The sequence below is a fragment of the Melozone crissalis genome, unplaced genomic scaffold (genome assembly GCF_028551555.1).
Source record: "Melozone crissalis strain CALT ecotype California unplaced genomic scaffold, PUWL_Pcris_2 ptg000013l_1, whole genome shotgun sequence".
NCBI classification, from domain to species: Eukaryota; Metazoa; Chordata; class Aves; order Passeriformes; family Passerellidae; genus Melozone; species Melozone crissalis.
In genome coordinates, this window is record NW_026535791.1 from 40,752,534 (window position 1) to 41,040,891 (window position 288,358).

Here is a 288,358-nt window from a genome sequence, read left to right on the forward strand (position 1 = left end):
AATCCAGAAAACAGACTGTCACAGTCCAAGATGCCTTGTAGCTGAATTAAAAAAATAAAAGTTTCATTTAAAAAAAAATCCATTTCCCACAGCATGTTTCAGTTTCTGTTTAATATAGAAAACACTGGTGAATGAAATATTATTATTTGTAGTATTGCTCTTGAGTGTCCACTTGATGAATCAGGATATACCACAACCAGAACATCAGATGTATGTAGACTTCAGGCACAGGATTACTTAAAATTTGTCTGTTTCTAGAAGTAGGTGCCAGCTTGCTCATTTCTAGGAATCAGCTAAGCCTCCTTGCCAAGAAGAAAGCTTATAGTACCTGTAGCCTTTTGCTCCCTCACAGCTTTCTGGGAGCAGCCTTTCCTAGCTCCAGCCTGAGGCAAGAAGCAGTCATGAGCAGTGGTGTTCTGGGAGACTCACACCCTCATGTTTTTTCTTCACCACGTTTAAAGTGTAAGCATGGCCATATGTGTCATTTCTGAGTTTCCCAGAGCAGAACAAATTTACAGTGACGTGTAAGGAAGGCCTTCAGAACAAAGCCTTATTTCTGCACTTATCCACAGGTACAAACCACAAGATTAAACAGGGATGTAGGAATACCCATGTGGATCACCCCAGTGGTCCCTGGAACCATTATTCTGACTTCAGCAATGGGAGCATGATACATTCTGTGGGGCAAGCATGTGAATGTCACATAAAAGGGGGGTTTCCTTGAACCATTTTTATTTGTTTGGTCTGTGAGTGCCCCAGGAAATCTGAGACCCTTGTGCCTGCCCAGAGTGCCAGTGTCCTATTACAGGGACTCCACTGATCAGTGTGCTGTATTGGAGGGCAGTTTGGCTGACTTGCTCAGGAACTTGTGCTGAGCAATCAGCACAATCTATCAGAGCTGAATACTTTGTAAAAATTTAGGAATAGGAACCTCCTCCTGGATCTCCCCACTTTTATGAAGTATGACTGCTAGCACCCTTGAAGGATACACAGTAAATAGTTTATGGAATAACACACTATCAATAAGCAGTCTGATAATAGAAAATTGTGGAAATTATGTTTAGAAGATTGCAGTTAATAGCAAAAGCCAAATTTAAAGCAATAGACAAGCTGTAATCACCAATGAAAGCTATTTTGAGATAATGGTTCAGCACACAGAGTAAGTTTCTTCTCATCCAATAGGCATTTCTGTGGAGGAGAAGACAGGTTCAGCCTTGTCAGCTGATCTCAAAAGTTATGATGGATTCTTCCATAACTTCTTCCCATTCTTAACTTTCACACTATTTCTTTAAATTTTGGGTGGGCCTTAAGTGACTCCAGTCATACATACTTTTGTAAAATTCTCTCGCTTTGCTCTTAAATCCCAGAATCACAGAATATTCTGAGTTGGAAGTGACCCGGACAGATCATCAAGGCCAGCTCTTACACACACAGGGCTCAAACCCACAGCCTTGGTGTTATTAGCACTCTGCTCTATGGTCAGGAAAATATTCAGCACGTGCCTAGTCAGGGGTGGTTGTACCTTGGAGGCAGGCACACCTGGGACGTGTGTGTTAATGTTACAATTAGGTTATAATGAAGCCAGTTCACCCAAGGGAGGGATTTTGCCACAGTGGCTGGTTCAGCAGCAGTACATCTGCTCCCATCTCCCCTGGCTGGCAGGTGCTGTGCACTTCATTGGCTGCACATTACCATCGAGTTCCCCTCCCTGCAAGGATTTCAACAGAGCCTGGCTGAGATGTCTCCACTATGCTCTACCCTCCATTTCATCCCTCTCAACATGTGCCTAAGGTTGAATATGTGGAGAGTCACTGTGGAATAGGTTTCATGCATGCCAAACCACATTCCATCCAGGAAGCAGCAATTGCATTTCACCCTATAACTTCAGGACTGTTGTAACTTTCATCAGAATTCAAATACAGCTTCCCAGTTTTCCCTGATTTCAGCCCAGTCATCTTCCTACAGTGAGTTTACCATTTCCCACACTCTATTCCCTCTGTACATCCTCAGAATCCAGTAATTTCATTCATAAGTTGAAATTTACAATAGTGTGACCTCCTTACCTTTTCCACCAAGTCATGCAGGGATTTTATTTGAGTTCTTTCCTTTTTGAATTGAAGCAGTTTACATGGCTTATAATACAATATTTGTAACAATATCAATACAATAATAACACTACTGTATGAGTCCTGGCATACTGATATGGTACTTAAAGCATCACAATTGTCTGGATATATTTCCCTTTACCTGACCTCCAGCCATTCATTGCAACCTTGAATAAAGAGCATCTGATTCAGTGCTCTCATTCTACCCCAGTAGAAACTGCCTGTCTGCTGATGGCCTTTTCTATTTCCTTAGACACCTGTCAGCACCTACAGCCCTCTTTCTAATCTAGCATCCATTGGTTTGTAATTAGACTTTGAAGAGTAAAATGATTTTAGTCTGACAGGTATCAGGAAGCCATATTCCTCAACAAACTGCATTCTTATTGCATTTTCAAGTATTCATGTTGGTTTGCTTTTCTTGCTGGCCTTGTTACATCTGTTGGGTTTAACTCTCTGTGCTGAAGCAAAATAACACCTTGTCAGTAATGGGGTTAAGCTATTAAAAATATTACACAAAATTGTCTTGGTTTTATAGGCTGCAGGTTGAATGATGTTCTACATCATGTCCCTCAGGTCTTGGATAGTAAAGGATCTTGCTTACTGTGAGGATCTCAGATTTCACTGCAGAAAGGGCAAATATGTACCCCTCCCTATTGCAAAGAAAACCTTGAAAATATTATTGCAGGAACAATAAAAAAATCTGTAATAAATGTAATATAAAAGGTAGGTTCATGATTTTTATGATTATACATGACTTTGGTGAGGGAAGAGGGAAAGGACAATCATTTATTATTTCTGAATGTTTGCAGGAGTAATACTGACGGTGGAAATTTCATCTTTGGGAATGCTTTGACACCAAAGACTTTAGAGCAGTAACAATAGCATTCTCTCCTGAGTTTGTGTAAATAAGAGTAGTCCTACTGTCTCATTTATTCTCTCTGCAGATTCAGACCTTGATCTTGAAAGCTACCCCTGGAAAGTGCTGCAGTGATATGCAGTAGTGGTGTGCACAGGTAAGAAGCCCTGACTGTGCAAGATGACAGATCTTGAAGCTAAGAAAACTGATTGCAAAAATTCAGAGACATTTAGTTTATCTATATTAAATTTGCCTTTACAGAAACTGCAGTAAGTTCAAATCCTGTGCTACTAAAAAAGGAGATTTCGTAATAAAAAATTCCTGTTCACTAATTGTCCTTTACTACAAAAGTCAAAAGATGCACCTCTTCCCACACTCCCTGGCGACATGCAGACACCAGCATGAAAGTAAAAAGGATTTTAGTGGAAAATCTCAAAGGTTGATACCTTCCTTTGGATTCCATTAGGTGGAGCTCTCTGACAAGAAGAAATGAATGAAAAAACAACCCAGCAGAGGCACCCTTAGGAATTATTAGTACTGTACTATGCGGGTATTTTTCCCTGCTGAGAGCTCTCTTTTCTTGATAGAATTAATTTTTATCCAACTAGAACTCTTATTACATGCTTTCAAAACTGCTATTATTCAGCAACCTGCCTCTACAACTAGGTTTTAATTAGCTCAAGACATTACTGAGATCAAGTTGCAAACTTTGATCTGTAGCTGCAGGTCTCAACGTAAATAAACAGACCAACAAAGAAATAGCTATGGAACAGGGAAGAAGAGCAGATACAGAACTGAAGAGCAATTTATAAAAATCAGAACATTCTAGCAAGTTATTGACCATTAATGATAGAAATTCAGTGACATTAATGGTGCAGGATTCAGCTGAAAATGTTGCCATGCAAATGCAAGGGCATAAATCAAACAAAAATGGCAAAGTGTTTGCTACATGATTTTCTGCCACTTTCCCATTCTAGTTTCTACTTTTGTTTTAATCTCATACTTAACATATACATTTTTGAAACGTTTTGGACAAGCTCTCCCAATTCCTACACAAGAGGAAGGATGAAAATAATCCTGTTTAAAGCACTGTATGAGCAAAGGACAGAATGCTCAATGCATATTTTCAAGACTTTTGGCTCTTATACTACTTGCTTGTTAGGTGCGGTAAGTTAGAAATGTCAAATCAAAGCTTTGCCAAATAAATTCCTGCTTTTGACAAAATTGGAAAAAAGTAAACAATTTTATAAAGAATATTATCTGAATTAATAGAAATTAATTTGGACAGAGATTGTCCAGAGATATACGGAAGGAAAGAGTCCAAACTGTTTTCTATTAGATTCTACACCTTAGTTAAGAGAAATGATTAACTTAATTTAATCAATTTAACTGTAATCAAATCTTGCTAGTTTTATCTTTTATGAAGGCAAACAGGACACATTTGTAACCAACAATTTCAGTAAAGCTTAGCCTATCTCTTAAATTTATCCTTGATACAAAAATACGATCCTTTAATGACTTCTGAGGTATGATGCTGGAAGGTGCTTGGTATTTTGTGTTTGAATATCATGTCTGGTTCCAGATTTTGCAGTAAAATATTTTGAGGACACTTGAACAGTCTACAAGTCTATTCCATTTTCAGACTTTTTAAAACCTGCACTCTATTGTACCAAAGCCACCTTTTAACACATTGTGCTAAAATAAAAATATACAATGCCCGTGAGACATGAGAACTTGCTACTTCGTTTCTGTATTGAAATCAGTTGGCCTCAATATTTGGCAGGCTTTACTTTTACACATTACTCTAGATTTTTTCACTAATGTAAAAAGAAATCTTTTAATATTACAGTCTGCTCAATGTAGGAAGGGTTTCTTTCCCCAACACTGAAGCTTTCTCCCTCACTTCCATATTCTGCTCTGCACTTCCATATTCCTCTCCTCAGAGGAATGTTTTTCGACAAGGAGTATCTTTTAAGCTGTTAATTTTTCCCATGGGCACCTGCCACCGACATTAGAAAAGGGTCACAGGTCAGATCTGACCTTTCCTTCTTGGCACAGACGACATGGGGCAGGATTGTTCTGGTCATACTGGGCAAAGAACACTGCTTCTGGTCCCTTGTAGCTTCCACAACTTGTTTCAAATGCAGGAGGCACAAAAAGCCAAAGCATCAGGAGCACATCTAATTTTGCCCTTGCCTGCCTTCAGGATGGCTTTAATGACTACAGCATGGGTAGGCAGTTTTCAAGCTCTTGTCTCTGAATCTGTTCCCCTGTCTGATGACAATACATATCTGTGCTTTGATATGCTCCATTTTTGGTCATATATGGTTATTCATAGTCTCTACCATAAATTATCCTGAGACCCTTACCTGTAATGGAGGGAATTATTACTATCCCTATTTTATGTCTTCAGGCTACTTGATTTCTTTAGCATTTTCTGTGGAGCCCAGGTCAGAGTAGGAAACTGAACCCAATTCTGATGCATTCCAGCTCTGCTCATTGAAGTACACTGCAAGATAAGGTGATATTGCACCAACAGGTGAGTGTAGGTCTGATTTAAAGTGTGGGAATGCAGGTTATGGCAGTCTTACCCCACTTGCCTAGATTCCAGAGAGAACTGAGCAAGAGAATGGCCAAGATGGTGCAGAACTGAACTATTTTGGTGCCCCACAGTGAGCCTCTGATAAAGTCCTGTAGGCAGAGAGCTCAGCTGGTAAGATTCATCTGGTTAGGAATGGCAGAACCAACATGCCCATTTTACCAGTGTAAAAAAAAATGCTCTTTCCAAACCTGAAATTTTTCTACCAAGTGCCTGTTCTTAGGAGATGAATATTTTTCCTTGGAAATTTTTCCAGCAGAAAATTCTCAACAATCCACTATATGTCCTCTTAATTCCCCTCCTGCTTTCCAGTGTCCATGTCCTTGAAGGGGAGAGAATGTTTGCTTTTCCATAATTCAGTATTTCCCTAAAGTACAGCACAGTTAAAAGACAGACAGGCAAACTTAACTGCCAGGATTTCCATAAAGCTCAATTAAAAGTGCCAAGCTATTGTGACTAGCTTTGTCAAAATCTGGGTGATGAGCTCTGCTGTGCAGCAAATCGTGCTTCTTTCACAAAACACTGGTGGGGAATAGCAGGTTGTTACTTCTCAGGAGGCTGCAGGCACACGAACCTTTGGATGGATCTCCTCAGCTTGCATCTGACCCATGCACCCGGAGCTGAGCTGCCCCTTTGAAAAGGAGGGTCTGAGAAGACAGCCAGTGCACGTGCTCTGGGCTCAGAATGGAGACAGTGTGATCCTGATAGGAAAATAACATTTACACAGCCAAAATCCTCATCTGTTACTGATCATGCTGCACTGTTATCTTTCTTTTCTTCACCCGATAATCAGGCATGATGCTTTGAAGTGAGCATAAATCCACTTTTCTTGACTTCTTTACCTATCTTTTTGGAAAAGTGTTCAGTGCTTGTACTGTGTATCTCAATATGGTTTCTTTTTGAATATCTGTTTCAGAAAACACACCCCTACTGCAGCACAGTGCAGCCTATAGCATTGAAGGGAAAAATAATAAAATCCTTAAAGACAAATCTGGCATTCTGAGTGCTATACTTGGGTCAAACTTGAATCTGAAAGGCTTCTTTGGACCACCTAAAAATATTTTCTCCCAGTATCACAATAGGTTATTGGAATGTTAGAAATTTCTGCTAGTGTGAATAAGTTGAATTAGCTGAACTCATTATACTTCTTAAACCAAGTTTTTATTTGCTCTGAATAAATTCAGTCTCCTATTTAGTAGCAGTCTCCTCCTCCTAAACTTCATTAAAGCCTCATCCTGTCAGTGGTTGGGCATCTGCTAGTAAACACAGGTGCTTTGAGAGGCTCCTGAGATCTGTGATAAACAAAGCTTCCCAGCCGAGTTACATGTTTCACTCAGGACTGATCTGTTCAAAACCTGGTAATCCTGCACATTTGTTTAAACAAGTGGTTTTGTCATGACCAGCCCTGACCTACTTTTCCCAATGCCTTATTTGCTGCACACACGTTTTGCCTTTCCACTGGCTATACTCCAAACACAGGCTGCCTTTTGCTATCCCTTAGAAAAACTGCTCAAAGCAAAGTGGGCTCTGATGAGCGGACACCAACCCCACTCTGCTACACAGAGAAGAAAGTACAACATATTGCCAGCACCCATCAAGCCAGAGGTATTAACCTGCTCCTCAAGCAAGTTTGGGATTCATTTCTCTTAGCTAGCCAGTTTGACTTATGGCACACAAACAGAGGAGCAAGTTGAACATAAACATGTGACTCCTGCAAAAAGAAAAATCTCTAGAAGAAAATACAAATGCCTTTAAAGGATAACAGCCTTTAACAGTGACCACATCTAACCTCTCTTTACTACTATCAAGAGACAGATAGAAGACAAAACCAGTTCACTGCCTGCAGAATACATTGTTCCTCATCTTTCAAACAGACCCAGGATGGAGCCTTTTGTTAGTTATATCGATCTCTTTCACACTGCACATGGGCTATCATTTTTTTTCAGGACATCTTTCTGCTCTTTAAATGACAACTTGATTGTTGGAGCCAACCTCCATCACAGCAAAACTGTGTATCTAGTGGTGGAATGGAGCCGTTAGTCTCAAAGTACAGTTCTGTGGTCACTGGCTAGAGAAAATGATTGAAAGTTGAAAGAATTCTGTTTTGATGTCCAATATCCAAATCTTTAACTCATTAGGGATTCTCTAAAGGGGCATGCAAAAACAAATGAAAGCTTCTCCACCAGCTCTTCTTCCACTGAACTCAATATGATGTCAGGCAACTCCTAGGTGTTTTCTAAAGAGTTCACCTTGGGCTTGGTTTTCAGTAGATATTTTCCATTCCAAATGTATGATATTAAATGACAGATTTTATTTAAGAGCAAATAAATCTATAACCTAAGGTATTTGTAAAATATTTGTGTAGGAGTGTGTAGGATGAGCTAAGGGGAAGGGAAGGGAAGGGAAGGGAAGGGAAGGGAAGGGAAGGGAAGGGAAGGGAAGGGAAGGGAAGGGAAGGGTCTAATTAATTTGTATACTTCTCTCTCCCTGCGTTAACTTAAAAAAAGACTAGATTAGCATATTTAAAGAGTCAAACAAAAACATTACAGACTTCTCCACCATTGTACCAGGTAGAAAGGAGAGGGCATTAAAATTTCATCGAATTTCTCTTTTGAAATCTGATGGAAACACAACTGAGCCATATTAGCTATCTGTTAGGATGAACATGTACCTAACACAAGCTCTCTTATGCTCTCTAATCCAAAAGACATGTATCAAAAGTGTTCACAGACAATTGGGTCAGAGATAACTCCTTTGAACCTCCTTTTTCTTAACTTGCCTGCTGAGTTTATTCCAGGTTTTCAAATTCCTGTTGATAAAATTGAAGAACAAAAGTGCATCTGGGGTTTATGCAAGTAGCAATTTTAGGAGTACCTTCATTCTCTAAACAGCTTGACTCTTCTCGTCAGGGAAGTGTATCTGTCAAATCACATGTTCCTCTCCCTAAGAGCCAGTAACAGTTGGCTGATATCTGAAAAAGGATGATATTCAAGAACCTGCAGTATTTCTCAGTTACATCCACAACAATACAGCAATCACATCCCCTTTCTACTCATCCTGGACAGAAGAATTAAGTAAATCACCCAAACCTGGTTAGCAAAGCAATGCCACAAACAGGGGTATGACTGAGCTTTCCCAAGTCTCCCAACCCCACTGTAAAACCAAGGGACATATAACTTACTCTCGAGGTATCTTAGTCACTCTAGCAGACAATGATATCAGGAATAAATCCAGCTGGTATCAAACACAGCCTCAGCTAGGTACAGGATGAAATTCAGCCTCAGGAATACAGTGAATATGGTCCCTATGGCCAGGCAATACCAGTTCCTGCATCATCACACAAACCATCTTCCCTCTTTTTCTTGGATGAGGTATCAGGTTTGGATCAGGAGCAGCACAAGGACAGGCCCAGCAGTGTGTGAGGCAATAGCACAAAGACTACCTCAAATGTAACTGCCTGTGCCATAAGCCAGATGAGTAGAGAGAGGCTGAGAGGGCCTCTAAGTAAACCCAAAGGCAAACAGATCTGTCCATCCTCTGCTGTTATCTCCCCTGAAAACACAGGAAGGCTTATATCTGTAGCTTCAGGAGAGTCTGGGAAAGTAGACATACCTGATTTTCTGCTCCAATTTGAAGCTTTGATTTGATAAAGATTCAATTCTTACAGCCTTGAGTAATTTTAGTTACTTTTTCTTGCCTTTCTTTTCCCAAACACTCTAACCTGTAAGTGGAACTCCAGTACCCCAGGAGGGTATTACTGATGTGATGCAGCCTGACAATATATAACTCCTGTCTCCCTCCTGCATTTCTACTTTCAAGTATTCTATAAAGAACAGTTTTTTCCAAGCTGCATTGTGCCTAAAACTCAGTTAATCTGTTCTTTGCTCTGACCAATAGGAGCTTTTTCTTCTCCCCTTAAATGACTATTATGTTATAACTCTCCTTGCTGTGAATTTCTCCAAAATGTAAACTCTTACACCCCCTTTCATTGAACTTCATCTTCTGAATATTGCATATGGATTATGAACTCCTATGGTTTTTCTCATTACTTTGGTTCATCCAAATAGCTTCCCAAAGGGAGGTCCATTAATTAGCGTATCTGGTAACTCAGATCTTGTTTTCTGGCTCACTCTTTTGAGAGGGAGATATGTTCTGTTTGTTTGATTGCTCTTCATGCTGCGTGTTCATGTCTACCCAGGCTTTTATGTTGTGTCCATCATCAGGAAATGTGAGATGGCTGATAATTCTCTTCTGATTTACAGAACAAATACTGTCTCAGCAACAGTGCATTTTGGCCCAAAAAGCAGTACCTGAAGCCTGACATGTAATCCGTGGATTTGTCCAATCTAATTACTGCCACTTCCATCAGTGTTTTTGTGATATAGACATGCATCCACTCAGAAAAATCACTAAAGCTACAGAGGTAGCTGCCAGGCAGTCATTCCATCACTTTTGACTTGCAAATTATTTGAAAGATGCTATAGAGTTGGAGGGCTCTGATAAGCACCATCAGTCCCTTAAAAATGTGTTTTCCATTGTTTCTGCTCACATTCAAGTATTATTTTAGTAGATTAGACTCAATTTTTCACTAATTAACTGTACTTTCTTGTAATTAGGTAAAATACTGGTTTTGTTGAAGTCAGTGAGTAATAAAACTTTCTACAGCAAAAAACTACTGACTATATCAATTTTTAAGATAATAGACTGAGAGTTGGGGTAAATTAACATGCATTGAGCGCTGTGCAGCAATCCCAGACAAACTGCTGCACTCGAGCTTGTTTGTTCACAATTGCCTTTAGTGTTTCTAACATGTGTGACCCTCTTCAATGCAGACACATTCCAGGAACTGTTGGCCATGTGCACTCACTGGGCATCTTAGGCATGTTTCTGACACTCATTCTCCAAGGAATTGTCCTGTAAATCTGAAAATCATTCTAATAAACCAGAAAATGTCTTCTTGTATTTTTCTTGGATTTAAAACTCCCACTAAGCATTAGAAACTGGGCATGCAATGAGAGAATTTATTTAGAAATGATCAGTCTGTGTTTGACTATCTGCACCAGAATTGCCTCTAGCTAACACCAGTGTAAATCACAAGCCTTTCACCGACACCCCTGAAATTATATGCAAAAGCAACTGCCCTATAAAAATAAAGGTATTAGGCTGGTTAGATGTTTTCATTGATAAAGGAATTCAAAAATGTGATTTATTTCAATCTCAACTCATCAGTGTCCTGCCCAATTTGCTGCTGTCCTTACTGAAAGAGGGAAACGCATTAGTTTTGCATTGCTGCCAATTTTGGGGTTATGGTGAGAGAATATAAACAGTTAAACTTCTCTGAGCAGCAATCTCTGTCTGTACAAGCCTTATTCACCAGCACACACCACTGGCTGTTTTCTTGTCAAACACAGCAGCCAAGTCCCAGGGATCCAATGGCTTCGGATCTCCTCCCAAGCCAGGGACACACCATGAATCCTCAGGATTTGCTCCCATTAGTGGAATCCAGGATGACATAGACTGTCCAAGCCTGGGGAATTTAAAACTGACCCTGTCTTTCCAATAGATTTGAGCAGGTCTGAATAAACATCCTGGCAGAAGGACTGGAAAGCCAACTGGAGCAAGGATAACTTCATTTTGGCTAAGATTGCTGGTGAAATTAACGAGAAACAGCCTGGGCTCCTTGTGCCATCTATGTCGCACAAGCATCCCTCACATTAGCATGGGATTTAATTTGGGCATTTAAAGCTGCCTGCATTATCTTGTGACTCTGGGTCTTTTTACCCGTCTTTCCTGCATGCTCCTCCTTGCAAATGTATATTTGAAGCAGCACATTTTCAAAGGGAATCAAGAAAAAGAAAACTAAAAGCTACATGTATTAGTATTCCTGTTTAATTTAATATCAGCTTACTAGGTGGAAATTAAAATGATTTTTCTGTCACTGTTATCTCCCTTCACTTGGCAAAGATCGATTTCCTTCTTCCCTGCTGCTTACTAATAAGACATCTGAAAACTAAGATGGTTTTTATGTTTACTTCCTTGTTTAAATCAGCTTTCTTAACTAAGGACAGCTTTGGCAATATATCTGTTGCTTAACTTGTGATTTTTGTGTTGGCTCAGGCTCCACCAGTGACAGAACATCAAACTCAGAGAGACTATATATTTTTAATTACTCAGGAATGCCCTCATGCATAAGTATATGCAAATTAAACACACGGATTTCAAAACCGGTTCAGAACAGATTGCACGTTACACAATCACATTTTGGTCTCAGAAATGATGGTGCATTATTTTGCTTCTCCTGCTGATGAGTATGGAGGTTATCAGCCATGCCTTGCCATTCCCACTGCTATGCCTGGCCCTGCCAGGTTTGGTACCACTTTATTGAGAGCAGCCAAGCCAAGGAAGGCTGGTGGCAATGCACAAACCATTGAGTGTGAGCTGAACAACTATTCTGTGTGGATATGTCACCTTCCTACAAAGGAAATACTAATGTCCAGCAAGTGGATTAGAAAACATTTGTCTCAAAGTATGGGACATGAGCACCCAGCCATCTGCCTCCAGAACCTAGCACTCCTTTGAATTAGAAATTATAAACTAATGAGCAGAGTTGCTGTTTGGAGTCCAAGCTGCATTGTATGAACTTGGTACTTGCACCCCGGCGGCAAGACAGGTCTAAACAAGATGCAATCATTTCAAAGGACAAAAAAGGTTCAGTGAAAATGTTGCAGGGCAAGGTGGTCATACCAAAGGAAAAAGGTGGAAAAATGGCCATCTGCATACTGCAGATGGGGAACTAAAGCACTAGAGACAGGGGTGGTGTGGTGCTAACCATCCCTTCTGCGCAAAAAAGCTGAGCTTTTTTGAAAAGCTGTGTAATGTGTCCTGCAACACATTCTCTTGAGATATTACCTCATACCCTTTAGACATTTCACTGCATTAGAGGCCTTCTTATTTAAGGGCCTAATATTTGTCTTTCCTAATATTTCCTAATATTTTTCTTTCTACTCCATCTTAAACTCCCATGCTTGGCATTAATAACAAGAGTATTTTCCCTCTAGAGTATTTTGCCTTGAATACTTATATAGCAGTATCTTACCTTCTTCCCCTCAAATTTGATTATTCTTCATTTATCCACTTTTTGTATATTGAAGTTTAAGTCTTTCTTTCTCCCTGTTGATAAAGTTGCTCTTGTCCTTCCTGGGGGGTTGATGGCTCAGGGTTTCTTTCAGCCCTTTCTTACACGGTTCAATGATGTTCTTCTGCATTTCTGTATTTTTGATACAATTGCAGTCAGAACTGAAATCCAGCAAGAATCTTCTGTGAAGATGCACCTGGTCAGTCCCCACTGGAGATCAAGGGTGGCAACTCCTTGCACTGTACCAGAAGCAGCTCGCAGCACAGGAGCAGCCTGTGTCCCGCCCAGGGTGCCCTCACCTGCTTGGGTGACCTGAGGGAGGGGTGCCTGCATCTCTGGTTGCCTCACAGCGCAGGGCTGGTTTGGGGTGCCTGGCCCCTCGCCTGGGAGCCTGGTCCTGATCAGCTGTGCCGGGCAGGCAGGCAGGTGTCTGGACGCACTTCAGGTGCTGAGTGCCAAGGTTGGTGTGCACGTGATGTGCCGCTACATGGGCACTTCTGGCGCTGCAGAATTCGGGGGTGAGTTGAAAGCTAAACCAGACCTGCTGCTGGGGGTGAATTTGCAAGCGATGCTCTTTCGTACAATTTCCATCTTCCTGTCCTATTTTCGTGCTATCTGTCCTGGTGCACCTTTGGTGCATATGCCAAAGGCCACACAACCGCAGAGGGAAGCTTGGCAGGCTGTGACCCATGCCGACCTGCATGAATTAAAAAAAACCCTTTATTTTTTTCGGAGGTGGGCAGGAGTGACCTTTTTGCTTAGAAAACGGAGACAAGCCGCAGCCTTCCTCCCCGCCGCCGGCCCCCGCTCCAGGTCGGTCTCTGATGGGGAATATGGGGGATGAAGATGCTAAGTGCAGGCGGAGGGGATGGACAGGGAAAGGGAATCCCGTTCCCTTGCACCTCGCTACAGTTGGAACCACAGCACAGACCCGGGGCTCCCCCGCGACGCGGCGGCCGCGGGAGGCGGGGGGACCGCAGGAGGCGGCGGAGGAGGAGAAGGAGGAGGAGGAGGAGGAGGGGGCGAGCGACGGGGAGGGGAGGGAACACCTCGGCTGGGCGGAACACGCCGGCCGGCGCGGTCCCAGGCTGCCGCGGCCGGGCTGCCCGCGCTGCCCGCGGCTCCCTCTGCCCCCGCACGCTCCCTCTGGGGCCGGGGGCGGCGGCGCCCGCCGCGTCCCGCCCGCAACTTTCCCTCCCCCGTGGATGGCTCTCGTCGGAGACCTGCAGGGCAACCGGGCGCTTGACACCTGTCCCCCATGGGCCGCCCCCGCGCCTAAGTTTGCCGGCGCCCGGCCGCGCTCCGCCGCCGCCGCAGGGCGGGCTTGAAGGGGGCCGCGGTGCCCATGGCCGGGCGCCCCGCCGCGCCGAGCTGTCCGTGCGCGCCGCCCCGTCCCGCCCGCCCGGGAGCCGCCGCGCCCGCCCGAGCGCCGCAGCGGGGGCGCTGAGCGAGGCAGCCCCCGGCACTCCGCCACCGGCTCGGCGCCAGCCGCCGCTGCCCGCCGGGTCGCTGGCGGCGGCGGCGGCGGGGGTGGCGGCGGGGCCGCGGGATCCGTCCGCGCTCGCTGCCCCCGTGTAGTTCTCGAGTCGTCTGTCCTCGGCGGCGGTCCGCGGGTGACATGCAGTCCCTCATCTCTCCGGTGACCAAGGCTATCCTGGTGGCTTTGTTCATCTTCGCCATCCTGCTGATCCTCTACGTGATTCTGTGGTACATCTGCCGCGATGTGGATTGCGACCATGGGATCTGAGCGGCGCCGCGGGGCCAGGGCTTAGGAGCCGGGATTCACCCCGCGGGGCCGGGAGCGGCAGCGGGAGCCCCTCCGGGCGGCAGCCGCCGCCACAGCGGCCGAGCAGGGGAAGAGAAGGGGAAGGAAAGAAAAGAAGAAAAAAAGAAAAAAAAAAAAAAAGAAAGCGAGCGAGGGACCGAGCCGAAAGAGCCCGGAGGACAACTGCGATCAAGAAACCAACCTGAGCTTGACCTTCAGAGACCAGGGTGACCCGGTGAGTCTCCGCTCTCCGCGGCGCGGGGGATGCGCGGGTGCGGCGGGGCTGCCTCCCTCTCTCCCTCCCGCTCCGTTCCCCTCCCCTCACACACACACACACACACACAAACACACTCGCACACGCACGCACATGGATGTGGCACAGGCGCCCCGTACACACGCCGCTTACACACACACCCGTGGATGTGCGTGCCTGAGCGCCCGCTGCACGCAGGCATGCGTGTCCCTTGGGGACAAGCAGGACCCGTCCTGCTGGCCGGGATAAATTGTGCCTGCCCCCGTGTCCGTGTCCCCCCGCTTTAAATTTTTCGAGGTGCCAACGCGCCAAAGGCAGCGCGCCCACGGGAGCGGCGGGGTGCGGGTGCCGGAGCGCGGCCGCCGCGCTGCCTTTGCGGCCCCACATTGGTATGCAGGCGGTGGCTGCGCCGCCAGGCAGACCTAAAAGGTGAGCCCAGGGGATGGGGAAAGTCAATGCTTCATCAGTCCAGGGGCAAATCGGGAAGTTACAGAAAATGAAGGGAAGATGTCAGGTACCCGGCTAGTGCCAGCAGGCAGACTTCGGGGAGGCGATGTGAAGCAGGATGAGTTTCTCCTTTCTAGAAAGGAGATGGAAAGAAGTGGGGGAGATGATGGAAAAATGTGCATGGGAAGTTCTGGATGGGAGCGCTCCGTGTCTGGTCTCACTGACACTGCATTTCCTACGTGCTACTCTCTGTAAAAGGGTTAACACTCAAAAGGGTTTACCACAAGCTGGGCAATTTCAGAAAATGTTGATCAAAAGTACACAACTGGTGAACATGTACATGCTGACTTGTTGGGACACAAGAGGGGATGTATCCTGCCCAGCCTTTTTCCCACCTGAGAGAATTTGTTGTTGGAGATTTCTGCTCTTACTGTTTGGTTGTATTGAATACCCTGTGCTGAAGCAGAGGCAGCAACACATTGTGTTTGAAGTGGAAAAGACCTGCTGAAAGAAAAATGGTCCCAAACACTTGGGCTGTAACTGTTTCTGTCCTTGACAGACAAGCTGTCAGGGATAGGAGCAAACTCCAGCTGCGTGCGTTATCCCTGGCGTGCGTTATCCCTGGTGGGATGTGTTCGGGTGCCGCAGGGTGTGGGTGCGTATACACCGTGGGGAGGAGGAGAAACATCAAATTCACATTTCAGGCAGGGGAACAGGGACTCAGCCAACTGTGAAGTGTAATCGTGTGATTCGGGGTGATTTGACATTGAGTATTGGTGACTGAAAGCTCACCTTTGCAACGGAGGTCTGTACGTGGAGGAAACGGTCGGAAGGCGATTCTCTTGCCATTTTGGTTTGTGCTTCTGTTCAGACTGTATTTTGAAGGGCTTTCGACCTGACTAGTTGATCAAACATGACATTACCGTTAACACACGCTACTAATGTGATTATAACAGCAGTGACATCAATGTTTCCTTGCCCTGCAACTACAGTAGCAATGCATTTGTTTACTTCCCCCATGCACGCTCTGAAATGTCTGTTACTCAACAGCTCCGAGCAGCAAGGGAACAGGGAGGAGGAGGAGGGGGAAACTTACAGACATTTAAAAATGGCTATAGCTCTGTTTCCCTTATCCATGTAATGATGTGGAAATAAAACAACCTCCAAGTCCTCTTCATCTTTTTTTTTTTCTTCCTCCAGTCAGTACACATTTTTTTACCAAGGTGGCAAAATTCTCTTCACACTTTGACATGTCAGGTTGTGTCACATGTTCCCTTCCGAATTAACAGCAGTGCACACCTTCTGCCCCTCTCCTAGCTGGCAGGAGCTAGCGGGTGAGACAGTTATAGAGGCTTTGCCATTTAGTGTTAATTATTTCACAGTAAACCAACCTGTTATTTATAGAACTGGATGAAGTGTGGCAAAATTAATGTGGTTTTCAGAAATCTTTAAATATTAAGAGATACGTGTGAAGGTGATTAAATATTTGAAGTGTTGATATGACCAAACATATTTTGTACTACCTATCATAACTGACATTAATCAACTTAATAATTGTAGAAACCATGAAACAGTCCCTTCAGTTATTGTCTGATCATTAGCGTTCCCAGCTGGCTCATTATCCTTTTAAGCATATTGTTTTTAGGAGACAAGATGTAGAATTTTTTTTAATGCCTGATTTTATCCTAAATAAGGTGAATATATATGTATTTATATATAAATATGCATATAAGGTTTGCATACAATCAAATGGGTATTTTTCAGCCTGACAGAACTGAAAAATAAGCAGAGGAATGAGTAGCAGTATTGAATTTGATTTGTACTTGTAGTCACAGATGTGTTTGCTTTAGTTCAATATTCTATGTGTTCATTATTGTGTACTAGCAAATGTAAAACCCTAAAGATCTGAAACACACCTTTTCCTATTGCTGCAATGCCTCATAGAAGGGAATGATATCCTGGCCTTGCTCAGCTGTGTGTGGAATTTTGCAGTTGGTTTTGACAGAGTAGGAAATATATTGTCAGATTAGCATGTGAATTTGTAACAGCATGATGTTACCCAAGTTGAGAGAGATATTAAAACAGTAAAAAGGGTAGAATTGATTATCGTGGAATACGTAGAGACCTTATTTTTGTAATTGTTTACTTGTTTGCTCAGAAGTTTGGTGATGATTTTATTTCTCTTTTGGGTTTGTGCTCGTGCCTCAACTCAACAATTTTCACCATCTTGCTCTCTTTTAATGTATGAGAGCGTTTCAAAGGTGAACTCTGAAATATCCCCTGTGACTGAGATGCAGTGCATCAGGTAGATATAGATCACCTGTAAGTGTTTTTTGCAGTAAGATAGGTTGTAACATAATGAGTAGCACTTTTGTTTAAAGCAAAGATAACTTGTTATTGTGTTTCTACTTAAGCCAAGAGAAATTTTTTACCCTATTGCAAAAATTAATAATTTCGTGGTCTGAAAGTATGTTTTTGGTCCATTTAATAGGCTGCTCAAAAACTGTGTTAAATGATATTTCAAATCTTTGCCTTTTTTTGTGTGGAAAAAGACTGTGAAGTTACCACTGCTTCATCAGCAGAAGTGTAATGAATTTTATGGATTAATTCCTACTGCAGGGTAGCATGCTTGTCATGGTCCTAGCAGTCTTGTCACATCAGACTTAAACATGCAGTATGTTTCTGGATAAGTCATTCTTTACTCAATTCCTAGTCAGGCAAATTCCCTGCAGATTTATTAAATATTTCCTGTACGTGGCATGTAAGAAGAGTAACCGGGCAATAAAACTCACAGATTTTCTCATTTTCCATTTTCTTCCCTATAAGATGGGTTAATAAGAATCAGTGTCTTCATGGTGTGCCCTCTGTGCATCTTACACCATTTCCCTAAAACAGGCTTAAAATGAGCATTGAAGATGATTCCAGCACAGGAGGGTCTCTGCAGAGATGAAAGGTTAGCCGAGGTCCAGGGATGGACAGTGCTGCATCCTCGAGATGTCCTTGTGTCAAATGAGTGCTCAGCTGGACTTTTTCCCCTCCAGGTGAGTGTAAAGCAGGGAGCCTCCAGCTGCTGTAAGGCAGAACACATAGCTCTGCCCTATGCAGCTCCAGCCCCATTTGTTGGAGGGCCCAGTCTAGGACAGATTTTCTACTGTCTGTTCTATGCAAGGCAATGATTTGGTAGTTGTTCCTCGCAGTCTTAAAATCTGTGAGCTGTAGGTTATTGGTAATGTGACAAGAACTTGGCCCAATTTGTTTTTAAACAGCTCAGAGGTGGGATGGTTGGGATTAATTGTACAGCTGATGCCACCATTCTAACACTTGAAACTGGCAGGGCCCTTTAAATGACAAATTTGGGGGCAGTGTTAGGGAATACAGTGTCACTGTAACAAGTGTATTAAACCTGCAGCGTGAGCAGGCCATATCTTGCTTCTTGCTTGGCTAGAATAACAGTCTTGCATTGGTGGTGTTCATACAAACTCTGTGTGTAAGGAGTTATTGAAAAGGTGGTCTAAGGGAGTCGTGGAAAGCAGGCATGTTTGCTCCTCACCTAAAGATCCATCTCTGCTCTGGGTACACGAGCCTGGCTGCTCCCTCCGTGCTGCACGGCACGTCAGGGCTGCAGCTGGGCATTCAAACACACAGGAAAGTTCCACTGCTGTTTCTCAATGGATGACTTTTCCCCCAGTTTTTCTTTGATGCATGAGTGTTTTCTCCTTTCCTTCTAAGCATTAATCCTCAGAGCTGTGACTTTGTGCGTAATGCGGTTTGTAGACAAACTGCACGGATTGATTTTCCTGAAGTGGGCTGACCAAATGATGAGTGTATTGGAAAGCAGCACACACTTGCTTATTTGCTGTTCTACATTAAGCTAGTTTTTTTTTGTTGTTGAAATATCCTAATATCTATTAAAATAACTTAAAAAAATTACTGATTACTTTTAATATGCATTGCTGGTATGGTATATGTAGTTGCATAGCAGCATCTGCTCTTCTTAGAGGCATTCTGATAACTTTTAAAATTTTACCCAAGTGAGAAAATGTAAGTTTTAGCTTGGAGAGGGTCATAAAACTCTCTGCTGTTGGGAATTGCATTCTTATTTTGAATGTTTTGATATATTACTTTGGAATGCTAAAGATATTTACTGGTGTTTTTACAAGTCATTAAATGATATGTAAAGGATACCAATAAAATGACATTCAGACATTAAATATTTCATTGTAGAGCGTAGTTTGAATGTGGATTACAGTTGAGAAAAAATGTGGAAAAAATTGCTTGTGGCTGATGAAGAAAGACAAAGGTTTGGGAAAAGAAAGAAGTGTTATATCAAGGCAATAGAAGAGAGACTCCAGTGTGTTTAAATTTTAAGAAGTGGTGCTAATGGAAAGGAAAATGAGAAGCTTAGAGCACAAAAATTGCCACTTTCCTGTACAGAAACTGTATGTACATATAAATATACATGCATACATAAGCCTGTATATATGTATATACATTTGCACAATATGTGTGATGAAATTATAAATTTGCAACTCTAGAGCAAGCTGAGATGCTTTACATGAATGTTTTTTTTTTTCCTTTTTCCTTGAAACTTGACTCTATTAATGCCCAGTTGGAATTTACTTCAAAACGAGATAGTGTTTTAGGTGCTTTCTTGAGGACTCAATGATCAGAGATGAATGATGCTGAATATTGGGGTTATAAATTAATCATTTTATAAAGAAATTGCTACTGCTCCATTCACTTTGGAAAAAAATTTCTGGCTATGAGGGCTGGAAGAACTACATTAATAACAAATAGATTTTATGTCTTGTGTTTTCCATTGACCTCAAAGAGACAAAGTCGCTACTTAACAGGGAAAAATCCTATTAGGTAATTAACCTGTTATGACCAAGAAATATATGTGAGAAAAGAACATCTCAGAGAAAAGATAGCAGAACTTTAATATTTTGGCTCAAACAAGTAATAGCCAATATCTTCTTGCAAAAGTACAAATGTACAACTCCTTGATGTAATTAAACTTCTGTATTTATGTTTTGAGTGCAAACGATGAAAGAATCCTCCTGAAGTTATGAGTGTTAAAACTTATTCACAGAGAAACCTGATGGAGGATTATGATGCTTTTTGGGTATTATGATATTTTATGTAACACCTGAGTAAGAAAATGTTTCGGTTTGCATGAAATACAGCAATGTATTACCAGGGCTCGGGGAAAAAAAGCGTTTTTTGTATGAATAGCCTCTTCTGTATTTATTGCGTATTGAGGTAAAGCTGAACTCATGGAGAAAATTTTATTTGCTATTCAGTATCCATTTCAGTGTTGAGTTGTGGCTGCTGTGAACCCTATTAAATGGATACCCAGCAAAGTCATCGTGCTACCTACATCAAAAATTAAACAAGGTCTTCATTAAGTTGTGCTCTTCATGGACACTATATGTGACATAGTTAGGTAACCTGCAGTGCAGGTTTCTTATATAGCTCTTATGATTAATGCACTCCTGAACATACTATCATCACCTCCCTTGTGAGATATGTGTATATAAATGGGCTTAAAAATGAGTTTGCCACTAATCTCCATTCTAATGACTTGTTTTTATTTTCTACTGAAACACCATTCTGGCTTAAGAGGTACGATAACTGAGTGGGAGTTTAATGAAGCCTTGGTATCAGTGAAGATAAAAGGGAGACACTGAGCACACAGAAGGACATCAGTATGTGTTTCTAGCGACTGATACAGCATAATTCAGCTTGGCTGCAGTGACCATGAAACAGTGAAGTTTAAGATCCTTAGGTCAGTGAGGAGGGAAGTTTAAGATCCTTAGGTCAGAAAGTCTGCCTGTTAGGAGAGCTGGCCTTGGCCTCCTCAGGGGTCTGCTGGGCAGAGTACTGTGGGATGAAGCCCTAGGGGGAAGAGGGGCCCAATACATCCTCAAGGATTGCCTCTTCCAAGGCCAAGAATAATGTATCCCAAAAAAGAAGGCTGGCAAAAATGCCACGTGGCCTATGTGGATGAACAAGGAGCCTCTGGACAAAGTCAGACACAAAAAGGAAGCCTACAGAGAATGGAAGCAAGGTTAGACAGCTTGAGAGGAATACAGTGAGATTGCCCAAGCAGCTGGGGATAGCGTTAGGTGAGGTAAAGCCCTGAAAGAATTAAATCTGGATGGGGACATCAAGGGAAACAAAAACCTCTTCTATAGGTACATACCTACATACCTGGGTTATAAAAGGAAGACTAAGGAAAATGTGGCTCCTCTCCAGAAGAGAGGTCCCAGTAATATTAATCATCCTTACATTTTACATCTACAGTTCCTATCCTATACAATACTCTTGGATATGGTGAGATGTGGAGCTGAAGTGGAACCTGGCAGTGCACCACTAGAGCAGGATGATCACTGTGCTCATATGTGGAGGGTGAAGCCTTCACAGATCACAGTGGCCTGAAGGTTGAAGACAAAAATTGCAATATACTTATAGCCTGTTTAATTCTTACACCTCTGCGGGGACTCCAGCACATTTCTAGGAGCTAGAAATTAATTCAGTTACATCGCTCTGACTATAGTATAATCATGCTGGTCATACCCTTGTGTAGTGTAATTTTTTCTGTAATCTGGTCCAGTTTTTATCTTTATGTTTATCTTCAGCTGTACAAAGCCTGTCACATTAGCTGTCATGGCTATACAGGTAGTTGGTACTGTAGGATTTTCAGATACTGCCTGGCTAAAATGTGAGCTGTGGCTTTGACGAAAAAAGCAATCTCATGGGGATGGCATGCTTCAACACCAAACCTGTCATCTCATACCTAGGCTACCCACAGCTTATATTTAGGTGGAAAGCAGATTGCTAACTAGAGAAAAAGGCACTTAATGCAAAAGGCCATTGAACCTTTTCTTCCCAGGCAGAAAAAGCCTTTTCCTCAGCGCTCGGAGCTGTGCTGTGGTACCTGCCTGCCTGTCTGGATGGTGGGCAGACTCAGGGAAGCTGCACAAGGTGAGAGTGGGACCCCTTTATTCTGACATTTCATCATACACCTAAGTGTATGGTGAAATTTACTCCAAATTTACAAGATGGAGCTATCAAGAGTAATTATTTTCCGTGCAAATCCAAGATAAATGAGAGCTGCAGTGCATCTGTTGTCAGGGGTTTAAACAGTGATTCTCCTGTTAGTATACAGGCTCACTACCATTGCCCACCTTATTAAACACACGAAAAGCCACATTTCTATACCTCAGTTGTTATTTTTTTGCTTGGAGATGTATCAAAAAATGATGAAAACATTTTGAGCCTAGGAAAAAAGCTTACATATTTGAATGCATAAACTGCTATTTTTGAGAATTCTGAAGTGACGTTAATTTTTTCCCTCATGTGGGCTTACAAGCCTGGAGAGATTTTAAATTGAAAGTGGAAGAGAAAACTTGCTTTTTACTTGAGTTCATGAAAGCTCTCTTAGTTCTAAAACGAAATTATGTATGAAGCAGTAAGGTTCTGTATCATATATTAAATTCACACCACAATTCCCTTTTTAAAATTTTATACAGTATTCAGGTGAATAGATAGAATATGTAATCTACTTATTCCAGACTTCTGTGAACCTGCTGCTGACTTTAGGAATGAAGTGTTTTGACTGTTCCTGTCCCAGGAACAAGACATTGACACCAAATTCCTTTAGTTTGAGTCTGCATGTTGGAAGTGCTGTGAATTCCAAGGATAAACATGTAATGGTATTATGAAATAGTATTGTCTTTATTATGAGCCAAGGGCTTCTTCTCTTACTTTTGACCACACAAACAAGGTCAGCTGGAAGGAGGGTAGAGTACAACAGAAGCGGGGACTGGCTTGGAAGACACTGCAGCCACTATTGTGAGTCATTCTCTTTTAATCACCAAGGCAAAATCCTATGGGCATGTGGGATGATACATAAAGGAAAGCAGAATTTTGCTTGCTGTGGAGGAGCTGTTCATTTGTTACAAACATTCAGCTGACTTCAGTGGAGTGGTGCCAATTGCTGTTAGCACAGGCGTTAGTTCTGAGGATACATATAGGCATTAATAAACAATTGGAGTCCTTCTCCAGGCTGCAGAAAGTAGCAACCAAGTAAAGCATGCAGCTAGGATGACATCCAGCCACCTTTGTCACTCTTCAGCCTGTGTAGCCAGGTACCTTTTTTTGAGCTGATTTGGCAATGATTGATATAATACACAGAACTTGAAACTAGTAACATCTATTAATGTGTAATGTGTGTTCTATACAAAATGCTGCTAAATTAAAAGGCAAACTGTTATCTCATGAAATGTAAATGTTCATGATGGTTGGTTGGAAAATATAGCTGTGTAATGTGTGCCTTTGGTTCAGCAGAGTTCATGAAGGAAAGTGAAAGAATCAGCACTCCTGAGAGCCTCTGTATGAACCAAAATGGAGTCACTCTTGGAGAAGCTTATGGACATTCTACTACTAATTTATAAATGTCAGCTGGGCAATCTAGACTTCTTATAGACACTGTGGTCATCTGGATGACTACAGATATGAAATGGCTCTTGTGATAACTGCAAAAAAAACTTAAAGCCTCCTGAAATTCAGCAAGGAGGGGTTTCACTGAAAGGCAGCATCCTGGATGGGATGTACCAGTGATAGCTGTGCCATGTGCGGTGGGAAAACTTGCTAGTAACTGGAAGAAAAGATTAATTTAGTTGAAAAATATTAGGATGGATGGATGGATGGATGGATGGATGGAAGGAAGGAAGGAAGGAAGGAAGGAAGGAAGGAAGGAAGGAAGGAAGGAAGTCAGACAGACAAATCCTCTGGGGAGCAGCATTTCCCAGGTGCATTTCACATGTGGAGAGGCACTTTGAAGACAGAAGAGTCGACCCTGACAGAGGCTTTTCAGCATCTGGCGAGGAGTGGGACTGCAGAGCTGTGACATCAGGCCATGCTGTATTGTGGCAGTCACTCTGGTGCAGTCTGGAAAACAAGCTCAGATGCACAATACAACGTTTAGAGTGATTTGCCTTATCAAGCAACATGATGTTGTGACCCAGCATGGGCATATTACTGGATATTCAATTAAATAACATTTTGGTCTGTGTAGTAAAATGCATTTCTTCATTTCCCATTTGTAAGATAGTTGTTTGAATTAAGCTTGTGAATAACCTTTCTTTTATAGTCCTGTGATTTCTGCACTAGAGCTGTAACTTCATTTCTTTTTGGCCTACATTTGTATGAGTAGAGCAGTTGCATAGACTGTGAAATACATTTATTTTTCTCTTACCATTTCAGTTAGTAGGTAGTTGCAGAGCTCTTTTGTTGTAAGAGTGTAATGTTGCTTTTATAACTGGCTGGATGGTTCTACTGCTTGATTTCAGTTCCAACACAATCTCCTCATGCTTTTTTATCCTAACATGCAGCCCTATAGCCACCTATCAGACTCATCCTCCTCCCATCAGAGGTGTCCTGCTAGAAACCTGTGCTGGATTTCCTTGCTCCTGTGTAGGCAGCAGGTTTTGTGCCCTGATAGGGGACAGACTGAAAAATGCAAAATTATCATCACCTCTGAGTGTCACAAGAGAGGAGAATAAGCACTTTCAAAGCAGAAAGTGACTACATTTTTCATTCCCTTGCTGTAATAGTAGCAGATGGTACTTGTGGACCAGAATAATTTGTCCTTTGAATAATGTTCCTTGCCAAGGAAAGCTTAATTTTGTTTTTTCCTATGCGTAAAAAGTCGATTTTTTAAAAATTTAAACCTACACGTAAATCGTTGTACTTACCTGCATTTTGCTGGTTTCTTTTTTACCAATTATAATGGTTCTAGTTTTCAAAGCATTCTGTGTAATATCTGTTACATTAAAGGTTTGCACCAAGAGGATTTATTATCACGAATTAAAAGAGATGTTATACAAACACACATATGTGCACACATTTATTACCAGTGATGCTTGAATTGCAAGTGGTCACTTCATTTGCCTATTACCACCAAATTAATTTTGATTTCCTTGTTTTGCTTAACTTTAGGTCACAGTTTATTACAGTTTTTTACATAGTTTATAAGCTGGGTCGCTGCCCCAGAAATGAGGGGTGAAACCACTTGGTTTGGCTTGCAAAAGCAGCTCCTGGAACTCCTGACAGTGTGAGGTTTCTCTGGCCATTTCATTACACTTATACCAACAGGAGAGAGAATGGAAATAAACCCCTTTGCAAATTAAAGGCCCTTCTGAATTAACTTTCTGGGTGGCCTTTACCCCTGGTCAAGATGGTGTCTCCTTTTCTACTCAGCACCTTGGGTAAAGGATTCTCTCTTTCAAGGGAATCCTCAGCTTTCATGTGTGGAATGTCCTTATTTTGGTGCTGTTGCACCACAGAAACTCTTGTGGTGTTATAACCAACACTGAGATTTGGAAAGTCACTTGATTTTCACCTGACTTGAACTGGCCCACCTCTTCTTAGTTTTTTCTATGTGTGTATATCTGTCTGTCTGTCTGTCTGTCTATCTATCTCTCTATCTATCTATCTATCAATCATCTTTATATAAATTTTATCATTTGATATTAAATGCAAATGATAAAATCCTAATCTATAGTTTTTATATTAAAAAGCAATCTAAAGACATATGTGTACAGAAACCTATATCAGGACATCAGGAGTAATTAAGGAGAGGAGAAAGCAAGAGTTAGTTTTAAATTTCTTCTTAGGTACACCTCTGAAATAGAATATTGCTTTGTTACTTAGTTAAGGACAAATTGAATAAATAAAAATAAAGACTCAACAATATTTCTTCCTTTAAGAAAGGTTTTCTGTCTCAGGGAGTTAACCAAAGCATGAAAGTATTTCTGTAAACATCTCACAAAAAATATTTTTCTTTTGCGCAGTTAGCACTATTGCAAGTTTTTTCTGTTTATATTTGAGGGTGGTTTATGCCTTTTTAACTGTGCAAGACCTACTGGAAAAGGCCTAGTCAGTCGTAGAGAAAATTATTGATTTTTCTGTACGTTTAAGTGCACTGGTGTGGAAAGGATGGTCTCACGCTTCTGAAATATTTTTCAAATGTAAACAGCAGTCGACTTTGACCAGCCTGCATTTGAGTTTGCTCAAGACCCAGCACCCTGGAGGCAGAAGACTGTAGCAGTAGCAATAATACAATATCCCTGTAAAAATAGAACAAAAACTGTAATAACAGAAATAATATCCGGCCTCTATACTGTAAATACAAAAACTACGTACTCCATGATGTCCAAACACTTTACAGAAAAGTTGGGTGTTGATCCCCCTGCTGAAGGAGAGGAAACTGAGGCTGAGGAGGCTGGGGGCACTTCCTTGAATTCGCTGCTTGGACCAGTAGCAAATCCCAGTCCAGTGAGCTGCCCTTGACACTGCTCTGAAACAAGATAATGATGTTGGTGATTACTGTGTTTTGATCTGAGAATGTAGTGGTAATGGATTGCATATCATACACTATAATTTTATGTAATTTTCCAAACATTTATAAATAATTCAAACTTCAGGTTGGATGTGGCACATCAAAGTTTATCTTGCCATATCCCCTTTTTGCATCAAAGGAACATTGAAGACAGTGCTGACATGTTATAATAAAAAGTGAGATTTTGTAATGAATGACATTTGAGTACCAGAGTTTGGCTTATAATGGTAAAGTAAGAGCTTTGCTAATAAATCTGGTTAGAGCACTGCCATCCCAAGGAGTATATTGACACTGTAAACCTTTGTCATTTTAAAAGAAGACTAAAGGCTGTTTTTGACAAGATGAAAGAGGGTTGTTTGGTAGAGAGGGCAGGGTTCTTTACTGTGACCATTCCCCTTAAATAATATGTCATTATTTTTAACAACATATAATATATGTCAACTTACACTGAAGTGGGAACTGCCACTTTCAACAAAAGGAAGCATCATCCTAGACTCCAACAGAAAAACCAAAGCAACCCCAAACTGCAGATTTGGTTATATTACAGTGTAAAACTAGAAATGTTTGAAGATACCTTTGACCTTCAAGCTATTTTGTTAAATATGGGAACAGCAAATGATGTTGCTAAATGTTTAAAGTTGCATGAACAATCACATTTTGAAGTGAATTGCTAAATGTTTAAAGTTGCATGAACGAACACATTTTGAAATGAATGTGGTGCAGACAAAATCTAGAAACACTTAGGAAAGATTCAGAAGGTAGAACTGCCTAATAAATTAAGAAAGAACCCAGCATAAGCAATGACTGTCCATGGTACATTGGCTGAAACAAACATGGTGTCTTGTTAGGGACGGAGAAATAGAAACCAAACCCATTTCATGAGATGACTTGGCTGTTTTAAACTTGGAGAGATGTGTTACAGGCATTCTTCCCTGGAAAGCATGTGAAAGAGATAATGCAAAAGAAACCAACCTGGAGAATCCTGTTAGTGGGTGAAAATAAAATACCTCCTGTGACTGGAGATTTGGAAGTAATGAAATTTCAGTCAATCGATTACAAGGCTCCCAAGGAGAGAAATGCCATTTTCAGTGGAAGCAAAAGAGATGTTCTGTTTAAACTGTCCGTATGTTATTAATACAACATGATTGCTTTTCTAGGTATTGTAATAATTTTTGCAGCAAAGAAATGTAGAGAAAAGACCTGCAGGGATCATTAGTTTAATCTGTTGAAATGTGCAGTGCTCCACTGCCCTCTTTTGCCATGCACCTGGAAGAGCAGCAGCAGCTGCAGTAACAGGTGCCACCACAGCAATGGGTGCCTTTTCCTTCCAGGGCATGTGCCTTTGGAAAGGGCTCACAGACCAGGGACAGCACTCAAGTGATCCTTTGGGAATCTTCTCTTTCATGTTACAAAAGGAAAAATACTTTTGAATTCATTTACATGCATAAGGACCAAATATTCATTCTTCAGTCCTCTAGATTTTCCAATTAAGTCTTAATCTATAGTTAGAGTTTGATCTCAAGCAAATTTGTTCAGAAGGTACTGCTATGCAAAACATCTAACAGGGATGCTGAAGAAATGGAGTTAAAAACTGCCATCAGGTCTTGCCCTCCACATGCATTCTGCTGAGAACCAAATCAATCTGCTTAATATCTCTTTTGTAAAAATATTTTGGAAAGGAGGAAACCACAATAATCATTTACTACCGCTCTGTCTTGCTTAGCACGTTTTAAAAATTCTCTGCTAGTCCTTCAAAATATCCCTGTTAGTTCAGAGGGTGCACTTGAATAATTATGTTTATAGTTGTCTTTCTGTTTTTCACAGTTGACAGTACCCTCTAGCAGCTTGAAAATTATTGTGGTTTTCCTACCATTTTCACACTGAAATCTGTGTAGAAAAGGAATAGCCTTTGGCTATTGGTGCATTACTGTCATGCCAAGACATATATTTTTTTTGATTTTGCACAAGCATCACTGACAATGAAAATACAGATCTTGGACCAGTTTTTATCTGTCAGGCTTCCTGCAAAGTTTGTAAAGAATAATCATGAACAAATTAATCCATCCTAAACTAGAGCTATCTCCTGGCTAAACTTGTTTGTCTGCATTTTTACAGCAAGCATTTTAATTTTTGTGTTTTGTGGGGAAATCATCCTCTTATGCATTCATTATTTGTACAAAAATATAGGTGGAAACATACAGAAGCATATGACATGGAAAATATTCATGCTTGTACGTTGCGTGTACATTCTCTAACATCAGTTTTTTGGAGATTATTAGACGCTGAATTGCAAAATCTGGCTTATAGCATCTAACCAAGGTTTGCTTTTAATGTGAAGAGTTAATAAATACTCTGAGGATTTTAAACTTTTATTTCTATACTTTCCTATGACAACTCATTTGTTGCTGTTGAAAATAACCACTCAAATAATTTAACTGATATTTCCACCAGTGAAACAGTGATGCAGTAGGGTGTCCACTGCAGTATTGAAGTCTGGGAGCAGAGGAGATGCATGGAAGAAATGGAGAAGACTGTTGGGAGGCAAAAGAACATTGCACAGAGAGAGCTGCTTCAAGGAGGCAGCAAATCTAGTGCTGCCTTAAGAGCATGCAGGAGTGCTAGGATACAGTGGGTATTTTTGCCCCTGATGAAGGAGGAATGATGAGGAGGACTCCATCTTATCAGAAGGTTAATTCATTACTTTGTTATACTATATTATTCTATACTATATTACATTATATTACATTACATCTAAACTGAATCTGCTAAACACTCAACTGCGCTCCACTGCACAGCCTTTCATGATTGTCAGCTGACAGTCCCAGCACACACACACGCTTGGCCCTGATAGGCCAAGGAAACAAAACAACATCACTTTGGGTAAACAATTTCTGTATTGTATTCTACTTTTGCACAAACACAGGCACAGCAAATGAGACAAGAATTGTTTTGATCATTCTCTGATTTTCAGAGAATGTGAATCCCAGAAATATTCTTGGGAAGATTGCCTTGCTTTTCTCTGTGATGAGAAATGGGGTGACAATAGGACATATGGAAATGGACACTCCTGAGCCCCTTTCTCTTCCTGATCAGATCTACATTTGGCCCCAGTGAATTTTGAGATTATATGGCTTTAGCAACATGCCTACCTTCTTCCTCTAAGGACACTGAAGTAGGAGCTCTGGCTGCAGCCCAGCTGAGTCCTGGACATGAGCAGGCAGGGCTTGTAACTCAGCTGCCTGACAGATCTGAAAGTTATCTTGCACTGGCAGCTCTGTGATACCAAACGTGTTGAGATAATAAACCTCACCAAATTCACAACAATCTATGATATGCTTTCTCTGGCCTTGCTTTGCCTTGCTTTGCCTTCCATTTCTTGGGTTGGCTTAGCTTGGCTTGGCTGAGTTTGGCTTCCTTTCTCTTGCCTTCCCCATCTCTGTTCATCTACAGGTGTCAATTCCTTACTGACACAGCCTTCTCAGGGTCTTTGAAATGTTTGAGTTCAGTTGCAAAGGTTCTTGCTTTGCTTATTTTAGGAAAAACCCTTATTTTAAACCAAAAGCCCAGAAAGCTGAATTGCACTTTCAGGGTACTCATCTGACCCACTGTCAAGCAATATTTTTTCTAAGTCTTAATTTTATTTTATTTTATTTACCGAAGATAAAATGTGTCAAGAACCAACACCATGACACAGCAACAGCATTGCAAACTTGTAATAGAAGGACTTAACTACCAGGGCATGGGATTAATGGAAAGCATTTACATTAGTGTTTTGATTTGGATCAAGATCATGTGTTTAAAATGAGACTGCTGGTTACTGCCATTTTGCAGACCTTGGATCACATCACACACAGATCTCCCAGTGAGTGTGAGAGTTCTTCTCTTTGAGCAGCACGGAGTGCAGTCTAGAAGCTCTCCTGATGTGCTCCAGCTGTTGTTTAGCAGTGATACTGGTCACACACAGCTGCCAGAAAAATATGGATGTCTTTTGGGAGCTGCAGATCTTTCCAGAAGCTCCAACTTTAAGTGCTTCAGCCTCTATCTACCTCTGAGCTTACTCCACAACGTTGGTTAGGATTGAATCCACAAAAGTGATTTTTCCCATGTTTTGTAGGATTTTCACCTGTATGAAGCAATCATTGGTGGAGTCCAGAAGCTGCATCTGTAAACTCAATCTCATGACATTTGGGCAGCTTGTGTACCAGCAACTGAAGCTCTCCATCGTGGGTATTTTGAATTTGATGACTCTTCTTTATCTAGCAACATCCAGATAATATTTTTTAGCAACAACTTGATAATATTTTTTAGTTCTAGAAGTGCATAGCAATAGCTGTAAAATCTAGTTTAATTATGGCTAGTATAAGGAAAATACTAAACTGTTCAAATGTTGTGGTTTTATAATTTGAGAATTTGTGTCATTTTAGATATAGATAATTCTACAGTTCTGTTCTTTATGAGTCCATAGCTCTGATCTATTAAGCAGTTATATACTTGGCCCTCTGGGTTGCTGTTATTCTGCCAGGTGATTATTTTTATATTTTAAATGCACAGAATTTTGTGGGTGCAACTGTGAAAAGATGCAAAAGACAGTAGGTGTTTACATCCTGTTGAACTTCAAAGGAAGCTGATTCCAAGAAATGTCAGGATTTTTTATGCATTCCAATAAAATGGACAGTCAAAGGATAGCAATATACACCAAATTATTGAGAATTTAAATGGGATGTTTACAGAGGCTGTCAAAAGGAAGTGGGATAATCATGTATCAACAGAACTGCATACAAATTCTATAAATTATTAAAAATACATGTAAAAAGACCTACACGTGATCCTTAGGTCAGAATAATGGTCTGATCCTCTGTAAAGAATTTTGGATATTTGTAACCAGTTGAGAAACAGCTGAAGAAAAACACCTGTGTAGCTAGCTAAAGAGACAATAAATCTGTAAATGACAATAAATGTGTAGGGGACAAAGGATGCAATTCTTTAATATATTGAAGCTAGGAATCCCATCATTGCCATTCAGTAAATTGCCTGTTTAGTTATGGTTAATTACTGATACAAATGGTAGAAAAAGATATCTTTGAATTTCTGAAGTATGAGCAAATGAGGAGCAGCACACATGAATTTAAAAGTACAAAATCAAAGCAGATAATGCCACATCTCTCTGGGGAGAAAAAAAAATTGCTAGAAATTGTAAAATGTCTAGAGGGCAATAAAACATTCTAGATTGTGTCTCTCAAAGCACTGTGTTGAAAAAGAGAAGACTGATTTTGGTACAGTAAACACTTGTACTAACATTGACAAGCAGCTTACTGGAGCACTGCGTTAAAGGTGCAGGTGGCAGGAGTTGGGACCATTTGCAGTGAGATGGGTGAAAAAAAAATTGCAAGGCATAGTTTATTTCACATCTCATGAGTGGTCTGCCTTCACTACAGGTTCCTTTGGCCAGAAGCATCCTTGGTGTTATGTTTCCCTGATAGTAGACTTCCCTCGAGTTGCAGGGTGATAATAATAATTGATTAAAAAATCAAGGATGTGTTCTGCAAATTTCACTTTCCCCATTTGCAAGACAAATTTTGCTGTGCAGGATTTAGTTCAGTTTCATTTCCTGTAATGTACAGGGGTCTATTCCACTGAACCTATTATGTGGGTTTCATAAATGATTATTTTTAGGATGGCCATTCTTCCTTGGATTTTCTATCTTGAGTGGCAGCAAGAGAAGTCTCCATCATCTAATTTAATTACCTTGGATCACCATCTCTGCAAAGGTCTGTCATTCTCCATCAGCTGAACACCATGAATTAAAACTTTTTTTTTTTTTTTAATCTCCCTTCTCCCTAGAGGAACACCAATGAATGCCAACTTTTCTTCTTAGATCCATAAAGATCCACTGCCTTAGTGAGGTCTTAATATCTACCCTTTGATGAGAGAATTTGATCCTAAGATGTGTCCAATTACAGAAGTATCCAAATAAAGATTCACTTCATAAAGGAACTTTTCTGGGAGTTACTGGTGAGCCTTTGTGAATTTTTATCCAATCACTACTTCATTACTTCTGAAGCCCAGTGGTTTTGCTGAATGTGTGACATTCATTAGAAAGCAATGTGCTAATCAGAGCACTCCTGTTTTATGTTAGATGTTCCTTTTTTATTACAGTGCTACCTGACATTTTGCTTGACATTTTAGAAGCTGGATAGAAATTTTTCACTTTCAGTCTTTATCATGCTGAATGCATGTGAGTGTTCCATCTCTTCCATCAAAAAAAAAAAAAATAATCAGGCAGCATATTGCTGTCCCTGTGATGAGGGAGATCCTGGGGCTCTGAAGAGGTTTACTGGAGTCACTGGATCTCTCTGAAAACTCTGGCTCCATCTTTTCAATTTTCTTAGGATCATCTTTGAGTTTTTGAAGGTTGTGATAATCCAAATGTAGCTTCAGAGAAGTATGAGAAACCTCAGTATGTATGGATCCCATCAAAGATCCAATAAACAAGAAATCCAAACAAATAAAAAATGAGACAGCAATACAAACATATAATTAAAATGACTTAAATGACTAACCTCTGTGTTGGTGAAAACACATGGATAATTTAACAGAAAAATTGTGGTAAATACTATGACAGTGATGACAACTGTCACGTTTGTGTTTGATTAGATTCTGTTCTTAGAATCATCAACTTTGACTTTATAATTTCATCTGATCCTATTAGCCTCCCCATACTTTTAGGAAAAGTGTGTGTCTAATGATTAGGATTGGAGAAAAAAGTAGCATTTTACCATCCTGAAAGGTTCCCAGACTCAGTAACAGATTAGAAAAACAATTCCTGAAATGCTAATTTTACAGAATGCTCTTTTAGTCTGAAGGTACTGTTTTGAGCCAGACATCTGCTAAAATGCACCTAGAGAAGTCAGGTTCACCCAGGCCTCTCATTGAGATGGTGCTTTGGGATGGACCCTCCTGCCCAGCTGGGGCTGCTGATGGGAGCAGGATCTGGGGAGAGCCTCCAGAGGGAGATGCTGCCCAGCTAACCTGCCACCAGGGCATGAGGAGAGCCTGCTCCATGGCTCTGCCTGGCTCCCCTGGGCTCCTGGGGCTTGGGTGCAAGCCAAGCCCTGCTTCAACTCACAGCCCTGAGCACTTGGCTCTGGAAGTCCTGGTTTACCAGCACAGGTCGCTGGAGAATTTAATCTCCCATGCTTGTTCTTGCTACTCTGAGTGCTGCTTGCAAGGAAGTTGACAATTTAATGAGATACTTGGCATTAAAAAGGTCTCTGTGCTGGATCCAAGTGCTTAGTTCTGTGAAAGTCCATGTTTAGTTGGCACTTTGAAGTTGGCAAGTATCTGGATCAAACTGTAAGGGCCATGCTAGGGTTCCCAGGGATAGGGCACCCCTGGAGCACCTGAGCAGAGCAGGAGCAGGAGATGCCCCAGCACCAGTGGAGGCCCACTGAGGAGCACCTTACACTTTTGGGGGTTGTGTGCTTTGGAACTTTTGCAATTTGTCCTATACCTGTTCCTTTTCAGCGCTTGCTCAGGCACAGGCTGAGGGCTGAACTTTGTCTGGAAGTCGGCAATGTCACTGTACTGCTCAGCAATTTGGCAACACACTGAAAACCCCACCATTAGCTTTGCAGTGGGAGCATGTCCCTGCTCTCTTCATGGGCTCAGATAAGCTTGTTAAGTGATGGAGACTGACATTTGCTCCTGGAGAGAGAGGCCTTTATTTGGAAAAGTTATCAGATATTAGAATGATTCATCTGCTACTTGAGGCTAACTGTTTAGCTTCCTTCAAGTCAAATTAAACAGTTGCTGTTGGCATGAAAAACAGGGAAGGCAGGCAGAGTAAGAGAAAGGACAACTTATAATTAAAATCAGGCTTGATCTTATTCCACACTTCATTATACCACTGAAGAAAATGGCTGGTTTTACTTCCAAATATTTAGACACTGCAAGCAATATTCATCCATAGCAACGCAGCTTTAGACTAAGCAAGAGCTAGTATTACAGTAGGAAGATTAGCTAAGTACTTTTAAATGCTCTTAAATGGCAACATAATCTTTGAAAAATATATAGTGTGGGCCTTAAAAAAATTGACATTGGCATAGTTATGAAGTGACAGCTGACCTGCAAGTGTGGTGTTGCTTAGCAATACTTCACCATCAGGCAAATTGGGAAAGTGGGCTAGAATGATTTACACCAGGGAAGAGATAAGTGCTAATTTTCTCTAGAAGATTCAGGTTACTGTGGTTATTAGGAAGGATATTAGATCATAAACACCTCTCCACTTCTTCTTCCTTTTTTTTTTTTTTAAAGGTGTTGAAAAGTACTTCTCCTATGAAGACAGGATGAGAATGTTGGGGTTGTTCAGCCTGGGGAAGAGAAGCTCTGGGGAAACCTTATAGCACCTTCCAGTACCTAAAGAAGGCCTACAAAAGAGCTGGGAAGGGACTTTCTACAAGGGCTTGTAGTGATAGGACAAGGAGGGATGGCTTTAGACTGAAAGAGGGCAGGTTTAGATTAGATATCCAGAATAAATTCTTTGCTATAAGGATAGCAAGGCACTGAAACAGGTTGCCTAGTGAAGTTGTGAATGTCTCATCCCTAGAAGTGTCCAAGGCCACATTGGATGGTGGCCCTGAACAACCTGGTACAGTGGAAGGTCTTCCTGGCCACTTCCACCCCCCAGGAGGGTTGGAACTAGATGATCTTTAAGGTCCTTCCAACTCAAACCATTCTAAGATTCTGTGATTCTATGATTTTGAGAAAGATCATCAGTTAAAAAACAGTCTGTGAGAATGCAAGTGCATTTGCTTCCAGAACAGTAATTTCAGAAATGGTTGATACAAACAATACATTTGGAGGGAAAGAATAATTAATAACACAAATAAAATTTTATTTTAATGCTTCTGTAAACATTTTCTTAGCCATTTAGATTTCTGGATCAGTTGCCAGAGTCCTGACCCTGCCAGAGTCCCTGCAGGTGGGATGCTGAACCTGCCTGAACTTCAGCTGCTGCCAGAGGCTGTGCCAGCCCAGCTGAGCTCACTGCAGGACCAGAGATGAGTTAGCTGGTGGTCTGGGTTGAGACACATCAGGCAGAAAAATAAGGTATTTTGAATTTGGAAACTTGGTGGCAAAGTTTGAGAGTTTAATAAAGATAAGAAGCTTTTTCTGTCTCGTCATGTTTTCATGTGCAATCCACTTTCTATGCATCCACAGCAGTAGGTAAGGAAAGGGAAAGCATTTTGCTTCACATTGGTTGCCTACTCTAGACAGATGTCTTACTTGGTGTGAGAGTAAAGTGAATGCTTTGTCTGTCAGACTTTCTTGTTATACCCTAGGACACACAGGATGCAGTGATGCCTTCTAGGGTACTGTGTGGCTGAACAGGACAGCTTTGCACAATATGTGACAGAGGTGTTGTGCTTTCTCCTTTTTTACCTAGAAATCTTTCCTGTGTCTTAAAAACCACAAGAAAGATAGCAGAGGTTCCATCTACACCCACCCGCCCCCCTCTTAAATCTGCTGGTTTTACTGCTCGTTGCAGAGAGCAGTTTAATTGCACTTCCAGACCATAGGAGCTATTGGTGTGCCCAATCTGTTTGTGTAAAACACATAGATTCTCTTTATACCCTCCCACTATGATCTGCACAAAGCTTAAACCTAGACTGAGCTCTCACTTCCAAAGTTTTCTGTATGAAATTAGTGTTGCACTCTAATTGAGCTTGTAGCACCCCAGAAATACACCAACCCAGCTGAGAGGTGCAGCCTGTTTGCACCATGTCACAGGTGAGCTGCTCAGTACAAAGATCTCAAAAACTGAAGCATAGTATAGGTTAGAGTAGATGGTATATTCTGAACTGTAATATGTATTTTGTGATGGATTTCCATGAAAAGTATTACCACATTATTATGTGGTAGATGCCCATAGAAAATAAACACAATAGCTTTTCATTTGCTGGCTCCTTTAGTACGTGGTCAAAGACAGAAAAGGATTTCATACTGCTATTGCTTAAGCTGGAACTCTGACATTTCTATAGCAGATGAAAAATTATTTTCTAGGCACATTTCTGAGTTCATCTAAACTGAGAGAGGTAGCTGTTATCTTTCTGTAATATCAGAATGTTTGTTTGAGAAATAGTCATTCCTCTCCTTAAAGTATGTGAGAGCAGGATGCAGAGGGTCAAATACAGACTCTTTTGTGCAATAAATAACTCCCAAGTCATAACTCATCTCTTTATATAAGCATCCAGAAAGTTTTCAGCACATTTTTGTCTTGACCTTTTAGCACAAACAAAAGTACTTCTGCTTGCTAGGCAACTGATTTTTGCCCATCACTTGAGAGGTTCAAATGAAATAGCAGTGATTTTTTACCACTGTTTCAGAGGACTGCAAAAAGAAGAGGTATTTAGTCGAATGGATAGCTTCAGGGAATTATTAACTGCTACTATAAAAATAACAGAAAATATTTCAGAACCCCCAACCATGACAAATGTTTTTTTTGCCAGTGTACCATTTTAATGATAATTTCAAGAGGAGACAATCAGAACTGCAATCCAGAGAGCAAGCAGTTTCAGGCAAGAAGCAGTGGGAGAGTTTCACAGTTCCTTTCAGATAAGAAATGTAACCAACATGCACATGTGGAAAATAGATTAAAATGCACCATTAGAACTCCTCTCCTAAGTAAGGTAGTGAAGAAAATCCTCCCCAAAGTGGGAGTGTATCCACTTGCTGTGGATGCGTATTTTCCTACTGTCATCACTGCAGCTTCCTGTGACGGTGACAATACAAACCAGAACCAGACACTATTAATGATTTTAGTAACACTGAATGATGGGACTGTGCATGTTTTATAAATATTTACATTTTGTCTTTATTAATACAGATTTTGCTAAGCTGACAAAGGACTGATTTCCGTAGGAAACGCAGGCTTCTGTTAGTCCCCCAAGTAATAGAGAGAAAATTAACCTCCTTACACATAAGTAATAATAAAATACTTTAATCCAAAGTTAATACAAACTCTAGTCATATTCCCATCTTCATACAGACTTTGCTTTTGCAGGGTACTGTGCAACTTCACTTTCTTGGATGAACTGTGCAAAGCAACATCAGTGTATCTGCCTAACAAATGCTCCCTGAAGAACGCGAAGATCCCGAAGGTGTTTGCAAGGGCGCCCCGTTAGCTTGCACACACCATCCGTGCCCTCAGTGCCCAATTCATGGCCATAACCTCCTGCTCCCCTGCTCTCAGCTCGAGCCCTGGGCAGGCTGGGTGAGGCTGCAGAAGCGCTGTCTGCCTCTGGGGGTCTGTGCCACAGTGTCCCTTCGTCAAGACATCGGCCACCACTCACGAGCGGTAACTGCCTGGCCTTCTCCAGCCTGGAAGAGGCACCTGTGGAGCAAGACTGAACTTGAACTGAAGGGAGAAGATGGACAACAAAGTGTAAGGTTCCTGAGTTTGCCAAAAATATTTTACTTGCCAAACGACACAGCTTTCATGGGCTGAGAGACCTTTAGCAGAGAGGAACTGTGCAGCAGGAAATCTGGGCTCATTTTGCTGTGCATATCAGGCTGTGGCCAGAACCAAAGTAGCTGTGCTAACATGTGAAAAGTCATCTGATGAAAGGCCACTACCAAACAGGCCCAACTCGGAGGAGGAATAGCCTTAATACATTTTTTTTTTTTGGTTTTGGTTCCAGAAGATGTCTGTGTCTCATGACTGTAATAATACTCAATCATCATGCTATAATGAAGGGCTTTTCATGTAATCATCTGTAGAACTGATTACTTTGGTCTATACCCTTATCATGCTGAGCTTCCTGGCAAAATTCCCACTGACATCTGTAAGAGAAAGATTGGAACTTTCCTCAGCAGTTTACGGCTTTTGTTTGACAATACCATGCTTTTCAGACACTTCACAGTGGAGATTAAGCATTTAGACTCTTAATTCCTGAAATATTAAAAAGCCTCTGTAGAGATAACACACTTATTCTCAGAAGTCTAAATTTGTTCTGGTCATTATTGCTTCTAAGAGTACAGCACCAAAGCAAGGCATGAACAGGTATGGAAAAGCTTCTATCCAAGATGCTGAAAATGGTAGACTCTCAAGGTGTCATGTCAAAAATAGGAAGGAAGATAGGAGATTTTATATTGTGGATGATATAGAAATATTTGCTTGCTTTTTCTTGCCATAAAAAACCCCAGTTAGTCAATCCAAACCACTGAAAGTTCAAAAGATAATGCACTCACAGATTTACTCTTTATTTTTAAAAAAAACACTACATCCTTTTCAGCCAAGTTTTGCCATTAACTCTGAAGGGACTAGGATGCCCAGGAGATTAGTAGGATCTGAAAAAGGATTGGACATTTATAGGGATAGCCAGAACACACATGATATGAACTCTATAAGCTCGTTTGTAGAGGTTAAGAGCTTGTTTTTCAAAATATTGAATGTATGTAATTCATTTTGGCTTGAGTGGGAGTTCAGGGCATGCAGCAGTGCCAGAGAAGAGACCTTAATTTCCTGTCACAAGGGCCAAGTGTCTATATTTGGATATTCTTGCTTTTCATAATTTGCACCGCAGCAGCAATTAAGGGATAACATTACAGGCAACGATCCCATTGTACTAGAAATAACAGTTGTTCATTACTCCTGAGGCCTTCAGCTCTAAAGCCAAGGCAATTATCAGAGAGTTTATTGAAAAGAAAAGTGAGGAGCAAATCCCTGCAGTGCCCGTTTTTAGGCCCCACGTGCAGGTGCCTGGGTTGGAGGCTGCTCTCTGCAAACCCTTTGCTTGTCCCACACCCAGGCAGGCCACTTGAAGCGGTGGCAGAGGTGTCCCAGAGCTGCACAAGGAGGCACTGCAGCATTCCCTCTGGGCACCATGCAGGTCAGGCTGGGGAGCCCAGCCCGGGCAGGGACAGAATGAGCTGGGCTGTGGAACTGCAGCTCTTGCTGTGGGGTGAGACACACATCATCACCAAGCATTGTTTTCCCCTACTTCCAGCAAAGCTTTTGGTGCAGGTGCCTGTTGGAGGTAGAGCAGCAGGTTATTGTGGGCTGCAGCCTGGGTTTTCAATGGACTAGGCATTTGGGAGTGAGGTCAGGAGAGCTGGTCCCCTCCCAGTGCAGCAGACACATCTACTGTGAGGGTGTCACAGGAGACATCCTGCCTGATCACCCAGTTTCCAGACATGGAGAAGCAGACTAAGGGGCTGCAGAGACAGGTCAGGAGTGCAGGAGCATTTCTCCACCTTCTAACAAGCATCACCTTCATGGGTAGGTGACACAGGTGCCCCTGTGCTGTGGTTTGCCATAAGACCTATATGTTTCCATAGCACCTTTACCACGTTTCTTAAGGATCATGCTTCACAAATACTGTCAAATGGTCCAATCTCAGCTAAGAAGTTGCAGGAATATTCTAAATTTGGTGAATGGTATGTGGAAATTTTTGGCTATGTCTGCACTAGCTCAGCAGAAGCAGACTGGAGGAAAAGGGATCTGGTGCTCCAGGGGTTTTTACTTTGGACCAAGTCCATGGCATGGCCTGAACACCTGCACACCCAGGAGTGTCTCATGAAGAGCCCCTCCTTCTGTAGCCCAGATGCCTCCAGGGTGCAAGCCAGGCAGGCTGCTGGGAGAGGCAGGAGCTGCCTCAAGAAGAGTGTGCCTTGATCTGAACTAACAGACTCCTGCAGGTGTACCTGCCCTCCCACAGGCATCCACTTTGTGGTCAGAAATAGACATAAAAGTTGAGGTTATGCACAGCACTTTAGCTGGCCAATCTCTTCTGTGAAAGGATGCACTGAGCTGTTTTTCCAGAAGCATGACATTCTGAAGCCCAGTCTGAAACCCAGGGCTATGCTGCTTCTAATCCTAGCTCTCCTCTGAAATGCACATCTCTCTTTGTCCATCATTTTATCTGCTTATTTTCCTTGCCTGGGTTTTCTGAGGATTCAATTTTGCACATTAGTCCTAAGATGTGCAGGCTTCCATGTAGGCATTGAAAGAAAAATAAGCTGAAAAAAAAATTCACATATACTAGTAAAATTGCTTTATCATTATCATATTTATTGTTTTATTATCATATAAAGAAAAAAAAAGAAAAGGAAGGAAAGAAACAAGAAGGAAAGACAGACTTCATGATCAGGATATTGTCAAAGAGAAGTGGAGCTGGAAGGTGTCCAAACTTAGCTAGTATGCAGACATTTCCACAGTGCTTAGAATCTCCTCCACAACATCCTTGTTCAGCATCAAAATACTCTGTTTTGTGAGTTAAAAGACTTAAATTTTCCTATTCCTTTCATGTTGATTTTGTACTTGTATTGGAATAATGAATTAAATGCTATGTTTCCACTAAATGCTGCAGATATTACATAGGGCAGTATCTATATGGATATTTGTATTCCATATAGGTACTGTTTTGACAGTATCTGTATGGAATACCTAAAACCCATAATTTTTAAGAATTTTTCTCTGAGAAAAATTTGATTTGGTTTTAGGATTTTTTTTTCTGATTCAGCATGTTGAAATGTTGAAATATTAATGTTTCCCCAAGCGTGGAAATTCTTACTGGTTGTAATTATAATTATCCTAAATACTTTTGTTTCTTAAGCCAAATAGGGCAATAGCAGCTAGAATATGCTGGCCTACATGTTGTAATCTATTGAAATTCACATCTTATGCTTTTTATTTGAGCAATTTTCCTTAATTTTTATTGTCTTACTGTGTATGCAACCTATGCAAGACATATTTATTCTAAAATAGCTGTTAGTTATTTAAATATTTTGCTCTATTGTTTCTAACACCAGACATTTCAGCAATGGCATCTTAGCAAAGCATAAAATGTCTTTGACTTTTTATGACAACATTTGTTTGATCTGTTTCCTTCTTGCTTAGGTTATGAAATTAGAGAAGAATAGCTATTGATAACCAAAGAAAAATATGTATGGAAAGTTTAAGATTTTTCCAGTAAACCACTCAAGTATGAGCTCAGTTTGTTTTTCTTTTATACTTCTTTTCTTAGGTATTGTCTCTTTTTTTATGACTATGTCTAGAGATACTCATATCCCCAGGTGAGACCTGGGAGGATTTAAGGGGAAGAACACACCATCTGGAACACTTTTCACTTTCTGCATTTACAACATGATTTAGCTGTACCCATCAGCTCTGCAGCTTGGCTGGGGCTGTGCAAGTTGACTGGTGTTTTTCTAACTGCTGTCCCGTAGGATTTATGGTTCTGCAGTCCAAATCCACCTTCCAGATCCCTGCGATCTCACTGACAATTCATGATGTTGTATGAGGTTAGTTGAGGATCTCATTTACAGTTACGTGGAGTCATGTGATGCCTTTATTTCCTTTTTTTTTTTTTTTTTTTTTAACCTAGGGTCACTTTCTGGAGCAAATTCATGGCTTAATTATAGGGGCCTTATGGTCAGTAAATAAAATTGAGACTCAAAGGCAGTGTTGCAGTGACTAGTAATGAATCAGAAGAGTCACCGTTTGGATAATAGATTTTCTACAGCATTTACATTTCAGTTATCACTGGGTTTTTTCCACTCTTGGGAAACCAACCCAAAAGCAGACTGGCCACTTTTAAGGCTGAAAAAGCCCCCATGGATTTAGAAGATGAAGGATTGGTTCTTGGCTTGCTCAAAGAGACTGCTGGAGGCCTACTACAAGGCCTTTTGTTAGGATGATGGAAGGGAACATTTTGTGTTGGAAGGTCATTCTGGCTGCTGCTTTATTTTCTGTTTGTCATCTGTTTTTACAGACCTGAAAAAGGGCTGGGTATTTCCAGCCAGCCCTCCCTCCCTATCCTCCTTTCTACAGTATTCTTGAATATTCTGTGCAGCTCTGCCCTTTCATTTTGCAGCTGGGTGTCATGTCCAAAGAGAATCAAAGCCTACTGAGATGCAATCCATGGACTTGCTGGGCTTTGATTCTTGCCCTTCATGCATTATCAGAGAAAATTCTCAGCCTAAGGAATTTATATAACTGTTGAAAAGATACTAAGGGCTGAAAATTGGCTTTTCCTGGCCATAGAAATATAGAATCACATTGAACCATTCCAAGGATCACAATTAGCACTAGTCCTGGAGATAGTTGGCAATATGGACCATAAGACCATGCAGCCTCTTTCTCCTTCCTTGAGCCGGACTGTATCCACTGGGATTTTGTCATTCTGTGCCAGAGAAAGTGACAGGTGAAGTTGAAACTTTATTTTAAACCTTTAACTTCCCATGTCACTTGACTATACCCTTGAAGGAAAGTGATTTATGATACTGGCTTTGCCTTCCTTGCTCTACTAGGAGATGAAGTGATGCCTGACAGGGATATCCATCTTCATTGCTGATATTTTGATTGGAATTGGTGGGTGCTAAAGATGCAAGAGACAGTGACTGTGCCTTTCAAAATATTAGGAGGTGAAGAAATATGCTTGAGGAGCTGGCAGATTATCAGAGGGGGAAAAAATCCAAAAAAAAAGAAATCTCAGTTAGAAAACCAGTGGTTTTTTTGCTAACTCTATTAATTAGTCCATAGGAGTTTTGTCATGTAATTGTTACTGATCTTAACAGATATATTTCTTTCTGGACACACAACAGGTCTTATTTCTCAGTTTGAATATTTTCAATTGGTTTATTCCATAACTAAATAAAAAAAGGACACTGAAAAATAGGGAAAGCCTAAGATTTTGCAAATCCACTAAGCATCACAAAATACAGGATGATTTCTTCTGCTTCCAAGGCTGCTGGAGCTGGGTGGCAATTGGGAGTGCTTGGTATTCTGGTAGTGACCCTCCTCCCTCAAGAGCCAGATCCTCAGAAGAGTCACAGCATTGAGACACGAGAGCGTGGGCTTGGGTTTCTCTGCAGAAAGGTCAGAGGCAGCAGCCTCCAGCTGCAAGTGCAGGTACAAGGCAACAAAGAAAAATAAACAGAAGCTTTGCAGAGAATGGACTGAAGCAAGGAAACAATATAACAAATAAATGTAAAACATTTTTTTCTCATTTCCAAACTCTGTCTAGGAGGACTGGTAAATAAAACTAGTCAATCTGTGGAGTGATTCCTGGACAAGAAAATGAGTTAATGTGCAGCAGAGTGTAGAGCTGGTGGGCACCATCTCTACCTGCTTGTTTGTTTTCCCCTGACACAAATATTTCCTATCATCACCAATGATAATTTCTGGAGACACTGGACAGAGGTGATAAAATCACTCCACATTTCAAATACATGTGGTTTTTAGTCACCAATAATTTATGTTAGTTTTTTACTGGTGGCTACGAGTTATCAAGAAATGTATCATCTGGGTAGTGAAACCTGCTCCCCTCTCCTAAATGCAGAACAAACCTGAGAGAGGACAAACCTGAGTAGTGGGCCACTGATGCATAGTAAATGCAATTGAAGATAATATGATTTCTATTTGCAGGCACAATGCTAATACTGAAAGAAGAGCAAAGTTTCCCTTTGTGCAGGGGGCCTGAATGCACCAAATATCACCTCCTGACCACTCAATATTATGTACTTCTTGTCCTTCTCTAAAGATGTGAATTAATTTCAGTCAAAGGACACAAACCAACCACATAAAACCACATTCAGTTGTTTTTATTTTATACTGGAATCATTGCAGTTTGTATAAATGTAAACTGGTTAGTCTGGGAGCAGAAAACACCCAACCAACAACCAAGCTTAAGTATGTGTACTAAGTGGGCCCACCATCCAGTGCAATGATCAGAAAATGGCTTGAAGTTATTAAGGAAAATCATTGAAGCTATCAGTCTAGTGCATAGTGAAAAGCTCAAAGATAATAGATTGCAGTAGATTGGTCTGAGTAAGCAAGAAAATAGCAGGGAACACATCAGATTCTTGATATATGGAAAATCACTTTTTTTTTTTCTGGGAAAAAACCTGAAGCATCCATACGTGCACTCAACAGGTGTGTTTATTTTCACATATGATATAGTTAGCAGCTTGTGTATCAATGTGTACATCAAGTGTTTGCTTTTAGAAAATTATATTGATTGGGTCTTTTTGTCTTTTTAGAAAAACCATTGCAATACATACTGTGAGCATAGGGAATGACACAGCAAAAACAAGAGAGACGCAATCAGCATGGTTTCCCCCCCCCAGCAGGAATAAATCATTATAACCATAAATCACACAAGTTATTACAGGGCTCAAACAGCCCTGAAAATTCCAAGTAGCAGAAGCAGATAATTAAAGAGGAAAAGTTGAGACCAAGCCTTCAATTTAAACTGTTTCAAGAACTCATTGCAAATCCCTTTCTTTTCTTTCTTTTCTCACTCTCTCTTTAAGTGGAAAACAAATGTAATTGGAAAAACAAAGTGCACCAAAAATATTACTTACAAATTGTCCTTAGCAGCATAATGGCCTAATTGGTGAAGGGGTGATGCAGTCCCAGGGTTTGGAGAATGGCACAGATGGAGAGCAGTTGTGTGTGCTGATGAGAGGGCAGATGCTCTCAAAGGCATTTTGCAGCATTAGATATCCTGGCTCATCTCCATCGGCGGCACCGATCTCATCACTCCCAGCATGTGAAGAGATTTCACCCTCTAATGCCAGGGCTGCATGGCTGTAATGAGATGCACCAGTGCTGGAGACACCATGAGAGCCCAGAAGCAGAATTTTAGGAAAACATCCAGAGCAGTTGTCATCTGTATTTTCATATGACCTTGCAGTTCAAAATAGGGTAGACAGCAGCCTGGCATGACTAGCTGATTCTGTGCAGGCCTTAACAAGAACATCCCTTGTTGGTGGTTCACTTATTACTCATCTCTTAGTCTCTGCCTAGTTTACACTTGCAGTTTTGCTCTATAAATATATGAAATACTCTTTATATCAACACCTCTTTCTGTGTTGAAGTCTCAGTTACAGTATACACTCCATTGTACAGTTTGAACAGGGGATGTCTAAATAAAAGTTGACAGATTGTGTTGAATTGTGAATTCCCTCTGAAGAGACATAGAAGACCTTTTACAGTAAACAGGAAATGAGTAAGACAAAAAAGCAGTTTATGAAATAAATTGTTTAAAGATAGACTGAGAATTTTTCTTTCCTGCCTCGTACAAAAGTAAAGGGCTATGCAATGAAATCAGAAGGTGGTAAATTATAAAATATTGTATAAAAATATTTTGTGACATGATATATATAATCATATAAATAAAATGCAGCAGACCTAGAAGAGACAATAAAATTAAAAAATATTTTTAAGTATCACCTAGATATCAAATACATATAAAGAGACAATGGCAATAGGATGAAAAAAAGGATATAAAATCTTCAGAATCCTAGCATAACAAGCATTATTAAATAGAAGAATAATAGGTAGAGAAGGAAAGTAGAGATTACCACGTAGGAGGTTGTTTGCTGAGAAGATTTTAAACTTCCTCTGCGATACCTGATCCTGGCTGCTGTAACAGATATATACAAATCTGTGCTGATTTTCCATCTCATCCAGTGTGGCTCTTCAGTGCCTGATCCTGTCCCTGAACTACAGATCATGCATTCTTCCATATGCATTTCTGAAGCTGATTAAAATTTTTTTTCATAATATCATGATTTAAACTAATTTTTTTTATTAGCAGCAGGATCAGTTAATAATTAAATAGAGAAAAAAAATCAACCTGCAGGTAGAAAAGAGGCCATTTCTTTGAGTCTGATTATGGGCAAATTTGTGCACTTTTCTGTAAACAAACTGTATTTTGATGAAGCAGTAAAGTTCTCTTTCATTTCATACTCTCCCTATTTATTCAACAACAAGAAAGACAGAACCAGATCCTTGATTGCTATTAATGACATATTGTAAGCATTGGTTGCAAGACAATGCAAAACAAGGGCATAATTGATATCATGACAAACAAAAACCAAGGGAAGCCAGATATGAAATCTTGGCTTCTCCTTGAGAAAAAAATCAAAAACAAACTAATAAACCAACTAAAACACAGTGAATTGGCTGTTAATAGTCTCATAATTAAGAAGCAAAACCCCAATAAAAGGCAGTCTGGCCAGAAGTGAAATGGGTGCAAGACCCAACATGCAAGTTGCAGGAAACCCCCTTGGTTTTGCAATTAGAAACCCAGCTAGTGAAACTATGAGCATAAAGCCACTCATCCTGTTCATAACGTATGGTTCTTGTTGCTTATTCTGCTTTCATCTGAAACAGTAGTAAAGGCTTCTGGAGTTACACTTTTGATGGGTAAAAACTTGTTTGCTAGGGCTTGCAACTCCACTATATGGTTACCAGGAGAATTTGAACTCCATCACTAGTGTTTTTGTAGCTAGTCAGTGTTATAACCAATATAACTCCTTTATTCAAAGTAGCAACAACGCTGTAATGTGATTTATATACAAAAATCCCTACTCTTTTGAGTAAGGAAGTTACAGCATAAACCAATACCTTTAAACACTTCTCTATTCACTCCTGGGTGCAGAAAATGCCATTTGCCTTCCACAGGCTTAATACAATTTGAAAATGTTATTTTACTCTCTGTACACATAAATGTGCACATACATTTACAATGTATATATATATATATATACTTTTTTTTATTACTAAAGTAGTCTAAACTCACTTTAGTAATCTAGACTTTAGATAAATCCGCTTTGAAGTGAAGTCAGGGGGTAGGAAAACATCTTCTAGCTGGGATTATGGAATAAAATGTTCTGTATTGCTAAAGCAGCTTATCCTATACTTATCAATTAACAGTTAGAGTGACAGTTCTGACTGGGTGATGGTATTTTTGCAAGTTTCTAGAAAACAAATAGGCTAGTTTTAAGAAGTAGGTTTAAAGATTGCAAGTCATCTCTTTAATTGTTGGTTGGTTTGGACTAAGGCCTTTTACTTGATGAAAAAATACTTGTTATAATGCAGTTTTAAAAGCTTCTTATGCATGTAAAATACCTATGTCATTTTATAATATAATGCTGGTACTTAAACACATGCTCTTAGACATACAAACACACACAAAAAATCCCCAAACTCAGACACTAAGAATTTAACATATATACAAGCAGCAGTAGCTGAGTCCTTTAGGTTAGGCTTATTGTTATTAAATACTGAATGTAAATGGCTGATATTACTGAAACAGCAGCAGCAGATTAGAAAGTAATATGAAGCCAAGACTAATCCAGAATCTAAAATGCATCATTTCTAACCACTGCACCTCATGAGAATCTGAATTTCATCTATCAGGCTCCAGCAATTTCATCTCTCAGAGAAGCCAGAGGAACCCACTTTGTTACATATTTGAGAATATCTAGCAAGAGATTTTTAAAAATGGCCAACGTTTCATTCTGTACTGTCTCAGCAGACTGGGATGTGATGATGATGTTGAATTAAACTGCCATCTTAATAGACTTTCAAATTAAATTATCATAAGTAATGGATTACATATAATCAAAATAGTTTATGACCTCTAAAAAATATGAAGACTAATATCATATATAAAATTGGAATCAGACATAGAATCATAGAATATTTCAAGTTATAAGGGCCTGAAAGTATTATTGATTGTAAGTCCCTGCTCCTTGCAGGACTGCCCAAAAATAAACCATGTGACTAAGAGCATTGTGCAGATGCTCCCTGAACTCTGGCAGGCGTGGTGCCATGACTGCTTCCCTGGGGAGCATGTTCCAGTGATCAATCAAAACTGAAAGTGTGTTCTTAACAGCTGTCAGGATGAGCCTTTGGCTTTTTCCATCCTTTAAATTATTTTTATATGCAGAGTGAAATTTCTTTGATAATTTCTAGGGCATACATTCTAGGGGGTCAAACTACAATTCTGGAACATTTGGCACTTCCTCAGAGACAAATATTGGAGAAAGCGCAAGGTGTAAACCCTACTGAATCTTCTCTGCAGTTGTTCTTAAGGCAATTTGGCATTGATCACACTTTGTTTTGCTTTTACGCTGAGAAAAATGAGATGAAGAATGAAAAATAAAGCTCAGTGTTTACTGAGACTTGGATCATCCCAAGGACAAGGAATGAGAAATGTCTCCTCAGCCATCAGATGTCTCCTCTTACCTTGTCTATGCCATATGCGAATTCGTCCTCAAAAATAGCAGGAGTTACTTACTCTTTTGTTTAACTTTTCCCTTCAAATTTAAAGTGTTGAGTCTGGTAATTTCTTGGCCATGTGATTTTTTCACACAGTTCCTTTGTGTTTGGTGAATTAATGTAATGCTATAGAATAGCTGAAGTCCAAATCAGCAGTGCACAAGCCAAACATAAACAAGTTATATAACACTGCAATCATTCATTTATTAAAGTGGAAAATCCAAAGCATACGTAATCTTTTTGGACAACTGACAGGCAGGTGTGATCAAGAGAACAGAGAATCCAGTGATTGTAGGCAGATAGAGAGACAGGTTTGTCTGGGTGATTAGAAAGTAAAGTGAGATGGAATTGGGAAAAATGGGAGAGAGCATTGGCTGTCCCAGGACAAGGGACAGTGCAGAGATTGCTGAAAGGGCTAGAGGAACAAGCTGCAGCAGTAATAAGTGTCTAGGGAGATTAGGGAGACAGGACCTATTGACAAAGAGTAGTGCAAAGAATCTGTTCCAGAGGGAAGGGATAAAAAGAAGGGTAAAATGAGTTTAAAGAACTGCCAGACCATTTCCCACTCTCAATAATCCCCCAGTGTATTTGATATAGAAGGGAGAAAGATAACATTGGGCCCTGCACATGTCCCAGCTCAGGACACCATTGCATCCCCCCTGTTTGTGATTTCACCTCTCAGCACATCTCTGCCTGGGGTCAGGGAGGGGCAGCTGCCCCTCGCCCCAGCACTGCCACAAGATAGGAGATTTTACTGCACCAGGCTTTTCAGCTCCACTTGCTTTCAAACATCCTCACCCTACAGACAGAAGGTTGCCCATCTTCATCCTTCCCACTGCATGACATGATCTAGGTTAGCAGTGAGCTGGAACATTTTTTAGCAAAGTTAAACCAAAGTGAACCAACCTCTAGGCTTTCTCACAGTTCCTATCTTCTGTCACCTGCATGTCTTCCTTTGCATCATGTTTGGCCTGATCTTCCCTCCAGCTTGTTTTACACATCTCTTTACCCATCACTGCATTTGCTGTCTCATATGCCACAGTCTTAGAGACAGGCAGCTGGAAACACCCAGTCAGTCTTTAGAAACATCAACAGAAATAAGAGATGCTCTTCCCATCCTTGGGTGAGCACTGAGGTCAGAACTGCCCTCAAGGAGCCAAGAGTAAAAGCAGTGTGGGTCCTAAAGACAACATGTAAGAATCCAATCTAACAAGTCAATTGTCAATTGTTGAAGTCAATTGTTGAAAGAGGAATACATGTGGAAAAGTATCTTCATACTGATGTGAGACACACACAGACAGAGTGGGGTCACTTCAAGCTGTATGAAAAGCTCACAACAGGAAAGAAAAAACACCTGCTTTTCTGGCAGCAGCAGTTATTCAAAGTAGTAACAACGCTGTAATGTGAACAACTAAAACATCAGTCACAGTCCCAAACTCACTTGCATGTGCATGGGGCACAATTGTTGCCATTTTGGCCAATTCTGTCCAGCTCTGAAGATCTTGACATTCAAACTCCTTCTCTCAGCTTCCCTGACCTGGTCACCCATCTACCATCAGTGTGGGGACACCCTGCTTGTGGCATGGAGCCACCTGCTTGTCTATAGCTGATATGCCCAAAACCAAGACTCATATCCTCAAGGATTGAATCCCACTGCTTCCTGAAGCTGACTGGCCAGCTGCAACAGCAGTGAGTGCAATATTCAGGAAGTGTCCACAAACAGCACAGATGAGACCAGGGCACTCTGCTTTCAAACCTTCAATACCAACAGTAGCAGTTGGTTAGTAGCAACAAACACTCCCGTTTGGGTAAGGGGATGGGCAGGATTACATGCACCTGAAAGCTGGTCTACTGCGTTCTCCCCACAAACCTTGCCTTGAGCAATATTATGTGGCACTCAAGTATTCTTGCAAGCAGATGCAACAAAAATACAGGTGCAGATCAACTCACGATGCCCAGTTTTTGAGGGGTGATTCTGCTTTATTATTTCCTTCTTAATAGAATAGTGCTAGCCACACTGATGAAAGATGTGGTTGTCTTACAGTATTGCTAAGGAAGAGATCAAAGACAGGTGGCGGACCTGGGTGTCATGGAAAACTCTTGCTCTGCACCATAATAATCTTTCTATCCATTTACTGAACCCTAACAAAATACCCTTAGCTATGGGCTGGGCAGTGTTGCATAGGGAACACCACAGGTGCTTGCAGACATCCCTATACAAACACTGAAATAATCACATGGCAGTTGTTGACACTAGGTATCTTTTAACACAAATGAACTAACTGTCAACAAAGCCATTTCTACAGTGGGCATAAATAATCTTTTTTTTATTTAATAGCATTATTTTCTTGGTGTTGGAATATTGCCAGTACACTCTGCTTGTTTAAATGTCTGAAATTCCTCTGTTCCTCTCCTGTCCTGACTAACAGAAACAACAAGCCATTATAATGCAATAGTTTTTCCCTTACCCCATCTGAGGCATTAAGGAATGTATTAGCCAAAGTTGGATGTTCAATGGAACCTTGACACCCTGTTCTTCTTTTGCTGTGATTTTCTGATGAAAATCAATTCCTTTGTTTCACTCGCTGTGGGGTTTTGTTTCTATTCTTCTGTTTCACCTATATGCTGGTTCTTATCCTCTGAGTGCTTATCATCCCTTGTGCACAGAATTTTGTCAAAGTGCTTTTGAAACTTCATGTATGTTAATCAATCAGTTAATCTACTTACAGACATTTTCCAATAAATCCAGGAATTACATAAGAACTGATTTCCACTGCTGAAATAATGCTGGTTACATCTAGAATTTCCATATAACTTGTTGTTCTTTCAGCCAAGTCAAGTTATGCTGTACAGTGTGAAGCCTATTAATACCCTTGCTCAATTCTAAATATATGTAGTATTTTAAAGTGTTTTATGATAGAAGTTTTTAACAAAAGCTTGTGTATTTTTGTTAGCACCTCACCTGCCTTATATCTCCATGCAAGTTTTGTGGGTAGATATGTTTGGAAATTTAAAAAAAAAAATTGTATTTTTGTAATTGCTTTTTTTCTGCATACCTTCTTCTAACTCTTTGGTCTCTGAGTCTTGACTGAGAGGCAGGGGGGATGCTCAGAACTTACCTGATATGGAGAAGGCATATGAGGGAAAGGGAATGTCAACCAGACCAAACTACTCATGCTTCAGGCTTTTCAGACCAGATAGATCCTGAAAGTGTGACATACACTGAATACTTAGATGTACAAATACAAAAGTTGTTGCAGACATGATTGATTAAAAAAAACCAAAACAACTCAGCAGGAACAATAAGCACACTATACTTCTTGCATAATAGCTGAGTGGTTTGAGCATTTTGTGGATGAGGAGAAACTGTCCCTATTCCAAGACTCCACTGCATTTATTAGTCTCTATTTCATCCTGTTCTTCTCTAGTCTAAAAAGTGTAGATTCTTCAGGGAATGTGGATTTGAGCACTGTTGCCTCTTTCCCGTTTACTTAGATGCTAGGCTAAAAAACCCTCAGATTTCTTTTCTTTACTGTGTTCCTGGGTGTCACCTCCTAATAGCCACACTGCCAAAGGTAATTCTTTTCCCAATGAGACCATTTTCTTGAAAAGTGAAATACCTGAAAAAGGCTGATAGGGACCAAAAGCCATCCCCATTCATGGGGAAGTGCTGTAGCATGGTTCTGTTACACAGAAGGTTGACCTTACAGTTGATCTTAGAACAACCTACTGTCTATCTTCCCCAGTGTAGATACTGTGTATCTTCCCCATACTTACTGAAGAACAGTAAGTATGTCCCTTCAGATTGCCCACAGCAGAGGAGCCTGCTCTCAGTCCTCAGGACTGTGTAGCTTGCAGACACCTCTCCCTTTGGCAAAGTTTCTTTCTAAGTCTACATAGGCTGCCTAAAAGCTTACTGCTCTGTACAGGCCTGCTATGCTTTAGTGTCCAATATTATGCAAGATGATGTCTAGTTTGAGGGAATCTAAAATTACTCTAAAATTACATAGAGGAAGGAAAAAAAAGGCATATGCCAAAAAAAAACCCCAAAACAAAACAAAAAAGGCAGCCTGTCAAAATTGTCTGCAGGTAAATAAACCCCTACCATGAATTCCAGATGTAATCCCAAGTGACTGTTTCCCAGCATTGCCTATTACTGTGAGCAACTCCCTACTGAACCTGAAAGCTCCTCAGGCATTTAACTATATTCACCCACACATGTTAAGGAGATCCTGTTCTGGGGAGATAGGCACTTATCTCTTGCCTCAAGTCCCAATACAATCCAGCTTAGGAAGACAGGCATTTAAATCCCTTTTAGAAGCCTGAAAAATTAGCAGCAGTCAGAATTATGTCTGGCTTTTTCGGACATGGGCCATCAGCTCCCACATGGGTGCAAAAGGATGAGAGCATGACTTGAGCTAAGCACAGGAATGCAAGTGTGCATTTTACCATTAGAGAGGGACTAATGTGTCACTGACATCTTACAAGGCTACCCCAATTGCTACACCACTCTTGGGCAAAAAGCATCAACCTCTGTTACTGTGTGTGGATACGAGGAGTTGTTGGCTCCAGTTCTCATCTCAAGACAAGAAAAAACAAGGGCAGGAAACTTACATGTGGAAAAGATGTGTCATACAACAGACAAGAAAAGCAAAGCATGACTTGTAGCTCTCCACCCTGTGCCAGAGAGCATCTGGGCTGCTAGGCCAACCTTGGGTTTGCTTGTGTCCTCTGTGATGTGGCCCTGTGCCTCACGTGTTCCAGGCTGCACAGGCGCTCAGCTGCAACACCCACCATCCCCCCTACCCCATGGCTGCTGGTTCTGCCATTCTGCTGGGAAGTTGGAACTCAGGGCTTAATTGGAGTCCAAAAACATCACCCACTTCCTTTCCTACAAGTTTTTGCATCTTTACGCAAAATGTGGGTGGAAGCACTGTGATCTCATTAATGTCAGTCCTGCAGTGGGGATAGAGGCTGGATCCTGTGTTGGAGTGTTAGGAGTGTTTCAGATGAGTTTCCAAGAGGACATCAGTGCTCTACCTGCAGGCTGGCTTTGCCCACTGGCACTGGGAGCTCAGTTCCAGCCCGTGGAAAGAAGGAGGCACTCTAAGTGCCTCAAAGAAAGCTGTCATTTTCTGCAGGTCCTCAGAAGTGCCTCTCTTTGTGTCCTCTGCCCATACAGCAGAGCTGAGGAATTAGATTGCTCCTCTTGTCCCTTCCAGGGCTAAGACACCTAAAATTTCATTGAGGTAATAATGTCTCAGTGAGGTATCTAAAGTAGATGAATGAGATTACAGCCTGAATATTTGGGGCTTTGGAGTAAATGACTGCAAGAAAAACCAAAGTGTCAATAATAGGATGCAAGCTGTTGAAAACCAAAGAAAAGAAAGTATTGATTAAAATAAGGATGTATTAGAGGACTCTTTGAAAAGAATCAAAGACTACAGCCTTTTGTAATTATTTTCATTCTTCCTCCATGCCCCATTAGCCTTTAGAAAAAAAATAATTTAATATATTGTTGGAAAAAAAATTTCTTATCTTTTCTGTGACACTGTACTCATGAACCATGGAGGGCTGAAAATCATTTGTAACACGCTGAGAAAAAGTAGTGGGTCCAATAAGACTCTAATGTTAACCCATCAGTTTTCCCTCAGTTAGTCTAATTCCTTGGATAGTATTGCCTGAAAAAAGACAGAGGAGTATTTATTGCAGTAGCTTGAATATGCATCAATTGATTTTATTATACTAGAAAACCTGAGAAAGTATGGTTTATTTATATATAGATTGTGCAAATACACTGTAGGCAAGTTTCACAGTTTAATGTAGAAAGGGCTTTCATTAATGGTTTAGTTCTGAGAAAAGGATGTAAAGCAACATAAAAGAGTCGGGATTTGATTTTCACTGAGATAACTTGAAAGAATAATTCACCTTTAGTAAATGTGTTTCTTCTTTCATGTTGTTTTATGTGTTGCTCTTTCTAGTACTCCATGCATGGCTGCAAAAAATATACATTAAGAATGAATCTCTCATTGATGTGACTTAATGATGTCTATAATTTTTGTTTGCCTAATTCTCTGTGTTAATAAAAAAAATCACCAGAGATCCATAAAATTAAATGGTTGGTTTTGTCCTGGAGCAACTACACACTATGCTTTTACTTTAGGTGTATTTCTGACAGAAGACATGAAGTCAGTTCTGCTGAGCAATGTAATCTTGATACTGAAAAAGTATCTTGTTAATTGTATTGTTTTTTAGAAAGTATGGAGTGGAGGTTTTTTCAAAGGCTAGGAGACTACATTTCAAATACACTTTCAGAACTTTGGCTTCCCATCCTTCTCAGAGACAAAAAGTTACCTAAAGATTTGAAACTGAATATATGGGCCAACGTCTGCTATTGTGCAATGACTGATTTTGGTTTGTATCGATACTGAGGCTCATCTGCATTTTTGAAAACCCGCCGGTTCTGTAAGTGAAAGCCACGGCATCAGGACTAGGCGCTCTATTTCCTGTAGCCGAAACCAGCCACCTACCGCAAGAGCTGGCAGATAGGACCCGCTTCTCTGTCCCGAGTACTCAGACTAAGGCTAAAACTGAAAACGCGATATAGCATGCGATACACCAGTTATCATTTTAAAGAACGTATTCGTCAGACAGGTGTAAAATTCCGGCTCCTGAGGTAGGAAAGCTCCGTACACCGAGCTGCATTTGGAGGAATCGGTACCTGCAACTGAGACCTCGAGAGGAGTGAGCCTGAGGGATGCCCGAGGTAAGAGGGGCCGTGCCCAGACCCGGCGACGCCGTGAGAGTCCGCAGCAGCTCCTCATTTGTGCCAGAGTGAAGGGAAATTGTGAGACAACCCGATGAGCGCTTTCAGCCACGGCATCCTGAAGCAACGCTGTGTGCTCACTCCGCCTAGGCACTGACAGGCTTGTAGCTGTCACCGATGTGGCAGCAAGAGTCCCTGCGCCCCAGCCCCGGCGGCCTCACCGGGCGGGCTGTCACGCCGCTACCGCCTCTCCCCTGCCTGCAGCTGCCGCCCCTCTCCGTCTCCCCCTGCCCAGCCGCTCGGGCGTCCCGGCGGGGGCTGAGCCGCCGCCTTGTCGCCGCTGCCGCCGCCGAGGCCGGTCCGCCCGCCGCCGCCCCTTCCCTTCCCTTCCCCCGCCACCGCACATGCCCAGAAGGGCGGGAGCCGCGGCGAGCCCGGGCGCTGCTGTGACAGCGGCGGCGCTTTCCCTTCCGTGGGTGGGTGGGGGCCGCGCCGCGCCCCCCGGCCCGGCCCGGCCCGGCGGAAACACTGCGCCGGCCGCCTGCTCGCCCAGTGCCTTCCCCGCCGCGCCCCGAGCCCGCTGCCGCCGCGGGGCGGGAGGCGGCCATGTCGCTATTGTCTGCGCTGGTGCCCTTGCTCCGGGTGTACTGCATCGGCCTCCGCGTCATCCTGCACCAGCTGCGCCGCCGCTTCCAGCCGCGGTGCGCCCCGGCCTCAGGTGAGCACCGCAGCCGGCGCCGCGGGGCGGGGCGGCTCCGGGCTGGGGGGCGGCAGCCCCCGCCGCGGAGAGGGGAAAGTTTGCCGCGCCTCCCCCCACCCACCACGGGCAGGCGGCAGTTCGGGGCCCTGGGGCCGAGACTGCGCGGCCCAGCCGGGAGCGGCCGGACAGGGAAGGGAAGGAGAGAACAAGGCAGGGCAGCCACGACCTTGGCTATAGCGAGGGGCGCTCGGGCCGTGCCGCATCCCCCGAAGCGGGGCAGGGGCTGAGGCACCGCGGCGGCCCCGGCACGGGCGCCGCCGCCGGACTCCTCCCCTGCTCCCCTTCGCCGGCCGAGCGGGACCCGCCGAGTTGCCCGAGGGCAGCGGCCCCGGGGGGCTGCGACTGGCGGGGCGCCCTCCCCGCCCCCGCCGCACCCCGCCCTCGCTGCCGGCGCCAGGCCGCGGCCCCACCGCCCCGTCCGGCCCCCGGGCCGCGGCCGCCCCGGACGCGGGGCGGGGCGGGGGGCCGGGCCCGGGACGGGCGCCTGGCTGCAAGCCGGCCTGACTTGTGGTCTCGGGAGGCGGTGTGGGGGTTCCGTGGTCCGGGGGTCCCCACTTCTCTTCTTCCTCTCTTTGGCTCTCTGACAGTGTCTCCCGAGACCTCGGCTCAGAGCCGCGCGGGCGCTCCCTCCCTCAGCCCAGGTAGGTGCTTGGAAGGCGGGTAGCGGCGGGCAGCTCCCCCGGCCCCGGCGCTCCTGCTGCCCGCTGTGCCCCCACCCCACCGGGGCCTCCGGGACCGCCGCTTTCGGCTTCCCTGTCCCGGCTGCTCCAGGAGGGGAACGTACCCGTGCTCCAAAAGCTTAGTATTTGATACCGGCTGACACTCGCTGACAGCCTTTAAGCTGGCAAGTGAGTGACACTTGCAGGTTTTTTTCTAAGGGACTTCTGATTAGTCGTTAGTTTAAGAAGTTAGGTTTTTGCACTTTTCTGATTTGGATCAACAGTGTGTTAAATGCTGACTTAGCGGAAACTTTGAGTTTATCAGGAAAAAACAATGATCTACTTGCATTACTCTTGAAGGCTAAAACATTTCTGAGTTTATAAACTTAGAGCAAACTATGAGTTCAGGCAGATGTGTAGCTTATCGTCATAGCTGACCATACAGCTGCGTTGAAGTCCTTTAACTTTCTCTCTTTAACAGCAAGTGAGCCTTTGTGGCCCTGTCCATAGTTTTAACCAGAGGAATAGTAAAAAAGTAATATTGAGAGGGCCTAGTGTTTCAGTAAGGAATTCAGGCAGATGAGGATATTGGTATAGACAATATCTGAAGTACTGGGAAGGGGATGGAACAAGTACGCTGCACAATAGGAGCTTATTTGTTCATCTTATCACACCTTGCATCCTTGGGTAGTGTTTTGTGTGCTTTTTATTCATTCCTGATTCTTCTGCTGGGGTTCCCTTCCTCATTCTCAGAAGGCAGCAATGAAATCCTCAAACAAACGAGAGGACCCCGGTGACAAAAAGGGCAGATGTGCATATGATTTGAAGTCATCTGAGCATTTTTCTAGCATTAGCGTTTCTTGGCAGAGGAAATTTGGGTATTTTGCCTAGGGTGTGTAACACTTTCCAAATCTTTTTTTGAACCACAGAGAAACAGCATGATGAAAATGTGACCCAGTGTTTTGTTGCACGCTGCTCTTTGCTGCTAGTGGAAAAAAAAAGCATTGAATTTGGAAATGCCAGAGGAAGGCAATGAAGATCCAACCCAGGAAATGCCACTTACCTAAGTGGGACCAAGGCAGATTTGACAGATGTGAAAAGTTTTCTTTGAGCCTTAACTTGTGATCTTTTTTTTCCAAGGACAAGTGGTTTCCTCCTCAGCTTGTTGTTTGCACGCAGTTCCCTCTTGGCAGTTACCTGCTGCCTTGCTTTCACTCGCTGTGTCCAACCATTGCTTGAAGAGCTGCTTCACCTTAACATCTGCAGCCTTTTTACAGAGATGAACCATGTTTCCATAATAACTTCAAAATAGTGATGTCAGTGTAACAAAAAGAAAAGTGTTGTTAGAACAAGCTTGGGTCAGTAAACTACAGTTCCTGTAAGAAAACCCTGAGTGCCTTTTTCAGGCCGTAATCTAGAAAGGTGTGTATGTTTAAAATTTTCTGTATCTTTTCTAAGGGGTGTCCGTAACTCTCACAAGTACAGGCATTTTATTGTCAGGGTGCTTTCCTCGGGAGAGCTTGGAGTTGCAAAGGGGAGCTGGGAAGGACAGGACTGGGAGGCAGAGATAGCCATTCCTCTGATCCTCTCTTCCTTGGCCCCAGTTTCCATATCAGAGTTCCCGCTCTCTGTGCAACAGCACTGCAGATCTCGCTTGGAAGATTTAAAAGAAAGAGATGTCTGCTGGCTTGTCCTTTAGCTCTGTGGATGAGTGAAAGGTTCTGGTCTCAATGCAGCCCTTCTGCCTCTGAATTTTCCAAGAAAAGCTTGCTTTCTTATTCTTGTTGTGAAGAAGGTCTCAAGATTTTAATCCAAGTAAACAAAATTAGTTTCACTTTTATTTTTCCTTACCCTAACTCAAGAGTTGTGTGCTCTTGGCACATGTGCTTTTAAAACTGACCCATGTGTTCTTTCACATCCTACTGGTGTTCATCTGATTTTTATAGATGGAATTCAAGACATTTTTTTGGGGAAAGACTTTCAGCTCTGAAATCTAGGTTCACTGCAAAAACCTGGTAATTGTTTTGAGTTGCAAACTGAAAAAATAATAACATTCTCTATTCAAGTGAATGTCCCCCACCTCAACACAGAGTAGGAAAGGTAACCTGAAAGTCTGATCTTGAAGCTCAGGGAAGGAAAATAGAGACCTGAGACTACAAACGGCATAGTTTGTAGTCAGCGATTGCTTCGCTAACTAAAATCAGCATAGAGGAAAGTGCAGAAATAAAGGGGAACTTAAGTTAAACTTAAAAATACTTCTCCAAGTACTAATTGCATAAACAGTATAACTGCTAATACCTAGTTTTAGTGTTCAGTGGTTTAAACTATTAGTAGTTTTCTTCGAAATTACTGTTTGGACTTCTTTACAGTGCTTAATCTTAGTTAATTGGAGGGAGGAAAAAAGCCGTGCATGACTAAAGTTCCTGATTAAAACAGCTTTTTAAAAACACAAATCTAATCAGTGGATTGATAAAAGATAAACCAATATTAATTGTGACACCAGGATATTACCAGTGGAAATGTGATCGCCAGAAGTCATCCTACTGATAAGAAAAATGGTTCATATAATTAAAAGCTTCTCAAGGAATTTTTTTGGCATCTTTCTCCTGCATTTTTTCTTCTGTACATATTTAATTGAAAGTTAGTAGGGGAAACCTAAATCCTGAGTGTTACATAGTAGTTTTGAAGTCTTTGTAGTTAAATTTGGAACCTGTAATGTGTAGAAAAGGAAAACCTGTCTGAAGAAGGTGATTATGTGGAACAAGTTAAGGAGGTCTTAAATGTGACTCCTGTTCTTCTTAAAAGTTGTTGAAATTTCATACTTTTTTAAGATTTCCTCAGTTTTTAGTTACTCAGTATCCACATTTGTACCAAGTTTCTTTACAGTTAATTGTGAAATGTTGATTTAGGATCATGCATCTCTTAATTTTGATTCATATTTTGAGGTCTCTTACTTTATATGGCTAACGCGTAGTGGGAGCCTGAGCACTGCCTGCTCAAAGCTGTGTGAGCTCCAGGTAGTAAATCATCCAGAGGTGGGTAAGGAAATGACCAGGTAGGAAGGATTGATGGCAGGCAAAAATGCAGTTACATCAAACAGTTAAACCCTCTCCCCACGCATGCCCCTAAAAGAGTCATTAAGTTATTTTCAGAATGAGGAATCACTTGCTTTATGGTTGCTGCTCTGGTGACTGAGGCAAAGGTTGTGGGACAGCGATACCGATACCCACAGGGTGCCATTGCTGTGCATGCACAGGGAGGCAGAGCTAAGGTTGCAGGGGGTCTGCACACCCCATGTTTCCTCACATCCCCGTGCTTGGTTTCACCATCCAAGTGACCGTCGTGCGGGTTTTGAACCAATTTTCTTTGCCTGTGGGGAAACTGACCCCTACCTGCAAGGGTAGCAAGGCTGCCTTCCAGGATACAAGGCACCACTAGCATTGATATTTTGGCCCAAGGCCTGCTCTGGAGAGGGAGGTCTTGTGTTTGTGTTAGGAGAATGAGACAGGGGGTCTGAGAGGTGTGAGGAGACAGCACAGCCTGCCCCGAACAGCCCAGATGAGGGCCAGAAAGTCTGGACTCTTCTCGTCCTGTGGCAGCAGAGTTCGCTGCAAAGCCAGCAGAGGATCCTCTCTGCAGGCTCTTAGAAACCTCTGTCCTGATACTGGCCGGTGGTGTTGGCCAGCTGTGTGGAGGAGGCAAGGGTATGAAACAGCAGCCTCTCCAAAGGTGCTCTCCTCTGGGTGGGAATTCAGGGTTGCTGTTGTTTTTGCCAGGAGTAGACTATGAACACTTTTTCTGCAAGTGAAGTTTACCTCCTCCTGGAATAAAAGGAGAGGTATGGGGTTTGGGTTTGTGTTCATAATGCTAGTTATGCTGTATAACACTCCATGAGAGGCAGGCATGATGAGGAGCTTATATCTGAGCTGTTACTGAAGGCACTATTATAGTGGCACATCCTTAGCTGTGGCAGTGCTACTCTGGGCCACTATTGCCAAGTGCCTGATACATCACAAAATGAAGGCAAAGCTGTGACATACATAAGAATGAAGAGTGGGGTGAGTCTGTAACACTCCCATACTCTGAAATAACTTCTACTTTGTCAGTTGGTGACAAACTTTTTATGATCCAAGGTGTGTCATACTAATTTTGAACATTAAAGATGCATCAACTCTTTTATTTCAGTGCCTTCCTCTTTACTTTCAGGAATTGCCAGATAAACTGCAGGGGAAACTGTAAGATTTAGTGAAATGCCATGAGCCTCTGTGCTTCCTCAAGACAGCATGTCATGGATTGAAATGGAGGAGTCTGAAAGCTATGATAGTATGTATCAATATGATATGTCAGTGCCCTATCTGATGGCATGGCAGGGTTTCCTCATTACACATTACACCACTTGGTCTTTCAAAATCATCCGTTTTTGTGGGATTGCATACCTTGGTGCTGTTGATATGCACATGTTTGGAATTAGGCAGCATTATCATGTTGAATCAATAGTTTATCCTGGCAACTTAAAGGCGCTGAATGAATCACAGTAGAAGGCATGCTAGTAGGCAGAACTTTGCCCCTCCCTCAGGAAAAAATGCAAAGTGTCTACACCCAGAAGTAAATCTTCAGAACAAATCCAATAAAATGCTTGCCCTGCATCTCTCATTCTGCTTCTAAACAAACAGCTGTGTTTAGATAAAATATCGGTTAACCTGTCTTTGGTTTTCCATTCAAGGCATTCAGAAAATGTTGCAAAATACCAGCTGTAGTTCAGAGAGAAAACTGTCTTTTCTTGTGAATGTTCTCCAACAGCAGAAAGCACCCCAGAGAAGCTTGCACACATGCTTTTTTTTTTTTTTTTAAATATTCCCTCGCAGTAATATGAAAAAGTTGGATTGTTTCTTCCTGCGGTAACCAGCCAGTCTTACCACCTGAGGATTTCTGGGCTTGGGCACAGGTGCAGCTCCCGAGCAGCAGAGAAGCAGCAGTGCTGTTCTTTTCAGTCTGATGCTCCTTATGTTCTTCTCCTGTTCTCTTTCTCTGGATTTTTGTGAAGGAAGCTGCATCTGTGTCTAACTAATGTCTTCCTTCTTCTTCTCAATGCTGGCCAAGGCCCTGGAAAAAGGCTTGTTGCTGTCACAGTGGAGTGGAAGAAATAGAGAAGTGTCAGTCCTGTTGTGCTGTGCTGTGACTTGGCTTTTTGGTGAAGTGAGATCAGTTCGGGTGGGTGCCAGCTGCCAGCACTGTTCACAGAGGCACTGTAGGCCTCAAGTAGCACTTGCATGTGACTGCTCAAGAAGTGTTTTCCTGTGCAGATATCAAGGTACAGATTGCCAAGTCTTGCCTTGTCACTGCACTCATCTCTAGTGTCATCTCCTCTCAACTTCTGTGGCCTTTTGAAGAAAATGCTGCAAAATTGTTTTCCAGCTGATGTGGATAATAACATTTTTTAGTGCTTTTCTGTCTGCTTTTCCTGTAATTAATATGTACTGTTATTCCAGGAACCACAAATGTGAGCTAGTACTTCAGGAGATGACTTTGATTTCAGAAAGAGAAGGACAGGAAAGGTGTCAGACATGTATTGTTGATCTGCATGTAGGTTCAAGCTCCTTTTCCTTTTATTTCAGTCAGAAAACACCTTTGCATTTGAGAGGAGCAGGTTATTGCCATAATTTGCATCACAGATTTTTTATTACCATTTTTTTAAAGTGAAAGCTGGAACAGTTAGATCAAGCTTACAAAACTTATTTCAAAATAAACAAATAAGAAAACCTTTGCTCCTTCAGTATCAGGTTTCAGTTGAAATAAATGTTAACAACAAAGTTTAGTAATTCTTTGGCAAGAGGATGTTGATCTAGTTCTAAATTAAGAGGCAGGAAAATGCTATAGCAGATGACCAGTTCTTGTGACAGTAATTTATCAAGTCTGTGGTGGTACTTCGGCTTTCTCTACCCAGAATTATGAAATTCCAAAAAAAAATATTTACTTGGGGCTTCTAGCTCAGTTTCACGCAGAATAGGATCTATTAAAACCCCTTTTAATTATTGACAATCCAGTGGGCTTCTTATAGGTCACACTTGCTGCAAATTTCGTCTTTAAATTTGCAAACGTAATTAGTGAGTAGGTTTCTTGATACATTCACAGAAACGCTGATTTCACATGGTTGAGTGTGGTCAAACTTGTGCTTTCTCATTGTATCTTTATCTTACTGCCTTTATCAGGTACTCATTAATGAGTGAAGGATCAAAAGGTGGGACGGTGGCCAAGAAGCAATGGAGAATAAAAGTTTAGAAGGTTCCCCATCAGACCTAAAGTTAGTGGCTCACCCGAGAGCAAAGAGTAAAGTGTGGAAGTACTTTGGGTTTGATACCAATGCAGAAGGATGCATATTACAGTGGAAGAAGATCTACTGCCGGATTTGCATGGCACAGATTGCCTATTCAGGAAACACGTCCAACCTTTCCTACCACCTTGAAAAGAACCACCCCGATGAATTCTGTGAGTTTGTGAAAAGCAACACTGAGCAAATGAGGGAAGCCTTTGCCACAGCATTTTCAAAAATCAAGCCGGAGTCATCACAGCAGGTTGTTCAAGATAGCCTCATCATGAAGACCTACCAGAACTACGAAAACAAAAAACATCAGGAACTGACATCTGCAGTCATCAGCTTAATTTGTGAGGGCATGTATCCAGCCTCCATCGTCGATGAACCTACCTTCAAGGCCCTCTTGAGAACAGCGGACCCCAGGTATGAACTTCCGAGCCGGAAGTACTTCTGTACAAAAGCAATTCCTGAAAAGTACAGTGCTATTAGAGAAATTGTGCTGAAAGAGCTCACTGAGGTTCTCTGGTGTGGCATATCCACGGACATGTGGAGGAGTGAAAACCAGAACAGGTCATATGTAACTGTGGCAGTTCACTTTCTCAGCAGCAGTCCTGCCAACTGCCTGGCTGTGAACTCACGGTGTTTGAAAACGTTCGAAGTACCTGAGGATAACACTGCAGAGACCATTACACGAGTCCTTTATGAAACATTCATTGAGTGGGGGATCAATACAAAAGTCTTTGGTGCTACGACAGATTACAGTAAAGACATTGTAAAAGCTTGCTCTCTCTTAGATATTCCCGTACAGATGCCTTGTTTGGGGCACACTTTTAACGCAGGAATACAACAAGCTTTTCAGCTCCCCAAACTCTGCAACCTTCTTGCCAGGTGCCGAAAGCTGGTGGAGTATTTTCAGCAGTCTACGGTCGCCATGTACATGCTGAGCGAAAAGCAGAAGCAGCAGAATATTCTCCACTGCATGCTGGTAAGCGACCGTGTTTCCTGGTGGGGAAGCACGCTCGCTATGCTGCAGCGCCTCAAGGAGCAGCAGTTTGTCATTGCCGCTGTTCTCGTGGAGGACAGCAACAACCACCACCTCATGCTGGAATCCAGTGAGTGGAATACAATCGAAGGGCTGGTGGAGCTGCTCCAGCCTTTCAAGCAGGTTGCAGAGATGATGTCTGCTTCAAAGTACCCGACGATAAGTATGGTAAAGCCACTTCTCCACATGCTTCTGAATACCACTCTGAACATCAAAGAGAACGATTTGAAAGAAATCAGCATGGCAAAGGAGGTGATTGCTAAAGAGTTGTCAACCACCTACCAGCACACACCTGAGATAGACATGTTTCTCAATGTTGCAACTTTCTTGGATCCCCGCTACAAGAAACTGCCTTTTCTTTCAGCCTTTGAGAGGCAGCAGGTGGAAAACAGAGTGGTGGAAGAAGCAAAAAGCCTGCTGGAGAAAGTAAAAGAAAATAGTTTTAGAACTGAGGAGAAATTCTTTACTGTTTCAGAAGAGCCCCCTATGAAAAAAATCATAATCTCCTCTACTCCTCCTCCTACCAGTGTCATCAACAACATGCTTGCAGAGATCTTTTGCCAGACAGGAGGCGTGGAAGACCAGGAGGAATGGCATGCTCAAATCGTTGAGGAGTTGAGCAACTTCAAGTCACAAAAGGTCCTTGGTTTGAATGAAGACCCTCTGAAGTGGTGGTCTGACAGACTAGCGCTGTTTCCAGTTTTACCAAAGGTTCTTCAAAAATACTGGTGTATTCTGGCCACAAGGGTCTTCCCTGAACGCCTTTTTGGCTCTTCTGCTAATGTTGTGAGTGCAAAGAGAAACCGGTTAGCCCCGGCTCATGTGGATGAGCAGATCTTTTTGTATGAAAACAGTCGCAATGGGTCTGAGGCAGAACCGGAGGACGAAGATGAAGGAGAGTGGGGTTTGGAACAGGAACAGATTTTTAATTTAAATGACTCAGTAAACATAAACAACAGTTTCTTTAATATTCGAGACAGTGGGTTTGTTTGACAGGACTGCTGCGGTACATTTAATGACAAAGAAAAGAGGTATTTGTCTTAAGTTACCAAAAATTCTTTTGTTGTATGCTATGAATGCTGTAAATATTGAACAGTTGTAACAAACTTGATTTAGCTTCCATTGTCTGTGTTTTTCCCACTGTCTTAAAACATGAATGACTTGTGATCAAACAGCACTGAAATGAATGAGGAAATAAATTCTACAAAGACCGTGATTTCTGACTGTGGCCCAGATTTCAGAAAGCACTTATCCATGTGCTTCCTTTCCACTTGTTTCAGTGGGAGACAAACACATGCTTATGTGCTTTCTATCATAAAATTATTTTCCTGAGTTAGGACCTCGAGGAAGTTTTTTAAAATTTATGCCTCCATTGTAAATCCTGTGTGACTCAGGATGCTAGCTTTAAATTTTGGATTTTAAAATGTTTTTAAAATCCATAGATCTGAGCAGTGAATATTTTTAGAATATATTGTTGCTATGGAATGAAAAAAGATCTTGAGCCTGATTTTCACTACCTCATGTCTTAGGTCTGGTCTATGCTAGTAGAGTTCAGCTGGTATAATTCTGTTGGTTAGGGGACTGATGTGTTATTATTTTAACTGATACTGTGCTGGCATAGGCTGTAGTGTGGATGCATTTATACCAGAATAATTTATTTTCCTTTCCAGTGCAGTGTAAATGGTTTGAACACTTAAACTGGTATTGCTGTGTCCGCATTAATCCAGTTTTACCATTTAACTGCAGCTAAATGGCAAAATTGGTTTTTTTGTTTGTTTTGCTTTGTGTCTAAGCAAGTCCTGATTGTAGTCTCTTGTGCTTTTGCAAAGTGGGAACCAAGTGTGGGGTCGAGGCAGTGTCGTCGTGTTACCTTTGCCTTGTGCCGATGCCATGGCTGATACCACATGGTGTGTAGCAGGCAAGGCATCAGCTCTTTGGTGAGGGAGGGAGGGGGAGAGGGCAGGGAGACGTCCGCAGGCTACTGGTCTAATGGTTTATCTGTGTTATAGAATCCTTAACCTCTTCATTTAATGGGGACTTTGCCCAGGGTAGCTTGAAAATTTTGTTGGCAAGAAAACAAAATAAAAAGCTTTAATGTTATGTAAATATATTTAAAAGAAGGGGACCCCTGAATTTCCTCACATGTATTTAGTGAATCTTTAAAATTGTTTTTTGTTATGTTAGCACTTAAAAACTTTTTTCACCTCTTTTTAATTCAGTTTGTAGAGTGGACTTCAGTCCTGTCCAGTCTAATGTTTGAGTACTGTTTCCGATTAGTTGTGTATTGTAACTACTCTCTTTGTGTCTCTGAGCATAAGTGTTTTAATCCCCTTTGAGAACTTGACAAAAAAAGAAAAAAGAAGCCAACCTGAGATTCCCCCCCTGCCCCCCAAAATCTCTTATGAAATACTGCAGGTCATAAATGGGATCAGAGTTCACGTTAGACACAAAATAGGATGCACCAGCTTTTTTTTCTGAGATGCAGTGGAGAACTCTTGGCATTTTCCAGTTACAATCAAGGTTTGCTTGGGGTTTTATTTCTGTTACTGGTGTCTCACCCCCGCCCCCCCCACTTTGGTGTTAGTCTACAACTACGTTGAGCAATACCGATGTGTTACTGTTCTGGAGGAAGAAAGCTGGGGTTTTTTCATCACAATGACACCTGTGGACATTGGGTTGTAAAAAGAGCACAGACAGCAGGAACATACCAAAATGGGAATGGCGATGGAATTGAATCTATTGCCAAATGGTTTGTTTATGGTTTGGTTTAATAATTTTTGGAAGTTTGAGGCCTCTGTGTTCTTTGTAGGTGGTGGGAAGGGATGGGTGAGTGAGGGGAAAGGACAGAGGTTAGGCTGAAAGAACCCTGAAGTACTTGCAACTACATAAAGAAAAATGTTTAAGCCTGGGAAAAATGCAGTTAGCAAGTGGTGCAGCCTGTGTTTGGCTGTTAGTAAACCTGGGGTTTCACTTTCCAGCCCCCTGAAAACTGATTTGCACTTATAGAAAGTACATGCACTGTGCATCCTGTTGAATGTTGCTACTCTCCATGTCCACTGTAGAGGTGTATATATCTGCCCAAGGCGCAAAAACGCAGGCTTGGCCTAAAATTCCATAGGTAAATCTGCTATCTGTGAGGGCAACAAAATCAAATTACGGAAGGGAGTGAGGTACCTGAGCTCCTGTGACACCCCAGCAGTCTGCCAGGAAGAGCTCTTGATTTTTGCGGTCATCACTTGCAGGAGCTGTTAGCACCACTGCAAGCCCTCCCTCCAGGACCTGCACAAATGCTGGTGTGAAGTGTGTGAATCTTGTCTCACATGAGCAGAATTTGAAGCTGTGCCCTCACAATCAAGGCAAAGCCCAGAGCACCCTTGGTCTGCACTTGGCCTTCCCCTGTTGGCAGCATTGTATCCATCTTCATCCTCCTAGGGCTGCACATAAACAATGACGCTTACAAGGAGTTTTACTGAGATCAGTGCAATGCACTACTCTCTTCCTTCCAGCTTCTTTTTATTTTTTGGTATCCAAAATAAAATTGTAGTTGGTTCAATTGATGTGTCTCAGCATTCTTTGAAAAAAAGGAGAAGAAAAAGAAAAAAAAAAAGCAAAACCATTGTTAGTCTTACCCATTGTCTGTGAGATTTTTTTAATTTAATGTTCTAAACCTGGAATACTGTTAAATAAACCAGAAAAATAAGTTAGTTACTAGATTATTTGTCTGATGTGTTGTCATATCTACAGCACTTTATGACTTTGAACTCTTCCACAATAGGGGGAGGTTGTATTCTGAGGATTTAAAGCTATGCATTTATTTTCCTTTTGATCCTGTAAGTTATTTTTTAAAAATGCTGTACAAATCTTTTGGATTAAAAAAAATGAGGATGAAAAATATTGGAAGTTTAGATGGTTTCTCTCACTTAAATACGTGTGGTGTTTTTCATTTATTGACAAGATTTTCTGTTGTTTAGTTGGGTGGAGGAGGAAAGTTCCACAGCTGTTTTAAATATTGCTACAAATTGAGTTAACCCTCATGTTGCTGCTAACAGTGGGCCCATAACAATTTCCTAATTATGCTATTAAGTCAACTTTATGTTTGTGTTTCTTGACAGCTTCTTTGAATCCACAGCCTAACGTTTCCTTTTCAGTACAGGTGAGACATCTTTTTGGAGGGGCAATAGAGGAACAAACTTCAGCTTTTGAGTACTTTCATGCTAAAAAAGTGAATTTTTGAACAGGGTCTCAAAGTTCCTTCTCTGTGTCAAAAGAAGAATTGCCCTGTCACCAAGGCGGTATTGCCAATTCAGTATTAAAACTCAGTGGGCTACGTGAGATTTCTTGGGGTAACAATATAACTAAAGGGAGTTTGGGGTTTCTGACCAACTCTTTCACAAATTTCACCTCCCTCTGCTATCAGAGATTATGAGAAGACAAAGAAAACCTGAACCATACTAAAGTTGAAAAGGTGAATTTTTCCAGCAAACAACGTCTGAAGTGCTTTGGTTTAAGGGAGGGCAATAAAGTTCTGTATTATTTATGGAAAGGGTATATAGTTTTAAGTTTCTATTGCAGCAGTCTGTTAGATTAATTTCAAGCATTTTCTTTAACCAATGTCATGGTGTTCAATTACCTTTGTAGGGGCATTTGTAAGCAGGCAGGGATATTAAAAGCAAAAGAAACACAAATTGGTTATTTATAATATTTTTTAGGACTTCTGAAAACTTAAAAGTCATGTGTAGTTCCTGATTTTTGTCCAGCTTAAAAAGAAGGGTCTGCCTGAGGACATCATTTCTGAAAGAAGGGAAACGCATGTATATGAACACAGAAGTAGTATATTTTACATACTCCATGACAACTGGGTAAAGAAAACTTCATGCTGGAAAAACTACATTTTAGTGTCTGCACACCATCCTTCTTTTGATAGTCTCCATTTCTGAGTGTTCTTCTGAAGATCTGGTGATCCTGGCCCAGGTGGTATTATCTAGTCTAGACTGTCTTTTTAGCTCTGCTGAAAGGACTCTCGTCGTCTCTTAAGTTTTGTGGCTTTTTTTTTTTTTTCCCTTTGGACCAGACTATGTGGTCTGTCTTGCCTTATCTCCTCCAAATTAATGTTCTGCTAAATTTAAAACATTTTTAGGGAACATAGGGAAATTACGGAAATTGGTTTTGCTTTTTTAGTAACATTTGGTGCTGTAGAGAGAAGTTGAAGATACAGCTTCATTTAAGGCTGCCTTAAGAGCACATCAGTAAAGCATGTCTTAATGATACTATTTAAACTAATTTCAAAACATCTCTGCAGTTGCAGTTTATAATGCTGTTGGTTTTAAATACAAAAGAATTTCCTTTAGATTGAATTATAAAAATCAATTAAATACATATTTACTGTTGTTGCAGTGCCCCTTCAGTGGCCCTGCAGTTGGATTAAAATGCCACAGAGGAACTGAGTTTAGCATTAAAAAAATGGAAAAAATTAAAAACTAACCACTGTTTATGAACTTGCCATGTGTTCTAAAAACACAGTTGGATTTATATGTTTTTAAAAATTCAAAGGCTGTTGCAGGAAATATTTTCAAATAAGAGTCCTCAGAACTTGGAATTGTTAAAATATTAAGATTTTTGAGCATTTCTGCTGACACTTCCACACTGAGTGGTATTGATTTCTCTTGCTGCCAGAAGATCACAGAAGTGATGCTGCCATCTGCAGTGCTTTGAAATGATGATCAGATGTAACTTTTTTTCAGAGGTTTTGAAAAGACTGTTACCTGCTGCACAGATGTGCTGGTTGCCTTGCATCACAATTACTTACTTCCAGTGACTTGAGTTTGCCAAATCCTCTGTCCCTCTCCCTGGCCCTGCCTGGGCAGAATGCTGGGTGGAAGCAGTAGGGAGGCAAACTCCAGCTTCTTCTCTTATAGAGAGACTTCTTTGAGAGCAGATAAAACTCCCTTCAAAAAGAGTTTAAACTAGGTTCTTACTCCAGTCCATGGCAGCTACAGCACCTTTGCTGAGGTGTGAAAAGGCAGAGCTGGTGCTTCCTCTCCCCACAGTGTTGTACACTGGGACACATGGCTCAATGGGACCAAAATTGCCTGTGTAAGGGGAATATGCTGGGAACTGAGCTCAGCACAGCTAGCAAACTACACTCAGAGCCAAAGGCATAATAAGCATGTCAGGGTAGGAATAATATCTGTGCTGCTGGCCTTAGATAGGGGTTTAAGGTAAATAATGTAATAAGATACTGGTTTGTGCTCTGGGCTGAAGCTCTGCCTAGGAAATTTTGTGATTATTCAACTAACTATGTGTTTAATACTGACAGAAAAGAGTGTTCTGTGACATTTACATAAATATTTTATATAGACAGTAAAGCTTCCATTCCTATTTGATAGATATTTTGGGGATAACATTTAGAATGGTTTTCCTGGAATAAATGCCATGGTCAGAAGTACACCAAGATTCAGCTATCAGAAGCAGTAGGGCAGTTCTGTTTTTAAGTATAAGAGACAGGAGGGGATACTTTCATTTGAAATAAGTGGGAAATGTTGCCTTTTTTAACACTCTTAGGAAGGAGATAATTAAAATGCATCTGTAAAAGTTTGTGATAGCCTCATAATTTAGATATATCTGTAGAGAATTAATCCCTTTGTTTTGCTTAGTTCACTGAAAATATGGCTGTATTTGTCCATAGCTGCATGTGCATGATGTCATGTTCAACAGTGCTTCCCCAAACAATGCAGAATAAGGTTATTTTTAAAAAGGCAGTTTCTTTGATTACATACAATATTCTGTCTGTTCATTGTCCCCAAATACTTGCAGTTAGGAATGAAAAACTCACTCATTTTTTTATTTCTCCAGTGGATACTGCTTTGCTTTTAAATTTGAGACATTTTGTGTATCAGTGTGTCTACAGACACTGCAATTGAAAGGGTTTCATTCTCCTTTTCTTTCTTTTTGCTTTTTTTGTTTGCTTTTTTTCTCATGAGTCATTAGTTAGGTTTATAGTGATAGGAATTTGCAGTCATAACAAGGAAGGTGTCAAGTCAGCATCAGGAGAGCTCATGCCAGAAACATTCTGTCCCATATTGTGAATGCAGGGCTTCAAGGGAAACCTTCATCTTCACATAAACAACCTTCTGATGTGTGTGTGTGAGAGAAAAGTTAAGTGTGAGAGAAAAGTTAAGTGCTTTTGCAGGCAATGCACAGTTTTATTTTATGGGTGTTAGTGCAGTTTGGTGTGAGTTTGTGCTCTAGGATGCACTCAGTGGTTTGGCACCAAATAAAAGTTTCTTGAGCACACAGCAGAACTTATATGAACAGAAGGAATTTAATAACAAATGGGGAAAATGGTGTTGCTTTACTTATGGGAACAGATAGGAAGTGGATCCATCTAGGGAAAACACTGAAATTTTATCAGGCGTCTCCAATTCCTGTCCAAAAATCCTGATAGCATTTAAAAATGCTAAATGGCTAACCTTCCTGTAGTCTGACATTTAAGAATGCTGTAAAACAATTGTTTTACACACTTCTTGGTGTTCACATGCTGCTGGCAATGAGCTCTGTTAACTTCAAAAAGCTCCTGCACTCCCAAATGGCCAGGGAGGAGTTCTCATTAATGAGGTATTGAAGAAGAAGGGAGATCCAAGCTCTTACTGTGACCTGGCCTCCAGCCTGTGGGAGTGTGGGCTGAAGGGACTGTTTCTGGATGATATTTTGACACATTGATCTACATAGATAAATATTCACATGCAGTCCAAGAACTTGCTACTGATCATAAATCTGTCTGGTCCCAAGGGAGTGAGCGCTGTGGTGACAAAGCCAGTCTTGTGGATGAGTGGAGCATGTATCCCTTTTGGCCCTCATCCTAAGCCCCACTTTATTTCCTGTGCAGGCACCAAGTATGTTGGTGCTGCTCTTTGCTGTGTTATTTGCTGTGTGGCTCTTGTATTCCAAGTGTACGAATAGGAGAGTGTGACCTGCATGTTTTCAAGCCTTGGTGAATGCAGGCAGAAGTTCGCCTGCACTGTTCATGATTTGCTGCCTGGGTTGAATGGACAGTGGGTTGGGAATAATACAGCATTTACCCCGTGGTCTTGAGAACACGAGACTGGCATTGCTGCTCGGAGATTCCTGTGTACCTGCTCAGAGAAGTGAAGTGAGAAAAGCACAACCTTGCGTGTGTTGTATCTGAAGGTATGACTCAATGCCCAAGTGGGCTTAAAGTGCTCACATGAACAAGTTCTGCTGTAGTCTTGTATACAAACATCCTTGCGCATGCTCTGCCCACACCACCCCACCTCCCCTTCATCAGTGTTCACGAGGATTTCACAGTTCTTTTTAGAGAGATAAATTCAGAGATACTACATGAAACTATTTGCCAGTTGTTAAGACCATTGCAATATGCTTTTTGTGCCTTTTTTGGCAATGCATGCTAGAGCTGATGGAAGATAACATTCTTATTTTATCCCAGAGACAGCTCTTCCCTGCAGTGAGGGGAGCAGCTCAGTTGCAAAGTTGATCTGTTGGCTGCACTTCTGCCTTTTCTCTAGGCTGTTTAGGAAAGTTGCTGTGCTCCACAGAAGGAAAAACAGATTCCTCCAGAGTGTTTTCCCTGTGTTTTTGTGTTGCTGGGGCTGCTTTCTGGTCTGCACATGCCTGAAGGAAGGGGATGGGCCACAGCTTTTGCCGTGATTCTGCTTCTACTCTGAACTGACTGGCCACCCCTAGAAGAAGATCGTGCAGAAGGTGACACTGCCGGGTGATAAGTTTCGAACACCAGGGCTACAAAAGGATTTGTTCATTTTATATTTATATTTAGGCTAAGATTATAATGATACAAAATGTGGCCTTAAAAGGAGTCTGCAGAGTCTACACACTAACTCCTTGACTTAGGTGTCTAAATACAGATTTAGGGACCTTATCTCCAAAAGCAATTCATTTTGAATACTCTGCCTTCAGTGCCTTCAGACCCTCTAAAAATGCCGGCATCACAAGTGTGACTCTTTTAATATCTTTCAAATAATGATATTTGGAGGTGGACTGTGTATGAAATGCAAACCACAATTTTTTATTTTACATGTGTACATTTTGTCTTCCATTGTGCTTCCAAGGTTAGTATCCATAGAATTATTCTGTTTAAAAAAGCTGTCAGAACTCTTCAGCCCCAAATGTAGGTGAGCTTCAGAAGTAAGAGAAATATTCTCCCCCACAATTCATAAGCTGGAAGGCTTAATTATTCTGTTGTTGAAAGAGGCAATTGTAACTGTATTTTGCCCAAATATGGGAGAATGTGAAGTGCAAATATTTACATTTTTAGGTAAAATTCTGAGTAAAAGGCTTAAATGTAAGCACCTCACTTTGTGCCTTTACCTGCATCATAGCAATATAGAACCAGACCCGTGGTGTTTCAGTGAGAGTACAAGCGAAAGACACTATTTTACTTAGTCATTATTCTGCTTGTGAGATGTTTCAGTTTCAATGATTTAGTCATTACAAGCATAAAATCAACCCTTCCAGCAGATGTGAATGAGCATTTCTATTGCGTGGATCTTCCTTCCTCAGTAAACAGGAACTTAGGCTCATTTGTTAGTGTAGAACAAAGGAAAGGAGGCAAATGGGGTACACTCTTATAGGTGGAAGGTTGGGTGTTTGCTTTGTGCTCATGCAGCTGAAGCAGTGATGGATTTCAGAGCCAAGTGACGGATTCCATCTGTGCATTTGAGTCTAACGATGGGCAGATGGTATCTTTGCAAAGGATATATGGTCTTTGTCTTCAAATCAGCACTATGCCAAGCAATGTCTGGTTGTGCAAATTCAAGCTTCTGCAGTCTTTTAATATCTGCAGTTTTGGGAGCTATTTGGCCTAAGATCTTGTTTAGGTGATAGAGCAAACTCTGTTAGCTTTAGCGTCTCTGGTGCTAATGATGAGATTCTGCAACTCCAGAAAATGAGCTAGAAAGTGTAATTGTTCCTCTACATCCTAAAAAGAGTAACCAAATTCCACTCAGCTACGCTTCAGCTGAAGGCACTGGAGCTTGTAGGAGCTCAGCTGAGGAACGTAAGAGCTTTACCAGCAGTAAAAGCAGTTGGGTGGATTAAGGTCTCGAGTCATGCAGGAGCTTGGGTGGACTCCACTGTGAGTCTGCCTGTGTAGCACAAGTTGCACAACCTTGTGCAACAGCCTTGTCTTGTTTGGTTTAGATGTGAGTGCTGAAGCAGCCTCCTAACATTTTGCATGGCTGGAAGGCAGGTGGAAGTAGTGGACCCCATGATGTTATTTTTAGAGATATTTTTGTAGTAGCTAAGTAATAAGTCAGTTTTTGTAGACCACGCAGGTACTGTCCCTGCAGGAATGCTTTCCTTGGAGCTCCCTTGCACAGTGCTGGAGTAGTGTTGAAGTTCCGTGGGCACTGATGTGTGATTCTTGATGCAACTCAGTCGTGGTAAAACTTTTAATGCATTCAACAAATGCATTCTTAGGAAATACTTCGATACCCATGTCACTAAGATTACGTGTGCCTTGCCTTGCAGACTGGGCAAGGATCAAGGTTTGTGCAGTTAAGAGTAAAGAATGTTATATACCCACCCACACATCAGTCCTCTCTTGGTATTTGCAGAAACTGTCTCCTGCCACTTTCAAGCTTTCTATCCTCAAAGTTTCTAAATTACAGATGTCATTACAGACAGTGATTTTCAGTTTGTGGCTTTGTCATACTGTCTGAATTACTGCATTAAAGCTGCAGATGAGTTGGAATAAAGCATGATTCAAATGGGCATTTTGCCAGCAGGCAAAGAATATATTGGAGAGCTGTGGTTCCCAAAGCAGATAACCAAAAAAGCAGGGAGATTTTGCTTCACATTAGGATTGCTTTTAAGAAAAAAGAAAGTGACATCATTTTGTAATGAAATAATTATATTTGTTTTCATTTCATCATATTTGTGCTCTGCTAGGAGAGCTTTGATACTTCACAGAACATTAACTGGGCACGAAAATGACATCCCTCATCCTACCCAAAACTTCCTCTGAGTTGTGTAAAGCTGGGTTAGAGTGCTTGGCTCTGATACGCTTCTGCTTTTTGTTGTGTGCCTATTTTCTGCCAGAGTATGCTTTCTGGGTCATGGACATTTTGCTGTCTGAGGGAATGCCTAACCATGATTGCTAACATTGCTCAGTATTTTAAATTTCCTGGAGAGGTAAAGAAAAAAAAAAAAGGAAAGTTGGACCAAAAAAATGCACTGAACTTGTTTCTGAAGGAGGAGTTTGAGGGAACAGTTAAAACCTTTCTTTTTCTTCTTGTTGACACACTGGTAACATGGTTGATATAACTGAACACCTGGTAAGCTCTGCACCAAGTTACCCTCTGACATGAACTTCACTGGCATGAGGAAACAAGGTCACACCAAATCAAAGCAAAGCTCTGCCGCCTCCTGACCTCTCATCTCATGCTGGTGCTTCTCTTGTGTACAAACCAGAGGCTGAAGTTAATGAACCTTATGAGTGTTCAAAGAATTTGGGATTAGGATTTTAATCTGCTATGCTGTGAGCGAGGGTTTGATTGCCAGCTCTGGCTGCCCAGGTGCGATGTGCTGCAGCAGGAGGCAGGTGATGCTCCATGTTAGCCATTTGTACCAAAACTGCTGGTTATGGCCCCAAAGCTGTGTTTTTTACAAAGCCAACCCACAAGGTGTACTCTGTTCTAGGAAGGTTATTTTTAAAAGAGAAACAGATAGTTCTCAAGCATGTCAACCAGTCCCAACTAAGGAAATTACAGAGGAGTTGGAGTCAGACCTCAGTCTTTAAAAAAAGTTCAGTGGTACCACAGCAAATGGCTTATGAAATTTGCAATAGTCTAAGAATTACACAGAATGAAAGGACTTTGTAAACAAAACCTTACTGGCACTATGCTTTCTGCAGACCAGGACTGAATCAGTGATGAAGCTTGTAATTTTTTTTACTGAATGTATCCCAGTGAACAGAGTGCCTGCAGAGCAGTAACTGTTGTCTTTCTCGCAACTAACTATAACTAACTAGATAACTAACTGGTAACTAGAAATGGGACATTTGTGCTATGAAGCACTTCTTATAGCTGAGGTAAAAGAACTTTTCTTGGACATATTTTCCCAAAAGAACATCGTGCTAATGAATAAAGTCATCCAGGTGAATGCAGATATCACCTAGCCTACTGGCTGGAGTGTTTTCATGCTAATTAATACCACTACCTATATATGCCAGCCTTACTTGTGCATTCCTAGCTGGAATCACCACATTTCACAGTGTATAATTTTAACATTAAATAGTCTGCTGAAAATTAGTAGGAAAAAGGTCAAGAAATGAAAAATCCATGTTCTCTTGATGATGCTGTACTTCCTAATTTTATGCTACAGATATTTGAAGAGCAACTAATTTGAGTCAGAAGCAAGTGCCAAGAGCTGCAAACGCTGCCATTAGTAGTGCTTAGGTGCTAGCAGAGTTCTTTGCACTTGGTTGTAGGTATGTACTCTTCCTGTGGTCCTCGTGGGTTCCTTTTCAGAGTCAATCTATTAAAGACGTTGTGGGTAGTCATCCAGCACTCCAAGGAGGAAAGGGATATTTGAAGATATAAGAAAGGATGTAAAACAACAAAATAGGTGGGCAATGTTGAGGCCTGGACTTCAGCTTAAGCATGGCTCTGTTAAGGTTTTACTACACTGGCATATGGATTTACTAGTTTATGCTCTAATATAATGACCTTTCATGGGTTTTTTGCTATTAACTGTATCTCCTATCCATCTCTTCCATATCAATTTTCAGAGTGATTTATTTTTTCTCAATATTTACTTATTAATGCTAGTCATAAGTATAAAGTATTCTCGTGAGGCACAAGGGAAAACCATGTTTTTTTCTCAGTCTTCTAATCTCATTATCAAAGTATTTGTTTTCTTCCCTAAAGAAGAAAAAACATATACATACCCACATATGTATACAGAAAATTATTTCAATTTAGCAATGAAGTCCAGTTTTTTCAGTCCAGATTCTTCCAAGCTGCCACCCTTGGCTGTAAAGAACAAAGTCATCTTTGCAAGTTTGGTCTGGCTGATGGCTAGCACGTGGTTTTGCTGAGGGCTGTGGGCACAGGGACTGAGGCTGGGTGGCTCTCTGGGCAGCATGTGTCTGGCTGCTCTGCCAGCAGCCTCTCTGCAGGTGTGATCTATTCCTTGCAAAGGCATCAGGGTCTGTGCCAAAGTGGCTTCACAGTGTGCTTCTCTGTCTTGGCACGTGGCAGCTTGGAGGGGGAGATGCTGAGACCTCTTCTTCCTGCCCGGTCTCTGACATTTTTAACTACAAAAAGGGCTGAGTAAATAAAGGGCTGCCAAAGTGCCTGTGCTCCCTAGAGAAATGTCACTGCTGTCACAGGAGTGTAGGTGATGCCATCCTGGTGAGTAGCTCTGGATGTCCCTCTTTGTTCTGACAGTGCTCCCCTGTGCCTCACTTTTGACTGCAACTACTGGTTTTCAACTTGAACACTTCTCTCCTCCAGGATAAACCTGCATGGGGCTGGCTGTGCTGGGGTACTCCATGCTGGGCAAAGCACTGCCCTGTAAAGTTACCACAAAGATTGGCAGGACAGCACTTGCAGAACAGATTATTCGGTCAGATAATGTTTTCTGTTTTCCCAAGCAAAAGCAGAGAATGCTGGTAACTGCCTGAAGCAGAGTTTGGGCTTTGCTGGGACAGCAGCACTGGTCACAGACATGTTGGCCAAGTGTCTTAGCATGCCTTGGGAGGGAGGTGGTACTGTGGCCAAAATGAAGATGTGTGACCCTCAGCACTGCTGGATTTTCTGTGTGGATAGTTGCAAAGCTTCAAGTGCAATAACAAAAGAAATGCTGATGTAAGGGATGCAGAAGCTGCTGGTGCAGCTTGCAGAGTTGGCAGAGGTTCACCTTTCTCTTCTTGCAAGGAACTGTTCACCTTTTACCTTCTGTATCAGGAGGATTTTTTCTGGGAGGGGTGCAAACTGGTGGCAAAGCCCCACCGGAGAATCGAGTGTGAGTGGGCTGCTGTTTACACCGTGGGTTACAGGGCACTGATGGAGATGTAAGGATGGAGTCTGGAATAGAAATTGCATTTTAGGGTCGTATCCTTCAAATCACCTAGAAGTCAGTGCACAGGGTAACACATGCGTTTCAAATGCCTTGTATATTTATGGAAAAAGGCCTAGAGAGAAAAGTATTGGAAACAGCACAGAGCTGCCAAACAAGCCAGTGCAAGTTCTTGGGCTTTTATTCCTCAAGTTCTTTTTTTTCCTCCCCTTGATATGTTTACATTGCTGAATTCCTTTATGCTTCTTAAAAAGAATGCTTCATTCAAATTTTTTAATTATTTAGCACCCAACAGAAATTAAACACAGCTATAACTTTTTTGCTGTTGAGTGTGAGGTGGAATGCAAGTGCTGTCTATTGGCTTAAAATCATAGGGTCATTTAGGTTGGAAGAGACCTACAAGATCATCAAGTCCAAACATAAACCCAGCACCACCATGTTCACCAGCAAACCATGTCTCTAAGTGCCACATCCCCGTGTTTTTTTTAACAATTCTCTGGGCATCCTGTTCCAATGCCTTCACCATTTCAGCGAAGAAACTGTTCCTAATATGTAATCTAAGCCTGCCCTGGCAAAATGTCAGGCCATTTTATTTGGTCCTGTCATTGTTACCTGGCTAGGCCTACCTTTGAGAGATAGCTTCAGGTATCAGCTTTACTGGAAACTGATGATCAGCTTGGTAAGATGAAAATAGGACTATAAGATCTGTTATAGTGAAGAAAGTGTTTTGTTTTTTTTTATTCTCAGAAAAGAGAAAGGAATCATGCCTTGAAAAATATTGCACACCAAATTGGCTGTTGCAGCGCCATAACATTTGAGCTAAAGCCTCTGGTCAGGTGGAAAAATAAGCAGGCACGAAGCCTGTTTATGCTACCAGTGATGCCTGAAAAGTGCTGGCAGTTCTGGCTGATGTCCTGAGAAGGACTGACATGGTGCACTGTGATGTATCAGCCTGTTTGACCACCTGGTTGAAGAGGGAGGTTGCAAAGGGGCTCTGCAGAGGGGCCAGAATAATTCCTGTAGCTGTCACCTCCCTTCTTAGGAGCAGAATGGTTGGAAGGTGTTCGTCAACACAAATGCATATTGCTATATGACAGGAGCTACTCCCTTAAAATTTTGGCAGGTTATTTATAGAAGGTAATTAAATGCAGGAACAAAAATAGGATGTTTGTGTCATACTCCTGGAGCATTATCAATAATGGGACTTGTTTTGTGAGTAGTTGCACATTTCTTCAAAGGAGCATGTGATGCTCTCTAATTGAAATATTAATAGCAGATAATGACACTGTGGAATGATGGCCTCTTAAATGGAGACATACTTTAACAGCTTTTAATCTGTGTGGTAACTGCATATTAAAAATCTTTGACAATTTTGATGAAGAGCAATTATAGAGCATGCACAGTAGTTGTTCTTCTAAGTTAACTAATTCCCTAAGTCTCATGAATCTGCTCTAGATTGATGGGCTATACAATTTCATTCAAAATTAAGTTTTTCCCTGAAGAATAAAAACATCTAATTAAAAAAATCAAAACAATTGGCTGTCTTTATTGCAAAGCAGTTGTTTTCCTGTGAAAACTTCAGTGCATATTTCACGAGGAACAAGAAAGATGAAAATTGAAACAAAATCCATCAGTTTGAGATCACTCCAGCATGTGTTGAGAAAGAGGATTTTGAAAATAAATCAGATTTTTCCTAGTAAAGGACTGTTGAGACACAGTTAGGAAATTTTGTATGTAGTATAGTCTGGACCTTTCTGTACATTCATACTCCATTGCACATTATAGTCTTTCTTGCACATTCATACTCCATTTGAAACCCCTGACCTGCTTGTGTTATCAAAGAAGAGACAAATGAATGAAATTCCATATTTGGAACACAAATGTTGTAGCTGTCTTGAAGACAAAATATGTGCATGCTCTTTGTACTTTCTCACTCAAAGTTAAAACTGATTTTTAGGTAGTTTTGAGTACGAAATTGAGCTCCATCCAGAGGCTCAGAGGCTTCAGCAAAACTATCTTTAAAAAAATATAAAAAATATAAATATAAAAATATTAACAATAAAAATATAAAAAATCTTTTTAAAAATATCTTTTAAAAAATAAAGAAACCCCTCAAAGTTGTGTTCCATCAGGGATTTTTCCTGCTGGAGGTTGGGTGATGGCCCTGGGAGGGTGGCAGCAGGGGTTGGGCAGCCTGGCACAGCTGGGGCATCAATGTGGGGCACTGCCCTGCAAAGGCAGCACCTCTGGGGCTGTGCAGCTGTGAGTGTGCCCCTCACTGGCCTGCTCTGCTTCCACAGTGAGCCCTGCTTTCCTTGGGGCCGCGGCTTTGGGCTGTTCACCGAGCGGCACCTCTGGGAGGGACCATCCACAGACAGCTTCTGCCCCTGCCCCGGCTCCTCACCAGGTGCCAGCCAGACAAAGACATAAATGGGCTGGCCAGGGGTGGCTTTGAAGGATGTGGAAGCAGGGCACAGAGGGACAGGAAGGGATGTTGAGATTATTTTCTATGGTTTTATTGAGTGAGTAGCATCTGAGGTTAATCTGACATTAATATCAATGCTGTAATGGCTTCTGATTCGCTTAAAAATATTTTAATAATATGGAAATGTGCTTTTTAGCATTTTGTACTTTAATAAATTGCAGATATCTCAGGGAAATTTTTAGTACTGATTGGTTTATGTGCTATGTTTCCTGTTAACTAGATTTTTCCCAATATTCTCTAATCACCTTGTACCTCTCTTCCTGATTCTAATTACTAGAGCTTTGTATATGAGAACAAGCACTTCAGTTCACAAGTGATTACAGTGTTCTGAAGTGAACTACTCCAGAAACTTTCAATTACCTTTTAAATTCTGTATACCAACTCGTGACTTCTGCTTACTTATTTGATGGAAATACTGTCACCCTGAAGCCATGGGAAGCAGAGGAGACTGTTTGAGTGGCAGCAGAGCATTTTTGTCAGCTGGAAGAGGCAGATCAGAATGTGACCTTCAGCTGGATGCTCTTAAGCTTGATTGGGATATGGAAATCACATTCTCTGTCTCTGGGAAGAGGGGAGATGCAGTTTAAACTACTCTGAATGATCTTTCCAATGTTTTTTTCCTTCACACACACACCCACCCCCCTCATATTCCCAGAATATAATATAATATAGTACGGGAATATTTAAAGAATCGACTTTCCCAATGTATGGGTTGCCCAACTGTATCTGTCCATCTGTGCTGTGAGCAAGATGGAATGATTAATTCAATCTTTTAATAGCATGGAGTCAGAATAAGAGTTGCTGGAATTCACAAGCAGTAAAAGTAGGAGCTGTAAAGATGATATTGGGGATTGTGATACAATATATCCTGTACTATCTAGGAATATGATGATACAGTCAATACTGTCTTAAAAATAAAAATTAAAATATTTTGCCTTTTGAAAAGTATAGATCATAGTGCAAAGTATAAATTGTTTTCTGTTGTCTTTTTAATTCTTCTGGTGAGAATTAAATTAGAATTAGGTGGCAATGTTTTGCTTTTGGTTTGGATTTCTTGTTTGGCCGTAAGTAGATCAGTCTTTCCAGTTTGACCATAAGTAACGAGATCACTCTTTGTTTCAGTTTCTGCGTATGAAAGTGCTGATGAATCATAGAGTCATTGAATCATTTAGGTTGGAAAATTCCACAGTTAACCCACGCTGCCAAGTCCATGACCAAACCATGTCCCTAAGTGCCACATCTACATGTCATTTAAATACCTCCAGGGCTGGTGACACAGCCACCTCCCTGGACAGCCTGTTCAAATGTTTGATAACCCTTTCAGGGAAGTATTTTTTCCCTAGTATCCAATCTAAACCTCTGGAGCAGCTTAAGGCCATTTTCTCTTGTCTTGTTCACTTATTACATGGGAGAAAAGATCTACCCTCTCCTTGCTAAAATGCCTTTCAGGGAGTTATGGAAAGCAATAAGGTCACCCCTGAGCCCCCTTTTCTGCAGGCTAAGCACCCCAGCCCCCTCAGCTGCTCTGTTTCCAACTTGTGCTCCAGACCCTTTACCAACTCCATCTCCCCTATCTGATGTGCTCCAGCCCCTCAATGTCTTTCTTGTCATGCGGGGCTCAGGACCAAGCACAGGATTCCAGGTGTGGCCTCACCAGTGCTCAGCACAGGGGGACAATGGTCCTGCTGGCCACACTCTTGCTAGGATATTGATACAGGCCAGGATGCTTGCTGGCATTCTTGGCCAGTTGGACACACACTGGCTCATGTTCAGATGCTGTCAACCAGGACCCCCAGGGCCTTTTCTGCTGGACAGCTTTCCAGCCACTCTGCCCCCAGCCTGCAGCACTGCATGGGCTTGTTGTGACCCAAACTCAAGACCTAGAAGCTGGTGAATCTCATACCCTTTGCCTTGGTCAAGCTCTCCTTTCTGCCCTCCATCAGTTTGACACTCCTGCCCAGCTTGGTGTCATCTGAAAACTGGCTGAAAGTGCACTCAATCACATCACCCAGACCATTGATAAAGATGTTAAACAGGACTGATGCCAATCCTGAGCCCTGGGGGGCCTCACAGTAGGCTACCAGCTGGATGCAGCTCCATTCACCCCCACACTCCGGCCATGGCCATCCAGCCAGGATTTTACATAGCAAGCAGTATGTCTGTCTAAGCAGCCAGTTTCTCCAGGAGAGTGCTGAGTTTCAGCAGAAGCTGAATATCTGACTTTCCACATTTTCTGAGCTTTGGGAACTTAAAATGTTCTCCAGACTTGTGGGTTTATGATGGAACCTTTCTTCCATGCAAGGTGTGGGGACTTGCCTGCTTAGCTTTATTTCTATAGTATTTGGGATCAAATCAAGAATATCAGTTGTTCTTTTCTCCTTCTCCTTCTCCTTCTCCTTCTCCTTCTCCTTCTCCTTCTCCTTCTCCTTCTCCTTCTTTCTCCTTCTCCACTTTTTTTCCCTTTTTCCTTTTCTTAAGTCTCTTTGTTGTGAAATAACATAATTTACAGTTTTCTGAAATTAGGTTTCTGCTCTGCAGTTAGTTATGACATTTACTCAGTCTGTAATGGAGCGACAGCAGCATCATGCTTTGCTGATTCCCATTTTCTCCAGCATTTCAAACTCACTGCCATTACCCTGGTTTTTGGTCAAAACTGTAAACCAAATGCTAATTTTTCATAGTTAGGCATGAAATTTTAAAAACTTAAGAATTCTGTGCCACATTTCATGCAGATAACTGTCTAGTTTTTTTAGATATATAGGATGTGGTCTTTCCAAGGGAAGACCTTTTCTGAGATTATTCACATTTCATTTTGGTTGTTATTTATGGCTTCTTCGCTAGATTTATGAGCATGATTTGGCAAACTCTACATTTATTAGGGACTTTAGTGAGTGGGAAAAGTGTCTTTAAATGTCAAATGTTTGGTTAAAATGAAACTTTCTCTGTAGGGAAATAGCACTCAGAAATAGGGAATTGCACTTGGGAAGGCTTTTGTATGCTTGGGGGTATGTCTGAAAGCAAGGACTTGAAATGGTTTCTTACATCCTGAGGGATGTAAAGCATTGTCAGATGCAGCTGCATCTACTCGTTAGCTGTTCGGGAAATCTTGGAGCCTAGACAATCTTCAGTTCCTGGTAGAGAATGAAAAAATAATTCTAATGTCTCAAACTTCTGCAGGATGGGAAAATGCACTCTGCAGCTACTAGACTATGCAGAGCTATTTCCATTGCCCCTATTTAAATATCCTGGGATAAGCTTCTCTTTTTCATCTCTCATTTCACAACAGGAAAAAAGTATAATTACATGGTGACATGACTTGAAGAGCATTGGGAAGTTTTACATAAAATGACATTGCCCAAGGTATTGCAGAATTACATTTGCCCAGAGGGAGGGAGTATGGGAATAAGCATCACTAAATCTGTTCAAAAGATAATCAGATGCTTTTTCTTGATTTAAAGATACACCTGTATATAACTTCCCTATCTTTAGTGTGACTGGAGTGAAAGAGAAGAAAGCCAAAGAGTAAGACTTAATAGGTAAATATATAAAAGGAATGAAAGATAAGCAGAGCAGGGAATACAAATGGAAAAATCTCCTTCTCTATTCTTGTGATAGTATTTTCCCATGTAAAAAATGATATGGGTAAGTGGAGCCTTTAAATATATGCATATGTAGGGAAGATTAGTTTTTTCTTGGAGCTAGCATCATGTTTCTTCTCACGATATTTTTAACAAATCCAGTAATCTTTCATATGCAGGCTGTGTCTGTTCAGTATAGTGTAAGGAATTAGTGGGATTTCTTCATATTATTGCAACAACCATTCTGCACTTATTTCACAAAACCCAATGTTATATTTTTGTGAATTGCCTTTTATGACTGAGGCTGGGACTGCTCACTGTCACTGAGCTGAGTTAGTGCCGTGCCTTGCCAGTGACAGTGCTGTCCCCCACACCTCTCCAGTCCAGCCTCATGGCAGCAGAGCCCCCCTTTCCAAGCAAAGGCAATGCCCATGGCCTCATCCAAGTCCCCAGCTGGCCTCTGTCCCAGCACAGAATGATTGCACAGTGAAGCAAAACATGCCATGTGTGGTGTAACGCCAGTGGGTAGTCAGGTGCCAGATATTTTTCCACAAGTTTGTCAAATGTACTATCAGCCTTTGTCTGAAATAATCCTTAAGACTAGTGTTTCTCCAGAAAAACAAACAAACAAACAAACACTAGCTTAAGCCAGGAATAGCAAGAATATGTAAGACAAGGACTAGTGTGTGATGGCAGGAGTTGCTTGATGTCTGTTGGGAACTTGCAGAGCCATAATTTCACTAATATAATTTTTTTGTACTTGTTGATGTAAGGCAACTTGTCCATCTCTTGATTCTTTCTCTAACACCTCATGCCCTTCCCAGGGATCAAGTGCTCTCCTTTTCTACACATTCAGTTGGGAACTTTCCTCCCAAGAGCAGATTGTAGACAAACTTGAACTCCTGATTAAATTTTAGCAGATTTTAATGCTGCACTGTAGTATTTTCCATCTGACTGATTTGTATAATGGTGTTCAATCTATCTATTTGGCACTCATAAAAAAAATTAAATTCAAATATCTTATCTTCAGATGAATTTTGGCAAAAGGAACAAAGTACTCAGGAACTCTGGCAAACATGGCCAGAAGTGAGATTCAGGACTTGAGAACCTTACCCTCTCATCTACTTTTGCTTTCTTTTACCTTAGGGCAGCTTCATATTTGTTAGGATCAAATTTCCTAATATCTCTGTCAAAATCAGCCTGAACTTGTATTGTAAAAAGCTCATATATGTGCTTCACCAAACCGTTTTTCAATGCAGCCTTATTTCCCATTGTCTGAGAGAAAGGCAATTCTGAAATGTCAAGACAAATTCCCAAATTAAAAGTCCTCTTTGGTTTTCTCCATCCTAACCCTCCTCTTTCTTGGGGGAGAGGTGGCAACATCCAGCTTTTTTGCTGTGGATGATCCATGATCCTGATGCAGAAGGTTTGCATAGGGTTTCCTGGAGGAGGAGGTTCTTCATGGACAGAGTGAAGGCAGCATACATCAGTTTGGAAAATTACCGTCTGTATAATTTTTGAAAACTCCAACTATCATTTTCTCCATGCAGCCCTTCTGCCAAGTCCAGCAGCATCACAGAGTCCAAGACTAACATTACTGAGCATCCTATTAGACAAATAAAGCAAAAGCACTCAGGCTCCAGTGGAAAGATGTATGAAAATGCATCTTCCCCTGGCTCTTGTAACCAGGCAGGACTTCTTCACTTGGAAACACACCAGTCATATGCTCTGAAAAACAGGGCACTGAAAATACATGTGCAAGTGGAGAGGAAATATTTTTTTGCACTACTTTGGCAGTAGCTGTAGCTTACTTTTCTAGCAGTCTGTGGATCAGTGCCTTGACTTACCCCACCAAACCATGGTTGATTTGCACCTGTAGGTAGCAGTGCCACTGTTCTCACTGGGTCCTTTTTTGGCTTTGAGGACACTGTGCAGAGGTTTATGATTCAGGTGTATTAAATTGCTTAGAGCTGTGTCTCTTTCACCTGAATACCTGTGAAGAGAGGGGCAAAGGGAAGGAGGCACTTGAAAATGACCTTATCTTGACAAAAAAACCCCTTTTCCTGTGTCTTATTTGAAAGTCTAATACTTCCTTCTGCTTCTCCTTCCACACCCTGCTTTCCACACACACTTCTCCCTTTATCTGCATTTATACTGCCTTTCCAAGAATCACTAGAAGAAATGCAGATAGGTGTGTCATGCAAATGAAATTTTTAGCGTAGCTTTCCACTCCCCTTCCCACTGTTAGAGAGATGTCTTTCCACAGGTCTTGTATTTTTGACTGCCAAAAACTCTTGCTCTGAACAGCTGCCTTATTTAGGGTATTGTTATTTTTCTTTAGTAAAAGATATTTCTTTCAGGACTGTAATGCCGGCATCATAACTTTCATCTTACTATTGCACCAGCTTATCTTACATATTTTCTAATATGTGGGGGCTTTTTCAACTATAGTTAGGTCTTGCTGTGGATACTCATGCTCCAAATTTGTGCTCTTGGACTCTAACAATATCTGTCGCTCTCTAATACCCCCAAGGCTCCACAGTTTGTTAATGAGTTGAAAAAACAAGAGGAAAATTAGCTGTTCTGCTCATTTGTAGTATGATTTCTGCATGTATTAAATGAGATATCTAGGAACAAGTCCTGTAATGGATTTTGGGAGCTTGCATCTCAGCCTTCTGTGAAGGGCTTGTCATCTTGCCTGCAAATGTTATCACTTCATCCCTGTAAGCAAGCTGGCATGCTTATCAAAAAGCTAAACAAATGTTATAAATTTAGAGCAGCCTTAAGTTTGGTTGTTTTTTTTAAGTTGTTTTCATTGGCAATTCAAAAAAAAAAAATCATTAGTCTGGCTCAGCAGATGTTTGCTGCTAACTCTGAAGAAATGTCACTTGTTCCTGTGTTGACAATGTCAGGAAGGGATGAGTAAACATGTTATCTCCTTAGCTGGCTGAGCACTCTGCTTCTCTAGTTGGTGTATCTGCCAGCTCCTCTCCTTTTGTGTCATTTGCTGCCTTGCTGCACTTTGGCCATTTGTCCAGGCATCCTGGATATGTGGTGCCTTGGCTGGAGTTACAGCACTGGTTGGCAGCCCAGGCAGCCCAGACAAATTGCTCTGCTGTGTTGTGGAAATGTCCACTTCATGGGGCACAGGCTGAGTGTGCATTCCCTGAAATACAGGGTTGGAACTTCTGTGAGTCTCCAGAATTGATAAGTGTGAGTTGCTGTTTGTTGTTTCACTGGCATGCAGCATTTCAGGCTCTGTGTGTGTCTTGTGCATTGGTTAAACAAGAGACTTTTGTGTGCCAGGGGTTTTGCTGTGGTTTTGTGAGCAGCTGTAACCAGTCCTATTCCCTGTCAGTGGCTGCGTGGGAGCCTTGTTAAATTAGGTCTTCCCCTGGCTGCTGAAATTCTAAGAGCCATCTGACTGCTGCTGTTCCATTAATAGCACCTTGAGATACCTATGAGTTTGTAGGGCAAGGGACATATTTCCATGGTTTGGTTTCTCCTGCTGTTCTGGTTCTTCAACACTTTCTGTTCCCATGAGTGACTCCAGGGCCAGCCTCTCCGATACCTCCATTTCCTCATGATTCTCAAAAGCTGGGAGGCTTGTCTCCTCTCTGATGCAGAACTCCAGCTGTGCTTGGAAACAGATGCTGTCCCTGGACAGATAAGTCTCCCTTTCACAATGCATCCTGCCATCTGAGGTGTGTTGGAGCTGCTGGCTGTGTGCCTGTGGACCTGCATGTGTGCATGGCAGTTGTTCATCAGCACTGAGCCCCGTGGCCCCAGCTGCTGAAACCAGCAGGATGCCTTCGCACAGGAGGACTTGTCGGGCTGGTTGCCACCTACCTGTTTTCCAGCCTTAAAGGACTTCAATCTTGATTGCATATTGATGTTCATTAGGAAAGTGATTGGGAGCAGAAAAGATTTTGGTGTGCAAATTTGGGAAGACAATTTGCATTTGAAAAAAATCCTCTGCACAGGCTTAGGACAGGCTTGAGGCACAAGCAGTTTGTCTGGCTTATCTGTCAGGATTTGAGTACCTAAATTGTCTTCTGTTGGGATAGTCCTGGAATGACATTTGAATCCAGACCCTGTTGGCCTGGTTTCTGCCAAACCAGAATTTTATGGAGATGTTTCTACAAGGCACACAAAAAAGGCTATTGCTAAAAGCTGCATGGGCTCCCCAGCAGTTTACTGATTGCCTCTCAGAGTGGAAAATGAATTCTTTTTCTACATCTGCTTAATGGCTGTAATCTCAACATTGCCACAGTATAAATCAGAGGAAAAGAGTCAGAATATTTTGCAATAGGAAAAACTACTCAATAATTCTGTGGTACATAGAGTTATATGATTTCTTTAATCCATCTAGAAGAACTTGATTGTGCCCTGTCCTGTGGTGTTAGATGAGGACTGGAAATTACAGTTTGCCTTCTTTTCTCACTCAGTGTTGCTATACAGGAATCGCTCCAAACTTGGATCTTGTTATTCAGTCATGAAACTAAATATTCATTGTTAGTTCTTTTCATTTTTTTTCCATCTGTGCTTCTGCCAGTTACCTTCAGGCCTAATATTTGCATGTAAATTATTCAGTTATAGGAGGAATGAAAAAAAACCAAAAAAACTGTTGAGATTTGTCTGTAGGGATCTCTCCAGCACAAATAGCACCAAAGTTGCTGCACTGTGTGGCCAGCTCAGGAGGTGCAGGCAGGTCCCAGAATAGCACCTCACAGGTGGACACTGACCAACATTTTGGATGCCTTCAGCTGTGCTCAGATCCTGCCTGATAAACACAGGGGACTGATTTAGACAATATAAATTCTACCCTTGGCCTTCCATGTCTTAAAAGGAGGGTTAATGAGGAAATTAATAGAAAGAAATTCTGTTGCAATGTCCACATGACCCATAATGTGCCACAAGGCAGATGCTGGATTAGTAAGTTAGGAGATGGAACTTTGTAAAAATTTGATGCAATTTGCTTTAAATAAACTTCCAATGCTTTTTTCTTCTTTTTTCCCTTGGCCTCAAGCTCCATGTGCTGTAAAGTTTTCAGAATACCAAAGCAAGTTACTCTCAAGGGAAGCTCTTCTTCTGAGGCTTGCATTGTCTGTGTTCACTTGGTGTATTTTTTTAAAAAAAGAGAAATCTTGGTGCTTTTGCTTTGATTTGGCTACTTCAATGACTCTCATCCCTGCTCCAGAGCTGAGATTTTTCCGGCAGGAACTGGTCATTGATATGGGTCTGCAGACTGTCTTATTTCCATGTGGTTTTGGCAGTTGCAGGGGCATCCTGACAGCCCTGTTTTAGACTCCCTTGAAAATTAGTATTTTTTAAAATTACAGAATTGCCTTACATTTTTTGTAGTATTGAATTTGTGTGAGGATGTCTATGTACATCCAATTTAATTCTGATTAAGGACAAGTATATTTAAAAGCAAAATAATGCTTTTTAAATAGCCTCATATCAGGACATAATAAATCTGGCTTATTTTCCTGTTTTAGGGTAATCCACTTGCAAAGTAAACAGGCTTATGTCGTCCAAATACATTGGAATGCAGGCAGAACCTGCAGATTGAGAGAAGCTTCTCTCAGCCACTGGTGTGATAAAGGAGCACCTGAGGACTGCAGGCTGGTTTCTTTGAACACAAGGGAAATTAACAGCTCCTGCTTGGTCAGGGGATTTCATTAGCACAGGGCTGTACTGTTCTCATGTCCCACAGAGATATCACTGGCATTATTCCTCTGAACTCGAGATCAGTATCTACCTCCTTACCAGGAGCAGAGGGAGAGAGAGATCTGGGGTGGTTTAAAGGAGATGCAAGGAGTGCCAGAGGGAACCTCTCTGGGCATTGCAAAGCTGGTGGGTCCCCACTGCCTCCTGCCTGGGGGGCTGTGAGGCTACAGCTGCACTCAGCTCAACCTCTCACACAAAATAAACCAGTACCTGCTGAAAACCAGGCTGAGCCCAGGTCTGCTTTCATGCGGAGTTTCATCATGGAAGTGGTGTTTCAGCACTGAAAGTTGGGTGTGCTGCAAATTCCACATGAGGTTGTAGTTCTAGAGGGAACAGGGCACTAATAAACTGCCTTTCACTGGAGTTGCCCCTGGATACACACAGAACCTATATTTGATCTTGACTGCTTTTGTTGAAATAAATACTAGCTGTATCTCATTTAAATGGAGATTAATTTTATATTAAGACATCTGACTTGATGGAAACTGTGCATATTTTTGAAATTAATAACAGTTAAGAATTAATTGAGGAGTTTCTTTTCTTCCTGTCCCACTTCCCGATGTACTTCAGTTTTTCTCTTTTCATTTCCCATTTTGACTGAAGTGGGTGGATAGACTGAGTTGTGCCATGCAGTGTTGTGTCTATACAAAACCATGTTATGTGGAAGCTGTATCTCTTGGAAATAAAACAGATAATGACCACTTATCTGTGTGTCTGCAGCCCTCATTTCTTCCTCCCTGTCTGCTTTCTTAGGTCCTTGGGGCTAGCTGCTACAAGCAGGTCTGTTTTAAACTTCTCTGTGATATAGGATTGCACAGAATGCATTTTTTCAGTGAAGTCTTTAAGTGGCCATTAGGACCAAAAACTTGTCCTTTTCTTTGCAGTCACCATAGACAGGGTAGAACTGGACATCTTCCATCTGCTAAATCGGGTCCTCTGCTAAGAACCACTTTATCACAGTTATTCCTGTTATTGCTTTCCTCTTCTGACTTTCCATTTTCACTTCACCTCATTGCCCCTTCCCCAGTCCTGACTTCTTTTTCTCCTTTTCTTTCATTAATTTTCTTCTAAGTGAATTTCACATTAAAATGTCACTTCTTATTCAATAGGTGGTGCAGTAATGGAAATGAGTGACAGCACCCGTATGCCACATGTGAAATCCAGATGTCAGGTAGCAATGTGGTGAGAGGCCAGGAAGCAGGGGAGGCATGGGGAGGCAGAAGAGGAAGAGAAGGTACTCTGTAGCCCCACATTTCTCCTCACAGAGAAAAGCAAGGCACAGTTCTCCCAAGAGTATTTCTGGGTTTCACATTCTCTGAACATCAGAGAAAGAAAACACAGTTCTTATCTTGTTTGCTGTGCCTGTGTTTGTGCAAATGTGGAATGCAGCATGGAGATTGTTTACCCAAAGTGATGGTGTTTTTGTTTCCTTGGGCTATCAGGGCCAGCTGTGTGTGTATGTTGGGACTGCAGTCATGAGATTCAGAGCAGGGTGTGCAGTGTCAGTGCACACTCAGATTCAGTTTAGATGTAATGTAACATAGTGTAATATAATATAATATAATATAATATAATATAATATAATAATTAATTAACCTCCTGATAAGATGAAGTCAGATGCATCATTTCTCTCCCCTCATTGGGGTTCCCTGCAAACACTCTAGTACTCAGGCCCAAAAGAGTGCATTTTCTCTTGACAAGATTTGGACCTGCAGGCATTTTGTTTAGAGTTTATGATTAGAAGTATTTTTGGTGGAAATTGCAGGGCTGCATATAGCTAAATTGAAGCCCCTTAAGAAGGCTTCTGGGGAAGTCATACTTAGCTTGAATTATATATGTCAGGACACCTATGTGCATACATATCACTGTAATTGGAGTTAACCTTCAAAGAAATGCAAGCAATTTCTCTTCTTCATGGAAGGGAAGAACTGGGTTGTTACCTGAAGAGAAATTCATGTTGAATCATGAAGGAAAGAACTATGTATTTCAAAAAAGGTGAAATGTGGATCCTTTTTGAAGTTGCTGTGAAGAAAGGAGCATGTATCAGTGCTAGTCCTGTGTTTCATAACTATGTAAAATATGAGTTGGTGCTGTACAACAAAGCAATCCCCTAAAAACCTGGAAATCAAAATAGAAAGTCCTTTGATACATGAAACTTGTCATCTTTTTAACATTTTTTATCTATAGCATTGCCTACAGACACTGCACTACAGCAAAAAGAAGTATTCAATACTATTTTCCTGTGCAAATACCTCACGGCATTGACTCCAAAGCAAATTAGAAATTCACCTTGGTCACCTAAAGGCTACATGGTGCTTCACAGGAAACATTCTCCACCCCAAAACAAAAATTGTAGTTGATATTAGACCTAATTCAAGCCTTTCCCAAGCAGTTGAATGATAATGCCTTTGCTCTGCTTTGGCTGCGTGACTCCCTCCGTGGTGGGGGGATGTGCTGTGCAGCCTGCACCCAGTGTGAGAGCTCGTAGCTGGGATGGCAGCTGCTCTGCAAGGGCCATCCCAGAGGCTTCTTGGCTCACTCGGCAGGCTAAGGGCTCCTGGGGAGGCAGGAGACACAGGATGTGCCTGGCCACCCCTGTAGCAGAGGGAGTCTGGGAGCATTCCCTGCCTGCCAGGCTGTGTGTGGGTCAAGGAGCACGTGGAGTGGAGGCTGACAGTGAGTGTTGGGGATGCTGGCTTCTGTGGGACAGGGCTAATGTGGGTGGGAAAAGCAGATGGGGGCTTTCATGCAAGAAAATTGCTTCCTCCTTTCTTTGGGGCTCAGGGCCTTGTGATTTCAGAAGGGAAAGTGCTCAGTTATGTGGGGAAATTGGGTCAGCTGGTGTACTTTTGACAGCTCACCTTTGACTGAGATCTTTCCTCCATGTTACTGACAGAGGCTGGTCTTTTGTCATTCAAGAAATTTCCAGGGAATCATGCTGCCAATTGAATTTTTCCCCTGTACACATTGAGTAAGCCGCCCGTGAGCTGACGTAAGTGCCGCCACCTTGCTCAGTAACAGAATTATGGTGGAAATTGTAAAGGTCAGATGACTGCAGGATGATGAAATGAATGCAAATAGAAATGAGAAAATTTCTGAAGTGGTTGTTTGCTTTTCGTGTCGTCAGCCTCAGTCTTTTGTGAACTGTTAACACTGGAAAATTATAGTGCGGTAAATAATGGTGAATGTTCCAAAGTTTTTATTTCCATACAGAGTTTATTCCTGAGATTGTTTACTAGCCTGGCTTGAGTGGTCTGTTAAGTGTACACTCTTTAAAATACATCTTAACTTCTTAATTGTGCTACTATTGTGAACTAACCTTGTGTTATTTCTTTTTTCTCATATAGTTTTCCCTACACAAAATGGAAAGGTTGCTATAGTGACTGGAGGCACTAAAGGAATTGGTTACCAAACTGTGAAGCATTTGGCAAGACTTGGCATGCATGTGATAATAGGTAAAGTCATTATTCTCTTAATATACTTTTTGTTTCATAAAGTCTTTTTTTTTTTTTTCCTTTTAAGTTGTATTTTCTTTCTGGCATCAGGGGAATGTAGAAGAATATTTTCCTAGTGTTTAGCACAACTAAAGATTAATTTGTATTTTGCTTTGCAAGATCTTGAAAAAAATAGTGGAGGGGATTTTTTCTGTAGGACTTGGAAGAGTTGTACTAAACAATAAAAAAACCTTAAAAAATTAGTATTACAAAAGTATTTATTTTATTTAGTTCCTTGTTACTGGGGATGGGTCATGCATCAGCGTTGGGGTGTATGTTTTCATTAAGAGGAAAACAAATTAAAGAGTTGAAGGAGTATTACAGTGTTTAGTGGGGGATGATCTGTGTAAGGACAGAGGAAGCCCTTATAACTTCATCCATGTAAAAATTGTACATTTACTTCTCAATTTGTCACTGTAAGAGACCTCTCTAGGCAGTGACAAGAATAAATACCTGGAGATTCAATTGTGTCAGTCTGAGACGGATTGGGCAATTCACCTTCTGGAGGTGCCTGTTCCTCTCCATTGATAATAAGGAGTTGATAAGGTGGCTGAGTTAGAGTGTGACATTTCAAGTTAGGTGAATTTCTCTATGAACTCAAAAACTGTCCCGTGTGCACCATTTCTTCTTTCTACCACAGACACTACTTAGGAGACTTCCTATTTTTTAAAACTTCCTTTACTGCAAATATGTATTTGTAGTAGAGGAATATGTCTACTAATATGTCCACTAAATCAGAATGTAGTATAATGAACACTTTTATGTTTAAACTGTTACATTTTCTCACTTTGTTTTTCCTTAACTAGATTTTTACCTAAACCACTGTAACTTTTATTCCATAGAGTCACTGAATATTGCTGTTTCATTGTACACTATCAAGCTGATAATGCCATTTTGTTCAACTTTTATACAGAATTTGCTTTCTAAGGTTCTGTACACATATCAGACCCACTCCAAACAATGGACAAGAGCACAGCAGCCATGTACTTTTAGCGTAGTGCAGTCAGTAACATAATGGAATTGTCCTGGAATCATACAGGTGTAATGTGGAACACCACTTACTCATACGTGTTTTAATAGATGTGTCAAACCCAAGCATCTGCAAAGTGCAAGTAGATGCTTCTTTATGTAGCTAAATGCCAGATGTTACTAATGTAGCTAGATGTAGCTAATGATGTCAGCATTAATATTTCACTAAAATTGCTTTTCATCTTTAAGGTGGACTGCAAAAATGTACTCTGGGAAAACAAAAAGGGTAATTTTCTTCTCTTTGCATAGGGTCACAAAAGCATAGAACATTCTTTTTTTAAAAGATTTATTTTGTATCACCTAAAGTTTAGGGTATTCCATATAAGAAAATTCAGTGTGAGAGTTTTGGGAATGGGAAGGTGAGATTTAGGTGCACAATCTCTAAATAAGCTGAATTTTTTTCGACTCACAGTCACTCTGTCATAAATCTCCTTCACTCAGCCTCACACCCATGTCTCATAAGCACCAAGATGTGTGAGCTCGTGTGATCTTGTGAGCATCACCTGAGTATGGGAAAAGGTCATGCCAGCTAACAGTCCTCATCCTGTCCCTGTGCTTCCTCTTGATCAGAAGTGACAGGCTATTTTATGGCCAGATCTGCCACAGAAGTTGTGCATTCTCCTTCTCTGGAGGTATTAACAATTCATCTGGATGTGCCCTGTGTTACTAGTTCTGGGTGCAACTGCCTTAGCAGGGGGATTGGACAGAGTTCCCTTCCAACCACTACTATTCAGTGATCTTTTATATTGCTCAGCAGCTCTCAGTACATTTTTCCTGGTCTGCAATATTTAGGCTCTGTCTATAGCCTATTTTTAGGCTGGGCTAAAAGGAAAAATAATGGTATTGGTAATGAGCTGTAACCTGGAGATGTAATCCTCCTGATGGCAGAGTGCATGGTCGTCTGCTGCCAGTCTTCTGTGCTGTGGCCTTGACATGCACAGCACAGGAACAGTGTCCTCTAAACACACCTTTGTTTGTCCATAAAGGGCATTCTTTTAACACTTTGCTCTTTCTTTTGGTGCCTACAAACACACGCACTTCCATTGACTCTACGATTGTATCAATCTTACTGTTTTCATTATGAATCCCTACAAATGTGAATTAATGAAATTAATTATAGGAAGCATTTGATGAGTAAGTCATCCAGCTGATTCATTTCTTCCAAGCAAACTCTGACCTAAACACTGAGCCCTATGAGTCACAGCCATCTTCTTTGCCTGTGAAACTCTTCAGACCAAAGCAGCCCTGTCAGAAGAATGGATAGTTGCAGGCACTTTTCCAGCTGCAAGATCACAACAGTCTCAAAAGCACATTAAATGCAATGACCTTCCATCCTTGCTCATAACTGTAGGGCCCAAGTGTCCAGAGTATGTTTGAAATGTCTGCTGGCACGTTGGCATGCATTAGCACATTCTGCTTCAGGCCACACAAGGCTCAAATAAGAGAGCAAGCGTGCTCAAGCTTTCTCCTCTAGGATTGTTTTCACCCTATGTTTGTATATAGACATGAACTTCTATGAAAAAGGTGTGGATGTTAAGTGAATTTGGGCTTGCAAGAGAGATTCACATGTAGCTTGCAGTCAATCATGCTCAATCACGGAATGCTTGTTACCCATTATAGGAACTGTAGCAATAAAGGATGATATCCCTGCAGCAGGCAAATGAGTCAAGCCTGAATGTCTGATGTGAAAAATGATTCACCATTTGTGATGGATGTGATTTTGATGCAGTTTGACATTTTAGAGGAGTAAATATTTGAAACAACCTACTTTTAATCCCAATCCACCCATGGAAGGAGGAAAGCAAATAAGTAGGAAGCATGTAACCTTGTGGAGCATGAGTAGGCACTGTATCAAAAGGCAGTTTCTTCACTCAGAGCCTTTACAGCAGGTGGTTTCATTGTTCTTTCAAACCTCCTTCCTTTTCAGTCCCAGCGCTGTTGCACAAGCCTCCATCCCCCACTGATGGTTTCCCTCTGCTCACCCTGCCCTCAGCCTCTCCCTGAGAAAGAGGTTTTGGTGAATGCTAAAATGATGAAAGTAATTTTCTGTGTATTTATATATTTGTTTGATAGATTTCAATGAGGGTTTCTTCCAGGCTGCTTTTCTCAGTAGCTGCACTCGCAGTCAGCAGGGCTTTTACTTCAGGAAAATTTCATGGCAAACACCAAACCCCTGGTAGGGAAAATTGATGGCTGTGATGAATCTTCACAATCCAGCTATACAGGGAGCTCCTGCTCCCTCCTATGCAATTTGCTTGTTGATAAATAAACTTGAAATTTCATTTTCAGAGACAGAAAGTAAATGACACACTGTATTAAGCAGTGACTGATATTGAAGGTGATGTTTTGTATGCACTTACAAATAAATATGCCCTTCACAATGAGGATATTGGAAATCAGGATATCCTGGACATTTCTATGACCTCCCCCAGCCCAGGACATAAAACTCAGTATGTTCAGCTCTGGTTCAAGGTGTTTGCCACAGTTCTCTCAATTTAGAATGATAAAAAAGCATAAACTATTCCTATTCCTTCCATCCCTGTTCACAGTTGTTTAATTTTATGAGGATTCTGTGTGTGCATGTTAGAATTGTTGACTCAAAAAAGGAAAGCCTCGATTTGATTTTTTTTCTTTTTTTTTGCCCTCAGTATATTAATAAAAGAAGACTGAGATAATGTGTGATAATATCTAATGTAGAAGTTTTGATAATTCTATCTAAAACATTGAATGAAAATCAAAATATTTGCACCTTTAAAATGTTACACTTTTGCTTGGCATAAAACGCCAGGTTCAGGGCAGTGTAATCAATCTTTAATGTCTGAGTATATCAGTGTCACAGGTTTCTAAGACAGGCTCACACTTTGAAGGAAGCAATCTCATTATACTTATACATATGTATATATATTCAGGTGACTTATTTGAGCTATGCAATTTTGGCTTGAGCCCTGCAATTTGGCATAAATAAATGTACTTCCATCACCAGATTCAGCACTTCTGTGTGACCTCGGTAAGCTCTGCAGGATACTGAGCAAGAGATATTTCTGTCACCTCTTTCATTCCCATTAGTTTCCAATTTTCAAGCTGGATTCTCTGCACCATGAATCAGACAATGCCTATGTTGTATAATACTGCAAAGTGACTTTCGAGGGATAATTAAATCCTATCAAGATGGTGCAATAGTTCATTTTCAAAGACAGTTTGATTTAATTTCAATTACTGAAAATTTTTATGGGTTACTTTAATAGTCTTTTTTAATATACATGGATCTATGAGATGCTTGGGTTATATATTTTTTTAAAAAAAGTATTTATCTTCCTAATTTCAGCCAGGTTTTTTTAGGCCTGAATGAGTTCTAGAGTTAGTCAGGAAGTGTCAAAATTTTACCAGCTTATTAAAAGTCGGTGATGATTTTATTTTTCTGTATGAGCATAAAGGAAAGGCATGCAGATTCCTTTATAATTGTAATTCAGTTCAGGTTTTATCATATCAGTGCACTGTAATCAGGGTTATGGAAATCTCTGTTTACTGTTAATTATGCACCATACATGTGCACACAGCCCCACACAGTCTTCCAAATATGTTTGAATCTTGTCAAACACTTTAGTCTCTAACTTCTGTTGTAAGACTGTCACGTCTGTGCTTGTTTTAACATATGGTGCTTTCAACAAATAATTTTATAGGAAGAGCACGTAATGAAGTGACAAGTGCTTCAAATTGTATCAAACTGTTCAGGGTGATAAAGACCAGGGATGTGTGAAGAATTGCAGGAAGACCATAAGAAGCTGAGTGTTCAAAGGCATGTACAGCTCAATGTAGATCAATATGGAGTGATGGACATGGGGAAAAATTTTAATGCCAAAACAAGATGTGATTGATTCTGTGTCGACCATCATCACTTTGGAAGTAGATCTCAGGGTCAAAATAGATCATTCTGTGAAATTCTGTGGTGCTCCATTGGGTGCAAAAATCAAAACAAATATTAGAAATAGTTAGAAGATGAACAAACTAAATAGACAATATGAATTGATTCAACTCTATGAATCCTTCGTGGGCCAGAACTGTAAATACTTTGTGTTCTGGTCTGCCTATTTCAAAATGGTCTTAAAGGTTTTAGAGGAAAAAAGGTTTTATCAGGGTGATGGAAAAGCAAACTTAGGAGGAGCAACCAAATGGGCTTGAAGTCTTCAATCTGTTCACTGTCTCTGAAGTATATAAAATGAGCAGCTAAAAAGATACAGAGCTTAAAATAGTATGGAGAATGTTACAAACTCAGTAACAGATTGTTATAAACACAGTATTAGACATCAAAAAGAATTTAAAGCAATCCAAAACAGGCCACTGTGATTAAAACCAAAATCCATCAGAAGTGTAGAAGTATTTCTGGACTAGAATCTGCTGCATAAAACCTTAAATCATCTTTGATAAAGAAGAAGTGTAAGGTGACAAATACAGTGCTGGGCAGTTTTGGGAAAATGTTGTGCATAGGCCAGTAAGTGTTTTTTATACTGAAAAATAAGTCAGGCATTTAAAAAATGTAGAGTTAAATATGTGTTATTGGAACTTTGGAAGAGTTAGTGCAATTTTTCTAGGTGCTTGTTTAATTTATTCATTAAGCATTTTTGCCTTTGAAATATTCAACAACTGTGTGTATTAATTTAATCCTGGTTTTCAAAAGCTTTTGTTAAGATTCTGCCAAGAGATTTAAAGTGGCTGGCTTGTCTTGAGATAAGAGAAAGATTTCTTGTAGTTTAGTAATGGATTAGCAAACAGAAAACAATATTGAGAAGTAATTTATCAGCTTTGAGTTGGAGTAAAGGTGCTTGTGGTCCCACAGACAGATGTTCACTACATTTATCAAAGATAGATACAGAATACGATGATGCATTTTGTTTAAATGTGTTTAGGATATTCAAAATTGTTTGACTATTGATAATTAAAGAATTTGAGTTTCTGACATGTAAGGAGAGACTGAGAGATTCAGCCTGAAAAGGAGAGAGGGGTTAGGAGGATCTTTTCCAGTGTATAAGTGCCTAGTGGAAAAAAACCCACTTCTTTTTTTTCCCCCTTTTGTTTTTACATTGTGGGTGTTCAAACACTGGCACAGGCTGCTGAGAAAGGTTGAGGAGTCTCCATCCCTGGAAACACCTGGGATCTGACTGGACATGGTCCTGGGCCACCAACTGTAGCAGAGGATGGGACTGGGAGGTGTCCAGAGATGCCTTGTGAAATCTTAACTACTATGAAGAATAGGAAATAATCTCCCCATAGTGGATGACTGTGCTATGAAGGGATGGATAAATACAGAGTGTTAGTAAATGCAAATACAGAATACGAGAAAAAACAGCCACACCTATGTATTTACAAGAATAGGACCTAAATTAACTGCTAGTCAAAGAGTTAAATAAATATTGTGATTTACTGTTGAAAGCTCAATGTACAACATCATCGATATTTTGTGCCAGTCATAAAGGCAAATAAAATTATATTACTGAGCAGGAAAGGAGATGAAAACAGGGCAGAAAGCGTCCCTCTTCCTTTATAGAAACCATTGGATCATCCTGTTGTGCATACTCCAAAGGAGCCTGGTTGAACTGGAAAAAACTAAAGAGTGATGGTTAGGAGTAGAGGATGGCTTTGTACAAGGTGGGGCCCAGAACAAACATCCTTCTGCTTCCAAACAGATGACTGAGGTGTGATCATACAGTTATGAATGGTGTAGAAAGTGAAGGAGAAGGGATCATTCCCTGTATTATTGTATGCCAAGTAGAGAACATCCAACAAAATAAAAAATACAACAACAAACAAGCTACTGAAGAACAACCTTTTAAACATAATTAGGTGTGTCATTAAATCACAGAGCCTGCTGTCCCAGGACTCTTTGGTGATCAAGCTCTTGAATGAACTGAAAGTGCAATTAGGTGAAGTAGCACAAGCCATGCTCATTGGGAGGCCATGTGTGACCTTGGATTCAGGAAATCTCTGAAACTTCCTGCTTCTGGGAGGGTGTATTGGAGAAAATCACTCCTAGACTTAATACTGTCGTGTCTTTTCTTTAAGTATCTGCTGCAGGTTATTGTTGGAAAGAGGGCACTTGTCTAGATGCATCTTGGGTTTGGTGAACAGGGTTGTTCTTAACCTCTTGTTGGACAGGTGGATAGCTGAAACCTAAGTCAATAATGATGTTTTCTTTTCTCTTTGCAAATCAACATTCTCTCCCTTGCTCATTTTTTGCTTCTTTTCTCAAAGGATCACTTACAACAATATTTTGACCTTTCATGCAGGAAGGCATATATTTAATTGTGACTGTTGCGTGATGAACTCAATGACAAAAGATGTGTGGCATCTCTAGACACAAAGAAGTTTGTATCATGTTCACAATTTTTTTTTTATAGCTGGCCACATCCTTATACCTATTATTGAAATCCATGCCTTAAATGTTTTACATATGAGATGTAAGACCAATATTCTTTTTATTGAAGATTTTACAAATTCCTTTAAAAGAAACCTTACAAATTCCTTAAAAAACCTGCTCATATTGTATTGAGTTCAAATTTCTCATCCTTGGAGATTTTGGGGGCAGTTATTCCTCTCTTTTAGGCATGTTCTATTTTTTGTGTACATTCATAAAATCATAATCTTCCTAGCACCAGCTGATAGGATTTTGTTTTCCTCTTGAGGCATTGGGTGCCCTCATAAGCCCTGTCTTCAGGCTGGTGCTTCAAAGAATCAGTTCCCCTTCGGTCACAATGAGGATTATGCTACTCTGAGGAGGCATCTTGATTCAAATTTCCGTTTGGAAACTTTTATTTTCTGTTGCACAAAGGCATCTAACAATTATCCTTTGCAATTCCTTAATCAGATGGTATACACTCATACAGAATTGATTACTGTACCACCGAGCTTTTCCTGGCAAACATGTAAGAGTTTTTGGGCACCACTTCTGAACTTGGGTGGCTCGAAGTCAGCAGTGGGGCGAGGGAAGGGCCATGGGGCGTGCTGCACACCCTGGAAAGCGATCCATTGTTTCAGGGAGTAACTGCTCTGTCATTGTGGCTCCACAGGTCGAGGGAGAGCATTGTCTCAGGTTCCCCAGGCACTGGTGACTGAGGGGGTCACACCTGCCAGGGTGTGGGGTGTGTGGGGTGGGCTGGGAGGTGATGTGCCTGCCCTGCCCCTGGGCAGCCCTCGCTCCTGCCTTCCCCCTGGGGCTCCCTGCACAAGGTGGCTCTCAGGCTCCAAGCTGGAGGAGTCAGGTCCTTCTCTTGACACCATGTTCTGGTTGTTCTGAATCTTCTTGGTGTTCATTTCCAAAGGTTTTTTTATTTGTCTTCATTTTGTGCTATCTTACTGAAAGTGAGGAAATTTTTCCCTTGGCATGCTTAAGTAAGCAAGAGCTTTTTTGGATTTGTGGGTTTATTCTCTCCAGGCAACCTTAAGCTTTACAGGCTCTATTGTTGAAATAAGACTATTTTAATTTTTTTATAATGCCCTGAAGTACATTTCCTTGAAACATCAAGATTGCAAATTTTTAGTTTTGCAAAACACCATTTGGAAAAGCTCTTACTTTCTTTATCAGAATCAGTTTTGTATATAAATTCAGTGTGTGAGTGGCAAATACTCTTTTGAAGAGATAGTTGCATTCAAAGAAATTAAAAATATAGTATAGAAATACATATAGATGTATCAGAACTACTTAATTAGCGATAATGTGTTTTTATCCCATGCAGGCTTTCTAAGGTCTGTGCTTTTTTTTCAGCCATGTTCAGACTGAGCAATCTCTGTCACAATTCTGTTGAAATCCCTTAAATAACTTTCAGAGTTAGGATCTACTTAAGTGACTGAGATGACAGAGCCTGACATTTAAGAAAAGATCCAAAGCCTATTGGTGATGATAAGAATTTTAATATGTACTTCTCTGGTGGCTTCATATCAACTTGCTTTGACTTGTGATGTTTGTGGAAGTAAATGTTGAAGAGATGAGTACATTTCTTTGACTAAAAGTTGTATTTAAATATGTTTTCCTTTTTTTCAGTATTTTATTAAGAACTATATTTTTTATGCCATTGAAATGATATCTGATTTTATACGGGTGCATCTCTTTACAATGAATTTATTTCTTTATATAATTAGGGGTTTTTTTCAGAATTGATTATAGTCAGTGTTGTTATTGAATAAGTCTCACCCAAAATTCTTCACTATTTGTGGACTAAGTGGAAAAAACCCCATCAGGTAGGGCACTGAACTGCTTGCATAAACAGTTCTTGAGAAAACTATATCTATTTTGAGTTCCCAGTAGACATTTTAAATTAGCATGAAAAGCAAGATTATTATGGTTTTGGGTACTTTGATGATCTAAGCTCCCAAGACAATGAATCCCTTGTTCTCAAAGCTTTTTCTAAGATTCCCTCACTGCATAAAATACATTATCATCTCTCTTCCCTTTCTTACCCCTCCCTTCAAACCATTTGAATTCAGAGTAGGCAGATCTTATGCTATAGATGCTATAACACTTAAAATGGATAAATTCTAGTATATGGAACATATGGAAATTATAGTGAATAATTGAAAAAATGTCCAGCCAGAGGATCAGTTTGTGTATCAAAAATTTTTTTAAAGAATCATGACAAATATGATGCTAAGGATTTAAACCAGCTGACAGCAGTAAGAGATTGACCTTGGTCTAGTAAACCATCCTGAATTTAGGGTGCTGTACATCTGCTCAGTGCACTTGAAGGTTTTGCCCTTTAGTGACCCTACTTCATCAAGAAGATGCAGATTACTTTTGATTTTTCCCAACCCAAAGCTGACTGTGTTAGCTTGATGACTTAAAAAGCATTTTTTTAAAAAAATGTTGAATAATTAATATAGCACTTAAAAGGAGGTTGATCTTTTTGATGCCTGCCACTCACTTTGCTTAGAAGATCCCAGAAGGATGTGCTAGAAGGGAAGCAGTGCAAAAGTGCAATGGCCCTTTCCTCTCCCACCTGCCCTTGGCAAGGGGGTGCTGATCTCCTTAACCTAGCTCAGAAGCCTAGATTAGCCTCCTAGTTTCATGGTATGCATCCTTCTGATCGAAGTGCCTTTGAACTTTTTGTAAGGATTTTGGTCATTTGTTCAATGTCTTTATTCTTTCTTGCAGTATTTTCTTTGAAAGAAGGATTTTGAAAACCTCTAATATTGTGGCAGTTTTCACTGAAGCTATTTCAATTTTGCAATACTCCAGCCTTCAGCATCTGGTTTTCAAACTCTGTTGGATCAGGCTGGAAACAGACATCTGAAGTGACTGTTTAGCAAAATAATAATTTTTTTTCCCAGTGGTCTAGAGTGAAAAATATGCAAATATAAATAAAATGAGCTCATTTGGAAGGCACTGAGCTTTAATGAATAACCATTTATATAACAGCAAAATAAAGCAAATTAAAATTTGTTGTGAACATAAGCTCTTTTAAAAGAACAAATTAAATGAACATACTGAGAGTTATATCATGACACTGGAGGCTTTAATAAGCTAGATCTCGGCACGAGAGGTGCTGAATAAAAGAGGAATCAAATAAGATGTTCACAGAATTGGCACATAAGTGTTCTTATTTCTAGCATAACACTATCCAGCCTAATAAATAACAATACTCTGAGTTTGAAATCCTACTCTAGTACATTACTTGAGATGAAACAGTGAGGAAAATTAATCTGTTGCCCATGAACCCTGTGCACAAATTTCCCCAGAAATGGCAGGGTTTCACTGGAGGGTTTGTTTGTTGGTGCTGCATCTATATCTGGAAATTAGCATCAAACTGAATGTTTTTCTTCTCTACAAGGCTGGATGGTTTTAAAGGCAGAAAAACAGCAAGAGGAAAATATTGCAAATATCTGCTTTGTTGTTCTGGGTCTTCCTTCCTTCCTTCCTTCCTTCCTTCCTTCCTTCCTTCCTTCCTTCCTTCCTTCCTTCCTTCCTTCCCAGCAATATGCATCCATAGTTAATGGAATTTATAGACAGCAGTTGTACACCTGTATGAATCTAGATTTTATGTGAGAATTATTTTCTCTCCAGTATCTGGAATGCTAAGTGTATTAATTTTGGCTAAATTTATGTAAATGTTGTGTTTTCTTGCATATCATGAAAACAAAGATGTGTTTCAAGTCCTTTTTCACAAGTAAATACAAGCATGTACCTGCTAATGTGAACAGGGGGCTGAACCAGACACCTCCTGAAGTCTCTTCCAACTTCATTTTATTTTGTGGTGCTGAACAGGATACTTGCAGGCTGGCACAAAAAAAAACATCTTTACAGAAAGTTTGGCAGAGTTTTATATAATAAGGAAAATAGGCAGCTTTGTGAAATTCATAAGAGATAACAGTATTGTTATCCAATTTAGATAATAAACAGTAGGTGCTTTGATGTTCCATGCTATGGAAAATATTTTGATGGATAAAGTGAATGTTAATTTTAAAAATTCAACTGGTGTTAATTCCTATATCTCTTGTGCTTATTTTTTTTCCTTTGACGTGTTATAAAAAAATTGCCAAACAAATGTCAGGCAATTAGTAACCACCCACCTAAGCTGAATGGTACAAAAGACATTTATGTGATGCCTAATTACATTTTATCTTAGCACTAATAAATCCTCTCATGAGCATTTGAGACAGGGTAGTCAGGACTTTCCTCCAACTGTGGAAGTCATCATTTTGGAAAAAGAGCAAGGGGAAATCTGCTCTAACCTGTAGTGAAGTTTTTGCCCAATCTGGATGTGATACAATTCACTTGTCTCACAGACTCAAGTCTCAAGTCTGCTGGTCCAGTAGATAGTTCTATTTTATATGAATAAATGAGATAAACTGGCAGAACTTGTGGAAATCACAGTGCATTTGTGCAGCCCTCTTTGAAAGCATCTGCAGCACACCTTTCCACCTAAAACTTCACACTGGTTCTACACTGTGGTTGTGACTTCATAGGTGCCAGTCCTTAAATTGATTGCATTGCTAATTTTTCATTTTTTGTCCTTTAACAGCTGGAAACAGTGAAAGTGATGGCCAAGAAGCGGTGAGGAAAATAAAAGAAGAAACTTTGACTGGAAAAGGTACCATATTATATAATTTCCTTTAAGAAACCATTTTTCCTCTCTTTTTGCTGTCATCTCCTTTTATATGAGGACCCCTTGTGTAATGCTAAATTTATTTTTTTTAATTTGGGGCACTGGAACAGGTTGCCCAGAGCAGTTGTAGATGCCTCCTCCCTGGAAGTGTTCAGGGCCAGATTGGATGGAGCTCTGAGCAAACTGTGGAAGGTGGAGTGGAAGGTGTCCCTGCCCATGGCAGGAGGTTTGGAACTAGATGCTCTTTAAGGTCCTTTTTTCTCAAATGGTTCTGTGATTCTATGAACTGAATTCCAGAAATAAATCTGACTCAGGGGTAAAATGCATAGGGTATTTCTTAAACAATGTTTTCAGCCTGGTTTGACTTTACTGTTTGTCATTGAAAAAGGGTTGCCTGCAAGTTACAGTCTGCCTGAGTATCTGCATGTGTAAGATTTAATAGATGGGAAAAAAATTCAGAAAACCAGTAGTTTTTGCTAAAGGGAGGATGACAGCAGGTAAGAGTGTGTGCTCTTTTACTTTGATTGTTTTAGGAGCTAACAGGTTTTTTAAAGGTCAAGGCTGCTTGATTGGGTCATTTGACACATGTTAAGAGCTTATAGCACTTCACAAATAAAACCATTTTCTTAAATATAAATAGACCTTTCATAGCAAACCTAAATTCCTATCTTTCTGTGATTCTTCTCTTATTTCCTTTAGATAGATCATCCTTCCTGATGATCTATCATGTTTGTAGAGGTATAAGGATAGCATAGCTTGATAACTAAGAGGAAAGGCATGTTCCACACTACCTGCTCTGTGATTGCCATTTGCAGTTCGTGGTGGAGGTTAGTGTAGCTCACATTTTTGTCCCTGGGTGTCACTGGGTGTAGCTCCTAATGGTGCATGATGATTCATTCCTGCCACTTTGACGCATAATTTCTTGGCAAAATTATAGAGCAGTGTTGCTAGTCCAAACTATTTGGGATCTTCATGGCTTCTTCTGAGATCTGATTCTGTTTTTTACCATAATTACTGTTATGATTATCAAAATACATGTTAATTATTGTTTTAAAAAAACCCTTTCATTATGATTTATCTTTTGGCTTAAATAAATGTGCATCCATTATAGCCTCAGGATACATATATGCTAGTTAAAAGCATCATAAATTAAGGCATAGTTAGAAGGATCATAAAAGGAAAAAGGTAATTATTACATCATTAAAGTCCTTTGCTGGAAGTTTCTGTGCAGAGACCAAAACCAGTTGGAATTAACAATGTCATGTGACTTGCATGAATCTGAATAAACCAGGGTCTGTGTTATTTTCTCCCTCTGTGTGATCACAGGCTTTTCTAGCACTCCAGTCCTTCTTGCTTTTTCTAGGTAAAGTCAGTTATAGCCCTCAGTTATAAACTGCTAAGACAAAGATGTCAGTTTGAGGAAGCTGAAAGTGTATTTAAAGTCAATTGAAGTTGTTCCTCACTGTAATTATTTCAACTGAGGTTTAAGTAATCTCAGCCTCGATTGGTTTGTCCTAAAAATAAATTGGAAGAGTATTGTCTTTTCGAAATTTCTCACTGATTGAGGAAAATTTGTATTTAAAAGTGCAATGTCCTGCGCAAAAGACTTGTTCAGATCTGAGAGCCACCCCTATGCTGCTGTTTATCCATGAATCTGCACTTTGCTTGAAATAGGATGTGTGTGTAGATACTGTGACTGTGTCCTTGGTTGGCTAGATGATGCTTGTATCCAAACCAAAGCACTGAGACAGGGCTGTGCAAGAGTATTACCTTTTCAAAGTTCAAGATGTGTTTAGTCACTGCATAAAAACATTATTGGTTGTCTTGACCCTTTCCCCCTGCTTTTTCTTTGAGCTTTTTCATGGCCCATATGAAAACACTGCTTTACAGAAACTGCTTCCATCAGGAACATCAGACTCTTGAAGGAGAACTACTCAAAATAAATAGTACTTTTGGGCAGCCAGTGTGGTCAAGGATTGGGACAATATAGCTATTATGGACAAAAAACGTGAGATGCCATCAGTTTGCTATCTAGATCTCAGATTCCTTAGAATGAAGAAAATCTCCTTGCTTTTTATCAGGTTAGACAGCAAAAGGGAGCAAAAGACCTTGTCCTCTCCTTGTTGCCTGGCTGAGCCATACATAGCACAATCATCCCCAGAGACAGCTCTGGGAAAATGCCAGGCTTATTGAATGCAAGTAATTACAATGTTTTCAAGGCACTGTCATCCTTCTCTGTCTTGGCCTTGTCTGTCTGGGGCTCTGTCTGATATCTAAGGGTAAGTAGTTTTACTTGACATAATCTGTACTTACTTCTGGGACAAGTGAGATTCAAAGCATGTACATAAGTAATTCCTATGAAGCAGCTGAGGAGCAATAGTGTGCGAACATTGCCGAGGAGGATAAAGGATAGTAATAAAAAGCCTATGCATGCAGGTGATGGGTTTTGGTTTTTTTATTGTTTTGTTTTTTGTAAAAGCATGGCAAGACATGAAAGGATGGACAAAACTTCTGAATACAGGGAGGCGGGGTGCCTGGTTTCCCACCCTGGAGGAATGGAAAGCAGAGCCAATGCCAAAAGAGAGTACAGAACTGGAGAGGAAAGCAGTTGCAGCCATTTGCTACAAAGCAGTGATGCTAAAGGACTCAGAAAATCTAAACAACGTAGCACTTCATCTCTTCCTTCCACCCACCCCCTATCCTGGGGCTGCATCAGAAACCTTCTTGGTTCCTCTCCCTGCTGATTCCAGACTGTTTAAGTGTCCTCCTTGGTTTTGGGTCTCTGCTCTGGGTAACCTATTGCAAAGTGTAAGGAGGGAGGATGTACATGGGCAGTTGAGAGGAAGTAAATAAGCTACAAGTCCTTGGGGCATGATAGACCCAGTCAGCTGAACCATCAGAACCTCCTCCACGATAAAGAAATCCCAGCCCTCAGATACCCAGAACAGGCCAGAAGTAGTGCTGCATTGTCATTAAAATTCTCACACCGACTCTATTTCCAAAAGACCAAGGGCAACACATTGCTGCAGCGTGAATCATAAAGCTGGGAGAAGCCAGGATGTGTGGACGTTTATCTTGCTTCCATTTGTTAAATTGGGAACTTGTGTTGTTAATAGTGGCAATTATATGGCTGGGAAAATTGTCGATGGCTCCGGATTGCTGCAGAGATATTCCAATTGGATAAATCTCTGTAATTTGCACATAGGGCGTGTCTCTGTTAGTGTGTCCATTAGTTAGATCAGTTGGGTGCTTTTCAGGCAACCCTCAGCTCCTGGCTGCTTGCTGAGTTCAGGTTCCTATCAGGAAGGGCACTGCAGGTCCTGTCCTGGATTCCCTTTGGACAGAACTAGCGTGGGAGGAGAGTTGCAGCAGTAACAGAGCAGTTCGTCATGGGAGCAAACTTCAGAATTTATCTGAGCCTTCCACAGACCTGCAGCAAGTGCCTATGTCAGGTGCCCAGCACAAACTGAGCTCCAGAAATGGACTTATATTGATCCAAACTGCTTGGTAGTGCAGCCATAACCACAGTTACCAGTGGTGAACAAACCTCATTGAGCTGCGGAAATGGGAGGTTTCTGTGATAAAGTCAGCTCTCAATGGTACTCAAAAAGAATCTCTCAATTTACATAACAGAGTTATATCTCCTGACTCAGTTACCCTCAGCTTATGTATCTGCTAATGAAAGCTAGTTTTAGCCTGATGATTACAAACATACAAATGTTGGAAACTCATATATAAACATGAATGAAAACTTCATTCATTCCAGCAAAGGTTCATGAATACCAATGGAATCAGCAATTAGCAAAACTTTATGCATAAATATCAAATAGCACAGTACCAGGGGAAGGCTCTCACATCCAGAGATTGGAGTTGCAACTAGAGTCAAAGAAGAAGAAAATTACCATTTAGTGAGAAAAGAAGGTGTAAAAGACATATTAAGCGTAGACCTCTTCAAAAGGAGAAGCCTGCGTTTAATCTCACCCAACATTTTTGCGGCAATTTAAATAAAACCACAATTACAAAACTACCAGCTAAATTCACAGCCTTCATGAAACTTCCATTTGAAGTCAGGTGAGAAAGGAAGAAGAGACTTTCTCCCTCAGAGCCAGAGGAATGCAGAGGTTAGCATAGTGGCAGCCAAATTGTGTCATTTACAGTCTGACCCACATCAAGACAGCGTAGGCCAAATAGTAGAATGAATTGTCTTAAAAAAATTCGTGTGCGTTTAACAAGCCTGGCGTTTTCCCAGAGTTTTCTCTAGAGATGTTTATGCTACATGTGACTCAGCCAGGGAATAAGGAGATGACAAAGTCTCTTGCTCCCTTTTGAAGTATAACTTGCTAATAAAAAAGGAATTTTTCCTTTTTGTTAGAGACCTGAGATTGAAGAATTGCTGTGAAAGAAGATGGGTTAATATAGTTGTACCACGTGTAATTACAGAATAACTCATGGGTGGTTTCTCCACCAATGCTTGCTGTGTTAGGCACCATTTTTAACAGAGCAGTCCAGCTCTTTCTGCTCTGTACCAGAGAGTTTGTTGTTAGCTTTCCCTGCAGGCTAGAGGAAGTAATCTGCTGAGTTCCCAAATTCACAAACTTTTAAACTTGGTGGTGGTATTCCCATCATATAAGCTGGAGTTGTCTTCAGCAAAGAGTTCAGTTCAGCAAGGACTGATGCCTTGTTAATATGTGCAAAAAAGTCTGACAGGACTATTTCTTTTGGATGGCATGCCAAAGGCATCATTATGGAAGCGGTTGTCCAACCAGTCAAAAATAGTGGAAAATATTTTTGTTTGAGACATATCTTTTACAAGTGTGCATAAGCACGTGTGAATTTATGCTTGCTTGTGTCACTTTTTTTTTTTTTTTTTTTTTTTGGTGGTGTTTTGAGTTGTAAAAGTGTCACGTCCTGGGCTTGTGGCTGGACCTAATGTGGTTACTTTGTCTCTTCTACCACATCCTATTGAAATATCCTTTCTCTACCACTGCTGATGCTGAGACACCTGTAGGATTGATTTAAAGAGCTTTCTGACAATGACAGCGCAGTTTCCACCTGCCTGGTTTCTTTTCTCGGGCTGGTGCATTATCTCCAGGACTTGGCCGTGGCAGGTGAATGACTGCCCTCAGTTGGAGTTGGACAGCTGAACACCAGGCTTATGGAGACACCTTGAAAGCCAAGGTGCTGATGTGAATGGGAGCAGAGAAGTCTCAGTGTGACAGTGCTGCACTTTGCAGGACCCTGTGTGGAGCTGCAGAGTTTTTCTGCTTTGTCACTTGATGACAGGTGTAAGAACCTTGCCTAAACATTAAAATTCATTTTCCTTCCATAGACTCATCTGAGGTTATATTATATATTCAAGCCATATGAACATATTTGAATATTGAAAAATATTTTATGTGTTAGACTTAATCTAAATTTGTGACTACATCCTCCCCATGCACAAGGATGGAAGACTCTTTTCTGGAGACCAAGAAAGTAATGTCTGGGCTGATACTTTTTCTCTGTGCTCATAGAACTTATATCTCTTATCCAGTAAAGCTGGTGACTTTTTGCTTCATATTAAGCAGGGAAGATTTTAATCCACATAAAGGTGTCTCCAGAGCCCTCTGATAAAATCACTTAGGTTAAAACTTTTCAAATCAATTGTCCTGCTTTTCTGTTTGTTTTACATAATTCTTTGATGCAAAGCCATGGTTAAGTTTGTTAAACCTATTTGCTTATGTCTTTTCTTGCTCTCCTTTTGACTTCCAGTGTAACATGATAGAAGATTTCCCCTCTCAGTTCTTATAGGTGCTTAAAACAATGGAGAACCCCTTATTTTTTGTGTTTCTTAAAACACTTTGGAAATTGAGTGGTCATGTTAACAGTGTGGCAAATCAGAAATTAAGAGCAATATGAATATGGTTCACATAGCTGAAGATGAGTTGCATATCTGGATGCTGAGATGGAGATAAAGTCTTTCAAATGTGAAATGTATTCATAATGCAGGCACAAGCTCTGCCTGTTGGTTTCCTGAATTCCCATTTCCATTGGAAATGTGAAACACATTTCATTAACAGGCTCTGCCACTAGGAAATGTGATTTTCTCTTATTTAAATTATCTCTAATTGAAACTTAGAGACAAAGAAGTGCACAGGTGTAGCTGTAGGCAGAATAACAAAGTCCCATCAGATGTCTTGAAATGATTTTCTGACTGTAAATCACCAAAGCTTTGTGTGACTAATGGCACCAAAGCTCTGAGGTTAGGATTTTGCTGATTGTGCTGCCCTACTGAAGGCAATCTGGAGAAAGGGAGTTTCAAATGAAAATTGCCTCTTCAAGGCTGGAAAAAGCTCCCATTTCAGACTTTCATGGGATTTTGATCCTCTTGTATGCACTTGTAGAGTCATGATGTTGTGCAGTGACTGAATAAAGGTGCTCCTGGGTTTGTCACAACCTTTAATATGCCATTATTTTTTCCATCTCGATCAGTAGTTGCAGGCAGGTTGTGTGTGAGCCATTTCTAGACCTTGTCTGTTTTCAAGAAATTTGCCAGCATATACTGAAAGACAAAGCCAAGAAAAAAGCAATTTGTGTTCTCTCTGGAATGCTTTCATATTTCTCTTCCAAGAACTACGTTATGCAGACCTATCTTCTGTGAGTTACATGTAGGGCTTTAGAAGTTAATTTGCTTATAACAAGTAGAATATTTTATGTGGAAATGTCATTGGCTTCTGTACTGGAGGCCCAGCTGCCAAGAGCATGGAGAACTTGTGGGCTGAAGTAAATGTGGGATAAGCAGAGCCTGTATGCTGTGTGAGCAACCTGCCAGGTATGAGCTGCACATCAAACAGCAGATGCTGGTCAGCCTGTGTGTGCAGGCAGTGCCAGGATTTGTTTGTCTGCTCCATCCTTGCAGCAATATGGCAGAGCTCCAGGGGAAGAACTGCTAGAGAGGAGCCTCTGCACCTCCCAAGGACCAATGCCACTGTGCTCATGCTTAATTTGTTCTTCAAGGACTGTTTTTCAGTGGCACAGAATTGAAGCTCTGAATAGATGTCCCAGTTCTTAAACGAGTTATGAGTCAGGCTCTCCTCAGCAGTGCCCAGTGACAGGACCAGAGGCACTGGGCACAACCTAAAATGCAAGAAATTCCATTTAAAATTAGAAAAACTATATGTTTTTATAATTTTTTAGCATTAGAGCTTTTGGGTATCAGCACAGGTTGCCCAGAGAGTTTGTAGATTCGCTGTCTTGAGAGATACTCAAAGGCCATCTGAACAATGTCCTGGACAGCCACCTCCAGAGGGCCCAGCATGAGAAGGGACAATCTCCTTCCAGCCCCAGCCACACTGTAACTCTCTATATCTTGCACATTTTAGCTGCCAAACCCACATGAAACCCTGTCTGCTTTGTGTGTCCAGACCTGAACACAGGTACTGTAACTTACACAGTTTGCAGGACTTCAGGGCCTTCCAGACACTGTATCAGTGTTCATGCAGTGCCAGTATTAAGACTTAATTGCATATAGTGATAGCAATAGCAATAACTTGACCATCATTCAGTCTTGGGAAGCAGATATTTGAAAAGAACTTCATATCAGTGTAAAAAAATCACATCTATTCAAGTAAAAAAAAAATATTCTGTGGAAAAAAAGGAAAGAAATGCTGATATTTAGTGTAAGAATGACTCTGAAGCAGCTTCCATTCTTGTTTCTTTTGGTGTTTTGGATTTCAGTTTGTTTTATTGTTGTTGCTGTTGTTGTTTTTGTTACTGTTGTTTGGGTGTCTTTTGTTTGGTTGGTTTTTGTTTTGTTCTTGATTTTTGTTTGTCTTTATTTTCAATTTTTGTGCAGGGCAAAGACTATTTTTTTTTTTTTTTGTTAAGACTTAAGTTTTAAAATACAGTTTTTAAATTTAATGTGTTCGAGATTACATGATGTGTGTCATCTCTGCCACATTTTCATCATCTGACTGTAAATTATCATGCTCATGTACACTTTGAAACACTTCGTAGCCTAAAGTCTTGCAGAAAGTGTCTAATGCCAGCATTTTTTAATGGTCTTTTTTGATACCTGGCGCTAGAAATCCTTGCTTGTAAGAAGCAAAGTAAATATTTCTAAAGATATTTATAGGCTCTTCAATTAGCCAAACATCTAACACGATACTCATTACAAGCCTAATAGTTATGTCTCAGTTTGGATTTCTCTTCATATATTGAGGCACTGTTTCTGCACAAGGTGATGTGAACTGTTTCCACCACCTGATTAATTTCCCCAAGATAATGCTCGGCTGTGTTTCATTCCTTATTTGATTTCAACGTTATCTCTGCCACTGACTTCTCTTACCAAGATTACTGTTGACTTCAGGCTGCTTGGCAGGAGTGGCTCTTCACAACTGATGTGACTTGAGGAGACAAAATAAATCAAATCATCTTTCCAGCATTTACTTTGACCTAGTTGAAAAATAATCCTTGCCAGTGTTTTAGCTCCCAAGCATGAAAAACGTGGGCCTGTGGTTGGAGAGAGATCTCCATGGCTCTGGGCAACATTTGCTGTGGTTCTGCATTTCCTCTCATTTTACTCCAATCTCACTTATGCTCACTTGAGCTTTTTTAAGAAGTAATTTACAACAGCTAAGCTTCCCGGAACATGGATCTCATTTAAATGATACACTGTCTGTACTTCTGTCTCTTTAAGAATTTGAAGGCATATCAGAGGGAAAATAAAAGGAAGGAAAAATAATATAAGGCAAAAAGCAATTTCTCCTTTTCAAAACTTTGTCACGGCAGCTGGGGGCTTCTGAACTGGAGGTTTGTAACAAGTCATTTTCCAACCTAAAATATCACGGACTTTCTCCCAGCTTACACTCAACACTTGAAAGTTAGTCCATGCAAAAATTCCATGGTCCTAGTTGGAACAATTTTCTGTGAAGACAGAATTTTTCCAAGAGATATGTTTGTTTGAATGGGAGTATTTATTGGCAAAAGAGAGAAAGAAACACTTTTACACTCATATCTACAAAATAACACAGAGAAAGTGCAGAATCTCTGTAGAAGGGATTAACTTGAAAAGTGGCAGTTTGTGTTCAGCCTGATCCAGATCAAAGGCTTTTCATCCCAACTGTGTTTCTCATGTCCCAGACTGCTGTACTATAGACGACAATCTTTGGTTTAGAATGTAGACCTTTAAATCTTCTTGAATTAATAAACTTCAGTTTATCAATGCTTTGTGTTGATTTGCAAATGCACACTATGATTGATTTGGGGTTTTTTAATAAGAAAGTTTTTGCAAAAGTTTGTTTAAAAAACATATTTTATTTAAAATGGAAATATCCTGTGCAAAACACTTTCGTGTGAGTCTGAGCCCTCTTTCCATCAGTCTTTTTGGGGTTTTTTGTTGTTTTTTTTTTTTCTTTGTGCTGATGCAAAAATTAATTGTCCTGTCCCTGCCTAAGTGAAATCTTCAAATGGGATTTCCTTCCAGATTTTGTTTCTGAAAGTAGAAGACAAAGCACATCTCCAGTGCCATGGAGGCCTATACTTTGAAGCACTAGCTATAGAAAATAGATGGACATGTCAAAAAATGTGCTTATTTGGGACAGAACAAGGCTGATGTACTGAGAAGCTCTCCTGAGAATCTTAGGCTCTTCCTCCAGTTAAGATAATCTCAAGTGGCTGGAAGAAGACTGCTATATTAGAAGATACATGAAACAACTTTTAGTTTGGAATCATAATACTGTAGTTACCTTGACTACCAATGATATATGATATATTGTGTTTGCCTCTCCAGGTGCCCTTTCAGTCAGCCCTACAGACAGAAGAGACAGAATATTGTTTGTCTGTTTGTTTGTTTTTAATTTGCTTGAGTCATACCTCTAGAAAACATGACATGCTAGTCAGAAGGCAGTACCCATTTCTGTGTTTCCACCCAGCAGGAGAAAATAGTATGTTTGCCTTTACTTGCAAAAAAGGACAATTTGTTGTCCTTTAACCTTTTATTCATCTCAGTGCAATCAGAATTAGAGCATTTAGGGCCATGTTTGCATGGATAGGTGAGCCCTGGGCCCCAGGGTGTGTGTGCCTGTGGACGTGGGCAGGACCCCTGGCTGCAGCAGCTCTGGGGAGCTGACAAGCTGAAATGAGGGGTCCCTCACCCCCTCTGAGCTCTGGGCTCTGCCTCTGTCTCCCTGTGGGCAGCCTTTCCAGGCAGAGCTCAGCCTCTCAGCCTTGTGCAGGGGGAGCACAGTCTGCAGGGGAGACTGACATAGAGATCTTAGTAGGTTTTATTTTCTTTAGATGACAAAGAGCTCCTCAGGTAATGTAAATTGCTGGTGGCAAAGGTAATTTTTCAAGGGTAGTCCAGAAATACCATTCTTAGGCTGTGTGAAAATTTAGCATCTATATCCTTAGTCTCTTAAATTTAATTTTTACTTTATTTTCTAAAGATAATGTTTTGAAACAAAGCCATTCTTTTGTGCTTCCAAAGTGTTTCCATGGGGGTTATTTTTCAGAAGCTGGATGCAAAATGGCTAATCCCTCATTTCAGCTGGAAAAGTGCTACCTGCCAGCCCCAGTTTAAGGGATTTGTAAGGCAGTAAAATGAGGACAGAACAGGGGATTTAATTAATTTATTTCAGCCTACAGTGAGAAGATCATGCTCTGGGGAGTTTGGGTCTGTCATGGGGGACAGGTGTGTAAGGAGAGGGTGGGGGCTGGAAGGAAACTGTGACTGTGGGTGCCAGTCTGGGTCTGTTCTCTGCAGCTTGAGGAGGGAAGGACATAGGTGTTGCTTTCCCTGCTGTCTGGCTTCATGGACCCTTTCCACAACCTCCCATTGCAGCAACCTTTTAAAACACACCATCTTCTGGGGCTAAAAATTAGTGATGTTTTTCCTCCAGTTCCTTTTTAGCACCAGGTGGGATTGTACGTCACTGATGATATAAAGAGTATTCCATCTCAGAGGGATGTTATAAATTTATGCTACCAGAAGTAAATTATTCTTTTACTTGAAAAATAGATTCTTTTACTGACCTATTTATTTTTAAAACATTTTTAAAAGAATTTATCTTTTTTTGCAGGCTAATTTCAGATTTTGCAGATTCATTTCAGTTAATATTTTTTAATATAGTCTAGCCTTTGAGTTAAATAAAAATTAGCCTTCTTCTGCAATGGATGCTATAAAAAGAAATGTGTACCAATGTGGTCAAAGAGCAACTGAATCAGACACAAAAAATGGGAGAAAATGGGTGAAAAAAGGAAAACTGATAAGAGAATGATAGGAGAAAAAAAACTCCACAACATGAATTCCACATGTCATGTTCCATTTTCTTTTTGAATGGTCATATTTTTAAATTTAGTTTTAAATTTAATCCAAAATAGACAATTAAGACACTGATGTGCATATTAATAAGCCAAAAAAAATGAGAGATACTAAAGGCTGAGAGGAAAGGGAGACTAAGGAGAAAACCAACACAAGTAGTAGGCAAGGATGAAGAAGCATGTGAAAACAGAGAAAGAAGAACCTGGAAAGAGGTTGCTGCCACAGGAACTTGAAGGAGCATAAGATCATATCCAGAAAATATGTCAGGGGTTGACTGTTTATTTAGTGTTTATGATAAGCAGACTTTCGAGTAGATGGTCCCTGAATAAAGAATTGGAGTCGCTCCATAGTTCAGGATTTCATTGTTGGAAGTTGTATTTACTACACTAAGGTATTAGAGAAACTACACTAAGATGTTTGAGTCATGTCCTGGTCAGCAGTGACAGAGCTTTCACAGCTGCACCTGCTTGCAGGGATGAGCTGGGTTGGCACAGTGCACACAAGGCTTGTTTAACTCCCCAGGCAGCATGTGTGAGGCTGCAGGCTTTATTCTAGCCCTCAGATTGCATATTCCCCCCTAATGCTCCATCCAGGAAAATTGTGTGCTTTTCTTTCCATTCTGTATAGTTAACTTTCCTTGTCTTCTCTGAAGATCTTCCAAAGTGCTCAGCATTCCTGGCACATTTGATTTGTATTTCCATCTCTGTCACTCTTTTTCCTTTCTCTCTTCCTCACTCTTTCTGTCCTTTCCTTACTATCTCTTTTTCCATCTTTCTTAAAATAAAAAAAAAATAGAGAATGGGAAATACAGCTTTGTAACACATATCTGCCTGTTTCATATTATGTCTAGGACAATGGTAACAACCTGTAGTTTTATTGTGCTTTTTCATTTTCAATTTTAAAAATTATCCCAGATTAATGGTGCTTGTACAGTGAGAAAAATTGCACATTTTACATGGATCAATGTGATTTGCTATTCTCCGTATTTTATCCACTACGCTAAGATTTTAATTTCTCTTTAGATGGCTTCTGAGATGGAGACATCCTGCTGCCCAACCAGGAAAAACAAGGTTCTTTATTGATTTTATATAGGATTGAAAGAGTACACATGAATGATATGGATTGCATGATATCTTTTCTCTGGAAACTATTCTGTTAAATTAGTTTCAAAGCTGTCAAATTTAAAAAACATGGAGTAAGAGTGACATGTTATGTCCAATGGCTGTTTTTGTCCTAGGAAGAGGTATCATGCTAGCCTTGGGAAAAGCCTGAAAGATAACTTCCATTATTATCCAACTGAAAAGCAGAAAAGAGTGACTGAATCATTAAGCTAATTTTCTCTGAAGGGGATGAAATAGCTATTGATAGGTTTTCCTCTCTTCTTGTGTTCTTGCCCTCTTCATCTCAATGGCTCCCTGGCATCTCCATTCCCACTGAACCATCCCTCTGTCCTTTTCCCAAACCCATCTTCTCAAGCTTTTCTGGCTTCCTTTTTTTTATATCTTGGAACTACAAATTCTGAGTTTGGCTGCCAAAGGCAAGGCAGAAATAGGTATCAGTGGGCAGACACAGAAATTTAAAGGCAGGAACTGAACCTCTACTTATCCATCAATGTACTTTCATCATTGCCCCCAACCAGTTCCTTGGCAGTGTGGCTCTCTTTTGCCTTTGACATGGGAGCTTTTTAGTCGTTCCTTGCACAGATAAATTCAAACATTTCCTCCTTCTCCAGGTTAGCAGGGAAAGCCCCTGAGTGATGCTGTGAGGAAGGACATGGCATGGAGGCACAGAGCTTGCCCCTGCTGTCTGGGGACTGGAGACTCCCACTGCTCCTTGTGTCTTGTACGATAGAGGCTGAAAGGGCATTGCCGATCACCACCACTGAGGTTAGAAGCCCTGTTCATTCTTACCCCTCTCTTTTGTGGCAGGTGCAATTGAAGTGCTTCTATCAGCACATATTGACCCAATTCTGAAGCATTATTAAAAACTGGGAAGCTGTTTTAGTGGTTTTATGTTCATTCTGGACATGAACAGCAAGCAGGTAGAAACCTGTGAAACCACACTGTATGTCTAGGAAGAGAGAATGGAAAAAAAACCCCAACCAATTAATGTTACTTTTCCTTTATTAACTCTTTTTTTTTGTTTTGTTTTTCCTTTTAAGTTGACCTGTATCCTTCCCACCTAGGGGCCAAGTAACTCCTTAACTCCTTAAAAAGTGAACATTAAAGCAAAATAGATATAATATTATGGTCAGAAAAGAACTTGTCATTCATGCAGGATTAAGAACTGTCAAGCATCCTGTACCTAACAGTTTGTATGATTACATTCAATAAACATGACTCACAAAGCTACTTGATTGTTGCATTCATAAATTTCTAACCCTTGTGGGGGGAGTATTATAGCCTTCTAAATAATGGGGTTTAGGGCTGCAATTTCATGTCTTCTTGAAAACTGACAATTGACTTTAACCTAATCAGGGGTTCTATATCATCATTTCAAACGGACTGCCTTAATTAGAAACTTGCCTCAGATTTAATGGGGAAGTGACAATTCCAGCAATTCATCTGGACAGTTGCTCAGAGGTACTGAAGGTACTGAGGCCAGAATTTTGATCCTAGTTGGCCATAAATTTGTTCTGGGAGGCGAGTTCCATGGCTCTTCAGATCTGAATCATAAGAAGTGTGCAGGCAGCTGTTATTCCCACCCATGTACACACTTGCTACTAAAAGACCCACAAACTAAATTTCTCCATTTCTTCAGTCAGTAAGAACTGTAATTCAGCTATGTATTTTAAAATGCGTGCCTTGTAATATTTTTGTTTCCAATGAATTTACAGTTAATTGCAAGGATTATTTTGAAGGCTTCTAAACCCTTATTTAGCCTGTACAGTGCTGAATAGTGGTGTGATTTCTGAATATGCCAGAGTTCATATATGCTAATCAGTCTGTGCGCTGAAAAAAGCACTGCATAGCACTGGGCTAATTTGCAGGGAGAGTAGCCTGCAAAAGTTGGCTATTAGCTGGTTTCAGTCACCTTTTGTCTGCACATTGCCTGACAAGCAGCTGGATTCTTGTGCGTTCCCAGCAGCCTGCAGTTCCAGTGCAATGAGGCTGAACCAGGCTTTTCTTTATTAAGGAAGAAATCAAGCCAAAAATAGTCTCTGTAACTGCTGTTTTCTTTTATTCATGGTAGTTACAGGCAACAAATCAAAGATCCTAGTTGCTTTATTCTGTACACCCTTGCCCAGCATACACACACACTTGCAAGGCATTTTGCAGTCCTTCCTTTAATGAACTTCTCATTCTGAAGAGGTCACACTCTTCCAGAACATTGTTTGTTTTTCTCTGCTTGGGAGCAACACCTTGCACGGATCTGCAATCATTCCCCTGTTAAGTGTTGCCTAATTGCCCACTTTTGCTCCATCTTTCAGGAAGTTTCTAATGATCCTCCCAAGCCTCTGTGGAGCTAAATATTTCTGTGCTGTCAGCAATTTTCACCACCTGTCTGTTCAGCCTGCTCTACAGAAAATTCCTAACACCTGGCACCCAGCACTTGTTTGGGGATGGAGCAAATGAACCACGGCATTTCTTTAGGGGCTGCTCAGAGCTGGCAGCAGGTAGAGGCAATGACTGTTCCTGGTGAGCAGGACCATCAGCCAGCCTTAGAGTCAGATGCACAGGGAAAGGTTCTCCTTGGGGTCCAAAAAAACCTGGCACTGAAAAGCTGGTTGGTTCTTTTCCCAGTGATGTGTGTACAGAACAGCAAATACTCAGATAAAACAAACAAGCATGACTTGGAAATAGCCAGTGCTTTTGCCTGAAATCAACCCCATCTTATAACAGCAGTTTTACTGAACTCTGTGGAGCTGAGGAGTGAAGCTTGCAGGTTGCAAAAGCTGGAGCTGAAGGCACCAAGAAGGTAGCACACCAGGATGCACAGCAGCAAGCTGCTGCTGTGTAGCATCTTTGGAAAGAGGATATTTTATTCAGGAGTTGTCCTGTAACTTCGCTACCTCAGTGTGTGGGTGTCAAGTCTACTGAGAAGATGGAAGAGCAAGCAGTCAGACACAGAGCAATGGGAATGCTGTGTCGACTGATCAGAAACCTTGCCTGGAAAGGGAAGCTAGTTTTAAGTGAATGCAGCAAGGAAATATATAGGAAAAATTTGGATAAATTTGGAGGCTTTTTTCCCCTTTTGTTGGAGTGAGAGAAGGAGTCAGGGAAACATGAGCTGCAGGCAAGAACATCAGAAGGCTTTGTAAAGTTTTTTGTGAGCACTGCAATGTGTGCCTTTAACCTAGATATATTGAACTGAAAGGAATGCAGGTACTAGCATGAAGATAGGAGACTGGATAAGTGTAAGAGTCTTTGAGTTGCTCTTTCACGACATAGAGGATTTTTATCTCACAAGGGAGAGGTTCAAGAAACAGATCCAAACCTAGGGACGCAATAGTAATGGTGGAAGACTTAGCAATAGCTGAGGGATGACTGTGAAGTCAGCTGCAACTGGAGAGCTGCTGGCTATCTTGGACTCATTAACTGTTTACACACAGATCCTTCACATTTTCTAAAACAATAAATGAACAGCAGTTGGTATTGAATATCCATATTCAGTTTCAAGAGTGATATAAATTGCTGACTAAATGGTCATTTCAGTATCCTGGCTCATTTTGTGAGTCTCAGAAAGCAGAGTAGTATGGATGAGATACAGGAATAGTTTCTAAAGGTGAGCAAATATTGGACTTTTTAATTACAGCCAGCCTCTGAATTCATGAGTATGCTTTGTTCTTTGGACTTTCTTTTTTTAATGTGCTATTTATCATTACAGTGAAGATCTAAAGCTTCATTTCACTATGTGAGTATAGGGAAAATTATAAATTGAGACTTATTTTGGCTAGATATTAACCTTTTCTTATGTAAGCCAAAAGTGAAAACTCATAAAGGAAGAAATATTTTGTTTCTTCTGTAACATGTCAATAACAGCTTGTCTTTGGGAATTTAAGCCTTTCCAAATTCAATTTTATCACTTACGTGTTTATGTTACCTGTTTTAATTAAGAATTGGCAGGCATAAAAGAAAAAAAATCTATTTTATGTACTGATATGATCTTAATTGAGAATGCCTGGGTCTCATTGTCATTGATCACTTATTTTTGTGAGTTATATCAAGGTGCACATGAGTAATATGTAATACTGCCCCATGGCAATATCTAGCAGAAGGAGCTGAGAGAGCCCAGGTGTTTTAACAAAGTGGTTTGAAAAAGCTCCAGAAATAGTATGTGATTTTGGAATCCTTGGAGGACACAGGGGCCAGCCTTCCACCTGGACTCCTTGAGTCACCTGTAGGATAAGCTTTCCTGCCTAAGATGTTGCAGCATATTAATCATCTTTGCCATGTTTGAACAATTCTTTGTGGTGGAGCTCCAGAACAAAGGTGCAGTGTTTTTATGCAGATCCCATAGAAACATTGCCCCATAAAAAGTATTCTTCTCTACCTTGTTTCCTTCAGACTTGCAGAAAGACTTTGATGGGCAGGGGTCTGGAGGAAATGGGGAATAAGAGGCCTTAGAATGCTTTAGAACATCTATTTCCTTATGTATTGTCCCTCTAGTTACAGAGGGAAAAGTACAGATGCTTACCTAAATAATGGTTTGGTTTTTAGCTCAAATGCAGTTTCTGAGTAAAGTCTTTCAAAGTGTGCAGTTGTGATAGATCACACAGAAGCTGGGGGATGTTAAAATAGACAGAAGTGGGGGTTTATCTATTTTTGCTGTGCAGGAGGGAAAATGTGGGTACCAGCAAAGCATGAGAAAAAATGCAGTTGTGTCAGTGAAATAGTTTCATAATAAATGCATGATTTGAAATGTTCATTTTAATTTTCATGTATGCTATAAGCAAACTATTAAGTCTCAAGGTTATTTAAGAAAAAAAAAAAAAATGCAATGTACCGAAAAGGTTGAATCCAGTGAGATGTAAGATAAGATGCTCAGCAGACCTTTTCTTAGATCTTTATGGAAAGAAAAATAGGTCCCAAGGCTACATGTGATGCAACTTAGGAAGAAAATATCACGTGCAGTGTGAAGTGCTTATTAGTTACTGTTATTAAAAAATTGCCTGCTGTTGCCAGGCCTAACTTTAGCTTTTTGAAGGGCCTAACTTACATTTTTGAATCATGTTGTTCTTTCATCTCCCAGATCAAAGAGCCTTGGACCTGTTTAAGAATGTTGAGACAGTAATAGGCTCAGTTAAGGTGCCTGTTATACAGTACCTACCCATGTCATGACTTTGGGTGATATAGCCACATGGCTTTCTGAGGCTGAGAAATGTAATCTGGTCCCAATTGCTCCTGAAGAGCTATGTGCAAACTAAATGACCACAAAGGTGCTTCTGACTAGTGGCATCTGCATCCCATATCAGGGTAAGACAGTGGCACATATCAATGCTGATTTTCACCTTTGTTTGTCCAGAGAGGAAATGTGGAAACTATGGAAATCTGCTTAGCTCTGGATAATTAGGGTATAGCACAACATGCTCTCACTAAATTACTTGACTTGGAAGGGGCCATTAAGTTAAAACCATTAGGGATATTAGTGGGTTTTTTTTGAATATTCCACAGGGGGTGGGATAGAATATGATGAATGTATCTTGTATGAAACATTGAGATTCTTGAGTTTCTGATCAAAGTGATTGAGGGATAAAATCATATTTCAGTATTATAAGAGTTGGAGATTTCAGGAGCTAACAATGTGGGTTTAGAGGGAGATATATATCCTAGAGGTTTGTATGAGGCATCTCATCCACCCTGCTGAATCAAAACCTCAGTTTCATCCAGTGTAAAGACCTCATCTGGTACAAACAAGTTCTTCCAGATACGGCTTTTAGGTATATTTTTCTGAAGATGTCAGGAGACAGCAAGCATGTATCTCTTTCCTCATTCAAGTAGCAACAGACACCTTTGTAAGATAAGATGGAAGGAACTCAGGAGGGGTGAGGAAGTAACTCAGGAGTACTTCATGCATTTTTTATTCCATGAAAGAAGCAAGGCCTTTTATTACTCAGCATGATATCCTCTTTAGAAACAGTTCTTCAGCAAAGCTAATGCTGGGCATGCTCTGGTCAGTCTGTCTAACCTCATCTATGCTGTTGCTTAAACTCAGTGTCTGAGAAAGCCTTTGTGGATGGTCTTGAGTAACTTGTGGTCTTCTCACTTGCTGAAGTGTCTCTGCGGCATAGCTTGGGCAGTAAGTGTGTCTGAACCACCAGTGCCTGGGAGCTGATGGAAGTGCTGTGGGAAGGGCTGGACAAGCCCTCCTCCTGCTCAGTTTCAGCAGCACCACTGTGTAAGAAGCAGCTCCACTGTGTCACTGTGGCTTGTGCACATTTGCTGCTGCTGATTGTAGGGCAAAACTCACCTGGACTGCTACTGGGGAACGGGAGTGCCCTTTGGCAGGCCATGAAGCAATAAAGAAACCAACAATTGGTCCTGCTGGTGAGGATGATTTTGGGAGCTTCAACTCGGTCTCTTGTGGTCCTGTGCTGTGTTCTCTGGCCCTACGAAACTTCTCACCAGCCTCAGCCATTTGAGAACTTGAATCCTTCAAGTTCTTTACCCAAACACCTTCACTACTAACAGGAGAGAGACCGGCCCACCTGAAAGGTGATTTCCTGCACCTTAGACAGCTAAGGACAGCAGCCTAAGGGGCTAGATGGAGGTGGACAGCTGACATCTAGGCAACTCTAGCTAACTGATCACCTCCTTTCCTTCTGAACCTTTGCTGCCATGCATAATTCAATCCTTTACAGGGAGGAAAAGGGTTTGTTGGAATTAGTGAAAGAACAAAAGAACAGAATAAAGGCTCCCAGTATTAATATATATATATATATATATATATAAGTATTTCAATCTGCTACAAAACAGTTTGTACATCTTCGTAGGAAAATTTATATACTTTTTTTCATATGAGATGAGGAAGAGTAATTTAGCAAATAATACACCTACCTTCCAGACAAACTCAAAGGAGATGTATGTTGGGGCAGCTGGCCTCAGTCCAGCAAAGCCATTAGACGTGGGTAACCCTTGACAAAGGAAAATCTGCTTAGCTCGTCCTCCTTATTCTTCTGAAGGCATTGATCTAGTGTGATCCATTTAGCCTGTTGTGCTGGAGTGTTTGAGGACCCACAAAGGAAAGGCCAGAACTTGGTCCAAGGTTATGTTTACCAGCCACCCCCTGCCTTCACCCAAAACCAACATAGCAGATTTTTTTTGCACCCCTGAACCCACAGAATTTTCCTTTTCTACAGTTTCTGTGTTTTGCATGCCAGGTCTCTCCCAGTCCCTTATCCTTCAACCTGGATGAAATTTGTACGGACTCAATATGTGTCAGCCAGGATTTGAGGCCAACCTAAACACAGCCAGAGCACAACCATTATTGATCACAGGCACAGAAGGGAAGGCTTAACCTTTGCAATGCTAAGAGTTTGTTCTCTCCACAGTTTTAGTTTTACTTTGGGGGCCAGGGGGAACTTGGATCACTAAATGAAACAGTAAAGGGCATGAAATAATGTGTAATTTATGAAGTAAATAGTTTAGATAAGGACACATCAGAATTTTTCAATAGCTTAGCCAGTTATAAATCTTTGTAACAAGAATACATCACTGTATTCAGGGATTTTTGTTCCTGAATATCCTGGAATTACACAGTGCATTTTTATATACTTCTCTGTGTTTCTGGTGAACAGTTCTAGGTCCCCATGGGTCTTCTGAATTGAGCCAGTGGTGAAACTTTTCTCTATGATGTTGATTAGTGTAAATGTGTCAGGCTACACGATCTGTGAGGTAAAATCTGCATTGGGGCTTCAAAATTTTATTTGATGGTTGTGCCTTAAGGCCAAGCATAAGCAACTGATATTTTTCCCTATTTCAGTTCCTCTGCCTGAGTCTTGTTGTTTAAGCTAGAGACACAGTAAAATCTCTAAGCATCCAAACTGCCTTCTAGTTGGGTCATGTGCCATTCACATTCTCTGAAAAAATCCCTTCACCCAGGATTTTTCTCCTGGGAAGCTGAGAGGCCTCAAAGAAAAGGAAAACAATTCTTATCTCATTTGCTTCTCCTGTGTTGTGCTTGTCTGGAATGTGTTTGGAGATTGTTTACCCACATGTGATTGCCTCATTGGACTCTGGTGTGAGTTGTTTTGACTCATTGGTCAATTGGGGCCAAGCTGTGTTGGGACTCTGGAAAGAGTTACAAGTTTTCATTATTATTATCTTTTTAGCATTCAGTAAGTATTCTTTCTGTATTCTTTAGTATAATATAGTGTAGTATTCTTTAATATAATATAGTATAATAAAGTAATAAATTAGCCTTCTGAGATAATGGAGTCAGATTCATCATTCCTGTATTTGTCAGGGCATTCCCTTGTTTACAATAGTGTCAAATAGTAGCTATTCATCAATGAGATACTTTGCTATGTAAGATTTCTGATAAATGTAGGTATGCTGAAAGGAAAATACAAAAATGTATTGTGTTACTATTGCGGCTGATATATTCATCTACCTGTTATCTATGAATATGCCTAGTCATACCTTATGCATGTTTCTGCATTTGCTTCGTGCAGTGGGATTTTCCTTACTGCCTCAGGAAGAAGCTGTGACCTCTGTGAAAGACTGCTGGTGTGATGGCCACAGCTCCAGCATCCAAGCCTCATAGAGAAGCACACTTCTAGTACATGTACTCAGTATCAACATCTATACATATTGGGTACAGCTGTCGGTTCCATAGCTTCCAAAATTGTAATTTCCAGGCTAGCACGATACTGCAAGTTGGCTGATGACAAGAGCAAAGGCCAAGTCTTCAGTGTAATGTGAAATGTTTTGTCTGTTCTGAAGAGATTTGCACAGTGCTGTGTCTGTGCTTGCTGGTGAGGTGCCTGTGAGTAGCATCAGTGTAATGCAGATGTGCCTTACCTTTCCTATTCCCTATTTCATGCAGATGCTCCAAGCTCAAAGCAGTGTCATCTGCCCCTTCCATGAGCAGAGGACCCCTGGCAGATATGTTCCTTCCCACATAAAGGTCAAAGGCTGCTACCACCATGAATGCTAAGAATGGCTCAGCTGAAGCCATCTTTAAGCCAGACAGAAAAATAAACCTCTCAAAGTGGAAAGAGCTCTTCAACATGATCCAGATTGCCTCAGCATACTCCCTTGGGACTATTTGTGCAGTAGGATACTCTTCACTGTGAATAGGAGTGACAAAATCTGGCCCAGAGTTAGTTCCCTAAGGATGTAAATATAGAAACTGCCACAGAAACACGTGCAGGGGCACAGAAATCTTTTTTTCTACCCATGATCTCTGCTAGTGAGGTCTCTCTCTCAGAGAGTCACTGCAGCAGTTCAAAGCTTCACTAGCACTGGAGGTTGGCAGGGGAAACATTGCTGATCCAGCTCAGAGAAGCAGGCAATTTGCTTCTGTAAAATTACACTTAGTAAAGCTTTTGGGATTTCATGTAGGCATATCTGAATCACGTGTATATCAAGTGCTCTCAGTCATGAGTGGAAGAGGGGTCATATGAGGATGAGAAGCTCTTCAGACAGAGAGAGTAACCTTTGATGAAATGCTCAGGCCACAGACAGGGAAGCTGTCTGCAGCTTGTGCAGTAATCTGGAAGTACTGATGGACAGTTTTGTCGTCGTTCATAGAAATTTTCAAAACACTGAAACCCAGGGCACACACATCTGCAGTACCCCATGGAGGCTGTGCACCTGATCCCTGGTGTGGTGGGAGGATCCAGGCTTTTGTGCAAGGGGCATTTCTTTGGCAGGATGGTTTTTTTCTTCCCCAGCTCTGATGATTCTCAGGGAATTCACTTCACTGACTGAAGCTTCTCTCTATGCACTGTTAAGCGGGCAGGGGAAATCAGGCTAAGGTTTTCTCTGTGTGGAGAATTGGATACCCTTGGCATAATGCTTGAGACCACTGAGTCAGCCTTAACCAGGAGCTCTCAGCCCCACGGCATGAATTAGCAGTGGTAATCTTTGCAAGTGGAGCTGTAAGTAACAAAACTGCTGGTCAGATATGGGCACACAGTGCTGCTCTGAGAAGTATGAGTGTGTTTCTCTAAAGTTTCATTGTGATACACTCATTTCACTCATTTGCCAGGCATTGTTTGACCTTTCATTTGTGCACTGTATGTATGCAGTGCATGGAGGCTCCATCTGGGGCAACAAAATTTACTTCTTTCTTTAGAAAAGCCTTTAGTGCTGGAAGAGATAGGGAATTTTGTTTTTGTTGTTGTTAACCTCACATAACTCTTCAGTTCTTTCCCCCCTCTTTTTTTTACTTTTTTTTTCTTTTTCTTTTTGCTTTTCAATGCCAGTTACAGATCCCAGATGTCAAATAGCAGCAGCAGCTGGCTGCGTGACAGATCCCTTAGGCTGCAGCTGGGTGAACACTACTGGACTTATTCTAGCTGTATCATATAGATGGTATGCAGATGATTTCTCTGAGCTGTCATGCTTTTCAAATGCCTCTAGCTTCTTTTTTTCCCCCTTATTTTATTCTACTAATACACAGAGCCTGCAAAATTCAGCCTTGGAGAAATCTTGCATGTATTGTGTACGAGGTCTGTGGATCCAAAGGATGGCCTATCTGTGCATTATTCCTCTTACATAACAAAATTATTCAACTAATAAATATGCAATATTCCTAATACTCTATTAGATTAAGGTTGACTATGTCCTTCAATACTCTGCATTTATGACAATAACATTCTTGTAGAAGATGAGAGGAGAAACATTAATTCAGGAAGTCTGATGTCTCTTAAAAATGATGTACTGTCAAGTGTCCATACTGTTTGAATAGTACTTTTGGTCCTTTTTTCTTCATTAAGTCCATGTGAGTATATTGATTTAATGTTAATGACAGATGAGAGAAGCAGGAGCAAATTTTCAGTAGAAGTATACATACACAATATGCTGTATTATCTACAAAGAAGAGTTCCATCACTATATATTTTTAAGATCATCTATGCTGGTGATTTTTCTTTAGTAGTTTTGCTGTACATTAATTTTAACTAAATCCTTTTTGTAATGTGATGTAACTCTGCCTAACATTAATGCAATCATAACAAATGTACAGTTTTCCTTTAAACTACAGTGTATGTTTTGTGAAAGTAGTATAGTTTGAAAGAAAAGCACAATTCTGATTTAGTATCCTTACTCTGAGTCAATAATACTTAGAGAGCTGAATTAATTCCTCTCAGTTTATTGGAACATGTGCTTAAAACTTCAAGGTAATGTTTCAAATATAATTTTCCAATAATTTCCCTCTCCGGTGCTGTCAAGGATATTAATAAACTCAAAACAGTTTGTTCTAGAAACATCATCGACTAAGCCATCGTTTTTTTCCTTTTGGGCAAAATCCAGAAAATAGATTTCATCAAGTGGGGCAAATGCACTTTCTCTAAATTATCTAATCACTTCTGTGTTTTTTCCTCTAAACATTACCTGCAGCTAAAATGAAGGTGGTTGTTATAGATACAGAGAACCCTTCCATTGCTCTTTTCAGAAATTATTGATTTTCCTTGCAGACACAATGCAGAACCCAGCTCAGAGCTCTGGGAAAATGCAGATATGGCATGCAAAAGTAGCTGTGAGCCAATAGAATTTTCAGCACCAATGGAGGTGATTCAACTGTCATTTATAGTAAATCTAAAGACAGTGTATGTGTTTCTTCTTTATAGTCACTGATTTATATCTTGTGCATTACTTTTGAGTGGAGCATCATACAGTCTACATCTATATGGCTTCTCAGAGCTACTTCTGCATAAATCTAGCTCATCTTGATGCTTCCTAGTCAGAACTTTCATCTTCCTAGAGACCCCTCATATTTACAGCTCTCCAAAGGACATTGCAAGCAGGGTGTCAATATATATAATTCTCATTGAAGTTATTAATGCTTTTCCCCGTAGCTCAAAGATACTTTTATTCTCCCTTCCTAAAGGAAATTCTATGTATTGGTCAGTGTTGAAGTCTCCTTTTGATGAAACTATGCACAGTCGACCTGTCCTGGGACACCCTAATGGGAGATTAGTCTGAGTGCATTCTTGTTTTCTGTCCTTGCTAGTCCAGAATAGAATCCTTCTGTTTTTCCTCTGGTCTCTTTTTCCCCAGCAGTACTCCTTCTCCAGTTGCAATTCTGAAGCAGACACTCAATGCAATTGTTCATCTCCTTTAATCTTCTGTTGTCAGTAAACTTCCTGCTGGTCCTTTGTTGTGCTTCCAGTTGGTCAGATTGCTCATTCTCAGCCTCACAGACTGACTGACATGATAGAGTGGCAAAGTATCCTGACTTCTCTGAAACAAACTATTGTAAACCTGCAGAAACATTATCTGCTAAGTGTTTTTCTATGTTCTGTTTCATGTTTTTCAGCAGGAGGCTTTATTGCAGAAGCTCTTTCAAATGATCTCTTTTTTCTGCCTTTTTTCTTTTTTTTTGTATCAGATTGTTTCTGATTTGGGTACATTCAGTTATGTCTAAAAATTTTACAAGTATTGTAGAAGCTTCATACAACACCTAAGGGAGTAAGAAGTATTCTGCATAGAAATAGGGTAATATAGAACTTTCTCTTGGTGTTCTTTTCCCCCTGTTGTTTTTTTCCCCCTGCTCAAGATATCAATAATTTCTTCTCCAAGTCTTATGCCTTATCTTGCCTCAAGCTAGTCTAAATTGCTGACCATCACCATGATAGTCTTTTTTCCAAGTTACTGGTCATATATGCCTCTATTTTCACCTTTTGTGATGTACATTCTTCTGATAATTCCCTCCAGTCATCTGTTCTTCCATCTGCCTGCTTGATCTCCTGCTCCTATAAGCCCCAGTTTCTTACATCATGGTGTGTTACCTAGCCTTAGTCTGGGTCAATATGCACAGCTTCCCCTAGGACTTCAACGGTCTTGATCATTATCCTCCCTTTTTTTCAGTTTGTTCTTCTAAAGCCTCCCACTGATGTAAATGTGTCTGACTTCAGCACAAAGAATATCAGGCTCCACATGCATCACTGCAGGACTGCTGGAGCAGTTTGAGATTTGCTTTGTAAATACTTGTGATCAAGCAGGCGACTTCTCTCCTCAGCTTATTCATGGATGCTCAGTACAAAGAGGGTAGATCACTTGATGTCAGTGAAAATTTATAAAAGAATGAAAATTTATAATGCAGAGCTTTTCAGTTAGGGCTTTTGTTTGTTTTTTTTTTTTTTTCCCCACCATAAAGCATCATTGTAACACCACAAATTTTCAGTGAGAGCTTGAATTTTATGTCATGAAAGAAATTACAGTATGCCCAAGATGTGGGATTTGCAATTCAGACATCATACATTAACTGTAGCATATTGAAATAATTATTCTGAAAGAATCCACTACAGATAGAATTGTACAGGAGATCCCACCTTGGAAATACCTAAGACAGACTGTGATATTGCAGCTTTCATGTTTTCACAGGAGGGAAGGTGATGTTTTGCATGAAACATCTGGAAACAGATGGATTCCTCTGGCCTGTGAACATGTATTTCTTTAATGGTCCTGCTATTGCACAGAACCATAAATGCAATTGCATAGACTTTTCTGTCTGAAGAAGAAATGTAAGTCAGGATAGGAAAAAAAAATCCAGCTAAAAGAAACATGTCACGATGGCACTGAGCTTATCCATGTATACTTCTGTCGGTGAGGAAAAAGCTTCTTTTCTGTTCAAATCTCAAAGTTGGAGGTCTAGAGGAAAAGGTGTATCAAGGAAAAACAGAGCTCTTCTTGTCAATTGTTAACAGCTGTGATTAAATGCTGTATTGAAATGCTTGAATTGTCAGTTTTGTGGTGCCATGGTGTGACATGTCTCTGTTTCAATAAAACAGGAGGAACCTGGGTTTGTGCCTTAGCTAATACATGGCATCTCTGCAGTTTGTTGCAGAATTCAATCCTTGTGTATGAAAAGTTCACTTTTCAGGCCCTATGCATGTATTATATGTAGTAGATAATGAGGAAATACTGCTCTAACCGTAAAACTTTGAGTATCTGCAGCTCATGAGAGTGTCTTCCGACTGATGAAGGGAGAAGAAACCAAAAGAAAGTACTAAAATATTTATTTTCATGACAGAACCCGATATTCATGTGGCATATACCACATTATTTATTCAATGTATATTTTGGTTGCCTAGTGGGGTTTGGGACTCTTGTGAGTAATAGTACTTGGGCAGCAACTGAGTGTTCCATCATAATTCTTCATTACTATAAAGCCACAAAACAAGGAAAAGCCAGGAATTAATTTGAATAAAAGATAGAGAAAGGCATGTGCTCTGAGCTGCATTCTGTGAGGGAGTATTAATGTTGTAGAAGAATGCTAATTTAATCTGCTCTGTAATGTTGGTGGCTTTCTAATGCCATTCAATACCACTTATATTAGCATTTTATCGATTTGGATTCTCTTCATAAGCAACCATGTATTTTCAGGTTGTTTGGTCAGGGAGGCTATGCAACCAGAGAGAGAATAGAAATGACTGCAAGATGTACTGTGCAAAGTAAATGATGATGTCAGATAGACAGTTTTAAAAATATGATAAACAGGAAAACCTCCAAGAAGCAAACTGGATTTTCTATTTGAAATTCTGAATTAATTCTGCATGAAGTCACAGTGTTGTATAGTAATTATTTTCATTTTCCTACATTTTCCTTTTAAAATTTTTATTAAATTATTAATCTAGTTACCAATTCTGTATTTAATAATTTTCATAGAGATCAAAATCCCTTGGAATATGAAGTACTCCTTAGCATGTATTTTGTAATTAGATGTAAAAATTTACATAATGAACTAAGCAGTCAATTTCTGAATGTGATTTGTGTCTGTGTATATGAACCACAGACCCATGCCCAGTGCCTCTGATAAGAGATTCTCAGCTAATCAATTCCTATTCTGGAGCTTTTGAGCCTTCCAGTCCTTTCATTCTAGTCACTCATCTGGACAAATTCACCATGGCTAAGGAGTTGTAAGGAGTTGCTAAGTGCTACAAATAAAAATAATAGCCTTTTTTCACACTTCTATTGCCTGTGCTGTCCATACTTACAACTGGTGGGGCAAAATACAAGGAAAATCAGACCAACTATGTCTTCTCAAAGATGTAATTTGTAATACTCTGGCTACCTTCCTACCCAAGTATGGTATAATCTAAGGAGAGTAGAGTTTCTTGGTTTGGAGCTGTTGCCTCCAAATGTGTGTGTCTGAGTACTTTTTGGAAAGAATGTTTGTAGTGTGGCATTCATCGCTCACAGCCCTAGCGTGGCAATGGCTGCCTCACAGACAGATTAGAGCCATTACAGTGGTGTCCCAGAATGGACATGTCAGTGGAAAAAGCTTGTAGCACCTGAGGTGTCACAGTCCACGGATGACACAGTTGTTGACCAACTTATATTGGCAATTTCTTCAAGTTTTACTAGGGTTGGGACAAAATATGTGAAAGGGAGAGTTTTCGTTACAGGAAATGATGCTGGTAGTTTCCACTGACTAAGAATATTACTCTAAATATTTCTTTAGAGCCAGTTTTTGTTTACACCTTACAAGTTTCTGAAGTACTTGGGGATTTTGTAGAAGAGGAAGTGGAAAAAGCTGTCCTGTAATTTGAAAAGCCAGCTGAATAAGAAGTCGCTTTAGCTATGACTCCTGCTGTCCTGCAAAGGGTGATGCGCCCAGTCAGGAGTCATCAGCTAACCAAAACAGCTCTGCTAGGCAGCAAAGTAGGACAACAAACAATGGACAAAGGAGTGAAAAGTCCACAGCAAACTCATTTCATAATGGATTTGCTTCTCTGAGCACTGAGACATCCTGAAACTGGGGCTATGCCCTGCCCTGCCTGGATAGGACAACCAAGGCCTTATTTCTCTCATTTAGAAGATGGGTGTTCTTAATGTTTGCTCTTCTTAATAAGCTGTGTGAATCTATTAGGTAGGGAGGCTTTACTTGAATTGATTTGCTTTGTTTAAACATGCTCTAGCTTTTGCTCATGTATATAGCTCATAAAAAGAAACCTGTTTGAGTTTAGCCTAGTATTCTATGGTGATTACTTAGATGTGCTGTCCTAGCCAAGAGCTTGAGTCTAGGATTTTGCTGGCAACAGTGCAGCTGCAGTAATTACAATGATATGGAAAACTGAACCACAATTTAAAAACCAAAAAGACTATTGCAACTCTTACAGCTCAGAGATTGCTGAGTAATGTCCATTCAATATATGTAGGTAAAATTCATGATGCTTTATTATTTTTAGTAATTAATGTGAATCAAATCTGTTTCAGAAGCTCTAGTTTAAGCATGCAGGTAGGTTTGTTCGGCTGCTTTGTTTAACCAACCACTTAAGAGTCAAGTAGAACTTTTAGTGAAATTAATTTTCGTTAGTTAATATTTACAAAAGTCTTTGAAGATATTTATTGCCATATATTTGCTAGATTTTTGTCTCATAAGCAACTTCACGTATGAAAAGTATTTCAACAAGTTTTTGTACCTGTCAGCAGTAATTTTTTGCCTTGATCAGAGCCTGAAAAGGCTTGGATTTTCAATAGCTTCTGCCAGGGCAAGACACTGAATCCTTCTGAATGCTCTGTGCCATGAATTCTGATCCTTCAGGTTGACTAAAGCTGTCACACATAATAATAACGAAAACCAGTGTGGATTTTGAATGCACAGCTGTGGACTTGATTCAGTTAGTGAGGATCAGAAACAGTTTTTGAGATGAGTTTGACTGGAACACAGGGGGTTGTATTCAGCACCTTCTCCGAGGCTGAATTCAGATTTCCTATTGGGATTTCTTTCTATGAAAAACAGTTAATTTGCTTAATTGAAATACCCTTAGTTGAATTATTTGCTTAGTTTTAAATAGTTCTTCTCATTCTTCTGACAACAACTAGAGGTTGAATATACCAGCCTTTCACTGAAAAAATTTGCCTGTGAATACACCAAACTTGCTTTCATTTCTGCAGTTTATACCCCATTCACGCTATAAATGTTTGTTTAATACTTGGTTTGGACAATGTTGACTTTAAGAGAATGATGTGGCAGTCTAGGAGAGATGGATATCATTTGAAATCTGGATCCTTCAGTTGTAAGGATTGATCCACTCTGATTGTAATGTATGAACCAAATAAAGCTGATGTGCTGTGTGGGGAAGTGGTCTGTAGCCTTATGAAAGAAGCAGCTGAAAAGTAAAATGAGTTTTTTTCAGAAAAAAAACATAGGTGATGTGACTGGTATGTTTTCCCTCAACACACAGCTGTATGTCTATGTAATTGAGGAATAAAGAAAAATGAAATTTCTGAATAATTTCTGGCAATTCATTTAAAAAGAGATAGACGTATGGACGCGCACACTATTTTGAGCAACCAGTAATTGTGTAAGCTACACCTCACAGACAAACTCTGTCTTCCATGTAACAGCAGGTTTGCCATCCTGTCTAACCAGGTTGTTTGGTAATGTTGAAGAGCTGATCTTCTGCTTTTGAGAGATTGTTTGAAAGTTGGGGATATGATTTTTATGTGTTTGGGCAATCAATCAATTTTATTGCTTGGCTGCTTTCCCAGCTTCTGGTTGCTTCTGCTACCTAATTTTGCAATGAACGAGCAAATGAATGTTCAAATTGTATATAAAGAGAACTGTTCTGATTGTCATGTTTTGAATTCTTAACAACAGCTTCAAGTATTACAGCTGTAGCCTATCAGCATATCATGGCAAGTCTTGTGAATTTCAGTAATGAGTATGAGGCAAATGATACTGAAACCCTGCAGTACAGCTCTGACATAATTTTGTAGCTGTTTCCGTGTATTTTTCATCTAATGAGGATTTTTTTTTTCCTGGAAGATTAATTACTTGCATTGTTTCATCACAGTATAGTGTTTTAAAAATGAGTTGAGCTTGAATTGCACTGCAGCCTCCATCAGTCTTCCATGGTTTGGGTATCCTAAGGGGGAAGGAGACTGTCAACATGTTTGGTAGCTGCTGGCACAAGGGGCAAGGGGTTCTTTGCAGCAGCAGGAGGGTGCTTGCCCCACGGGCACCACGGGGTCCAGCCCCAGTGGGCAGCACAGTGAGGAGCAGAGCTGTGGGTGCTCCAGCCCCAGCGTGCAGCCGCCATCCTTGGTACAGGTGCGGGAACCGCCGTGGGGAGAAAACATTCCAGAGGGGCTGTTGGTAACCTCAGGAGGCCAGGTGGGATGGAGGCATCATCCAGGCATTCCAGACTGAAATTTGCTGCAGATCTCTGAGACACCCGCTCACAGCAGATACTGCTGCTTCATTTACCATTTGAATGTCTGCCACCTCCTCTCCTTTTCAGTTGCTTCATATCTTCTTTGTGCTTGATCCCATGCTGAGGTCCATTACTTGGAAAAGCTCAATTAAAATCTGGCCAGCTGCTTCTCAGCTGCATGAGCAGTGTTGATGCAAAATGCTGGCTAGAAAGTCTTCTCTGCTGCTGTTTCATTGAAAGTGGTTGGTTTCTGGGGGCAGAGTGAGGTGGCTCCAATGCCCAGAATTAGAGTTTGGCCTGGAAAAGAAAGAATAAAATCCCACCCCTCAAATGATATACCTGTTAAATTACTTGCTTTGCATTGGAGTAATTGCACTGTTAACCTTAATAAATTGGGATAACCCATAGGCCACACAAAATAGGCAAGTCAAGAATTTGCCTTAAATAATTTTCTGTGTGCTCCTGATAATTGTATGCATCAATCTCTTTTTTCCTAAACCAACAGTGGACCACAAATATAAGACTCTAAGATTAGGGATGTCAAGAATACTTACTCTGTGAAGTGCTGTGCAAAATCAAAGGAAGGAGAAGCACTTTAAGTCCCTGAAATCATACTTCAAAAACCAGACTTGCTGCAACAAAGTATGTATGTGTGTACATACATACATGTATGCATACACACACATAAGGAAATTACTGAAGAACTGTAGAAAGTGCCTTAAAGGGAAAATTAGGTGTTGGATCCAACTATTGGGCAAGTGTATTTGCTTATGCACAACTCTACATCAAATTCCAGACCAGAGCCAGCTTGCATCCTGCCAGTTTACACTTCAGGCAAAAAATCTGTGTTGAGTTTCTGCCTGACCGTGTAGATTTTCCTTGGAATAGCAAAGTCCCTTGTCATAAATTTTAAGAGAAAAAATGCAATAGGTACTAAAACTAAAGGGCTGTTAGCAGCAGTGGGAAAAATAAAAGGCACAACAAAAGCAACTAAGAATATGTTAGGGAGAGCTGAAAAACAGCTAGTTGTAATACAACATTTTGGATGGTTATCACAGTGATTGTGTAAGGTGTGGGTTCCTATGAAGACTAGAAGTAGATTAAAGAATTTGAGCAGGGACGGTATCATTGGATGCATGTCCCTCAGTTAAAGAAAGATAAGGTCAAATGAGAAATCGAGTTTAATAACAAGGCTGATAAAACAAAATAAATTAAATAAAAAATTTCCAGAAGAGATGAATTTTTCATGTTGTCTAGTCTTAGATCAAAATAGCTTTTCTTTAAATTAATGAGCTCACCAGCTCTCTGAGAAAACTGTTATGAGGTGAATAAGAAAATAGTTACATGGGTCAATGGATTCTTAGCAAAAGAACAAAAGCTGGAATAGATAAGCAGGTAAATCAGTTTCGTTTTTCAGCATCACTGTAGAAGTAGAATGTGCAAAGAATGCAGTCTCTCATGGATGATTATTATATTTGGACAGAGACTTTTGCAGCCAACAGGAACTTCACAAAACATCTCCAGCTACCACTCTTTGAGATAACTTTGACAAATGTAACACTGGGGAAGTAATTTACTTTCTTAGTACTCATATCCTATATGACTGCTAAAAATTATCATCTGAGAAAGTGGAAATATAAACATTTTTGTTTTCTTGTCATAGTTGTTTATTCTAATCCTCTAGGCAGAGAGTCACATTCCTGAATCCCTCTGACTTTCTACCCATTAATAAGCCAATTAAATTATGCTTTTATCCAACTGTTAGAGGAACCAAAAGCATTTCTTGGTTGTTTTTATCATTAAATTTCTAATGATAAACATGTTAAGTACTGTATCAGGTCATTGCATACAAGACTCGCAGTTAATGTATAATTAAATCTAATTTAAAAACAATTTCTGCTTGTTTCTTGCATGCATTTCATTAAAATTCTTTCCAAAATAATGGAATTTCATTAAGAGAAAAATAGAAAACAAAGGTCACATGCAACCTATTTGCCGTTCATGTGCCTAAACATGCCATGCATTTTCTAGTCCATAAGCGTGGGGCCAGAGTAAGAACATGTTCACAAGTTCACAAGTGGCAGCACTGGTGTGTAGTGAATCCTGTGAGATTTCAGGGTTGGGTTCACAAGCTTTGAGGGGGTGAGGTTAGAGAAAGTTTTTCTGTCCTGGCCCTGATCACAGGTCTGGTGGAACGAAGATGAACTGCTTGATGTGCCACTGATTGCTGTGGGATCCCCCAGGTGTGGTCTGTGCTGGAGAAGGCCTGGGCAGTGAGGTGTATGTTTAAATAACAGGACAGAGAACTGGGCCAAAAGAGGGAGATCTGACCCCACGGGGAGCTGCAGGAAGCAGGAGACAAGATAGAGAGTTGTTGGTTTGGATGTAGCGATCCCTCATGAGCAGATGGATTTCAATTACCCACCACAGCCTGCACAGAGCACAAGTGCAAGAGCTATCTCCACACTGGGAAAAAACAATTCTTTCTGTGGCAGGTGCAAAATACGAAGGAATAATGAAATAAAGCTTTGAATCACCGATTCCCTCTCCTGTTATAACTAAGAATGCGGTAAAGAGAGATATGATTTGATACTAGGAAAAAAAAGTCATGAATCAAAAGAGATATGACGGAAATTGTGATAGGACACACACATTGGTAGGACAATGTACAATAATGACAAAGGGAGTACAAAAAATATGTAAAAAATCAATATTGTTTGTTTTAATATGGAGTGAGGAAATAATCAGAAATATTAAAGAAGTTTGCTGTCAGGAAAGTGAAGTTTATTCTTATGGCTGTGTAGTTCCAGAACTGGAGTTTGCTTGCCAGGAACTCACCCGAGCCAGACCAGCTGCAGGTCTGCTGATGGTGACTGGGACACTGTGTTTGGAGGACTTTGATTCCTCTGATTAGAATGCCAGTCAAAAATGGAGACTCGGCCCTCCAAGAACTAAGTACTGTTGATAAAACTGGAAAAAAAGTTTTAAAATAAATTATTACCATTTAAAAAATAGAAGAAAAACCGAGAAACAAATATCTGCCTCCTCAAAACACCCAATCAAAGCAACAACAATAACAACAAAACCAAATACATAAAAGAAAGAAACCTCTATTGCCACAAGTCCAGCCAAAAAAAAAAAAATTACCCCAAACTCCAACTATCTTCATGCTTATCTTTTCTAACAGTTCCTCATGGTCACCAGATATGTTTGAAAAAAAAAGTATTTCAAAGCTTTGCTGTTTAATTTATCGCCTTCCAACAAAAATTTCAAGCCAAAGTAACTCCTGTGGTTTTATTATTCACATTACTACAGATTATTATACGTTGTGGAAACAGTCTTCATTTTTGTTTGCATTCTTGACATGTTTTATCTGGTGTTTTTCCATTCAATGAGATCAGAAACCTTTACCTCGAAGCACTGTCCTTTCTTCTGCTCTCCCATTTTTCTTCCCATACACTTCCAAAGACTGAGCAAAGGTGGGGTGTGTTTAAAAGTTGCTGTGGTATTTGGTGCAGACTTTTTTCTATGTGCCCTGTATGGGTATAAAGAGCATTATTTAAATGTGAACTTTCCTGAGCCTGTCATAGTTGATTTTTCCATGGATTGGTGTAATGAAACTTAAACGAATTTTAATGGCAGATTTTCCAGCATAGATTAGTTGAACGTCTTGATATTAAATTTTAATCATCTCAAATGAAGCTCTATGTGCGCAATGAAATTCAGCAGAAGTATGCTGTGCTAATAAGCTGCAAAATATTAATACTGGGATGATTTTTTTGTCTGTCTGGTATCAAAAGTCTTCCCTGAGCTGTAACATAAAATAAGATTTTAGCTATAAACTCCAAGCTCATTTGCTAAAAATAGCTGAGGGAAAGGAGGACATCTGTGTGTTCAATGTTACGAGGATGACTGAAGGTGACAAAGAGAAGCCATGTCTGTAGGTGTTTAGACTTTCATATAGACCTCTGAAGAAGACAAATGATCCTAAGATGTATTTGGTGGTGTGCACCCAAAGGAAATTAGTAAATTTTCAACTTCCATTGCAATCCATCTAAAATAGAAAGTGATGTCCTGCTCTTCAAATTCAATAAAATGAACTCAAACAGAAATGGAGCAGACTTTCTGAGGTAAACACAGTTTGCTGTAACAAAAGAGGACTAAGTGAACTTGGCTGGTTTTGTCCAAAAATAATTAAATGTGAGAGAAGATGCTCTTGCTGCCCATGGATATGTCACTAGGACAAATAATGAAACCAGTAGAAGCAGATTCATAGCAAAAGGCAATTTACGAAACCAATGAGGTGTAAACTAGCCATGAAGGTTAGAAGGTTAGAAGTTATTTTCCCATCAGCTGGATAAGTGAAATTATGACTTAGGCTTCCCATTATACTGCAAGAAAAGATGTATTTCAAGTAGAAGTTGATGGGTTTTTGATGGGATATGACACAGGACATGTGGATATGCCCATGATTAGAAAAGGTCTGCTCACTCCATGCTCCCTACCTTTAAATTAATAGGTGGTCTACACATAACTTATTAAAGTAAGATAAAAATAATAATAATGCTGTCTCTTCCACAAAAAAACACAAACCCATAAGGATTAGATAATATCTTGCATTGTTTATTATTACAGTGATTTCTATAACTGAACCAAGATTTGGGCTCCCATGCATAAATAGAAGGTGATTAAAGAAACTTGCAATAAACAATTTATCACTAATTAAAGTAAGCCAACTGTTAAATTAATTTAGAAAATCATCATTGTATTTTCATTCTTAAAAGTTCTTAATAATTATTTTTCTTAGATCAATTTTTGCATTTCAATAGTGAAATAATTAACTACAAGTGTATATAATTATTTTACTATATTTTACCCTCCCTGATAAACACTGTCACTTTGGCTTACAAAGCTGTTCGAAATCTTGGGTTCAAGGAGCTCTCAAACATTCAGAAAACAGGGAATATCTTCCCTAGCTAATGTTACATTTTAATGGATCCACCCCACAGACTGCTGGAATAAATGCGGTAAGTGGCCAGGAAACGGCTCATAGGTTAGGGAGATGTCTTTTCCATGGTCTGATGAATCTTTAACACTTTTTCAGAATTCATAGCAGTTTTTCCTACTGCATTCTTTTCAGGTAGATTGGATAATGTGATATATACGCTGAATTAGTAGTTTTTCAGTTCCACACTTTGTTGTGACTCTGATAATTGCACCATTTGTTACCATCACGGACAAGCACTCGTATCTGTCGGGCCATCCCTGTGCACACTGGCATGCTCTCCACACTGCCCTGCAGAAATGCAGAGCTGGGAACAGATAAGGGAAAGCCACAGCTTTTGCCACACCAGTGTGTCATTATTTGACTACTTTGATGTTCTCACACAGGATAGCTTATCCTTTGGCTTCAAAGGGATCCCACTAAACTGTGACTGCAGCAAGGGCCTACAGGATTCTCGCTATTTGTAGAAAGCAAACTCACCTTTTTCTATTGTTCTTCTAATCTTGTGATGTTCCAAGTATATAAACCATATTGCACATTAATCTTTGCTAGCTCACCCGAATACTTAGGTCAAGGTTTTCCATGACTAGTAGCTTTTCTAGAGCCGTGTCTTTTGAGGCTCTGCAGTCCGTGCTTCACTTTGTGAGTGTTTGCAAATCTTCTTAAAATACAAATGTGATAAGTTTGGACAATATTGGTGCTTTACCTGCTGCTTGTGTAAGTAGAGTGATATTGAGTAAAGTATCTATTTAAAACATTTTTCTTCTTAATTTCTTAATTTTTAAAAAAATCCTTGCTAAAGTACAAATTGCTTTCACAGGTTTTTTGATACATTTTTGAAAACACTCTTACATTAAAATAATAAAAAATCATTGCTTTGAGTCACATCTTATGCAAACACAATGCAACTTCTGCTTATGTTAATAAAATAGATATTAAAATATCAAAACTATCTTGACTAGAGCTAAAGAATGTAATAACTTGGAAAAACACAAGTCAAGCATCTTAAAGGGTTTGTTTTCTTTTAGAAATTTAGATCTCTTAAAAAGCATTGCCAAGCTGTAACAAGTCTTTTATTCCACAAAAACAAAATTATGTGGAAAGTGAATATTACCCTCCAGCAGAATTTAATTCCACGCTCTCCAAATGTCTTTAAGTTGCTCTCTATTCTCTCTGGCTCGGGCTTCCCTTTCTTTTTCATTAACTTTGCTGAGGCAACAGCAAAGACATCTTTAGAGAATAAGAATGGAGTTTTCATTTTAAATAGGAAACACTTATGATAGATTTACCTTTTTTGTCATGACTTTCAGAACAATTTATCAGAGGATGGGTGTTAGAGAGCCTGACATCTTTCCATTTCATCTGTTCTCTTTGGGAAGGCAGCCCTAAAACAGAACTGAAGGCTGAGTATGGTGGGCTGTCACCCACACAGGCTGTTTGCATGTGTATTATAGAAAGCTGTGCCTATCAACAAGGAGCAAATGAAATTTTCACATTCTCGCTGTGGAGTTCAGGAAGTTTAAAGATACATTATCAGACAGATGCTGAAGCATTTGGATAGAGACAGCTGAAACACTGCCTGGAAAATATCAGGTGGATCTCTGCTTAGGAGATGCCAGTTTGTACATTGAAATATTTTTCCAAGGAGACATAAAAAGAACGAAAGCAATTCTCCATTGTTGTCATGAGCAGCTCTCCACCCCATTGGTTATCATGCAGGATAACCACCGCAGTCCCCCTTTCTCATCAGAGGCCAGGAAGATGTAACCATGGTCACATAGGCTTTCTACATCTCAGGATAACCAGCTCATGGAGAAGTAGCAGCATCCTTGTTTCTTGCTAGTAGCTCATCAGGCTGTGCCATAGCTCATTGAGAAATTAAAGGTTTGACTCAGGAGTGAGTGAGTGTGCAGTCAGGCCCTGTGTCACACAGGAGGGCAGAAAGGTGGACCACACTGGTGCTGATCTGGGCATTCCTGAATTGTCTTCCCACCTCACAGGAGGTGATGTCTTTTTGCGCTTTTTAGAAAGATTTTGAGATAATTTATGTCTATAATATAATTATCCCATTTTAATTCAGGCCAAGGCTAGTATTGTTCTCAGGCTTGCTGGACAGGGGATGATGTCCACCTGCTCTTAAGTGCATCAGCACCTTGTGGCACTATTCTGTGCCTGCCACCTGTGGAGAGCTGCTTCCAGTAGCTGGGAACAAGATATATTTGTCAGGAAAGCAGCAGCTGATGATTTGCTGTAAGCTCAAATCTCCTAAAAGAAGATTTTTTTCTGGAGAGCATGGAGATTGGGAGGAGAGGATCAGTGAAGATGTGAGAAGTGAAGTGAGTGTGTATGAAGGATGACTGGATGAGGGTTAGTTCCTACTTTGATGGTTTTGGAGGCTGAGCAAAAGAAAATACTTAGTTTTCCTCATCCATGAAAGCTGTTGGGACAAACAAAACATAAAAAGTGGGGTACAGAGGGGAGCGATCCCTTGGGAGAGTACCCTAATGTTTTTGAGGGGCTCATATTTGGATTTAGATAACATTTCTAATCCAAAGAGTAATTTGTGTATTAAAGCTATTTCAGAGCCCAAGTGGCATCTGGACACTTGCCTCCCTGCATCCACAAGCTACCACCACTGTTGCAGTGCAGATGGCAGTATGTCTGCCTTGGGGTGTAACTTATAATAGGGAGTGAAGGTCTGCACTTGCCAGAAATTGAATTACCAACAGCCAAAGGTCTGAAAAAGTGGAAAAATTAAATAGAGATAAATCACAGAGAGCTGATGGCCGCCATCCAAGTTGTCTGAAAGAACCAAACAACAAAGCAGCCAAGCTGCTAACCCAAATATATAATTTACCATTAAATTAGCACTCTACCTACCTATTAGAAATGTGCTGTTCCAGAGCTCTATACATGGCTAACCAAATTTACTTTGGTCCCCCAAAAAAACAGCTGAGGGAATCTGTGTCACTCCTATGAAGTAACCAGAGGAAGCACAAGTGATGCCCGGGCTGGGTCCAGGTCTCACAGCAGCCCCATTCCCTTTTTTCCCAGGCAGAGCTGACAAGCTTTCCCAGGTGGGCATCAGCTCATCTGCTCTGCCCTTTCCTGGACAGGAGAGGGAGGGCAGGAATGAGACCCACCACCCTTCCCAGCACCAGGGTGGGCTGTATGATGCTTTCTGCGGCATCTGAGGCCAAATTCAGCCTTTTACAGGTGTAGAGCTGAACCATAAACCCAGGCTGATGGAGGCACTTTGGTGGATGAGAATCTGCTAAAAGCAGGCAGTGTGGGTTTTGTGTTATGACTTGCAACACTAAAATTTTGCATCACAGACTTTTGATCTTGCAGCACTATTATCCTGGAGCTCTGCAGCAATTCAAAATGTATTCAAACAGTACCATTCAGATCCAGACCTGCTGTTAAAGGTTGTCTGATAGAATCTCATGCTCACATGAATAAAAGTTATTACCTGATTTTTTTCCCAATAAGTGTGTGTGGGGTAATCTTACCCAAAAATGCTAGTTTATCAATATGCAGAAATCTAAAACCTTTATGTTCTCACATCCAGTATCCTGCCAGGTGCAGATCTCTAATTTATCATAGTGTCAGGATCACAGTTTACACTGAATTAGGAATAGTAGTCTATGGTGAGGAGAATTTCTAGCTTTTTCATTAAGTAAATGCCAATAATACATCAGAAAGCATAGGAAGAATAATTTCATACATTATTAATTCCCTGTAGAGGATGCAAAATTTAAAAGAGGTTTGTTTTTCTGCATTTATTTTTCTTAGGTTAGAGAATGGGGGAAAATCCATTTTAACTGTATTGAGTTATACTTGGGAATAAGCAGACTAATGAGAATCCATTTTCTCCCTCACCTCTCTTAAAGGCTTTTCCCTGAAGGGTGTGCACCGAAGGGAAATAGCAGTGCTGTGACTTTGCCTTTTCAAAGACAGACCATTCTGATGCTGATCTCCTCCCCACTAAGGAGAGAGCAGGTGTGCATAGAAATGGATTCATGCACTTTTTACGTGTCTAACTGTGCTATACATCTCTTTTCTCCAATTCAGCAGGCTTGGCTGCCTTCACTGTGGTACAATTGATGCATTGATCCATACCTTGTGTCCTTCCCGAAGGTGAGAAATTCAGACCTGGAGAACTATCTCACCATCATCTTTTAAAAATTAGTTTAGCTAATGAAGTATCTCCATAGAGTCCAGAGCCTGAATGGGAATGCCAAGACTTACCTGTACAGGTAGTTCTTTCCCTAAAGCTGGTGTAAAGGGCAGTGGAAAAAGACTGTCATGCATAAGTTGGATTTTTGAATAGGAGAAAGACTTCAGTATCCTGGTTTTGTTCACCTGGTACCTCCCCCAAGATGCACCTTTAGAAATTTTTTTTTTTTTTTGAGAAAGGGGGTTATAGGCAGTTAAAAGTATCTGTTTCTTTCCTAAATAGTTCCCAAAAGAGTATATCTTTTCCAGCCAGACATAGCCTTCCCAGGGTTATTTTTTCTAACAAAAGGAAGAATTTTCACAACATGTCTAATGAAAGTACTTATCAGCATGAGCCAATACTGAACAATACACAGGATGCATATTTATAAAGGAAAGAAATATACTGATGTCCAAAAGTGAGTTTGCCTTCAAGAAGAATGAAAATACCAGGAGCACTGAGCATTGAGATGGAGGAGAAGAACCCTGTGGCTCCTTGCTCAGCAGCTCTGGCTGAAATTCCAGGTCAGTATTAGCAGTGAAGTGCTATGAAAGATAATTGCTTTAAAGCCCCATTACTGAGCAGGGACTACACATTAGAATGATCATGTTAAAAGTTTTGGAGGATCAGCAAGGGAAGTGAGATGAGAAGAATAACAAAGCAACAAAGCAGAATGGGGTGAGGAGTGAGATCTAGAGATCTAGTTTCCTAAAGATGAATCCATCTCAAAGAAAAAAAAAAAACCAAAAACTAAAGCCTTTTTTATATTAATGCATTCACAAAAAATATAAGAAATACCTATTTGTATAGAAGTAAAAAGAAAAAGGAGGTGGGATCCAGTGTACAGGGCAGCTTGTGAAGCAGCAATCAAGAGACTGGTTCTATTCTTAGCATTTTATTCTTCTGCACTTTTTTTCCTGTCACTTTGCTAGCCTGAAAGATCTCTGCAGCAGATTAGTAGCTGTGAGAGGTGTGTGGTTTATAGAGTAGCAGCAAAGCTGCCAGTTCCCACCTGGGATGCATAGCTATAGTGTCATTATTGTAAAAATTATGATGTCTTGCAGTTTGCTTAAGCTCAATCTCAGTTACATGCATGTACATACACAATTTCACCAAAACCAGCCACTACAATAATCTTTGCTGTCTTTGACTCTTGGGATGTGTTTGTGAATTAGAGTGTGCAACAGTATTTCAAATTTTCTGTTGTGAAGTCACAGTTATTTCAGAGGCATTCACAATAAGGGAGGAATTTAAACACACCCTGCAAGACTTCTTATCTTTTTCCAGCATGAATTTTCTTTGTGTTACAGCTATCTATGAGCCTTTGGCAAGATTCTTCTCGAAGTTCTCACTCTCTTTTTTTTTTTTTTCCCAAAGCTCAAGTATGGTGAATAGCACTGAGTCATCTGCACACATTCCCCGCTCTCTGATTTTTTCACCTCCTTTCTGTTTGTTCATTAGCAGTTGAAACTGAACACTAGGATTGCAATCAAGTAACTTTTGAGGTTTGTAATGCAGAGGTTTTAATCTGAGTCAGTGTCCCCAAGCTTCTTTTGCAGTCTGTGGAGAGGAATAAACAGTTGTAAGACATGATTCATCTCATCTTAAGCTAGATTTGTGAAACAGGTCAGATGAATCATATCTTAGAAGCCCTCCACAGACCTAAGCTTGCTTAAGCATGAAAGAGAAACAGTCTCATGTCAGATCAGAAGAAAAAGAAAAAATAAGCCTATGTATCTTGATTTTTAAAGGAGTGGGAAAGGATAACAGCATTGCTCTGCAAAGTTATTGATATTCCCTTTCCATAGCCCAGGTACCGTCCCAGGTACAGGCTGGGATGAACCAGGAGAGGCAGCTGCACCAGCAGACCTGTGTGGGTGGGATGAAGTGGGGTGAGGGTGTGAGGGGAGAGCAGACACCCCACTGGCTGCAACCAGGTGAGCTGTGATCAACCTGGCCCTAAATCTGAAGGGCCTTTTGCAGTTCCCTCCCCCCGGCTACCTGCTCCTGTTGCTTTCTGCCACATTTGCTTCCTCGGCTGCCACAGGGGAGCAGTGACTTGATTATTCATGCAAAGAGTATCTCCAAATAAAGAGGGAAAAAAAGGAAAAGAAAATGGATTGAAGCTGGATCTGAGAGCCCCTCAAGCTTGCCTCATGAGCACTAGGACTGACATGAGAAAGAAAAGCAGAAAACCTCTGGGAAAAAGGAAGGTAGTCTTTGTCAAAGTATGTTTTATGGATAGTTCTCATGTCTAGATGTTGTATTTTTGACAACTCCAAGTTGTTCTTGCCTGGAGCTTGGAAATATTATTCCCTTCTTTTTATTTTCTTGGACCCTGAAAGGTTTCTATCCTTGAAGTACTACAAAGCAGAGACATTATCAGCCTCTCTGTGGTACCTCAGAAGGTGTGAAGCAGAATATTTGCTGAGGTGTTTTTGCGGTAATACCAAAGCTTATTACAAACATGCTTCTTCACACCAGAGCTTTTTATTTTCGTGGTTTTGGAAACGTAAGCAAATATTCTCAGAAAATGTATGTTCTTTTCAGGAAATGTAGCCAATGGGAGATCTGTTTTGCCATCACATAATGATTCTCTGGTATTAACGTCTGGCCAGGAATCAAAATTTGATGTTATCTATGAAATATCTAGACAGACTAACAAATGTCCTACTAGAAGTGATTTATGTCAGATCTCCAAGTATTTACTTGTTATTGGCTTATGGAAAGAAACTCCTGCATGACAGAATAGGACATGCTGGTTGCATTCTGAATTTTGACTGAAACATTTGATACTTAAATCTAGAATGGCAGGTAAAATTTACAGGACTGAAGGTGACAAGACAGTTCACATCTCTTGACAATTACATCCATGACAGAAGCCAGACCTGAACCAACAATGATCGAGTGGCCCAGCTCAGTTCTACTGTGTGAACTGGGATATCATCAGCACTAATGATGCAGTCCAAAAGCAGTCTTATTGGATTTGGAGGTTGTTATTGTAGCAACTAAAACAAAAAGTCAGTTCTACAAATGTTATGGCTCTATGAGTGTCTGCAATTAAAGCCCTGTTTTAGCAAACCCCTCACTTTCTGAACAGCCTGTTTTTTCATAGAAGTTCATGTTGATTCTCCCTCACATTGGGAATATGAGGGCTTCTTTCACACTAAAAGTTAAATAAATTAGGGAGGTTGAGGAAAGCAAGATTTAGGGTATACAGTTTGAAGCTGGATTGAATTTGGTAGGATTTGGCTAGCTTGGAGAAAACATTTTGAATAAATAAATAAATTTAAATTTCTTGTGAAAAGTAAGCTGTTCATGTAGAAAAAAAAATTCTGCAAGTTGAAACAGAAGCAGCTCAAGATGAGTGCTGGTGCTTGTTTTAGTCAGGATACTCATCTAATAAAATATTCTGAAGGAAAAGACTACCAGCAAAATGTCTCTGCCCCTTTTTTCGCCATCTCTCTTTCATATACTTGTGTGCATCCTTGTACAAGTGATTTGATATTTTTACTTTAAATCTTTGCAACCTAAGGTTGGGAAAGTGCAAACCCAGAGCTGAGAAACTGGAAACAAATGACAACTCCGTATACTTGGCAAAACTACACCAGTTTAAGTCAGTTGAGGACTCAGCATAATCTCTAGGAAGAATCACGCTCCTTGCTTTTGCTGAAGCACATTTTCTTTTTGTCATCTTGTATAAGCCTTGCTGACTTTTATCTTCATTAGCAGCCTGACTCTGTATTGCATCCAGAAAGCTCTTCACTTGAGTTTCAGTCCCGACAGTGTCAATGGAGGACAATGTGCCATGTGCATCACATATGTGCCATATATTTTTAGGTTTTAAATGAGGTAGAAGTCTCAGTGTAAGAGTGTCTCTCTTACTTTACCAAGAAGTAAATGCCACCTGAGAAGAAAAAAACCCCCATATCTACAATTCACAAATTATAGCAAAGAAATTTAATAGAAAAATCTGTTCACCAGGGAGCAAGAGGAAAATATGTCTAAAAGTATAGAGAATCAAAGGGCAATAATAGTAAAGAAGGTATTCTAAACCATCTTCTCTTCTGTCCATATATGGTGAATCTTCAGAACATCATTATGAGCTCTTCTGTCCCAGTGAAGCAGAGAGATTTTACTCTGGCAATGTGCTTTCTGAGGCTGTTCAGGGGTCTCTCCTGTGATGAGCTGACATTTTAGCAGTAATGGGAGCTGCTGGTAGTGATGGAACTGGAACATTGCTCTTTCCCTTAAATTTTGTCCATTTTGATTAACCAGTCCGCAAGAGCTACTGGAGTGTTTCTTGACTGTAACAAGTTAAAGGGTCACTGTACTAGACCACACACTCTCTCGTGGAAGCTGGAAGTAGCTAAGGCTGACTGTTCAGTCTCTGAAAGCAAATTCCTTTCTTTATTTTACTCTTCCACCTCTGAGAAAGAAAACAGCTCCCAGATGAAGATGTTTTCTCCCATTTATCTTAGTAGAATGGGGTAAAGCTCTGTGGTTAAGAAATGGCAACACAAAGTGCCTTTATTTTATAGTAGCTCTTTGAGCAGAAAAAGTTCAAACTTTCAGGAAGAAGAAAAGGAAATAATTTCTAATTTTTGCCTAATGTTATTTCTCTTTATGCTGTAAGACTGACACAGAGCTCGTTTCCCTGAAGTGGCTGGAGGATGACACAGGGAGGCTGTTTACAAAGGCTGACATTAGGCACAGGAAGTTCATCTCTTTATACTGCCTTTAAAGTTAGAAGTGCTAGAAGGGATGACTCAGAGAAGAAGCAGCTGAATTTGGGTGTTCTTGCTTGCCTGCTGAAAGGCTGTAGACAAACTAGGCTGCCTTAAATTGGGAGTGTATCTTCTAATATAAAAAGTACCCAAATGGTATATCTTTAAATATGCTCACTATTTTGATCTGTGCCACTGCACTCACACACTTTGACAGATGGATATCTTCCATTTGTCTTCTTCTTCAGTGGTATATCACAAGTGTAGCTTGAGCAATAAAGCTGGTCTAGAGTTACCCATGCTTTATTATTTCTGTTAATAGTCTGTGAAAGATCAGTGGTCTGATAAAGGGCCACAAAATTATTCAGGCTAATAAAATACAGAGAATAATAATGGGGAGAACTTATAAAATGCAGGCATTGGTCCAAGGTCACATGTTTATAGTAATTTGAAGGACTAGGAGCCAAAGTTCTGCAAATTTTCACCATAACCACAACTGGAATTAAGCATCGACCAGTCATGGGTAGGATTGCACATACTAGGATTTTCTGTGTGCTAATCAATTTAATGCTTCACCCTTGTGAATCTTGGCTGCTAATATAGAATGGAGGTGATTATATAGTGCTTGTGGTGTAGATGCCATGGAGGTCATCAAGTGCATGAAGGCAGGAACATGGCATAATCAGGAGACACTGTGCTTGCTGCATTTACGTTGGCTGCCTCTCGTTGTGCTCAGTATGCAGTTGGTTGGTGCATGCCTTGCTTACCTGAAGGATTTTGTTTGGTTTTGTTTACTGAGAAGTCCTTTTACAGTAAGCATTTTATGGTCCTGAACAGCATGCAGTGCTCTGTCATCATGCATGTCTGGACAGAACTTGCATCACAGCCCTTGTGTGAGTCCCAGACAATGTAGGAAAATTCTATTAATGGGAGTTATGTTCTGTAGAAGGGGACTGTGTGTGCTGCTGCACATGCCCAGCTGGCAGAATGATAAACCACAAGTTTGTGTTAGCAGTGTAGAACCATTTTTGCACTTTCCACTCGCAGTAAAGACAGAGTGATGAAAAAAGGCAAGTAGACTCCAGTCAGTACTGCTTTATGTCTTCTTCTCCTCACAGCTCATGCTCTTTCTTTCCTGAGTTTTTCTCCTCTTCATTTTCACCTGCCACCTTGCTGACAGAGCTTCCCTAGCTCTGCAGTGCAGCAGGTAGCAGGTGGAAGGTTTTTGACTCATCAAGGGTCTTTCTGATAAACATCCCCATGTCACTGTCCAGACTCTCAGAATCATGTTGTTTCAGTTGTTTCAGCTTCTCAGTGGTTTATGAGCAGGACAGCATTTCGTTTTGCTGCTGTCCAGATGCCAAAGTATAATTCCTCTGTGGAGAAACAGAAACCAGAATGTGATGTACCTGTGAGATGCTTTTTGTGAAGATGAATACCTAACTACTGAACACCATTTTTTAATTATCTTGTCTAGGAAGCATTCCTTGTTCCTTGTTGAAGAAGTAACTCTTCCTTCTGCTATCTTCAGACACGGGATAGATGGGTGGCAAGTAGCAGGCAAAGCAAATCTTTCAAAGGACTCAGCTCCCTGAAGTTCTGGGCAGACTCGCAACTTTCCTTAGAATGTATCCCCTGCATGTTTTTCTAACACAAAGACATTGAAAGCATGATAGAAAGCTGCTGTGGCATAAGTACTAAAACCAAGTAGACTTTGACTTATTATTTCTGCTGAAGCAGAGCTGTAGCTGTCCATAAAAATTTCAACATGGTGAGTTAGAGCTGAATGCATAAAAAGTGGTAGTTGGTAGGTGGCTTTGTCTCATCTTAATCTGATCTAAACCATGCCTAAGTGGTGTAGTCTTTGAGGGAATCATAACATTGCATTTTCCTCTGTTCAGCTGATCAGTAAACATCTCAGAAGTTACAGTCATTCACTGAAATATCTGTCCATTCTTTTTTATTTCTGAATTTTCCTTCCATACCAGACTGAAATTCCCATTTCATGCTTTTTCTGCTCTGTGATACAGACACAGAGGAAATGTGCAGTCACAGTCAGCTGTGCTGGTGTGGAAAGCAAAGGAGGGAACTCTGGATGTGAAGAAAGGTGTGGTAATAGTGTGAAGAAGCAGGAGGACAGAAATGGGGACGTTGGCCCTGAAGGGGAAGCTCCAGGGAGTGTGAGCACTCAGGGGCTGTGTCAGGCTTTCCTAACACTGGGTATCCTCCTGGATTTCATGGAGCTCAGGGTGTCAAAAGCTCTCCAGGAGATGCCACTCATTCAGGCTCTCTCCTTTTAGTAACCATGACCAAGCAAGCAAGGGGAGTAAAATGCAGGAGCAAGCATTGCACATGTGCTTTGCAGTGCCACACGTGGCAGCCAGCGTGGCTTTGTGGGGTCTCTATGTGCCTCGTGAGGTGCAGCCAGAAAACATTGTGCTGATTCCCTGTGGCTGAAAAGTTGCTGCACCAGGCAGATACATTTGAAAGAAGGCAATTAAGGAAAGCAGCAATTGTAGCACCATCATATATATATCTATTCATATGTGGTTAATAGCATAAGTAATTCTGGCTGTCTTTTGGGAAATTTTGCTCCTTCTGTATTTCATTTGCTAATAACTCTCTGACAACTGAGTCATCAAATTACAATAAAAGAATAGGAAAATATTTTTAAGAGTGAAAATTTTAGCCAGTGTCTGACAATTATGGATGTACTTACTTTCATTGGAAAAATTATTTAGATAAGAACATGGGACGCATCCAGCGTGTGTGAAGAAAGAAATACGGGCATGTCTGTCACTACAGAAGTACCTGAAAGCAAGTAATTCAGGAAAAGGAGAGATAAAATGGGGTAGAGTTAGAAATCTGAGTATTTCAGTAGCATTAGCTGCAGATATTCTGTATGTAGCTTATTATGTTTGTATCTTCTACTCTCTATTTTTGTACTTAATAGCATACAGAAAATGAAAATAACTAGGTCGTTTTGAAAACTTATAAGACTATTAAACTCTAAAGCAGAAAGGCCACTGTTGTGGTAAAAGACAAGAATTTTGGCATGTTTCAGTTTTCTCGCTGTTAATGCACATCTTTTTGCTCATACCTGGCCTATATGGATAAATATTGGCATTCTTTCTTCCCTGAAGTAATTCTAGTTAAATTCCTAGTTCACAATCCAGTTTGGTCCTTTGCTCACATTATTAAAACCCTGGTCTTTATTAACTAAGGCATCAAAAAAAAATTGTGTTTAGTATATTTGCGCACACTTCAAAATAGTCTAAAAACTTACCATCATTCTTAGCTTCTCAATTTGTAATTCTCCAGAAAACTGATAGAAAAAAATCACTATGGGATGGAGAAGAAACTTGAATTTCTGCTCAAAGCCCTGCCTGTGAGTCAGCACGCGGCTGGGAGCACATTTTGGCACAGTTTCTCGAGGGGAACGGCGCCTCGGTCCGCGCGGTGCCGCGCCAGCAGATCCGCCTCCCTGGCAAAGAATCAGCACCAACAAGGACTCTGGCCCTGTGAGCGGAGAGAAAAGTTTGGGGGCTGGTTTATTTGTTTGTCTGTTTGTTTGTTTCCTTTCCGAAGCATGTTCTGATCTTTTGATGGCACGTGCTTTACAAATGCCGAATATGATGACATGCTTCCCAAGGAAGCAAGTAAATAAGTTTAGTAATGATAGCCTTGGCCCAGTGTGCCATTAGTCTGGGCACTGTACAGTCATAATGAAGGACAGCATTTGTTGTGCAGAACCGGAAAATTAAGGGAGGGGAGATCAGACAGCTGCAGCAAAAAGTTAATTATCAGGAAGGATCAGACTGCATTGGTCAGGCTAAAAAGCACTCTCTTGGCACACATTGTCTAACCACCATTCTTGCTGGCAGTGCAAGGCCAGATAAGGAAAGTGATTAAAATTTATCTTAGTGGATGTCCTCAGAGGTCTGCTTTTCTTGCATATGTAGTGGCAATAGAGTCAATAATGTTGTCAGAGTCCATACTGGTGATGGAGAAGTGGTTGGAGCCTGCACTGTGCCACAAAATACCATGGCTGATGAAGACCTAATGCCTCCTGTATCAGCATAAATATCTTTGTATTGAAAGGGACTCCTCCATTGGCAGTGTGACTGCTTCCCAAGAAGAAGGTCATGCTTTTCCTAATCTCTTTCCTTGATGAGCTGCCTAATGAAGTAGAACAACAGCACAGTCAGCATAAATCTTCATCTAGGTCTTCACTCCACTCATTGTTGCACTAACTATTGATAATTTATTATGACCAGGTTTTGGATATCTAAGCAATTACAGTGCCATTCATGCGGTTTTATACAGCAGTTAGGCCACAGGTGGAATGGCCTGAGCAACACTGACAGAAGTTAAAAACTTCTACATTTCCTTACCATCTCCAGGTGCAAGGCTTATGTGAAATTAAAGAAAATTGCTGAGCACCAAAAAGTCTACAGAGAGATCAAGAAATTGTCTACTTCTATTCATGGGACAGTGTTGTTGAAATGGTATTACTTTAGAGCCACTGTGAAAAAAAATGTATTTACACTATCTTATAAGTGGAATCTAAGAATTCTTGCTTGTTTGTTTGTTTAGTGAAAATGGCCACTGAATAATTTATACACATTAATACAACAATTTCAGAGGACAAATACTGTCTAGGTTCCAAATAGATAAGAATTGTTGGAGCTTCGTATTAAGGGAACTAAAGAAACTGTTCTCCTGGAAAGAATTAAATAACAGTTGTGAATATCTTTTTTTATTTATTCGTTGTTGTGCCTGCAGGCTTTCCTAATCTCTTACTGTAGTGACATGCTGTAAAGAGGCATTATAGCTCAGAGCCTTGGTAGGGAGAGGATGAACATCCCTGATGGACCAGGGAAGAGAGTAAGAAGAAAGGTCCCATATTACAGCCTGCAGTGGAGCCTATTTATCCAATAGTTTAATCCTCCTATCAGAAAGGCATTTTTGAAGAACTGTATCTCTTTAATTTCCCCTTCTTTCAAAGGCTGGTTCTTTCATAAGAGGAGGTGGGGAACCCATGTGCAAGGAAGGGGGTGGCTGCTCCTTCCTGTGGAGCACAGGGCAGCAGCCCTGGGGCCAGGAGGAGGAAGGGCAGCAGGGAGGGGGGAAAACATGGTGAGCCTCTGAAACCCCAGTCCTCTGATGTGGTGGCCAAAACCATCCTGGAGACAGCATCTGTGCAGAGGTTGCCGCAGCTTGGGAAATCTGGGAGCTCTCTGAAACGAAACGGGACAGTAAGGGCTCACCCTGCAAGGACACAGCAAACTAGGGGAGATGGTTTGTACAGCCTTTGCCTTTCTCTCGGATGGACCTAGCCATGGAAGGTTGCTCGGTATTGTTTGATTTTCTCAATTTGAAACACATTTTGGTCTTCCTCAGAAAAGTCACTTTATGGAGGAGGTTCAAGCAAATCCACCTCAGAGCCCCAGTGTCTTGGCAGGGTGGAGTTCACAACAGTTGGCTGACTTGGGCTCCCACAGTGACAAGTAGGAAACCAGAAGAGAGACCAATATCTGTGGCAGAGCATCATATTCACTTCCTTAAAGCATAGCTAATGCTGAAAAAAGCCAAAAGCCTGGCATGCAAAACATACTTTTTTTAAAGGCTAAAACAGTCGGAAAAGGTCATAATTTTCTTTCTTTTTCCCTCTGCAGAGCTTCTAAAGAATTTGGATTGTTTGTGTGGGGACAGCTACTGCTGTTGGCAGGGGGCAGTGCTTCTTTTCACTTCATAACTCTGGCCATGGCTTCATGCAAGGCAAGGCAATCAATGAGGCAGTGCTGTGAGAGCCTGGGTTTGAAAGCTGAACAACTGCAGTAGGAGAATTTTAAGACCTGATGGGTTTAAAGCTGCTGAGGGATTTTAGTAATTTTTTTTTTTTTGACTAATAAATTTTCTAGCATTTTAGTGCAGGTCAATGGCTGAGTAATGCTTTGGACAAAAAGACAGACACCTGTTTGATGCGTGTTTTCTTAGCAATACAGACATACTGGTACCAAATATATTTTGAGACTGACACCCTGCCCCTTGAGCAATCTTGTTGGTTGTTGGATTTCCAGCCCCCTGCCACCCTGCCCTTCGACTGACATCAGCAGCATAGGCAGGATGCCCCCCACAATATTCGTGTGAGCTCTGTTCCTCTCAAATCACACTGCCATTGCCAAAGCCAAGGGCCAGCACAACTCTTACCCACATTTACAAAGTATTTTCATGGCTGGTTGTTGTTCCCAGGATACCAAATGTCCCTGGATGCCTATAGGAGCCACAGCATTATTTATGATGCTCTGTTTGCTTGTAGTGATCAGTGGAGTTGCTGTGTTCAGGGTGTACTGCTGTTCATCTCTCCTACTGGCAATAAAGCATTTATAAACTATTCCAACCACAGGTACTTAGCAGATAATCTTGGGGAAAAAACAAAGGACAGCATATTTGCATCAGAAGCACAGGGAAACCTTGCAGTGTCTGATGTGCCTTCTCCTCTCCCCATTTGATTTCCAGCTGCCATATCCTGATCATCTCAGTGCTGCAGCACTGTAGCTCCTCTTCTTAAATGGTAGCAGTAGTAAGTAAGAACAGTAGGACTGGTGCATATTTACTTCATTTGATGCCCTCCTTCACCTCCTGACAGCCACTTTTCCCATACTTGCTCTGTGAAGAATCAGTAGTTTAAAAATAGAAATGTAGGGAAGAAGGAGAAAGAAAGAATCTGAGACCAGCTCCACCCAGGATTTTGAAAAGTCTGTTTTCTTTTTAAAACTTTTATTCTACTAGCGACATTATCACAGGAGTCCTTGTTGATGTCTATGTGTTTTATATCATTGTAAGTGACTTAACTCTGTTTTTATCTCCTCTTCTCTCCCAGTGGAGTTTTTATACTGTGATTTGGCTTCCATGAAGTCTATACGGCGATTTGTGCAGCAGTTTAGAGCAAAGAATTGTCCACTCCATGTCCTGGTGAATAATGGTGAGTTCTGGTTTTTTCTTCACACACCTGTAGGGGAAGATGTGACAAACTGAGGTCTTATCTGTCACTTCAGATTTCAAATAGATTATCTGAACCATACAGCAGGTTACTATAAGGCTGCATTAACTGGTATGTCTTTCTAGAGTTAAATTGCATTTTTTGGAGAGATTGTTAGGTAAGGAGTCTGAACACTGAGCCACACCTGCTCATGTTGTTATTGCAAGTCTGGTTCCTTTGCTGTGATTTTTTAGCTCTCCAGCACTAAAAAGAATGCAATTATACAGGAATTTGAGCATCTCTAAGAAAAATAAGAAAGGAAAGTGATGCTGTACTTTACGCCAGTAGAAAATCTGTCTTTTCACCTTTATTTACTTTCTCTCCCCTTAGGTTTTTCCCTGTATAAACACTTGTTTACTGTGGGTGACTGGTGATCTGGGCTGGGGGTTTAATCCACCTGAAATGTAATCTGACAAATTATCCAGAAACTTAAGAGAAGTCACTGCATAGATCCAGATGCTACTGGAAAGCTGTTCATAAAACTGCATCCTCAGTGGTCAGAGCACAAATTAAAAGGACAATATTTATCTTGCATTCATGCAATTATCAAATGAATCTAATTATTTTTAGGGATTTCAGTTTTGTTATTCACATACTTGCTATCTAATTTTGTATTATAGCCACAGTATTTTTGGAAGCCAGCCTGTACAGCAATTTTCTTCCAGAAACCATGGCTGCTCTGCATGCACTGTCCTAAAGGGGAATTTTCACCTGTCTATTTAAATAGGGGAAAAACCCACCAGCAACAATTTAGGTTTCCTTTAGAAGTTTGCTGCTGTGATATGCTGCTGTTCTTGTTTTCCCAACTATTTACATATTTTTTTATTAAGACATCCCAGAGAACACTTTCTGTTTCCCTGTGCACACTTCCATCCTAGTGAGAGCAAATGTGCTGTAAATAAATGTGTTTGTTATATTCATTGGTACCTTAAAGAGCTCTCAGTAACACAAGTAAATACTGTAATAAAAATTCAAGTGTTTTTTATTTGCTGATTGATATGAAACATTTGTGAAATGTTCAGTTAAACATTCATTTCTCTTTGATTAGTCCAAAAAGCCTACCATTATTATTTTAATCATGCAATAATTAGAGGTGGATATATAAGCCTAGTTCTAGTTAATTAGTGAGTATTTAAACCTAGTTACAAAGTCTTTCCAGATTTACTTTTAAACATGCAGAATAAAAACTGTTACACAGATGGGAACAACACTATTTGAAAAAACAGCATTTTATGGGAAAAGGGGTTTTTAATTCTATGTACCCATCAGGCATCCCCTACCCTGCACTAGTTTGCACCATGAGCAAAGCCAGCATTGTTAGCTGGGGCTTGGAGGCCAGTTGGGGGAGAAATTATGAGGCTGAAGTAACTGGGCAGTCCTCTGGAATACAGGATTTTTTTCTGCCCTAGCTGCTGCTGAATTGGGTTGGATGAAAATAAAATGTGTCTTCTTATCCAAGAAACGAAGTTGTATTAAAATTAATCTCTTATTGTTCTTAATATGTTACAAGACCAAAGAGTGTAAGCCCAAAATTTCTTTTAAGAAAGGAGTTTGAAACTAAAATTTATTCTGCTTCAGTCTATGTATTTGTAATTTGCAAGAAAACCATTTGATTTCACTTATGCCTTTTTGCCAAATACAGTTGGCAGGAGAAATCTGTTGTTTGATAAAATCGTTTTAGAATCTACAATGAAATGAATGGTTCAAGTCATTTTTTTGCCTTAACAGAATCACATCCAAAGCACAGGTAAAGTATTCCAGAGAATTAGGTTACTCTCTGGCCATTGCCTGGCAATGACTCCACTTCTGAATGCTCTTTCCCACATATTTTTTCTTTCTTTTTTTTAAGGTCCTTTTTATTTGCTTTTGTAAATAATCTGTAGCATTTAGTTTTGTTACTAGTGAAAGTACAGTTTCACCAGTAACTTTTGTTTCATAGTGAAAACCCAAATGTTTCCTTGCTACATAAGAGGAAAATGGACAAACCCAATAGAGGAGAAGTGGCCTGATGCAAAAACCACCAGCACTGAGCACAATCAAGACAACTGCTGACCTTTGGCCTATCTGGTTGGCTTTTCTCTTTCCCTTTCCCTTCCTCTTTCCCCCTTTTTTATCTTTTTACTTTTTTTTGTTTCAATGCACTAAGGAGGATGATTCAGTCCACCATGGGCTGCAGAGCTGGAAGCACTACTCTCGCAGAAGCCTCATCTCAGTTGCCTGTTCCACTGCCTTTCCCATAGGTTTCGAAAATCAGATTTTTCATGCATCTCATGGCTTCTGAATCAAACTATCAGCAAGCTAGTAAATTTTTTTATTTCTGTCTTCATAGGACCAAGCATTTTACTATCAGGGCTGCAGTCTTCTGTTACATTTAGTGTAAAAGTGCAAGAACTGTTATACTGAGATTGTTGCATTACATACTAGTATTATTTAATTGCTTAAATCAAAATATTTTAAATTGATTGATATAATAACATGCATATGTTGGTGAACTTTCCATCTATTATCTCCATGGATATGTATCCTGTATCTATGTGAAGGTGTATGATATTCACTGAGGACTTGTGCAAACCTGTCAAAAGGCCAAACATTTGAAGGTGACTTGATAAATGTTCCAACACTTTACAAGAATGCAAGCTATGAAATTAACATTAAAACATTATTGAAGATAAGGGATTTCATGTGAATTACTGTGAATTCATGTGAATTTCATGTGTAAATTACACATTTACATGTGAATTACTAAATAAATAATCAAGACTACATGTCTGACCTGAGACTGTTATGAAATTCAGCAGTTTGTAAGGTCATTGGTGACTTTTTTTAAAAAAATATCTCTTCACCACTTGCTCTCTATCCCTTACCTAACTCAAGGATTCAGCTGGAAATTAAATTAATACTAAAATCCTGAGTTTCAAAGTATTCTCCTAGACCTTAACATCCAGGTCCCACAATAATCATGTCAAGTTTAGGTATCCAACTAAATGGAGATTAGTGCACTAGTCACCTCCTCTTTTTGTTTTAGCTTATTTTAGCATGTACATTTAACTTTCTAATTTCTAATTTAAAAGGAAAAATTTGGTTGAATACACGCATTATTTCAGCTGACAAATAAGGGTTTGTTTTTCCATTACTATGCTTTCTGCATCAGTAATGTGCAGAATCAGCTCTTGGTTTTTAAAATAAACAAAACATATTAAAAATGCAAATAGAGTATTATATAATTTTTTAAATACAATGTGCTTGTGCTAGAAAGAGAAAGATGCTATGACATAGAAAACAAATTCATTTTCTGTAGAAAACAAGAAGTAAGCTAAATGGTTGAACTGTAAGCCACAGGAAGAGGGATGCAGCACAAGCAGTGAAGAAAGCTTTATTTGACAGAAGGTCAGAAGAATGTGTCTTCTACTCTGCTAATTAGCATTTGGGTGCTAATTTTTAGTTTTGTTTTGGAAAGAACTCTGTCTCTGTACAGCTGAAAAGCATTTAGCAAATTACAGCATGTACACTAGTGTTAATTATTTAATATATTCCTAAAAATGGCATTGCTGTTAAAATGCATTAGAAAGTCTGCTGTCTTCTTGTGGTTGAAAAAGGGACAGATACTAAAACACTTTGTAAAATTCCATGACCAGCAGTCACTGTTTCATGCCAGAGATGGTTTTCCCTAGCCTTGAAGGAAGTGATTTTTCTCTGTGTGCTAGAACTGTTTCTTAGCACATTATAGTTAATGTGTTTGCTTGTATGTTGTTTACAGTACCTAATGATCTTAAAACCAACAGAGCCAACACAAAAACCACAAGATATTTAGGGACACCAGGATACTTCCGGATGACAAACATGCATTGTCTAGCTCATTAACAATGAAATGCCAACTTAGAGATTTCAGGCTATTTATTAGTACCCTATTGCAGGCAGATTACAGTTAATGTATTTCAGGTTGAAGCCTATCTAGGCCAATTTAAAATCAATATTCCTGAACTGCTAGCTAATTCAGATGATCATATTTGGTATTTTGTGGATCATCTGAGAAATTATCAGTATCTTGATAGAATGAATAAGTCTGTATAAGCTTACCTCTTCAGTTCCTAGAGAACATTAAAGCTGTATCAGTAGCTGAGTATGTGAAATACATATGGTGTTACCTACACACAATTCAGCCATGGAGTCCTTTGAATAGTCCCATAGATGCTGTCATGGTTGATCACAAATTATTCTTGCATTTGAGTATTTGCAGGATCAGATCTTCAGAAGAAAAGTGAAATTCAATGGCTGGCAACAAGGACATTTATCAAATGCAAACAATTTTATACATACAGGTCATATTTATAAGATGAATTTGCTAAATGTTAAATTGTTTGAAATTATCACAGTGAGATCTATGAAAAGATCCTGTCCCACTGGATTAGGTAAGAGCCAGCTCCCTTGCCTGTAGCAGCTGCAGGCTACACTGGCTCTTCTGATGAAAAGGAAAGAAACCTCAGAGATGTGGAAATTCACTGGAGGGAAAGTTAGTGAGGAGGGTTGCTGTTACTCCAGTGAAACTTGGATTTCATTGAAATTAATACTTCTCCTGCAGCCTCACAGGAAAGCTGTGGTGAACTCCGGATATGATATCTCAATAAAGTTCTTCCAGTGTCTTACTTACAACATCATGTTTCATCTTTATCCTTCCTCAAAGACAAATTAGAGCAATACCCAAGCAAAGCTGTGATGGAAAAGGTTCAGAGGGATAGGGACAAAGAGGATAGGGACAGAAGGGGATGAGCAGAAGAGTAAATAGCCTTTACTTGTATGTAATGGATGATAAGTACTAGACAGCATGGGAGAGCTGGGTCTTTGGGAATGGTTTTACCTGGAAAAATCTAATTTGCGGTGGTGGAGAGATTGACCTACAATGGATCTTCCATGTATGGTGAGAAAAACTGGGAAGATTCATAAGGATCTTAGTATACAGTATGAACACGTTCTAAAATGAGAAGAAGCTCCCAGAGCCATATTTTTTATGAAGTTCAGTGCATGACAAACGCCATCTCCTCTGATTTTTTGGCTGTGGGGAGGCTGCCTGGCTGCTCACACACTGCTCTTCCCAGGTACTAGATGCCTGGGGTATTGTAACTTGTCTGGGCACGTGTGTCAGAGCACCATGACACCTCTGGCAGTATCCAGCCTGGCTCATCCACAGCAAGTGAGGGTTGTGCAATGCCCACGTTTATCTGCCATATGGACTTTTAGCAGTAATCATCAGCTAGAGATTTTATTGTACTTGGATAGCACTTCTGTCTGCCAGAATTATATGTACCTTATAAGAAGATGTCAAATTTAATATAAAAGGTTTATTATTTATTGGAAGAACTAATAAGTTAGAGGGGTAACCTTAGACTCTTCTGTCTTTCAAAGAGTAAGGATCTCATTCATGAAAATCCTGACTTTTGTTTGATATTATCTTTCTCTTTCTGATAATTTCCAAAGCTTTTTTTTCTGTCTGTGATATCAAACACTTTCTGAAGGGGGAAATATCTGAGGCTCCACATGCTGCAGGTTTTTGACCCATTTGCTTTTATGTCTTGAAAGTGAACATTTTATCAGTGGAAGACAGACATAAAATTCAGCTATTGATGGATTAGGAAACCCAACCAGTTCTACTTAAGTGTGTGGAACATTTGCCATTGGCTTTTCTGAAAGGCAGGAGTGAGCCATGTTTTATTTTTACTTAATCCTTTCAGAGATTTTAGGTAGAAATATTTTTTATCCAAAATGCAAACTGAAATATTTTACTTCTGAGAGAATATCCTATTGAATTAGAAAGCTGTGGCTGGCTTTCCTATTTTCTGATTGTGAGTGGGCTAACTCACAATTGTGCCAGCTCAAACGACCAAACAGTTACTGAGCATGTTTTTAGGAAACACAGGGTTATTTGAACCAGACCTAATTAGGAATGCTCTGATTTATTTCAGTCCAAAATCAAAATCTTGGTTATGGAATGTATTTACTTTTTTTAACTGACACATTTCCCAAGGAACTGGCTTGTGCTGTGTTCACGTGTTGCAGTGTGACCTTGATTCAGAATGTGAATCTGTTCTTATGGAGGTATTACAGCTGGTTTGGTCATGTTCTGAATCTACCAAGATTTTGTTGTTGTTCTCACAGTCCCTGAATGTGGATTGTCTGCAGTTTTTTCTTTTCTTTAACCTAGTGGGAAACTAAGAATTTATTTTTTCTGGAAAGACACATTGCTTTGTCTTTGGCACAGCCAAAACAGTGCACGTCTCCCTTGTGAACATTAAGTGGATCTGGGAGCACCAACAGCAGACATTACTCAGTTTTCAATTCCTCACTACTTTGCCAAACTTTTAGTGTTTGGGCTAAGAGTTTTCATGCCAATTATTTGCCTTAGGCTGGCTTTGTTTTTTTCTTTATTTTATTTTGTAATGCCAGATAAAGCAGTTTATCTGTTTCCAAGAATGATAAGACAAACATCTTAGGAGCTTTTTTTAAATGTCAGAAATGATGGCAAAGATTTCATAAAGGCTGTGGTGTTATCACACAGTGTGGAATTGAATGCAGACAAGATCTTGCCGTTGTGTCAGTGCTGGCTTCATCTTTTGTTACATATGGAATATTCCCCTGATGGATCAAGGCAGAAGCCTGCTAAGCACTGCACTTTGTGAGCCACCTTTTATAAGTTCCTCTCCAAATATTTTGCCAATTCCAAGCATGTCCCAAGTCAATCCTGAGCAGGTCTTTCTGCCCAAATCACAGCCCTGAGCCGTGGTGGGAGATGCTGCATGCAGGCAAATGCACCAGCACTGAGACTGGGCACCAGCATCCCATCTGCTCCTCCTGCCTGCCTCTGAGCTTGGTGGAGATGGGCACTGGGTCACATTTCAGGCCCCTCCAGTCTCTCACTATCCAGACTGGTGGCCTCAGTCTTCCATGGGCTCTGAGACAAGTTTCTGTCCCATGAAAAATAGACTGTGAAAAGTTCATGGGTGGGAGGAACAGGACAGTTGGCCAGGAAGCATCAGGATGGACAGAAACCTTGATTGCAAAACATTTGAATTTTTTGATTGAAAGACTTCTCTTGTCATTATATTGCAGAAGTTCTATTATCAGTACATTGCAAGGGTTCTATACTGCTAGAGTTTAATACCTCTTTGATGATTCTTGTAGGCAGCTCCTCTAAGCACTGCCTCATCTTCACAGCAGCCAACTAACTCCAGTTCCACTCAACAACCCAATCCATCCTTTTATAACACTCTTCATCTTATTGGCTACAGCTGTGGCCTGTTACAGTCAGACCGGCTCCTAATCCTTAATTATTAACCCAGCTGCAAGTCTTTAGGGGTAAGATTGCTTTCCATACTACCTTTATTTACTTATGTTCTATCCCCCTACAAGTAGCCATGTCACAGCTTCTAGAGCAGTGCTGTAAATTCACTGCTCTTCAGCCCAGACAAGGCAGGAAGAAGCAGCACCTGTAAGAAGCAGTCATGTGGGCACAGCTGTGCCTCCATTGAGCCCTTCTGGGGCAATTCTTACACTAAGGCATTGCATGCTCTTGTTGCTCACTAGCCAGGAGAGATGCACAGGGCAGGCATAGTCTGGGGTTGCACAGCCCAATGGAACAAGGTGGAACAAGCAATCTGCTACAGGCAGCCTGGCCAGGGCATGCTGCTGTATGGTTCTCCTCTTCAGGTGAGAGGTGGGCCATGCATTCTACATGTAGGAACGCCCAGAGGTGTTTTGTTGCATGGGTGTGCGGAACAGAGCAGTTTTGACATTCTGTGAAGTGGGGGTGGGTTTCCCTGTGTGGCTGCACTCGTGGGGTTGGAAATGCTGCTGAAGGCATCAGCTAAGACAGGGCAAAGCCTGTATGGAGGAAGGGCTTTGTGCTTTTACTGGAAGTAACTGTCTCCTAAGTATTCCCCTTGGGAACATGTTTGGTACAGTGTGTATCTCTTCCTTGTAAATAGCAAGAATTGGGTGAATGTGATTATAGAGGTTCCCCTCCTGCTGTGAAGGTGTTATGTGTGTTTGTGGCTGACCTATTGCTTTATCTGCCCAGCCTTTGGCTGTCTGGAGATAAAAGAACTTGTCTGAGGGGGATCTGCCTCCAAACCCTCTTCTGTGGGCCTGGCTGGGAAAGCAGACATTTTGTTCTGTATGTGAAAAAGAGATTTTAAATTTTTCTTTTGTAGTGAGTTTGAGAGAACTGACTTTAAAAACCTCCAAGCAGCTCACTGTAAATAAATCCAGATGAGTGAAATACTTGTATTTTTACAGCTCTTAAAACACATTTTATAATGGAGATGGAGGATGACTTTGCAGTGGGAGGTATGGGAGTTAGAGCAATATTTGTCATCATCTGCAGTACAAGCAGGCATAGTGCAAATTTTCCTGTATAATTCAATAAAAATGGGGTTTGTCTGGCCTATAATATTTATAACTATCATAAATTTTTTTGTTATGCTGCATGCAGTGTCAGATCCATTTTGTTCTTTAAATTACATAAGATGGATCAGAAACCAAGTTTCATTACAAACTTTTACAGAAAATCATCATACATTCCTAGTTACAAAGACAGCTCTCTTGAAGTATATTCATTCTTTGAGTGAGAAATATGTTTATTGATTGCCTAGTCATAGAATTAAAAAAGAATATATTTTTTGTTATTCATTAAAGCAAATGAAAAATGTGTATAATTTGAACATATTACAATTAATGCAGAGTTGCAGCACACTGGAATGTATAGCTATATCTATAAGAACAGTTGTTCAGCATAGTTTTGCAGAAAAATATTTTCCTTATTCTAATTTATTACTACCTCTGCAAAATCACACATCCATGTTTTATTTAGTCAGTTTTTTATTCCCATACTATCAGTCTTTTTACTGGAATATTTCAGCAACAGCTAATCAATTACAAAGTAGAAGCTTATGTTCAGTTTACTTATTAATTCATTTTCTTATGCCATGATGTTATCAGTGTCTTCTGGACACAATGCAGCTAAATCAAGGGGAAAAACATATAAGAAGGTTATATCAGATCTGAGGTGTTTGGCATTTATGGTTTGTGTGCTGCCTCTTCAAATTTCACATACACTCTGAAAAAAATTATAAGGCTGACTGTTGATAATTAAAATCAGAAAGATACTGAGTTGTGTGGATTCCATATTGGAAGAAAAAGCACAGTCATTATTAATTTACAATGAAAAGACAAGGCATTTGTTAATGTTTCAAGTAGTATTGGATTAATCTAAAGAATTAAAAGTAGAACCAGCTTTCATTTTTGAGTTAGCATTTGGGACCCTTAAGTAAAGCTGATGATGTTTCTGGATAAGAGAAATCAATAGCAAGCCGCTTTTAGTATCTACTGAATGTTAGGTAGTTAATAATTTAAGAAAGAGAGCTTGCTGCTACACTTACAAGGTTTTCCCTTTTGTTAAGGAAGGAGACAGGTTCAGTTGCCTGTTGGGTATTTCTTTGTATGCTCACTTTTTGTAAATTAAAAATGTTTTTTCCTCAAATAAGAGAAACTGCCCTCAGACTACAGGGCAAGATTTTTTGACAGCCTTGATATGAACTACCTGAAAGATGGGAGCCTTTAAAAAACAGAACAAGTCATTCAAAGGTGTTTTGGCTTAACATTATTTGAGCAGCTGTTGAAGACAGAAAGGGAATTGTAATAGAATCAGATTGAGGCAGGGGTGATTGTGTCCGCTCAAGGACTTGACCAGAATTTCTACTCAGGGGATACTCTTGAAGAATGAGCAAAAGAATATTGGAGAGCGTGTATCTTTATGGTTGTGCATTGCGTAAATGAAAATTTTTTCTGTCTCCTGACCTGAGCTCAGATCTATTTTTTTTTGCTTCCAGGATGCACAGCACAGATGGTGGAGACTAATTGGGGTGGAGGGCAAAGCCTCTCTGTGTTGTTGAAATCCTGTGCCTCTCTGGAGGTCGGGGGTGAGGTTGCAGAGGCACAGGCATCCTCGGGGCTAATGTGAGCGACGGCAGCTCCCTGGGCCTGCCTGCTGCTCACGGTGCAGCAGCTGTCCAACACACTTCTGCCTAACACACAGGACAAATTTCTCCATCCCTCCATCTGACCCAACCAACACAAGTGTGTCTGTGCATGGAGGGGTCCTGTACTGAGCCCTGCAGCAATCCCAGCAGATGCAGAAGCAGCATTTGCCGTGCAGATCAGCCGTGCTTGCTGGGGCTCTTTTATATTGGCTGCCTTTCTCGGGCTTGTATTTTACCAGTGTTGCTGCCAACAGAACTCTGGCAGATTGCTGCCTTTCGCCTTTTCCAAGTGTCAGAGCTTTGGAGGGCAGGATGGCCTCAGAGATATGCAAACAATTTCCTTTTACTAGGCCTGGTGTCAGAGATGCAGCAATGTTTCCATGTGCCCTCCTACAGCTCATGCTGATCTCTGTCTGTGCTGAAACTTGCGCTGTAGCAGGCTGTGACTTAGTCTGGGAGCCTGGGGTTTGTTTTATCCCCAAGCCATTCCCATCCTTTCCTTCTTCCCAGAAAACAAGAAAAAGTCACAGCTGGGCTTGTCTCTCATTTGCATCTGTCCATAACCTTCATGGCAGTTCTCAGTCCCAGCCACTTACAGATGTGATTATACACAGTTTACAGTAGTAAATCACATAGGGACATGCTAATCAAAGCTTTTGTGGAGCCTCATAATATAATTTGTGTTGTGTTTCTTTCACTGTGCCACTGGTCAGCATCGCTCATGTCCAGTCTTAAGTCCTCCATTTGCAAGTATGCTGTGGTCCATCCAAACATTTTGTTTTCTCTGTGTCCTTCTTGAGTTTCTTCCCCTCCCACTGCTTCTCCAGTTGTTATATTAAATGGCAGGAAGCCACAGGTGAATCCCTATGGCTGTTTGCCATACTAAAAAAGATTCCAAAAGTATCTCTCTTTCAGCCTAAGAGACAGCAACAAAGCAGGAATGTCAGGTGGCAGGAACCCCCAAAACAAGTGATGTAGATGCACAGCACGTGCAATTTAAAATGGTCATTTAGTGTGCAATCATCAGATCAGGCTAACATCAGGAAATGGGATGTTGAAGTCTTTTTAGTGGGCACATGAAGTAGCATGAGGATTAAGCTGACGCTCTGTCATGTGTTGTGTGCAGGAGTGGCCTTTCTGCTGTATCATGTTTATGGGTGTTAGACAGAAGCATCCTATAACAGGATTCTCCTCCATGAGTTGTGTCCATCTACATTTAAATGATGAAGTCCATGTCTACTTGTACAGTAATTTAATTTTAACAAAATAAGAAAAATTTATAACATTCCAGTTAATGTTATAACTGAGCAGGGTAACTATCCCTCACACAGCCTCACACAGGATATAATTTATGCATGAGCTCAGAATTCTCTGCAAGATGCTGAAATCAACATCACATGATGGGGATGTGGATACTTATTTTAGACACTGAGTTTGAAAATTGTGGTTTGTGGAAATTTATGCAAAAATATTGCCAAAATAAGAATTGAAAACCTAATTTCAGTATGCAGCTGCTTGTAAGCATGGTAATTAAGATATATTGGGTAAATTTACTACATCTGTTCTCAGCCACACCAGTGAGAGAGAAGTTGCAGATTTCAGATGTAGACTCACCAGAACTTTCAACTCCAGCCAGGACCAGGAGAAAGCTGTCTGGGAGAGCAGGTCTGCTGCCTAGCCTGGTCTTGTCTCCACTGCTCAGAGCTTTGATGGAGGGAATGTTGTTGGGATTGCCCAGCTTCCACCTCTTGAAAACACTTTTCACAAATGGACTCACAGTCCTGCAGGGAGGGAGAGAGAGAGTCAATCAGCACATTTTCTGGATAAAGAAACCAAAGTGAGGGTTCAGACATTTTTCTTGTCAGGAATCAATCAGTGTCGACTTTACATGCTATCACCAGTCACTCACTGCTCAGAATGCTGTGTTTGCCCTCTGCAGCAGGAGACCCGTGCTCTTTCTAGATTGCTGCTCCTCTGAAATAAATCAACAGGTTTTACCTCTACTTTTTCCTCCAGCTGGGGTGATGCTGGTCCCTGAAAGGAAGACGGAGGATGGGTTTGAGGAGCACTTCGGCTTGAACTACTTGGGACACTTCCTGTTGACTAACCTCCTCTTGGATACGCTGAAGCAATCAGGAACGCACAGTCACAGCGCTAGGATCATCACTGTCTCATCAGCCACCCATTATGTAGGCAAATTGCACCTAAACGACTTACAAAGCAGGTACCGATCCCTTTTTGGTATTCGCTGATCTGTAGTAATCCTGTGCAGATTAAAATACAAGAGAATTGTTATTGACTATGAAGAATTGTTACTGACTATGAGATGGGGTTTTGTTACCTTTTTTTTTTTGAAACAAAATTTATGGTGCTTCTCAAGCACTTGCTTAATATATTTAACATTTGATCAAAGCTTGCAGCCTTGAGCCAAAGGTACCAACAATTTATAAATTCTGAATGGCCTCTTTTATTCTGGACTTGGCAAACCTCACTTTGCTTTCCGATGCTTATTCTGCGGTGATGCTCATGGTGCGTGCGGCACCTGGACTCGCCGCTACCTAACCAGGGAGGGATGCTCCGTAGCCGGGATGTTTTGAAATGGCTTGGATGGGTGCTAATAGAGCTCGTCCCCGAGAGGATGCCTGCACGGAGCGCTCAGATGAGCTCAGACAGCCGCCTGTGGCTGCATCGAGCAGGGATGCTGCCGGGGCTCCGGGGGCAGCTCGCCCTTGCTGCCCAGCTGCCTCGCACAGCTGCAGTGCCGGCCCTCTGCTGCTCCTGCCCTGCCCGCAGCTCCCTCTGCCTCCAGCCCTCTCCTTGTCCTGCTCCGCTCTGACATCCCAGTCCCGCCCCATCACAGCCCTTCTCCATCATCCCCCAGCCACCCCCGGCCCTAGGCTGCGTCACCCTGCCTGTCCTGTCCCAGCCCTGCGGTCCCTGCCCTGTCACACCAGCCTGGCCATCCACTGCTGCACCCTGGCTCGTGACGGTGTGCTTCCCCGAGAGCTCATGGAGACCCAAACCCTAACCCAAACCCACCCTGGGTTTTTAATACAGTAAAATTGGCTTAAATGCATGCATGACTTCTGACCTCCTGCTTTCATTTAGGAAAACTGGATGAATGTCTGTGGGGTATTTCTAGCATTAGGAAGACATCAAATGGTGTGGTAAATGTCTCTGATGTCATACAGGAACGACATGGGGTGGTTTAGTAAGCAGAGAAACAGGCAGATAACTGAGATAAATTTGAAAATGTCCCCATGCAGTCATGCGTGGCAATGACGTGCTTACTAACAGGCTCAAGCAGAGCCTGCCTTCTCCTGGGCTCCAGAGAGCTTCTGCCTGCCTGCATGGAGCCAGTCTGTGGCATTTCCATGGCCACAGACTGTCCCCATCCTTTGACAGGGACTTCAGCAGGTGATCAGAGGTACCTGGCCCAAGGTTTCATTTCTGAACAAAGACTGAAATTACAGGGCTGGGCTTTTTCCGCTGCAGACCTTTTACATATGAATGCTGCATTAGGCATGTCAAACTTTTGGTTACATATTATGGCATCAGTTTTATTACAAGCCATTGTTTAAACCTCTGCAGGGTAGTCACAATTTAATCTCTTGCTTGTAAAACAACCTCAGGAAATTACCCTTACTCTTCACTTGATGTGTGTAGTCATTGTTTCTGATGGCCATGTGCTGGATGGCACCATGCAAGGGGGCTAAGGGGATTAGTATTTCTTTGGACTAAAGTGTGGAATGCAGAATTAAATATGACTGTTCTGTGTCTCTAGATAACAGTAGTTTCCTTGATTATAGCAAGGCCTTGTACTGTGTCTCTTTAATTTAGGATCATCCCTATCTTTAATTTGTCGTTATTAACTCATAGTTTAAAGGAACCAGAAATGTTTCAGTTTGGAAAGTTATGATTGAGCAAGAACATGACTAGTCTGACATAAAGAATAATAATATACCAGCGAGATTTACCTGCAGCTTTTGTGTCCTTTACCTTTCAACATTATTGATGTAAGGAGGGCCATAAAAGATGACAGACTATTGACTGGTTTTGCCTGCTCGTTCCCACACAGATGCTCTGAATCATTCAGAGGTAGCAGTGGTGCCTGTACATATGCACTCTGGTGAAACCCAGAGTGGGCTGTAAATTCAGTCCAAACCTTTCCTTGGTTCAGGTGTAAAAAGATGCTCCTGGGTTGGGTTTTTTTTTAGCCTAATTGCCAATCAGCCCCCACACAGGCAAATAGTTTGACATCATCATAATTAGTGCTGCAAAAACCAGTGAGATCACTTGTGTGTTTGAGTGTGTCCCTGCAGCATGAGCAGGGGGTTAGCAGGAGCACTGCTGGGGGGTATCAGAGCCAGGCATTTCCTGCTCCATGGGGCCCTGGAGATGCCTGGTGATTCAGAGCAACATTCATCAGATTTAATGCATGTGGTAAAGACACCCATGGTGAACAGTTTCCTGGTGATGCCATATCTCATTTTTGGTGCTTGTGTGAATGGGAAACCATTCTAAAAATTCTCTACTCTTTTTTTTTTCCTTCTTTATTTTGAGTTGCACCCGTTGGCCATAATTCATTTTGCAACTTGGGTGTAAGTTCCCAGATTGGCTGGTAGTCCTAACCTAGCAGGAAAGCAGCAAAAACCATCTGGAGTCATTATTGGTGAAAAGGGGATGTACTCTGTGCTGGGGAAATGACTGCTTGAGCAGGCTGAATTGTTTACCACCCTCTTGTCCCATTATTCCTAGGTGCTAGTAGGGCTAGTGTCCTGACTGGAGGTGAGTGACAGTAATGGAGCAGGGATTCATCCATCAAGCATGGCAGAGAAGGAAGAGCAGAAGAATTGTCTTGCCTTAGAGGAGATACTAAACTAAGATTCAGGTCTCTGCTTTACCACAGACTTTTCTGTGGAATCCTTCTCCCACCCATTTCTCCTCATTGCTTGTACTTGCTGCTGAGAGACCTGATCTGAAACCAGCCATCATCCATATCAGAGACCACAGGGCAACTGCAGAACAAATAATTGTTGGAAGGCGTGTCCCATGAACAGTGTCAAATGAAGCTGGTGTTACTGTCCCCCATGCTTCCTTTTTAGTTTGTTTCCTGACATTTTCCCAACCTGATTTATACCATGTTGCTCTGGTTAGCTCTTTTCAATAGGATGGATAATTTAATTTTGTCTTTTTGCATTTTGCATTATTTTCCTTCCTTCGTGGTCTTTTTCTTCATGCTTGCCTGCTTCTTCATCTGTGTCTTTTGAGCATTTTTTGATTAAATTGCCTTTTCCCTCCCTATTTATTTTTTTTCTTTGAGACTGTCTTATTTCTACCCACCAATTTATCTCCTCCTCTCCATTTATCTTCCTCTCATATTTTCCCCTACCCCTCTCCTATCTCTTCCCCATGAATGCCATTTCTCCCTCTTCCTGCCCCTCCTCTTCACACACACAGAGAGAGCAGTGGAGGAGATGTGGCATGGGCACATCAAGGCAGGATAGAGCTTGTTCCAAGCAGGCAGGGCACAGCTTGTTTCATGTGTGTTATTGGAAATGCAAACGCACACGCACAAGAGCACTGACTGTTCTCCCAGCTCTTTTGCTGAAGGATATATATGAGGAACATCAAACGCCTTTGTGGTCTTTTAGATCCAGACCATTTTCAACAGCAATCACATGAGCCGGCAAGGGGATCCCTGAGGCAAATCATTCCCCTTCATCCCTACTTTGAACACGACTGTTTCCAGGGAGGTGAAAGTTTAAGAGAAACACAACCTATCTGCAAGCATTTCCACAGGGGTGATTTCAGCAATTCCATGCAGAGGAATTGTGCGCTGTGTGCTCCAGCAGCATGGCCAGCATGGCCTTCTTTCCTCTTTTGCCTGCCTGTAATAATACTTTGTAAATTGAGAGGAGAAAAGAAGCATGGTCATGAGAGAATACGGCTGTCTGGTTTTAGCAAAAGCTTGAAGAATAGTGTACCATCCACTTGGATTGAGGTAGGCTTGAGTTCATGGTGTCCTTTCAAGGCTGGAATGTAGGACACTCCTTTGAGCGCTCTACCTACCAAAAGAAGAAGGTATTTTGGGGAAAATAAAGAAAAAAAGACCATTCTCTTTCTCAGGCTGTGGATCACACTTGAATATGCTCCTTTCCCAGGGGTTAGCATCTTTGTGTGTTCTGTCTAGTTTTTTCTCCATGACTAACTATTCCTTTCATCATCATCTCTTTTTGCATACCAAATAGGCCCTGTAATGCTGTGAATCACAGATCTGTGAACTCCCCAGCCACAGCAACACAGCTCCTTTTCTGGTCCACATCTCTTGTATATTCAAGAACAGTTAGTCACACTTTCCTGCTCCCTTTCCTCTGCTCTCCAACTGCAGAAGGAGCTGATTTTTTTTTTGAAACTCTCAAAGCTGAATATAATATATTAGATATAATTTCTGTATTTTTCCCTGTAGCCCTAGTGCATGAATCATGTCAGAGACAATAGAAGTTAAGTGAAAAGAATTGCAAAATTCCCAGCTGCCACATGTGTGTCCTAGCTGGTGTAAAATAGGATAAACAGCTCTGCCTAGACCTAGGAAGATTGTGGAGAGACCAGGCAGCTCCAGTTCATCTCTTCTGTTAGGCAGAGAACAAAGAACTCTAACAAGAAGGGTTAGGTACTGATGGGAAAATCTGCCTAGCAAATTGTCTGGAGATCTCCTGTTCTTGGATGAGGGATGTCCTTCATCCTATCTTCTTCCATGTATATGATCTTTTTTGGTTAAAAATTTAGTATTAAGTTTGGGTAGAAAGTTAAGGATTTTTTTCTATCAGCATTACTGAAATTTTGGAGAATATTTTCCATGAACAGCAACTAAAAGTTAAGATTTTGAATTACTTTTGGACAATATTTATCCATTTTTGAAACCAAAACATTTGATTTCAGTGTTCTGAAATAATTTTTAAAAATTATTCCTAATTATCCCTATGAGTATTTTGATATTCAGATTTTGAAGTATGACAATAACACTGAAACTCCCAATCTTTGATTTCTAAACTATCCTTTTCAGGTATCTCCATCAGTTTCAAATTACTTTTTCTTTTTTTCTCTCCCTTTTTTTTTTTTTTTTTTTAAGCTAGATATTTGTGTAAAATAGATTGGTTTTTTACTAGGAATGGTTTGGTTTGGTGAGTCAACATTTTTTTCCAATTGAAGGCTTCTATTTTTTAAACACCCAATTAGTTCCTTCAGTGGCTTTTCATCGTTGATCTGTCACTTAAAGTTTCTTAATTCTCTCTGATTGGAAGAACTGGAATTATACCATTTTAAATTCAAGCAAAAATAAACATGAATCTGTTGTAGCAGCTTCATAGTAGTAGCATAGCACTGTTTGGTATATTTCTATTTTTTTATATAATAAAGGAAAATTTGTAAAACGAAGTAGGAGAGATTTTCATTATTACCCCTTTTTTGTAAATCCAATTTAGCCAGTACAGAAGTCTTTCATAATAACATATAAAGAGCTGTGTCACTGGACTGTTGATCAATAAAATGCTGGGAAAAATACAGAAATAGTAATCATAAAAGATTGTTCTAGATCATTAGCTAGATACATATTATCATAGGTTTTATTTTACTCATGGAATATATGGTTCTGTTTGAGTTCAGCTGTTTAAGCAGCTTCTGCATGATGTCTTCAGTTGCAAATTCTGGTTCTATTTGCAAGATAAATCATGTTGCCTTCACAGGAGCAAATGCCAACTGGAGTACAGTGCGTCATGCATTTAGACATGTCCTTCCTGCAGCAGGTTATCAAGTTTTCCTGTATAGAGTTAGATGATAAGTATTTAAATGCTTACTCCATGCACGTAAGTCCTTCTTTGCCAAATACTTTCTGTATAAATGCAAAAGGATTTGCTGCTTTGCAAAATGATCCCTTGTGTTTGCAGCAATTAGCATTAATTGCAAAAATTGACTGGCCTGGAAAATGAGTGTTCTGGGAAAGGCACAGATCTCAAATTCTATAAGTTAATTTAAAAAATAAATGGGCTACTGTATCAGCAGACCATTCATCAATTCAAAAGACAGAGTTCTAGCTCAAATGCACCAAGTGTTTTACCCATTCTTATCTGTTCCTGCAACCAATGACAAAGAAATACTTAAGTCAGGATGCCAACTTCAGAAAGCTTTCATTTTACATTCATCAATGTATTTTCATTCTGTCCAATCAAAATGCTTTTAGGGTTGATTGACTTCTGGAGAACAATAACAGAGTGTAACACTGATACCACAAAGGTAATGTCAGAATTACATGTATTTGGGGATATTAAGCGTAGCTACTTTGTTGTCACAATGTTAAATTCCTTTTTGTCTAAAAGTTATAGTTCTTCACAAAGGATTGTTAATAATGGTTACTGGTTTAATAGGACATGGTGTTTCTGAACTGGTTCAAAACAGCAGCATGCTGGGAAGTATGTGAGATATGGGTGCTCCTGCTGCCCAGCCTGTCCCTGCACCATGGCTTGGGTCGGAGAAGCCAGCTCTGCGTGGCACTCAGGACAGTGACTGCCACAGATGTGCTGTTTTCCAGAGAGGCAAAATGGCTCTATGGTAATTTAAAGTTAATGTATTGCATTCATGTGATAGAGGGGGCAAAAGGGATTGGAGAACTGGGAGCAGAGAGAGAGCTTGTTGCCCTTGGGAGAGGAGGATTAGTTTAACACCTTTCTGCCAGCAAAAAGATTCATGAAGGCTGAATGAACCTTAGAAGTTTGGAGTTCTGGTCCAAAACATGGTGAATATTCCCATGTTTTAAGCATTTCTCTCAAGCCTTAACTACCACCATCCTCCCTGTATCTTGTCAGTGGAGTTGCCCTTTGGGCTGCTTAGCAGCAGGAAGGCTGGCACACATGCCTGTAAATCCCTGGAATAATGTCTTAGGAGAAATGCTCAAAATGACCAGTTCACCTTCCAGAAACCCCCTCCGGGTTCAGCCCTGCTTTGTTCCTGGTTCTTCATAGCCATACATTCCATGTCTTGCCACAAGCATTAAGGATTACGGGGTATTGTGCAGGGAGCTGCAGAGAGATTTCTGCCTCTGTGATTTAACTCTTAACCTTTTCTCTATTCCTCATCCTAAACCTCTTTGTTTAGAGAAGGAGAACTTGATCTGTTTAAAAGCAGACCAAACAGTTGAAACCCACACCTGTGGAGAAAAATTGGTCTTTTGATTAAATCAAGCTTTTGATAAAAAATGTGTTGTGAAAACTCTGCTTTCTAGGTAAAATGAACCTCTATAAACATAAAATATTTTAGTCCCCAGGAATTTTAATACTGCCAGAATGTCTTATACAGTTGTAGCTTTGTTGCTGCATTTCTTCTGTTCTCATTCTGTGTTGGATGCTGTGGTAGCCCAGCCTTTCTTGCCATGAGAGGTGGAGAGGGGCTGTACACAGCAAAATCTCAGCTTCTCAGGAGGGACAGAGACTGAGGAGCACTGTGGCTCACAGAAACTTCAGGAGAAGCTCAAGAGCTTTTAACAGTGATGTTAAAGGAGAAGTGGGCATGTTCAGTGCCTGAATTGCCACAAAAAAATCAATCAATCAATCTGTCAAAGCAGCAGTTTCTTTACATTCTTTTTTCAGTGAGGGCTGGGGCAGGGCAGCTCCGTGACTGTGTTGGTTTTTTGAGGACATGAAGCTTCTTGTCATTTCCTGGAAAGCTAAACCTGCCAGATTTCACTAGGTTCTGGCATGTCTGGAAGTGTAAGAGGTCTTAAGCATTCTGGTCCCAGGCCATGCCATGCCCCTTCTTATTAAATGCTTGGTTTTCTATTACAGATCCCTGTTTACAGTATTCCAGGGTCACACAGTGTTGTGAAATTTATAAAGTGAACCCCAAAACTCGGCTCTAAGGCCAAATGGTGCAGAAAGTGGTTGCTGACACTGTCCTTTAAAGTGCTTAGAAATAACCACTTTGCAATGCTGGCTGAAGACTGCTTTGTATCTTACTCTTTTCTTGGTTTTTGTGTTTTGCTCAAGTTGGCATTTTTATGTTCCTCAGATAAGACCCTCCCCTTTCACAGGCCCCTTTCATATTTAAAGCTTATTTAAATCCCACCTGATTTCTGACAGTGGATGAGTGATGCTGTTGATGTACAGTCTCACAGGAGCAAAAGCCTTTTATGCTGTGTCTGGACTGTGACTCATTTTGTGGATGCAGAATACTTCCACATTTTAATTCCTCTGGTACCTGCTGGCATTCAGCTGTATCTCTTCTTTAACCCAGGAAGATCTTACAACTGAGGAGAAGGCTTTTTGTGGTGGCTTTTAACAAATAGCTGTCTTTTTTATGAGTTTGTTCCTTGTCTTAACTCATATACTGAGAGTTAGTCACTTTTATCACTCAGATTGAAGCTGTGATGTTCCTATTCTCACTACATAAGAAAACTTCTAAAAAGCAGAAATTGTTAAATTGTTTCAACAAGCAGAAACTGATTTTCAAAAGTATGTTGTACCAGACTTGCTAATTTTTTGTTACTTCTGTAAACAAAGATTTATGGCATAGCATTTTCTGCACAGTAGTTATAGATATCTCAAAGGGAAAATGATTTTACAGGCACATTTCCTCTGGTAAGACAGACCAATCCTTCAGTGTGGTTAATATTTGCTCTTGCAGAGCACATTCAGCCCCTCCTTAAATCCAAGGCTGTGCAGTGGGCTGAGCCCACCACAATTAAACCTTAAATTATCTTTGCATGTACACCAGCATAGTCTACTGTAAATCTGCCAACCACAGTAGGTGCGCTATGCTGGATCTGAAATGGCAGCACCTCATTATGCTTATTCAGACCCTACAGTTCCTTTTGAGTCCCAGAATGAGAAGCTCAGAACTTGCAACTCATCTGCAAAAGTCTACACCAGTTTCAAGATGCTTTTAAAGAATATCCTGGATTGTTCAAGTTTTTGCTGGGGATTTTGTGGTCCTATCTTCATTCTAATGGAATCGAAGAAACCTTAAAACCCCCCATTACTTTCTTCAACTCAAAAGGTGTATTGCAGAAGAGGTAGGAAGCTCTCCACAAGTGGGTGGAGAGTACCTCCTCCCATTTATAATCCTATAGATAATCTTACAAGATGTGTGACAATCTTCAATAACCTGAGATCCAGATTACGCAAGAGATAGTATGAAAAGAGATGTGTCCTTTTGTTTCCCCATCCCTCAAAAGGGTCATGGAGACCCAGAATGCGGGTCTTGAAGCTGTGATCTTTTTCTTAGGTAAAGCAATGCAAACCCTTTCTTTCTTTTACATATTTACTTATTCATTTGTTTAATGGAGATTTTTAATTGAATAAAGGGATACTATTATGATCAAATGATTCTTCGGCTGTTAGCACATACTTAACACTGCATCAAATGCACTGACTGTAGAAAAGTGGCAATTTATATAATTCTAAATAAAGTAATATATTTCCTACAAGGATAGTTACAGTAATTATAACTTGAATTTGACATTGATATTGAAAATAATCCAAAACATCTGAAGTTAACACCAACTGTACACAAACAGAAAAATTTGACTTTTTAAAGGTACTGATTCTGGTGACAGTTTGAGAAGACCAGCCTTTGAGTTCATGTTATATGCATTTGAGAGCTATGCTGAGCACACAGCTACTGAGCTGCACACAGCCAATCTCAGCAGATCAGAATAGCTCTCAGCATCTCACCTCCTGCCATTAGGAGTAGGGATCAGCCAAATGAAAAATGATGCTCTGATTCCATCTGGATGACAGTAACACCCTGGATGATAAGCTCTGGCTTATTTTGCCTTTCATAAATGATTTTAAAATAGAGACATTCTACATTTCTTTACTAAATGTAGTCCTCAAGAGACAGTAAGTTAATTTTTGTTCCCTCTGCATTTCCTAAAGGCTATTAGAAGGGGCTAGTCGCTGAAAGCTATGTATTTATACAGTGAAGTGCTGGAAGCTGGGAAACATGGCTTTAGAAAAGAAACAAAAACCAAAACACCACCCAGCTTCCAGCTTGTGGCTTCTACTGCATTGAGGACTAAGCACAAGGCAGGAGTCACTGATCTGCTGAGATATCAGTTATTGAGACCATCACCAACATTTTACCTGTTAGAGAGAGAGAGAGAGAGCATTTCCCAGCTCTGGGCTTTTATCCTTATATTCTAATTTTAGGAAGAAAAATGTTATTTTCCTACAGTTGAAAGATGCCAGCCAAAGCCTGGCTTTGTCCAGAGCTGTGTGTGAGCAACATGTGGAACTGAAAAGCTCACTGCAGGAAGAGGAATGAAAGGCAAGATGGATTGCTCTGCCACTGGCCTTTGACCGCTTAAGTAACCCCCATGACACAAATTAGGACATGAAGGATTTGCTTTTTACCTCATGTAGAACCACTAATTTCATGTATTGTTCTGGTGGCCTTCCTTTTGAACAAGTTCATCACAGGGTCGTGAGGGCTCTTCAGGAGTCCCTAACACTGCATTCCTTATTCACTCAAGGTTTCTGCTTTAGCCACCTTAACTGTTGTATGTATACTGTCAAAATTGATTTTTTAAGGTTATACATCTCATACATTGAAGAAATGTACATGAAGAAGTACATGAGGAGTTGCTCAGGGCCACACAAAGTGTCCAGTCATGTACATGAGGTGAGTGACTGTGCAATAGCCTATAGTAGTAGTTGGTAACAGGACAGCTGCTGTGCAAAACATAACTGCAGCAACATCTCAAAAGTAGATAAGTTAATACCTTAGATTTGAGATTTCTGTTTGGTGGGTTTTTGGGGATTTTTTTTTGTGTTTGTGTGTGTGTGTGTGTGTGTGTGTTTTGTTTGTTTATTTGGTTGGTTGGTTTTTATTGAGAGAAAAATCACAATTAATGAGACTCAGAAAATGTGTTCACAGGATAAGTATATGTAGTACTGCCAGGAAGCCTGCTTTAATCTAATAAATAATATTTAGGATTCAAGTTTTTTCATAAGAGAAGAGAAAGAAACTCTTTAATATAACAGTAAAGACATGTTTATTTTCCAATATTTTCTCTGGCTGCTTCCAAATAAGCTGCAAAATCTATTAAAACTTGAAAAATCTTGTGCTGCATTCCCTGAAGAAAGAAAATTTAAGACTGTGAAAGCTTCATGAGTGTTTAATAATAGACTTTTATAGTCTTGACTAAGCAATGGTGATGATGTATTGCAAGATTAATACATAAATCATTAGGAAGCTTTAGTCATTTTAATACAGCCTATGTTTTGCTTAATTTCCTGATTCATCCTAAGGCACATATTGAAATTTTGTGTGGCCTTTCATTAAAAAGCCCAGCATGTCAGCCACGTTTTGCATCACTTGTCTTTTAATGGAGCACACAGCAGCTGGGCTCTCTGCAGTTTGATCCTGGTGCACTCTGCCCCGCAGGTAAATTAACACCCAGGGAATTGGGGAGCGCTGATGGGTGAGAGGACAATGATGTGCAAGACATTTGTGAAAGCTTCACATCAGGAAGCCTTCAGGGCTAGCACTGGCTGGGTTAAACTGATCTGCGTGCCAGCCAGGATGGTCACAGGTCCTCTGAGCCTTTTGCTGAAGCAAGCTGTGGTGGGGCACAGAGTGCTGTCCGTGAGTCCATGATGTCTGTTAGGTGTGTGCACAATGCGAAAGGAACCCTCAGTGAGGATGGCAAAGCTGAGAGCAGCAAGAGAGCCCCGTGCACAGGAGGGTGAAGGGAGTGATCTGTGCTGGGCACCACAGCTTCCCCTGTTGCTCAGTGGGTACCCTGACCTCACTTAATGCTCTTTACTAAACACGGGATCATCTGATTTAAGCGGGAGACCACTGTAGAAAACTGAAGCCAGCCTGAGGAGAAACAAGTAAGACTGCCAAGAGATGTGCTAAACATTATTTCAGTTTTCAAACTGGGATAGCAGCTGAGTCCATATTTAAACACCTAATTAGCCACTGCAGGCTCCAGTTTGAAATTTGGCTTCTCATTACTTTTTGAAAATACATTCCATAGGGAGACTGCTGCTGGAGACAGCACCATAGAGATAAGTAGCAAAAATCAGCTAATCAGCTTCTGGTGAAAAAAAATAAAAAAAAAAAGAAGAAGAAAAAAATAATCAGCAAACCTCAAGGCACTCACTCTAGAATGGAATACCTACTTATTTTCTTCTTGCAAAAAATCAAAACAATCCCTTCCTTTTCTCCTCCTGAATTTTTACAGTAGTTCAAACCTGTAGCTTATATTGCAAAAAATCTTAAGCCAGAAGTAAGAATTTTGCTAAAAGAATATTTGGACACAAAATGCAGAACCTGCTTTAGCCTGACCCTTTATTCATCAGTATAAAATCCATAAAAGATTATTTTTAAAGGAAGAAGAAGGTTTTGTGTACTGGTGCTCTCTTGGAGAGATTTCAAAGCAGCAAATTAAATTCTGCCTGCCTTAACTCCTTCTGTACTTTTCATTTAGTGAGTTGTGCACTTGTGAACCTTCAGAAAATATGGAAATTCATGACATCAATATTATTTTACTTAGTATGCAATTATATTTTTATTAATTGTAAAAAATGTGCATACAGAGCATAAAGTGCCAAGAGAGGCTAGATTTAGATGCATAGGCTTTAAAGCCAGATAATTCCATGTGCAACCATACATTTTATGGTTTTAAGCTAAAACAGGGTAGATTTAGACTGGACAAAAGAAAGAAATTTTTATGATGGGGATGGTGAGGCACAGAAATGGGTTGTCCAGAGATGGTGCATGACCCATCCATTCAAAGCCAGGCTGGATGGGATTTTGAGAAATCTCGTCAAGTGGAAAGGTGTCTCTTCCTATGGTAGGTTAGAGGAATTAGGTGATCTTTAAACTTCCAACCCAAAGCCTTCTGTGATTCTACATGTGTGTACTTAGGAGACAGAATCGTGGTGTAAGTTCAAGTGCCTATTTTTCTGATACATGAAGTCAACACTGGATGTAATGAAGTCAAATAACCAGTGTTGATTTATTTTTTCAATGTGGCATTTAAACAACATGATTCTAATAAAATGGAGTCTGACAAAAAACAGTTGTTCAACAGAAATCCTCAGCAGTTCTGTGTCGTGTTATTCCTCTGTCTTATGCAGTCCATTGGTGTCAGATTCCTGGAAAGCAAAAAACACACACACAGAAATTGGGAAGAGAAAAGCTAATCGTTGCAGGGCCTCTGCCAAAAGTTTTTGCTCTGTGTATCTAATTTTATGTTCTTCATATCTATATTATTTCATTGAAGTCTGATTCCTGGCTGCCTTGCAGATCATTTGCATCTCTGCACTGTGATATAAAAGGCTTCTTCATTGATTGGGTAGCTTTTATATCTTCTCAGCACTCATGTTTCTCTGACATACATACCTATGCAAAATATAACTCTTTGGAGGATCCAGCCCTTGTAGTTCATGCTTCATTGCCACAAGGTAAGTCAAAACAGCGCTCACAGAAAATGTGGGAATTGGGAGTCATGGGGAGCATTCAGCATCCTCCTGCCTGGCATCCAAACATTACCAAAGGCCCAACTAGACCCAGGCAGAACAAGTCAGAGTAGTTCCCAGCTCTGCTTCCCTGTGAGCCCCTTGCCAGACAAGATGGCTCTGGTGCAGCTCGGGAGCCCGTCCCGTGCCCCAGCTTGCGTTCAGTGGGGAATGGTGGCGCTGATGGAGCGGTGCCAGGGGCAGCTGCCAGCTGGCTGCCGGAGGCGGCTCGGGATGAAGGCTGCTTCCCATGGGTAGTGTGAGCTCTGCCCCACGTGGCTGTGCACAGGAGAAGCTTGTAGCAGCTGAGGATCTGGTCCTTCAAGTTAAAGGGGTTGGAATATGCATGAAGCATAAGGTGACATTTTGAGCGTCTCAGATCAGAGCATGGACGTTGCTGAATTTAAAATGTAACTGCAATTTCCTGACTAATACCAAGTCACTTTCATATTCATGCAGTGATTGTTCTTTACTCTTTAAATAGCCCATTTTGCCCAAAGGTGCAGGTGAAATCCTTATGATAATGAAGATATGTTATGCAGCACGGTACAGCTGAGGCAGTTGGTTGGTGCAAGGGCCACCTGTGATCAGCTGTCCTTTTTGGTCCTCAATTCATACCATGGTTTTGTAGACTGCTTGTGATTTGCTTGTACATAAAAAAAAGACAGGAAAAAAAAAAGATATGTACTGGAGGCTCAGTGTTGTTGTCTGTTGTTGTCTTTTCCTTCCTGTGGCTAAGCTGTATTATTTACTGTGGTGTCTCCAAGTTTCTGAGTTCTTGCAGATAACATGGACAGTAAAATTACTTCAGTAGCCTTGTACCTCTTTGGAGAGTTAGCCTGATTCTTAACATCCAGGGCTTTCTGTGATGAAGTGCACAGGATATTATAAATATGATATTCAACAAGAATAAGATAACAAAATGAATGCATATGTTTGCTGTTCATTCAAAATAAAAAAACTTGCGGGTAGTAACAGCCACAGAAATCACAGGTAGGCTTTCCTGCAGAGTAAGGGCATCCCTAGTCTGGACATTTCTTGCATTTAGGGTGAAGGTGTAGAGGATGGAGCTGTAGCTGCAGCCACCACAGAGATAGGACAACATCTGGGGGAAAGGAAGGAAGGAGGAAAGAGAGTTCTGTTCCTGGGTGGGTGCCTCTCTCTCACCTTTCACCAACAGGTTAAGGTTCTGCTGCTGCATGGACCTAACCCCTGATTCCACATGGGGAGCAGCTGCAGCACCACTTCCCCAGGCTTTAGCAGAGGCAAAGTGGATGGCCTGGAGTGGTTCCACTGCTCCCAGGAGCCTGCTGCTTTAGGCTCCTGCCTGCTTTGCCTCTGAGCTGTCTGCAATGCCACCATTTCCCTTTGGTTCTGCTTAGCACAAAAGAGGTTAGATGAGAGGCTGGGGAAATTACAGGAGTAAATTGTTATGGCATAGAAATTTGTGGAAGTGGTGCTGAGGCCTCAGTCAGGAAGAGCATTTTAAGTGACATACCTGCTAATTTGCCTGAAAATAGCCTGCTTATTAAAAAAAAAAAAGAAAAAAATAGTACTTTCATTGCGTGCATGCCATGAAACTCAGCTCAGCAGTTCCTAGAAAGCTTGACTTGAAAGAAAGGCACATTTGACATCCAGATGAGAGAGGTGCACAGGAGTCTCAACAGGTAATGTTTTACTGTAACTCCTGGAATTTGTGTGCCTTGGCACAGACCCTGTCAGCCATCTTATGCTTCAAAGGCTATATAAGGCCTGTAAACTATGGTTACACTTTCAGCTGCTCTCCTTGCTCTATCTTTTTATCCATCTCTTAGCTGCGCACAATCTGATGTGTTACCAGGGCAGCTGCAATGAGTGCCTCACTCATCTGTACTGCTCGCAGCACAGGAGCCTTCAACTAGTAGGTTCTTATAAAGTAAAAATAATAATAGCAACAAGAAGTAGTATGATCAGTCATGGATTTAACAGGCAATGGGATGTGTATGTTTGGAAAGAGCAGAGTTAAAGAGGGGAGAGAAGTTTAAGGGCCTCCAGGTGATGATGGCCTAGAGATAGATGCCTCAGCATTTCTTGTTTAAAGAGTTTGACAGAGAGATTCTGGCAGGTATTGTGTAATTTTATTTTAATATTTTTCCCTGCTATAAATAAGACTTGTGTCTGATGGAATAATCACCAGAACTTGAGTAAACAACACGCCTGCCAGTGATAAGCTGTTTCTTCTGACGACTCAGTGTATATCTGGATATTGCAAAATGTGGTACATTTGATGTTTGTGCAATTCTGTTCTCCTTCTGGTTATTTTTACACGCATCTCCCTCTGTGTTTCTCTCCTGTGTACAGATGTTCGTATTCACCCCATGGAGCCTATGCCCAAAGCAAACTTGCCCTCGTGTTATTTACCTATCGACTACAGCATCTTCTGACTGCAAATGGAAGCCATGTGACTGCTAATGTAGTAGACCCTGGAGTAGTGAATACTGAGCTCTACCAGCATGTCTTTTGGGTTGTGAAAGTGGTCAAATGGATGACAGCCTGGCTATTTTTCAAGGTATTCTGTTTTTAAAATAATTTTGTTGCTTGCCCTGCATTGTGAAATCTGCAGTTGGCCTGGAGCTGAAGGTGTTTCAGAGTTTATAATAGTATATGGTATTTATTGCATTTCTCTGTGCTGATGAGATGTACAAAATCAATAAGGACAGGCTTTCCAGCAAACAAACATTTATTTTAAAAGGAGGGAGCAAGCTGCCACAGTAGGGAAAGGGAATGCCTTTCACAGTCCTTGCCTGTGCACTGGTAATCTCTGCCCCGATCTATCCACGTGCTTCTGTGTGTGCACAAGGGCAGGACATCACCCTTACATGGAGCCAGAATATGCAAAGTGTTCCTCAGAAATGACTTGTTCATTCTCTTAAAGAGAAGCAGACATGATCTGGCATGGTCTACATGTACACAACACGTTACAGAGAGGAGGGCAAAGGGAAGAAGAAAGCTGTACAAAAGTGGCAGTGGGAGGTGGCTGTGCCCCAGGATGTGAGGTCCAGACACTTGTGCTCAGTGAGGTGGGACAATTTTTAATCAGCTTTTTCACTCTAACACATACTTGTAATGGTACTTGATTTTTTATTATCCAATCCTGATCTGCACTAGGAAACAAAAGGTTGTTTAATAAAATGGATCCAGAAGTGGGGCAGACTCAGTTATGGGCAATGTTTTGTAGGGGTGTAAGTAGATTAAGCTGAAATCAGTTTAGCTGTGTAGGTGAAATCTCCTCATGCACACAGGCCTTTGAAGGGCTTGGGCTGAGAGAATGTACTGCTTATAGCTCTTTCAGAAAGTAGTTTTGGATTAAGTAAATGGAACCTGATTCCATTAGAGAAAATTAAATGTCCTAATTAAAATGAAATATTTCACATCAAGGAGCATGTTCCACAAAGCAAATTAATTTTAAACTTTGATATGGAAATATCAGTTGCTTTCATTTTAGAAATGAACTGGAGGCTGGAAGAGTGACTGTAAAATCAGATGCAAACAAATAAACCCATATTTAAAAAAAATAGATTCTTCTGAGTGCACCTTGAATATTGCAATAAAATTGTAATAAGAATGCTCATAATCTGTAATGCATTCTTAAAGAAGCAGACTGCAGCTTTGCCAAACCATGTCCATTAAACCTGTTTTCCCTCTTGTGATTGCCATTTTAAATATCAGTCTTGAGTGGCAGTGTTTTTTCATTGGACTTACTTCACCTTCCTAATATAAAAGTTTCATGTAGATTTTTAGGTTGTGCTTAGAATTTCTTCTGGAGAGACAAAATTCTTGCATCTGAGAGTGTGTTTCAAGTCTCTTGTTTTTTGCAGTTCTCAATCCCTCCCAGTTTTATTGACGTGCCCAGGAGACACTTTTGTATTATACTGGTGATGTTTAGACACTGAATTGGATGTTATTGAACATTTAAAATGATTTATCACAAGAGGGATTCCCATGCTTACAACTCTAACAGCCCTGCCACTGACAGTTCCTGATCATTTCTTTCTTCTTTGGATGTGATACTGCTCAAAAGAAGTTCTGCCTTGAAATACGTGACAGACAGACATACTGATCTGTATGGAAGAGCCCTTACCGCCTGAAAAGCAAAAGTATCAATTGCTTTCTGAGCCAGAATAACCTCAGCTTTGGATATCTGAATGCTTCAGTTATTGATGTTGAGATTTTCACATTTTTTGTCTAACACTCAATTTGTTTTTCCCAAAATCCAGAGGAGAGGGAAATTCTTATTTTCTCTCTTCCCATCCTCCCTTGGACCTCTGAGCTCCAACATCTACTCTTTGCTTATTGCTTAGGATATATCTGTGTGTTTGGGAGCACTTCAGCCCAGAGGAGCGCCCTGACTGGCATCACAAGGAGATGTTTAGCTCCACAGCAAGCTCACATTGAAAGCCTGCCTGGCAATTTTAACAGTGCTCTACTGAGGGCTGTAGTACTCAACATTCAAGCCTGTGTGAGTCTTGTGTTGGTCTTGTGCATTAGGGTAAATTTCCCCCGAGAAAAGTAAGAAAGAAAATACAAGAAAATTCAGTTTTCTGGTAATATTAGCTGATTGTTGGTAGTATGGATTTTATTCTGCCCTGGAATTTTGTTCCTGAGCACTTATATGAATCTTCCTTCTAGGATTATGGAAGTAAGGCAGTGAAAATGAGGTGATAGCTCTTTAATCATATTGATTAAACTAACTATTGTCACCCTGAAGTATTCCAGAATGGGTTCTAAATGTGTGCTGGAAATTGCTTCACTCACTGCAACATGGCACTCTTGAGAGCCAGCCAGCCCTGAGAGCTGCAGTGAGGAAATGCATCACATCGCATTCCCTCAGGAGAGAGTCAGCATCTTGTTTGATTTAATTCCAAACAAACTGCCAGAGCCCCCACCACTTTTCAATGCATTTCTGCCAGCGCTGGTGCCAGTCATGTTCCAGTCAAATACTGCAGCCTGGCCCCCACCTTCCCTGGGCTGCTCATGTTGGAGACAGCTCAAAAGTGTGGCAGACAAGGCTCAGCATCCGCCTTGGAGCTGCCTCAAGATATTTAGGTACTTAAATGAATAGACTTGCAGTCTTGTAAATAGGCCGTGATACATATGCATAAGTTACTCAAAGTATTAACAGCTTGGTTTTCTTAAAATTGCAAAGCATTATCTTCTAGACTTTATATATGGCTCAGAAAAGTCTTGGCCAAATCAGTTTGGTGTTTTTGCCCCCACAAGTTGCAGTGAAAGGCATTCCTGTAGAAATAAGATAGGCCAAACTAAAGGTTCTGGTGACAGTCATAAAGATTGTGAAATTGGTGTCTGCCCTTTAAAAGTAATATTTTCATTCTTTCTCAGCTCAATTCTTTCTCAGAAAAGTTATTGTCTGCTGTGGTACTCTAAATTTGCACTTTTCAAATGTTTTCTCTGTATTTTTCATACACATGGACTGGACCTGTCACACAAGAGACAAATTATGTTTATTACTCAAAAAATATATTTCTATCCCTATGACTTTTTGGTAAATAAAGCCTGATGAGCTGACACAGTCCTCTGCAGAATGCAATGAAGTATGTCATCCTTTAGTAATTTTTAACATAAATTCATCTTCTTTTTGAAGAGATGAAGTCCAAACTAATAAACACTAACTAATTAATGAGATAGCAATAACTTGAAAAGTCACTCATTGAGCATCAAACTGCAGTTTAGCAAAGTGTGCAACACACCAGCTTTAGCATTGGGCACCGTGCAGGCTGGAAACCAGGAAGTACCATTTCCTTCCCAAGTATTTCTGCATCTGCAGCAGATCCTGAATATTCATTCTTAAACCAGATGGTCTCTGCTTGTGATACAATTAAAACACCTAGAGCAAAACAAAAAAGTTGACTCTCATTAATGTCCGATAACAGGGACTGTTCTGCTTCGTATGACTTCATTATGTCATCAAAGTAGAGACGTTTGACAGATAGCAGTGTTGTAAAATTCCCCAAAACCTTGTTTATGACAAGCTTGGTGAACATGTCATTACCAGATATAGAGTATTTGGTCCTTTCAGCCAGCTCAGATTGGTATTTAGGAAGGCATTGTGGAAGGAAGGCTTTGCATCAGATCCTGTCTCAGCTGTCATTTCCAAAGACATAGTGCCAGATAAGTGATTATTGACTGACAAACTGAAAATGAGTAGGATTAGTGACCCTGCCAGCCTGTAAAAATGAAGGAAAAGGCTTCAGGAACATGAGCTAGATAGATATCAGTCAATATAAACTAATTCTTTTCCTTCACCTTGTCAAAATAGGCTTAACATTAGTGTAATTTTGCTATAACATTTTTTTAAAAAATGCTTCCAGTCAGTAAGCAGGTCTAGAAAACAAGATCTAAAGGACCTGGATTCATCATTCATGCCAGAGGACATAGTCATGCAGGTCTTATTGCAGCATTTCTTATTCAAACTGTCCCTTTGGCACTGTGAATATAGTAAATTTATTTCATCCTACCCCCCAGGTGTCAGAAGACAAACACATCACCACACAATAACACCAGCTGTAAGAGAATGAGAGTAATTAAATCCCACAGCTGAAAGCAGCAATTCATCAGCATCAACATTTTCTGTGCATGAGAGTGTGTGGTCCTCACATAAAGCTAATCTGGGCCTTTCTCACAAAAATGAAAACTTGCAGAAACGTATAATTTGCAGTTAATTTTTACAAAAGGTTTTTCTGGTCAAAAACATAGAGAAGAAAACAGTCTGCTTTAATCCAGTAACACTGGTCTTTCAGCAGATACCATTTTTACACATTGGTACAGGGATTTAAGCTTTCAGAGCCATAGGTATCTTTTTTCTATCTATTAAGTATTTTATTATTTGTACAACCATAGAATGATTCTAGAGGGAAAGATGAGGGAATCATCCTGAGAAGGCTAGTAAACAATCCACTGTTTAATTCCCAAATCCTGATGATCTGGGTTTTTTTCTTGGATGTGAACTCCTGGACTTGGTTAAGTGTCCAGGTCCTGCCTGTTATGGGCTATGTGGATGGAGCTTGGCTGCTTTATTTATTGCAACTGTGAGCACAGAGCCCTCTGAACACAGAGCCCTGTGTGGTGCTCCAAGTCAGATCAGAACCCTCTAAGGCAGGCTGGCCCTCAGTGCACACATAAATAGCATTGGACCCTGGTCTCCACTCAACCTGTGCCCCCCCTGCATCCCAAGATATCACTATTTTTCTGCATGTTTTCTGAGGGCTAAGTGGTTAAAATATTTATTTGAAGGGACACGTTGTGACAGGGTGTTTTGATGGCAGGAAAATGAAGGATTTGTGTTGCTTGCCCCAGTGCATGGCACACAAATGAGTGTATAGATTGCTGTAGAGGACAGCACAAAATGGGTGGGATTATGTCACAGTTCATCACAGGGAGTCAAGGATGTTGAAGTTCTTGTTTATAACTTATGTGGAGCAGCTGCTGCTGTGATTTATCCCCAAACCACACCCAAGCTTCCTCTTGAAGGGTGCCAGTTGGAACAGGCTGAAACACAGGCATGAAGCAAGCAAAAATGAAGTAGTGTGCACAGAGATACATCTCACATCCTGTCCTGCAGTTTTAGTTGTTTAATTAAAATAAGAATCCTTTCTTTTCTTTTTCTTTTCCCTTTTTACAGTGCGAAATGGGAAGATTGTTTTCCCTCTTTCAAAATTGTTCAGGAAAACTGTCTCTATGTCTAATATTGCCTACAGGATTCACCCTTTTTAGCCCAGGAAATGGTCTAAAGGAAAACAGGCTAGAACTACACTGTGCACTGTGTGAAAACCCATGCTTGCACTGTGTGAAATTGTTTTGGACATTTCAGTAAGCAACTGAAATGTCAGAAGCTGGGTGTCTTACTGTGTAAGAGAGGGTTTATCCTTAACTCTGGTGTGTTAGAGGATTGCTGATTTAACCTGACAGCCCAGGAAGATTATTTATATGAAAGCATTTAAATTTGTATCCAAAAGAGTGGGAAAAATAGTCCCTCCATTGCTTTACTGGGGTGAGAGTAAGTAAACAGTTAAGAAATTGTGAAAATATATGAGCCTAACCACTGTTAGCACATCAGAACCTATCATCCTGTAATCTGTAACTGGTTTCATATTCAGAAACCACAGAGTTAGTTAGGAAAGACATTTTCCATCCATCAATCTATCCCTTGCAGTACTTTCCTAAGTATTTGATTAATACCTTTGTGTGGTAATCTATTCCCAGTCAGACTTGATGAAAATGGAAAAAACACAAAAAAGAAGGATAATTTTCCTGTGGATCAAACACATATCAGGGATGATCTTTGAGAGGACCAATTCCTCTCAGTTTAAAAGAAAGTCTCCTTGACGTCTCTAAAGTAAAGGTCTCAAAAAAGAGCCTGAAAGATTGGGAAATTAGAGAATCTTGAAATTTCCACTGGAACATTAGCACAATCTTTTAAATTATGGGTTATAATATCACACTACTGTAATTCTTCCTCATGCATCAGAGGAGTACTAAGTCAATCACTATGTGCTTACAATTGTCATGGAGTATAACTCTACTTGGAAACTTGAACCCACTGGCAGCCACTACTCTTTCTCTTCAGTCTGTCTCTCTGAGAAAGAACAAAAGAGAGAGAATGCAACCCCAGCCTCAGTGAAATGACCCATTCAGCAAGGGTAGGAACAGGAGTCGCAGGCAGTTTCTGTCTTCAATGTGAATGAGTTGGAAAACAGAGTTAAGGAGAAAGAGCACTGGCTTCCCTTGGAGAACCCTCCAAATTAGCTTTTGAGTGAGTAGCAGTTTGGAATTAAAATAAAAATATGCAGAAGAGTAAGTGGGGAGTGCATATTCAGGTATATTTTATATATATATTAATATATTTACATAATCATATATATGTATATGGTCTATCTAAATTCCTCATTGCTTTGCTATTTGTGAGTTGTGTGTCCCTAAAAAATAAATTTGTATTGAAGAGTCCTATTACCTAAAGACCCTATCCACTACAGAAATATAATTTTAGGAGATGTTGGAGATCTGCAGGTCCTCCTTTCCCCCTCTTTGAATATGACAGTCTGTAAGTTAGCAGTCATTGAAGGAGACTGAAAAACGTTTCAATGTGAAATAAGGAAATTCTTCCATGAACAACACAGACACAATTTTTGGTGGTTGTCCTGAGTTTTCAAAGGTTGACATAAAATGTCATGTTCTACCAAGAAGCAGAAAAAAATCCCCTTTTTAGAGGTCTATGGCATTTATGCCTGGAAGTCACCTCTGACAGGTCTCATGGTTCATAAATCTCTGCAATATAAATGCCAGCATGAGAGGTGTGGTTTCCTCATGGTCACTGCTACAGGACCTGCCTTATCCTAAGATAAATATCTACAGCTGGACAGCTGAATTAAGTCCGTCAAGTGGCAGTTTATCCCTGTGAATGACAAAGGGCTCCTCTGGTGACTAGTTCACCTGTAGATGTCTGTGCTGTATAAAGCTGGTTAAGATGAATACTTTCCAAAGGTGCATAATGTTAATTTTCTAGGTTGTTTTTTTTTTAATGAACTGAAGGTGGTAGGATTTTGGATGTGCAGAGGAGAGAATAGGAACTGTAAAGGTTTGTTCTTAGATCTGGGGCACAAGTAATCTGCTATCAATCTGGTTTTGCACATGGCAGCTCTCAGCTGTTAGACCATTTCCCGTATAAGTGGGAAATGTGCTCGTGGGCAGCTAGAGGTGAGGAAATCCCAGTTACTTATGAAATGTATTTCTCATATATGTTTATAATCTATTGTGTGCCTTCACTACAGCAGCCCTGGGTGAGGAAATCCCAGTTACTTATGAAATGCATTTCTCATAAGTGTTTACAACTCATGGTGTGCCTCCACAGTTTATCACGCAGATATCACCATGCATTTACATGGGTAGTTATGGGTAATGCAATACAACAGTTGTGTGTACTCCCTGTGAGATTTATAATAGCCTAATGCTTGTAACAAGGGAGAACCATGGGAAGCAGGTACCATCTTCTCTTTGAGGATGAACTGCAAACAGTAAACACACTTTTTTAAATAAAATAGGATCATCTGCCACCCAATTTGTGAGCTATGAAAACTTTTAGTTCAGAAGTCACATGAGTAGCTCTGGCTTTGGTAATGACTATAATGATTATGATTGCAAGCCACAAAATTCTGTGTTGCACTGTAGAAAGACTACTGAGGTACTATGTGATGTAGAGGTTCTTTTTGTTCTCATTATGTTCTGAGCTAAATACTTGGGATTTGGTGGATTTTAATAGGTAAACACAAGAAGGGACTTTGGTTTAGTGCCTCTAGTCCCCATTTTTTCTAGAAGGAATCTGATCCTAGATGTGGCACAAATACACCATTAATTCAATCTCTCAAGAGCTAGTGGTTTGTGGACATTATTACACATTTAAACATTCTGTTTAAATTGTGTCTGTGAGTCTCTTCAGGGAAAATTGACTACATCTGTGTGGTGCCATCTCAGTGTGGGGGAAAGGGGAAGTAACCACAGAGTTACATTGCCACAGACCAGGCACTCTGCAGGAAATATAGAACAAATGCAGAAGAGGATTTGGATGAAATCAGAGCAATGTGCAATAAAACAAGAACGAACTTGGACAGCTTATCAGAGATGGGATTTATACGGGTATTTATTTGGCCCATTGTGCTGACCTACTTTTCTGTCACTGAAATGGAAAGGAGGTTCTACTGCTGGTCCTAGGCTCAGGCACAGTCTGAAAAACTGAGTTGCTCCCCATGTCTCCTAGTTGGTCATCAAAGTCTTGGAGCTAGCCACTACCAACTTACAAGCTTAACTTACTTACAATATTTTACTCAATTTAGTTTATCTGTTACCTTTTGAATCAATAGCAGGGGCCAGAGTTGGTGCTGTGTGCCTGGCAGGCCTGTTTTCCCAGGGCTTTGCTGCAAGAGGCACTGAGAGCCCCAGCCCAGCCATGTCACAGCCCTGCAGCCAGCAGCAGTTTGCTGAGGCTGGCTATGTCTCAGGAAGAGACTTACTCAGTATTGTTGCCTGCCAAGCTTAAGATGCAAAATCCAGTCTTCTACAGTCTGTCACTTGTCATATACTATCCTAAGATGATTAAAAATGTAGAAAGAGAAAAGCTGTCTTGTTGTTTTTGGAGCTCAGAGTGTTGAAAATAAGCTTATACAGACTGTGAGTATATTTGGGTTCCTCCCACCTGGAGTGCTGCATCCAGCTCTGGGCTCCCCAGCACAGGAAGTGCATTGAACTGTTGGAGCAAGTTCAGAGGAGGGACACCAGGAGGATTAAATGGATGGAGCATGTCTCCTACAAGGAAAGGCAAAGACAGTTAGGATAGTTCAGCCTGGAAAAGAGAAATCTTTGTGGTGACCTAGCTCTGGCATTCCAGGATTGGAGGCGAGCTTACAAGAAAGACAGACAGAGACTTTTTTTTACAAGGACATGTAGTGACAGGACAAGGGGAAATGGTTTCAAGCTGAAAGAGTACAGGTAGATTGGATGTTTGGAAAAAATTCTTTGCTGTGAGGGTGGTGATGTGCTGGAACAGGTTGCCCAGAGAGGCTATGGATGCCCCATTCCTGGAAGTGTTCAAGGCCAGGCTGAATGGTGCTCTGAGCAACCTGGGATAGTGGAAGGTGTCCTGGCCTATGGAAGTTGGGTTGGAAGTAGGTGATCTTTAAGATCCCTTCCAACCCAAACTATTTTTTGATTCTAAAAATTATGTAGGAAGGGCACTGTGGAGCTGTATACTTGTTTTTTTCTGTCAGGGCTGTACGTTGTCCAGTTACAAAGGATGTTTTTACGACTGCCCAAGCTGTGAATGTAGCCTGGTAGTTTTTTCAGAGAGGAGTTCAGTTATCACAACTCTCATGCATCACAACCAGTAACAAGAGCTTAGGTCCCCATTTTCCTTTGCACATGAAATGATGACTTCCATCACCATGAAGTTTGTGGCACACCATCAGTGGTTTTATACAAGTGTAGCTGATCAGAACCTGCTAAAGAAGTAAATAAGATCTGAACACAAAAGCATCCAAGTCTGAATCTTACTGCATATTCTTCTACCAAGGATTATCTGATTTGATTTCATATCCTCTGCGTGGAGTTCTGTTCTTTTGTAAAGCGTGTAAGACGTGTCTGATCCTGCTCCTTAGAGGTTCTCCTTGATCTGGGGCTGGCCTTTTATTTTTCTTGCCTGGTTTAGGTTTGTGGCGCATGTGTCCTATTTTATATGCCTGTTATCTCGGGAAGTGGATTAAGGCTGGCACAGATACACTGAACCCTAATCTCTTTAGAGAGCCTGCAAATCTCCAGAGGTAGTAAGTACTTCAAATGTTTATATTACTATGTTCAGCTGATGTTGCTTGAAATCCATTCAAGAAGATCTGAAAGAAAGGAAGCAGGGCATTTTGCAATTGTCTTTTTTTTTACCCCGTTAATATTATTTTATATACACCTAATTCTCAGTTTTCATTTTAGTGTGGATTTTTTTTCTCATTATTGTAAAGAAAGCCTCAAGCACTATTTTCACTGCAAAATATATCTAAAACCTAATATCTTGGCTGTACAACTTCTCCCATGAGAGCTTTGACCCATTTGTTATAGTTCTAGGTTAAAGGCAGATTGCTGGTGTCATTATTTCCAGATTTTTGCAAAAGCGATAAAATATGAAATGCATTTGTACTCAGTTACCTGGATTTGTCATCTGCACGGTGGTTTATGCAGAGGAGGCAAGGGAATTATAAAGTACCTCCAGTGCTCAGAAGCAGCTCTTGTACACTTGATGTACAATCTGTCACACATTCTCCTGGTTGGAAAGAAAGAATTTGCAGTCATTAGGCTTTATAGATGTGAGCAGGTACCATCCTGCTCAAGGCTGGCACCAGCACTGTCACTCTTACCATAAAGACAACACACGTTTGGTGAGCTGGATTCAGTTTGACTCTGTAGAAACTCTTGGAAATTTTTTTCCTTCTTTTTATTGTCAATTTATATCAAAATATCTAGTAATAGTCTCTAATCAAACAGGAGTAAGAAAGCTTTTAGGTAAACAATTTACCTAAGACAAGAATGAAAGAAAGTAAAGTGGATATGTATTTACTTTGAGAAACCGAGAAAGAAATAAGCAAAAAGAAGAAACTTGCTTCTAATCTTTGGAATTATACTCTGGGAATGGCTTCCACAGTGTGGCAGCTATAAAAAGAGTGTTGTTTTTATGATGGAGTACAAATAGGTTTTGGAGAAGATCAGCTGATAGGTTATCTGCAAAATTAGATCAGAAATGTTCCAAGCTGAATTGTTGCTTCTAAATCCTTTTTGTATTTAGAATCCTGGGGGTTTTTTTTTTGCCCCAGGTTTACCTGGTTTGCTCCCATGCTGAGAAGAAAAAATGAATCCAGTATAAGAGTACAAAAGTGAAGATTTTCCAAGAAATGTCCATTGTGATTTTGAACTTGTTGAGTACCTAGCAAATTCATCTTTAGGAAAACCTTTGGTGAATATGCACCATTTCTTGCACTCACCTCCATCCTTGCCTTTCTTGACAGTAGTTCTTCCAGTTTGCTCATGAGCTGTGTTGAACTGTCCAACAGTCTCGTCCTTGCTTTTGGTTAGAGAAGAAAAAGGGAAGATTACAGCTATGGATCAGCCTGAGGAGCCTTCAGTGAAAATGAGATCTTTGATTGTCCTGGTCAAAATATCTCTGCATGCTCTTAAAAAAAAAGGACCCAAGATAAATTGCAAATGGAGCTGTAGAGATAACCAACATAGCCAAGCTACATGTTTTAAAATTAAAAAATTCATTTTTTAAATTTGTTTTCTGATTTTTTTGTCCCTTTTAATTTAAACCCTGATGTGATATTATAGGGAGGTCAAAACTGAGTGCTCGATCTTTCTTGAGTGGGTCTTTCAAATCAGAGCCATAGACTTGCTGCAGACTACTGGTCATGGATCTGTTGTGAGAGCTGAAATGTGTCAGTGCTCCAAAAGACTGAGTAAAAGTTTCCCCCTGATATAAATGACTGTCTAGATTTGAAAGTAAATCCTTTGGATTATACAGAAAATTTGAACTGTCAAGAAATAAATGGTGTGGTGAACTGAAACATAGGTCTCAAGATACCTGCAATTTAGCTGTATTTCAGTAATCTCTCACTCACCTTTCATTGCTGTCAGCGGCCTGGAGGGTTTCTGTTATATTTATGATGGAAATATCTGTCAATCAATCATGTCACTGAGATGCATGTGGTTTTTCCACTTCAAGGAATTACTAAGCACTCCATAGTTTCTGTGGTAAACACCACATTCCTGGGTCATTTGTACTACCAGACATTTCTTTATGTAAGTATCTTTCTTGCATAAAAAGTTCTTTATTTTTATGTGTGGTAGGTGGAAGGTATTTTTGTTAAGCAAGTGCATATAATTTTATTTTGTGTTTTTACATGTTTTCATTATTAGCTAGTATTTCTGTAAAACTTTGGATGACAGTAGGTATTTATTAACAGAATTTGTCAAGTATAAATACGGTTTCTTAGTGCCTTTATCACAGAAAAATAGATGTACCTAAAATTCAGGAGACTGAGTACCTCTCATGTTTTGGAGTCCCTTTACTTAAATTTGTGGAGATTAGATAATTTTCATGTTAAAATATTACTTACTTTCAAGTATAGAACTTTTTAATATACAAAATTATGTTAATAAAATGAAATTTCCTTTTTAATCATATACTAACCAAAAATGTAACCTACTGTAGGTTTACAAGTTAAACAGATATTACTAAGTAGTTTTCAATAATATTCTTCTACTCTTAACCTTACTCATCTGCAGTATCCAAGAATTTTTAGGGAAGATAGGTAATAACTCTAACAAAATGCAAAGTGCTGAATATTTTGGGAGACTGCAAGATCCTTTAAATTTGATCTGCTGTTTGTTATTGTCACTGTAGGTTATGGATGAGAACATCTGCAATTGTCCTCCAGCTAATATACTTTTGGAATTAGAATAAAGGGCAGAGCTACAGAGCAGCTGAGAAGTGCTCAGTTAACCTCCATTGCAAATGCTTAAAACTCCTCTTCAGTGGGGCTTCTTAATGATGAAATACGTGGGGCTGGCTCTTCTGACAACTCGTGGAATGAGATTGATGACTGTAACCTTTTCTCTAAATTAAACTGGAAAACCAGGCCCCAGCAGGGCTGTATGCTCAGAGCTTTGGAAGAGCAGCTCCTTTCCTGCTCATCACCCCATAAATACATTTTTAATGTTTATTTTTAAATTATGTGAATATATTCTGGGCTATGCTCTCATCTCCATTTCATTGAGCCTACTTCATCGTTTATAGTTTTGAAATAGTTATATTTGCACTTATTCAATGTAGCAGCAGTTAGCTCCAGCCTGAGTACTGTCTAGATTTTATTTCCTTTTCAACACAAAAGTAAGCTTTATGAGATTGAGCAGCTGTCTACTACTTGCAAATGAGGTGTATGCTGAGACAATTTTCAATCTTTATTTTATGATTTCTCATACTTGCCTAAATAAAAGGAAAAAAAATACCCTGGGTGAGCTCTTTGGAAATGAGTTTATATTTTCAGAGAAGGAGTTAAAGAACAGACTTGGCTCAGGTATCTATTTTCCCTTAGAGAAACATGTTATGTAAAGATGTGTACTTAGCACTATTTTCTCTCTGTATTTCTCCTTGTGGTTATGCTTCTTGTTTCGCGTGCTTTTTTTCCGTTGTGGTCATCTGAAAATATTTGTAAATTCTTCTTAATGTTAATTTAGACTAAGAGAGGAATCTCCCTGATTTTTCAAGAGCCAAAGTGCTTTTCGTCATTTTATTATGTTAGTAATTAAAAATGATTGCTGTTTTCTTATGCAGAACTAAAGCAAACACCCAGATATACTTCTAGTCACAGCTGGGCATTTGTTCTTTTGAAAATCTGTCCCTCCTATCAGGTGCTGCTGGTAACTGTTGTCAGATGTTTGAGTAGCTGTGCCCGATGGCAGGCATGATGTTGTTTCAATTCATTTCCTAAGCAAGGACCAGATGTTTGTTCTGGGCTAAGCAGAATTAATTTGCAGTCAAAACCTCAAGTAAAGGAGTATCATATCAGGCTGTAAACCAGCCATGTCTCAAGCCACATGTGAATCAAAAAGAAAAATGTGAAAACCAGTGGTAATCATCTTCTTCACTGCCCTGTACATCTCAGATATTTGTTTATACAAGTGAAGAACAGATGTGTTCTTCTCTCCCCTGTGCTAACAAATGAGAATTCAGATTTGTACTTTGGGCTGTTTCATGATTTTCCCTTGCTCTACACAGAGATAACAATAAAAACAAGGCAAATGGCTATAATTAGAGAATTAGGCCAATAGGAATTCAATGGTTCCCTGTGAGAGCCAGTGATAAATCTTTTCCTTGGGACACTTCAATAAGCCTGAGGCACTCCTTCTCCAGCTCTGGCCACCTCCTGTCCTTCCCCTTGCTCTCAGCAGGAAACCATTGCAGGCAGAAAGAGCAACAGGGAAGACTTAAAAAAGATTGAATTCCAGCAGAGTTATACTGGACTTTTAAGAGGTGAGGTCTTGATCATTCTGTGACAAAAAATGTCTTATGCAAGAAAGAGCTCTGGATGGAATCCCATGGCTACAGTGCTCTGGTAACAGTCACGCCACTGCTAATAGTTGGATTTATCCATCAGGAGTCCAGCTTTTACATTTTATTCTAGTTGTCATCAATATATTCACACTAACCTTTAATATATTCACAGCATAACAGGCAGGAAAAATTACACTGGGACTAAGGAACAAAGACAAATATTGCTGAAGAAATTTTAAATAATGTGCAGATCTCTAGTGGGCATTGATTCATGTGCTTCATGGTGTCAATAATTGTTTGTGAATTGCGGTAATTTTTTTCCTCTGAATAGAGCATTACTTGTGAAATACAGTCATTACCTATTGATTAGCTCTGTAGTTATTTTCAGTAGTGCATCAGTAGTGCCAGTAAAAAAAATGAGTAACATTTACTTTACATCAATGTGTAAGATCTGTATATTGTTCATCAACAAGTGAAATGACTCTTTAAAATATATATATTTTTGTTATTGTAGAGACCACGTGGGCATTTTCAGTAGTCCTAAGTCTCAGGATAAATGGGAAAAATCTAAGATGCTCATTTGGGTTTTTAAGGGTTTTTTTTTTATCAGGGCATTGTAAATGTTCTGCTGTATCAGGACAAGAGTGCAATAAGAAGGACATATTTGTCACTGGTTAGTGCTAATGTAATTTCCTATTTTCCCTACTGTATGTCTTTCCATTTAATCTCAATTGGTGTTAATGTGCTACTTTTTGATTAAATGATGAGAGCTGAAATTCACCAAGGAGAAAATAATTAAAACTATTTGTTTCACAGACTGTCAGCAGCTATTAGGGAAATTAAATGTATTTTTCCCTGAACCGTGTTACAGACTTTGCAAAGTTCACAATCAGTTCACAATCAATAAATCTGTTATTGAACACAGATTTAAAAGCAAAGCTCAGTTATGTTTTGGACACTAAGGAATTGATGCAATTGATAAAACCCAGCCATTTAGATTATTTTTATATTAAAATTTCACTGCATGGAAACCCTTGCTTTTTGACTGTGGCACCCTTATAGCCACATCAGCTCAGCAGATTTGCAGAGTGAAAGAAGCTTTGCAGCTTGTTCCCCCAGCTGCAGCAGTGTCCATGCCCTGGCAAGGGCCAAGCAGCAGAAGGGATTGTGCCTGATGCTGGTGGTGAGGACTGGCCTCCCTCCTGACCCTTTACTGCAGCCCCACACATCCAGCAGGGTAACATCCTCTCACAGCCCTCTTTTGCTTCACAGAGGAGCCTTGCTGTCTGACCTGCTCTAGGTCTTTGGCCCTGCTTGTGGACCCACCCATTTCTCCTGAATTGTCAGATTTGGCTGGGTCAATGTACTGACAAGGTTTCACCTACTATTTTCATCTCCTTTTTGTACTGCAACAAGGCTTGGGCTTGCTCCTTTGTTTGCACCACAGATTGCAAATACCATCCACCCCAAGACCTCATGCTCTGAAGTCTGCTTTTTACCCCTTTTTCTTTCTGAAGGGGCTCAGTGACATGGATGGGTGCTGTGAGGAAGGCAAGCGTTGGTGCTGCACTGGGAAACCCTCCTACCCTGAGCCCCTTCCTCCTCCACATGGCATATGGGCTGCAGAAAGGGATCTGAGCCAGTGGGGCACACTGATGTAGCACCCACAGTTAGTGAGCTTGGATTGAGGGTTTGGCAAGAGGCATTTAGGAATTCATGAAGAGAAGGGAATGAAAGGCAGGTGGAGAAATGGATAAAAGTTTTGTCTGCAGACATGCTTTGCATACCACATAGAGAAACAGAACCTAATCTTGATTGGAACAATTCAATTCCACTGTGAAGAACATGTTAAATAACAATAGGTGGCTGCAGAGCGGTGCAGTCTTGCAGCTGAAGAGCAGAATTTTAAACAAGCGGCTGTGCAGGCAGGAGAGGCAGAGGAGAGGGCTGGGATAGCACCCAGCACTGCGGCTTGAGCTCTGCTCAGACCTCAGCCTGTGCTTTTATGAGTTAAAAGCAGTTGCTTAAACCTTAGCACAGTTCTGCATTGATTCAGCTGGAATTTTTCCTGGGAAGCCGAAGTTTATTCATCTGGAGCTTTGCTGCTTGCAGAGCATCACCTCAGGTGAGAGAGCGAGCTGGGGTAGGGGGGCTCATTGATTGAACTATCAGGGCCAAAGGATGTGTGTAGCAAAATGACACTACCACAGAGCACAGTTCAATACTGAGCTTCATAAATAAAGTGAATTATTTCAGCACCAGATGAATCAGTAAAATGTATTCATCAAACCACAAAACCTCACAGTATTTGTTTCCCATTCTAAACAACTTCTCTAAACTTTATGTCAAAAAGCCCAATGAATTCCAGTGCAACAGGAGCTCTCCTGGGGAGCTTAATGAAAAGAAGAGGTTAATCCTTGCTATTTTGTGTGTCAATAGTTCTGCAAGAGCAAGCCTCTGGCCCATGGCTATGTAAGCCCTGAATTACTCCAGTATCAAAACCCCAGTCAGAAACTCTCAGAAATTCATCTTCAGGAGTTACCTAAAGATGAAATAAAATGAATAAGAAAGCTTTCAGTAATATTGTTGGGATTTTTAACATTCATGCTTCACAACCCTTTTTTTGTTAGGGTTTTTCTTCTTCTTTTTTAATAGCTTATTGGGGAAATATGTTTGATGTGAAAGGGATTAAATGGTTTTCTCCTTTCCAGTTTTTCATTGTTCTGTTTCAGTTAATAAGATTTGATCATTCATTACAGATCTCATTTTTGGAATTTGAACCAATTCTTCCTCCAACAAAAGCTGGGACAATCAGTGTAGTCATTCACACAGGAATGGGGCAGGCCACCTCACCTGTGCAGCCATGTGATGCCTCTGCTGTCATCGGGAAAAGGAAACTTCTGTCATCTGAAAAGGAAACAAGAACATGGCAAGGACCAAATCTGTCACCAAATTCAATCCTGACTTTTACAATGGAGTCACAATTTTTTTTTTTTTTACTCCATCTGCTACCTTAATGAAGATTTAAAAAAAACCTTTAGAAATAAGCCTAGGAATTAAACTTGACAGCGTCACTGTATAGTATAGACCTGGGTCTTCCTACTTACCAGTAGTTTACAATTACATGTAACAAATACATGCCATTTCATGCTTTCCTTTATCTGTTCCACTGGCAAGAACTGACACTATTTTTTTCCTTCAGAGCCCCTGCAAATGAATAGCTGTATCACCTCTCCATAGGCTTATAGTCCCCTCTGCACTATGAGTACCAGTCTGCCCTTCTTTCAGACCATTTAGCTGATTAAAGTTGATGAGTTTAAACTCTTGAGTAATTGTTTTCAAGATGAAAGTTTTTTGCTTCCATTTCAAACCTTGGGAATCATTTGTGTGGCTGAGGGTCTGCGTGTTTTCTCTCTGTTTAATGAGCTCTACAGTTAAAGATATGGTGCCTCAAATCTTGTCTGACATAGTTTTAGAGACTAATCTCATTGAAATCAATGGCACTCTTTGCCTGTCTAAAATTATACATGTTCTTTGGGTCTCTTCTGAATTTAAGCCATCAATAGATTCCTTTACAGATAGTGAAAAGCCCTGAGGTTGATTGACTTAAACAAAAGGATTTAAGTTACAGAGCTTAAATTCACTTTCAGTCTACACAACAAAAACTTGATTTGAATAATCAGATTCAGTCATCCTTTACATTTGCATTTTTAGTTGTTTTGTTAAAAACAAGTTGATTCTGTTGGGTTAATAAGCATTCAGATATGTCAATTTGCAACTGAATGTTGCCTTTGCTTCTAAACTTAGAACTTCTCTTGGGTAACAAAGGATAAGCTATATAGACAGCTCCATAATGGTATGGTTTCTGAATCTATCCATCGTTTCATGACTTTAGCAATCTGATAACATTGTGATGGAAAATGGGAAGTGGTAGTTCTGTTTACAAGATTACATTTTGTTTTAAATTATTTATTTTTTACAAACTGCTTCCTGATAAAAGAGAGTTTAATTATAATGAAAAGAACTGTATTTTTTCAAGGGTTTTATTGCTTAAATAGAAAAGTCCTGAGCTTATTGGGCAAAATTGAAGATGTGAAATCTGAAATTACTTATTTGAACTATCTTTTAAAAATGTATGTTTAGAAAATCTGAGCCACTCTATGAGTTCCACCTAATTCTAGTCTTCCACTAAAATAACTATAGAAAATAAGTCTGGTCTTCTTGTTTTCCATCTTTTGCTATGTTAGTAGGGACAGATGTAAATTAACCCTCTTGTTTATATCTTTTTGGTTTATCATTCAAGATTAAAGGATGAAATTGCCAGCAACTGGAATTATGTGAAACAAATTTCCAGAATAAGATTCCTTCCCTCACCACCACTTTTATCTGTCTCCCAGTTTGGACTTTCTCTTCTCAGTCTGGGGAATACTGTGAAACTATAATTTAAGCACAATAACTCTATACAAACCAGAAACTCAGACCAGCTGGGACATGTACATTGCTAAATGGTTGTTCTGGTTTGGGTTGAGATGGAATTCATTTTCTTCTTAGCAGATGGTACAGTTTTGGATTCAGTATGACAATAAGATTCATAACACACTGATGTTGTAGCTGTCCCTAAGTGGTGCTTACCCTAGGCCAAGGCCTTCTCAGTTTGCTGTGCTCTGCCAGGGAGATGATGCACAAGAAGCTGTGGGGTGGCATGGCCAGGACAGCTGACCCAGCCTGACCTAAGAGATATTCCATAGCACAGAGCATCAGGCTCTGTGTTTAACCAAGGAGAGCTGGCCAGGAGCCATGGATTGCTGCTCACGGGGCTTCAGTCAGTTTGTAGTGAGCAATCATGGATTTGATCTTTTCCTCACTCTCTTCCCCACCCCACTGGGGCATGGGAGGGGATTAAGTGGTTTAATTGCCAGCTGGGATTGAGCTGCAGCAACGGTATTGGGTGACCTGCTTTAAACTCCTTTTTTCCCCGGCAGCTCAGGGACAAGGAGACAAAGGCTGAGACCCAAGGTGAGGATAAGCACTGCAAGGTGAAGGCCTTTTTCCATGCAGGAGCTTTGTGTGGAGCAGACCCATCAGCAGGACATATTACAGCCCAGCTAGCATGCCACTGCAATGTACAGCTAATACATTTGGGGGAAAGTGTACTTTTGCTTTCATCTCTCCCATCTTCCCAGACACATTTTCATCTTGCTTGCTATTAATGCATAGATGTAGCACCCTGTAGTCATTTTGAGTTAGTTTGTGCACCTCACTAGTTCTGGTCTTTGGTAGTGCCTGAGTCCTGGGGAAGGAGTGTACTCTGCTGAGCTTCCCTGGTGATCCAGGAAAGGATTTGCACTGGCACTTCTCCACTGTCTGTTTTCAGGAGGTGCTTCCAGTGGGAAAGGTAGAAAACTGAGCAGCCACCCTCTCCCAGCTCTCCTCCACCTGGCTGAGACCACAGCTGGAAACAGTCCTGCTGCTGTTTGGGGTGCAAAATGGGGGTTGGAGCAATTTAAAACAAGAAGAGGCTGTGAAATAGCTGCTGGCTTGTGTAATTTTGGGTTATTTCATTTTGTCTGTGTTCTGCACAGTCTTTTTGCTTTTTGATCTCATCATAGTTCCTAAAGGCTTTCTATATTGTGGTTTTCTTTTAAATATTTAGGAGTTCCATGCCCATCCTGAGTTTTTATAATAATTAAAAAATAAATAACAGTCATTATGAGAAAGTTGTGAAGTGGGAGATATTTCAGCTTCTATTTCCTAACAAGGGAAAAAAAGATATGTGACTTGTCAAATATTAAACAGTAAGTAAACAAGCAGAGATGATGGTAGAGGGCTATAAGTCAGAAGTTACCATATATATTATTCCTGAAGTCTTATATTTTCACCAAAAGCCAGCAAAGATATTTTACTTTGCATGAGCAGGCAGTAATAAATTGTTCAGAGGTAAATGTAGTCAGGAGCATCATCTTCAGCACCTTGAGCCTTGCTGTGTCTCCTATTCTCTGGGGCTGCTAAAAAGGCAGCTACCCCTTCAGACACAAATATTTATTTGTGGGCTTTGCTGTGTTATTTTGCTTGCCAAGATCTATCTTCTTTAAAAGAATTCAAGAATCTAAGGCTGTACTTGTGTGAGATAAGGCATTGAAAATTTAAGCTGGAAGTAAACACTAAATGATGCATTTTCCTGTACAAACACAGGAGCTACAGCCTAGTGCACAAGGCATCAGGATGAGGATTTCAGAGACTCATTCTTTCCTTATCTCTTCTGATCTGTGCATTTGCTTCAATAAATATCTTATGGGTCTCTGAATGGAAGTGTTGCAGAAAATTCCAGATTATGTGAGGATCCAGGACAATTCTCAGCGATTTAACCCAGGCATCCTCAGCAATAGGTAGCTGCAGAATATCACCTGGTTTCCAGAGAGCTCATTAACCAGGCAGAGTGTTGTGCTCACAGAACAGGCTTCAGTATTTTGTGAAGTACACATACTTCTTCATCTCTCTCTGCCTATTATTGCCTGTCTTATTTCCTAGAGACTGGATGTTCCAGCAAGTGAATGTCTCTGGTTGGATGTTTATGCAATGTCTGGGGCAGCAGGCTCCTATCTGTCAAATTTTGCATACAGTTACTGAGCTGAGGTAACAAGTGTGAAGTGATTTCAGTGGCTGCAGCGATATCTCAGTTCTGGCTTTGAAGACATCACTGTCTGCTGCAGAGCAAGCTTAGGGATCAGCCTGCAGGCCAAGTAATATTCTTCAATGCACTTGACAAAATGAATAAAGGAGTCAGTCATGATTAATGACTTTGACCCAAAGTTTCAAGTCTCTGCTCAAATTCAGTCGTGTAAAGTTGGGTTCTTGTTTCTATTCAAAATTGCTTAAAAGTGAACATTGTTCTCTTAGTGCTCTATTCAATATCTTAGAAAATGCAAAGTATGGATCCACAAGCAATCCTGCTCACATCACCAACATTATATTGCATTTCTAACCTGAGAGACTTTCAGTTAGAAACTAAGATACAAATATAATTTTGTTATTTATATATATTTTTTTATTTATAATATTTATTATTATACTGTGAAGAAAATTAACTCTGCCCCAGCCCAAAGCAGCACACCTGCTTAGCCTGAAGTAGCTGCTGTAGAGGAAGAGGGCTCAGAGTCATGGAAGATGCCTTCCTCAGTGAAACTTTGCTCATGTTCTGAATCTGCAACCAGACTCACCCCCTGGCTTCAGAGCAGAGCTATTTGGCCATTTTTCAACAAAACAGATTTCTCAGAAGGCATATCTCTGACACAAAACCAATTAAAACCTTCTACTGCCAACTCCATCAAAAGATTCATGGGAAATGAGGCGTTTGGATCTGGGCACGTGCCTGCTCCTTGGGTTCTCTGAGCAACAGGCTGACCCTGACAGGCTTTCCAGGACAGTTCCTTTCTTCCATAGCTTGCCTTATCTACAGGCATCCCAGCCACCCATGCAGGGGCTGATCTGAAAAAAAGATGGAACTTCCCAGTCTCTCCGTGTACCTGAATTTTTTAAGGTCTTTGCAGAGAATCTGCTTTCAAAAGAAAAGGAGATTTGGGATTTGATATTCTCTGTGTCTGTTTGCCAGCTGTCTCTGCTTCTGTTCTTTCAGTATGTTTGTGCTCAGGGAAAACTTCTCTTTTTCCCTGAATAGTCATGAATTATTCAGATTATAAAAGCTCCTTTCCTTCCAAATTTTGATTCATTTTTAGTGTGAAAATTGCTTTGTGTTCCTAATTCATCAGAGTTTCATTTTTTATTATATATTTATAACTTGATTGAGAAATTATTTCTCTGTGGCCACAACATTGTCAGGAGAAAGGCTTAACGCTTTAACTGAACCATTTCTGCTATTTCTTTCAAAGACAAAATCTGAAGAATTTTATTGTGGAGTGAATTTATTAAAGAATTCTCATTGTCACAAGTTGGGGATTGAAGAGAAATTAATTTGGTTGTGCTGACTGGGTATCTAGGGAGAGCTATATTCAATAAAATATCTCTTTCTAGTCTATTATCAAGGCAGAAATTGGGTAGAAATAGCATAATAGCAAGCTACATATAAAGAACAGAAGGAAAGAGAGAGCACAGATGGAAACCAGGTTTTTTGAGTAAAGGCAGAGATTGCTGAAGAGCTGTGCTGACACACTTGTCTGGCAGCTTTGGCTTCTTAGGGACCTGAGAGTTGGTCCTGGCCCCTGGTGCCACCAGGACATAGAGCCAGCTGCTGCAGCCTGATTGATCAAAGGTGGCTGAACACGTCCGTACACCTGCGTCATGGCTTCCTTTCTAGCCTTTGTCTTCGTACTCAGGATTTCAATGGATTACTTTTTGTCTGGAATTTTCAAAGCAGCAATCCCATTAGGAGGTCTAGACAGTGCAAGTTACACAATGCGCACTGAACACACACAGCCCCTGTGCTCACCTGGAGGCTGTGGCTCTACAGCAGCTGTTGTTATTTCACCTTGGACTCTTGCACCAGAAAGTAACCTGGTGTCTTCCCAAGACACCTGGCTTTGAAATGATTCAGTGGTTCACTGATCATAGTAGTCAGTGCATCCCAGAACACAGGTAATATGCTTCTCATAAGCTTGTTTGCTTTAATATTCATGGAAACACAATCCCAGCTCCTGTGTTTCTGAAATTTTTCAAACTATTCAATGTTTTGTGTTTGCCTTTGTTGTTGAGAGTCAAGCAGTGCATTGAGGGTGTCACCCCTCCACTAGCTGCCACCAGGTAGATGAAAGACTTTGCTGTACCAAGTAAGAGCAATTTCATGTTCTCATTGTTGTTGCTAATCCCTACAGTGTATATGCATAGGACTCCTCCGGTATCACAGATGAATATTGTCTTTCCTGAAGGAAGACAGAAAAAGAAGGAAACTCTTCACATACAGATTTTTTCAGTACAGAAGTAAGTTAGTAATATGCCAGCATTTTAAAAATATTACTAGAATAATGATCATCGATAAAGGTGAAGGAACACAGGATAAAGGTGAAGGAACACAGGCAAAAGTGTCTGAGTACTGATGCCCAGAAGATGGCCTGTTCAGTGCTTTCTGAGTTTTCCCAGCTGGAACCAGGGAATTTGTTACCCACTCCAGGAAAGGCCTGATGGAACTCACTTTTAAAAAAGTGAAGCCACAGAGCAAACACCATGAACACCTGTGGTAAAAAGAAAACCAAATCAAAAAACATCTGCAGGCTCATTTAACTTATCAGCTTATGAGTAGATTTCTCACATGAACTGAAAAGTGCATGATTTAATGAATGGTATATGAGCTAGGACCAGTGTTATAGGCCAAGCCCACTTTTGATGAAAGTTCCTACAGCAGTCTACCTAATGTTGCTGATTAGGGTTATTCCATCAATACTTGATGTATTCTGCAGCACAAATTATAGGGATAAAGGTGTTTTAACAGGTTTTTTCTCAGCATTAAGTGATCTTCCAGCTTACCAGGCAGTCCTGTGCGCACATCTCTCTGACCCCTTGTTCAGGTCTCTCAAAACTCAACTGTGATGTCAGTGAGTAATTCTGTCAGCATCTCTGTCCTCTTCACCCAACCTTCTCTCATATAATCTCTTGAGATGGCAGAATCCTGAATTTATGAAATACAAATCAAGTACAATTTTCTGATTGAGTGGGATGAGGAGAAGCTATCCCAAAGTCATAAATCCCCTGATACCATGGCTTGTATCACTGCTGCTCTTTCAACCGTATGGCCAACTCTGTTAGCCAGTACAAATACAAGAATATGCAGGCTGTCCATTCAAGTTATTTGTCACAGTGTTTAAGACACAGAGAACAGTTGTCACTGTTTGCTGGTAGCTGCTGCAAGTGGTACTGAGAAAATGAAGGGATTACAGAGGAGGAATTATAGGAGTTTATTAAACTTTTCCTGTCCAATTTTCTGTGGCTTCTGATGAGCATAACACACTGGCTACCCAGGACTCTGAGCTATGAATTCAGGTGAAGGTGGAAGTGAATTAGTACCTGGATTATCATGGTACTCAAAACCATCACACAAAACTGATGGAGACACATGATTTCTAAAGAGTTAAGCTGTTATTCCCTCTTTTAGACAAATGGAAAGGATGTAACATTTCATGGTGGCATGGCTGTAGGAACTGACTGTTGTCAGCTAGCACATTTTGCAAGAATTAGCATTTAGTATTGACAAAATTATATGGCCCCTAAAATTGGACTAATCGAAGTGCATGAACTAGCAAAACTAAAATACAAACCCTCTTAGCACTTGTCTCACTTTTTCTAGAACAGAATATGCCATTTCATACTGAGGGACTATTATTGTCGATGAGTTATAATTGATGAATATTTAAGAAAAGAAAGAAATATCAGAGCTTCTGTAAAAAGATAAAGGCTTTTTCTTTGGGAATAGATAGTGCAAAAATAATGTCATTTTATGTACGTAGGCTACATTTTGCTTAAGTAAGCTGGTCAAAGGCTATCTTTTTGTTCCTTCCACAACTTATACATCTAACAAGCAAAGATGTACCTTCAATCAGACCTTTATTTACTATTGAAGACAAACATAAAGGTAATTGAAAAAGAAAGTAAAAATTGTGATCAATACTATAACAAGCAAAGGGAAGTACAAGTTCAGAATTTCATTAGGAAGAAGTTAAGCAAAAATCAGTTTTACTTGTATATTACAAAGGCATTAATTACAGTTCCTTGGATACTAATAATATAATAGTTTGTAAACAAAAAAACAATTTAAAAAATTCAACACCAATAAGTTGGCAACTGAAAAGTGAAGAATCATTGTGCAATTTATAGGCAAACCCTTTCTCTTAGGACAAGTCCAGTCAATTAATGAACAAGATGTTACTGATTCTGTGCATACGAATATTATTCTTTTATTGTTCTTTAAGACTTTTTTACACTGGCAATGTGTAGAGAATCCTCCCCTGTGATTAGAATTATACTTGCTATTACCTCCTGTCTGCCTGGAACTCTTGGTATAATATTTCATGGAAGAGACTTTAAAGTCCATCTAGTTCCAACCCCCTGCCATGGAAAGAGACATCTTCCACAGACCAGGTGGCTCAGAGCTTCATCCAGCCTGGCCTTGAACACTTCAAGTGATGGCTAATTCCTTAATGTAGTGTAGTTGGGATTATTTCATTGTATGTTTCTATAGAGCATTGTGGCAAATATCCTGAGGTTTTATAGGTCAAGATATTTGTCCATTGGCTGATGATTTCTCTGGTCTTTTATCAGGGGCTCTCCTTCCTAGAGAGCCACTGGCACCAAAGGGTGGGTAAGATGTGTTTCTTTTGCAGTAGTCTCCTGTTTGTGGCCCTTTTCTTTTCCAAGGGCTTTGTGGTTTCTCCTCATCTTTTGATGGCCTATCACGTGGTAAAAGAAAAGCTATGGAAAAGCTCTCCAAAAGAAAGCTGGCAAACAGGAGTGAGTCTGCCACTGCTGGAACAATTCATCCTGATCCTTGTCCAGATACCCATTAATTGCTCCAGTGGTTGCAGCCTGTTGCCAGCTTCATCCTTCCCAAGAGGTCCTCAGCACTGGGGCACAGACAGGGATGTCTGCATGTGTCTGTGTGTCTTTGTTTGTTGCAGTTGATTTTTGGGTGTGTAGTGGACCCAACACTTTCCCAGAAAGAATCTCAGCTGTGTGTGTGGATGTGCAGTTGTATCATAGTAGGCATGGACAAGATCCAGAGAAGGAATCACAGCATGTTCTTTACTTCAGCCTCTCAAAACAAAAAGGTCAAACTCCCAGCAGGAAAGTCAGGGCGCTCCTGATGCAGGATTTCCTTTTTACTTGCACTAAAACAGAAAACATGTCAAAACAATGAAGAGATTATAGAGAAAGGGAAAATAAAACTTTCATCATTAATGAAGCACTCAGAAGATAGAATAAGACAATTCATTAGTCACACACAAGCATCTCACTCTCTGTTGTACTGAAAAACTTATTTTCCTTATTATATTTCCATAATATCTAGAATCCTAGAATGATAGAATAGCCTGGGTTGGAAGGCACTTTAAATTCCAGCTAATTCCAACCCTCCTGCCATAGGAAGAGAGGTCTTCCACTAGACCAGGCTGCTCAGAGCTGCGTCCAACCTGGCCTTGAATGCTTCAAATGATGGCTAATTCCTTAATATAGTGAAGTTGGGTTTATTCTTTGCTTCTAGCATCAGGTGGTAGAAGCTAAATAGGAATTTAGCACAGACCTTTCAATTCAGCATATTGCATATGGCGGATGGGAAGAGCAAAATAAATCATATGAAAAGTCACACAAGCTGACTTTAATGGATGGTCAGTGTTGCAGTGCTTATAAGTCAAAGTGTGGGCGTGTAAGCACTTTCAACCAGCACATAATCTTTATTTAAAATATTTTATATAATTTTGAATAGAAGAGAATATAGTATTTCAGTTGAAAGGGACCTACAACAGCTGTGACCAGTTCAAGACTGACAAAATGATAAAGCGTGTTCTTAAAGGCATTGTTCAAATGCCACTGACAAGCTTGGCATACACCACCCACCTCTCTAGGAAGCCAGCTCCAATGTTTACCACCCTCTTGGTATAGATCTCCTCTGGTTGGGAACTTAACTGGCATATCATCAAAAGTAAAAATCTTGGGAAATTCTTCATATCCTGGGAAAACCTTACCATTGAATCAGCAGAGGCAGCCTGGTATTTCTGATACTATAACAATATTCAGACAGACCAGTCTCTGATGTGGTAGAGAGCCCTGCTCATAAGAACATAATCACACAAATTCCACCCACAGGCAATTTTTCTACAGCATTTTAGTGTTGAGCTGTTGTCATTAAGATTTTTTTTTGTCATGATATTGACATTTATGCCTGTTTGTGCTGGAGAGCTGTTAAATGCAGGAACATAAAGTCCAGTGAACCGTCACATGAAGTAATGGTTTATCTGTGTCACGACTTTTTTTAAGTAGAGCACAAGAGTACGTAAAAAACCTTTTGGTTATTCTCTGTCATCCAGAAAAAGTTATATAAAAATAGGAATGCTCATATTCATCGTTGTTCTGCTACTTTACAATATCAAGATATTTTATACTGCTGTTCACAGTTGATCATTATATTAGCTACTCTATGAGCAAAGAATTGTGCAGGCCTTTTATGTTATTTACATAATGTAGTGAGTATGAATAAGCACTATTTTCCATAGAATAAAGAAGGGTGAAAAATAGCACCCTTAATAAAGTACTAAACCAAGGTAAATGAGCATTTTTAAGTGACTTTAGACAGAATATCATAGTACAATAATTTTCTTAGATTTATTCATTTTTATAAGGCAATGAGTAACCTATTCACTACTGTCTCATTCATCAAGTGAGGTCTTCAGGAAAAGGCACCCTCTCAGGAGCTGCAGAGAAAGCTCTGAGCAGAATCAGTACTGTTAATGCCTCAGATAATGACTGCAAGGATTGCAAAATAATACATTATTATCTAGCAGGCATTGATCATAATTATATCGCCGATAAAGGCAAAGCATATCAAATGTTATGTTTTAAATATTTCCTTTAATTAGAATAAAAATGCCACGGAAATAATTTGAGTGGTAGCTGTGTGATTCTTCTGAATGCAGAATGTAAAATTTTGCATATACTCAGGATGAAAGGAGTTATCACTCTAAGCTGTTCACTTATTAATTTTCATTTAATACTCATGGTATATCAGAAATTATAGATCATTCACCATTTTGCTTTATGACAGAGCAGAACGCTGATAACTATGCTGTGTCTAAAATGCAGTTCCCTCATTTACCTGCCTGCTTGGACTGAACTGCAGAATCTTAATTTGCTGTCATGGTTTCCATGATCCTTTGCTCATGTCACAATTGTTGTTACAATGAACACATTGCATGTACAGCATAGCCTTCATCTTCTTAAGGCAAAGCACAGACCCTTTCATCCTTGCAAAATGAATAATTAAACTAGGATTTTAATATTTGTGCTTGCTTTTGGGTTTATTAGCTCCAACTGTGAAAGCTAAATCAATTATTTTGTATGCTCCATCTGACTAACTCTTGAAAAAATAGACTGGAGTTTTCCATATATCTGTTCTGGCTTTAAGCTATTTTAAAATAGCTCTATTGAAGAAATGGACTCTGCCAATTGAATAAATGACTTTCTTATTATTACAATCATTGGGTTTGCATAAGGACCAGAAGTGTAAAGCAAAATTAGGGAAGATGTTTGTCACTGATAAGGTCCTATGGTGGTAATAAAATTCTTCTGCTGTACCTGCCTCACTTGGATTTGGGTGTTTTCGTTTCTGCAGACCCCAGAGGAAGGAGCCTCTACAACCATCTATGCAGCAGTATCACCCGAGATGGAAGGAGCTGGTGGCTGCTACCTCTACAACGAGGAAAGGACAAAATCGGCTGACGTAGCATATGATGAGGAGCTGCAGAGAAGGCTCTGGACAGAAAGCTGCAAGATGGTTGGGATTTCTGATGAAGCTACCAGGCTTCCCTAGAAGAAGCCACTTTCAGCTGGGTAAATGAAATGCATTGAAAAGCATGTCTAGGTGAATTCTTGCAGCATCAGTCATCATCCTGGAAATCACTGTTCAGTCCCAAAGGCAAACGTGAACAGCTCTGTTCTTCACTTGAATCCCTAATCTGATAGGGTGTGGGGGGAATATTCCCACAGAAAGGTGTAGTGGTTGGTTTTAAATCTAACCATCAGTTTTGTAAATCATTCTGTTTCAGTCCGTGATTAAAATACAATCTTTAAACATGTGCAGAGATGAGTTTTCATTGTTTTATTCAACAGAAATAATGCTTGAGCATGTTGTGCTAGGAGTTTTTTGAACTTAAACCACCTTTGTACATATAAGTTACTCTTTTAAATCAGTCTTAAAAGTTGCAGCTTTATTTCCTTAAGCTTCATTAATCTTTAAGATACTTTCATCAGCTTGTTCTAATGCAGAAATTTGGCATTCATGATCATGATGTTGTTTCTGTCTTAAAGTCAGTTTTATATGTCAGCTTTTATCCAAAGGTATTAACTGAAGGTCAGAACAACAACAAAAGGTAAATAAACAAGGTCTTCTTCAAACAGGATACTGAATTCACTTGTTTCCAGTTTAAGTTCATCTCTCCTACAAAGGTGAGGAAGGGATCAAACATCATCATGGCGACACTGGCTTTGGTAGAGGATGCAGCCAGCCTATTGTCTTGTCAGTGGGCTAAGATTTACTTGTCCCCTTTTTTCCTGAACCCCTGTAATGCTGCATCTGCAGTTTCATTCATTTTCTTTGACAAGGAGAGTCACACATGTACTGTTGCATGGAGGATCACCTTCTTTTGTTGGTTTTGATCCTAGCTCATATTAGTTTCAGAACTAGAGTTCATGGTTTGGAAGAGACAGCAATTCATGCCAGCCCACTTTTTCCTGTCTCTGGAGATGTGCAATGCATCTTCCCTAAACTGTGTCTTTGCCATTTTTAAGAGTAGCCCCTGCCCACTCATCCAGCTTTCATAGGAGCAAGAGGGTATTTTCCCATTAGTTATGTATGTCTTTCCTGAAATTTCCTAGCAGCTGTTTTATTTTAAATTTTATTTGACTGTCTCTGAGTGTGGAGCTGATGTATTTTACGAAGCTATTTTTAGCAAACACTTGGGTTTCCCCACTCAGTGGGATAGCAGTTGGTTCAGATGCTATCAATTCTGAGCACACTTCAGTTGTGTACAGTTCAGGGAACTCCAGGAACTCCATCTATGTCTACCAAAGAGAATCTTTAAGAATGATGTTCACATTCATGGAGTAAAAACCTAAACAGACATTGGGCAGTACAAAGAAAGTTTGAATTTATACAAGCTCAAACAACTAGAAGGAAAAAAACCTAGATTGAAGATAGAAATATTTTAATGGGAATGGTTTGGCAAACCATGAGAATAATTTGCAGAGAAACTTCCCTGGACAGTTTCAGTCAAGATTTTACATCTCACAAAACCATCTGGAAGTGTCTGGGCAGACCTTACAGCAGCCTTAGGGTACTTACAGGGGCATACAGGAAAGATGGGGAGGGGCTTGGGCAGTGTAGTGATAGAACAAGGGGTAATGGTTCTAAACTGAAAGAGAGAAGATTTAGGTTAGACATTAGGAAAAAATATTTCACTGTCAGGGTGCTGAAGCACTGGAACAGGTTGCCCACACTAACTGTGGGTGTCCTGTCCATGGAAGTTTTCAAGATCAGGTTGGATGGAGCTTTGTCTAGTGGAAGATAGCCCTGCCCATGGCAGGGGAGTTGGAAACAGATGATCTTTAGAGGTCCATTCTGATCCAAACCATTCTGTGATTCTTTGATGCCTTCTCACTGAGTCTTTCAAGCATGAGATCTGTGTCAAGGGAGCTCGAGGTCTCATTGTTAATGGAATAAGGTCTACCCTACTCCCATCTTGTTGATTTTAGGTGCCATCTAAAAAAGCCACATAATCCTGTAAATGTTCTTGCATTTCCTTTTTTTCAAGACACACAGGGAAAGAGACTATTAGCTGGGCATAAATCTTATATTCATTTTGGGGAGCTGGAGATCACTGCATGACAGAACCAAGTGCAAACACAGTGTTGTGCTCTCAGTTGCAGCAGACTAAAACAGTAGGAACATGTTCCTATGCACTGAACCCTGGACTAATATCCCTTTTGGGCTTTTTAGCTCAAACTTAGTACTTCACTCCAAGTGACCTTATCTGCAGCCTTTGGTTCAGAGGAAGATCACATCTAAGAGAAAGTAAGCATTCTTATCTCTCCAGAATCTAGGAAGAAGATGCACTGACGAAAAAGAAAAAAAAGTATGACCAAAGAAGAGCATCTGGGAACAAAAACAATAAACAAATTGAGGGAGAGCATATTTCCTGTCTGAATTAAGCCATGGATGATCTATTTTTAGCTTCTTAGAGTTGGTGCATACAAGGGTTAGCAGCAGGAGATTTATCACTCAGTCACTATAGCACTTTCTCTGTGTGACTGGCTGACTTTTTTTTGGTAAGTGAATGTAGTGCTTGTGAAATGTGCCAGACTGACACTCCAGGAACTAAATTCCTCTGTTTATTCATGGATCATGCACAGGATGCAGTAAGCCTGCTAGACAGCCAACATTTTGATGTTGCCATAGCATTCCCATGGAACATCATTGCTGCTAACAGCATGTCCAGGATTACTCAAACTAGATGGGATGAGATTATCATCAGTTTTAACTCTTTTGAAGCTCCACAATATTTGCCCAACCAGTTTCAAGTGGCATAGGGATTAGTGAATTAACAAAAAGAGTAAGGACTCATACTTTCAGTGTAATCTGAACTAATTTATTAACTGTCTCAGTGCAATGAAATCTCTTTAAACACTGAAAACATGGTTCGTGAGAACCGAGAACACAGATGTGGCTGAGTGAGGGGGAAAAAAAAGCATCCTAAGGCCAGGGATTTCTAGAGCATTGCAGTTCATGAAAATACAGTTGAGCTAGTTGCAAAACTGTTATCTCAGGAACTAAAAGCAGAAAACTGTGTCAGCTTTGCAGTGTCACACAAGCACACATGAGCTTATCTGGGGCAAAACCCAGTGTTGTTATAAAAGTACTTCCAGGGTGAATGAGAGTAATCACTCGTGATACTGCTGCAAAAATCCAAAATAGTTCTTAACATATCTATCTAGGGAAAAAAAATACATGAAACATGTAAAAAGATGACAATGACTTTACTTTTGCACAGATAAATGGTTAGAGCTGATTTAATTTCACATTTTAAAGTCATGGGATTTCCAGAGATCTGGACAAGGCTGTGTTTCACCACTGAATATGTGGCTGAGTAGTACATACATAGGTATAGAAAAAATACCTAAGAGCTCTTTAACTTTGCAAAGAAAGGCTAAACAAGCCCCAATAATTGGTAAATTGAAAGTAAACAAATTAACCTTCCAGCATGAAAGCAGATCCTCTCTGAGAGTGATTTTATATCGGAACATGTAGATCTGATAACTGAAGATAATTAAAAGATGCCTCTGAAAGGACACCTGGCAAATAGGCCAGGTAGGTTCCTAAAAATGTAGGTCACTCACAGGGAAGCCATACTTAGATTCTCCCTCACGTCCACAATGACAGCACTTATTTTGATTAGTGTGAGAGTGACCCATTGCTCACAATTTCTACAATGGGTATTTCCTTGCCAGTATTCCTCCCAGGCTAATATTTGGTTCAGAAATCAAAGTGCCTCTACCTTGGCACAAAAAGGCACACAAAATCCATTGTCCGGTTTAAGTCTGAGATAAACAGAAGCATCCACCAAGTACCAAGGTGATCTGAGCCTACTGCCTTTGGTAGCAGAGTGAAACAATGTCAAACCAATTTTTTTCTCTTAAAAGATGATTATAAATTTAAAACTAAAAAAAAAATCTCTAAAGAGGGACCAAAAAAGATGACTCCTGTTATGAAGAATAGTTCAAATAAATATAGATCTTATAGGAATGAATGGATCTTATGAGAATGAATAGAGTTGTCTAGGAATTGGGTAAGGCAATGTTATTTAAACAATGAACTTGTACAGGAAATAAATAACTTGCTGAAAAAAGCACTCTAAGGTTATTATAAAAAATTATAATTTCCTCAATAATTAACTACTTTGTCAACTGTGGGTAAATTCTTTATAAACTGAAAAGGCAAGTGCTATAATTTGTGTGTGAATACACTGTTATTTGCACATAATAAAGTAGCTACATTCTTGCTTCCAGTTCAATACTGACTTTAGGAACTAGATATGGAGCCACCAGCCACACATCTGAAATGATATTTCATAAATATTTAGACTTCATAGTTGACTCTTTACACAACTATCAGTTACTTTAATACACAGTGAGAATAGATATTGTAGAAACAAAGGATGTTGATATTTAGCATCAGGTTTGCTGCTGCCTCTTCCAAATGCACAGTAGGGTTAACTCTAAATATAACAGCACATGGCAGATATTGAAATGCTCATCCTAAATAAAATTTCTACATACAGGCTCTTATTCTGTTCTGGTGTTAGGCTGCCCTTGCTCATTCTATGACATGGTTTCCTCTTCAGCTGCCGCCATGGAAAGACAAAAATCAGATTCCAGTGAAGTTCACATGAAATCTGACACAGATAAGAGAACTACCATGATTTTAAGAGGGTGAGGCTGGGTATACTGACCCATCTGCAATAACTGAGGAAGCCAGAGCTAGACATATATTGTACAACATCAGACCAGGCAAGATGGCTAAGCCACAAACAATTCTTTGAAGGTAATTTTATTCCTTTTTAAAACCAATGTACTAGGCTTTGGCAATCTACTGTGGCAACACTGAAGGAAGGTAACAGGAAGAAAACAGACCAGCGGCCAAGAGTGCTGTTTCCAAATACATATAGTTATTGGTTTCCATACTGTACCAACCCTTGTTGGCTTCTCTCCCTTTGTAAATGGACCTTAGCCAAGAATTCCTTTCACACATGCAATCAAGAAGAGTCAAAATGTAGCACTGACTCATTTATTTAGACAAACTGTCTAGATTGACAAACTGTCACTTTAAAGTACAAGATTTCCTAATTTTGGAAAGGAAAAATTAAAAAAATAAAAAGAGCCAAAAACCAGGGTATGGCATTTTTTGAGTGGTATTAAATCTGGTCACCTCTTCACAGTCAGAATGCAAGACACATTAAGATGACAAGCTGCCTTATGTCCCTTCCAAAGAATAGAGATCAACAAACATTTCCTTCCCTTCTATCTTGGCATTGCCTGAACTCTCAAAATTAGCTCAAGTAACATCACTGTTTAGAAACAAGCAGATCAATTTCATTTATCACTTTCCTGTTTTGAAAGTAGAAACAAAATTTATTTCAGCTTGCTTTATGGAACTGATTATTTAGTCCACATTGATCTGCATATATTGAAGATGTGTGCTGTATCTCAGGCTTTTTTAGGAAATACTTCCTTTAATACTAAAGGAAAAGAATAAATTCCTTTTACAATGCACAGGATAGCTAAGGGCCAAATCCCACTTCCTTTTTTTTCCTCAGGGCAAGCTTTCATTGAAGACAATGTCAGTTCTTTACAAGGAACCTAAGACCATGCTCAAGGAAGTTAATGTAAAACATTTGCACGGAACTTTTCTCTTAACTACATTGCACAGCTCTGCTGAAGTTAATGAGACATCTCAGAATCACTGTACAAAGAAGTGTAACTTAATAGCACAAGAAGCTATAAAAACCTTGTATCATTTAAATTTGATAATGCCTTAGAACATTATCTCTGGAGTGAAGGATAATTCATGTTTCTGCTATATTATTTTAATATATTAAAACCCTCTCTTTGTCTTAAAGAAATTAGTCTGAAAAAGTTCAACCTAAAAATTCCACTGATATGGTGTATTGAAAAGAGAGAGTGGCATTTATCTCACTTAAAGTCATCCAAAAGCAGGATAGATGGTCTGAGCCTATGAGCTAGGTTTCATCTGTGGTCAGTGAGTATAATACTCCTATGGGATAACTCCTCTGTCTGCTGTTGGAGTGGGAAATGAGCCATGATGCCATATCCCATGTCCAGAGAGGGAAAACAGACTAGCAGGCTAAAGTAAATTTCCAGTACCTGTACATTGTAGAATCACAGAATCAATTAGGTTGGGAAGGACCTTTGAGATCATCAAATCCACCACCACCCTGTCAAACAGACCATGGCACTGAGTGCCACATCCAATAATTTCTTTAACACCTCCAGGTGATTGCACCTCCTCCCTGGGCAGCCCAGTCCAACATCTAATCACCCTTTCTGTGAAGAACTTGTTCCCAGGGTTCAACCTAACCCTCCCCTGGCACAGCCCCAGATTGTGTCCTCTTCTCCTGTTGGTTGCCTGGGAGAAGAGACCAACCCTCACCTGGCTACAGCCTCCTTTTGGGTGGTTATAGGGAGTGATAAAGTCACACCTAAGCCTCCTTTTCTCCAGGTTAAACAACTCCAGCTCCCTCAGCCACTCCTCATAGGACTCATGGGAGCTCTTGTTGACTCAGCTAGCTCTCCATGCACTAAAACTACCTGATAATAAAGTTTTTCTTCTTTTTTTTTTTTTTTGGTCTTTCTTCGTCTTTCTCCCCCCACAGTTTCTTAGCTCAAAATGCACCATAGATAATTTACAGTAAGTTTAATCTTCTGCACAACAAAGATCATCTAACCCTGATTTGAAATGGCTGATCATCACTTCTAGATAGTTATCAGCCCAAGTTTAAAATTTTCCAGTGAAACAGAGCACCTTAAATATATTCTTTTTAGGCACAAAATTTTTTCAGCTTAAAAAAATGAGCTTTATTTCACTTTTGAATCAGAGTAGCTTTTCAGCTCCCAGCTATTTGATGTAGTTACACTTTTATCTGCTGGGCTGAAGAACCCATGTTCTGATCCTGGTGCAGATGGACAGGCAGTGAAGAAGGCATCTCTTGGCATATTTTTGATAAACTAGCTTGATCTTTGAATCTTTCATTGGAAGTCATGTTTTACATCTTGCAACCATCTTCTTTTCTCTTTGTGAATCTTATCTGATTTTTCAACTTTCCTCTTGCTTTTGAGATTTTAGCAGCTCATTTTGATATACACTGGTAATATAGCTTCACTAGTCAGCTTATTTTTTTCAGTTCCTATGCCCCAAGACCTTATGGACCTCCTTCCCTGAAGCATCATAGAAGAACTCAGATTTGGAGATTCTATAAGCCTTTTTTCAGACACATAAAACCTTATCCTGTAAATAAAGCCCACTTGATTTGTTTCAAGATTAATGATCTAATAGAACTCTAAATGCTTCTTTTATTGTGATTTATTTCCACCATTAAAGCCCTAAATCTGCACTGAAGAGTGCTTGAGAAAATTCTGGAGCTGTTGAGTCAGGAGATGCAACAGGGACTGAGAGTCAGAGCACTGACATCATAAAACCATGCCCTAGTTCAGCAGCTGAAGTCATAGATAAAACAGTGCACAGTGACTTGCTTTATCTGGAACATAACAAATTTCAGTAATTTCCTTTGTTTTAGAAATTATTTCTGCTATTTATCACTCTGACAGAATCTCCCAGAAGATGTTTCTCTCTCATCCCAGACAGAACTAGCAGGATAAATGCATATTGCTCTGCCCCTCTGAAGCAAAGAGATCCCCCAGCAATTACACAGCACTTCAGCACAGTGCTGGAGCTTCAGCAACTTGGCTACACACACTGGCTCTAACAGTGATTTAGAAAAGCAGATTAGGCTCTCAGAGATTTTTCTCTTTTTTTTTTTCTAACCTCTTTCTTTTTTTTTCCTAACCTCTGTTTTCCTCTCATTTGTGATTTCTCTTTATGGCCCTCGGCAAAGGTGTGGGCTTCTCCCAGAGCTGATGGAAACAAGTTTTGTTCTACACAGTCACTTGGCAGAGCAGTTGTGATTGCAGTATTGTAACTCCCTCTTGCCCTGCTGGGTTCTTATTCCTGGACACTGAATTCAAGCTGCAAATTCACAGCTTCTCTGCTTATTATGAGAAGAAGCATTACCATCTGCTTTATGGAACTCTAAACCACATTGCATACCACATTTACTTGATCTGCAATTGCTGCTGCATTTATTACCCATCCTCTTGCAGAGCAGAAACCATTTTACCACCAGCTCATTGTCTGAAATACTGAAAAGTACAATTCTCATCCTGTGTCTGAATAAAAACCCAAGATGCAGGTATTTCCTGAAGATAACATTGAAAAGACAGTGGTATTATTAAAATCTCAAAATACTCAATCTTCCAAATTTTGCTCAAGTTTGAAGTGACCTAGATCACTATGACTGCGTTCCTCATATGTTGTTTAGATGGTGCAGCATTTTGCAATGAAGTTGTTTCTTAAAAAAGCTCAGGGAAAAATCCTTTAGTGAAAGGCATGTCCTTCATTCTACTCTGAAAATTAAATTCTGTATCTTTAGCAGTTGTACTTAGAAGAGATTTCTCCTTTTGACAATGATGACTTAATTACTTAAACTATAGGAGAGGATTCAAATTTTTCTTCCACTTCAAACTACTGGGGTCCATGAAGATCCAGAAAGGAGGACACAATATATATGCTTGATTTTTCATCTTCTCTTCCTTCAGTTGTTTCATGTCTGAAGGCTGCATGAAAACAGAAGGAAATTTGTAGTAATTTTCTTCCACTGGAGAAGAGCAAAAATAAAAGAGCAGTTATCCAAATCTTAATCAGACTAAGTACTTCATATAATTGATGTATTCACTGGGATTTTTTCAGGTTGGATATCAGAAAAAAAATCTTTGTGGAAAGAATTGTCAAACATTGGAACATGCTGCCCAGGCTGTGTCCTCATTCCTGGAGATATTTAAAAGACTTGTAGATGTGGCACACAGGAACATGGTTTAGTGGTTTAGGTTCATCCAACCTAAGTGATTCTGTGATTCTATATCCCAGGTTTGATTATGTTATTGAAGAGTAGCTCTCAGGATCAGAAGAATTAGAAAATTTGGTCCCATCTGCTAAGGGTATGACTTATCTCCTCTTAAAATGAGTCTTAACTTCTGTGCTTTTCACCTTTGTTTCACCATAGCTGGTAGCATGAAGTGGCTGCTGCTTTCAGTACAGCTGGAAAGGTCAAATGCTGGGTGTTGTTCTTTTTTGAAATAGTAACTCCTTAATTCAGTGGCAAATTCATGCAGAATCATTCAATCCTTTTTTCAAAGGCTTTGAGGTCTGGAGACAACAGCTTTTGAACTTGAATATCTGCAAAATAGTTTTATCAATGTTTTGATCTTACAAATACCTTTCTATCCTTCATTCCTGTAAAGCCAATGGAAAGATCTGGGAAATAGGTTAGACTGATTTTGTAATTTTTTCCTTTCCATGAACTTCCATACACATACATGACCTAATTGCCCTGAGAGTAGATGTTTTGGGACATTGCACTTATAAAGCACATTAGTATAAAAACATGTGCTTGAGCATATTCTAATAAGCCAATTCCTTTTAAGCATATTCTCAAATTTCTGCATGTGCTTTACTGACTTAGTCCTACAGTGTGTTGAGCTACAAATGAGGGACAGGTGACAAAAAGGGTTTGAAATCTCACCTCAGTAGGTAGAATACACAATACAAGTTAGAGGGCTGATTTTTCTCTGAAATAAAGAGCAAGACAAATGGTCTCCATGTTTGAAAGTTTTTTTATAAACAACAATGCTAAACAAAAGATAATTTAAACTTTAAGCCCTTTAGTTCAATCTGTTTCAATCAGAAAATCATTTTCTGCATAATCTCCAGAGAAAAAAATACAGACATTAAAATACATTTTAAAAATAGAAAATCAAAACTAGTGCTCTATTGCTGAACAAATAGTCATACACCATGAGTTCAAACCATACGTCAAAGCTTGCTAAAGACAAGAGGCACAGAATTTTTATGTACAGTACTACAAAAGAACTCAAACCCCTGCACTTCTTTACAGGGACTTAAACTGGAGTGGTAACCATATTATGCCAGCGTGAAATGGTTTATTTCATGAATGGAAAATAAATTCAGAACCTCTTGGTTTTCATATGTTCAAAGCAGTTGATTTGCTGAATACAGATGAACAGTTGTACTTCCTCCTATTTTTCTTGTATCCTCTTTCATTTTTAATAAGTCTTTTGTTAGTCAGATGTGATAAAAAGCTTTAGATCAAATCTCAGGAGGTAAAATCCAAAACTCTGGGGAAAACTAAGAAAGATTGATTTGTTTGGTTTCTAAAAACATAACCACATTGCCAAGAGCCTCCAGCTGGCAGGACAGAAAAATGTCTCTCCCGATTGCAAATTGCCAATTCTAAAATGGCACAGCAGCAGCTTTCCACCCTGACTACCTGCAGCTGGCCTGCTTTCCACCTGCTCTCTGCCAGGCAAAATAATAGCTGCCTCTTGCCATCTCTTCCATCCACCTCCTCAAGAATGCACATCAAGTTATGAAACACAGTTAAAAATTGTGTATTTGAGATGGGCCTGTACTGTGGCTGTCGGAATCACAAACAGGAGTGAGATGAAGCACACATCATTCTCCAGACCAGCTGGTATGGCTGTGGGGGGAAACAATCAGGCTTGCAGCTCATAAAGCCTTCTATGGGTCTGCAAATTTGCAATTACTGATCTTGGGACTAATTGCTCTTAGTTTAACTTCATTATGTTAATCAATGAAAAAGCTTAAGTGACAGCTATGGGCCTGAAGAAATCTTCTTGGCAAAAGGAAACAAGAGCTTTCAATCCTGGGGAATGGAGATAGTTGTGCAGAGGTAACTAAGAAGCAGTACTAGTTTTTATGGGATTTAAGTGGCTTGAATGCTGCTGGAGTTGAAACAAAAATTAAGAAAACTGCTCTGTAGATGTTAGAAAAAATTGGTGAGTCTGATGGGGTGAGATGTGGGTGAGACAGTGTGTGAATTCTCTTAGTAACAATGAAAGTAAACACAAGCTTAAAATAAATATGGGCCGAGATGATGCTCCAGACAACAGGAAACAGCAGAGCTGGCACCTCCCTGCTGCAGGTGAGTGCAGGAGCCTGCAGGGCTGCAGGGCTTCAGACTTACTGTGTTGCTTTTCTCCTCTTTTTGTGTTGTTCTGCAACCTGGCAGAACTTCAGCACTGACTGTGAAAGAGGAGCCCACCTGCCCAGAGCACCTAATCCTTTGCTGTTTGTGTGTGCTCCTGGAAAGAGGGAGATTAACTGGAAGAGCAAGGAAAGAGGGGGAGCTCACTCCCCTAGCACTGAGGAGGTGTTGAGCTTGGTAATTTATGAGCAAAACAGTCCCAGTGCTTGCTGCGGGCATCCAAGAGAAACTTGGAAGAGCTCAGAATATAGTTCAGACTGTAGAAGATTTAAGCATGGATTAGCTTAATTCCTTGGTAAAAGAGTTCATATAAGAGCATCAGATCAGATTTCTGGGTGCCTGAGGGAATCCCAGGTGAGACAGGAAGGCTTCTAATGAGTTAGACTGCTCCAAAATTTAGGCAAGTCCTGAGCAGGATTTTTTTTTTTTTTTTTTTTTTTTGTGGAATATTTTGATATTAAGGTGTTCATCCTGTCATTTTAGAGGTTTTGGTTGTTTGGTTTGTTTTCACTGTAGCATAGTGCTAGAGCAGCCATATCATTTTTCTTGCTGGGAGAAAAGTAGTAGTGCAGGGCTGGTAGGGGACTGAAGGGTATCTGCCTGCCCTGGGCATCCAAAATCCTGTTCAGAACATGAAAAGGAACTGCAGGAGACACAGGGAGCAATCAAACCCAAAAGAAACATCCCTGGCAAAAAATATTAAAATAATACAAAAGCCAAACTGTTTCAAGGGATGGCCATTACACTCTTTCTCTGTGTATTCTCCTTCCCTCTTTCCTCCAAAAAGTCATTACAAACAGCATCTATGTCAGGTGAGACCTGGATGGTAGGTGTCTAAACATATCCCAGCTGGGTACAGGAGTGTCCCTTTGGAGCAGCCCAGTACCTGTTTCTCTGCAGAGAAACTCTAGCTCTCATCTGTATACACCCTGGGGAAAAGGAATATTTAAGTTAAAAGACAGGGGTGTTGGCACAAAGAGCAATAATTCAGTGATAGATAAATAAGTCTGATCAGCAGTAGAAATTTTCTTATGATCTGGAGTTTTTTCCCAGGAATACTTTTAACAGGATTAGGGGAACTAAAGAAGTTTAAGTATTTTTAAACCTGGAGTCCCATTAGAGCAGAGGTGGCTAAATACACTGCAGCGGGCCTGAGCATGAGTGGCTTCTTGCAAACCTAAATTCTTTGACATACTTAACATCACACTTTTTGGAGAGCAGTTTGCATTCTGGTGAATGCTGGTTATTTGTGAAAACTGTTGAAGGATTTTTAGGAATGACAGCCCTGGGCAAGCCTTCCGCTAGCAAAGATTTCTTGCACTGACTAGAATTGCAACATAAAGGAGAGATTAACAAAGCTCCTATTAGAAATTCGGAAAGCAATAAGACTCTGCCTTTAAACCACATTAGAGGCTTGTGCTGTAGCTCAGGATCCAAGAACAGTTAGGGAACAGACGAATTCCCTATTTTTACTCTGGAGATTCCTCTTTCCAAGGGAGCTTGGTCTCCATCACATTACATGGTGCTCTTGACCAGAGCGTCTAGTCTTTCTCTGTGGTGACTTTGTAGTCCTCATACCTGTAAACAACACATAAACAGTTAAGTAAGTGTCTGAATTAGTCTTCTCAGGGCAGGAGGAGACTGAGGGAATGGTGGTGGGAGTAGGGTCTGATAAAATTTGGGTTTAGTTGCTCTTGAATTCGCATCCTGATTTGAGTGCTTTAAATCCATGCCTACATAATACAGGTTTTGATACATACTGATCACATCATAGGTGATTCTTTTGGGACTAGAAAGTCCTCAGAAGCCCTGTGGGTTGCTGTGAAAGCCTGGTGCTCTCTAGTCCAAGAAATTGGGAAACCTCCTGTGGTTAAACTCCTTTAGCTTTCCTACTGACTTCAGTCATACAGTTCTGAGAATTTTTTGTTGGCTAATTTTATATAGAAATGCCTCTTCCCCTCCCACACTTCCCACGTAGGTTATTGTCTTGGTATAATGTTCTCAGACATGAGTGATGAGGTGCAGATAGCGCTGAGCACACTGTGCTGCCAGCAGGGACTCTGGGAAGCTGGGGCTGGCACAGTGCTCTGGTGTCCCTGCTCATCTTCTGCAGGTGTGCAAGGATGAGGGTAGTGAGTGATGCTTGTTTGTCAGCATAGATCATATGAGTTCAGCTGAGATTCTAATTTTTTGGTAGAGCCTTGGCCTTTTTAACTTTTGCTATGAGTGGGAGTAGGATAAAAAGACATTCTGTTGGCATAAAGGGCAGAGATTTGCAGCTCAAAAATGGACTAACACATGGGAGTTTGGGTCATTCCCAACAGTAGGCAAAATAGATGGCATTTGAGAGAAGGAAAAATAGAGCAAGATTTTTACTTAAAGGCTTCACTTATGTATCTGAATTATATGTGAATGCAGAAAGACCAGGAGATGCTCTTACTGCATCCAAGTTACTTTTGCAGTGTGGGAACTGCAGCAGAGTTCAGAGGCTTTGCTCTCCTGTGGTGCCCCAGTATTGCTGCAGGGCCAGAGATGAGGCTCTGAAAGAGAAATGCTTCAAAGAAAGAAGGTTTTATGTTCAGATGTGAGATGTTCAAACCAATCCAAGTTTGAGAAGGGCTTTGCTGTCTGTGCAGGCAGTTTTTAAAGGGATGTAGGAACTGTTGGAGGAAAAAATCTGGAGAAAGCCGGAGGATACAAGTGAAAAATAGTAGAATGAAGGGATTAAACTTCAAAAAGTCTGTATGACAAGAAATATTAGTTCCCTTCATCCAGCTTGCTTCTAAATTCCAGGGTCTTAGTGAAACCAGCCTCTGAACTCCAGTAACTCCATTGCTCACCACAGAGCCAGTGGAGACTGAGAGGAGTCTGCAGTTCCCCAGAGGGAGATCTTGTCTGGCTGTGTTAGGTAACTGGAGCTCACCAAGGGCAAATTGCAATAGGAAAGTGGGAAAAGGCAGAGCAGAAAACAAAAGCAAAACATAAGTATGCTGGCTGAGGAACAAAACAAGAGGTTGGACAGCAATTTCTAAGAAAGGGTGAGATAAAGAAATATGAATGATGCAATCTATGAAGGAAAAGGTAAACTGCCAGGGATAAAAGAGACTGTGGAGAAGGCAGCTGAAGAAGAAAAGAGAATATAATCCCAGCTAAACACTTTGAAGAAAACAGAGTAAACAAATATAAACTTTCTGTTTGTCTTGAAAGGTTGCTTCAGACATTGCTGCCTGGAGAGCAACACCTTTTGCTTATCACTATTTTATTGCAAGAGAATGAGAAGCTGTAATTATTCCTGATGTCTGTTTTGGAAGAAAATCTTCACATATTCTGTTTTCTTGATGCACTTTTAAATTACTGCCCTGATCTTAGCATAAAATCAGAAACAGGGAACTGAAGCAAACATTCTCTCAATCTGTGCTTCTGAAACTGAAAGAAAAAGTGAAGCTTCAGTTACTAACAGACATTTAACTAAAAATGGTGAAACAAAGAGCTCAGTGCTGGGTTAGGTGGGTCTTTTTCCCGAATTTCAATTCTAGTTCAGAATGGTAATCCTGAGATCCTCTCCTCCAATTTGCTACCACATTACTTCACCAAAATAGCTTAAAAGTTCCTCAGCTAGCTTTAATTATGTCTCTGCCCGCATTGAGCTCTCAAGCCAGCTTGGTGTTTTCTTCTCGTTTGGCTTAGGTTGAAACCCCTGAGCCTGGGAAAGGAGCTTTTCTCTGAGGAGTTAAATAGGCTGCAAGGTCTATAATAAGAGGATAAAAGTGGCACACAATTCACTTTTAAAGGCACCTATTTCTTTGTGGCAGACTGAAGACTTCTGAGGTCCAGGTGAGATGCCCAGCTTTTAGGCTGGATGAATCTCCCTCTGGGTGCTCCTGCCAAGGAGACAGGCTCAGAGCAGAACTGGGGTAACTCAACAGGATTGTATTTGTGTTGCCCCAGACAAAAGAAGGAACGATGAATCTGATTCCATGTTCTCAGAAGGCAAATTTATTGTTTTATGATACTATATTATATTAAAGAATGCTATACTAAACTATACTAAAGAATACAGAAAGGATACAGACAGAAGGCTAAAAAGATACTAAATAAAAACTCGTGACTCTCTCCAGAGTCCCTACACAGCTTGGCGCTGATTAGCCAATAAGTAAAAACAATTCACACGAAACCAATGAAACCATCACATGCTGGTAAACACTCTCCAAACACATTCCAAAGCAGCAAAACACAAGAGAAGCAAATGAGATAATTATTGTTTTCCTTTTCCTTTGAGGCTTCTCAGCTTCCCAGGAGAAAAATCTTGGGTGAAAGGATTTTTCAGAAAGTATGACTGTGACACAACAGGGCCAGGAAGTGTGGGGTTTTCTGGAGGCACCTGACTGCTCAGAGTGGCTGGGAGGTACCTTAGCCTGGGACTGACAAAGCCAAACAAGGTTTCCTTGAGCCAGAATTCACTCTACTTTGAGCAGAGAGTTGGACCAGGTGGCTTGTAGAGATCCTTTCCCCTTGGAAGGGGTCACCAACACTATGAGGTCCACATGTCTCTGCAGAGCACCTTGATTTTTCTCCAGGGAGGGGAGGAGTTCTGTGGGTCAGGAAAAACATGGCTTGGGGTCCAGTCATCTTCAATTGGCCATTGAGTCTGGAGTAAGGAGGGGAAAAGTATGCTAAACCCAATCCAGATATAGTCCATGGTTCTTGAACTTTGTGTTAATCATATGACAGGAGATCTGTCCTGCCTAACCTGTAGTCTAGGTGAGACAGTAGTGTCCAGGATCTAAAAAACAAATATTAGCCTTGCACTTCAACCACCATGGAAATCTAGCAGTGTGCCTTTTTCATTCTTTCTATATGAAGGTTAAGAGCATTTGACATTTATGGCAGTCTTCTGGGCTGCACATCTGTAGTAGAGTCATCTCAATGCTGAGCTGAATAAGGTACCTGGAAAATGAGGCCCAAAGTTTCATTAATGCAAACTATTAGACAGCTCCTGACTCAAAAAACCCCCTCCCTTTAAATTCCTTTTGTAAGGAAACAAATTTTGACCATAACAGAGACTTATTCAGAGGCCTGGGTTCAGCTTTGGAGGACCAAGAGCCTTAAAATTGACCATGAGACACCAGGGTCTTTGATCAGACTGGGGCCTGGGAGGCTGACTTCCATGTTTTCCATCCAAAACCAGAGCTCTATGTAAGAGATTTCTGTTAATTTTTTCCTCATGGAAGGTCCTCCAGTGCCAGTTGATCCAATCCTGTTCCTTTCTTCCCTCTGTGACCTTTCCATAATATTGCAATGCAATCCATAGGGTGTGTGCGTCTGACCATAAGTTCACATTTGAGTCTTGTGCTGCAGGATGGAAAAATTGCAAGAAAAAGGAAAATAAATTAATGACATAGAGTCTTATTAATTTTATGAGCAGAATCAGATCCTTCCTCTTCTGCAACAAGGGCAAAAACCTATTTCTTCAGAAAGAATCTCTGATGATTAAAAGGTTGTTGGCAATAGAGCCACAGAGGCTAATTATGAATTCTCTCTTGCAGTTTTCACTGCTGTCTCAGATAGTTGGCTGGCATCATGAAAAAACTGTTTCATTCTAGATGAGGAAGTGGAAAAAAAAGGGTTTAAGGCTACAATCAGACCTGTCTTATCAATTTATAACAGTAAATCCTATCATGGAAGTAGATGGAAGTGAATGAAGCTCTACCAGTTCATAATGTGTCACTGTGATACTATTTTATGTTTTTATGGGGGTAAAAGATGGGGAAGATACACACAAAATAACACAAAACATGCATTGGTTCTTTAATAGTAAATGTCTGTGATTGCTCCACAGGGGATTCTAGATATCTGCACACTTATCCTTTTATTCCCTTCTCAAAGCCATGAAAAGTGTTTGTATATGTAAATGACATAAAGATATTCAGTTATCTTCCCTGATTTTGGAGGAAGATAACTATGGCACGTTCCAGGCTATGTGTTAGCTATTCTTTGCATAAAAGACAATGGTTCCTTCTTTCCCCATAGAAAGATCAATGCTCAAAAAGGGTTTTTGTTCTATTTCAGCCACGTGTGGCAGTTATGTATTCTATTCTGAAGCTCTTTAAAAAGGTGTGCTGCTATATTGCCTCTCAATTATGAGCTCATAGCACAGACATAAGGGATGAGGAGACTGGATAAAGTACGTGTGCACAATGAGAGCATTCTGGCATAGCAACAATAGGTTTGTGAAAGAGCTGAGCTGCCTTAAAGGTCTGATCTCATGAGAATAACAACATTCATCCTTTGAGAAACAGTGGTCTATTCAGGGTTTCTTTTCTAAACTTTTTTCCCTCTTTATGCATGTTCCCAAACACATTGATTTTGCCTCGAAAATAAAATGTATGGAGGGCACAAGGGGTTCTTCCATTGAAGGAAAAAACAGCTGAACACCTATCTCTGTGTGGATGCCAAACAAGGACAGCCATGTTTGTATTCCAGTCATATTTCCTTATTGTTTGTGCTGTCCTGCCCATTACCAGAGAACAGGAAACTGCTTAGGGGGATGTAATTCTGTTTAAAAGTCTGTCACTATGAATTACCAAGGGGGAAATGGCAAATCACAGGGTAGCATAGCAGTACTTTGGTGCCAAAAACATCCTAGACCTTTGCAGTGTCAGGAAATAATTTACAGTGAATACCCAAGTTCCCCTTTAAAATTTTCTTGAGGCTAGAAATATGCTAAAATATTCTATTTGGAGAATACTGCATATTAAAGGCAGATTTGAGGAGAGAAGACAGCACTTCCAATTCCTACCACTGCCAAATTTTAGTCCTTACAACATGCATGTAAATAAGTGCCTGGCATTTGACATGATCATATCTACCTGTTCTGTGTAAGGTTTCCTCCAGTGACACAAGAGCTCCATTTGCAGTTTGTTTGCCCCAACCTTTTTTTTCATCCTTGTTCAAAAGTTGCATAACTATGTTGTCTTCAAGAAACAGGATGTTTATAATATGAAAACAGATGAGCCTGGGGTACTTTGGGATACTGTAGGTCACATTTAAAATAGCTTTCATATAAAATTATTCAGCAGAAACTGGTAGCCTGGAGTTAGTCTGTGGTTCAGATATGCTCTAGTGCAGCTAAGCAACCTAAAAGAATTTATTATTGGTCTTTCTAGAATTGTCATTAATCCCTGAAATGAAACCAATTCTTCTTGTATTTTCAGAAGTTTTATTCAGGAAGATTGTCCCTATGGGAAAGATCAGCAGAAAGCCAACGCATCAATGAAATTTTATGCTAATCCTCAGAAGAGGGTAGGAGAGAGATAGAGGTCAAGAATACAAAGTAAGAAATATACCTTATGATGGTCTATGCACAACAGCAGATTTAATTTCTACACAAGCCTCAGCAGGGGAAAAAGACCCAAACAAAAACCTCCCTCTTTCATTTACTGAATAATAATTAGAACTAAAATTCAATTCAATTCCAGCCAGTAGGCAGAATGTCCAGAAAATGCCAATGTCAACCGTCTATTCAGACAGACAAACTTGGCTAAGAACCACACGTTCTTTATGGCCATTAGATTCCTTAATTTTTTTTTTAAATAAGATGCAAACTCATTATAGAGAAGTTTGAGGTTCTGGGGTTTTTTTTTAGATAAGGTCAGTAATGGTGATTGAGCCATCACTCATTTGCAAGTGTCACAATGTCACTTAAAACCAGAATCTCCCATTTCGAGCAAACAGATGCAACATCACGTGAATGAATTTTTGAAAGAGACAGGATGGACAATAATTTACTTCTTGTTTTTAAGTGTAAATGTTTAATATGAACACATTTCTTTGCCTAGAAGTGAGTGTTTGCTCTTAATATTCAACAGGACCTATATTGGATTGATGTTAAATTATTAGATTTGCCAGTGAAAGGATTACCCTTGAACTGTCTACCAGGAGTCTGTCAAAAGACTCATGTTTTGTCCTTCTTATGTCATTTCTGTCCAATCTGAAAAAAACCCCAACTAATTAACTGTCAGATTTACAAATTAAACAGCATTTTCCCAATGAATGCAGGGCCTGACTGAATAGGGTTCTGATTAGCTGGCCAGGGCTTACCATTACAGCACAAAGTAATGAAACTAGTTTAAAAAAAATTTTCTTCTTTCAATATTTGGATAGGAAAAGAGAAAAAAAAAGTAAAAAATTGTCTTCCTAAAAATTGTAAAAAATAAAATTTAAATTCCTGACATGAAAATTTTTAGCTGCCTTAATTCCTATTTGAACCATTTCATTTTTTTCCATCCAAAAAGTGATGTTTTTTTCTCCATGCTTATTTCAGTGAAAGAAGGTGGGGATTTGGTGTGCGATAATCTTTTTTAAATAGTTTTTTAATTACCCTTCTTGTGATTTTCCCTGCTTTTACATGTTTCAGATTTTAAATTTTGCATTCTTGAAGAATTATAGCATATCCTGAGCTGAAGAACCCTCAAGCTTCACCAAAGTCCAGCTCCTATTCTCTTCAAAGAGAGTAAAGAACGAATGAAGAAAAAAGGAAAAATTTGAAGACAAATATGTTTTAAAATTTGAGATTTTAAAAACAGAAAGAAATTACTTTGTTTTTAAAGGATCTTTTTAAAATTATCTGTGTTTCAAATGCACTTACAGGACTGAAATTTCCTTTGGCAATCCCCCTGAATTAAGATTTTCTAAACTTGACATGATCTGGGGAATGTTCTTTCACTCTTCAGGTGTTTACAGCAATCACTTGATTCCATAACTATGACTTCTCAATGTAAATTCAGTTTTCCATTTTAGTTGCTCTACTAATTTTATATAAATCAGCAACTTCACAGTTTGCAGTGAAATCAATACTATGCACAACAGCTAAACATGTCTATCAGCTCTTTGATGGGCACTTCTAATAGTGTTTTATGTTTTAATATGCCTTAATATATCCAATATCCAAAATGCTTTTGCAGGGCTGGTTCAAACTAAGAAGCTTTATAAATTACTTTATAAGAATGTTGCATAAAATTGAAAAACATTAGGCACAAGAAAGGCTGAAAGAGAAAATGATTTTGATTTGTGTGTTTTGAAAAATAATTTCAGGCCTCTGAAAGCAGAAATTATTAAGCATCTCAGAAACAGGATGCAGCACTTGGAGAAAAGCACAAGATTGCAGTCTAATTATAAAGTACTGTTGTACTATTTTCTGCATTTATTGCTATCAAAATCATTAAAATAATTTAGCATCAATCAAGAGAATAAGCTAGATAATTAAGTAAATTGCTCCCATACCTCAGAGATGTTGTTATGGTATTTCATGTGATGCAGAAGTCTCTGGCTGACCATGAGAGATGGCAGTGCTCTGGGAGGGTGCAAACTGCAGAGAGCCCTTTGCCTTCCAGGACCTATTCTGTGGGGCAAGGATGTGTTTCTGCTCTTTACTGCATCACACAGTCAGGAAAAGAAAGGGCCTCTGTCCAGGTGTGCAAGGAAGGTCATCCCTGTGGATCTGCTGCTGGCATCCCCTTGGATTTGGTGCTCTCAGCAGAGCAGGGAGGGCACAGCACAGGGCTACATTCCAGTGGGGAGTGTGTTACTGTACACTCTCTGTGGGCCATGAAAGCAAGCTGAAATGTCCAACAGGAACACAGGGGAAAGCATGTAGCAGGGGCTGATGGAAACTGAAGGCAATGGAATATTTCACTTCTGCACCTTTCTTCCATCTCTTACTATCCCATGGCTGCCCAAAAATATGGAAAAGCGGCTGCCTTGGCCCTCTGGGATACCTTCCACACTGGGGATATGGGAAGCTGGAGAGCAGTGTGTCCTGGTCAGACACTGCCATTGCTTGGCTCCCAAGTGAGAGGCAGCCATTGCCATTGTCTTTAGCCAGCCTTCCAGAGGGTCAGCTAGATGTCAACCAGTGTCTCTTCTTCTCTCTAGACCCTTCTCCCATACCCCAGTATTCCAAGAGACTGATGAGCAGTAGAGGTCACAAACACACAGCTCCCCAAAAATGCCCACCTCAGTATGGCAGGGAAGCACCAATGTCCAGGAGAGAAGCCTGTCCCTTCCCTCTGCTCCTGGTGAGCAATTAGAAATCCATTTATTCAGACTCTTTTAGAAGCTGTGATATTATCATGGGCAGGCAAAGACTTCTAGACCTCCTTCCTGGCCTAGCAGAAGAGGCATTTATTTCTTGTTTCCCTACTGGGCACAGAAAGGCGAAATCACCTTTTCTATTTACACCATTCCCCTGGTCTGATGCTCAGTTGCCTGTGCAATCCTGGGCTGCCTGTTCAAACTTCCCTCAGTTGTCCACACAACCAGATACAACTGCAGTTAAGGAAGCAGCCTGGTTGCTCTGGAATTTTTACAAGACCAAATATGTCCACTGAGAGTGACTCTTAAACTACAGTCATTTTACATTTACTCATAATGTTTAAATATCTTTAAGCCACCCATGTGCACAGATTTTTCATTACATTTTCAATGGGCTAATAACCACTCTGAGCCTGTGCCCTACTTGTGCACATTTTGCCAACCCAAAATGCCAACTGGCACTGCTTGGTCATTTTCAAATGAAAAGGCAGATGTCTGCTCTTGTAGGCAACATGGCCTGGAAGGTTTTTTGTTGTTCTTGTCCTTTTTTTTTTTTTAATTTTTTTTCCTGCCAGGGTTTGTAGGCATAATCATCCTTTTCACTGATACAGGAGCATTTTTCTGAAATGAAGTTCAGCTTCCTGGCTCTCATGAGCTCTCTTTCATAAGAGAGCAAAGGGGGATTCCTCATTAAAGAAACAAGCCTGTGCAGCTATAGAAGAAAGATGCTGGTATTTAATTTTCACTTTTTCATTTGCTTTGCCAGAAAAAAAATATTTTTTGTTAATTTTTCAGTCAAAGGAGATTGTACTGAGTGCTCTGTGTGTGATCATTATTATATTATTTAATTGACATTTTATTGATAGATATAGAATATATTTATTCTCTCTATCTGAAAGAGCCTCAAACAATTTCTCCAAGAGATCTTTTCTGTAAAGCACCTTGGCACAGCTGAGCTCAGCATCACCAGTTTGTTGCACTGCCAACATTAGATGGCTCTGGGCTCTTGGGGAGCGTGAGGAATGTGAGACCATTCCCCACAACAGCATGGAGGGGACTATCATTGGGGAATTCAGGTCTGCTGGCACAGCCCATAGGTCTTCCTCCATCCAAATTCCATGGCAGAATGAGGCTTCCCTGTCCTGTGACACCAGCCCCTGGGATGCATTCCTGTTCCCACCTCCCCGCTTCCCATCAACTCTGTGCTTTTTTTCCACTGGCATTTTATTGCCGCTCTTCCATGGCTTCTCCCCTGTGACTGGGAGTCCTCTGCCCCCAAATAGAGGGTGCAGCTTCTCACAGCCTTAGTCGGGCCATAACTAGGATTTCATGCTATGCATACTTCATACAACATACAAACACAGATGGATGCTTGTTTGTCATATTACCTTGACATATGCAAAATAAACCAAAGGGCCCACAGGGACCTTTTTCTGTAGTCATTATTCTTTCATTTTACTTATCCCTGTCCCATCTATTAAATGCAAACATGAATTATAAATTCTTTGGGACAGAGTGTTTAATTTTATTTGCCTATTGGCAACAACAATCATCTGCATGAGCGATGAATAAATAATAATTGCATTTTTTAATATAGGAGCAAGCAATGGAGGGGCTTTATTTTTATTCAGAGTACAAAAAATCAGGCAAAAAACTCCATCCTTTGCTTTCTGTAATGACTGGAGAACTCCTTCAGTGTTAATTTCAATTTGTGGGAACCTCTGTTAGAGGGTGTTTTTCTTTACCACTTCAAGGTAAAAGACTATTGTCATAAAAGGATCACTCCTCTGCAATTAAAAAAGCATTTTAAAGAATAGACATCTATTTTTAAAAAATTGTGTTGTTAGTGAAATTGAAGATAAGTTAATCATCTTGTATTTTCTGTCTTTCTTGCCCTGTTCTAAGAACTTCATCTCCCTCTAGATTACTAACAAGACAAGAGTTAGACATGAGATAATTTACCACATCATTTATTTATACATTTTAATGAGGGGAAGATCATAGAAGCATAAAGGCCTGAAGTCTGCTGTCAGTTAGGTTGGGAAATGTATATAAATTCCAGGAACAACTTAGTCAGTACTGACAATATTTTAATTTTAAATGGAAATTATGCATCTGACAAGTCATATTCTGTCTTCTTGCTGCTGTTGATCTGCAAAGCAAGAATCCTAGAGGGCATAATGGAGATCTCACAAAAAGTACTTCTCAGACCTCAAATCCCATGTGCTATCCTCATTCAGTTTTAACTACACTGCAGCACTAGTGCAAAAAAATTAAACCCAGGTATTTTAACATGCCTTCGATATTTAATTTTCTTATTTTGGAATCAATTAGCATGGACCATTATCTTGATTCATATCAGATCATTGGAAGTGTCATCATTGGATTGATTTAAGCCTAATGGCAACTAAACACCATGCAGCTCCTCCCTCACACCCACATTCTGCCATATCTCCATGGTGGGGTGGAAAGAAAAATTGGAGAAAAAGGTAAACCCATGGATCCAGATAAGGACAGTTTAATCATTGAGATGAAATGAAAATGTTACTTCTACTATTATTATAATATAACTGTAACAAAACAAGCAACAAAAAGAGAGAGCAATGGAACCTGAGAAAAACAAGTGCTGGCTACCTGCTGACCAATGCCCAGCCTGTCTGTGAGCAGAGATTGGCAGCTCCCAGCCAGCTCCCCCCCAGTTCATATTCTGAGCACGACATTCAATGGTGTGAAATATCCCTTTGGCTAGTTCGGGTCAGCAGACGTGGCCTTGTATACCTGGGTAATGAAAAACCTACAGATGGGAGTGGTGAGAAAGCTTTAGAGAGCTTATAGCCAGGCTGGTTTGGTGCTTCTGCTCTCCTGTGCATAGTGCTAAAAAAAAGATGTGTTTAATGAGAGCAGTTTTGAAGTCCCTGGTGCAAAGTAGCTCCGTTTAGGTTTTTGTCACATTCTTTTGATTCCCTCAGGGACCTTCTTCTGTGACAAGTTACTGTTCATGGGGAGATAAGACGTAAATTAAACCTTAGCTTTATTCTATACTTACAAATCAGATGACAGGCAATTCTGTCTATTCTGTTTCACCTATAAGAGGACAAGGATCAATTAACCTTCTTTTTAATTTTTTCTGCTAGAATTTCTATTTTCTCATTAGCAGCCAAATAAAAATGTCAGCATTTTATAGTTATTCACTTGGCAAAGGGAGATAGAAAGATAAGGAAAACATGTGTTATCAAGTTAAATTCTATGAAATCATCAGAAATATTGGGGCATGCTCTTTCATTTCTGCTGTGGTAAAGTTCAAATTTAAAAAGAACCAGTGTAGGTTTTCCATGATACTTGTGATTTATCATTTCATATATGCCCTGAAGTTATCTGTCTGAATTGTCACAACCTTGGCAATAAATCCTTTCCATGATCTAGATTTACTTTCCCATATTCTTCATTTCATGACATTATTTCTTTGTTAAACCTCCAGAAAACTCTCATCTTTCCTTTGCCTCATTTATTGCAGCAACATTTGGAGCCCATGTGGGGTGGTGGAGGAGGGGGGGAGGTGATGGTGGAGGGGGGTGTGTGGTGTCTGAAATCTTCATTATCAATCCTATCAAATATTTTTCCTAAACTTAGGCATTATACTCAAAATTACATCTCGGAAAACGTGTCTAATGCTTTGTTTTTTTCCTATACTTTTCCCTTTGCATGGCAGAAAACTGCAAAGTAGCTCCACTGACCATATGCAAGTTCCCTCTCAAAACTTACCTCAATTGGAATGCCAGAAGTCTGACAGTCAGACAGCTGGCATGTTGTAAGTGTTGTTTTTTATTACCAACCAAACTGAATCATGTAACAGAATTATGAAATGGTGCGAGTTGGAAGGGTCCTTAAACCTCATCTAGTTCCAAGCTGCCTGTCATGGTCAGGGACACCTTTCCCTAGCCTAGGTTGCTCAGAGCCACATCCAGACTGGTTTTGGGCACTTCCAAGGATGCAGCATCTGCAGTTCCTTTGAGCAACGTGTTTGTTGTGGCCCCACAGTAAGGAACTTTTTCCTAATATCTAACCTAAACTGATGAAAGGATGTTCTAAGTTATCCCCAAAGCCTTCTCTTACCCCGTTGCAGTTGAGATGGCCACAGTAAACATTGTGTACATCATCATACAATTTCAGGAGGCTTTAAGCATTTGCCCATACAGAGTAACACCATACCTCATCAGAGGGCTTCAAACAACTCCATACAGAGTGACATCACACCACTTCAGAAGGCTTCAAGCAGGTATTCTTCCTTGTTCTTCAGCCCAACTTTCTATACCCTCATGGTTCATGCATTGCACCTGTGTGCTTCTGTTCCCTTTGGTGATGGGTCAGTGCCCCTGGGCACTCCATGGCTCATTGCTGTCAATGCTGCTCACCTGCTTCTCGCAGCTGTACCCATTGGGGATGAGGCTTGGCCCAGCCCCACTCCCAATTGCCACAACCTGTGTGCCTGAATTACCAGTGCTCTCAACCTGACTTCATATGAGAGCTGCTCCAGCCCTCTCTTCATTTTTGTGACCTCTGGACTCACATACAGGTCCGTGCTTATGTTGGGAGCCCCAAAGCTGAATGCAGGACTCTGGGCAGTGTTTCATGACAGAAGAGTAATGCCTTGCCCTGCTGGCCATGTTGCTTTTGATGCAGCCCAGGACATGATTAGCCCAGCAGTATCTTATCCTGGTAAAAATATCTGACTCCAAATCAAACTGCAACAGGATAGGAGAAGTGCCTGGAGCCCTTAAAACAAGTACATTGCTTCTTGTATGAAGTCACTTACCCCTGTTGAAGCAGGTGACATTGAACCCTCTATCAAAGCATTGTTCAATCTCTAAAATGCTGGTATTAATAAATCTAGCACCAACATCTGAAAGACGTCATACATTACTAAAATTTTCTAATGTTTTGATTATTGCAAATACTGTAGTTTCCTTTTAATAGTCTACAACTTCCTCGTGAGGGGCAGTGGAGGGGCAGGCACTGATCTCTTGTCTGGGGTGACCAGCGACAGGACCCAAGGGAATGACCTGAAGTTGTGTCAGGGGAGGTTTAGGTTCCGTTTTAGGAAAATGTTCTTCACCCGGAGGATGGTTGGCCACTGGAACAGCTTCCCACGGAAGTGCTCATGGCACCAGCGTGACAGAGCTCAGGAAGCACGTGGACAATGCCCTCAGGCACACAATGGTGCAGTGCAGGGCCAGCCAGGAGTTGCACTCGGTGATCCTTGTGGGTCTCTTTCAGCTTGGCATATTCTGTGATTCTGTGCTTACTTCTTCTGCAAGCATCACATATTTCATTAGTCAAGTATCATTTGACAAATGTTTCCCTTATTGGTGTTGTGAGCAGATCATGATTAATGCAGAGGTAAAATTCTGTGGTTACAGACAAAAGCAATGCACAGCTTTTATGGGGTTTAGTAGATTATTAAGATGTGACAGTTTTAAAGTCTGAGAAATGAATTAAGCAGATGGAAGTACAGCCTGAAAGCACAGCTATAGCCAGAGGCCTTTCATAAGGGCAGCTATCTCAAGTGTACATGGCATTGAAAAGCAGGTACCATTAATGGTCCGAAATGAGGTTAAAGAATCAATTAGTATTTTTTATTTCAGTTATTATAAGCATAATATTAGATCATTCAGGACAAATCTAATAAACAATACAAAACATGTTCATCTGCTTTCTGTAGAAATTAAACAAATTTGGGTAAAGAAATAATCGTAGTAGGAGCTGGTGAACAAAATAACCTCATCATTTGAAGTTAGTGCTCTGAGCAGAAGCAGAAATTCCTTCATAGCAAATAAACACTCCTGTGTATCTTGTTCCCAAACCTTCATCTGTCACTGTCCTCAGCATTCTCTAAGGCTGGCTCTGTGATGTTTTCCAGCTCTGTCCTCACAACAGCTCGTCAGGCAGCTCTCCTCGAGCTGCCAGCTGAAACTCTGCTGTTTCAGTAATTTGTCAGAAAAAAAATTTTGCTACCTTTTTGCCTTAGTTCAACTTTTCTAAAGAAACAACAAATGTGGGTGACATAGCCTTGGGCAAAAAAGTACAGTCAGTTCCTGGGCACATGTCCTTTGTTACTTTGCTTTTACAGGCGGCCTCCCCCACCTCTGCCCAAGCCCAGAACCTGCCTACCAGCCTTGCTCTGAGTAGGAAGGATTCACAGCAGCTTTGGCCAGAGTAATCAAACCTGCAATCAGTTTTGAGGCAAAGCTTTAATTGCAGATGAGCAATACACTCCTTTAGTTGTCTCTACAGCCCCTTCTGATAGATTTGGCAATTAGAGCTGGGTGATAAAGCTTTGATGTCAAGCAAAGGAAATGCTGACTTGTTCAAGCTTCTGATGGGAACATATGGTTGCAATTAAATGTTTTCAGAAGGATTCCTCAGGACAGAATGGACTTCTGGTAACTGTGACAAATGGTTAGGGCACTTACTTGAGGTAAGGAAACTGGTGGGTGCAAGGTGCTGATGGCACCACATGGAGAGCAGTGGAATCACATTCTGTCCAGGACTCCCAGAACTTTTAAGGGCACAGTAATTTGTCAGTGATTTCTATCAATGCCTTTCTAATGCATGAACTTGTTTCTAGAGCTCTATCTTTCTGTGTCAGTTCGCCAAAGTTTTTTACGTTATTAAGAGTTATTTTGTCTTTGATCCTTCCTTATTTCTCAGAAGAGACTGTTTTAAGCATGCCCCTTTCAGCTTCCACCACTCTAATACATTATGAAGAGTAGCTTTTATTTCAGCAGCTCAGAAATGTTCTTCTCTGCATAATCACTCCTATGCTAAATAATCCCCACCAAACCAAGAGGCAGAGAATTATGTGGAATAACTGCTCCTAAGCAGCTTCTTCCCCACTGCAGTGCCAGCCACCACATCCAAATTAAAACAAATGTTGCAAATATTCACAGCAAAGGGAGACAATAACAGGCAGTGGGCAGAGAGGGGTAGAAAGCGCTGTCTGTCATTAAACAGGCACAAAATCCAACTCCAAAATCACCATCTCTTTACCAGTCAAGATGAATGAACAGAAATTAATGAGTGACATGGCCATGACCTCTTGCCCGTTTCACTTGCATCTTTAATCCCTGATGTATGTGCAAACTTGATTGTCCTGAGCCTAACCATCAGCACAGGCAAGCTGAGCACAACAGGTAGCACAACAATAGCCTCAAGAAGTGTGCAACTGCATTTTTCTGCACTGTAATATCAGTATTCATGTTTGACAGGTGGTGCCTTACTTCTGAGCTGTCCACCCCTAGCAGAGCCAGAACAGAGAATTAATCAGAAAAGGGGGCTAATTCTGCAAATTCTAGAAAGCATTTCAAGAGGTTATGAATGGATTGATGCTGCTGGATGTTGAGACTTTCATTTACAATCACCACTTCACCACATACTCTTTTTGCCTGTTGATCCAGAACTTCTGAGGTCACAAAATAACAGTCTTACTTTATAACTGTATTTTACTTGTCTCAGTATCAGTGTTTTCATAGTCCTGCTCTGTCGCAGTCCTTTGATGTGTAATGCCCCATTGAAGTGTATATTCTATAGCTATGCCTTGAGCTATTGTGTTTCATAGGCTTTCTGCTGGCTTTTCAAAAACATTAAACATATATAAGGTTTAAGAAGATTCAAAGGCCAGAAAGACAGTATGCACATCCATCCCCTACAAGGCTGAGCATGAGAGGATGAAACAACTTCAAAGCTTCCAAATACAGATTTCAAAAGGCTCAAAAAGCTTTTGGCCAAAAACAAACTTGTGATCAAGCACTCTTCCTGAATTTTCCAATGTAGGGTGACATCCACAAGTGTGGTTATTGTGACGCTTTTTGTCATATTTCTCTGTTCTATTTCTCTGGAATTTATTTGTGGGGTTTTTTTTTATCCGTGACTGTGTGTACATTACTGCTTCTTTGCACCTAAAAGCTAAATAACATTTAAACAAATTATGAATTCAAAGCACAGTTATTGCATCTGAATTATGCCATAGGTGGATGCTGCTGTTCCAGAATGGCTGAATTGCTCCTGCTCAGCTGGAAGCTGGACCAAGCCCAGATTAGTGTAATTCACTCTGGAAGACATGAATACTTTCATAGGAGCCACAATTCCCATTATTTTGCATAGAAACACACTTGAATGTGTACTGCCAGGCAAAGAGAAGTTGTACTCTTTTCTATTAGAGAAACCAACAGAACAGTGACAGCTCTTATTTTCTCTTTAAGATGGGCTATGAAAAAAATCAGTGAATGAGAGAGAATTCTGCCCCATTGTTTAGGTCTCTAACTGAGGTCCCTTACCAGTCACAGTCACACAATTAATGAGGTGTGGAAGACACATTTGCATTTCTCCAGAGACAGCTCAAGTCCGTGTCACTTAGTGTTCCCCTACTGCACAGAGAACTCAGTCACCTCCAGAGGTTGTTCTGGTCTATTGGACTTGAGTGATGTCCTCAGAGAGTTTCTAAGAAGCTAGAAAATATTGACTGCATCCGTGTACCAGCATTTGTTCTGCCATGGGCTGAGACAGAGGGGAAAAAGTAATGTGACTCAAGAATAAGAGTGAGAACAAATGTGTGTGTGTGTGTGTTGGTTTTTCTTGTTTCTTTTCTTCTTTGCTTGTGGAGCTTTTCTTGAACAATCCATGGGTGCCACAGCGCATCTCCTGAGGTGATGCTGAACTGCACTGCTGTGACATTGGTGTGTTGGGTGCTCTGCTCCTTCTCCTGAGAGCTGCTAGAAGTCAATCCTCTATGGTCAAATACATGCACCTTCAAATGTGTTTGGTCTGGAAGCACATCCTGTATCCAGCCTTAACCACTCAGCAAGGATCTCTAGTTCATTAGTTTGTTTTTCCTCTGGTACTCCAAAAATACTTTGTGAAGGTGAAACCCCATGTTCATGGTGGATTGGTTTCTGCTGGTCTGAGCAGTTCCTAGCATAAAAAGGGCAGTATTAATTGAATTAAACTTTTCTATCATTTAGCAATCCTGGAAAAGCTGAGTTGTTTGAAAGTCACACAGCAACACAGATATGTAAGCTCTACAAAGGCACTATGGAACTTGACAGGATCCTACTGGAGTTGCTACAATATATAATCAGAGATTAACTGTCAGAAATCAAGAAGTTAAAGGAAGATTATATTTTCTCTATAACATTTCTGTAAAAAAATATAATTTATTGATATTTTCCTAATTTCTTCTTCTTATGACAGGTGATACTTGACCAAAATATATATTTTTGCGATTTTCATGTTTTACATGTCACAACTACGTCTTGCAGGTATCCCAGCTGGGAAAAAGAATAACACTGCAGAGAGTGGGGAACAGGAGTTTGGATGGAAATCACACCAAAATTTGGGTTTTAATTATTTCATCCTTCAAATATTTTTGTGCTGATTGATTCCATGGTGGTTTTCTATTTGGTTTGTTTCAGAGTTATGTTTGGTTGTTTCATTGCCAATAAGGGCCAAAAATCTGGGTGATGCAAAGTCCAACTAAATAGTATTTGCAAATTTATAGGAATGAAAATAATCTGCCATCAAGAGGAACACATTTGTAACTGGTGGCTGAGCATTTCAATTTACATTTCTGTGCTCTCCTCAAATGATTTCCACTGAGTAATCAAGACCATCTCAGTGTTATTGATCTCTAACTTAAAAAAACCCCAACAGACTCTTATGCTGCTCTTCTGTTTTCTTTCCTTTCTGCTTCTCTTTCCATCCAATTTCTCATCAGCCATTCTGCATTCTAATGCTGCTGAGTTTAAACACTGAAGTACTTGAATCTCTTGACAAAACATTGTCTCACAGAAACCCAAGTATTTATAAAATGGGCTGATGTGTCGAAACAAATGTACTGGTAGAAGCAGAACAAATTGTTGGTTGTGATGTGTTTTGAGTAGAGCAGAGGTACAATTTGATGGACAGGCTTTGTTTCTCAAAATGCAGAGCACTGGGGAGGCCAAGATTTTGTTGTGATACTGGGGAAGCCTTGCCTACAGGTCACAGCCAGTTGGCAGCAGCTGGAGCTTGCAAGCTTTCCAAAGCTTCCACCTACTGAAGGCCATGAAATGTTTTTTCTCTTTCTAAATTAGGAAAGGGTTTTTTTTTTCAGTTTTTTTTTTTCCAAAGTATGGGTGCAACACTTAAATCATCCCCATTTCAGACACTATGATCTCATTTTCCTCCACCACCATTCACATATGGATGTTCCTGTGCAAAAACTGATACCCACTTTACTGAGTAAGCTGGAAAAAAGTTGAGCAAATGATGATTGCTACTAGAATTTCCCATGTTTAGAAATCATCTTTGAACCTGAAGACAATAACTCTTAGATGCTTGTAAAAGAAACAAAAGGAAAAAAGAAAACAATACAATTTTATTCTCATGTTCCCTAAAACTATCAAACTAAATTGCAACAGTGATTACCAACATTTTTAAAATTCTGTTGAGCATTAAATTTAGGATTAAAAGGAGATTCAGTTGTCTTGAATAGAAAGTCTACTCCTCTCCTAACACGCACTGGAAAAAGATTAAACAAAAAAACCCAAAACATTGAGAAAACTTAAGACCATCTCTTTTAGGTGTTTTCTTCCTTCTTTTTGATAAGATAATGTTAAGTCACTTTTTTTTTCATCTTTATTCCAAAGCACTGCTTACTCCTAGGAAATATTTGTTTATGACTTTTTGTCTTAATAGGATAACCATGATTTGTTCCCATCTCTTGAATGTATTATTACTGCTGGAGTAATTAAATAAAAGGGGAAGTAATATCCAAAATAAGGGATTTTTATAAAATTATGACTTTATGACTTGACAGGATATTTTATGTATTCATAAATAATGCATTGTTCCTTATTCTAGTCCCAGTATTTGTGCTGCTATGCCTTGAGAAGTAATAAAACATTTATTTTTCCAAACTGGCTTAGAAAAAAACTGCAAAGTAATGTCTAGCCTCCACAACCCTAAGAAATAATGCTCTTATTAGGAAGAAAATACTGGCAGTGTATAGTTTTGGGGTTTTTTTCATAATTGTCTGCTGTGAAGAACAAAACAACCAAGCACATCCTCTGATTTCAAGTGTCGACAGGAATCTGGGTTGCACACTGCTCTCCTTTTGGGTAGACTTTCCACATCTTTTAGAATCATAGAATATCCTGAGTTGCAAGGGAGCCATGAAGTTCATCGAATCCAGCTCCTGGCCCCGCCTAGGACAGCCCCAGGAATCACATAGTGTGCCCAAGAGCATTGTTCAAACGCTTCTTGAGCTCTGTCAGGCTGGTGCTGTGACCACTGCCCTGGGGAGCTGTTCCAGTGCCCAGCAGGGGGTAGAAACATTTTCTAATATCTAACCTAAACCTCCCCTGGCACAACTTCAGTAGAAATGCACCTACCCACCCTGCACACAGCTGAGTCACCACACTGGTAGAAACCACCCTCAGTTTAGAGAGCACCACACGGATCCCACCAGTGACTGCAAGCCCTTTCAGACTCCTTTCTGACCACCTGGGCCTTTCCCTGCCCCACTAACAAAAATGTTTTGCTAATCTGTGTGATAAGGGGGACAGAGAGGGGGTATAGCCCTCACTCCAATCCCTTCCTGCAGCCAGACAGAACTTGTTGGTGGCAAGAGCAGAGGGGCCCTGCTGAGCTGCTCTCTCCTCCACGGGCAGAAGCAGGGAGAGAAGTGCCCTCAGCCACTAAAAAATAAAAGCTGCCCACAGAAACAACCAAGCGTCAGGTTCACTCAGCATCATCTGATAACCCCGTGGAACAGGTGATCAATATTCATCAGCATCACAGTTCTCCTGCTAGTGATAGTTAATGGGCTGATAATGCCATCCTCCTTGTAGCCAAATCCCATCAGGGACTAGACAGCTGGAGCTACAGCAGAAAACTTATCAGATCTGGCAGGAGACAGTTTAGGAGGCTAAAATTAACCTTGAACCATTCACAGAAAGAACTAATTGTTTGTGACTGCTAGATTCCTGCCAGTGGCAAAGGTTTATAGCTGCACAGATCTTAACCTGATACTAGCTTTTCTGCAGCATTAAAGAAAAAAAAAAGAAAAGAAAGCCAGGGAAAGATATATATCAATGCTCTTTTTAACCCCTCTCCCATAAAGAAATATAAATTCCTTACACATTTTAGAAATTAAAGCTGAAGACTTATGAATTAGTGCTATAATCATTCAAAGTGTTTCAAGACCCCAGCACATAATGTGAGGTCATGAGCTTGACAAAGCTTTTGTCATGAAAAAAAAGTCTCTCAGCAACGACCAAGTCTGCTGAATTACTTTATTAAAACCTTTGGTAATATAATTTCCTCCCCTTTTGCTGCCAGCAGTATACAAGTACTCATATTGTTTTGGCTGTAAAGTTATCATCTGGAACTCAGTAAAATGAAGAGAAATAAGTGGCATAACCAAAAGTGGTGACAGACTTCAGGATTGAGGATGACCAAGAGAGGGAAGATGTATTACTTTGCAATATGCCTGAGCTATAGATCCCTTGAATTTTGGGCATATTTATGTTCAGCAAATGTGCTGCATAGCAGAACTACAGGGCAAACTCCAGAACAAGAAAGAGAATCTGAAAACACAGGAAAAGAGAGAACTCAGAGCTGGAGAAGAGGTCTGTTCCACAGAAGAAAAAAAGGTGGGAACACAAGATTAATTGGAAAATGAGAATGTGCACACCTAATGTACCAAAGAAAGTGGAATGGAGAGCCATGGAGTCCTTTGTAACTGGTGTAGAGAAAACCATAACTTGTACCGGGAAAGAGCCCAAATTATGAGAAGTAAAAGTAAAATCCTGTCATAGAAGCTGATGTAAAGAAAACAAGAACTGAAAAGCAGGATTGGGTTCTTGAAAATATCAGGAAAGACTCTACTGAGTGTTTCTGGCGTCAGGACAAGAACTTAGACTGAAGCGGGTCAAGACTTTCTACACTTGGGTAAAATGTGCAAAGAAGAGAAGGTTTAAGTTATATCTCTGGAATTTATCCATTCCAAAGTGAGGAATCTAAGTGCATAGCAATAAGAACTAAAAACAAACAACATGAGTTGGTATGATAAAAAAAATCTGCCTTCCAGTAACAGGTATGCAATCAGGTAAGAAGAGCTTATCTTGAAGGGTTGACACCATGCAGGTGTCAGGGATACTGGGCTGTGACATGGATGACTTAAAAATGAGAAATGGAAGAGAGGAAAAGTGAAGTGACACTTCTGAATCACTGCAGTATTAAAACTTGGCTGAAGAGGGCTCAGATGAATGAGGGTTCAGCAGCAAATTAGAAGTTGGAGAGTATGTAGGAAAGGATGTTAAAATATTTCTTCTGAGACAATTTGATGAATCACTGAAAAACCCTGAGGGTTAAACATATACACGGATCAAGGATCTCTATATTATGATATGATATGTCTAAATACTGAAATTTATGCCCTCAATGACAGATTTAATTACTAGATGTTTATCACCTGAGATTGAAGAAGGTGAGAACTGCCAGAAATCAGCTCAATTACACATCTGAAAGATATTCACAAAAGTGAATGAGTTCTTTACCCATAAGAAGGAAGGAAGATGATGGAAATTAGTGTCATTTGTTTCAACCTACCAGAGTGGTTAAAGAGAACAAGGAAACTGTTAAATGTCTTTACTGGTCTTGTTCAGGGAGTCATGTATGGTACCTGATTTCTTTGATTTTTTACTCAGAAACATCAGTTAGCAGTAAAAAGATTAAATTGATTACAAAGTCAGTCAGCAATACAACTTTCAGTGTTAAGCTAAAGCACTAGTAAGAGCAGTGTTGCCCACCCATCAAAAGCAGTTTGGGCAGGCATACAACAAATCAAGATTTCAAACAAATGTCTGTGTTTCAATGGAACAGGCTGTGTAAGGCAGGTGGAAATCTATTTCATCTGAATCTCTCACATGGAAAGCACACTGAAAATAAGCAGAAGAGCTAAACCTCTGGATTCTGGCTCTTGGGATAAGCATGTATTTGAGGTTACTTCATTTGAGTTTCTTCCAGCTGAGATGTTTATGCATGGCAGAGGAACAATTTCTTCTATGCCCCAGTCAGCACCACCAAGATTACCCAATAAAGAAAGGTAATAATGAATTTATTTTCCTTGGCATACATCAAAGAACCAAGCATTTTGGCCCTTTCCTCCACTGTTACTACTTCTTTCCACTACAAGCCAAGATCATACTAGAAAGTGTTGCAGTAATAACAATAATCCTCTGTCCAGAAAGAAATATGGCTGTCATTAATATTATATAATGATGGTAGTAGATGTATTAGATAATAATTAGGGAAACTTGAATAGCTATATTATGGAAATACTTCAAGCTTACTCTTTCACTCTGGTGTGCAAAACAAACAGCAAAAGTAAGATGTGAAGCTAATTAATGTATTGATAACTCAGAAGCAGAGATAATATATAACATCCACCTTATATGCAGGCAATGGGTATGAAATACTTAATTTATGGACAATAAGAAATGGTGCTTTTTTTAGTGAAACAGAAGAGAGAGACCAATCCATACAGAAATACCTTCTTCAGTATTGGCATGCAAATGAGATGCAGAGACTTGAAAAGGTCAGTACCACAGTACACAGAAAAAGTACCACGGACAAACATTGAGAAGGCAGACAGAAAACACAGCAGGAAGGCATGGACATCAGTCAGACTTTGATGACAAACATGAATAGACACAAAAGTAAATTGAAGGTCCCCTACCAACCCTCCCATCTAATAGAACCAATATTTTCACCTGAAGAAACGGCAATCAATTAACCACTCCTCCCCAAAAGCACATCATGCAATTAAAGAAAAGTTAATTGGAAATATTTTTTGTCTGAAACTGTCTAATTAAAATTATTTTAAATCCGTATGATTCTGATGATAAAGATTAATTCTGATTAATTAATAATTTAGAATGTTTATGAGGAAAAAACTCCAAGACAATATGACAAAGTCCAGTGTTAATAAAACTAACCACACACACGCACACCCCCAAGCCTACATTTAAAAGTGGTGCAGTAAAGGGGTGACTCCTGTCTAGTGCTGTGCCTGTGATCATGAAACATTTCATTTATATATAACACTTTAAAATAAATGCCCTGGCTTTTTTCCCATGCTCAAGAACTTGCAGAAAACCAAAGAAATCAAATTTTCATTGGTTCTGGTAAACAGCAATAGATGACAGACACTGGATTTAAAAGAAATATCCTGTTTCCTCTAACAGTTAGCTCTGCTTCTTTCTTGGTGGGAGTAAAATTAATTTCTTCCCTGTTAAGAATATTTGGCATTTACTGTGGCTATGACCACAATGGGTTTTTGGTTGGTGCTTAAAAAGAATTTCTAAATATTTTTCCCAAATTAAATTCATACAATTTTGTCAATAAAGTTACCAAATCAAAATAGTGTGGATAGGCAAAATATTTAGCTAAGAACTCTTCTAAAAAACAAAAAAGCTAGTTTTATAATACATCCATCATTGAATACCCTCATTACTGAGAGATATATGAGATATATGAGATTCTGTGTTGTTTTTCCATTTTCTTCTGCTGCAGCTTTAAAATTTCTCATTAAACATTTAATAGTAAAGAAAGCATGAACTAAAATTAAAACCTCCCACTTCTCATTGAAGAATTCTAATGTTTAGATGACTTTTCAGTTCCTTCTTTGACAAATAAATATTTATTATTTCTTCTTCCATTTTGCCTCCAGGTTTATTGAAATAGCATTGAAATTTTTTTGAGATACTTCTTTCAGAACATATCAGGATAGTCTCTCTCAAAGTTTCTTGTATATAATTTTATTTGTTCAAAGCTATCTTGAGAATCTGACTAGAATTTTAAAATAACTTTGAATCAACCTAAATATTATTTTTGTATCAAACTTTAAAATCACTAGGTTCTGCTCGTGACAACTCACTTTTGTTAGTTATGTTATTTTCCACACTGCATCCAAAAATATCAGCTGTTCCTGAAGGGGAACAGAACAAAAATAACCCTGACAAGTTCATTTTGAAGTGCTCCTCCCACAAGTCTATCAGCTTAAATAGTCAAAACAGACAATTTAGCTAAATAACATTATCAAGAAAAAAAAATCTGCTAAACCAGTGTAGAACAGACATTTTCAAAGTATGTAATGGCTTGCATATTGAAACAACTTTCCTCACTTTTACTCCAGATTTCTGCTGGCTGTGCTGCACCTGTGCTAAATGTCAGAACTAATAGCAAGCAACTTCAGACATTCAAAGGCCAAAGTGCTAACAACAGGTTGCCTTCATGTTCTTTATCATTCATTATTCAAGTGGCTGCTTGTAATGTTTAACCTCAGCCAAGTCATAGCATTCACTGCAGAAGCTCATTAGTGCTCATTATCTTATGACCACTAACCTGCCAGGCAGGGCAAGTGGCAGGGGCAGTGCACCAAGGAGAAAGGGTTAAGTGACAGAGACAGCTAAAAAGAGGAAGAAGCTTTTTACCACTCAGAGAAAATTGCTCCGTTCATTCTGCCAACAGCTTCACAATTGCCTGCAGGTCTTTTGCTACCAGAATCATCTAGGGCTCCTTCTAGGAAATAAATAAATAAATAAATTTAAATAATTTTGGAATTTCCCCTGGTTTTAGAATCCTGAGCTGAAAAAAAGTAGGCCCTGGCCAGCATTAGTAATGTCCAGGTGTGTGCTCATATTTATACTGCAGAACACAGGGATGTTAATTTTGTGATATTATATTGTGATTTCACACTCAACTCCAGTTCTTCTTAATCGTAGAATACAAATAGAAAGCATTCCAGAAATAACTAAACAAAATATCTCAGAGGCATTTGTTTTCCTTTTACTGTGCATTCACTCACATTGCTCCTGTGAGAGACCATAAAGCTGCTGAGCGTTATTGGCAATTCAGGCCTACACTAGAGCAGCCAAACACTTTATGAGATTTTGGTCACTCAACAAGTTTTTCCTTTTCTCCCCCCAGCTCCTCCAGTTTTTTGAAAAAGCACAGAGTGGCAGCTGACAGTCATGGATGGGCACAGGGCTCATCACAGCCACCAGGTGCCACCAGACTCCTGGCCTTTGGCCTCTAATTGCAGTTTGGCACCAGAACTTGCAAATATTGACTGGTGAAACATTTTATTATAATCATGTTCAAACGTTTAGCTGATCACTCCTTAACAATATCACTGGAAACATTCTGTAATTCATTTGTCAACCCCTTATCTTGGCACTTAGAGGCTTCACTTTCTTCCAAAGAAGGCCAGACTCCACAGAGGATTTCACACCTGGGCTGACAGATGCCAGCCATTTACACAAATGTCTGCTGTTCTGCATAGAGCTTGTTTGTTGCAGCAAACAGGATGATTTAAGGATGTGGAGAGATAACTGTGCTTAAACACATATATACATATAACTAGGCTCATAACTAGGCATAAGAAATGGAATGAGGATTATGAATTCAAAGAGGAGGAAATGACAGCAAAATATAAAACTGAAAAATAAGGATATTATATTTTATTACACTCTCACTTAAATCATACATGCTTTTCTAATTTTTTTATGAGTAAGGGTAACTGTATTTAAAAGTGTTCATCATAATGAAAAAACTAACATTCTTTAGTACAATTATCATTGTTACCTCTACAAAAGTCTCATGCATGCTATTTTGAAATTGTTTTGGGGTATTTGGAATCCCACAACATGCTGCAGAATTGACAGTATTTCTTTGAGATTTAAACTCTGGTAACAGCAAGGGAATACAAGGAGAAAGGTTCTATTGTGCTGGGAGCCCTTAGCAACAGCATCCCATTCTCAAAAAGGTTAATCCCCTGTTTCAACACATCCTGATGCTTTGCTGATAGTTCCCACTGAAACTGTTCAGGTGTAGCCTTCTGCAAATTCCTAAAGACAGAATGTGTCTGGTTTCACTGACAGGGAATGTTTCCTTATTTCAAATGACAAAAAATGAAATTATTTTTTTCAGTAAGAAGTCAAAAGAATTCTACAGGGCAAATCTCCTTTTGTTCTGTGTGTGAAATGGGTTTCAGTAGAACAATGCACAGAGCCATACAGCAAGCTGATGAAGACAACTGGAAAATTCTTGAAGCTCTTCACATGAAATTATCTAAGCAAAGACTAAGGAATACTGTATTTAAATGATATATTCAAGAAGTAGATAAGCTTTGAAACAGATGCTTTATTTCCAATCTTTTATAATATGTCTTCATTTTCTCTGTTCTATATTATATTGCCAATAAAAAAAAGCAGGTTGTTCTTTAATTGCTCATAAGCTGCAGAGCATCAGGAAAATATGCCTTGTGTTACACGTGACTCAAACATGATATATGAATTTTCTTTGCAATTTTGCTTTAATGCTAAGCACTTGGAGAAAATTCCTTGAATGTTAAGAGCCAGGGTCACAGATGGAAAATGGCTGCAAAGAACTGAGTGGATCTTCACTAAACAGGGATGGAAGCCATGCAGGTGTTTCTGCTCGATATTTTTGTAGGTAGAAAGCATACTTAGCTCCCTATTTTAGGCACCTAAACCACCCTCCTTTCTTAGCTACAGAGAGCAGTTGTATGGAGATTCAGGCCATCCAACTATAATGGCTGAGGGGAGGTTTTGAAGAAGCCTCTTTTTCTCACTGTCTAGCAAGGAAAACCTCACCTAACCCTGGATGTTTGCAATATGATGTGTGAGCTGTTGGCATTGTGCACTACCTCAAATCAGTCTAGATTCTAGAGATTCTGCATGCAAAGTCTCAAGGACTGTATCTAAGGGGTACATTTTCATATAAGTGATGTTGCATACTACCAAAACTACAGAGAAATTCAGGAGAGGAGTCAGTGATGCACATCCACTTCCCTAAGATGTGAGCTTCAAAACCTTGTCCTCAGAGTCCTGCTCGGCTGCTGCTCCAAACGGGAGTTGTGCCAATGAAGCCTGGCAGCCTATCCTTTTTGTGTCCTTACCCTTAGTTCACTGTTGAATGACAAAACAGGCAGCTCAGAAAAGTCACCACACACACTTTTCCTTGGTGCAGTGGAAAGCAGAGTATTTTTTTTTCTGTGGGTTCTGCCTGTACAATCAGCAAACAATGGGCTCTGGCAACTGCTGCTATCCCTGTGCTGTCTCATACGAGCAGAAAGGCAAAGAATGCCAGGGTAGGCTGCAGGTTTTTACCTGAGCTAATTTACCCCCTTGAGTTTCACAACAATTTCAGCATAATTGACACAGAAAACTGTAGAACTTCTTACTAATGTATGCTTTGATTGGCCTTTCAGCTTTACAAATCTTTAACAGCCCTCATAAGGTTAGCTATAGACAGCAAACATTCAGTAGAGTATATATATACAAATTGCTACTTGCATGTCCAAATATCCAAAGGAATTTTGTGTCAACATTTAGATGACTTTTAAGATTCTTTTCTGCATAGCATGGAGAAAAGGAGCCTGATTTGTAGAGCAGGACCATAATGGAGTTGGTTTTTTTGTCATAATTTGTGCCAACAGTACCCTTTGAATACTCAGTAAATTAGAGCTGGGTTTTTTTCCAAGCAAATCTGCTGTCTTAAGAAAAACAAAGTTCTGTGAAACTTGCAATATATAGAACTATTTCCTTCACTGTCTATAAATCAAAATATGTTTTAAAATTTAGAAATGAGTCATGCCAGAATTGAAGATGTTGCTGTTAGTTCCAAAAGGAGCTGACAAGAAACAAAACAGATTTGAAAGATACCTTCATTAGAATACCTCTTGCAGTAAGAAATGAAAAAAAAAATTCTCCATCACCTGCAGGGGAAAAAATAAGAAAAGAACAAAAGAGAACAAGAGGTTCTTAATTTATTACTATTTTATTTTACATTTAACACTAACATTTCTGTGGTTTTGTTTCAGGTATCTGAAGTCCAGTTGTCCCTCAGAAACATCTAAAATTCTGTGTACAGCCTGGCCCAAGATCCCTGCTAGGCAAGATTCAGGTCACGGGAGCAATTTTTTTTTTTTTTAATGATGTACTGTGGTGGGCCTGGGAAAATCTGGGTCTTCAATGTGATTTGTTGTGTTGCAGACTAATGTTAATGTGAATGTGACACACAGAGAAGACATCTAGCCTATTGCATGTAGTCCAAATTAACCTGTGGACTCCCTGGTAATTCTACTGGATGTGTCTGGGGATATGCACCAGCTCTGGGGATGCCTGCCATGTCCACTGATCACAAGAGCCTGATGAACTCTTCCAGAGGCGATGTCCAACAATATCATGTTGTTTCAGCAACATAGGCTAGTGGAAATTAAAATTTGTATTAGCAGTGGAATTTGATGGGCACCCCTTAGAACAAAATATGCCATGAACATGTGGGTTTCCTGTGCCACTGATGGCAGCTCTTGTATGTATTCTCTGGATCAAAAGTCTTTCAGTGAACTCAATAAAATGAAATTATTTTCATCATAACAAGCAAATGCAGTGCCTGTTTTCTTTGGGAGAATTCTTAGAAATAGTGAAAAAAATGGAAAGTTAATTGGGTTCTCTGGACATTTGATATTGGATTTCAGAACAGGATCTATTGTAAGCACACTCTTTTATCTGTTGAACCACATCTTTATATATCCTACCATTCCTGTTTTGCTTGATTTCAAGATTTTGGAGCTATCCATTGAGTACAACAACTTGAAAGTGTCTTCTTAGATCCTCTATGCTCCTGGATTTTTCCTAGATAAAATTCCAAAGACCTTGATTATCTATACACCTCAGATAATAATTTTTCCAGTCATATAGAACTTATTTCTGTTTCATCCAGCCACAATTTCAGCCTCCCATGCAGAAGAACTATGACAGGGCATCAACTACAATGGCTTTTTTATTCTCTACTGTACGAAAAAACTACTACACTTAAATATTTTGAGTTGTAAAGCTACTTGAGTTAGTTTGATACAGATTACATAAATATTTTCTTTGGGATCTTGATACGTCCTATAGTCTGTCCTCAGCCTCTTGGTGTCTTGGCCTCACTGTTGTCAAGACCCAAGTTGGCAAGTTTAAGATTCTCTGTGAGCTGCAATTTATCTTCTAAGTTCTTTCATAGACATAACCTAAAAAATAAGAGGCTGGCTGTGCCTCTTTCAGAGGAGGCTCAGCTTCCATCTGCTGCAGTTGTGACCTCTGCAATGTGCCTGACAACTGGAATGGCAGAGAGAACGTGAGAGGTAATCTGTTATTAGAAAAACACATACAACACCACGGGGTGGAAAAGAAAGTCAAGCCTAGGTAAATAACAGGCAGCATAGGAGCTTACATGAGCAATAAAAGTGGAGGCAATCAAACACACTAAAACCACCACTGCAATCTGACTTTATATTGTTTTGAATGCTTCAACCTGTGAAAGGGAAACAGTGGCTGAAAACCTACAGAAATATGGGTATGACTCAGGTACTAATTTAGGCAAGTGGCTGGAATGGAGCTAACTTTCTTCTTGGTAGCTCCTGTAGTGCTCTTCTGAATCTGGGACCAAGAGAGTGCTGATGGCACAGGGATGTTTCAGCTGTTTCTGATCAATGCTTACTCACAGTCTCTAGTCTCTCTGTTTCTCCCTCTGACCTGTCAGTGAGCAGTCTGGGCTTTGGCAAGGATCTGGAGTGGGGCACAGCTGGAACACCTGATCCAAACTGACTAAAGGGACAATCCCTGCCATGTGGGATGTGTAAAAACTGGGTTAAAAACAGTAAAAGCTGGGGAGGGGGACTAGATTTTCCAAGGTAGCTGCTGCTCAGAGCCTGGCTGAGCATCGGTCTGGTACTAGGAGGCAGTGAGTAATGGTCCTTTCATCATTTGGGTTTTTTCTCCCCTGTTTGCTTCACTTCAACTGTCTTTATCTCAGGCTTTAAGAGTTTTTTTAATTTGCTTTTCTAATTGTGTCTCCAGTCCCTCTAGGGGAGAGTGAGTGAGTTGCTGGTTGGTGTTTAGTTGCTGGCCAGGGTCAACATTAAATTTCTAAACCTGTCAGTTCTTTTTTTTTTTAGAGAACTATAAAATAGGAGACAACAGCCTAATTAGACATCCAGTCTTTTCTCATAGTTGTTGTTGTGGAATCATGTCACCCTAATTGCTGAATGTAAAAGTAAAATATATTTAAGAATAAAGGGTTTTCAGCCTTCTCCTAAACAAAAATTGTGGAACTGTACCACTATAGTGGCAACTGGTATTATATAAAAAAAAGGTCATTTTATCAGAGGATAAAGTATGTGAAGACCATGTGTGTGCATAAAATCTACTCACAGCTTCAGTTTATGTTCCATATAGCATATTACTGAAATAATGAACCCTGTGCACTCAATTTAACACCTTTGACACTTTCTACTTCCTTGGCATTTTTCAAATTGGAAATCTTTTCATAGGGAGCCCTTCCCTTTAACTGCAGAAAGTTGACAATCCCATGTCAAAGAAACCAAGATTTTCTGCCAAAGGCAGAGACCAAGGACAGCAGCAAGCCCTATTTCACAGTACATCTCCTCCCATTATTTCAGGGATGGGCACAATTTTCCAAGGGAGTGAACAAACCCCATCAAATACATGAATGTCTTCAAAATTCTTCCTGTTTTCAGATTTCCCTCCCTTTACTTCAGCTTCTTCTCTTCCCACAGCTTTCACAATACAAAAGGCAAACCACAGAATAATCTCATAACTACTTACATATTTGTAGATGCATTCTTATCCAGGTGAGGACTTCCCACAGCATGAAGGTCTAAAAATACTCTTCCCATAGAATCATACAATCTGAATAAAATTCACAGAACTAAAATAATCAATCTAAATCAAAGACATTTTATCCTTAAATTTCTGAATTAGGTAATCTGAAATATAATGAAAATTTTTGCATATTTTTATTTAATCCAAGCAGTTGGGCACCCCTAATTTATATGACAGTGGCTGAAATTGATGGGGAAAGGACAGCTGGGCTGATTACTTTGCTTCATTCATAATGCAGTTCTCTCCTCCTCCCAACATGTGAAACATCTCAGTGATTTTATGTTCTCCCTCCCTTTCTCAAAAAGTACCAATGAAAATATCTTCCCCCTGACTGAGCAGATAGTTAATTCTAAATTAAACAGCTGTGTCCAGGCACAATGAGTATATATCTCTGCTGCATAGTGAATGAATTGTAACTGGAATTACCAATGTTTGGGTGTTTGACCTCCAAACAGTGAATTAACATTTGTCTTAAGTGATAAGTATGAGACTGATCCTATCAGTGATAATGCAAAAAGATTTTGCAGTTTGAACCCAGTTCTCAGCGTGCTAGAATGGCAATACTGGTAGCTGTGTGAATGAGCTGAAAACCTACTGGAGATTACAGCAAAGACATCTTGGGAAGTATGGAGTACTTGAGTCCTTTGCTTTCATACTGGATAAAAAGACTTTTGGAAGGTGAGAGTTGTTGCTTTACTAAAAGAGTAATTGCAGAAAAAAATTCAAAAAATGAAAGTTTAAAAGTATTTTGTAGGACAGAACAAGACTTTGAATACATGATCCACTCCACGATGATAAAGCATCAATAAAACATGATGCTGCTTAGGCACATAGCAGGGGCAGAAATTTTGAGCTGAGATGGAAGGAACCCCCTGAAATGCTTCAGTTCCTTTGGCACAAAGTGGGAATAAGCATCTCTGAAGGTCTCAGCTCCTCATTAGAGGCACCTAAGACAGTCCAGTTATCCCTCTGGAAGTTTCCAGTTACCTTTTCACATGCAGATAAGAAAGAACTGGAAGAGATTGCAACACTGGACTGGAAAATGCTAGGTGAAGGTTAGATACCTGAGGTAGGCAGGCTGGTTCCTTGCCCATTTTTCTTCCTGCAAGCCTTTTCTATTTATTTGTGTAGTTATTTTCTGTAAATTGCTCAAGAAGTCAGTTGATCAAATGTGTCATCAATATTTCTTCTTGTCATGTGTGAGTTAAGCTCACCTTCAATTCACCTGTGTATAATATAAAGTAGTTTCACAATGAATGGCCACTAAACAGTGTTTAATTCAGCCATACAGAACTGCAAATCACAAAACAATGAATCATTGTTTATGTAAACCAGAAAATCTAGCTCTGTGCTAAGAACAATTCAATCAGTCTATAAAAAGGGCTGTCCAAAAATAGCTTCTACTCTCTAAAATGCTTCACATTTGTTGGAGTTTTCCAAGGACTGGTTCTTTCCTTTCATCTTCTGAAAGTTGTTATGAAAGAAAAGTCGAAATTGCTACTAGCAGACTAATTGAGAAAAGCTTGTGGCTCCCCTGACCCCTCCATTTGTACATGCTCTCTTTTTCAAAAAACCCTGTATTTTTCTGAAAAGAATTATAGGAACATGCTTAAGCATTTGGTTAGTCTCTGATCTCATTTCTATGTTTTCAAAGTCTAAAGTTAAATTAAATCAACTTTAGGTTCAGTCAAGCACTTGAAACCAAGCAGTGCATTTCCTCTCTGTGTGGCATGTCTCTGGGCCTCTATACATGTGTTAATTCCTTTAACACCATTGTGGCTCTTCATTCTACTCACTCCAGAATGTCCACATCTCCCCACTGCAGCTGCACTGAGCTGCCCACAACTGGACCTTCCAGATGTATCTCCTGGGTGGTGAGACCTGTTGGCAGCCCTGCTCCTAGTGCAGAGCAGAAAGCTGCTGCCCTTGTCTGCCCTGAGGGGACATTACTGGCACAGCCTGACTTGCTGTCCACCAGAATCCTCAGCACATGTTCTGCAAAGCCACTTTGCTGCTGCTGCGTCCCCAGCCTGGTACACGAGGCTATTCCTCTCTATTCGAAGGGCTTTGCTTTTCTCTTTGTTGGACATCATGAGTTTCTGCTAGACCCATTTCTTTCCCCATCACAAGGTCACTATCAACTTGAACCCAGCTCTATAATTTGCTTTTCTTGTAATGTATAGTGAAGCCAGTTCATGAACTCAGATTAAAAACCCAATCCACATCCATCACGAGGACCAAAACTTAAATTTTGTTTGAACTAGAGCTTCTCTTTTAGGGAAGTCTTCAAATGTAATTGCCACTTCCCAGTAATGAGTGAAAACTGACAAGCAGAAAGCTGTCCCCTCCCCAGACTATGACCCTTGACACCTTTGTGAAAAATCCCATTTCGTTTTTTGCTAAGAATGCATCTGTCTTTGAGTGGCAGTTAGCAGAATTTCATCTTTTACATTGGAAACCTGTGTATTCTCAGGCTTAATTTTCCCATATGGAAACTCTAGCCTATGGTTGGTTGTATTTTTCTTTAAGTCTCAAAATATTAGCTGAGTTTCCTGTAGCCTGTAGTTTCTTGTAGCCATCACAATAAGATATCGAAAGAAGAGCACAGTACCATGTCCTGGTGGCAGTTACACTGATACTAAAATTCAGTAATAACAGGGGTAGGGTTTGTTTGCCTAATTGTATGTGTTAAATATTTTCAATTGTAAATTGAAAATTTAGATGGTCTCTTGCTTAACTATTTGCTAATCCAGATGGGTATTCTTCTCTGGTAGGTCCTTTGCCATATTTTTCAACCCTGGTCTTGGGTTTTGGGTACTGAACAGCCCCTCATACAGCACTAGACACCTATTCAGGCAGCTGAGTTCTGCTCACAGTGTCCCTACACAGTTAATCAGTTGATGCATACATGCACCTTATCATGTTAATCTCTTGATCATAAAATTCCATGAGAAATTATGTTAATCTAAATATTTACCTCTGGGTTTTTTTCAGAGCAATTTTTTTTTTTTTTCCCAGGCTAGCAGCTGTTATTCTGCTTGTCCTACAGTCTCATTCTTTTTCTTGGCTTTGGTAATACACTTCAGTTGGTGCTGAAATTTCCACTTTGCTGAGCAAATTAGAATAGCCCCTAACCAGGTTCTCTTTATGGTTCCAATTTTCTCAGTCTTTGAATATCAGAAAGCTGTATAATAATATAAGAAAATTATTTTAAAGTTGTATTCCAAAGGCTAGAAGAATCTAATTTTTTTAAATGTCCCTTTAAAGTGATTTACTCCTTATGACTATAGGTAGAGACATACCAATCATCCTTTGAATGAAAAGCATACTTCTTATATATCATTCATTCTCCTAAATGATTTAGTGCAGTAACATTTTAGGTGCTTCACAGAAGTCTAAATATGTCAACACCTTGTATAATCTCACTCTGTCTCATTTTCTTTTCTTCAGTTAAGAGAATTACAGAGTTCCCTGTTTACTGGACATTTTGTCCCTTGGCTTTGGTTTGGTACGTACTCAAAGGAAGGTACATCAACATTAAGACTGTCAGACTGGTGGAGCCATACAGATGCAAGAGATTTATTTAAATGAAAGGAAAAGTGGATTTTAGTCTTGCTGATGCTAATGGGCCAGTACACTTTCATGAATCATAAAAGAACAAAGTGCCCTCATCTACACAAATATTTAGCTAAAGTCTCAAAGGATGGCACCCTGAGGGTGCCTTAAGGACAAGGAGAGCATAGAAGCTGAAGAAGAAAGACCAGCAAAATGCAATTTGAGCTGCACCATCCTACTGCTTATTGTCCCAGGCTAGGAACTTGAAGAGGATTCTAAAATCATATAGAATATGATAAAGATAAGATATCCATGTTTGAGATCAATATCAAAGATTCCTGCTAGGAGGAGGTGGGGGAGAACTATCTCTTTCTGCTTAGTGGCAATGACTTTTGGATTCTGTGGGCTCAGCAAATGATGCAGAATGGTTCTGAGCTGAGGGAATATTTATCCATCTGTCCCTAGTGTACTCTTTGTGTTTCAGTGGGAACATGTCAAGGAAGGAAACTTGGGAATATTGTCAAATGGAACTTGGTGCTTCACTCATATGGAAGATGACTCATTACTGTTTGATTCATCCATCTCCCAACTTTTTCTTTTCTAGCAAAAGTTAAATGTTAAATTTCTAAATTTGTTTTAGAATTAGTACTGCTATGTCATCGCTGATATTCCTCAAAGGTGTTTCCTTGTTCATGAAATTCTTGAACTGTAAGAAAAACCAAAACCAACCAACCAGAAAAAAACCAACAAAATGAAACAAACCAACCAAAAAGCTCAAAATCAAACAAAAGCACAAAACACAAAAACCCCCACAAAAATAAACAAAAAACCACTCAAAAATGCCCCCAAAACAAAATAAACAAAAAACAAACAAAAAAACCACCATGAAAAGCAAACTCCAAAACCAATATGAGCATATGCAATATGTGTTGTATGTAAAATATTTACCCTAGGCTTTATTTTCAAAAACATTGTCATGTTTGGTTACCTTTGCATAACTAAAAAGCCCACCTAGATGCCCCATAACAGGCACTTAGAACTGAAGAGAAACAGAAATATTTCCGTTAGAATTAGTTATCACTTAAATGCTTATAGCTCTATTTTAAGTTTTATAGGAAAATTTGATGGCAAAATAAAATGGGACAGTAATCCCACATAAAAAATATATGTTCATTTTTTACATATATACATTCAAATCAATCTATTTCTATGTACTTTAAATGGAGTAACTATATTTCTCCCATTCATTTGAATTGTGCAGAAATGGAATGATAGTGCTATTTTACCCCACTATCTAGGTTCAAATATCTGTTTGGAGTGTGGATAACATAGAGATTACTTAAGCTACAGTATTGTTGGATGGTGGAAGTATGAACAGGACAGATGCTCAGCCCCTCCAAGAGTACCCAGCTGTTCTTTTCCTCTCAGTGCTAAAATTGTGCCTGTTCTTCTAGCCTTTACTTCTAGCCTTTACTTCTAGCCTCCTCTTCTAGCCTCTTCCTACTTTAAAAATATTTCCAGAATATCTTATTCAGCTAAGCTGGTGTTTTTCTTTAGTCCTACTGTACAATCAACCTGCATGAGTAACTGTCTAAGAATATTTACAGGGCGTTTAATCAGCAGGAGATACTTACATTTATGAAGGTAATAGGAAATCCCCTGTGGATTTGTATCTAATTCAGTCATCTTTAAAGCTCAGTGTATTTACTGTTGCAGCTGGGGATTAGTACTGTCAAAAGATTCTCAGCAGAGAAAGAAAATTCAGCACCTCATCTGTCTAAAGCAAAATTTCCCAGGCTTCAGGAAAGTCTAATTCATCCACTAGATCAGGGAATTATAGTCATTGTGCCCTGAAAAATTTGAAGATGATTTTTCTTTATGGATAGAGAATAATGAAAAGGTAGGTCGTTAATACTTGGTATTGAAAATGGAACCTACTTTCTCAGCACAGAGAGAAAGAAATTGCTCCAAAATTTAAGAAATAAGCATCAGCACTGTAAAAAGACTGAAAAGGCCTTCTTGCCATATCCTTCAAATCATAACAGATTTGAGCTGGCATGGCTAGCTGCCAGCCATTAGTACCACACACTATGTTTGGTCCCTGTATCTTTTATGCTCAAACTCTGCTTATTTCACCCTTACAGAGATGAGAATCATGTATCTGAAAACATTAACAAATTGGAAAAAAAAAAAAAGCTCTCTGGGATTAGCCAGAATGTTGTGCCTACTCGTTTTTTTCCAGCTCATGTTGGAAAATGGGAGCTAAAATGTTGTCCTAACCTTTTGATTAAAATGTGAAATATCATATGAGGATTTGTGCTGAATTGTTAGGAAAGATGCTGTAGCATTACATAATACCACAGGTACTGATACAGCATTCTAAAGCACAATATAAACTTACAGATCTTGTCTTATTGTTCTTTTAATTTTTGCAATTCTAATCCCAGATGCTTTGGACTGAACCTTTCCCTTGATGCTCTGGGGGAGCACTGTAGCTTTCATCGCTATTTTTGCTTGCAGGCAGATTCCATCTCTGGTATTACACCACATTTTGTTTGACAGAATGAGGAATAGACCAGATTGCTTCGTAAAACTAAGAAATGGAGAAAATGTGGTTTGTAGTACCTATTTTACCAATTTTTAAACAATCAGCTAGGTACTTAAGCACATGCTCAAGGACTACTGGTGTCATTAGTACTTCTGAGGAACTTAATTGAAAACGCTTAATTCTCTGTCAAGTAAAACCTGCCATATCATCAGTAGTAGTATCAGTGGGGAAAGGGAGGCAATAATGGTGCAGCTGTTTACAACCTAAAGTACAAATTGCAGAATCATCTGGGGGAGTGGAGAATGGTCATGGAGCATTTTTTGTATTGAAAATCAGATTGCATCCCTGAAAGCAGGGGTAGATCTGTACAGTTCTCTTGCCTTGATTTTATATCTAAGAAAAGAAATATTTGTGACTGAGACTGATCTTCAATAAATATCAACATAGGACTCAGTTCCTGAATGTAATGTAACTAAATTTCAGTTAATCACACAAAATAACCCAACAAATGGGAAGCAGAAACTTTGAAAAAGTCAGCCAAAGCAGAAACTTACCAGAAAACCAGCTCTGACATATGATGCCTCCGTTTCCAAAAACAACTAGAAAGTTATCCAGTATAAATTATCTCTCTCACAGATGTCTCAAAGGGAAAAGCTATAATGATCATGATGCTTAAAAATAACAAATTATATTTCAAGCTCCTGGATTCTGGATGCAAGCCTCCCTTCCCATTCCCTGGCCCTCAGGCTAACTTTAAAACAAGTTCTGGCCAAAATTTGGAGCATCTTAATAGATGTTTTAAAAGATGCCAGTGCAGAGGGCAGGAATGTTAGCAATAACTTTGCATCTACAGTGTAAATAACTTGTCTTTAAGTTAGTTAACCTCTCTGCCCTGAGATCCAAATGTCTTATCCACCCCTAACCAGCTGCTGTGTTGCACATACCTGGTTTTTTCCATGAACACTTGCCCTTGGCAGTGGATATCCTAGGCTGCAGACAGGTATGTCAAAAAGCTGCTGCAAGTGGGCACAGCTCGTGTTCTCTTCCTTGTGACCTGCACAGCTTTGTCAGGACCACGCTGTCCTGGTTATTCTCCAGCTGCAGGGCTTTCTAACGTAGCATCCACTTGGGCAGGAGATGCTCAAGTCTGCTGCAAAACACCCTCTGCATTCTCTCCTTGACTCTAAACAGGCTGCCTAAGCTGTGCCATGGTGCAAACTGCAGCAGAGAGCCAAGGATATTCCTTACTTACACAGGGGAAGCAGTAAAGGTGAAATTGTTACTTCTCCTTTAAGCAGCTGAACAGCATTCCTAATAGAGCAAATACAGCCCTGTTTCCTGTGAAGCACAGAAAGAGTGGAGCAGAGCACAGAGAGGGAGCACTAAAAGTCACCCTAGAGCCAGCTTTGCATTACGCAATGCTGCAGTGCCTGTGCTGTGAGGGTGACTGAGCAATCTTCTGGATGAAAATCAGCTGTGAAGAATAAAATGCCAGCACAATTTTCTGATGGTTGGTTTTCACTTCTTCCTCTGTTCTTATTTTCGCCTTTATAAATATTTTATGCTTAATTGGTTTATTACTGGGGTTATTGTTAGAGTGAACGTGAGGCCAGAGAGGCAGGGAAGAATTAACTGCTGTCCAGCTACTGGACTTGGTTGCAGGTTTCCTAACCAAGATTTTTCTTGCATTGATTTAACTGATGTGATAAGACACACCTGTCAAACCTTTGAAAGGTGACTGGTGACTTTGTGTACTGCCTGAAAAGGCAGCAATTAAGAGTGATGAGGACTGAGAAAAAAAATTCTTTCAAGGTCTCCCACTGTGCATGCAAAAGTACCAAGGAATGCATTTGAATTTCTTTGAAAATAAATATACATCATATTAGAGCTATGATTTAATCATGGCATGACTGATTTCTAGGTGCTGCACAGATTTGCTTACCTCTGAACCACTGTTTTTCTCTTTCCAGTATGTGCCTCTGTGTAATAAATGTTGTCTGACTTCCTTTACCTTGGTCTGTACTATATTATGCTGCCTGAATGCACTGGGAACCAGAATGTGCAAACTCTTGGGATAAAAAATAGCATCAGAGGCAAGATCCCAGGGCAAGTATCCTTCAAAGAGCTGCTCCAACTATCACTGAAACCAAGTGGATTCCTCTTACCTGGAATTATGAAGTTTGGGATGGATAAGTGACTTTTTCTAAGGCTGAAATTGGGATGGAGAAAGACAAGGCCAAGGCAGCTTCTCAATGGGATTTTTTGGGTATGGTTCTCTGAACTGCTTGGCAGCATCACTGGGGGGTAGTGGATGCATACAACTGGATGCCTGCTTATATTAAAGTTGCTTCAATCCAATTTTTTGCAGACAATTTCCTGGAAAAAGCCAAGTCTAGATGTTCGGAGCCAAAAAGACATTGGATTTTCCTCCCTCAAAATATCAAAAAATAGTGTTATATTTCTAGTTCAATATCCCTGAATTTGTTGGAATGATCATTGGGCAAGGGCCCAGCAGTTTTTTAGAGGATCTTTGATCCAGAATCCCTTTCCAGTGCTGTGGAAGCACACGATCTTTCCCTGCTTCCCCCTCACCCATTATGCATCCAGATGTGCCATGGGCATAAGCCATTAAAGATCCCACAGTTTTCCCAGAAAAGGTTTCAGGAGCAGAATGTGGCCCTTCCCATCTTCCAGCATGAGGTAACAAGGAAAGTCTATTTTGTAATTTTCAGAGACTGTGGCTTATTTGGTTATTTAATAGGGCTTTGGTTCTGTTGTGGCCATTGGTTTCAGTTCTGTTCCTTTTTTTTAAGAATAAATTATAAAAATCTGATGTGCCTTGATGAAATGTCAACTCTGGTAAAAGGTTAGCTTAGAATCACCTCTTGAAGGCTTTTTTTTTTTTCCTGCATTAAAATAACATTATTATTAAATATTTGCCAGCTGTAAAGAATGGAGCAGTGCAGGCAGCATGTTTGCCTTATGTCAAGGTGTGCCTGGCACTAGATGTGATTCCTGCCTTCTTGGTCTCTTGGAGGTAACACTGGCACTCCACAGCTGGGCATGGGCCCCTTGGTGACTGCCAGCCAAGGGGAGCAGGGCACAGGCACATGCTGGGACTAGAGTTTCAAACCAAACACTGAGGTCTCTGGATGCTTTACTTGGTGGGTGATAGCTGGTGCAGAGAGTGAATGGATCTATGTGGTGCTGAGACAGAGAAGGGAGAAACTCCGCCAGCTTAGATGTGTGTACATATTTTGTTTCCTCCATTTGAAGCTGAAAAGACTCTTAATCACTAAAGCTTTGTTTTTAAGGGTTGTTGTAGACTAGAGCAGTGTCCTGGTTGCACAAGGCAGCAGGCTGTACTGCAGCTGCTCTGAGACGTACAGGAGCCTGCAATAGGAGTCTCATTTAGGAGAGAAATCAGGGTTAAGCAACAAAGATACACACCCTGGAAAAAGCCAGAGGTGATCTTTCTCTCTGGACCTGGTGAGAAACCCAAACCTTTTGTTTTCACTTCTCAAAATGATGTGTTGTTTACCAGCTCAGAAATTGTAGTATTATAGAAATTCTCATAAGTGTAGAATTTACAGAGATTTTCTGGAAGCTTTTTTTTTTTTCCATTCTGGAGTGGAAGAAATTTTGAAACAATGGTAATGAATCAGTTCCACCCCATCCTTCATCAGCAAAAGTTTTAAAGTTTCATTCTGCAGAGGCACCTTGGGTGACCATCTTTCACCTTGTGAAAGAGTGGCTCATAACACCAGCCTTGATATGATCTGTTAAACACTGTTGCCTCATTCCATTCTTGTGCCATGATAGAGCCTAACAGTTAAATGTCAGAAGGTTAAGAATCAATTTTAAGCAGTAAAATACATCAAAATGTGTAGTCTGCTAAAATGTTCTGATACAGGTGAATGCTTTTTAAAGCAGCTGTCAAGTGCACAGCATGAAGGATAAATCTTCTTAAATCTTCTCATTTTCTGTGTGTTTTGATGAACATGTCTGCAAGACTAACTTCTGCTATTACATTTTTGTACTTGCATGATATTCTGCAGACAGGACACAGGAATATTTTTGAACAAAAAAATCATAATTCAAAATACACTATAATAGAGGAAAGGTGGGGACACATTAAAACAAAAAAGTATTTCTTTTCCTTGTTTGTTTTCAAAAGTGAAATAAAATGCAGGAAGTCATAGGTGCTCTATTCCATTTTAGCATGCATCCAGCTCTGACTGCTGTCAGTAGTGCATGGCTGTAAACACAGCCAGAGGGATTTTACATCCACCTTTCTATGCCTGTCACCAAGTCAAAGTTAGTTTCTAGGCTCCCTCTACAGTCGATGGAGAAAAATCATTACCCCTGGATGGCAGGTTCCCCTATTTCCTCTGGACATGTCTTTTCCAGCCCTCAAGGTGACTTGGCACAGAATGAAGTGAATTGTCTGAAAAGCTGAGCACCTTAACCATAAAGATTGGAGCGTGGAAATGGCCATCTAAGCTTCTACCTTTCATTCATCACTTAACTATTATACATATTCATTCAACAGAAAAAAGATGCTTCAGTATTTCTCAATATCTTTAATGATGCCTTCTAGCCTCTTTGACCCATGCGTAATAGGTAATATTTATTATATTAATAAAATAAAATAAATATTTTATAAATATAAAATAATAAATATATAATAAAAACTCATATATAATTTTTGAGTTAGCTTCACTTAATGACATTCAGTGAAATAAGTTCCTCCTCATCCACAACCTCAACAGGAGATCTGTCCTTTGAGGATTTGTTTTTATTAGCTGACATTAATATGGGACAGCCTTTATGGTGCCATTTTCTACACTGCACTAGCCATCATATTTGGAAAATACACCAGGATTCCAGGAGTTTTATTCATCATTACCCTCTGCAGATTTAGCAAGGCTTGTTCAGTCTCTTTCTTAAGCTATTCCTGGCTGTGACCTCATATCTGTTGAATGATAAGGATTTGTTCTGTTGTTCTTTTTTTAACCTTTTTTTGGGGGGGGGGTGTAATTATTTTTTTAAGGAACACTACTGAAACCATTATTTTCTCTTTTAAGGACTGTGTTGTAGAAGGAGATCTTCAAGGAGATCTGCGTGCTATATTCATACAACAGACAAGAGCAAGTTGTTCCAGTGACAAATACAAAAGATGAAAGTTAGGATAACCTTTGTGATAAAGACTCTATGTGAATTTAAATAAGAACTAAAATAAAAGCAGGGTCAGACTAAAGGCAATGAGATAAATTTTCTCATGTCAAAACATGCAAAATTGATTCTCCTTTGGAGATCTAAATTAATATGAATCTTGCAAATGTGGTAGCCAACTGCAAAAAGAGGGAGAAAAAGGCTGTTTCTGCCCTCTAAAATGGACACTGTCAAAGTCAAGGTGCAAACAGCTGAAAGTAGCTCCTGAATTAGTATTCACTGCTCCCAACCCCAAGTGCTAAGCTCTGCCAGCAAACACTATAAACAGTGACAGAAAATGGACCTTATTAACACTTAGAGACAGCCTCAAAATCAAAGTTAATAAATTACAGCACTCCAGAATTTTTTTTTGTAGTTGTTCTCTCCTATTTACTCTTGCAACATACTTGCAACATGTAGTTCTTAGCACTACATACTGAATAAAAGTCAATAAGCAGTTGTGAAACACAGCTTTGTTTTCACAGGGTGCATTATTGGTTCTCTGTTGCAATGTCCCACCACAGCCACTGTGGTTTATGTAAAAATGTCATGCTACAGTGATACTGAAAACATACAGGCTTAAACTGCTCTGGTTTGTCCCGTACTTTGTCCTTAAATTAAACCAAAAAAAAACAACAAACCTCCTCCATAATCAGGCTGTAAGGATTGTCATATTTCTGAACCTGGCTTTGAAAAGGCAATTTTTCTTAACATTGTGTACATTAGATTCCAGTTTCATTGTTGGTGCCAAATGTTCTAACAGAGCAAAGGCAGGAGTGGAGTTCATACATCAAGAGCACTGGTAAGATCTCCAAACTGTGACATATAGAAGAAAGCAGTAATTGCTTTTTTTACCCCCCTCCCATTTTTGTTTTTACCTTGTAGAAGACATAAATGCTGAAATACAAAGTTCCTCAAATATCATAGACAGTAAAGACTAATTTTTTTAAGTGCCTCACAAAATAGGATTAACAATCTCAGGAATAAATTTGGGATCACACTGAAGTTCTTACAGAAAATGCATTGTATTCATAAATAAAGACAGACTATGAAGTGGTACAGTACCGTTAAAAAAATCATAGGAGCACTTGGGATTGTGGAAACCAAACTGACACTTCAAGTGCCTGTGTGAAAACTCTCACACTACTATGCAGATATGTCCTAAAAGTGTAAGAAAATGAGTGTTGAGCTCTGCAGCTGCCGTACACATCCAGAGAGACAGGCTTGCTCTGCTCAGGTTTGTTCTGCCCTGGAGTCAGTACAAAGACCTACTGTAGGAAACCTAAAATGAGGCCACAACAGTCCTCAAATCCAACCCTAGACAGCCTCTTCAGTCCTCTGGCATAACCCGGGAGCCCCAAGCTGCTTTAATGACTAAGCAGACTACTTTCTGGGAAGGCGACTGGTGTTACTGCTGTTTGCAATTGAACTTTATCAGGGGCACATGCAAGTGTAATACAGCACAGACAACCTGTCTATAATGTTGTAAACATAGCAAGCTTTTTATATCTATGACCGAAATGTACAAAGATATCAACATACATATAGATATTAATCTACCCTTTCCCAAAGCTATCAGGTATGCTTTGGGTGCTTTTCTCTGCTACTGAATAATTTTCCACACTCTTTTCCATTATATTTCTAAGGTGAAAAAGCTTTTTATTACCAAAGTGAGAAAGCTTTTTATCCCTGTGCCCTCTCCACTCCGGCAGTGGAATAAATAGTGATGTCCCCTGCCTGGCTGATGAACAGCACAGCACTGCAGACAGAGATCAAATTGTATATTTATTGTGGTCTCCCATAACAGTTCAGATTTCTAATAAATTAAGGGTGCATACACTTTACTTATGCAGATTCCCTCAGATCCCTTTACACACACTAGAGAAAAGGCTAGTACAGGCTATTTTGCTTCTGTTCCTCAGAAGTAGCTATATTTTATTCCACTCTGCCTTCCTAGGCCCCTATTTCCACAGATGGCCTGGCACAGCTCAGGTGGGTTACAGCCCCACTGCCTTGTCCATGCCCTGGGTTGAGCAGGATGTCCTTGCTCAGGATGAGCTCCATCACACAGCCAGTGTGTGCCTCAGGCTGGAGTCCTTCAGCCTGGTGGTTGCAGCATGAGCCTGTCCTATGGGGCTGCCCCAAGGCTCCTCTTGTGCAGCTGGGATGAGAAACTTCAAATTTGACCTGGTCTACACACAGGAAGGTGCCCAGGCATCACTGGGAGGATCCTCAAAAACTCCCCACTGTTGTCATCTTATTGCAAAGCTCCCATACCTTCTTGGTGGTGTCTCATAGGCATCTCCTTGAAGCATTAACTCCTCCTTCTTCACAGCACAGTCAACAAACTCCAAATCTCTCCTCACTCACCTAACCCACTCTTTTATAGCACTCATCCTCATTGGACACAGATGTGGCCTGTTAAGGACAGGCCTGTTCCTAATCTTTGGTGATTAGCACAGCTGCAACTCCTCAGGGATGAGATTACCTTCTGCACTGTCTTTGTTTTCTTACATTCTCTCCCCCCACACCTCACTAAGCTGTGACTTGTTCATGGGGCTGTCCAGAGAAGGACTGAACAGTGAGGGGTGAGAGGGGTCAGGGGAAGAGCTCCTTGATCCAGCCCTGCTGCTGAGGCGTGCCATGAGATTGTGGTCCCAATGGTGAGGAGGCTGCTCAGGTATTTCAGGTGGGACTGATTCAGATCTTCTCATTCAGAAGTGGCCACACTGCCATTTGCAAATGCCTGTTGGCTTTCTGCCCATGTGCCTATGGAAGCACCCAAACTGTTTTGTGTGCAGACAGGTTGAATGCAAATGCACACATACTAACTCTCCAAATTCCAATCCTACTTCACGGGAATAGTTTTAGCTTTATTAAAAAAGGGATTCATTTAGATTGTCTATCTGCTTTCAACATTATTATTTTCACTATAAATCTTTGGTAAGGTTACCAGGTGCCCCAGTTTCATAAGTGCCCCATTTTCATAATGACAGTCATGGAGAAATTAAGGCGCTCTAGTTTTTAAAACTGTTGGAAAATCTTCTGCTATGTTGGGTGGATAATTATTAGGCCTTTTTGAAGGAGAAAAAGGATTGTCACAGGAAACAGAGACATTTTAAGGTGACAGCAAAGTAAAATAGTAATTTTGATTTCCTGTTGAAAGTGCATCACACTCTCCCTGATCATTTACTCTTGTGTTTTCCTGCTATGCCAGGTTGCTCATAGTCATATACATTTCAACCAAAATTCAGATTTAAATTAACAGTAATTTTATTCACTGTCAAGACAGATAGTTATGACTGTCAAGAAAGCTATCAGGTTTTATTCCACCTGAATTTTTCCCCAAAGCTACTGTAGAAACTGAAACCAGAACAGTGATCCAATGCATCTTTTGATTTGCAATGAAAATCCTTTTGCTATTTTTTTTTTCAAATTAGTACTTAATTTATATCACACACACTGAGCCAAACTCTTGCTCATTCTTCCCTGGTTTCATCTGACAGGTGAGTGAACCTGAAGCAGAGACTGAATGGTGCCAAGTGTTTGATGGTGTCAGCCCCATTTTCCATAGCTAGTTCTGGGTCTGGCTGCTGAAAGTCCCACCACTTCACCTTCCTGCCCATGGTCAAATTCATAAACATTAAAGCCAAAGGCATGTGAAGAAGAAAAAAATAGGAGTATGAAAGCCTGAAAAAGGCTGTCTGTCTTGGAAACAGCAACAAGTTCTACTTGGTTGTGGATGGATTTACATACCTTTTTAGAACACTGCCATGCTTCTGTTTAGATGTCTTCATCAGAGGCAAAGCATCTGAGCCAAGCAAAGAACCTAACATCTGGCATTCAAAAAATACAAGCATCCTTGAAACTATATACAACAGCAAACATCATTCCTCTCTTCGCCCTTTTTAAAATTTTGTATTTGTTTAATACTTTCCCTAACAGTCAATGAAAATAATTATTACTTTTGTGGATTTGTTGTTGAATCCCTTAAGTCAGTTCTTTCAAGTTGGTATGCTTTCCACATCTCCAATTATATCAAGGTAATAAAGCAAAATTCAGTCCCATTCTGACAAACCCATGCTTTCATATCACTCTTGATCAAGTCGAAGCCCAATGGCAAAAGCAAAATGGACCAAAATCTGCCATTCCTTTTTTATTTTTTTTTATTAGAGAACACATCAGTGATAATCTGTTAAATAGCAATGATGATGTTGAAATGCATAATAAACTATAATGCCATGATTAAATGAAATAACATGGTTCCAGTATGCTTAATTTGTGTACCTTATTTCTTAATTTCAGCTCTCAACTGGTCCTGCATGTCTGTCCTTGAGAACTTTAAATGTTTTCTAAAGGGAATTTGATTAGATCTTCACATTGCAAGACAGTACTTTGCAAATGTCTAGGAGTCCTGCAAGCAGATTATAAACTCTATAAATGTGTTTCCTCAACTGAAATAGAAAAATCCCAAACAACCAGATTGCCTTATAGCTCCTGCTCTGAAAGGGAGCAGCAGCAAGCTGCTAGCTGCCAGTGCTCCCTGCACAGACTGATTCATTAAAACCTTTCACCCTCCTAAAGGGGATGGGGAAACTTACCCTAAGAGATAAAAAGCCCACAATAACTGCACACTATTTATCTCCCTAATGGGGTTTAATATGATTAAAATAATAAGCATCACACTGTGCTCAACAGTACTTCAACTAGTATAACTATGGTATAGAACATGAAACATATCTCCAATGCAAAATATTTAAATTTAAAACTGCAACAGCAAGTCTGGGACAGCATTGCTGGATAGGTTAGACTTCTGTCAGTCTAAGTGTGCTGGTGAAGATGGGGACATGGCCAAAGTCTGTCCAAAAATGCAGTTCATGCCTTCCTCCAAAGAAAACCATATGATTGGAAAGCTCAGTCCCACCACTGAACATGAGTCTGCAACCAGGTTCTAAACGCTGAGCTTTTCATGGTGAAAATCCTGGGATCCTCGCCCAGATAGCAACATGGCCATAGGCTCTGGCTCCTCTGAGCAGCAGCTGTCCCCCAGGACACAGGTCTGGGGCTGCTGGGAGAGCTCCCAACAACCAGGTCAGCAGGGAGCAGTTTTCAGAAGGGGCACCAAGTACTGGGGAGTATGATGGAAAGAGAAGCAGCAAAATAGCAGCAGTCTCATGGCTCGGTACAAACACAGTCTATAGGGTGCTTGCATCTTGAACGCTAAATAGAAATCTTGGGTCTGCATCCAGTACAACAGAAATGGGAAAAATCCACTGAGAGCAATGACAAGGGCCAAAGGAGGGAAATGGAGTTACAAATAAAGAATCACTCAATGTAAGAGCTCACCAGGCGGTAAATGGGGAAGAACACAACACAGGTAATATGCTGGCTGAAATCATCGTCAACAGGGAATGGATTTTCCCTGTCTTTTTCAGCACAAGGGGGATCTAGTGAAAGCAGTAAATGTCATATTTAAAACATCAACCAAAAAAAGAGACTATTTTTCACATCTTGCACAATGAATTTTACAAATGGATATGGTGGAGTTAAAAGTTAGCATGATGTCAAGAGACAGCTGGACTAATCAAGGGGGCAAAAACTGCATTAGTGACTCCCAAAGGCAAAGACTCTGTCCCTGCTGAGGAGGTCTCTGAGCCATGGCTTGCACAGACTGGAAGAGCATTCTGAGGAAGTATTTCTGAGTGTGTCAATATTGTTAGATAATTATTATTGATATTTTTTTATACTGCTAATATGTTCCTAGCCCTTCCAGGCATGCTGAAAGACACAGAACTGGATAGACTTTTCTTGGCCTAATCCTTCTTCATATTTTATTTTGAGTACATTGGAAATGAAACTGGAAAAATGTAAAAGGGAAACTGATGCTTTAAAATATGTGAAAGATACAAGGGCAGATTTTTGTGGTGTTGATGTTGCCTAAAGTACAGCCCACCACGGCTCTTGTGAAACTGATTTTCCATGGTCTCAATCATCTTGGGGACAGCAGAAATATACAACTCTTCTGCAGCCAGTAAGTGCTGTACATAATTTTCCCTGGATGATTGGCTCTCTGGAACAGCCACAATTGCTTTTGACAATTCACTGGTCTCTCTGGGAACAGAAACAATTTCTGACATACTAAGCTGTGTCTAATAAAAGGGCTCCCATGATTTTCTATCATATGTCAATTCTGACTTCTCTGACAAACAGAGAATCTTTTGATTAACAGCAAAACCATCCATAAGACATGGAATGCACTGTGGTACATACCATGAAATACTTGCTCCATAAAGTCATCATTAAATAGTACTATTTCATCAGATGGTCTCTCTGGTTACAGAAAAATAATATATGTTATGTTAAAAAAGCAAATGTGGTTTTTTTCGTGTTATAAAGAGAGTAGGGTTTGTAGCCCACACATCAGACCTGTACTGACGACTGAATTCCAACTATCTTTTGTTTGTCATTTTGAGAATGGAGGCATACATTTTAAATGTCTGAGTTTTACTTGAACTTAAGCAGAAATCTATTTTCTGTACCAGAATTTATTCTCCTGATTTATGGCATTGATTCAGGCCTCTGAGCCTTTCAAAACACCGGAATGTACTCCACATTGCACTTCCAATTATATAACTACATTGCTTGTAGCTGCAAGCTTGAAGTTGATTTTTATAAATTTTCTTGCTTTCTATAATAGGAACAGGAATGTTAATGGCATCTGAAACAGTTCAAGCTACTGCATTTTTGAACTGATGCAATCTATACCTGGCCACAATACGGTCTTTACACAGTCAATAACTTTTATGAGAGAAGCTGTCTGTTGAATCTGGAAGAAGGGAGCTGAGTATACTTGTCTGTAATTATCATTGAGCATAATAGAATAGAATTTCTGGTTCCTATTGTTCCACCCTCATTCAGGATCATCTGAGTCTCCATTTTTATGTGAAAACATTGCTGGAGGAATGATATGCACCAAACACTGTGTCCTTGATGTGATGTGAATTGATTTTCTTCCATTTACCAAAAATTAAGTCTAATATAGAAAAGTGAACTAAACCAATTTCATCCATTGATGAACATTTTAGGGTGTTTTTTCATTTGAAAAATTATGCTCATTTCTACAGAAAGGAAGTGATATGCAGAAAGCAACTAATAGTCAAAAAAAAAGAGCATGTGGGTTTTTTTCAGAGAAAAGTTCTGTATCTTTGTTGGCAGAATTTTTTTACTACTCTTATAAGTAAAACCTTCTGGAGAAGCAGTAAGTAATTTATTTGTGCCCAGGTTAAAGAAAACACTAGTGTGAAAAAATAAATAGAACTTACAACTCCTTGAGTTGCAAAGTGCATTTTATTTTTGCTGATCATACTTCAGGAAGACATATTTTCACTGGCTGTAGTAAACTCCCTCATTTCTAAAGTACTTTTTATTTTAATCATTAACTGTACTGATATCAGAAATAAAGAGGAGAAGAGGAAGGGATATTATGATATTACTTTTACAGTAATTTTTCAGATTAAAGGTATTTGAGCTGCTGACTTCTGAAATATTGTGTGCACTTTCAAAAGATAATTTTTCACTCTGTAAAAATATACTTGAGTACCGCTGTCTAGAACAAAGATTGCCTGAACTTCTGCTGAAGCATAAACAAAATAGCCGTCTTCAAAAATTAAATCAACTTTTGCTTCGGTGAATTGGAATTCATTGTTAATCTCGGTGGGATCTGGACTGCAAACATAACCTTTGTGAATCTGATATTGTACTACTTGAAGACAGGGATGTTTGGCATACTTGGTAATTTTTCTGACATGCACCTATTTGTCTGTTTTTATTTATCTTGCTCCCGATGTCCGTTCCCATTCTTCTTGCTCATGACTTTTTGGTACATGGTGTGACCTGTACTTGATAACTTCTAGCAAATTATGATGTCTCACATTTTAATGAAGTACAAAATTTATAGAAAGGGAGGGACAGAGCCACAGGGAAGAAGAAGGCTGTGTGGAGAGCAGACTGGCTGTTGTTACTCTGCAACTGTCATAAATAAATCAAGGCACACTGGAGCAGACAACCTTTGGAGCTCGGGTGATGACTGGAATTGTGCTGGATGCAGACCTGGGCAGTGAGGGGACTAGGAGGGACATTCAGCAAGTCATCAGAGAGTAGAGGCTGTGTGACAAGTCTGTATGGTCCAGTATCTTCCATTGCTAAGAAAGAAATAAGGATCTTTCATGGTCTTGTTCTAAACTGTCATCAAAATGTGCCCTTTTCCCCATGGTAAACCTCTGAAAAGTTGAGGTGTCTGCCCTGGCCCCCACAGTAGGTGTTTGCTTCTTCAAACAGATCCTTGTCTCCCTTCTGCAGCAGAATTACAACATTCATACCACAGTGGTGGTCAGCAGAAGATTTTCACACCAAGACCATGCTTTAAAACCCCAGGGAGAAACACTGCTTGGGCTCTGAGTACAAAATGCTTAAAATTCACAACCCAAAGGAGTGAGTCTCAGAGTGAGGGAAGAGCTATTTTAGTATTTCAAAAACACCATATATATTCTAAAGGTATTTAAAACTCCTCAAAATGTTAGCTTTTCCCAAAGAATGGTCCATGTTTCTTGCTTGAACTTTGGCTGGAAGAAACTGCCCTTCAAACAGCTTTCAGGACATGCTGTTTCAATGTTATTCACCATGGCTTCAGATGGATTGCCCCTGGCAGGTGTCCTAGGAAAGGTCTTGGGGCTAAAGTGGATGACCCTGTAAGAGATCCCCAAGTTTTCAATACTGTAAGAAAAGCAGAACCTGAATTTTAACCTTAATGTTGAATTTTATACAAGTAAACTTTGAATTAAAACATAGTTCTTCACAGGACTCATTCCTTAAAGAAAATTACACTAAATTAAGATTCTTCACATAGATGTGAAGAAATAAATATTAAAATGAATTCCCACTTAAATGTGTATTTATCTAGTGGGAGAAAGATGGCTTTCACGTATGTGCATACAAACTTGTACAATCTTTACCTGTGAATATGCACATGTGCACATACACACACATATACATAAGTGTGTCTATATATCTGACACAACTTATTTCTAGTTCTTCTCAAGCAGAAGGGTTAACTTAAGTACATTGTCCTACTATCAGCTAAGACAAGTTGACAGCAGCTTCCACTTTGCTGGAAGCTGAGAGATGCCTGATGAACCTTTGTGGCCCCTGATGGGACGAGGCATTAGCAGCTCTTTGTGTTGCCAGCTTTCCTCTCATGGTTCTGGTTCTTAGCAAACAAGTTCTGTGCAGCAGCTATGATAGGGATGTAATGAGGAAGTCTGGTTTGTCATTGCAGAGACAGCTGAAGATAGAGGGCTGAGCTCCTGCTGTAAAGGAGTTCGGCCTCATCATCTGGCCATCTCAGTGGTAAAGACACCTGGATTACTGAGGAATACTGCAGGTACACAATAAAGTTTGTTTTACAATTAAATTAAGTTTTGGTGAATGATTTGAGTTACAATCCACTTCACTGAGACTTTATAGACATGCTATCTGTTTTGGTTTGAAGTATGTAAAGTGAGTAAGTATGCAGCTGTTGGAATTTAGACATAACAAATTGTTTTCTGCCTTCTTTGATGTTGATATCCTGTAGAGACCTCTAACTAGCTATCAAACATTTGCCTATTTGCCCAGTGGATTCTGCAAAAAACTCTAAATGCTTCTTGATTATGCATTTGTGTACCTGTTTATCATCTTTCCAAAGCCTCTGTCATTCCCATGAGGTATGGTTTAAGACTGAAGAACAAGAGAATTTAAAATAAGTGGGTGGCAAGGCTGTCTTCCTGACATGTTTCACTGCCAGCAAGAAGAATGCACTGTCTTAGGGAAAACAGTACTATGATGCTATGGTCAATAGAGATACCTGGAAAGCAATAGCATATCAGTGTCCATTCATTTTAGACATGTTTCATCACAGACATTGCTAGTTATTGCTTTCAGCAGCAAAACCACAGACATTTTGTCACAGAGTATATTTTTAACGCTGCATGTTGCAGATAAATCTATAAAGCCTGCAATCTGCTAATGGAGTTTACATCCTTGATGTTGTAGCTCAGTGAGAACATAAATAGTTGCTATTCTGTTACTCTGAATTTTTTTCTCTGCTTTTTTTACTACAGTAGCAAAACAAATGCAACAGCTGGAAAAATAACTATACCTCAAATAAAATAGTGCATTTAATAAAGGCAAAGAGGAGAAATTAGCTTCTGGAGAAGACATATTTAAATCATGGCAATAGCAAGAACTGAAGGATTTTCCATCTCTGTCTCTGACAATTTCAGATATGAATCAGGTGGTGAACTGAGATACTGACCTGAAAACATTTGTGGCATTCACATTCTCTGAAAAAATCCCTTCGCCCAGGATTTTTCTCCTGGGAAGCTGAGAAGCCTCAGAGAAAAGGAAAACAATTCTTATCTCATGTGCTTCTCCTGTGTTGTGCTGATCTGGAATGTGTTCGGAGATTGTTTACCCAAAGATGATTGCCTCTGGATTCTGGTGTGAGTTGTTTTGACTCATTGACAAGTTATGGCCAAGCTGTGTCAGGACTCTGGAAAGAGTCACAAGTTTTCATTATTATCTTTTTAGCATTCAGTAAGTATTCTTTCCGGATTCTTTAGTATAGGATAGTATAGTATTCTTTAATATAATATAGTATTACAAAGTAATACATTAGCCTTCTGAGAACATGGAGTAAGATGCATCATTCCTGCCTTCATCAGGGCATTTCCCTGCAAATACAATAACCACTATCCCAGTTAAATGGAGTAAAGCAGAACGCTTAGGACCCAAGTACACTGGACACCTCCTGAGGCCCCTTCCAGCCTGAATTATCCCACAGGGAGATGAAGGCCATGTCAGTGCCTTGCTGGCATGCAAACAAACATGGGTTATGCACATGTGCAGCAAGGACAGGCATGACAGTCACAGAGCACAGCTCTGTACTGCAGTGTGAATAGGAACTATTTAGGCTTAAGAAGAAAAAAACCCTAATTATAAAATGTCCATTAGATAGCTGTTACCTTTGTTTTAAAATCATATTACAATGCCACTCGCTATTGTAATTATGATTACTTTGACATTCTCTAGACACAAATCTCTGTATTTTGAAACTACAACAGTTTGCCAAATAATGCTTGCAAATATTCCCACAGGAGTTTTTGATGTGTCTGTTACTTGGTTTCTGAATGAAAAAAAACCCAGAAAAATAAAAATTCTAAGAGTCTATCTTTAGTGTTTTGGCAATGTTGCTTTAAATACCTCTACACCCTCTATAAAAATGGAAATGACACTGTTGGCATTAAAGCTGCTTCTTTATCTCAGAGTAGTGTGCGGAAAGAGAGACCAATAAGCCTTGAAAAGAGTTTTGCAATTGTTTGTAACAAATGCAGGGAATGTGAGGGGAATGGAAGTCGTTCTGCTTTGTGCCTTAATAGCAAAGTCCTCTTTATTCATAACCTTTTCCTTGCAGTTAGTAATTAGCAGTTTATTATGCTGAGAACGAATTTCTTCTTTCTGACTTTTAACCAGCCTAATTAAACACAGTCATTAATGTAAAGACTCTGTATGAAAGAGACACTTCACACCTGAACAAACAATTATTTTGGAAGGTGCTGATCCTCTTATAACTATTCAGTATATTTTTTGGTTGAGTGGAGATGTGGCAATGGCAGAGCATATTAACAAAATAATGGAGATGAATGGCTATGAAATTTAAAATGATATTTCTGCTCTGTTGCTTCAAGGAAAACTATGTAAAAAGTGTCTTGCAGTGATGACAGGAAATATTTGTAAAATTAGCATGCAGTTTTCATTGCTTTCAATGAAGGTCTTAGGTTTTCAATGGAAAAAGTGTTCTTTTGAAATTTCACAGTGCATCAGTAAACATTGCAATGTGTGTTACCACTGTATACACTATATCACTCATGATTGTTGTACTCATTTTTCTGAAAAGATTAAAATTTATAGTCTCTTTTGTTTTCTGCCTGTCCCTATGTGGCAGGACATCTCCCTCACTCCCTCTATACCACAGATTGTTAGTGCATAAAGGGATAACCCAGGCTGAAAGGCCCAGCAAGGGGTCATCTCTGCTGCCAAAAGGGCTCAGTCCTCAGCTAAGAATCAGCATCTTAGTCTGGAGAGTAGATACGGGAAGAGGTAAAGGAAATATTCTTGACTAAGAGGCACAGTTTTGCAAACTATAAAAGACACACAAGTTATCACAGAGGCAGAAGCCTTCTACATACTACACTCTCTGAAAGTGTGGGAGACCTCTCCCTGGAGCCTGGCCCCAGTTCTGGGGTTACTTCCCAGGGGACTGAGGGAAAGGATCTCGATGTGTGCCCCACCAACAACTGGATGGCAAGATGCATTGAATCCTAACTTATATTATTTCTTCACTAGCTGTACATTAATAGGTACCTTTAACCTTGTGCTGTATATATCTATTAGTAGTCTCTTTTTGTCCTAATTCCTGTGTAGTATAAGTCTTATGCCTGTTAGTTTTATGTCTGTTGAATAAATAATTCATTCTATAACAGACCAAATCAGAATTAAAGCACTTGTGAATGAGAGTGGGTTTTGGGGTGCTGGCTGCCTCAGTAAAGCTCTGGCTGCTGCCTCAGGCCTGGGCAAAATCCAAGGACTTATCTAAACCCCCCACATGCATTCATGACACCCTATGGACAAATTTAACCAGATTGTTCATTGTGGTATTTACTATGCATCCAAATGGGTTTTCTGCCAGGAGAGAGGACTGGGCAGTGAGGAGATTCTCCATGTCAGTGAGGCTGCCAGAGATGGGAGCCCAGGAGGGCTACAGCAGGCTGAGAGTGGGCAAGAATTAACACTGGGCTTTGTCTGGGCCTCGACCTTGGTTAGGTCACATAGTTCTGACTGAATTGGAAAGACTTAACATCTGGTTAAATTAGATGAAAATAAAATTGTCCAAAGAGGTGATACTGGCCATGGTCTGTGTATAGGAAAGGATTGCCACCTCTTTCAGAGCTTCTGCCCAAACAACAGAGGTGGCTGCAAGTCTCACCCTCCATACAGCCCCAGGGACTTCTCCAGACATACTATCCAGAAAAGGAGGAAAATAGGAGGAAAAAAGCAGGATTTATATATTCAGAGAGAAGTGTCCTATGAACACTGAAGTCTGAAGTACCTTAATACCTGAAGGTATTATTCTTAGTATATCCCTGCAACAAATTGCCATTTTTTATGTCTCCCAGCTTCCAGACATGAAGGGTTGTGCCAGTTGCACACATCCTGCCTTTAGAATAAGGTTCTGGTAGCTAGAGTATTGCCATACACTTTTATATGCAAGTATTTTGGTCTTTCAAACTACTTAAAAAACTCACACAAGCAAAGAGAATGATACATAGCTTGAGACCCTGTGTGTATCTTTGATAGGGAAAAAAAGCTGCATCCTCAAGCATATTGAAAACCAAACCAAAGACTGAAAGAAGGAGGTTATCTTTATGCTTCAGGCATTGACAAATAACAGACAGTAGGAATTGGGAAAGTATTTTCCCTCTGAGCAAATAAAACATCAATTTTGTGGACTTTATTATTAGCCTGTCACATTATACATCTGTTACTGATCACTGTCACACCTGGTGGTACCAGATGCAAAGGGTTAGATCCTGAATGGTTACACCTAGTTTCATATTTTCTGATAAAACAACTGCATTGCATGAAATAATGTAAGCAAAATAATCCCTTGACTTTATTTTTTGACAAATTATTGGTTATTTTTATTCCGTAAAGTAACAGGAAGCAAAGTTGTGAGGATTTTTTTCAGCTTTCTGCCCATTGCTCATATCAAGGATAACACAACAGCTGTACATCTGTGTTATTTCCAGGTTCTGGATCCAGTCTAGAATAAATCTTTGTAGTGTGGGAACGAATCACAATAAGTATTACTTAGGGAGGGCATATGAAACACACAAAAGATGAGCACTTACCAAAAGTAAAGATAACAAATCTCTGTTTTGTTTGAAGCATCCCTAGCACCACTAAAAGCGAGGAAAGGGTGACTGGAAGAGCATAAAGAGCAGGCTGTAACCTTCTCAGCATTCCTGAAGATGCAGGACTTAAAGTGGGCATCCACTTCTTATATGAGCAGTCCAGATCTGCATGTGTCACATCCCACTACACAGGTTTCACATTCATGCCAACTCAGGGACCATTTGCTACTTTGTGATTAGATCTGCTCCTCTGCAAACGTTTCTGTTCAGCACATGAAATTTTTTTTTTTTGGTAGCGGAGGAGGAAGACAACATGATATTTATAAATAAAATCAGAAAAATTTATAAAATCATAGAATTGTTAAGGTTAGAAAATACCTCTAATATCATTGCTTTTGACCCTTAACCCAGTTACCACTGTGTTCTCCACTAAATTGTGTCCCCAAATGCCACATCCACCTGGTTTTTGTACATTTCCAAGGATGGTGACTCCACGACTTCCCTGGGAAGTGTTTCCCAATGCCTGACCACTGATTCAGAGAATAAATTTTTCCTATATCAAATCTAAATCTCTCCTGGCACAGCTTAAGGTCATTTCTTCTCACCCTGTCACTTATTACCTTGGAAAAAGGACCTCCCACACCTCATTTCAGCCTTCTTTCAGGTATTTGTAGACAGCAATAGTCCCCCCGAACCTTCTTTTCTTCAGGCTAACCAGCTCCAGCTCCCTCAATCCCTTCTCATAAGACTTGTTCTCTCATTCTCACTTCCATTCTATTGTATTCTTCGCAAAACTTTCAGTTTTGATAGCGTTTTCAAAGAATTTATTTTGACAGAATGAATGATCTATTAGAAAATTCCATACATGAATGAGTATTTATGCCACAAATCATGAAAATTTAAGTGGAAAAGTAGATGAAATTCTGTTGAAGATTCATGCTAAAACAATTCATGCATGGCCAAGGATATCACTGTGTATGGTTTATGGGGGGGGTACTACATTGTTTACAGATCAAACATTCCTAGAAAAGAGCACCTAATCAAGTAAATGTTAAGTTTCTGCTCATTTAAATAGTAAATGTTCCCAATGAAATATCTTAAAAAGCATTTTGCCTTCATGTTGCCCTAGTCCATTCTACTTACAACCCAACAACAGTTGATAGTTCCCAACAAGATTGTTATGAAACAAGCAGTGAAAAATGAGATTTTGATTGAAAATGAGCACTTTTGCAGTCTTATTTCCATCAGCTATACCCTAGGTGCATTTCTACACTTTAAGATAGGAATGTACATTCTTTGTAGAATGAACACCTTCACCCTGCCTGAGGTTCATGTGAATAAAGGGTATTATTTAAACAATTTGTAATGCTATTCCCATTGCTCAGGATCTCCAGTGCCTTACTTTATCATTTTTACCATAATCTTCTCTGCCTCTTGATTGTGCTTTCCATTATCTGTGGATGAGATCAGATCTCTTGCTGGAGCTGCTGCTTGCTGGCTTTCATAAGCAGCAGACTTCTGCTTTCAGGACTCGTGGGTGTAGTAGATACTTATGTCCCTGACAAAGGAGAGGAATGATGAAGAGGACTCCATCTTATCAGAAGGCTAATTAATTACTTTATTATACTGTATTTTATTATACTTTATTATACTGTATTACTTTATTATTCTATACTATATTACATTACATCTAAATTGAATCTGCCAAGCACTAAACTGCCCAACTGCACAGAATCTCATGACTGTCATCCAACAGCCCCAACACACACGTGGATTCAACTGGTCAGTGAATTAAAACACTCACACCAGAACCCAATTATCAATTCCCTTCAGGTAAACAATCTTTCACAATGCATTCCACCTGTAAACCACAAAGGAGCAGTAAATGAGATAAGAATTGTTTTTCTTTCTCTGAAGTTCAGAGAATGTGAAACCCAGAAATATTCTTGGGAAGAATTGTGCCTTGCTTTTCTCTGTGAAGAGAAATGTGGCAACACGAAGGCGTGCACTGCTGGAAGTTATCCACTGGTCACACCTTCACTTAGGTTTCTGAAACTTCTGCATGTGAACTAGCAACTGCAGCCTCTGTCTAGGAAGCTCATCATCTTCTCACACAGATGTCTACAGCAGTGGGGAGCAGTTGCCCTCTAGAGCAACTGAAGAGAGCCCTTCTAATCTGACTTGATATATATCTGCATTTTCAGTGGTCACAGACAAGGGAGATGAACTTTTCCCCGAAGACTATTTGGTTTGAAATACACTTTTTGGCTCCACTGATCATGTCACACCTTTATGTCCATAATTAAATACACCTCATAGGCTTGGATTTCTAAAATAAATACCCTTAGTTAAAATATGGTTCTGAATTTCTTCCATATTTTGCTATTTATTTTCAATCTGCTTCCCTGGGTTTTGGAATATTCATATACAAAACATGAAAGTAGAGTAAGATGGTCAAAGCTAATTAATTTGAAAATTAAGAGCCGAATTTCCTGGATCATCCAGAAAATATTATTTTTCTCATCTCTAGTCACACTTCCTGTTAGATAATACTGCCTAGAGACAATCAAGTGCATAGATATTAAGAGGAAACAGCTGCATGAGGTACTTCTAGCAGTGCAGATCCTATTTGAAGTCCACTGCTTGTGTCATAAGGCTGAAGTAGAAACTAGGAATGTGTCCCAGAAGACATCCTCTGCTAAATGAAATCAGGGAAAAGTAATTAGAAAGTGAAGCTTCTTGTTAGCTCAATTAAAAGACTACTTTGAATTTGCAAACCTATCTCCCTGGCCAGCACAGCTGATAGAGAGAAACAGGTTCATCCAGGGAGCAATTCAGAGCATGAAAATTTAGATTTTCAGTAAGCAGAGGTTTCTCAGGCTAAAAGATGGCCAGTAATTTTTAGTAACAAAAATCATCTAGAACACCTGTCCTCATAGAAAAATAAGTTTCAGCACTTGTTACTGCTGTACCTGCTAAACTGAGTGGTACTTACTCCAAAGAGTGAGGTCTCAGGAGTATGCAGTGTCACAGTGGTTAAAAGCTGCAGAGTTGAATGCAAACATTCACGTCCTTCATCACTCTTAATCACTTTCTCATTTCCAGCTCTGCTGAGTATCACAGTGAACATTTCCAACTTCATGTTTCTGCTGGAGCTTTCCAGTCTCCGGCAGATCAGCTAACATTGTTTGGATTCTGGGATTTATAAAACTAATTGGAGACACTTCCATGAATTATGTAATTTTAAAATATTTTTTAGGCTTAGATTTTGGAACATTAGACTGCTGATGCAGATAGCATGTTTTATACCTCTTTGCAATGAGAGAAACACCACCAACAACTTAGTCTTCAAATATGCTGAAAATATAGTAGGCATTTTCATCTGTTCATATACAAATACATTTATACATGACAACAGCATTTTTTTTTTACATAGGATAATTACAGCAACATTTATGTGTCCCTTCTGGCAGACTTCTTAGCTTCCGTTATTACAAGAAAGATCACCTTCAAAGACCATGCCTTCTAATTTGCTGAAGGGTTGTTAGATGAAGATTTTACCATGGGGAGATTAAGAAACAGTTGTTCTGCAGGGTAGGCCAAATGAAAGGATACGATACATCTTTGCATCTGCATGCCCCAAATCCTGTTCCTTCTACTCATGATCTGAAAATTTGTGTGGCTTCAGTCCAGGTATTAAAACTTTTTTTTTTCCCCCTGTTCTAATAATTAAATCCCTACTAATTTGGTTGCCTAAAATTAATCCATAAAGAGAGCAAAAAACCAGTGTTGGTAGGTGGATATGATCCTGATAGAAACAGATTGCACACACAATCATTACTCCAAAAAAAAAAGATTAGATGCAGATCACTTATTTTTATTGATAATTTTAAAATAAACAGTGATTTTATGTAAGAAAGAGGTATAAATAAGCATGCCACGATGAAATAATTTTCAGCATTCTCAAACCAATTTGATCAATATTGCAAAATATTAGAACAAAATAAATCTGTGGTGTGAAAGCAGTGCATTAAAATTCATTCTACATGTACATTCCTTATTAAGGAATAAAACAGCTTTATGATGTATGTTTCTGTGAGTAAATTTTACTGAGATATACACCATTAGTAGATATTTCTCAAAGACATTTTCTTAAGACTTGAACTTGGCTGCATATAATGCATTTGAAAATGCGAACTGAATTTGGAGAAGAAAGTTTGCAAAATGGGCATTCTAGTGAACATTGAATATTCATTATTTCCTTTCCACAACATCCTTGGGTTTTACTGTCACTTTTCAGACAAATGCAGGGAGACATTTCCCTGCTCAAAGCGCTAACAGAAAGCCTATGGCCATGATCCTGCCACTGATAGCACACAAGAGGAAAGTTGCCTCTAAATGGAGTGTCCTTGAAGACAAAGGGTAGTTTGACGATGAATCAATCAGATCATGAGCTATCATTTGAAGTGCTCTAAGCCTTAGACCTTAGCTTTGCTCCTCCTGATCTCTTACAGTTACCTTCAAAGGCTGCAGGATGAACCTACATCCACAGAGGGTACAGATAAAGAAATAGAGGTGAGATACAGATAAAACACAGAGGAAGGATTCTGCACACTCTGTAAGCCCTCACCAGAGCCAGCCATAATAGAGCATTATTGGTAAGGAAGTGAAGAGTGAATAATTATAGCCTAGAGACAGACTGAGGAGGCAATTTTGTTCTCATGGGAAATCTGTTCAGACTTGTGCTTCCTTTCGAAATTTAAACAAAAGTTAAGATTCCAAGTTTTTCACAGACCAACAGGAAATGCCATAAGATCTCAGCTCAGAAAACTGAAATTTCCTTCTCTCAATAGGATAAAAATCATTATGTAGAACAAAAAACTGTATGTATCTGACTTTTAAGATACATTAATATGTATTATGATAATCTAAATAAGATTGACTAAGCTTAACGCAATTCTTATTTTCATTTTTATCAAGGAAACATTGTAAATCAGGATATTGATCCTGATAGATTTGTGTTTCAACAAACAGCTGTTTTTTCTCATCTGTAGAGTTATAATATTTCTAGGTCCTGAATCAGTCATGGG

At 40.1% G+C, this 288,358-nt stretch overlaps 2 protein-coding genes across 5 annotated transcripts; both read left to right on the forward strand.

The window, feature by feature from the left end:
• The first annotated feature begins 14,609 nt into the window (after positions 1-14,609).
• On the forward strand, positions 14,610-67,482 carry ZBED1 (zinc finger BED-type containing 1). Of its 4 annotated transcripts, none has more exons than XM_054271393.1 (3): positions 14,610-14,695; positions 37,630-38,628; positions 63,037-67,482. In XM_054271393.1, the coding sequence occupies exon 3, from the start codon at positions 63,088-63,090 to the stop codon at positions 65,173-65,175; it is 2,088 nt and encodes a 695-aa protein (XP_054127368.1). In that variant the 5' UTR covers positions 14,610-14,695; positions 37,630-38,628; positions 63,037-63,087; the 3' UTR covers positions 65,176-67,482. The 4 variants fall into 4 exon arrangements, with proteins under 4 accessions (XP_054127368.1, XP_054127372.1, XP_054127371.1 ...); XM_054271396.1 differs by lacking the exon at positions 14,610-14,695 and adding an exon at positions 32,505-32,579; XM_054271397.1 differs by lacking the exon at positions 37,630-38,628 and having other exon boundaries at positions 14,631-14,695.
• Positions 55,942-214,517, forward strand: DHRSX (dehydrogenase/reductase X-linked). The gene is made up of 7 exons (XM_054271398.1): positions 55,942-56,126; positions 93,402-93,509; positions 105,584-105,652; positions 157,074-157,175; positions 169,277-169,484; positions 185,122-185,329; positions 213,741-214,517. Exons 1-7 carry the CDS (start codon positions 56,015-56,017, stop codon positions 213,936-213,938), a joined length of 1,005 nt encoding a protein of 334 aa, XP_054127373.1. The 5' UTR covers positions 55,942-56,014; the 3' UTR covers positions 213,939-214,517.
• Positions 214,518-288,358: the final 73,841 nt, after the last annotated feature.

Coding starts and splice junctions, on each gene's coding strand:
- DHRSX (XM_054271398.1), top strand. CDS start 56,015: ATGTCGCTATTGTCTGCGCTGGTGCCCTTGCTCCGGGTGTACTGCATC. Junction 105,653..157,073: donor AGAAACTTTGACTGGAAAAG/GTACCATATTAT, acceptor CTTCTCTCCCAG/TGGAGTTTTTATACTGTGAT. Junction 185,330..213,740: donor CAGCCTGGCTATTTTTCAAG/GTATTCTGTTTT, acceptor TCGTTTCTGCAG/ACCCCAGAGGAAGGAGCCTC.
- ZBED1 (XM_054271393.1), top strand. CDS start 63,088: ATGGAGAATAAAAGTTTAGAAGGTTCCCCATCAGACCTAAAGTTAGTG.